The sequence below is a fragment of the Lontra canadensis genome, unplaced genomic scaffold, assembly GCF_010015895.1.
Source record: "Lontra canadensis isolate GAN:19392208 unplaced genomic scaffold, GSC_riverotter_1.0 scaffold153, whole genome shotgun sequence".
Taxonomy (NCBI): Eukaryota; Metazoa; Chordata; class Mammalia; order Carnivora; family Mustelidae; genus Lontra; species Lontra canadensis.
The window spans coordinates 2,121,247-2,396,609 of NW_022631147.1; the positions used below are offsets into that span (position 1 = coordinate 2,121,247).

Sequence of the window (275,363 nt, forward strand, 5' to 3'; positions counted from 1 at the left end):
CTAATGTAAAGTTATCTATTCTTAAATTTGTCTAAAACCATGTAATTTTGTTTTCCTCCTTCAGAAAAGAGGATTGAGGGGCACCTGGGTGGCTCAGTTGGTTAAGCGTCTGCCTTCATCTCAGGTCATGATCTCAGGATCCTGGGATCAAGCCCCATATCGGGCTCCCTGCTTGGTGAGGAGCCTGCTTCTCCCTCTCCCTCTATTGTTCCCCCTGCTTGTGATCTCTCTGTCAAATAAATAAATAAATAAATAATTTTTTAAATAAATAAAGTCTTTTAAAAAAAAAAGAAAAGAAAGAAAAGAGGATTGATCCCTTATGGACTTTTTCATTTTGATTACCTATTTCATTCTTTCAGATATAATTGAGATACAAAAATAATAATATGCAAAGTATATGTACAAAAGCTTGCTATATTGTAATAAACACAATTCAGTCTAAAATAGCAAGCTATTCCTAATCTACGCCCAAAGTCTCAAAAATGCTGGGTTTCTGTTGGACAACAGGGGTTGATCAGAATAGTGGGATCTGAGGAATACCAGTACCTCCCTTCCCTCTACAAACAGACAGACAGACAGACAGACAGACAAACCTCAGATACCTCTGGGTGTCAAGAAGCCTGCAATTCCATTCACTATAGAATAGAAACTCATTTTGAGGGTTAAGCATTATCCTTTCAAGGAGCTACCCTTTTAAAATGGAAATGAAGGGGTAATACAAGAAGTTGCTACTATGATAGTATGAATTGCCTCCTAATATAGTGTCTCTCTCACCTAAGGTGGAAATAGAACAATTTGAGGATATTGAGGGCTTGGAGCATAGAGAAGAGTGTTTAAAAGAAAGTAGAACAGTGAGATGTGTCAGAAATATACTTACCCACTTTGAAAGTTTGCCTCAGATCTGCTCTAGTTGTAAAGAAGTAATCCAGTTTAAAAATAATATCCAACAGATGCTCTTACAAATCTCTATTCTTTCATTTTTGTTAATTCATTTTATTTTTTTTTTAAGGATTTTATTTATTTGAGAGAGAGAGAGCATGAGATGGGGGAAGGTCAGAGGGAGAAGCAGACTTCCCACTGAGGAGGGAGCCCCATGTGGGACTCTGGGATCATGACCTGAGCCGAAGGCACTCGCTTAACTAAATGAGCCACTGAGCCGACTTGTCAATTCATTTTAAAGAGGGATCTTTTGTTAAGTTATCAACGTAGTATCTGAAAAATTCAGTATGATTTTCAAAATGTTCCTTTGAGTAATATCTTGACAATACATACAAACATATTTTCATTTGGATGTATACATTCCCCCAAATATGAATGGAATGTATGTAGAATATTTAAAGAGCAAATAGCCAAGAAAAAATCCCTGAACATGTATATCCTCTAAATTTATTAAAATTAAGAGAGCAACCATTAAGATCCTTAACCCTAACCTAACTACACTTTTATTTTTCAGCCTCTGCTAATCTTAAGACCAACATACAGAAAACAACTTTCTAACATCTATAGAAAGGGAAACCTTTAAAAGGAATATAGTCCAACCCTCTCATTCTGCACATGGGGAAACCAGGATTCAGAGAGTGAGTTGATTTGCTTAAGGTCCCTTGCTTAGTGAATCACAAATGGGGAAGTAGAAGTCAACATTTCTAATTCCCAATTCTAAAGCTTTCTTACAACACTTCATTGCCTTGTGAACAGAAAACTAATTATCTGTTTTTATTAAATACGTATTCCAGGGGGTGCCTGGGTGGCTCAGTCGGTTAAACATCTGCCCTTGGTCCTGCTCAGTGGAGAGTCTGCTTGTCCCTCTTCCCTCCCACCCTTGTTCTCTCTCTTTCAAATAAACAAATAAAATAATAGAAAAATACATCTTCCAGTTTATTTACAACCATTTACCATTCAGGCAAGGCACTTGTTAGGAATCGCTATGCTTCTATCCCTTCCTTTGGCAGAGATTGCAAATTGTCTTCCAATATTCATTCTCTCCTTCTTCCCTTAAATGAAACCCCTGATTTTTAGCTGGACACAGGAATACTCAGAATAAAGAGGTCAGGGCACCTGGATGGCTCAGTGGGTTAAGCCTCTGCCTTCAGCTCGGGTCATGATCTCAGGATCCTGGGATGGAGCCCTGCGTTGGGCTCTCTGCTCAGCAGGGAGCCTGCTTCCCCTTGCCTCTCTGCCTACTTGTGATCTCTCTCTCTGTCAAATAAATAAATAAAATCTTAAAATTAAAAAAAAAAAAAAGACTAAAGATGTCATCCCTAGCTCTCCTGCAGGGTGTGGTCACATGATTAATTTCTGGCCAATAAGGTGTAAGCCAATGTGGTATGTGCAGCTTCCCAACAGGGCATTTAAAAGGAGGGAGCATAAGCATTTTTCACCCCTTCTTCCTGCTGATTGGAACACAGAGGTGATGTCTGTGGGAATCCTGAGAGAGAAATTCTGTGTTGAGAATGGTAGAGTCCACAGAAAGAACCTGAGTCCCTGATGATAGTAAAACCTCTGTACTGATCTTCCTTTGGACTAGCTTCCTTTTTTTTCTTTAAAGATTTTATTTATTTATTTGAGCGAGCGAGCAAGAAGGAGAGAGAGAGAACATAAGCAGGGAGAAGGGGGCAGAGGGAAGAGGAGACCCCCACTGAGCAGGGAGCCTGATGTGGGGCTCAATATCTGGACCCTGGGATCATGACCTGAGCTGAAGGCAGACACTTAACCGACTGAGCCACCCACATGCCCTGGACTAGCTTTCTTTTTGAGAAATACATTTTTTAAAAGATTTTATTTATTAAAGATTTTATTTATTTATTTGAAAGAGAGAGAGATCACAAGTAGGCAGGCAGGCAGAGGGGGTGGAGGGGAAGCAGGCTCCCTGCTGAGCAGAGAGCCCTGAGATCATGACCCGAGATGAAGGCAGATGCTTAACATGACTGAGCCACCCATGCGCCCTGGACTAGCTTTCTTTTTGAGAAATATTTTACATTATTTAAGTAATTGTGGTTGTTGTTGTTTACCTGTGGCCAACTTCCCTCCTGAACCTAGCTGTCACAGACGCACCATCACACCTTCTTGTGTCTCTGCTTACAAAGACCCTGTTTCCTGCTCTGGGTCTAAGTTCTAGATCTTGGCTATGCAGTCTTTTGCTGGTGGGTCCCCGAGGCCTGCTTCTCCTGATTTCCATCCTCTTACAGACTAGGACATTGTTGGGCTGGTAATTGTCTTAACACCCTCCCCCTGACTCTTCTCTATCCTGTTCAGTGACTCAACAGGCTGACCTCTGAAGACCTCATCACTTGTGCTCCCATCCCTTAGAGGCACCACCAAGGACCAGAAGGTAGGAGCAGAGAGAGACAGGAATGTTTCTTACTCTGCTCCTTCCCTGATGTGGTACCTCTCTGGGGCTTCATTGACTCTGTCGCTATCTCCTGCACCTTCAGGCTGGGGTTGGGGATGGCTGCCCACCACTGCTCATTCCTGAATGCCTCTACATCCCCTGTTGATTCCCCTCACCATGTCTACCCCTCTGAAAAAGTTCTTCATACCATGCTCTTCATACCATGAATTCCATCTGAACGTGCCTCTGCCTCCTGCTGCAATCAAGACTAATAAAATTACAGTGTCATTATTTGCTCACCTCTCCTCTCCTCTCCTGGACTGGAAGTTTCCTGAAGATAGGGAACTTTATCTTTTTTTTCACAGCTTACAGCCTCTTAATATGACTTTTGACAAATGAGTATTATTAACAAAAAAAATTTTGTTGCTTTTAAATATTTATTAATCAACATGTATTCATTCATGTTGATTAATAAATTTTAATCAACATGTATTCATTCATTCATGTTGATTAATAAATACTTAAAAACAACAAAATATCTTCCTTCAGTGTACATTAATTTAGACTTTTAATTTTAAGCATTTTATTTGGACTAAATCAGATGACTTCTTTACAAAATTAGCCACCCAGATCCCGTTCCTGAAGCAAACTATGTTTGGATCATCATTTCAATAAAATCTCTCTTTATAAAACAATGTTCATTTTGTTCCAGATCCTTAAATTTGGATACCACTGATTTAATATTATTTTAATTTCTTAAGGGACTGGAGGACATTGTAGTTTCCTTTCCTTTTTTTTTTTTTACACACACACACACACACACACACACACACACACGCCCCTCCCTACACAAGTTGGGGGAGGGGCAGAGAGAGAGAGGAAGACTTCGCTAAGCAAGGAGCTGGACACAGGGCTTGATCCCAGGACCCAAAAATCATGACCTGAGCCAACATCAGTTGCTTAAGCAACCAAACTGCCCAGGCACCCCTCTTTTTTCTTTTTTAAGTAGACTCTATGTCCAATGCAGAGCTTGCATTCATGACCCAGAGATCCAGAGATCCAGAGTTGCATGCTCTACGCACTAAGCCTGCCAGACACGCTCCTAGTTTCCTGATTAAGATAACATTTGGAAGTTTCAAAACATATTATAGACTCAAAGGACTTCCAAGTACAATAAAATTTTTTATCAAGAAAGAAAAACTGCACCTGAGTTGTTCATAACAAAAATACCCAGGACTTTTGTGTGTAGAAGAGTTAAATCACCAGAGGAGGCAGACAGAATAGGCTGCTGGGACATGCTATCCCCCTACCTAGAGGTGTTAGAGCTTGGGTCAGAACCTGGTTTATTCACTTTCTCTGGCTTAAAATGTAAGAAGTGCCTTGACTCATCCCTTTCCTTCAGACTGGATAGCCGAGGGAGCTTTCTGATTTTATCTTGAAATTTCTCTTCAACCACTGCTCTGCCTTCTCACTGGGGCAAAGCTAATCTTGGTCCCTATTACCTCTGCCCTGCCTTTTGCAAGTATCCCAAAATAGCTGCACTGATTCCAGAGCTCTCTCCTAAGTCCTTCCTGGCCCTAGGCAACCTACCCAAGCGGTTTCTCAATCTTCTGCAACAAACATTCTCCACCAGAGAACCCGGTCTAGTCCACCTCACGAGCATGCTTGCTCAATCCTGTCTCTGCCTGTCCCTTTGTTTATGTTGTTCCCCATATCTTAAATGCCTTTCTGCCTCTTCTCTGGCTATCCAAAATCTCACCTGTAGTTCAAGTTCAGCTTCGATTTCACCTTCACCATGAGCTTTCCTTCCAACAACTCTAAACCATAATAAATGCTTCCTTTCCAGTCATCCCATAGCACTTAATTACAGAATCAAAGAGTTGGAAGGAAACTTCGTAATAAAAAAATAAATAAAAAATATATTTTAGCAAACGAGAAAACAGATTCAAGGAGATAACAAAGTAACCTATCTAGGGTTATACAGCTGGTAAATGATAAATGGGGGAAAACAACCAAGACCCCCAATCTTAGCTTAGTCCCATTTCTCTTCCACTTGTCTCTACAACTAATAGGAATTTGCTTGTATTATTCGCATGTGTTTCGTGGAACAAAGTTGGATCTCCCTACAAAGATTGAGTTTCTCTTGAGATTGGAACCCATATCTTATACTTCTTTGATATTCCCACAGCAAATAATAAGCACTCAAAACAAATCTTTGTGGTATTAAAATTCAAAATTTTAAAGTCTTTTGACAGCTCCACAGTGCCTCACACATGATGCACATGATGGGTGCATAGCAGATTCTTCAAAAATATTAGTTGGTTGATTAGCTGAGTGAAAGACAAGCACACACTCAGGCATTCCTTCAGCTACGAAGATACTATGCATCAGGCAACATCTAGGTGCTGGAAGTACACAGATTATGACATGCACTTGGGGTACACTAGGTTTCAGTGAGGATGAATACAAACACTTGGCAACCATACAATAAAATGAGAGATGTGCACAGGGGATAAGTACTGTGGGAATGTGGGGGCAGGGGACAGCACAAAGAGCCTTGGAGGAAGACTCTTTGGAGATGAGTCTTGGAGGGATACAGTCTCACCAAGTATAGGGAAAAAAGCAGAATTCTAGGAATCAGGGTCAGCGACATACAGAAGCAGGCAAGTGTGTAGTGTCAAGGGACAACAAAGAAGAGAAGGACTCTTAGAGAAGGTTAGAGTCTGGACAGGTAGGTTGCATCAGCTTGTAGAGAACCTTGCATGCAGTACTAAAGAGTTTGGACTTTATCCTGCAGGCAGTGGGGAGTCAGGAAACTTTTTTTAAGGTTTTATTTATTTAAATAATCTCTCCACAACATGGGGTTCGAACTCATAATGCTGAGTTCAAGCATTGTATGTGCTTCTGACTGAGTCAGCCAGGGCTCCAAGAAACCAGTTGAAATACAATTCTAAGTGTCCATGGAGGAGAGCTGAGCAGCAGGCAGGAGGGTGAGAGTGGGACAAGGAAGGGGCAGTTGGAGTGGAGAGGCACCCAGGTGCCCCCCTTTTTAAAAAGATTTTATTTATTTATTTGACAGAGAGAGAGAACCCAAGCAAGGGGAGTGGCAGGCAGAGGGAGAGGGAGAAGCAGACACCACACCCCACTGAGCAGAAACCCTGATGTGGTGCTTGATCCCAGGACCCTGGGATAATGACCCAAGTGGAAGGGAATCGCCTAACCAAATGAGCAACCCAGGAGCCCCCCCCTTTTTTTTTCTTTAAAGACTTTATTTATTTGTCAGAGAGTGGGAGGGAGAGAGAGAGCACGTGCATGCACAAGCAGGGGAACAGCAGGCAGAGCGAGAAACTGAGCAAGGAGCCCAAGGCGGGACTCGATCCCAGGACCCTGAGATCATGACATGAGCCAAAGGCAGATGCTTAGCTGGCTGAGCCACCCAGTTACTTTTTTAAAAGTTACTTTTTAAAAAGCATTTTCTGTATATCAGGAATACTTCACTCATTCAATCCTTACCACGAAACTTGAGCCACTTGCCTGAGCCACCCAGGCTCAGTTGGTTAAGCATCTGCCTTCAACTCAGGTCATCATCCTGGAGTCCCAGAAACAAGTCTCACATCCGGCTCTCTACTCAGTGGGGAGTGTGCTTCTCCTTCTGACCCTCGTCCTGCTCATGCTCTCTCAAATAAATAAATAAAATCTTTTTTTAAAAAAGATTTTATTTATTTATTTGACAGAGAGAGATCACAGGTAGGCAGAGCAGCAGACAGAGAGGAGGAACCAGTCTTCCTGCCGAGCAGAGAGCCTGATGTGGGGCTTGATCTCAGGACCCTGAGACCATGACCTGAGCCTAAGGCGGAGGCTTAACCCACTGAGCCACTCAGGTGCCCCAATAAATAAAATCTTTAAAAAAATTACCCCAAGAAGCGAAAGATTGTGAATAATGGATCTGGGACCACATATTATTACTTTTTAAAAAAACAACTTTTATTCAGACAATTTACATACCATTATATATTAATTTTAAAGTGGAAAAAATATATTTGTGTATTTAAAAATCACAGAACACTCCAGTTCCCAGTAGGGGAAAAAAATCACTATTGACATTTTTATATACTTCCCCCTTCTGTGAATGTTACCTTCTATAACTGAGCTCTCCCATTCCCAGGCCTCAGAGAAAGGGACAGGATCAGATGCATGCCACGAAGACTGTGAGAAGGATGGACTCAGCACAGAGAAGAAGGGGAAGGAGGAACAGAAGATGTGGGCATGATTCAAGGTCAGCGGAGAAGTCAGGGAGATGGTCATTGATGCCTCTCTTTTCTGAGTGGTGGATGAGGGCATCTGCTGACAGTGAGACAGAGAGCCAGACCAGGCTTGGATTAGGATCACCAGGCTAACAGGAACAGGTTAGAACAGCTGTTAGAGGACCAGGAAAGGTTAACTAGGGACTCAGGAAAGGATCCTAAGCAACATCAGGAACCAGATGAGACTGAAAATCATAACTGTTTTTGGCAAAGCCAATTAGCACACATGACAATTTTTTTTCCTCCAGCAACAACACTGCAACATAATCTCATTAACTTCTTTCTCTAGGTCCTGTTTTAAAATGCTTTTCTAAAAGTACAGTGCAGGGAATATAGTCAATGATACTGTAATAACTTTGTATGGTGACAGATGGTGACTATACTTACTGTGGTGAGCATTTCATAATGTATATAAATGTCGAATCACTTTGTTACACACCTGAAACTAATATAATATTGTATGTCAACTCTACGTCAATTAAAAATTCTTTAAATTTTTCTGAAACTTCTTTACATTCTCTACATGATGTTAACATGAGGTGCCTTTATTTTGACAGCAGAAAGAGGCCTGTTTAATGCAGGGTGAGGAGGTCATCTTCCAGTAGGTCAATGTAAAATTGCGTAATCAGGTTCTAAAAATTAATTACAGGAAAATAGTCGGAGGAGCCCTTGGCCTGAGAATGTACTTAAAAATCCTGGAGGTTTCAGTTGTCCGTTAGCTCAGTGTGAACCGATGATGTGACGAGCTGCCAAAAAGCTAATGTCAACTTGGTTGTCATCATATAAACACGCTTAACGGATCAGGGAGAGCAACACTTTATACATGCATTAGGGAACTCACTTATGTATTTGTTTGTTTGTTATGTACCATTCCAGGAACCTTGGTAAAGAGCTTTCAGGGGACTTTAAGAAGTCTTCAATCCACATCATGTGAGTAAGGAATAAGAAAAGCCCTCTGCCCTTCTCCCTTCGTTTGCCCCCTCAGGGAAACCACACCAAAATCTTGTCCTCACGCTGATGGATCCCTCAGCTGTATCCCTACCAAGACCTCTCTGCTGGTCTTGTCCATCCAGCCTCCTGCTGGATGTCCACCCGTGAATGCCCACAGTGCCTCAAGGTTACTATGCACAAACCTGCTCGTGCCGGTTTCTCTCAAAACAGACGTTCCTCGTTTCAGGCAGTCACGTCATCCCTTGCTCAGCTACTGAAGTCTTCTAAGACACCTGTTTCTCAAGCACCACGCACATCAGTCACCAAAGCCTACAGATTCTAACTCTGCAGTATTATCCCTGTTGTCCCTGTTCTCCAGTTGTTCTCCTACTGCTTTACTTAGGATCTCATTGCTTTTGGCCTGAATTGCTGAATTCAGCATTCGTGACTTCAGTCTGTTTCCTAGCTAATCTTCTTGACTTCAGTCTCCTTTTGCTCCCTTTGCTTCCTCAAGCCATGCTTTGTTAATGGTCTAAATATAAAAATCAATTTGTCACTCTCTTACTTAAGATATTTCGATAGCTTCTCCAAATGTTTTAGCAGAAGGCTTCAACTCTGAACTTAGCCCAAGTTCCACCTCTAACCTCCTACCACAACCTACCAAAATGCTTCACTTCACTCCAGCTGAGCCACTTGGCTATTTCACGCCACTGCATCTCTCTGCTTCCCCAACCCCCTACCCATCCAAGTGGCACTCTATCCTTCAAGCTTCACTGAGGGATCTTCTTGTCCAGAAAGAATTCTCTGGTGCCCCACTTTAGTTTGGATATCCTTTGTGTGTGCTCAATACTGCACTGGGCCTACACTTAAACCTGTAATACTTGATTTATTTGTTTGTCTTCCTCTCTAGACTTTAACTGCCAAAGTGCACAGACCCTGGTTTATTGAACTTCATAAATCTAAATCTGGAGCCAAACACCGTGCATGGCAAGGAAAAGGCGCTCCGTAAATGATTTTTGTTTTTGTTTTGGTTTGGCTTTACTTTACTACACTAGGCTTTGCTTTACTACTTTACTACTCTAGGTGCTAGGAATACAATAATGAACAATCCAGATCTGAGTCCTGCTCTAAATAAATGAACAAATAAATACCGACTACATGAACTGGGGGTATTTATTTGGGGGAAAGAGAAGTCCTAGAGTGACAATGATTAGAGCCTTCTCTTAAGTAGAAGAGAGAGTAATGTATTTTTATCTTGCTCCTGAATTAAGAATCATTGAGTAAAATCTACAGAGAGGTAGATTTCACTTTTTTGAGTAACTAGAATTGATAAAAACCTGGAATCGTCTGGCAGATGATGTAGTGACCACCTCCCCCACATCTCTGTAAGTAGGAAGTGATCAGGCAAAGTCTGACAGTGCTCCTGGGTGGGGGGGGGCAGGGTGGGGGTAGGCTAATCCAGAGAGCCTACAGAGCATGTCTGGACCATGAAACCACTATTGCACTTCGAACCTGTGTTCCCTCCAGGGCTCCATTTTGTTATAATCTTACCAACACCTTAAGTTCAATGATTAAATGTATACCACTTTTTCTTTCCACTTTATTCTTTTCATAGCCTGTCCTTATTATGCATAAGCATATCTAGAAGTTCATTTGTACTCTTTATACCAGGCTTATCTGATTCTGTTCTCCTTGGCTCGTCAGTAATGGTCCCGGCAGAGTCTTTATTCAGATGATGAGCTGGGAAGACCTGAAAGCACACAGCTGGATATTTCATATCCCACTTGGGTTGGTAGAGTAGCTAGCAGTTGGGAATCACCCTTTTATCTCAAATAGAGTCAACTGGATGGGAAAGCCCAGGTGGGGCCTGGGTGGCTCGGTGGGTTAAGCATCTGTCTTCTGCTCTGATCATGATCATCATGATCCCATTGAGCCCTGCATCAGTGGGGAGCCTGCTTCTCCCTCTGCCTGCTGCTTCACCTGCTTGTGCATTCTCTCTGTCAAATAAATAAATAAAAATCTTAAGAGAAAGAAAGAAAGCCAGCCAATGGGGAAGAAAATAAGCTAGGATCCTAGAGTATTATGTTTATAGCTCCCATAGTTAGGGAGCCATATAGTTTCCATTGTTAGGGAGCTCCTACAGGGAGCACAGCAGAGGGTAACTGCTCATTCAGTGCTTAAGTTTCTGTTACCTGCAACCTGAGGCTCATTTACATCAATGCCAGATATCAGGAAAGGCTTCAAGTGAGCAATTGGTACAGGTTTCTTTCTATTTGTTAGAATTAAAGAACTTTTGTGCGTGAAGGAAATAGAATGACAGACATGGAGATCCTGGGCCCAAGTCCTTTTCTTCCCCATGAAAGGGCAAGAAACGTTCAGTCGGTGTGCAGGCCTTTTTCACTTGCTCAGCCACTGGGCTTGGTCCTAACCTAGAGTGATATTAATGCTTTTTCATTTATTATATGATCTCTCACTCATCTACCACTACTGACCAATACTAAGCATCCCACCAGCAACACCCCTCCCCCACCCCCGCCCTGCCATTAGCCATCAATGGTTCTTTCACCTCGATTTTGGCCTCAGTCAAGATTGCCAACAAGAAATATGACTCCCAGAGGTGCCTCAGTTAAGCATCTGCCTTTGGGTCAGGTCACAATTTCGGGATCCTGGATTTAAGCCCCACGTCCGATTCCCTGCTCAGCAGGGAGTCCGTTTCTCCCTCTTCCTCTGCTTGCTCGTTCTCTCTCTCTCTGACAAATAAATTTTTAAAAATAAAAAAAAAAGAAAGAAAAAGAAATATGACTTGTTGCCATGTGTTATGGGTTTTAAGGCACAGGCACTTGGACCCCTGCAAATGAATTGATGATATCAATTTATTTTTTATGACTCACCATCCAGCCTTTAGTTAAAAGCTTGATTGGAAGTTGGGTTTCCAATGGGCACACAGTATGTGCTTTAAAGGTCAGAGGACTAATTTGGGAGATAGAACTGTTAAAGAACTTTTCAGAGTTCCTAGACTTAGCATTAAGTATTGTGTCTAGAGATTTGTCTTTTCTATATTAATTAAGAAGCTTGCTAACTCCTATAGTTTAGTCTGGCAGGGACATACCATAATGTTTTTTGAGACCATCATATTAGCTAATATTCAAGTGGTATAGGACAGAATTAAAGCCAGCCTCTGCACTATTACCAGGAATGTCTTGTTCTTTGGTATGATTAAACCTAACAGCTTAATCATAACCAAATCATGCAGTAACACCTGCAGTTATCACAAGGTGCTCCCATAGTTTTCCTTTTTCACCAACAGGTTTCCCTGCTTCTCACATTCCCACCTTTCACATTTTCAGCTATACATGGGCAACAACCTTACAGGCTGTTTCAGTTGTTGAATGAGGTAGAGGTAATGAAGGAGGCTTGATTAACTTTAAAAATGATTCCATAAACATAATAGATGTGAAGTTCACAAGAATTTCTAGATCCTCAACTCTTATAACAATGCTTAAAGCATTATAGCTGCTCAATAAATATTTATTGAATGAGTGCCTGGAGCAATCAAATTAGAAAACAAAGTTAATCTCACATTTTTATTCATGAAATGTAGAAACTTTGGGTTTTTTTCTTGATAAAAGAATGAGGTTAGCTTAAACAAGTAGTAATCTGATCTTATATTGTAATAAAATAGTGTTTACTGTAGTTATTGAAAGTTACTCTAGACTAAAAAATGTTTGCTCTTTTCTCTAAGTTCAAAAATAAAGATAATAAGCAAGGAAAGTTAATATCCATGTTCGGCTTTTATTATTTATTTTCTAGAGTCTTTTTTTTTTTTTAATTTAAGTAATCTCTATACCCAACATGGGACTTGAACTTACAATCCCAAGATCAAGAGTTACAGGCTCTTCTTTTTTTCTTTTTTAAAGATTTATTTATTTTAAATATTTTATTATTTATTTACTTATTTGACAGAGAGAGTGAGAGAGAATGAGCACACATGAGCACAAGTAAGCGTGGGGGGCGGGGGCAGAGGGAGAGGGAGAAGCAGTCTCCCTTCTGAGCAGGGATCCCAAGACCCCGAGATCATGACTTGAGCCAAAGGCAGATGCTTAACCCACTGAGACTCTCTGGTGCTCCAAGAATTACATGCTCTTCTGGCTGCGCCAGCCTGGTGCCCCTTCATGTTCTGCTTTTAAAAAATAAATCATATTGGGGCATCTGGTCATGTCAGTCAGTAGAGCATGCAACTCGATCTCAGGGTTGTAGGTTTGAGTCCCACGCTGGGTGTAGAGATTAGTTAAAAATAAAATTTAAAAAAAAATATATATATATACTGATATCAAGAAATTAAGGACATATATGGCTTCCACAGTGATGGCACCTGAAGCACATTTACGCTTCTACTTTGCATTTTCTTATTAAAGTCGATTGGTACTCAAAAAATTCTTTATGAATTAAGCTAAAAGGTTAAGGCATACTCTACCAGAGGGACCTTTCACTGCTATTACGGAAGACCTCTCAGCTTATTTTATTTTCCAAGCCCAACTTTACAGCTTTAATTGGTATTTAACAATCAAATCAATGAGACCAATGAAACAATAAAATAGATACTTGGTGCTAATGACATTTCCCAGTGAGGACATAGCTCCCGTCTTCAAAAAGATTATGTTTGTTTAAATGTAAAATACATATTTTATATCCTTCCCTCCTCCATCTTAAATATATGGGTGTGGAATATAAATCAACAGAGAAAATAACTCACTTGGGACCTGTCCAGAAGAAGCAAAAAGTTCAGGTTTTTATGGAAATATAACACTTTTGAACTGAGTAGGTTTAAAAATAATGAAATCAGTAATTCTTTGTATGTATATGGCTGTTTATAATTTATGTAATTATCTCCTTTGCTCCACATATCAATCATGGAGGTAAATGGAGTGGGGCTGTGTACTATTATTATTTATTATTTGAGAAAATGCAATGTGATACCCAGGCTCACATAGATGACAGGTACTAAAATTATAACCAGAATCCCAGGTCTTTTGAATCCTAAAACACTGCTGTTGCCTTTACATTATACCACTTTCTCTACTAAATATCACTTTAAGTTAAAAAATTATTCTAACTTAATTGCTTTTTTAATTGGTTTTGAATTCAATAGAATTTCACTCAAGATTTTAAGTTCTGAATGAAGATGGTTCAAGATCCATCTTCCTCCTGAAGCCTCCCCAAACCCTCCATCTCATACTAAATATTTTCTTCTCTGAACTCCTCTCTAAAAGGAGCCAAATGTATTGTATTCTTTCTTAAACCCTTTTATGACTTTAACATTATATTGTATACTTGCAGTCTATACAGCATGGATAATCCTGTCAATTGCATTGGAGATCCCTTAAAGACAGAAACTGAGTTTTCTACCTAAATGTATATTTCTATATTGAATGAATCAAACTGGAGAGACAAGTCTGGCCCAGCTAAGGAGTTTGAAGGCAGATTGTACACAACCCTGGGCACTTTGTCAACCAAAATAATGTGACCTTTAAACTGAGTAGGGACGGTTTGAGGCCAAAGGAATGACACAAGGAGCTAAAATAATTAAAAAGAAAGTTAAAGAAATTAAGGATTGTAGTCCCTTTGAAAAGAGATTAAGAGAAGAACTCATTAAGATTCACCAGCCTCTGAATGGCACTGAGAATTGAGATGCTACAAAGCTATTTGACCTGGTGTCAAGAACAAGGGGAGATGCCACAATAAGATAGGCCAGGGATGGACACTCCAGGAATTCAGAGAGGAATTTTGGAACTGAACAGCATAAACATGGACTAAGCAACCAGAGGCAGCAAGAGAGCTGACTCTTAGATACAGTTTCTAGAATAGAATTAAGAGTTCTTTAGCAGGCGATAAAATCTGATGATGTTCTGAGTCCTGAATCAAAGAGGGGGTCGGTGGTAGAAAGGACTAACATTTGTAATCATGTCCTTTACCGCTGCATGTGGCATTACAACAGTATTTGCTAGCTCCAGCTCTGGTTCAAGCTAGTTTCAGCAGGAGCAGACAGAAGCAATGCACCTGGGAGCCGCAGCCGCCATGCTCAGGGCTGCACCTCTGAGAGTGCAGGCAGCCTTTCTCAACCAGGGTCAGCGGGGTTTCAAGCCTGACACCTCAGTGTCATGGCAATAACAAATTACCAGTCTTAAAGTCAAAATTAAAGAGAGCTGCTCACATAGCCCTGGTCCAGGCAGGAGCCTTACAGCTCTTATTACAGGTGCTGTGGAAGGACATGGACGCTGTGGGGATCACAGTTCACAGTAACGAGAGTCTCCATCCTAAGGGGCTTTGAAGAAAGGTGTGGACAGGTACAAAGGAGGACCAGGTTACTCTGAGTGTGTTTCCATTTCAGTCTGGACTTTAGGGAAGGTAATTAACCAGGGAAATGCTGAGAGAAATTGCTGGGAAAAGTGGGTGAGTTGGAGGGGAGACCTTTACACAGAGCCCACTATGGTTAGCCAAAGAATTTCTTTTTCTTTTTTCAGTTTTTATTTAAATTCCAGTTAGTTAACATACAGTGTAATACTAGTTTCAGGTGTACGATTCAGTGATTCAACACTTCCACACATCACCTGGAGCTCACCATGACAAGCTCTGGTTAGCTCAAGAATTTCTCACCCTGATTCTCTATCCACAGTGAATCTTTACAATGACTTTGCCTCCTATCTCAACACATTTTTTTTTTTTTTAAGAAGAAAGGTTTGGGGTTTTTTTTAAGATTTTATTTATTTATTTGACAGACAGAGATCACAAGTAGGCAGAGGCAGGCAGAGAGAGAGGGGGAAGCAGGCTCCCCCCGAGCAGAGAGCCCGATGCGGGGCTCCATCCCAGGACCCTGGAATCATGACCTGAGCCGAAGGCAGAGGCTTTAACCCACTGAGCCACCCAGGTGCCCCTCAACACATTTTTAAAAATACAAACATTCTCTTTCAATAAATTATCTCTTGTTGTCTCTGTCATCTTTTGCCCCAACCAGTTGCCTATCCTTTTGGACCCCCTCCCCCCATGCCTCACTTCTGAAACCTGCTTTACAGGATATCCAACACTGACAAGCTTCCCAAGGCGGACAAAGGTAATCGAGGGCTGGAACCACAGGTTCCATGACAGCTAGGAAGGAGAGTTGGGACAGACCTGGAAGGCTGTCAAGAGAGGAAGGAAACATAAAGATAAGCCATGGTAGCATCACTGACATGATCAAGGGCAATTTTATTTAATCCCTTTATAACTTGCCATTTGTTCATTTACTGCTCATGTGTGCCTTATATCCCAGGGCAATGTTCCTAGCCTGGAGTGGAAAATGTGAACACACACCCGTGCGGTTTCATTTGTATAGTATTTAACTTGTTGCCACATAAAATAAACTTGATAATATTATGAAAATAGTCAGAAACCAAAAGCCTGATACAGTGAAAGGGAAAAATTGGGACTGGGAAAAACAATCTCAAATATTAAAGAAATCACTAGAAGTGGAGAAATGAAGTGGAAGTACAAAATTAGGTTTATGTGAAAGGCTTGAAAGTAATCTTAAAACTAGGTGGTTAACTAGACTCTATAGTAATAGCAAGCATAATGACACTTTAAAAATTATAATCTTTGTTCCGTCAGACTTTTATAATAAAAAAAAAAATACATGTAGAGAGGGGCACCTGTGTGGCTCAGTGGGTTAAGCCTCTGCCTTCAGCTCAGGTCATGATCTCAGGGTCCTGGGATTGAGCCCCTCATTGGGCTTTTTGCTCTGCAGGGAGCCTGCTTCCTCTTCTCTCTCTGCCTGCCTCTCTGCCTACTTGTGATTTCTCTCTCTGTCAAAGAAATAAATAAAATCTTTTAAAAATTAAAAAAATACATGTAGAGAGAGCAATGTTTTCTACAAACTTATTAGTAATACACAATACATTAATTTCACAAACCTTCATTTATGATCAATTATCTGTAGACTGCTCTAAGGGAGCAGGTGGAGGACAGAAATAAAGGTGCCCTGTGGGCCGTTCCCTGTGGAAGAGCTGAGATTTACTCAGTGAAATGAAGCATTCATGAAAGAGGTAAGTTGGAAGAAACTACACTACAGTAGGCCAGAGTCTATACAGAGAGGCGGAGTTTGGAGAGGCCAAGAACCAATGATTTAGAGGGTCGGAGTGAGTACTGATCATTCTGGTTACTATAGATCCATAAGGTCCAATATGATAGCCACTAGCCGCATGTGGCAGATTGAGAACTGAAATATGGCTAATCCTAACTGAGATGCGTATTTAAGTGTAAAGTATATACCAGATTTCAAAGACTTAGTATGAAAAAAATGAATGTAAAATATTTCACTGATATATTTTGTACTGATTACATCTTGAAATCATAATATTTTGGATATACTGGGTTTAAGAAACTATATTACTAAAATTAAATTCACTTTCTTCACACTGTTGCTATTTTAAGCACTGTTTTAAGAAGATAAATCTGACTATACTGGTCAAGATAGAGTGAGTCAGGGGGAACTAGACGAAAGAAAACCAGGAAGCCTCTAAAAAAATGAGATGAATAGGACCTGGCTTAGGATAGAAACTGAGGTTATCAAAAGGAAAAGGGATCCAACAAACATCATGAAGGAAGAACCAATAAGAAAGTAATTATTAGATAGAAAAAAGGGAGAAGAAAAGTGTCATGGAAAGAAAAGTGAACCCAGGAGTCTGGGAATACAGTTCTTCCATTAAAATCAGAAATTTTCTAATTTCTAAATTTCTGAAATTAGAAAACCAATGAAGTTGTATGAGGTGGATAGAAAAATGATGAGCTAGCTGTTGTTGTTATTTTCCTTTATTTCAACATGTTGAGTTTAAGGTAATGGGAAGCATGCAATTGGCATTTGGGGAAATGATACTGGAACTCAGGAGAGAGGCTGGACTGAGATGTGCATTGAGAAAAACGTGATCTTTAATGCTAAGTGAATGAGTTCCAGGAGGAGAAAGCACAAAGGCAAAGGAAGAGATGAAGGGGAAAAACCGAATTCACAATAGGCTTTTATTTTATTTTAAGATTTTATTTATTTGTCAGAGAGAGAGCACAAGGAGGGGGAGCAGCAGGCAGAGGGAGAAGCAGGCTCCCCACTGAGCAAGGAGCCCGATCAGGGGCTCAATACAAGGACTCAATCCCAAAACCTGGAGATCATGACCTGAGCTGAAGACAAATGCTCAATCAACTGAGCCACCCAGACATCCCTATTTTATTTTATTTTTTAAAAAGATTTTATTTATTTGAGAGAGAGCGAGCACATACGTGCATGAGCAGGGGGGAGGGGCAATGGGAGAGGGCGAAGCTGGCACCCAACTGGGAGCCCAATGTGGGATTCCATCCTAGGATCCATTCCAGGACCCTGGGATCATGACCCAAGCCAAAGGCAGCCAGCCGCTCAAACAACTGAGCCACCAGGCACCCCAGGAAGTACGTTTTTGAGTGGGTCATGATCTGAGAGGTTGAGTTGTCTTTCCAGGCAACTGAAAAGGCATGACCAAAAAGGAGGAGGCAAGCAAGTCCAGGTGGGTGAGTGAACCAGTTTGGCAGGAGAAGTCATTAGTTGGATGGGGTGAGGGTGGGAATAGCAGACTGATTGAAGCCAAACTGTGGCAGGTCTTGCATAAGAATCTATCAGAATTGGAACTCTCATGCTCAAGGGAGACTCACTGAATTTTGAGCAAGTAAGTGCTATGATTGAATTTAAATTTTAAGAAAATTAATTTGGTTCTATTTTAAAGGCAAAGCCACAGAACTTAAGAGACCATTTAGCTCAAGCCCTTAGTCTCACAGATGAAATACAGAGAGATTAAGAGACTTTTCATTTCTTTTTAAAAAGATTTTATTTATTTATTTAACAGAGAATGCCAGAGAGCAAAAGCAGGGGGAACAGCAGAGGGAGAGGGAGAAGAAGCAGGCTCCCCACTGAGCAGGGCTCCATCCCAGGCGCAGGGAGCCAGATGTGCCCTGAGATCATGACCTGAGCTGAAGGCATACGCTTAATCAACCAAGAAACCCAGGCGCCCTGAGATTAAGACTTTTCTAAGAGAGAACCCTTATTTCTTGACTACTAATGGAATTTACTTCTACAATGTCTAAAATTCTAAAATATGCCTGACTCACAGCCCTCTTTGGGAATAGGTACTTTATGGAAGGCGGCTGTCTAATGAGAAAGGAAGGTTGTATGTGAGGGTGTATGAGGATTTGTGAGGTGCTTGGTCTGGGACTCTGGGACTGAAACAAGGAGGATCCAGGTCAAGTTGGTTAGGTAAAAAGAAAAGAAAGGGCAATTCCAGCAGTGTGACCTAGTAGAGAGAAAACTGGATGACTAATTAGAAGATCTGGATTCTAGTCCTAGTTATCTGTAGTTATGGGATAAGACACATTTTTATTTGTCACATCTCTTCCAAGGTTCAAATAAATGTTTTTAGCTGATCATTTGGAACTTGCAATGTATTTCCCAAAGAAGCAGTGTTATAAAACAGAGGTTAGTTTCTCAGATGATCCTCGGGGAATCAATAAAAATTCCACCAGAACTGAAATTAATGCATAATTACAAAGAGAAATACGAATATTTTTTGCAGCATTAATGAATTAGCAAAACAGATTAGCCAAACTAATTATTGTGGGGTTTTTAAAATGGAAAACATTTAATTAGAAGAGGATATGGAACTGAAGGCTGTGGCGAATATGAAAGAGAATTACTTCTTGGCACTTTCAAGGTAATCTGAGGCTAATGGCAAGGCTCACAAATGGAAAAGAGGCAGGAGAGAGAAAGGGAAAAAGAAAGTTTGAGCTGTATGTATTTTTAAGGAAGCCAATACAAACAGTGTTTCAGGGGTGAAAGAATGGGCCAAGCTGGAAAAAGCCAGAGAGAGATAGATATACCATTCTTAAATTAAGGGAGAAATGAAAGAAGGCCAGTGACCAACATACAGGTACAGAGGTCCTAATCCAGACTCCAGGAGATTAGGCCAAAAGTGGGTCCAAGAAATAAATCTGAGCTAGTGAAGTCCCAAGGGAATGGTGGGACACATATTCAAGACAGGGTCAAAGACTCAGGCTATCAACTCCAAATGTGAGGCTCTATCTGGAGTCCAAATTCAGGGAACTCTGAGGCCACACTTTGAGCCAGACCAGAGATATACTAAGACTCCTTAGCTCTGGGGCCAGAACTGGTTTCAGACTGTTGGTGAAAGCTGGGGTTGGGGAAGAGCACAGCGAGGGGAGGAACCAAGCAAAAAACTACAGACACACAACTAGAGTTAGAGAAGGACAGAAAGAAACAGGTCTTATTATTTTCAAAGATTTATTTTATTTGACATAGAGAGAGACAACACAAGCAGTGGAGTGGGAGAGGGAGGAGAAGCAGGCTTCCCACTGAGCAGGGAGCCCCAAGCAGGGCTCAATCCCAGGGTCCTGGGATCACTACTACAGCAGAAGGCAGACACTTAAGGACTGAGCCACCCAGGCGCCCAAAGGTGTTAAAGAAAAGGGAGAGAGGGATGGAGGGAGGGAGGAAGAGACCGGTCTGAAGTTGGTGTGCTGATCCATATGAACTCAGACCGGATCCTCAGAAGGAAAAAAGGCGGTGCAGGGGGAAATAACGCAGAAGGAGGAAAAGGTGCTCAGAGAGATAGACGACTCTCTAACCACCACCAGGGGGCACCTCCAGTTCCAGGACAGTTTTGTTGATTAACAGGACTGGCCAGTGGTGTGGGGGAGGGAAGAGGACAATAGAGAAGCCTTCCAGCTAAGGGGCGGGGAGGGTGGTGGGGTGTTGTAACCAGTACTCAAACTTATTGGAGTAACCACGTCTTCTCACCTTTCTGCTTCCTGGTGCTGTTCACGTTCTAGGTACTATTATTACTTGGCTGGCTGGCAGGGACAATTGAGAGACAAGGTAAAAAAAAGGTTAAATAATGATAAAACATATAGGCAAAAATGAGAAGACAGAGGGAGAACTAGGAAAAAGAAACTGGAGAAAGAACAGTCAGGATATAATGGATTAGAAACGAACACGAAGATGGTAGCTGTTTTTAAAAAGAGAGAGGGAAAAGTCAAACTGACCTGTGAGGAAATGAAGAAAGACAGGAAGAGAAAGTCCTGAAAACAGCTAATTCAGTTTATGTGATTAATTCCACAGTGGCTTGTCACCCCTTTCACATCTCATCTATTAATAGGATATCTACAGAAGAGCTGTGCTTTATAAACACACAAAACTGGAGCCTTTGCTCTTTGGGAGCATTTAGATATATGTTCATTTTTGTCAAAGATGAAAGAAAGCATGTGGTAGAATTGGAGGATGAATTTCAAATCACTAAATAGTTCCAGGTAATAAAGAACAAAACTGCATAACTTTGGGGCCCGTTTCCAAGCCAGGAGGGGGCAGTGGGGTAGCCAGTGTTAGAAGTATTTTGACTCATGAAAGATACATTTAAATATACTTTAAGAATTTGGCTTTTCTTTTCCCTTAAATGCTGCTTTATGAAAACACAACAGGTTATTAAAATGACCAGAATAAAGTGTGTGGGGGGGTGTTCCAGACAGCCCACTCCAAAATCTATTACATAAATCCGCTCATCATTTTTCTCCAGATTTTGCACTGCTCAGGGTACAAGAGGATCTTTGATTTAGCCACTGGACACTTTATAACTGTGCCTGTCACTCAGTAAGTACTTGAGTATAAGGGAAGCGTCAGGGGTAGTGTTTACTAACCCAGAGGCAGATACAGAACCCGGCTAAGGCCCTCAAAGATTGAGAAGTACCCATGACTAAAAACGTTAACTGCAATGACCAGTACAAGTCTCTGGGCATTCACTGTCGTTTTTCCACACTGCTCGTCTGGTTTTGAGGTGTTTTATTCTTCCTTCGGACTTAGAATTGTAACGTACTACAGAATTTAATATTTCTAAAGCACACACCTCAACACTCCTCTCCCAGAGCACATTCCCTCAGCCCGGGCGTGCAGATCTCCACCCCTCCCAGAGTACACTCCTCAGACCATCTCCCGTTTCCCATCCCCCCAGCTTTCTAACTACATTGTGCGCACTCTTCAAGGCAGCTTTTCTGCAGCCAGGGCAGTTGCAGGGCTCCGAGCCCGTCTTCTCTGGGGCGGTCACACGTGTCCATTCCCTGGGGTGGGTGGGTGGGGGTGTCGCTCTTCGCGCAAGGCTGCTGATTGGTGCCTCCCCCTACCCCACCCTTCCCGCCGCGCTCCAGCCTCCATCCTACTTGGTTCCAGCTTAACCAGCCCCACCACCTCCTTTCCTTGGAGAGAAGAGCCACTTTAGAGCTCCTTGGAACACCGTTCTTGGATGGAATAAAAGTGCTTGAGAACAGGTGGAAATCACTTTATCTCACCAGGCCTCACATTTCTGGGGGCCACAACCCACTGGTTCTCCAGGGATACTCTCAGCACCAATAATAACTGAACTCTCACACGTGCGTGTTTCGGGATCTAGCCCCTACCGAAAGCACCACCCAGCGGGCCCTTTAAAAGGACGCGACCACTAAGGCCAAGTGGGGGGTGGGAGAGACCCTTATTGTCCTTATTGGTCCAAGTCAGTAAACTCCTCAGTCCCAAACACCTGGAAAGCGGAGTTAGTCCCATTGCAGTTAATTGGGGGGTACTTCGCTCCCTTCAAGCCACACTCCTCTTCTTTCTTGGGGCGCTCAGTTCCCTCTCCCCTCCCCCTCTCTTCCAATTGCAGCTGTCCGGACTGGGGGTGGGGAGCGGGGGCGGGGGTTGTTGTTGTGGTGAGGGCAGCCCCGCCCCCTCCTCGTGGGCGGCCCCTCCCCCAGGCCCTCTGTTCGGCCCCCTCCCCCCGCTCCCCCCAGCCCCATCTGTTTTCCCCAGCGGTGAGATGATTATATTGTATGGTACTGGGGGCGGCCGTAGCCGCAGCCGCAGGATGGGTCGCGCGCGCGGACCCCGTCGGCAGCCGGAGCAGCAGACGCCTCAGTAACTCGGGCCCCCGAGCCACCGCCCCCCGCCCGGGTCGCCCGCCCTCAGCTCATGCACTCGCCGAGCGGCGGCAGCAGCGGGAGTAAGAGCCGCCGCCGCCGCCGCCACCCCCGCCCGAGAAGCTGAGGCGCTGAGGCGCTGCGCCGCTGCGCCGCGGCGGGAGTCCGAGGCGGGCGGGCGAGCGGTGCGCGGGCAGCGTGGGGCCGCCGAGGCGCGCTTGGGGTTCGGGGCCGCCGCCGCCACCGCCGCGCCTGGGAGATGTGCCCGGAGGAGGGCGGCGCGGCCGGGCTGGGCGAGCTCCGCTCCTGGTGGGAAGTCCCGGCCATCGCGCACTTCTGCTCGCTCTTTCGCACCGCGTTCCGCCTGCCCGACTTTGAGATCGAGGTGAGTGGCCGCGAGGAGCGGGCGAGGTGGCGCACCCCGCGCCCCTTTCTCCCCAGTCCCCCTCGGGAGTCCGGGAGCACCGTGCGGGAGGGAGCGGGGGGCACGCGGAGACTTTGGCCGGTAGTCCGCAGCCAGGGGCAGGGCTCGGAGGTGGGGGCACGAGGCACTCAAGGGCCGGAGCGCGGGCGGGGGCCGCGCCGGGCTCCGCAGGGGACGCCAAGTGCCGGCGTCCGGGCTCGGGACGTTCGCTCGTGGCCGCCGTGCCCACCCGCGCCTTCCGGGGCGAGGCGAAGCGGGCGGCGGGAGGGCGGGGGGAGAGTGCGCTTTTGTAAGAGTGGGACCGGGCCGGCTCTCCCGGGACTTCTCGGGCAGGAGGCTGAGTGTGTGGGGAGAGTGCGTGCGCGCGCTCCCTGCCCGGTGCCATTGAAGCGACGAGCCAGCTGCTCCGGGCGGGGACGGGGTGCGGGCTGGATTAACTCGGACGGGGCCGGGAGGCGGCCTGCGGCCGGTTGGGGGAGGGGTCTGTCGTACCGTGGGGAGACTCGCCCCCACGTCGGCGGGCGCGTGGAGGGGGAATCGGACTTTGCAGACTGCCGGAGGCCCGCGACTCCCGGGGGCGCTTTGGGTTAACTTCGGGCCGGCGGTGATGGGGGCCTGGGCTCGGGGGCGCGCTCTCCTCCGGGGAGCCGCCCGGCGCTCAGCCCTTGCTCGGGGCTCCGAGGCTGCGGAGGGAAAGTTTAGGACTCCGTTATTCTTTAATAGCGCTTTTCCTCGGAACATACAGCCCTCTTTATGCGGGGACCTCGGGAGCTCTTTGAGTTGATTTCGCCACCATTATTCCTCCGGGCGGGCGTGTTGTAAAGGGATGGCTTCTCTGGCCAGGCCGAAGGTGCTTTCAAACCCGGGGCTTTGTGATAACCGGACTAAAATCAGGGGGTCCTAGTAGCAGGGATGGTGGCGGGAGTGTGAGGAATGGAATGTACACGACGGCCCGGAGGAGTACCCAGCCCCTATAAGCATCCGTCCTCCTTTCTTTTATTTTTATTTTTGGAAGGGTGTGTGAAATATTTGATTGGTTGGCAGGTTGAATTGCTTGCCCTCCTATGGCAATGTATATGTAGTGGACTTACCACCTTTTGCCTTGGACAAAGGTAAAGGGAAACTGTTGGTCAGTTTTTTTTCTTTTCAGTTCTGCCAATGAGTTCGCCAATGGAGTAATCAAAATAAGAATTACTCTTTTCGAGGAACAAATCGTTGTTGTTGCCTCCCCACCCCCACCTATCCTACTTTCTGCCATTTTTGGATTGATTTTAGTTCGTTTATTCCTAGGATTTTTGCCTCACCTTTGTTTTTAGATTCAGTGTTGTTTGCGGAAATATCATTTGCTTCTTGTATGAATGAAGTGTTGAAACTTAACTCTTGTTGCAGAGTTAATGAAATTGGGAAAATAAAAAGATCGAAAGAAGTACGGTGGGAGAATGTAGGCGGATAAACTAGAACCACCTTCTGGCTTTTGGCGATTCTTAGTCCTGAAGCTGAGTAAAGCAATGTGATTAAATCGTAGGCTTCTGTTTTTAGGAAGATGTAATAACTTGGGCATTTTAGATAGCACCACAGCGTTTGCTTTCAAAGTTTGAACCTAATTGTAATAAGCACGATCTTTACTAAAAGTGTTAGTAGGATAACTGTTTTTATTTGGGAATGCTTAAATTCAAGAGATGTTTAACGGTTATTCTGGTAATACTGTTTTCTTTTAGTTGGTATAAAATCGTGAGTAGTTTAATTCTGTCCTGCTGCTCAAAATGGTGGCTGTTGTGGGAGGTGTTGCTTGTGACTGTGCCATCTTGGGTGATGGTAAACTTGTCCCCAGCCCATTTTCTTCCTTGCAAGATAATAAAATTGAGGTGATGTTGAATTACAAGTTGAGAGCTTAAGGACCCATTCTAAAAATACTGTGGAAAAATTTATCTTCCAAAATCCGTATACTCCCGTTTTGTTGATGGAAAAATAGAGGTAACTAATTTTACCTTAAATTGTTACAGATATCTAGAGTAATCTTTAAATAACTTATATTCTAAAAAATAAACTTGTGGTTTCTAAGTTTTAGCTGGTATATTTCCTAAGGAAATGTAAGCTGATCAAAGAGGTCAAATTTGTATGAACAAAAGAAGTGAAAAATCATTGTTACAGGTGAATAATTTGGGCTCTTTGAGATGATCTCTCTTTTGATTGGAGCGATTCTTGGAAGTGACACTACTGTTTTTAAACTGCATGCTGTTTGAAATACTTGCAACATGAATGAATATTTGGAATCCATATGCACATTTTTGTAATTATCCATACTGTTTTTACTAGAAGTTCAGTAGGTAGGTAACAGATGATAGTGACTTTTTAACTTCTGCAGTTCCCTTGTAATCCTTTCACGTGAGGTTTGTTTTGACATGGTTAATGCAAATTGTAACTTAAAGTTTTCAGTAGTTATCAGAAATTAAAATTAGTCCTTTTTAGGCTTCTAACAGATTTGACACATGACAGTGCAAAAACTCACTGAAAACATCAGATTCATGTATGTATGTAATCTCTACACCTAACATGGGGATCAAACTCACAACCCCTAGATGGAGTCCCAGGGCCCCTGAAAACATCAGTTTTAGTTCAAGTATAAATAAATAATTTTTTAATTAATTATTTATTTTTTGCTTAGGTGATTTTTAAATAACAGTTTATTGTCCTGACAGTTTGAGAAACAATCCCTTGGTTAGAGTGTATGATACAATGGAAGACCCTCCTTAAACAGAACAAACAAAAAACCAATTCTGATGCTGAATTGTATTTGTGAGGCCAACTGGAAAGGCCCTACCATCTTAATTTACTGCTACTTTAAAGGGTAAAAATGATGCATAATACCAAGTGGTAGAAGTTGTATATCAGCTTTTTTAGGAAACCAGTTTTCAGCTATGGGGAAAGATCTTGTTTTATCCTTGACCACCAGCCTGAACTCATGGATTTATAGAAAATTTTGGAAGTGGAATCCTCAAGGACTTGGCTTCTATTTATCTAGAATGAAGTAATCTCTTAGATAGGTGAAGGGCTGGGAGGATTCATGCTGCAGTTCTGCAAAAGGTCAAGATCTCCCACTTACGGAACTGGTCCCTAAAACATGGATAGTTTTATTTTTTCTTGTAAGAAAACTTTTTGCTCTGTTGATCAACCTTCAGTGTACTGGATTTCTTTAGGGATTCTGTAATCATCAGATGGAAAATCTGTGAATGTGTAGATAATGCTTTAAGTTTAGAATTTCTGGTTTGAAAAATAATACCGATGTTATATAAACCTTGAAAATTATAGCACCATGTAGGTAAGAGAATTAAAAATCACCCATAATTCCACCACTAAGAGATAAAAGCTATTGTTAACATTGTATCCCTCCACTTGGATAAAAGCTATTAACTGTTAACATATTTAGAAATTCCCAAATATGCTCACAATGTATTTGTGGCTTAGGTTAGGTACTGTTTTTATTTTTCAGAGGAGGAGATTGAAGTATAGCTGCACAACAGGAGATTAATAAAACTGAATTCGGTGGTTGGTATTATTAAGAGCCCCTACTCAACTAGGTGCTTAACTTCGACCTGGGAGATTACCAAAGAAACTCCTAATTCCTTTGTGTCAGAAGATTATCTATTAATATTTCAGAAACATTTCATTTAAATAAAGTATTTTATAATTGTTTAACATTCCAGTGGGTTAGGCTGGTTAAGTTTTTTTCCCAGTTTGAGAAGTGAAGAATGGTGAATTGACCTCTGCAAAGATTTAATGCTGATTTTTTTTTTTCCCTCCTTACCAGGTGCTCCTTACAGTAAATGTAGTGTCTTGATCAAAGTAAGGGAAGGGAGTGTGGAGTCATTTGAAGAGTCTGGTCTGGAGTTATTCATGACGGGTATGGGGTTGTGGGCAGAATTCCCATCACAAACATTTTGGGAATATTTTCCTCTAGAGAAGAGACTGTGGTGCCTCTAGGTGGCTCTTTGAAAATGGTCATGATGGTTTGTGTATTAGCAACGGGGTAAAAATAATCTGATTGTCAGTGCCTACTCTTTTCCCTGAGCTTTGTGCTGTTGAGTACTGAATCCTTTACCTGCTTCTTACTTGGCTCTCCTGTCTGGTTGTGGTTGTTCATAGGTAAAGTCTCTCACCTAATGAACATGATGATCTGGGGCCAGTATCTTTAATTCAGATTCCCGAATTGCACCCTTGGTGTTTCCTTGGATCCAATCCCTTAATCAAGGTCACCAAGCCATAAATTTTTATTTTTTAAAAATTTTCAATTTTTTTTTAAGTACTTTCTACACCCAACATGGTGCTCGAACTCATATCCCTGAGATCAAAAGCCCCATGCCCTACTGACTGAGCCATTCAGGCGCCCCCAAGGCATAAATTATTCAGCATGAAAATAAGAAACAAGAATTGCTGAGAGTAACTTATTAGTACATCTTTCATACCAGCAGTTCTTGAGCCTGGGCCTGTGGATGGGCTGTAGGAGATTTAATAATGTTGGTGTGCATATATGCAGTTTGCTTGAGGAGAGGGTCCTGTTGCTTTCATCAAATTCTGAAAGAGGTCCCCAACCACACAAAGGTTGAAAAGCCCTGAGCTAGATGAAACAATGAGTTAACCTTGAATAGGGGAACCAGAAGCCTAGTTTATGACACAAAATGCACTAGACTAGGAGTAGGAAACTTGAATTCTTACTCTAATTGCTCCACTAACTAGCTCTGTGACCTTGACAGGTTGGAATAGCCTAATGATAATGACACTTGCATAGTACTTGGTACATTTTTCCAAATGTTACCTCATTTATTTTATTGATTGATTGATTGTATGGATTGTATTTATTTGAAGTAAGCTCTACACCCAACCTGGGGCTTGAACTCATGACCCTGAGATCAAGAGTTGGATGCTCTACCAACTGAGCCAACCTGCTGTCCCCAAGTGGTATCTCATTTAATCCTTAGCTATCACTATAAGGTAGGAATTAATCCTCATTTTACAGATAAGGAGATTGGAAATATAGAGGCTGAGTTGCTTCCAGGTAGACTCTCACCCGGATCTTAGGTGCTTTGATAACAAATTCTTTGCCATTACTACTGTATCATACTGTTCTGATTTCATTATCTAAAATAAAAGACTAGGCCTATAAGTAATGGCCAAGCCTCCATAGTACAAATCTTGAGATCTTTGATTTTTAATAATGTGGGGTACAGAAGATCCTTCTAAAACTTTTTTTTTAAACAGATTTTATTTATTTATTACTTAGAGAGAGAGCGCATATGCACAAGCAGGGGAAGCAGCAGGCAGGGGGGAAGCAGGCTCCTGATTGAGCAAGGAGCCCAATGTGGGACTCCATCCCCGGACCCTGGATCATAACCTGAGGTGAAGGCAGATTCTTAACTGAGCCACCCAGGCATCCCCCTTTTAATACTTCTGCTGAACTAAGTACAGTGTCAAGTTCATGATTCCCTTTCTCCCTCCCTCCCTCCCTTTTCTTTTCCCCTCACTCCCTCCTCCCTCCTTCCCTCCTTCTTTCTTCTCACTCTTTCTTTCTTCCAAGATTTTATTTATTTGACAGAGACAGAGTGAGAGAGGGAACACAAGCAGGGGGAGTGGGAAAGGGAGAAGTAGGCTTCCCGAAGAGCAGGGTGGCTCGATCCCAGGACTCTGGGATCATGACCTGAGCTGAAGGCAGATGCTCAACAACTAAGCCACCCAGGCGCCCTGTCTTTTTTTTTTTTTTTAAAGATTTTATTTATTTATTTGACAGAGAGATCACAAGTAGGCAGAGAGACAGACAGAGATGAGGAGAAGCAGGCTCCTCGAGCAGAGAGCCCGATGCGGGACTCCACCCCAGGCCCCTGGGATCATGACCTGAGCCGAAGGCAGAGGCTTAACCCACTGAGCCACCCAGGTGCCCCATCATGTGACTCTTGATCTCAGGGATGGGAGTTCAGCCCCACCTTGGGCATGGAGATGACTTAAAAATTTCTCTCTCCCCAAAAGTGAATACTTGATCCCCTTTTTGTTTATTTTTAATTTTTTAAAGATTATTTATTTATTTTATTTGAGAGAGAGAGAGAGAGCATCAGAGGGGAGAAGGTAAGAGGGAGAAGCAGACTCCCTGTGGAGCTGGGAGCTCAATGGGGGACTCAGCCCGGGATCTCCGAGATCATGACCCAAGCCAAAGGCAGTCGCTTAACCAACTGAGCCACCAAGCTGCCCCCGTTCCCTTTCTGTTTATACCAACGTTTTGAAAGGGAAAGCTTCCTTTGCCAGCCATGTAAACCATCACTGGGGTAGTTGGGAGCTTCCACAGTCCTAGAAAGGGCAATACCCTCTCATCTCTGAAGAACAGCCTATGTTACCATCTGATTTGCTGTATGACGGAAGTTCACTTCAGTGTTGCTTAATTTTCTGGAACATAGTTAGGATAGCCTAAAATACACCTTGGCACCATTTGGTGCAATGGACTGTCTGCCCTTTGATCAGGAGAGGCTCTGCACTGGGTTCTTGTTGTGTGTTAGGAGTAACAGTGAGGAGCATTAGCAGAATGCTGGAACACTGCAGGTGCAAAAGCTGGTTTAGGTAAAAATTCAGTATGGACAGAGCCAAGGGGACAGAACTGTGCGGCTTCTAACTATGGTTTTAGATCTAACTGATGTGATTGAACATATTTTCAAAAGGAATCAAGCAGAAAGTCAGAAACCTGAATTGTGGGCCCACCTCTATCATTAACTTGATTTACAATCTTAGGCAGATTTTTGGTTTGCTCCATATGTTTGAAATGCCCCATACAAAAAATGGGAATTTTAGAGTAGATGATTCTTAGATTTTCCTAGGTTTTAAGTTCTAGGAATGGTTCTCAGCATGCTTAGCACTGTTAATTGATTCAGAAAATCATCGCCCTTGCTTACAGGGTCAAGGTTGTGACCTGTATTGGGATCCATGTTTTACAAATTAATTTTGAAAGCTACGAATGCATATTTGATTTGTTTATGGATTATATGAACTTGTCTTTCTGTGGAAATCTTGTCTGCAGATACACTGCTTTGAAAGTAGATTTTAGGACTTGATGATTGATATTTTCACTACCTCCAAGGTCCTCGAACTGAACTCTAAGGTTTTGTATTTTGAGATTGTGAGGAATTCTGGAGGATGAAGGTCTTGAGTTATGTTATATTCTCTTCACTTCTGTTTCTTCACTTATATTTAACATCATTCATACTTTGAACTTTGAATGATCCAGGTGTAGCTTCAGGCATGTGGCTTTCTTCTTATTTGGTATTAGAGTTTTTTTAGAAAGCCATGTTGTCTTTCTGTATTTTCGTATTTCAATAGATGCTGTTCCTTAGGTGCTTTTATTATACCTTCTTTACATTATCTTCTAACATTAATTTATATTGAAAAACTTGGGAAAGGTCTTTGAGTAAGTCTTATAATTAAGAATTGTTAGATAATAATATTGAGCTCAGAATTCTGTGGGTTTCTTTAAGGCTTGGGGTTTCTTAGCCTCAGCATTATTGGTATTTTGGATCACATAAGACTTTGTTGTGGAAAAGCTGTCATACACATTTTAAGCTGTCTAGAAGCATCTCTGGCCTCTACCCTTTACATGCCAGTAGCATCCCCAGTCATGACAAATAAAATTATCTCCAGACATTGCCAAATAATCTCCTGGGGGGGCCAAAAATCACCTCCATTTGAGATTTACTGCTGTAAAGTGTAAGTGGGAAGACTTTTCAGTTGTTCATTGTATAAAAGGTACACTGTGAAGAAGATAAGTTTTTCCTTCTAATAGTAATTTTTTTTCTTAAATGCAAAGCTTTAGGTTTATAAAAGCTGAAGGAAGTTAAAGTTGCTTGCAGATGTGCATGTCAGTAGTAATTGCACATGTCAGAAAACTGGGAAGCAGAGGTTTTAATATTTTTCTATCCTGGGGAGTCATTTAAGGAGAGAAGTAAACCAATAGAGAGGGTGTTGTGGGGTTAACTGGATCCCTGAGCCTCCCTTAGGCAAGGCCTGGCTTCCTGGCACTATTGGGGAAGAGGGGTGTTGGGCTATTTAGCCTCAGGCTGGCTTCTGTGCTGCCATTGCCTGTCAGGGCACAGGGTCTTCTTGACAAATCTCCTGAGCCTCGCACAGTGGTGGACTGTGGGGACTGGGGGTGGTTAGTTATGACCAGGTTGAAAGTTCAGTGAGACCTAAGTTGAGGGGGTGGGTGTGCGCACACGCGTATGCTTACATATCTGAGACATAAAGGTATGTCGTTATACAAAGTTTATTACTCCATCAGAATTTTTGCCTTAGAACACACCCATCACAGAACCTTTCTTGAGGTTGCTCTAAGTATTTTTCATGATTTCTCCCACTGCATTTTCCTTGTAGGCAAGTATGGCGAAACAGTTTATGGATCAAGTAGGTTTTCATTTTGGTTTGGAACAAAAATTGTATTGTGATGGATGGTGACTTAGAGGTAAAAGTCTAGGAAGAAAGATACTGTAGAACTTCAAGGGAGATGGTGTCATTGTGGCCTCCAAAGGTATCTTTTATGTCGAGTGTCCATCTCAGCATCCTGCTTGCCATCTTGTGGTGTTTGGTCCCCGCAGGGATCCAGCACCTTATTTTTTGTTCTTTATCTTTCTTGACTGGGACCTAAGGCCTGACCACACATTTTTTTCTCCCCTACTCCATTGTTGTGCTAATCTATTGCTGTCGTCCTAGGTTCATTTTGGGCTGTGGTGGAGGAAAGTGGAATTTCTGGCCTGAATCAGGGTATTAAATTCCAGAATCTGTATAAATAGGTTGAGGTGAAGTCAGTCACTTTTGCAGCCAAAGGCAGTTTTCTCCTTCAGGAGGGCGAATGACCCCTCAGAATAATTCTGTTTGGTGCTCTGTTCTGCACATCATTACTCACACACCCCTTTAAAATGGAATATGGCTTGTGTAAAAATATATGAAATACAGTATTTTGTTCTCTAGTTTAAAGTCCCTGATCTCATGTGACCTTTATGATTGGATTGGCTTTAAGCGATGTCATGTTCTTGTAAGTTTCATACTATAATGGTAGGCTGTTAGCTTTGATTCTATAGCCCAGACTCTTTAGGAGCAGTGTTCTACTTTTTCCCAAGGGTGGGTTTGCTAGAGTAACTGCCTGACTTGGCAATATGTCACTGAGGCATGTGGCCACCTGAATTAAATGTGTGAATGGTTGTCATAGCAGACTGTGTGCATCCTTCTGTGCCCCTCCCCCCCATAACCTCTAAAAATACATGAAAATAGAGGAAGTGTTAGGGTTACAATTGCCCTAACCACTTTATGTCTTTAATGTTGAACCTTTAAATCACCTCCAATTAATAATTCCTAGGAATGGAATGAGTTCTTGCAATTGTGAATGCTGTTAAGCAGTCTGGTTGGCTATAACAGTGTTTTTTCTCCTGACCAGTTCCTTTTGATGAACACCCCTTCCCTGAGTGTTCATTGTTTCAGCAACAATGGGCCTAAGGACAGTTGATTTGCTTGATAGAAAATGTGTTAAATTAACAGATCTACTTCTTTAGCAAATCTTTTCTCTCCCCCATTGCCTATTGTGTCTCCTCTGTCTCCCTGAAAGGTTGTGTTTGCAGATTCTTTTAGGTGTGGGAGAAAATTTTTATAATCAGTGTCCTGAAGTTCTTTGTTCAGGAGACACTTATATGGGGGAAAGGTGATTTAAAGAAAAATTTCACCTGTTGGCATAATTAAAGGGTCTAACTTTTTTTCCCCCCCATTCTTAGACTGGTATTGATTTGGTTTAGTATCCTACACAGATTTATTATTTTCCCCCCACATTGTTTCTGAAAGACTTCTCTCACCTCATTTGCCATTGTGTTGTTAAAGCAGGCCTCTTTACAGGACTTTGGGGATTGGGAGTGGAATGTTCTAATTGATGGTGAGGATACTTATGTCTTCCTAACACTAAATTTTCATCACTTTCAGTGATGGAGCCCATCATAACTGTATGTGGATTTCTGTAATTTGCAACTCTTTCAAGTAATAGTGGAATTAAAAGGAAAAGGAGAATCTCAAATCCCAATCAGTCTGTCTTCTGTTTTTTTTATTAATATTCGGGTTTCAGAGGTACGTGACAAGATTGCTATTCTGCTGTCCTCCGGAATTACAGTATGTTTAAAAAAAAAAAAGTGAGTGGGTAGCAGTGATAGTGGAAAACATATGTTATGTGCCAGACGAGTTATAGAATGTATGAACTCTGTAGGAATTCAGGGGCAGGCAGTAATCATGAACAAAATGCTTTCCAGAGAAGGCAGGCTTTGGAGGTTCATATTGAGTATGTCAGAAAAATCTACTTAGATCAGAGAGTTCTTTTCTTAGAGAGGGCTAATAAAAAATGAGGTTGAGAAATAGTAAGGCAGACATTGTAGCAAGCCTTGAATGCCAGGCTCACTGGTGTTAAACATTTTTATTCAGGCGTTGAACTTTAAGACAAGAATGACAACAAAATTTTAGATTGAGAATGTCTTGTGTACTAAAGATTTTAGATTAAATCTGGTCTTGGAAGCTGGGATAGAACAGAGTGAAGGAAGAAAGACTAGTTTAAGTATTGGAGTGGAAATGAGTGAAATGCTGAAGGTAGTGGTAATAGGAAAGGACATTCATCACTGGCGTTATTGAAGAATGGGTAGGACTAGATGATTAATAACGTTGGATTCATAAAGAAGGTTGAATCAATTAAGGATGTTTTTGGCTGCAAGTAAAGCATGTCATACTAATAGCAGCATAAAACACTTTGGACCAGCCTGGAACATAGTCTGGAGGAATGTGGTTTCTGACAGATATGGCAGCTCTGACGAGTACAGTTCAGCAGTTGGCAGTGGTGCTCCCATGGTCACAGGGTGGATTCTGCAGCTCCCAGGTCTGCATTGCTGAGTGATGCAGAGAAGTACAAGAAAATTACAATTGAAAACAGCCATTGAGTTGGTGATTTGAAGAGGTCAGAGATGTCTTCAGAGAAGCCTCTTTGAAAGAGAAAGAGCGAGGCTAAAGCTGCATTCTCCTGGAATGAGAGAGGGAGAGTTCTCTAGGAAGCTTAAGAAAATGATGGAAAAGAAGGAACTTAAAAAGATTTTTCAAGAATAATCCAAAAAGAAATCTTAGTTCTTACATGGTTAACATTAATGTTGTACGGAGGGAGTCAATTAATAGTATAGTTTTTGTTTGTTTATTTAAAGAAAAGCCAGCCTGTTTCCAAATTCTACTCCATGTTTTATACCAGCAATCCTTCCTTTCTCCCTCCAATTATTGGGAGGGGGCTGCTAGTTACCTAAGACTGTTAGTTGCTCAGTGCTTTAGCTTCCTGTTTAGTAAAATGAAAATCCAGACACAGAAATGAATGCTTTTAATCTTTAGAATTTTAGATTTACTCTTGATTAACTCTTGATTGTTTGGAGTACTTCAGTTTTTAGTTTTTCGGTTGTTAAGTATTTAATGATCTGTAAGACTGCTACTTAATGCAACTCTGTTATCCTTTTGTAATGGGCGCATATATTTACAAATAAGACAGGTATTAATGATAAGTATTCTGCTAACACATTCCCCATGTCCGATGGAAGTTACAGAAGAACAGAAGGCATTTTTTGCTTATTTGTCTTATCTCCCCGTTGGCTCTACAGAACCTTTTGGAGGATATCTGGCAGTTCTAGTAGCCCCTTAGCACTTCTCCCTCTCCTGGGTCGAGTAAATCTATATCCTGGCTAGTAACCTAACACATCTTGCAAGAAAAGATGAACTGGGTCAATCAAACTCCCATTGTTGAAAGTGTAACCTAGGAAATGTAAGGATTATCGAGTTAGTGTGGAAAAGAAGCTGAAAGGTCACTGTGAGAAGCCATGATAAAAGCCAAAAAAATTGTGCTTATGAGGCAGCAGAAACTGCCAGACACTCAGCATTAGAGGAATTAATGGGAAGGTTCCAGCTCTAGTCCCTTGGCATATATCCTATAGGAACCTCCAAGCATCTGAGGGAGTCCACATTCATTGCCCCCCAAAGAACCTAACACCTTCCTAATTTCTCTTTATGTGCATACATTAAATATTTATAAAGGTAGGCTCATACTTTTACATACCCAACAGGATCCTGTTTTACTTAGTTAACAATATTACATGATATATGCCCTTTCATCTCTACGTTATGACTTTTAATAGCTTCAGAGTATTGGCACTCTCATCCATTTAGCCAATTTTCTATGGGCCATTGAGGTTATTTTTAGTTGTTTTCTGTCATTACAATCATGAACAGAAACTTTTTCCCCAAGATTGGTGTTTTTGTTTTTGTTTTTTAATTTTTGGTTTTTTTTTTTAATTTTTTAAAATTAACATATAATGCTGTTTTTTTTTTTTTAAGATTTTATTTATTTATCTGACAGAGAGAGATCACAAGTAGACAGAGAGGCAGGCAGAGAGAGAGAGAGGGAAGCAGGCTCCCTGCTGAGCAGAGAGCCCGATGTGGGGCTCGATCCCAGGACCCTGAGATCATGACCTGAGCCGAAAGCAGCGGCTTAACCCACTGAGCCACCCAGGCGCCCCTGCTGTTTTTTATTTTTAAATAATCTCCACACCCAGCTTGGGGCTCAAACTCATGAACCTGAGATCAAGAGTCATAAGCACTTCTGACTGAGCTAGCCACGTGCCCCAGATTAGTGTTTTTAATGATTAGACTTTTGTTATTACCTTCTATTTGAAGTCATAAGTTTTGAGTTTTCTTCATTCATTTTTTAAATCTTCTATTTTATGAATTTGGTGCCGGCAGTGGGTGCTCTAGGCAGGCTTCACGTGTTTCTAATGCATCAGCTTAGATCTTTTTTAAAATTGAGATATGGTGGACATAAAACGTTATTAGTTTCAGGTATACAACATAATGATTTGATACTGTATATACTGTGATGTGATTATCACAGTAAGTCTGGTTAATATCCATCACCGCATATAGTTACAGATATTTTTTCTAGTGATGAGAATTTTATTATTTATTTTTTTAAAGATTTTTTATTTATTTAATTGACAGAGAGACACACAGTGAGAGAGGGAACACAAGCAGCGAGAGTGGGAGAGGGAGAAGCAGACTTCTGCTGAGCAGGGAGCCGATGCAGGGCTCTATCCCTGGACCCCGGGATCATGACCTGAGCCTAAGGCAGCCGTTTAACGACTGAGCCACCTCAGGCACCCCGTGATGAGAACTTTAAAAGACCAACTCTCTTAGGAGGGGCTGGCTGACTTAGTCAATAGAGCATGGAACTCTCGATCTCAGGATTGTGAGTTCAAGCCCCACATTGGGCATGGAGCCTATTTAAAAAAAAGACCTACTCTCATACCAACCTTCAGATATACAGTACAGTATTGTATATTGTGGTCACTGCCATACATAACATCCCCAGGACTTATTGATTTTATAACTGGAAATTTGTACCTTTTGACTACCATATTGCCCACCCCCTACTCTGCCTCTAGCAGCCACCAATGCATTCTCTGTATCCGTGAGTTTGGTGGATAGATTATTATTAATTATAAATAATAATTATTAAATTAATAGTAATATTTAAATTTAAATCATAACTAAATTAAATTTATGATTAAATTAAATATATTTTAAATTATTAATTTAATAATTATTAAACATTATTAATCTGTGTTTTTATCTTTTTTAAGATTTCACACATAAATAAGATCATACACTATTTGTCTTTCTCTGTCTGACTTATTTCATTGAGCATAATGCCCTCAAGTTCTATTCATGTTCTTGGAAATGGCAAGATCCTTCTTTTTTTTTAATTGCAGAATAATATTCTCATTTTGTGTGTATACCACATTTTCTTTCTTCATTCATTGATGGACCCTTAGATCGCTTCTATGCCTTGGCTGTTGTGAATAATGCTGCAGTAAACATGGGATGCAGATATTTTTTTCAAGGTAGTGTTTTCATTTCCTTTGGATAGACTCAGAAGTAGAATTGCTGGATCATGTGGTAGTTCCATTTGAGGAACCTCCATCCTGTTTTACTATGTAGTGGCTAGACCAATTTACATTATAACCAACAGTGCAAAAAGGTTTTATTTTTTCCATATCCTTGCTAATACTTGTTATTTGTTGTCTTTTTGATGAAAGCCATTCTAACAGGTATCAGGTAACATCTTATAGTTTTGATTTGCATTTCCCTGATGATTAGTGATGTTGATCATCTTTTCAAGTACCTGTTGGCCATTTTGTGTGTCTTTAGAAAAATGTCTACTCATATCCCCTGGCCATTTTAAAATCAGATTGTGCATTTTTTTTTGCTATTGTGTTGTATTTATCTGTTTTGAATTCCCCATGAGGTAGACATCACCTTTATCTCACCCTGTAGATGAAGAAACAGAGGCACACAGACCTGAACTGATTTGCCCAAGGTCACATAGTCAGCAGGTGGCAGAACCCAGAACTGAACCTGGAAAGTTTGACTTCAGTAAAATGTCAAGACCTTTATTGGTAAAGGAACTGAGCAGTAGTGTTGATGAGAGAGGAAAACTGATAGCCAGTGCACATTCTTTAGGGACCTGTAGAAAGGTAGGTGAAAATATGTTTTTGTTATATCAGGCATTAAAAAGGAGTCTTAAGCAAAACTGTAGAGAGCACAGAGTTAGGAAAAATGACATTAGACAGTTTCTAAATTTATTTTTTAAGTAATTCCTAAACTCAGCATGGGCCTCAAACTCAAAACCCTGAGACCAAGAGTCACATGCTGTACCTATTGAGCCCACCAGGCACCCCAGGAAGATGACATTTTAGAAGTGAGAGAAGTCAATTTTTTCTCTTATTACTTAAATTATATGCAGAGTATGTCAGTGTCTTTTAAGAATTATTTACTTTTGGGGCGCCTGGGTGGCTCAGTGGGTTAAAGACTCTGCCTTCGGCTCAGGTCATGATCCCAGGGTCCTGGGATCGAGCCCCATATCAGGCTCTCTGCTCGGCAGGGAGCCTGCTTCCTCCTCTCTCTCTCTCTCTGCCTGCCTTTCTGCCTGCTTGTGATCTCTATCTGTCAAATAAATAAATAAAATCTTTAAAAAAAAAAAGAATTATTTACTTTTGTTTTCTCATTCTCCTCTAACAACTGGCTGGCACTTTTTAAACATTCTTTATATTTAAATAATGTCAAACTTACAGAAAAGGTATATATGACTCGTACAAAGAATTCCTGAGCCCCTTGGCCTGTGTTCCCCATTTGCTCTATCATTACCTCCCTCTTCTCCCCACCATTCCTCCTCTATCCATTATCCTTTCATTCATTCATCTGTTCATCCACTCTTTCTACCTATATAATAATTTATCCCCTTTACTTTCTGAGAGTAATGTGCAGACATGATCCCCTTTCACATTCTCTCATATACATCATAGTATCGTTATCAGAATCAGGAAATTAATACTAAATAAGATCTATAGGTAATATATCAGCTATTACCAACCTACCCAATAATATATATATATAATATATATAACTCATATATTATTACACATGTTTAATATAGTATTATTTTAGAAATTATTTTTGTGGTTCAGGTTTTTAATCTAGAATCATGCATAGTATTTAGTTATTGGGTTTCTTTAGGCTCCTTTAATCTGAAATGGGTTTTAAGCTTGGCCTTCTGGGAAGAGTACATTTTATTGATTGCTGCTCAATTTGGGTTCATTGAATGTACCCTCATGATTAGATTCAGGTACTGTGGTTTTGGCAGGAATGCTGAGGAACTGCGTGTGATGTCCTTTGTGCATCATATCAGGAGTTACGGTGATGCCAGTTGGTCCCATTATTGTTGCTGGTTGTTATCACTTGGTTCAAGATGATATCTGCCAGGTGTCACCACTGTGAAGTTACTGTTTTTCCCTTGTAATTAATACATACCTGGTGGGGAATACTATGTAAACATCCTGTTTTTCATTAGAATTTCACCCATTAGTAATTTTAATCCATGCAGGATTCTTTGGTTCATTGATTACATCATAGCTGCCAAATAGGTGTTTCAAAATTCCATCATTCCTTTTTTTTTTTTTTTTTTAAAGTAAGTGGTACAGGGTACCTGGTGGCTCTAAGTGTCTGCCTTCAGCTCATGATCCCAGGATCCTGTGTTGTAGGGTTCCCTGTTTAGCAGGGAGTCTACTACTCTCTGCCCTTCCCTCACCCCTTGTGCTCTCTCTCACACATACGAGAGCTCTCTCCCTCAAATAAATAAAAATAAGGTAAGTGGTACACTCAACGTGGAGTATGAACCCAAGATCCTGATACGAAGAGTCTCATGTTCTATCAACTGAGCCAGCCAGGCACCCCTCCATCATTCCTTTTACATTAAGTTGGCATTCAGTTTTCATTCATGGATTCATGTTTGATTCAAAACCGTTTTTAGTGTCTGGTAAGAATACAATTTTATAAAATGTTTTTTCTCTTGGGAATTTTCTAAAGTGAGTGTACAATGATATAACAGTATTCAGAATGAAATAGTCTTTTAAAGCTTCAGATCTCGCTTTTTCTTTTTACTTCGAAAAGTTTCAATCTCGAGGGAAGTTCAGAGAAGTAAGTATAAGTGAACCCCTGCACACTGTTTACTCTAGATTCACCAGTTAACATTTTACCACATCAGCTTTATGTTTTAAGTTGGCATGGTGATGATACTTTATCAAGAAAATACTTTGGCATATACTTTTGAAGAATAGGGACCTTTTTCTGGATGCTCACGGTAGTGTGTTCACATTTATTTATTTTTATTTATTTATTTTTTAAAAAGATTTCACCCATGTATCTGAGAGAGCAAGACTGAAAGAGAAAGTGACATTTGGGGTCAGGGAGAGGCAGAAGCAGACTCCCTGCAGAGCAGGGAGTCCAGCACCCCTCGATCCCAGGATCCCAGGATCATGACCTGAGCCAAAGGCAAACACTTAACCTACTGAGCCACCCAGGTGCCCCTTGTGTGTTCACATTTAAGAAAATTAACAATTCTATAATCGTATCTAGTAAACAGTCCACATTCAAATATCTTCATTTATCCCCACAATGACTTTTACATATGTTGTCCCTGCCTTTATCCTGGTTTACACATTGTGTTTGGCTGTTAAGGGAATAGTTTTTAAAAGAAAATTTGGTAAAATGATGAAAATTTCAAGTTGAAAGTATATTAGGTGAAATCCTAAGAAAAAGAGAGGCAGTTTATTGGAATAACACTGGCTCCAGTCCAGGCTGTGCTCAAGGTCTGCACAGCTAGCTACTTAACCTATTTGAGCCTGTTTCTTTATTGGCAAGTTCTACACTTATTCCTTAGGGTTATTATGAGATTTGAATGATCTAAGGCATATGAGGGCCTGGCACAGTAGATTTAAACAAATTATTATTATTATTAAATTATTTTCTCAATTTCGATTTTTGAATTATAATATAACTGAGAATCATTTGGGAGAAAGGAATGAAATAAAGATGTGTTTGTGATTTCCCCCTTTTTTTTTAGAGAGAGAGTATGAATGTGGGGGGTGATGGGGCGGGACAGAGGGAGAAAGAATCTTAAGCAGGCTCTATGCCCAGTGCAGAGTCAGATGGTGGGTGGATCTCACAACCCTGAGATCGTGACCTGAGCCAAAATCAAGAGTCAGGCGCTTAAGTGACTGAGCCACCCAGGTGCCCCTTCCATATTTATTTTGAAGTCAAATTATAAGGTAGTAAAATTGTTAATAAAAAAAACAATGTATTGTGCTTATGTGATTACTGAACATACAGTTGAATAGCTTTATTAAGATATAATTAATACCACATGATTTACCCATTTGAAGTGTAAAATATAGTGGCTTTTACTATGTTTACAGATGGGTGCTGTTATCACCCCAGTCAATTTTAGAACATTTTCTTAACCTCAAAAAGAACCTCCCTTTGCTATCCCACTTCTACCTTCCTGTCTACCCCCTTCCTCAGCCTTAAGCAACCACTTATCAGATTTCTATAGACACCCTTTTTCTTAGTTTTCATGATGAATGGAATCATATGGTATGTGGTCTGATGTTACCGGTTTTTTCCACTTAGCAAATTGTTTTCAAGTCTCATCAGTGTTGTAGCAAGTATCAGTAGTTCATTCCTTTTTATAGCTGAATAATAATATTCCATTGTATGAAGATATTATATTCTATTTACTTGTTAATGGGTATTTATGTTACTTCTACTTTTTTGGCAGTTATGAATATGCTGCTATGAACAGTGGTATACAACTTTTTTTGTGATCATATGTCTTCATTTGGGGGGGAGGTATATACCCAGGAGCTGAGTCATGTGGTACATGTATTTGATCATTTGAGAAACTGCCTATCAAAGAGGATGCATCATTTTCTGTTCCCACCAGCAGTGTGTGAAGGTTCCAGTTGCTCCACATCCTTGCCAACACTCATTATCTTGTTATTGGACTCTAGTCTTACCATCTAGTTGGTATGATGTAGTATCTCAGTGTGGTCTTGTTTCGCATTTCCTGATGACTGATGCTGTTGAGCATCCTTTTATTTGCTTATTGGCCATTTAAATATCTTTCTTGGAGAAATATCAATTCAGATCCTTTACCCGTTTTAAAATTGGGTTGTTGGGGCACCTGGATGGCTTGAGCAGTTAAGTGTCTGACTCGATCTCAGCTCAGGTCTTTATCTCAGGTTTATGAGTACAAGCCCCACCTTGGGCTCCGTCCCTTTTTTTTTTTTTTTTTTTTTGACATAAACTCCCTCTGTTCCTAACATGGGGCTCAGACTCATGACCCTGAGACCAAGAGTTGCATGCTCTGCTGACTGAGCCAGCCAGGAGCCCTGGAGTTCTTTATATATCTTAGATAGAAGTTCTTTATTAGTTCTGTGAGATGCAGATATTTTCTCCCATTTGTGGGTTGCCTTTTCACTTTCTTGACGATGTCCTTTGAAGAACAAAAGGTTAAAAATCGTGCTATTGGTGTCATATATAAGAATCCTATGCCAAACCCAAGGTCATGAACTTTTTCCTCTATGCTTTCTTCTAAGAGTTTTATAATCTGTAGTATATTATAATATTTAGGTCTTTGATCCAATTTGTATTATTTTTTATATATGATGTGAGGTTAAGGGTCCAACTTCATTCTTTCTCATGTGGCTATCCAGTTGTCCCAGCATGGTTTGTTGAAAAGACTATCCTTTCCCTGTGGAATAGCCATGACACCCTTGTTGAAAATAAGTTGATCATGGACACGTGGGTTTATTTCTAAACTCTAATTGTGTTTCAGTGAACTATATGTCTCCTTGTGCCCATACTACACTATCTTAATTCATAATGCTTTGAGTTGAAATCTGGAACTGTGAGTCCTCTTCCTTTGTTCTCTTTCAGGATCATTTTGGCTGTGCTTGGGTCCCTTTAGGTCAGTTTCTACTAAGACATCAGCAGGGATAGGGATATCAGAGTCTAATAGGTATTATTATATTTGAATAAGTAGATCAGTTTGGGGGGTATTACCATATTACCGATATTAAGTCTTCTAATCCATGAATATGGGATGCTTTCCCTATTACTTATATATTTATTTGACCAATGTTTGTAGTTTTCCAAATTTAAGTTTTGTGCTTCTTTTGTTAAATCTATGTGGAAATATCTTTGGGCTATTTTTTATGCTATTGTGAAAGGGATTGTTTTATATTCAGATTGGTCATTGACAAAATTTTTAAATCAATCTTACTGAATTAGAATTTAAATACAATAAAAGGCATCCTTTCTAAGTCTGTAGTTTGAGTTTTGATAAATGTATACATCCTGTAACTACCACTGTTTCAGTCAAGATGCAGAACATTTTTATCATCTCCAGATTTTTTCTTGTAGCCTTGGGCAGTTGACCCTCACCTCCACTCTAGTGTCAGACAGTTACTGATCTGCTTTCTGTTACTATAGATTAGTTTGCCTTTTCTAGAATTTCATATAAATAATCATCAGTTTGTGTTCTTTTCTATTGCGCTTCTTGGAGTGAGCATGATTCTTAAGATGCAGTGGTTAGTTTTTTTAATTGCTAAATAGTATTCCATCATGTAGCTGTACCTCAGTTTATCCATTTTTCTACTGATGGACGTTTAGGTTGTTTCCAGGTTTTGGCAATTCATGAGTGAAAGTGTTAAGTATATTCACATACATGTCTTTGTGTGGACATGTTTTTAATTCTCTTGAGTAAATACCTAGCAATAAAATTGCTGGAGCATACGTAAGTGTATGTTTAACTTTATTTAAAAAACCAAATTCTTTTCTTTTCTTTTTTTTTTTTTTAAGATTTTATTTATTTATTTATTTGACAGAGAGATCACAAGTAGGCAGAGGCAGACAGAAGGGGAGGGGGAAGCCAGCTCCCTGCTGAGCAGAGAGAGCCCGATATGGGGTTTGATCCCAGGACCCCGAGATCATGACCTGAGCTGAAGGCAGAGGCTTAACCCACTGAGCCACCCAGGCGCCCCCCCAAAAAACAAATTATTTTCCAAACAAATTACTTTTTAAATTTTTTGATTGATTTATAATGTAGGTATATTAAAATCCTCCCCCTTTCCCCTTTGCATGCATTTCCGTGACTTTTCATAGTTGTATAACCACTGCCACGATCAAGATAATGGAATAACTACATCACCCAGGAAATTTTCCTTAAGCTCCTTTCCTTTCCTTAAGCTTTCCTCTAGCCTTTGGTGATAACATATCATTTTCTGTCCCTATAATTTTGGGTGTATCATGTCAGTGGCATCCTACAGTATCGAGTCTGTTGAGTCTGGTGTCTTTTACTTGGCATAATGTGTGTAAGATTAATTCACATTGTTGTATGTTACCAGCACTTCATTATTTTTTTGTTGCCAAATAATGTTTCATTTTGGGGAGATAATATGATTTGTTTATTCATTCACCAGTGGAAGAATGTTTGAATTGATTCTAGTTTTGGTGGTCATGAATAAAGTTGCTTAAGAATTCACATACAGATCTTTGTGTGAATAGGTAGAAATAGGATTATTGAGTCATATGGTAAGTGTATGTTTACCTTCTGAAAACACTTTTGTAGTTCTGGTATTCCCACCAGCACTATTTCAGTTCCTCTGTATTCAGTGTTTGTTACTGTCAGTATTGTTTTTTAATCTGTCCCAATAGGTGTGATGGTGTTTCATTGTGGTTTGATTTTACATTTACCTAATGACTAATTATACTGAGTATCTTTTCATATGCTTATTTGCCATGCATAGACTTAGAGAAATATCTTAAAATCTTATGCCCAATTTAAAAATTGGGTTCTCTTGGGGCGCCTGAGTGGCTCAGTGGGTTAAGGCCTCTGCCTTCAGCTCAGGTCGTGATCTCCGGTTTCTGGGATCGAGCCCCGCATCGGGCTCTCTACTCAGCAGAGAGCCTTCTTCTCCCTCTCTCTCTGCCTGCCTCTCTGCCTACTTGTGATTTCTGTCTGTCAAATAAATAAATAAAATCTTTAAAAAAAAATTGGGTTCTCTTAATAGTGAGTTTTGTGAGTCTTTCATTTATTTTCAGTATGTTCTTTTTAAAAATTATTTTTATTATTGGAATATAGTTGGCCTGCAATGTTATAATAACTTCAGGTGTACAACATACTGATTTGACAATTCTGTACATTAGTCAGTGTTCTCCCCTCTAAGTGTGGTCACCATAAGACATTATTACAGTATTTTAACTATATCCAGTGTGCTGTACTTTTCATTCTTGTGACTTCTTAATCCCTTTCACCTATTTTGCTCATCTCCCAACCCCTCTAGCAGTATAAGTTCTTCATCAGATGGATATACTGAGCAAATATTTTCTCCCAGTCTGTGGCTTTTCATTCCCTTAACAGTGTCTTTTGAAGAACAGGAAATTTTATTTTATTCATTCCTTTATTTATTTATTTAAAAATATTGTATTTACTTGTTTGACAGAGACCCAGCCAGAGAGAGGGAACACAAGCAGGGGGAGTGGGAGAGAGGGAGAGGGAGAAGCAGGTTTCCTGCTGAGCAGGGAGCCGAAATGGGACTCTATCCCAAGACCCCGGGATCATGACCTGAGCTGAAGGCAGATGCCTTTTTTTTTTTTTAAAGATGTTACTTATTTATTTATTTGACAGAGATCACAAGTAGGCAGAGAGGCAGGCAGAGAGAGAGGAGGAAGCAGGCTCCCTGCTGAGCAGAGAGCCCGACGGGGCTCCATCCCAGGACCCTGGAATCATGACCTGAGCTGAAGGCAGAGGCTTTAACCCACTGAGCCACCCAGGTGCCCCTCAACACATTTTTTAAAATACAAACATTCTCTTTCAATAAATTATCTCTTGTTGTCTCTGTCATCTTTTGCCCCAACCAGTTGCCTATCCTTTTGGACCCCCTCCCCAGGACCCTAAGATCATGACCAAAGCCGAAGGCAGAGGCTTTAACCCACAGAGCCACCCAGGTGCCCTATGAAGGCAGATGCTTAACCAGCTGAGTCACCCAGGCACTCTGGTACAGGATAATTTGAAAAGCCAACACAATTAGTTTTTCATTTATCTTTGATTCCTCTAGGATTTAATGGCTTACTTTGTAGATTAATGGGATAAAAAGTTATAAATGCACACTTATATGTAAATTAGTACAAGTAGAAACTGGGGAAATGTGGGTAAGATTGGTAGATGATATCAGTGTCAATATCTTGGTTATAATGTTACAGTTTTGCAAATTGTTACTATTGGGGGAACTGAGCAAATTATACACATATCTTTCTGGGGTCACCTGGTTGCTTCAGTCAGTGGAGAATAGGACTTTTTTTTTTTTAAGATCTTATTTATTTATTTGACAGACAAGAGACCACAAATAGGCAGAGAGGCAGGCAGAGACAGAGAGAGGGGGAAGCAGGCTCCTTGCTGAGCAGAGAGCCTGTTGTGGGACTCGATCCCGGGACCCTGAGATCATGACCTGAGCCGAAGGCAGAGGCTTTAACCCACTGAGCCACCCAGGCACCCCGAGAATAGGACCTTTGATATTGGGGTTGTAGGTTTGAACCCCCACATTAGGTGTAGAGATTACTTTAAAAAAAATCTTTTAAAAACCCCACAAATACCTCTTTTATTTCTTAGACCTACGTATGAAACTATAATTAATGAAAAATTCAATTAAGAAAGTAAGACTGGATTCATAAACTCAAAAGATTTTAGGGGCACCGGGTGGTTGTCAGTGAAGCATCTGCGTTTGGCTCAGGCCATGATCTAGGGGTCCTAGGATTGAGTCCCACATCAGCCTCTCTGCTCAGTGGTGACCTTCTTTTCCCTCTGCCCTTGTTTGTACTCTCTCTGAGATAAAAGAATAAATAAAATCTTTAAAAAAAGAAAATTTCAGAGCTAGAAAGCACTTTAGTGATCATTCCTCATCTAAATTATGCAGGCCAAGCAAATTTAGTCTGCCTTGCCCAAGATTACTTGGCTAGTTAATGGCAGAACTAGATGAAAGGACTAGTCTTTCTGACTGTCCAGGTTGTTTATGTTCTGCCTTCTTGTAACCACATGAACATAATATAGAAGAGAAGCAGAAGTTTGAAGCAGACAAACAGTAATTAGCAAGCAGAGGCCTTGCAGCCCTAGAAAGATCTGGATATGGAGAATAGTAAGCTGCAGACTTTCCCTGGTTTTACAGCCTTTACAGCCTTTATTCATTGGGTGACTGGATTTTTGCAGTATATGGATTGACCACTTGATCTAAAACTGTTTACCGTGTGCCTGAATGATATTAAAAAATCTGTTAAGTGGAGAAGAGGAACTAATAGATCAGTTACTTTGATACTTCATAGATCATTTGATTATATGAATTTTTTTTTACTTAGTTTTTATTTTACTTATAGATTTCAAACCTACAGAAAATTTGAAAGCATGGTACAACAACCACATATTCTTCATTGAGATTTAGTAGTTGTCATTTTACCACATCTGTTTACCTTTTTCTTCTTCTTCTTCTTTTTTTTTTTTTTTAGATTTTATTTATTCATTTGACAGAGATCACAAGTAGGCAGAGAGGCAGGCAGAGAGAGAGGAAGGGAAGCAGGCTCCCTGCTGAGCAGAGAGCCCAATGCGATGCGGGGCTCAATCCCAGGACTCTGGGATTGTGACCTGAGCTGAAGGTAGAGGCTTTAACCCACTGAGCCACCCAGGTGCCCCCTGTTTATCTTCTCTTTCTTTGTATATGTGTGTGTGTGCGTGTGTATATATACATTTGTATATAAACACAGATACTCACTTTTTGTCCTTCACACATCATGACATTTCACTAACACTGATGCGGGGCTGTATCCCAGGATACTGGGATCATGATCTGAGCTGAAGGCAGCTGCTTAACGACTGAGCCACCCAGGTGCCCCTTTTATATGAGTTTTGTAGTATTATCTAATACCACATCACAAAAATAATCTTCATCGTTATGTTGGTTTTTTGTCAAGGATCTGTTCGAGGTTTTATGTTTTGCACTTTGATGTTATTTAATTTCTTTTCATCTAGAATAGTCTTGGCTTTTTATAATTCCTTGAAGAGTCTGGGTCAGTTGTCTTATAGAATATTACACATATTACACATTTCGGATTTTTCTTTATCCTCAAGATTATATAGATTCAAGTTAAACATTTTTGGTAAAACTACGTTGTAGGTGGTGGTGGTTACTTACTTTTTACATGGGAAGCTCTATAATTTCAAGTGGTTTACTGTGAGTGATACTTATTTTGACTACTTGTTTAAGCAAATTCATCCTTAAAATATTTATTAATTTTACAGAGCATGAGCAGGGGGAGTGAGAGAGAGGGGGGAACCTGATGCAGGGCTCGATCCTAGGACCCTAGGATCATGACCCAAGCCGAAGGCAGACACTTAACTCATTGAGCCACCCAGGTGCCCCAGGAAATTTATCTTTTTGGGTGAGTGACATAAATAGGTTTTTTTTCTCCTCAGTAAGGTTATCCCCGAGAGGATAGTTTTGTGTACTAAGCAGTGCTAGAAATGTGGTGAAAAGACATGGTCACTGCCTGTAAACTTTAGGAGATCGATGAAAAAATTATAGAGATAGATGTTTAAATGGTGGTGGTAGTAGTACAAAAGATTTTTTTTTTTTTAAAGGATGTGTGCAGACTACAGTGGAAGATACAGTGAGGCCTGTCTAGGGGAATGGGGAAGGTTTCATGGCTTGAACATAGCCTGGAGGGCTAAATATGAATCAGCAGTTGGATAGGTGGAAAGAAAAGGTCACTTGGCAGAGATAATAGCATCTGTGGGAACATGGAAGAGAGTGAGTGTACCAGAAAGACTGGGGAATATCAGGTGTTGCAGGAGTGTATTTGCAAGGTTGATGGGCGTAGCTAGAGATGAGACTATGTCAGTAATGAGGTGATGATTAGTTATGAAGAGTATTTGATTAGATTTTATCCTGAAGGTTGGAGTCTTCAGCCTTTTTTTAAAGCTATGAATCACTTTGTCAAAGCTCTGAATCAGATTTCCTTTTAACAAAGATTCTGCATAAATTTCCTTTATGCAGAAACTCAATATATGAAACAGATAAAAGTGAAGCAATGTTTGAAAATCTATGTAGGTGATGCTGTAAAGGTATGGGCAGGGGAGAGTGATGTGATTGAGTATTTAGATCGGGTCTGGTATATAATCAGTGTGCAATAAATATTTGTTGATTGAATGGATAAATAATCTTCAGAGAGTAGGAAGTTCACTTCACTGTTAGTAGAGCGGACCGGAACCGGAAAGACAAGTTCAAAGGCTGTTATAATAGCCTGGGTGAGAAATGACAGGACCTGAACTAGACAAAGGATAACAGATTGAAGAGAGTCTGAATGTGAAAATAGGAGACAATTCACTAGACACGGTTGGCAGTGGCTTATAAGGGAGGAATAGTCTAGCTCAGTTGTACCACCCACAGGGCCATATCATCCCTCAGGAGTGTTTTGAGAATTTATGGCGCCATTTTTGGTCACAGATTGGAAGACAGTGCTGGCATTTAGTGGATGGGGGCAGGCATGCTGGATGTTAACACAAGACATTGCCAATAATGAAGAATTCATCCCATCTTAAGAACTATCATGTAAGTGGGGAAAGATTTTGCATTTGAATCTAAATCCAAATTTCTGTTTTATGTATAAACACAGGGGCGCCTGGGTGGCTCAGTGGGTTAAGCCACTGCCTTCGGCTCAGGTCATGATCTAGGAGTCCTGGGATTGAGCCCCATATCGGGCTCTCTGCTCAGCGGGGAGCCTGCTTCCTCCTCTCTCTGCCTGCCTCTCTGCCGGCTTGTGATCTCTCTGTCAAATAAATAAATAAAATCTTTAAAAAAAAAACACAAAGTAGTTTTTGCAGTATTTTAACATATACTGAAAGTTTTAAGAATGTGACTGTTGTGTGAATCAAGAGATCTACTGTTTTGTTTGAAACACTGCTTAGAGTTTTTTACCATTTTGAAAGATTCTATATCCTCATCATTTTGTTGATCATTGGCCATCTTTGAGTTGCTCATACTAGAACACTGTGTCGGTCTGGGTCTACATTTGTACTTTTAGGTCTCTGTTAAAGAACAGACATTTGGGGCACCGGGCTGGTTCAGTTGGTAGAGCATGAGGTTCTTGATCTTGGGGTCATGATTTTGAGCACCAATTGAGCATAGAGCTTACTTTAAAAAAAAAAGAAAAAGAGAAAGAACATCTGTTATTGCTTCTAGTGAGGTCATGTCAAACATTTACATTTTGAAATACGTTTTATTATGTATTTCATCTTACATCTCCCTTTGATTACAGTTGGGTAATATATTGTTTATATGTATGGATGTTGGAAGGTTTTATTACCTATGAATTTCACATCAGGATAACAAAAGGGGGGTGTTACAGAATTTATATTATAAAGAAGGGAACATTTGGTCTGACAAAATTAATGAATCCTTTCTCTGGTGTGAGTCCCAGGGTTCTGGCTTGGTGACTGGCTATGTGTTGTTACTCTTCATTGAGATGGGAGGAATGGAAAGAGGAGGATTGAGTCTGAGGTGAAGGTAGTAAGTGTGGGACATACTGGTTTGAGGTTTATGTGGGACAGGACACATTATGAGTGGGCATTTGGAGTTAAGGAGAGAGTTCTTGGCTGGGGAAAAGTGATAGTTAACATCGAGGATGGTTAACATTTATTTTCAATAAATAAATTTTTCAGTAAATGATGTGAAGAATACACAGTGTGGAAGCTGACTGGGTTTGTTTCCTGTAGCCAAACTCAGTACTTGTATATTTTATGAGCTACTTAAATGCTCTAACACCCAGTTTCCTTATCTTTAAAAATGGGGATGAGAGTAGCTACCATTGAGTTAATGTGAGAATTAAATGTAAAACATGTAAAATACCCATATAGTGCTGACTTAAAAGTTGTACTCAAATTAGCCATTATTTACCCAAACATTGAGTAAGCGTCAAGACTTAGGATTAGTATGTGATTTATCTCATTTGGTCCTCACCAAGCAATATTTTAATGAGAAAAGTGGGGCTTAGGGAGATTTAAAGAGATTTGGGAGTGATAAATAACATAGTAAATAATAAGCCTAAATCGGATAGGATTGAATCAAATGCTATCAGACCGTTCCCCATCTGTGATCCCCAGACCAGCAGCTTCAGCATCATCTGGGAACTTCTTAGAAATGCAGCATCTCAGACCTCACCTGTCATGTGCTGAATCAAACTCTGCATTTAATGAAGTTTCCAGGTGATTTCTGTGCACATTAAAGTATGAGCACAGGGCCCAGAGATCTGAGCTGGTCCAGTTCAGAAAACATGGAGGCCTTAAAAAGGCTCAAGAGGTAGAAAACCAGATTTGGATCCTGGGCCTCTCAGTTTTAGCTTTGTGACCTTGGCAGCTCTCTTTTTTGATATGGAACTCAGTTTTCTCATCTTCAGATGAGGCAAGTTGTCACTTAGCTCTAACATTCTGTGGTTCTAAGGCCCAGGTCTTCTATTAAGAAGGGGTTTCTGAAGGATGCTTAGGGTTTGGATGATGGAGGAGGTAAGTGGTGATTTGGGGTAGGAGGATCAACATAAGTACACTTAAGAATGAGCATACGATGAGTGGAAAATTCTGGATTTTACTGAATAAAGTGAATTTTCATATAATTTCATCCTCTCTGAATTTAAAATTTTAAGAAATACATTCTTCCAGCATGTCTTCAAATTTGGGGCCTCACATTAAACGCTGGCATGCTAATGCCCATGTGGTAATTATTTTTTCATTATTAGGTTTATTGTAATTCTCAAGTTAACAGGTCATAGTTGGATACATTTTATATTAAGCTGTAACATACTATTTTTTAAAAAATATAAAATTCAGATTTGGTTTGCCCATTTGTCTGAACGTCCTCATTTTCCTTTAAACTTCCTGAAGGCATTAACAGTGTCTGTGATTTCATAGTACAGGGATGATGTCTAAAATAAATACGTTATAGAGTGACTTGGGTATCAGATAGTGTTTGATTTATATAGTTTTTCATTAAAGTGTTACTCTCTTTGGAGATGGAAAAATCCAGATCTTTCCCCCTTGAACATAATTTCAAAGTAATCTTTTCCTTAATTTTTCTGTCAAACTCAGATTGAGTGACTGAGAAAGGGGGGTTTTGTATATAAAAAAAGTAAAGAAAGTTATGTGGGAAGTAGAGAGCTTCATGACAGGTAACCATTATTGAGGTGTGATGGAGTAGGTAAGGAGTGGTGTCTGATGGACAGTAACATGGAGAGTAACTTAGTGACATAGGTGCTTGTGAGGAGCTGATTGAGGTTAAAGAAGCTAGAGACTACAGGTATACCTTGTTTTATTGCACTTTGCAGATCCTGTGTTTTATAAAGTTTATGGTTTGTGGTAATCATGGATTAAGCAGGGCAGCTCCATTTCCCCAAAACTGTTTGGTCACTTTGTGTCTCTATGTCATATTTTGGTAATTTTTGCAATATTTCAGACTTTTTTTTTTTTAAGATTTTATTTATTTATTTGACAGAGAGAGATCACAAGTAGGCAGAAAGGCAGGCAGAGAGAGAGGAAGGGAAAGCAGGCTCCCTGCTGAGCAGAGAGCCCAATGTGGGACTCCATCCCAGGACCCTGAGATCATGACCTGAGCCAAAGGCAGCGGCTTAACCCACTGAACCACCCAGGCGCCCTTCATACTTTTTCATTATTTTATTTGTTATGGTGATCTGTGGTCAGTGATCTTAGATGTTTCTTTTGTAATTGTTTTGAGGTTCTATGAACTGTGCCCATGTAAGACTGGCAAACTTAATGGATAAATATTGTGTGTGTTCTGACTGCTCCGCTGACTGGTTGGTCCCTCATCTCTACCTCTCCTCAGGCCTCCCTGTTCCCTGAGATAGAGTATTGAAGTTAGGCCAATTACTAACCCTACCATGGACTCTAAGGTTTCAAGCAAAAGGAAGAATCTTACGTCTTTCACTTAAAATCAAAAGCTAGAACACCTTGGTGGCTCAGTGGGTTATGGTCTGCTTTGGCTCAGGTCATGATCCTAGGGTCCTGGGACAGAGCCCAGCATTGGGCTCCCTCCCTGCTTGGTGCCAATCTCCTTCTCCCTCTGCCCCACCCCCCTGCTTGTGCTCTCTTGTATGCACTCTTTTTCTCTTAAATAAATAATATTAAAAAAAATCAAAAGCTAGAAATGATAAAGTTTAGTGAGGAAAGGCTATTGAAATTGAAGCCAAAATAGGGTGAAAACGAGGCCTCTTCTTGTACCAGACAGTTTCTGAATGCAAAGGAAATGTTCTTGAAAGAAATTAAAAGTGCTTACTCCAATGAACACATGAATGATAAGAAAGCAGAATAGTCCTGTTGGTGATGGGGAGAACATTTTCGTGTCTGGCTGGAGGATCAAATCAGCCACAACATTTCCTCAAGCCAAGGCCTCATCCTGGGCACAGCCCTAACCTTTCAGTTCCATGTGAAGGCTGAGTTGAGGAAGCTGGAGAAGAGTGTGAAGGCCGCAGAGGTTGGTTTATAAGGTTTAGGGAAAGAAGCCATCTCCCATTATATAAAAACGCAAGGTAAAGGAGCAAGGGCAACATAGAGGCTGCAGCAGGTTGTCCAGAATCTTATCTAGCTGAGATCATTAACAAGTGTGGCTTCTTAGTGCAGACAAAATAGGCTTCTCTGGGAAGATGCCATGGAGGACTTTGATAGCTGGAGAGGAGGAGTCAATGCCTGGCCTCAAAGCTTCAAAGGACAGGCTGACTCTTGTTAGGGGCTAATGAAGCTGGTGACTTTTAAGTTTTGAAGCCGGTGCTCATTTACTATCCCCAAAGTTCCAGGGCCCTTAAGATTATGCTTTATCTTTTCTACTTGTGCTCTATAAATGGAACAACAAACCCTGGATGAGAGCACACCTGTGTACAACGTGGTCTACTAAATCTTTGAAGCCCACTGTTGAGATACATTGCTCAGGAAAAAGATTCCTTTCAAATAGGGCTGCTCAGTGGTCTAAGAGCTCTGATGGTGTGTTGTTTTTCTGTCTGCTAAGACAACATCCATTCTGCAGCCTGAGGATGAAGGAGTAATTCAGCTTTTAAGTCTTCTTATTTAAGAAATATGTTTCGGGGCACCTGGGTGGCTCAGTGGTTAAGCCTCTGCCTTCGGCTCAGGTCATGGTCTCAGGGTCCTGGGATCGAGCCCCGCATCAGGCTCTCTGCTCAGCGGGGAGCCTGCCCCCCCCCCCCGCCTGTCTTTCTGACTACTTGTGATCTCTGTAAAATAAATAAAAATCTTTAAAAAAAATTTTATTAAAGAAATATGTTTCTTTTCTTTTCTTTTTTTTAAAAGATTTTATTTGACAGAGAGAGCGTACAAGCATGGGGAGTGGCAGGCAGAGGGAGAGGGGAAAGTGGGCTCCTCGCAGAGCCAGGGCAGCCAGATGTGGCACTTGATCTCAGGGCTTTGGGATCATGACCTGAGCCGAAGACAGTCTCTTAACCAACTGAGCCACCCAGATGCCCCAAGAAATATATTTCATAAGGCTATAGCTGCCCTACACAGCGGTTCCTCTCACGTGCCTAGCCAAAATAAGTTAAAAACCTTCTGGAAAGGATTCATCATTCTAGATGCCATTAAGAACATCTGTGATTCATAGGAAGAGGTCAGAATATCAACATGAACAGGAGTTTGGAAAAAGTTGTCTCCAACTCTCATGGATGACTTTGAGGGGTTCAAGACTTAAGTGGACGAAGAGCTGCAGGTGTGGTAGAAATAGCAGGAGAACGAGAATTAGAAGTGGAGCCTGAAGATGGGACTGAATTGCTGCAGGATAAACTGGAATCGGTAAGAAGTTGCTTCTTATGGATGAATACAGAAAATGGTTTCTTTCTTTCTAAGATTTTATTTATTAATTTGACAGAGAAAGACAATGAGAGAGGGAACACAAGCAGGGGGAGTGGGAGAGGGAGAAGCAGGCTTCCCACTGAACAGGGAGCCGGATGCGGGGCTCAGTCCCAGGATCCTGGGATCATGACCTGAGCTGAAGGCAGATGCTAATGACTGAGCCACCCAGGCACCCCAAGAAAGTGATTTCTTAAGATGGAATCTACTTCTGGTGAAGATGCCATGAAGATTGTTGAAATGACAACCAAGGATTTAGAATATTTCATAAACTTATTTGATAAAGCAGCAGGATCTAATTTCAAAAGAAGTTCTATGGGTAAAATGCTATCATACAGCATCTTAAGCTACAGAGAAATAAGCTTGTGAAAGGGAGAGTCCATTGATGTGGCAGACCTCACTATTGTTTTATTTTAAGAAATTGCCACAGCTGCCTCAACCTTCAGCTACCACCCTGATCAGTCAGCAGCCATCATGGAGACAAGACCCTCCACCAGTGAAAAGGTGACAACTTGCTGAAATCTCAGATGATAGTTAACATCTTTTAGCAATAAAATATTTTAAAATTACAGTATGTATGTTGTTTTTTAGGACATAATGTTGTATACTTAATAGACTCGGGTATGGTGTAAACGTAACTTTTTCATGTACCAGAAATAAAAAAATTCACCTGACTCACCTAATTGTGGTATATGCTTTAATTGTGAGGGCCTGGGATTGAACCTGCTATATCTCTGAGGTATGCCTGTACCAACTCCCAATTCTTAGTTCTTTTTATTCTCTAGGATAAAAGCTAGTTGTGGGAGCACCTGAGCGGCTCAGTTGGTTAAGCCACTTTGGCTCAGGTCATGATCCCAGAGTCCTGGGATGGAACCCTGCATCTGAGCTTTCTGCTCAGCAGGGAGTCTCCTTCTCCCTCTCCCACTCCCCCTGCTTGTCCTCTCTCTCTCCATCTCTGTCATATAAATAAATAAAATTTTAAAAAACAATAAACAAAAACTAGTTGCATTCTGACTCTATGCTGGCTGCCATTTTCTTTTCTCCTGGGTATGGACAACGAGTCTGAGAAGGCCAGAGATAGAAAAGTGGTTGTTGAGGCGCCTGGGTGGCTCAGTTTTTAAGCGTCTGCCTTTGGCTTAGATCATATCATGATCCCAGGGTCCTGAGGTAGAGCCCCTCATCGGGCTCCCTCTCCCATTCCCCATGCCTGTGTTCCCCCTGTTCCCCTGGCTTGTGTTCCCTCTCTTGCTGTGTCTCTCTCTGTCAAATAAATAAAATCTTAAAAACAAAAACAAAAACAGAACAGTTGTGTTCTAAAGGCAGATGATAGGGGGAGGAAGTTTGTTTTGTAGGTGATTATAATCTCATTTGCCTATGCAGCATTTGTTAGCAAAACCCCAGGAGTGTCTTGTTCTTGCAAGATTGTCTTTAGACTTCTAGAACAGGTGTGACTGTTCACCCTCCTCTTCACCAGGGGTGCCTGGGTGGCTGAGTTGGTTAAGTGTTCCAACTCTTGGTTTTGGCTGAGGTCATGACGTCAGGCTCCTGGGAACGAGTCCCCTGTCCTGCTTCATCCTCGTCGTAGAGCCTGCTTGTGTGCTCTCTCTCTGTCTCTCAAATTAATAAATGAATCTTTAAGAAAAAATAAAAACAAGAAAACCCCCTTTTCTCTAAATATGCTATTTATTAGATATGAAATATTACAGAATTTGGCAGCTAAAGAGATTTTGTTGATGGATTAGTCTGTTTCTCCTTAACCACTGCTTGAGATAGGAAGACCAGAAGAATATTTTATCAGTTTAATTTATTACATTTATTAAAAATACCACTTTATTGATGTATAATTGACATATAGTAAGTTGCATGTATATACATATGTACAGTTTGATAAGTTATGACATGTAGACACTTGCACATCATCATAACAATGAAAGTAGTGACCATACCCATGATCCCCAAGAGTTTCCCTGTGATCCTTTGTAATCCTTACTTACAGTGCCTTTCTACTGCTCTCTTCCCAGGTAGCACTAGAATCTGTTTCCTGTCACTGGACATTAGTTTGAATTTCCCGATGTTTGATATACATGGAATCATACAGTATGTATGTTTAGAGTTGGTCTTCATCCACTCAGCGCGATTCGTTAGAGAGTCATCCATGCTGTAGAATGTGTCAACAGCTTATTTCTTTTTATTGCTGAGTATTGTAGACTTTGTGGGTGTACCATAATTTGTTTATCCAGTTCACCTATTGACTAACATTTGTGTGTCATTTTTTGGATAAGTGCTTTCATTTTTCTTGGGTAAATGCCTAGAAGTAGAATGGCTAGATAATGTGGTAGGTGAACTTTTAACTTAAAAAACCAAACCAAAACAAAACAAAACTTGGGGCACCTGGGTGGCTCAGTCATTAAGCGACTTCCTTGGGCTTGGGTCATGATCCCAGGGTCCTGTGTCGGGATCCCTGCTTAGTGGGAAGTCTGCTTCTCCCTCTCCCCCGCTTGTGTTGCCTCTCTTGCTATGTCTCTCTCTCTGAAATAAACCAATAAATAATCTTAAAAAAAACTTAATTTTAGAATTGTTTTAGATTTACAGAAAAGTTGTCATGACAGTTCAGAGAGTTTATATGAATTAGGGGTCAGCACACTTTTCCTGTAAAGAACCAGATTGTAAATAGTTTAGGCTTCATAAACCAGGCGATCTTTCTTGGAAGTATTCAACTCCTCCAGGATAGCCATAGACAGTAAGTAAATGAGCATGGCTGTGTTCCAATAAAACATTATTTATAAAAACAGTTGGCAGATTGAAGTTGACCTGTGGGCTATAGCTTGCTGACCCCTGACCCTCTTTACCCAACTTCCTGGTGTTTAATCCTATACAACCATGGTACATATTTGTCAAAACTAAGATACTAACTTGTTACAATATTATTAACTACTTATTCTGACACCGGTGGTTTTCCCCAAGTGTCTTTTTGATTCAGGTTTAAGTCCTGCATACCACATTACATTTAGTTATTATGTCTGCTTAGTCTGTTATTGTCATCAGTATAGACTCATGGGTATTCGTTTTATTCTGTGGATTTTAATCTAATACTATTTTTTTTTCTTGATCAAATTGTTCTTCGTTTGGCCATTGGAAGTTTTTTTAGGTTGACTCCTGTGCCCTTTAAATAAGTCCTCATTTTTTCATTTTTGAATACTTTATGGCTGAGTAGGATTCCATTGTATGGATCCGTTTATCTGATGGTGGACATTTGGTTATTTCCACTTTTTGGCTGTTACGAATAATAGCTGTGCGTATTTGCTAATAGGTGTTTGTGTGGTCATATATTTTCTTTTCTTTAGGGTTATGTGTAACTTTTTAATAAACTGCCAAACTTGTTTACTAAAGTGGCTGCACCAATTTGTATTCTCAACAATGTATGAGTTCCAGTTTCTCCATGTTATCATCAGTACTTGTTACTGTCTGTCATTTTGATTTTACACAAACTAGTAGGTGTGAAGTTGTATTTCATTGTGGCTTTGATTTATATCTCTCTAATGCTAATGACGTCCAGCAACTTTTTACATTAAAATAGCTTCACATATTTTTATGAAAATTCTAAGATCTCTTGCCCATTTAAAAAGCTCAGTAGTGGGTGCCTGGGTGGCTCAGTGGTTAAGCTGCTGCCTTCGGCTCAGATCATGATCTCAGGGTCCTGGGATCGAGTCCCGCATCGGGCTCTCTGCTCAGCGGGGAGCCTGCTTCCCTCTCTCTCTCTGCCTACCTCTCTGCCTACTTGTGATCTCTCTCTGTCAAATAAATAAATAAAATCTTTAAAAAAAAAAGCTCAGTAGTTTTTTAAGTTATTTATATATTGTGGATATAAGTCCATCAGAAATAGGATTTTTATATACATTTTCTCTCCATCTGTAGGTTTTCTTTCAGAATTTAAAATTTTGATGAATTCTAATTGATCAATTTTCTTTTATAGTTGTGCTTTCATTTTTATTTATCTTTTAAAAGATTTTATTTATTCATTTGAGAGGGAGAGAGAGTACAAGCGGGGGAGAGGCAGAGGGAAAGGGAGAAGTGACTCCACACTGAGCTGAGAGCCGGACGTGGGGGCTCGATCCCAGGACCTGGAGATGGTGACCTGAACCTGAACCAAAGGCAGATGCTTAACCATATGAGCCACCCAGGTGCCCCTGCAAGAAGTCATCCTTATTCAGGGTCATAAGGTTTTCTCTTGTTTCCTTTTAGAAGTTTTATTGTTTTAAATTTTATATTTAGGTCTATGAACGATTTTGAGTTGAGTTTTTACATATGGTGTGAGATTTTTGTTTTTGGAGGGAGTTGTTTTTATTTTTTTGTTTTTGTTTTTGTTTTTGTTTGCATGTATTCTAGCACTGTTGAAAAGGCTATCCTTTACCCACTGAACTGTCTTCGTACTTTTCTCAAAAATCAGTTACATGTATATATGTGAGCTCATTTCTGGACTCTCTATGTTATCATTCAGTTTGTAGACCAATACAACACTGTCTATAGCTTTGTAATAAGGTAAGGTAGAGTAACTGTAGCTTTGTAATAAGTAACATTAGTAGCTTTGACTCTGCTGTTCATTTTCAGTTGTTTTGGCTATTTTATATCCTTTTCATTTACGTATGAATTTGAGAATTAATCAGTTTCTGATAAAAAAGCCTGCCTCAGTTTTGACTGGAATTGTGTTGAATTTATGTATCAGTTTGTGGAAAGTGGAAGCAGTAATAGTATTTAGTCTTCTGGCCCATGAAATGTATCTCTCCATTTGTTTAGGTTTTCTTTAATTTCTTAAACAGTATTTTTCATTATTAGGTCTCTTTCATCTTTTGGTAGATTTTATCCTGAAATGTGTCATACCTTTTTATGCTTTTGTACATTTTTATATTGTTCTTTGCTAGTATATAAAAATACTACTGAGTTTTGTATATTGGTTTTATATTCTGTAAACTTCTTTTAACAATTTAAAAAAAAAAAGATTATTTATTTATTTATTTGACACACAGAGAGAGACCGCGAGAGAGGAACACAAGCAGGGACAGTGGCAGAGTGAGAATTCCTGTGGAGCAGGGAGCCTGATGCGGGGCTGGATCCCAGGACCCCGGGATCACCTGAGCCTAAGGCAGACGCTTAACTGACTGAGCCACCCAGGCGCCCCTTTTTAAAAATTTATCTTTAAGTAATTTTTAAGTAATCTCCATACCCAGTGTTGTAGGTAATCTCTGTATCCCAAGCCCCAAGATCATTAGATGCACACTCCAGTAACTGAGCCAGCCAAGCACTCCTAACATCCTATAGCCTTTCTAAACTCACCTCTTTTAGCAGCTTTTTTGTAGATCCCATTGGGATTTTTTATATAGCTGATCATTTTACCTGTGAATAAGGTAAGTCTTCTTCTTTTTTCTGATCTGAATACCTCTCATTTCTTTTTCTTGCCTTATTGCACTGTCTAGAACTTCCCATAAAATGTAATAGAAGTGGCCAGAGCAGACACCTTGGTCTTGTTCCTCATTTTAGGGAAAAGCATTCTGACTTTCATTGTTTCCATTTTGATTTCTTCCTGAATGGTTTATTTAGAAGTATGTTATTTAGTTTCAGATATTTGAGATTTTTTTTCAGTGCTTTCTATTGATGTCTGGTTTAACTCCAGTTTGGGTTTCTATGACTAGCATCCTTTATATTTATGGAGACTTGTTTTATGGCCCAGAATGTGGTTTCTCTTACTAAATGTTCTATGTGCACTTAAGAAGAATGTGTATTCTGCTGTTGTTGATTGAAGTGTTCTATAATGTCAATACAGGAACTTTTAAAAATCTTTTAACACAAAAGGAGCGAAATATGAAATGGGCTCATTTCCCTTTCCCCAAATTCATAGCATAAGTCCTTGGAAATGCTGTCAGCCCCTTCTCCTAGCTGCAGAGCCCTTTCCTGATTGGAATGACAGCTTTGAACTGGAAGACATTATTTCATTAGTGCACTAATCAGCCACAGAGATTACCCAATTGGCTGCTCAATAATTAAATGATGTTGTTTGTAATTCTTTGAGCATATACAGAACCAATTAAATTAACCCTTTATTGCCCAGTAAGCCTGGGGTAGTCTGAAAATGAAGAAACCTAAAATCCTTGAAAACTCTGGTAGGATGAAGAAGTAGATGTTTCAGTCAAGTTCAGGGGAAGTAACTGAGGGGCACCTGTGTGGCTTGGGCAGTTAGATATTGTCCTATAGCTAGCTCAGGTCATGATACTGGAGTCCCCGGATCGAGCCCCACACTGGGCTCCCTGCTCAGCCGGGAGTCTCCTTCTCCATCTCTCTCTGTCCCTCCCCTATTTCTACATTCTCACACTCTCTCTCTTTCAAGTAAATAAATCTTTTAAAAAGGGGGGGGGAGTAACTTATTTAGGAGGCATATCAAGTACAAATGAACAAAAATATAGGTTCAGAAACTATAGTCCTCTGAAAACTTGAGTATTCATTTATTAACAGTGTTCTTGGGTCTTAATGGAAAAGCTTTTATACCAGTACTTTTTTTGGGTAGAAATTTGGGATGAACCCTCTTCAAAGCCAAGTTTACTGTCTTTGAGGAAATTTCAGTGTAAAGGCATTTCCTTGGTCATTTCATATCTTTGCAACAGTCTGGTAAAACAGAATAAGGTTGGTAAAAGAGAAGGCTACACTGGATTATAAATCATAGATGATGAAAATGTGGACTAGAGGGGTGCCTGGGTGGCTCAGTCATAAGCATCTGCCTTTGGCTCAGATCGTGATCCCAGGGTCCTGGAACCAGCCCCCACATCAGGCTCCCTGCTCAGCAGGAAGCCTGCCTCTCCCTCTTCCACTCTCCCTGCTTCTGTTCCCTCTCTTGCTGTGTCTCTGTGTCAGATAAATAAAAATCTTTTCAAAAAATTTTTTTTATTTTTATTTATTTTTTTTTTAAAGATTTTATTTATTTATTTGACAGAGTGATCCCAAATAGGCAGAGAGGAAAGCAGAGAGAGAGAAGGGGAAGCAAGCTCCCTGCTGAGCAGAGAGCCTGATGCGGGGCTCGATCCCAGGACCCTGAGATCATGACCTGAGCTGAAGGCAGAGGCTTTAACCCACTGAGCCACCCAGGCGCCCCTCAAAAATTTTTTTTTAAATGTGGACTAGAATTTCAGAATTGGAAGAAACCTTGAGTAAGATATTGACTACTTCTGTCTTTCTTTGCAGATGGGCAAACTAATGTTTGGGGAAATAAGATACAGAAAAGCTAAGCGCTTGTCTAACAGTGCTCTCTGCAGAGGGCCCTGTACCCTTTAGAGGACTAGGGCAGTATCTGGAGACATTTTTAGGTGTCACAGCTTGGGGCAGGGTGGCCACTGGTGTCCAGTGGTAGAGCCCAGGAATATTGCCAGATATCGTACAATGCACAGGACAGCTCCCCAGAACAAAACAATCATCTGGCTCAAAGTGTCATTGCTGCCAAGCTTAAGAAACCCTGGTTTAATCCACCTTATTTTGAGTTTTGATTAGAACTTGGGTCTCCAAAACTCTAATGACTACACAGTCTTGGCACCAGCTGTTGGTAATCACCTCTTTTTGTTAAAAAGTCATGTTTGTTCTTTCCAAGTTCATTATTTTACTTATTTGAGAGAGAGACTGAGATAGTGACAGCACAAGTGGGGAGTAGGGGGAGATGCAGGCTCCCCAATGAGGAGGAAGCCCAATGTGGGGCTCAATCCCAGGACCCTGGTATCAAGATCTGAGCCAAAGGCAGATGATTAACCAGCTGAGCCACCCAGGTGCCCCTTCAAGTTCATTTTTTAAAATGAGGTATCCCCTCCTATCACCAACTCAATTTTTGAGTTCCCAGACCCAATTCCAATGTGGGGATGGGGTTGTCTGAGAATTCAACCCAATTCTGACACTGTCTACCTGGAGATAGCATCAGATCACAGGTCAAGAGCTCAGTCCTACAATAACTGCTCCCCATCCTCTACTTCAGATACCATTTGTGAGCTTGGTGCTTCTGACCCACTGGCTACAGTTTGGAGTTTCCAGCAACTTCCACCTTAGACTTCAGATGCTAGTTGCAAGTCCAGGTTGTTACATGTACTTCTTTTTTTTTTTTTTCCCCTTTTTTTAAGATTTTACTCATTTATAACAGAGATCACAAGTTAGGCAGAGAGGCAGGCGGAGAGAGAGGAGGAAGCAGGCTCCCTGCCGAACAGAGAGCCTGATGCGGGGCTCGATCCCAGGACCCTGGGATCACGACCCAAACCGAAGGCAGAGGCTTTAACCCACTGAGCCACCCAGGCACCCCATTACATGTACTTCAGACCCACTGGCTATACATTGAAGGTTCCCAGGACCTTTTCCTTAGGTTCTTTTAATTTGTTAGAGCAGCTCATAGAATTAGGGAAACACACTTACCAGTCTGTTAAAGCATATGATAAAGGATCAATCACAGTTGAAGAGATACATAGGGTAGGGTGTAAGGAAAAGGACATGGAGCTTCCAAGCTTTCTCCAGTCAGGCTATGCTCCCCACATCTCCAGGTGTTCAACCTGGAAGCAGTCTGAACCCAGTTATTTTGGAGTTTTTTGTTTGTTTTGTTTATTTTATTTTTTAGAGAGAGTGAGCAAGTGAGTCGGGTGGAAGGGGGAGAGAGAATCCCAAATAGGTTAGACATGAGGCTAGATCTCGCGACCCCGAGATCATGACCTGAGCTTAAATCAAGAGTTAGACACTTAACCGACTAAGCCACCCAGGTATCCCTCTATTCAGTTCTTTTGGATTTTTTTATTATTTCTATTATTTTTTTAAAAGTTTTTTTTTTTTTTTTTTTTTTAAATCTGAGAGAGTGAGAGAGAGTGCACAAGCAGGGGGAGCAGCAGAGGGAGAGGGAGAAGCAGGATGCTGGGGATCCATCTCACTACCCTGGGACTATGACCTGAGCCTAAGGCAGACGCTTAACTGGCTGAGCTACCCAGGTGCCCCTCCTTTTGTATTTTAAATGGCAGCTTCATTGCTTGGTCCTGATTGACTAAGTCATGGGCCATTGTTTGATTCAGTCTGAGCCCCTCTCCCCTCCCTGGAGGTGGGGGTGGTGGTTCTGAAAGTTCCAAACCCTTAATCACATGGTTGGCCTCCTGGCAAGGAGTTCCTGACCTTGGGTGAGGTCTAAAAGTCACCTTCATTAGTAACAAGACACCCATGCCACCTTAATGGCTCTGAAGCTTTTCAGGAACTGTGGATGAAGAACAATTACATCTGAAAAATATATTTTGGTTATCTGAATAGCCAAATATGTATTGCTTATAAATCATTACACTGTAAGGTAAGATTAACATAAAATTAACCATTAATCATTTTAAAGTATACAGGAAAATGGCATTTAGTAAATTTAATATGTTGTGTATCTATTAACCTCTGTCTAGTTCCAAGGCATTTTTGTCACTCTGAAAGGAAATCTTATACCCATTAAAAAGTCACTTTTTGTTTCCTTCTGCCCCCAGCCTCTGGTAGCCACCACTACTTTATTTTCTGTCTTTATAGGTTCTAAGTTACTTTTATGTTTGCCTTTTTAAAAGATTTTTTATTTATTTATTTATTTGACAGAGAGAAATCACAAGTAGGCAGAAGTAGGCAGAGAGGTGGGCAGGCAGAGAGGGAGAAGCATGCTCCCTGCTGGGCAGAGAGCCCGATGTGGGGCTCGATCCCAGGACCCTGGGATCATGATCTGAGCCGAAGGCAGAGGCTTAACCCACTGAGCCACCCAGGCGCCCCTTATGTTTGCTTTTTTATGGTACTTTGGAAAGAACATTGGACAAGAAATCGAGAAGTGGACTTCATATTCCATCTTCCCTGTTTTTCCTCTTATGTGTGTGATTTGGGCAAGTCCTTCATCTGTCTTTTTTTTTTTTTAAAGGTTTTATTTATTTATTTGACAGAGATCATAAGTTGACAGAGAGGCAGGCAGAGAGAGAGGAGGAAGCAGGCTCCCCACTGAGCAGAGAGCCCGATGTGGGGCTCGATCCCAGGACCCTGAGATCATGACCTGAGCTGAAGGCAGAGGATTTAACCCACTGAGCCACCCAGGCGCCCCCGTTCATCTGTCTTTAAGCCTCAGTTTCCTCTTTACGTGACAGCTGTCAAAGTAGCCAGAATGCCATTCTTCTTTAAATGAGATATTTAAATATATTTTTTAAAAGAGTTTATATATTTATTTAACAGCACAAGTAAGCAGAGCAGCAGGCAGAGGGCGAGAAAGAAACAGGCCCTCCACTGCGCAGGGAGCTGGATGTGGGGCCCCATCCCCGGACCCCAGAATCATGATCCGAGCCAAAGGCAGCCACTTAACCAGCAGCCACCCAGGCATCCCTAAATGAGATCTTTAAAGTCTGAAATTCTAGCCCACATTTTGTTTGATCAGAATTTTTGTTGGACATCGGTGACAGAATTTTCAGCCCTCCACTAATTTCTTTCTCATCCAGGATGCTTCTGAGCCACCGTTTCCAGGTACTGAATTAGGGGTCCCTGGATTGACGTGCTTGAAATTAGAAACTAATTTCAGTTTCAGCTTTAAATAAGGTGATTAGAGAGGTAAAGAGGCCTCAAATTTAAGTTCATTCAATTATTGAACAAATATGTTTTGGGTTACCTGATTAAGCACCGAACTTACAACCAAAATCAGGTATATCCTGTATTCTCATTCCTGTGTAGAATCTCTGGTAGCTTCCTTACCATTGCTTAGGAGGTTCCCCACGTCTTTCTGCTTTCACAGCCTTGCCTTGAGCCATTTTCCCTCTAGTGCATGCTCTAGTCCCATCAGCTTTTTTTTCCTCAGAAGGGCTTTGAGATGCTTAGGCCCTTTGCACCAGCTGTTTTCTCTCTCCGGAAGGCATGGGGGAACATGCCCTATTACTAGTTTCCAAATCTTAGCTCAGGTGTCATCTCAGTGAGACCTTTCGTGGTCATCATGCCTATCTATGGCTTGTTTTAGAAATTGAAAGTAAATATTGTAGAATAATTCTCATCACCAAGCTTCAGTAACTGTAACATTCTGTTGTTTGTGATCAACTGATTTAAAGTAGTACCCCTGTATCTCCTCCTGTCACTTTCTGCCATACTGCTTTTTTCAGTTTTCTTTTTCTGCATGCAGTTAATGTTTTTTTGTGTACGTTATTGACTGTTTCCCTGCTAAAATTGTGAGTTCATTTGCACAAGGATCTTATCTTTCCTCTTTACTCTTGAATCCCTGGTACCTGGAATTGTCTGTGTATATAGTAGGTGCTCAGTAAATGTTTACTGAATGAATTAAAGAAATAAACTTCCTAAGAGTAGGGACTGTTTTATGCATCTTTGTATTTTTAACTGGGCCTAGTAAAGAGCTTCTTTACACATAGTAGACATTGAGTAAATATTTTAATGTTTTTCTAAGCTGTTGTTCCCCTTTACTAACAATAGCCTTCAGGATTTCTGGGATGGGAGGGGAAGAGTATATACTTTGTTTACTTTCTGATCACCCTGCTTATGTAATGAGAACAGGTTTCTTATTGACTGAAGATTTTTTTGTGTGTGTGCCAGAATCACTTGGTTTTTAATGTTCCTTGTCTGCTTATAGGTAATTTGTAACACATTCTGGAAGCCCACATTTATCTTTCCTTTTCCCGATCTATTGTTTCTACAGCTACAGAAGGTAAGAGCTGGAAAGAATGTGAGAGATAATTTAAACTCATAGTTTTACAGATGAGTACATTTTCAAAGGTCCATACAATGAGGTAGTGGGTTGAGTTGGGGTTAGAACCAAGATAGCCACGCCTAGCACTTAATAATAGGGCAAGACTTAAACATTTTCACATTGCTTTGTATTTATGAGTTCTGTTTTATCAGTTGAACTCTCAGGTTCTTGGTATTATACTCTTAGTATCTTCCATAGGAGGATTTAGGACGAGGCACAGAAAAATATTTTTGGATTAAGGGAATAATGTGAAGGTATTGCTTTGAGAGTTAATTTAATATTATATTTCTACCAGACTTATGTAAAGAGACACCTGGAGGGCAGATCTTGATTACTTGTGCAATGGGTATATAACAAGAATCGGGGATGGGACAGATGAGATGGAGAGGATTAACAGAAGGCTACAGATGGTGGGTGGCTTCACACTTTGGAACGAGGCCATCAGTCCCTGCTGCCCAATCCAGTGTGAAAGATCCATCTGGGCCTCCCTTGAGTTCAAGAATGTGATGTAATGGACTTAGGATGTAAAATCTGGGTTTTGTTGAAAGTAATTGTCAGGTTGAATAGACTTGGAAATGTTAGCTAAAGAGACAAGATACGAAGAATTGAAGACTTGGATTACACAGGTCCTGATAGAGGTGTTCTCTTTCCATTCATCTAGTAAAAGCCAGACCATTGGCACCTTGGTTCCTATTTTAAATTTTTATCAAAAAGAAAACTTAAGTAAATGTCAGACTTTAAAATAGTACCTTTTTTGCCAAAAAGTTTATTGTAAAAATTTTAGAAAATTGAGATTAGCAAAAAGAAGAAAAAAAAATTATAGTTCTTTTGAGCTTATGTAGGTTTCTATATATGTAGACACATAAGTTTTTAAATATAACATTATTATATGAGATAATGTTCTATGTCCTTTTAAAAGTAATGTATGATGATGATATAACTGGTATCGTACTAACTATGTATGACCTGTATGTGACAGGTCATAGCTATACTTGTGAGCACAGCATAATGGTAGAGTTGTTGAATCAGTGTATTGTGCACCTGAAAGTAACGTAACATTGTGTGTCAGCTATACTTCAATTTAAAAATGAGTAAATAAAAGTAACGACCATTCTTTATGTTAACATGCAGATTTGTAATACTGTCATAAACAGATGTGGTTATGCCATCATTTATTTAATCACCCCCTAATGTTGGGTGTTTGGTTTTTCCCAGTTTTAAGCAGTGCTACGGTGACATCTTTGTATATGTGTGTATATGACTTTTCCTTAGGATAAAATTTATAGTGGAATTTCTGTGCTCAAGGTTATGTACAGTTGTGTTGTTTTTTTCCCCCCTTTAAAGTGATGTTTTTGGTTGTCATGGCTAATATTCTGATAACTTGCCTCATTTCTTCTGCATGTCCGATAAATGATCTATAACTGTGGTTGTAGGTCTGCCATTTTTTAAAATTTTTATATTTATTTTAGAGAGAGAATGTGTGCAAATACACATGCCTGCATGAGCTGGGAGAACTAGAGGGAGAGAGAATCTCCAGTAGACTCAGTGCTGAGCAAGGAGCCTGAGTGGGGCTCAGTGTCATGACCATGAGATCATGACTGTAGTGGAAACCAAGAGTTAGACACTTAACCGACTGAGCTACCCAGGTACCCCATTTCTGGTATTCTTTTTTTTTTTTTAAGATTTTATTTATTTATTTGGCAGAGAGAGATCACAAGTAGGCAGAGAGGCAGGCAGAGAGAGAGGAGGAAGCAGCCATTTCTGGTATTCTTATCTGTTTATTATAACTAGCTATGATTGGAGAAGTGTAATCTTTTTATTCAGTCTGCTTCCCCAAATTAGGTAGTAGGCATTTGTTACCATTGAATTTTTTTTTTAAGATTTTGTTTATTAGAGAGAGAGAGCATGTAAGTGCATGAGCAGGAAGAGGGGCAGAGGTAGAGAGAAAAGCAGAGACCTCTCTGCTGAGCAGGGAGCCTAGTGCGGGGCTCCATTCCAGGACCCTGGGATCATGAACTGAGCCAAAGGCAGATGCTTATTAGCTAACTGAGCAACCCAGGCACCCCTCCATTGACTGAGTCTTAGTAATGTGATTAAGTCCAATTAATAAAGTCATTCCAGTATTTCTTAGAGCTATACTTCATTCTTTCTAGCTTTCCTTTCCATTTCCACTTCACCCTTCACACTCTTCAGCTACTTCTGGTTTTTTGTGTGCTTATGCACATATGTGCCTAAAGCAGGGTTGGGTTTGACTTAACTCCCATTCTTAGCACTGAAGAAATCTTTGGTGTCCAGTTCAAAATTCTGTAGCATTTACTAATTTTCACATCAGTGGAGGGATATGAGGGTTATTTCAATTCTTTCCAACCTTCAGCAAAAGTAACTGATAGAGTTTTGGAGTCAGAGAAAAGGTGGGAGAATCCTTTTTTCTGGAGGTTCTGCTTAAGGTAAATTAGGACTTAGGAGACTAGAAAATTGTGTTTGAGAGTCCCTCACTATTAAAGCTCTTTGAAGTGACTCATGAAGATCAAACATGATTTGAATCTCCGTTTCTGGTATGTTGTGTCTTTATGAGAAGACAGTGGACTTCCTTGGTACTAGAGATGGTAGAGCCATATCCACCCTCTCAGGAGACCCCATCAAGAGCTGCCTCCCTTTCTCATGGCATTATGGATAGCCAAACTATTTGTGTGTGCATTTACAGTCTTTATTTTGAGGAGAATGTTTTCTTTTTGCAGATAGGCTCCAGTTTGACTTGCAATTACCATTGTTAGAGTTTCTTCGGGAAGTGCTGGATAGCCCTTAAACAACTGCTCTGAGGTGGAGATGTCTGTCTCAGCCTCCACACCTTCTCTTGGGGCACACAGACCTTCCTTTGACCTTGTTGAAAATACACCTTTTGCTGAGCCTTAGATCTTTTGCTGACTTTCTAGTTAGTTTTAAGGCTGGTTTAAGAGGAGGGATATCTGGGGGCGCCTGGGTGGCTCAGTGGGTTAAGCCACTGCCTTCGGCTCAGGTCATGATCCCAGGGTCCTAGGATCGAGCCCTGCATCGGGCTCTCTGCACAGCGGGGAGCCTGCTTCCCTTCCTCTCTCTGCCTGCCTCTCTGCCTACTTGTGATCTCTGCCTGTCAAATAAATAAATAAAATCTTTAAAAAAAAAAAAGAGGAGGGATATCTGTGATGATTGTGGAACTCCTTCTGTAAAGGGGTCAGAATCAGAAAATTATTCTTGGGGGAAAAACAAAGAAGCAAGTTTATAGTTTTGACCTTGGGAGCTAGAATGTGAAGGAAAATGGTGAGAAGTTGTATACACATAGCAGCAGAGGAGATGAGTTATTCTTTGGCAAGATTTCTTTGTTTCCAGGTAAATACCCTTTAAGATCTAGTCACACTTTGAAGGCCATGGTATCTATTTTTGCTTGTAATTGTTCTTAATATATTGGCCTGTCTTGGTTGTGATTGCCCCATTTAGTCAAGCTTGCTACTCCTGTACTGGCTTAGGATGTTTCCTCCTTTAGCATTTTTCAGATCCATGGCTCTGAGCAGCAGGAAAAGCAAAATATTTGGTGTCAGAGGATCTTCTTTGTTGCGGGACCTTAAGTCCAGCTTTTCATTTGGTTGTCAGTCTGCCATTTTTGGACATCCAAGTAGTTCTGTAAGCTCGATATATGGTTTAAGCCTAGTCCAGATTTCATGTGGATTTGGAAGATGGATTCTAGAATCATTCTAGATCTCTAGGAAGACAGAGGTTCTCAGTGATGACAGAATTTCGAAGTGTATTACAACTAATTTGTACTGATTGTGAATTACCATAATTGACAAATGATACACGTAAAAAATTAATTTGAGTAGATAAAAGGTTATTCTTGGACTACTTTCACAAGCTTTCTAGGATGGGAGAAAAATTGTTGGCATGGATTATAGCTTGTGTGGGCCAGACTCTGAGTATAATGTACCTTTCACCTTTCTTAGTTAACATACCTAGCGGGAAGTGCTTCCATGTTTAAGGCATCTATTTCTAACCAACAGTCAATTCCTGAGCTGTGGATTACAAAGTAAGCGTTGCCTCTACGCAGTGTTAAATTTATTTTTTTAATTGTCTCTTATTTGGAGGTTGGAAATGTGTGTAAGACAATGACTTAGTTCACATAGAAGCCATTTGTGTTGGTGTCTACAGTGCCTAGCAGTGGGCACCCTAAGTATTTGAATCAGTGAGAATTTTTTTCTTTTTACTATGGAATCTTATTAACAGACATTTATTTGGCTTTTAGTCCAAGTAATTGGCTTTAGTATTGTTTTCTTCCCTTCCTTATTCAGCATTCTGCCCTGCCCTTTTGGCCCTTTTTTTTTTTTTTTCCATTTAATATGCTACTAAATTTAGGAACATTGGGTGAACTGCTTTCTGCTACTTTTTTTTTTTTAAGATTTTATTTATTTATTTGACAGAGATCACAAGTAGGCAGAGAGGCAGGCAGAGAGAGACCGAGAAGCAGGCTCCCTGCTGAGCAGAGAGCCCGATGCAGGACTCTATCCCAGGACCCTGGGATCATGACCAGAGCTGAAGGCAGAGACTTTAACCCACTGAGGCACCCAGGCGCCGCCCTGCTACATACTTTAAATAAGGACTTTTACAACTGTGGTGCTTGGGTGGCTCAGTTGATTAAGCATCTGCCTTTGGCTCAGGTCATGATCCCAGGGTGCTGGGATCGAGCCCTGCATTGGGCGAGCTCCCTGCTTAGCAGGAGGTGTCTGCTTTTCCTTTTTCCTCTGCCGTTCCCCCTGCTTGTGCTCTCTCTCTGTCAAATAAACAGAGTCTTTAAAAAAAAAAAAAAAAAGATTTTTATAATTAACAGTTACTCAGATGTAAATTGGTACATGACTGTTATTTTGGATATAATTCATTAGAGCAGTGGCGGTATGACATAGCCCATAGTTTCTTTAATATTTTATGTATTGGGGCACCTGGGTGGCTGAGTTGGTTAAGGGTCTGACTTTGGCTTATCATAGTCTTGAGGCCCTGGGATTGAGCCTTCCCCACTCCAGCTCCCCGCTGAGCGGGAGTCTGCTTCTCCCTCCCTCTGTACCCCTCCCCACCTGCTTGTTTGCATGTGGTTTCTCTTTCAAATAAATAAATTTTTTTTTTAATTTTTTTTTTTTTAATTTATTTGACAGAGATCACAGGTATGCAGAGAGAGAGAGGAAGGAAAGCAGGCTCCTTGCTGAACAGAGAGCCCGATGCGGGGCTCGATCCCAGGACTCTGGGATCATGACCTGAGCTGAAAGCAGAGGCTTAAGCCACTGAGCCATCCAGGGGCCCCCAAATAAATAAAATTTTTAAGAAATATATTTTATATGTTCCTCCAGAGAAATGCTGATAGACCAACAATGTTTTCTGGATGACTCCAGTGTAGTAATTTATAGTTCCCAGTTTTATAAAATCCTAGTTTCTCTTGTTACTTCAGTGCTGTGAAACTCCAGGCACTCAACATAAGATTTTAATTCACCCTAGGAAATAAGTCCATATAAAAAGATGTAAGGTACTATATAACATCTGCAGTCAGTTCTAGAGAGAAGACCCATTAGAGAAGATGGGTCAGATTGTCTTGTCTTCTCCTTAAAATGTGGTGGTATACAGGAGTATTACCATTTAGTACCATGTGTGAAATATCTGGGGCTGTAGTTGAAATGAGATAATTTAGTGGCCAAGTGTATCTGAACTCTTGGTTAACAATGGGATTTATAATATATACAAATGTAAAAAAATCTGGAAATTGAACATTTTGTATTCCAGAAACTTCTGGTGGTATGACATCTATGTGCTAACCATTAGGCAATACAAAGAGATTTTATTATACTATGTTTGTGGATTGGTAGAGTGCATTTATTAGAGCTGTTTGGCTTGCTGATCATGCTAACCAGCTGTGGTACATCTTTTTTTTAATTTCTTTCTTTCTTTCTTTTTTTTTTTTTTTTCCCCCAAAGTAAGCTCTGTGCCTAGTGTGGAGCTCGAACTCAACCCCTGAGATCAAGAGTTGCATACTGTACCACTGAGCCAGCCAGGTGCCCCAAGTTGTAGTACATCTTAACTGAATGAAAGAGTACTTCTTACCATTTTTGATACATTTACCATTTTTATCCAATGCAGTTTGAAAGTCAAATACTACATTTGGTTGTGATTATCTCAAAGTAGTTTCACTTTTCATTTTGTATATAATTTATGATGGTCCCAAAACAATAGTAAAGATATAATAATGGTGGTATGGGTTAATTTTAGTGATACCACCAGAAAATAGTGCAAATAAAGTGACTTGAACAAGATGAAAACAGAAATATGACCATTCAGAATTTCAGAATAGGTCATCTGCATTGCCTAATACTAATTTTTATACGTAGAGCTAAAGTTTATTTACTTTAAATAGGAAAAGAAACATTTCAGATTTTCTAGATCCCTTTCAGTGTCTGCAGTCCCTGTTAGAATGCAGCACGACTTCCATGTTAATTTGCTTAGTAAATTCTTTTCTACCAGTCATTCCTGCAGCGTTGAAGAATTCATACTTCTGCCTATATTTGTGGGCCTTCTTTCCTTCCATTCTGTTTAGTTTTTAATTCGAGTTAGTTACTGTGCAGTGTTATATTAGTTTCAGGTGTACAGTGTAGTCATTCCATACTTCATATGTCACCTGGTGCTCATCGCAGCGAGTGCCCTCCACACTACCCATCACCTCTTTAGCCCATTCCCCTGCCCACCTCTCCTTTGGTCACCATCAGTTTGTTCTCTAAAGTTAAGGGTCTGTTTTTCAGTTTGTTTCTCTTTTTCTTTGTTAGTTTTTTTTTTTAAGATTTTTATTTTATTTGAGAGAGCGAAAGTGAGAGAGATCACTGAGGGAGAGAAGCAGACTTTGCTGATGCATGGTTGATCCCAGCACGCTGAGATCATGACCTGAGCTGAAGGTAGATTCTTAACCAACTGAGCCACCCAGGCGCCCTTGTTTTGATACTTAAATTCCACATATGACTGAAATCATATGCTATTTTTCTGTCTGACTTATTTTGCTTAGCATTTTATTAGCTCCATCCATGTCATTGCAAATGACAAGGTTCCATTTTTTTTTCATGACTGGATAATACTCCTTTGTGTACACACCACATTTCCTTCCTTCCTTCCTTCCTTCCTTCCTTCTTTCCTTCCTTCCTTTCTTTCTTTCTTTCTTTCTTTCTTTCTAAATAATACACACCACATTTTCTTAAGGTAATGTAGAATAGCTGCCAGCAGTCTGAAAAATCTGAGGCTAGGCTGTGGTGGATTAGCACTTACTCTGACTTTTGCTTTAGGCCTTCGTTATTCTTGGGAAGTAAATATACCTGGCAGCATATTTTCAGGAGATGGAAGGCTGTGTTTCTAAGTGAGTCAGAACTTGGAATTTGAGAATGTTAGTCTTCGCTATTTCATTTATTTAATTGTTCTTTGCTTTATTCTGCAAATGATTTGAAGCTTTTAATCTTTCAACCAGAATCCTTCATCTACCATCCATCTCATGTGTAGGATTCACTGGAGATTTGAGGCCTCATCACTTAGTTCTAGAGGTCCAAGTTTTCCAATATATGATGATTTTGGGGGGGAAAAACTGTTTTTACGTTTGCTTTTAATGTTCCAGATGCTTTCCATTCTGTGTTGGAAAAGTTGAAATGGTGATGTTATAAAACCAGCAGTTAGTGCTAGGGAGTTGGGTTCCGTATTTACTGAAATAGCTTGGATTATGGCTCCCTTAATAGTAATTAATTTCATAGGAAAACACTTGCAGGGGCATCTGGGTGGCTCAGTCAGTTAAGCATCTATCTTTGGCTCAGGTCATGATCCCAGCGTCATGGGATGGAGCCTCAGATGGGGCTCCCTGCTCAGCAAGGAGTCTGCTTCTCCCCTTTTCTGTCCAAACCTCCATTTGTGCTCTCTTGTGTTCTCTCTCTCTCTCTCTCTCAAGTAAATAAAATCTTAAAAAAAACCCAAAACCAAAACAAAAAACCCACTTGCATCTAGGCATCTAAATATGGTGTCACCTAAGTGTGGAGTCAAATAAAAGAGATACAGTAAAAGGAATAGTGATTTTTATTTTAGTACTGCTTCAAAATGATTGCTGATACTGAATTTAGGATTTTTAAAAATTTTGAATCAGGAAGTATAATACCTACGTATCCTTTTAATTGTTTTCTCTTCCTAGACCTTTATTGTCCCTTGCCATTTTTTGTTTTTATTTCTTTGGCTTTTAAATATTGATAAATTCCCCTCTCTATTAATGCTCTGAATGATAAAATGAGTAAAGCCAGTATAGTATGTTAGTTAAGAGCATGTGCTGCTTGGCTTCCAATTTTGGTCGTCCTGTGAATGGAATGTGACTTCTCCAGTTACTGCTCTACAGTTTGCATCATTAGGTTGTTTCAATGCCTTTCTCTAAAAACTAAAGTACCAATGTATATTATGTGCACATTTATGATTTCCATATTAATAAATTTCCTAAAAGTATGAAAGGTATGAATCTTTTTAAAGTTTTAAAATACATATGTCACATTTGCATAGCTGTCAGATGTGTTCTCTCACAACAGAATAACATTCTTTAAGAATTTAAAATAACTTGGGGCGCCTAGGTGGCTCAGTGGGTTAAGCCTCTGCCTTTGGCTCGGGTCATGATCTCAGGGTCCTGGGATCAAGCCCTGCATTGGGCTCTCTGCTCAGCAGGCAGCCTGCTTCCCCCTCTCTCTCTGCCTCTCTGCCTACTTGTGATCTGTCTGTCAAATAAATGAATAAAATCTTTAAAAAAAAAAAAAGAATTTAAAATAACTTTATCACAGAGCTAGCAGTTTGTGAGTGTTTTTCTCTTGCTAATTATTGAGAAGAGACTTAAATAAATTTTTGATGTGCTTTTATTAAATGCATTCAACAAGTTTGTGTTGCATGAGTTTTAATAGAAATAGTATTTAGGTAAAATTAAATATAGACCTAACAACAGCCACTGACTGGCATTGTATTTTCTTTGAGGGTCACCTCCTTTTTTTTTTTTTTTTTTTTTTTTTTTAAGTTTTTTTTTTTTTTTTTGAGAGAGAGAGAGAGCGAGAGACGGAGCACAAGCAGGGGGAGTGGGAGAAGGAGAAGCAGGCTCCCTGCCAAGCAGGAAGCCTGATGTAGGGCTCCATCCCAGGATCCCAGGATCATGACTTGATCTGAAGGCAGATGTTTACCTGACTCAGCCACCCAGGTGCCCTTAAAATTTTATTTTTTTAAGTGATCTCTACACCCAACATGAGGCTTGAACTCACAACCCAGAGGTCAAGATCCACATGCTCTACTGACTGAGCCAGCCAGGTGCCCAGAGGTCATCTCTTGATAATTCAGTTTTACTTTATAAAATGGGACATTTTCTGGGTGCCTGGGTGGCTCTGTGGGTTAAGCCTCTGCCTTCAGCTCATGTCATGATCCCAGGGTCCTGGGATTGAGACCCACATCAGGTTCTCTGCTCAGCCTGGAGCCTGCTTCCTCCCCCTCTCTCTGCCTGCCTTTGCTTACTTGTGATCTCTGTGTGTCAAAAAAATAAATAAAATCTTTTTAAAAAATCTCAAAAAAAAGGGATATTTTCTGTAATTTACTTGCTTCTTAGAGAGGCAGTAACCTCTTTTTTATTTCTATGGAAGGAAAGTTTTTATAGTAACTTAGTAAGTTGTAATTAGTGAAAGCAGTATTATTGATTAATTCGCTGTTCAAGTCTTGCAAAAAATAAAGATTCAGAATGTGTTTGTTATACTCTTTGCTTAGAGTGAAAGGTAAAATTGTGGCTTTCTGGTATTTCCATGGAAGCAGAGCTTTGGGGTAGCTGAGATTTCTGTATGTTGCAGAGTTCACTCCAGTTTATCACGTTATGGCCTAAACTTTTAATTTATGCATTTTGAGAAGAAATTTTGATAGTGTTATACTTCCCAGCCTTAAAAAAAAAAAACTTTATTGAAGTATAATTTACATACATTACACAGATTTTAAGTATACAGTTGAGTTTCGGCAACAGTATACACCTGTATAACCACCACCTCAAAGAAAATAGAGATCATTTTCATTCCTCCAGAGTCATTCATGCTCCTTTGAGTCATATTTGCCCCTATACACTCATGCGCATACCCTCCCCTATGCAATCACTGATCTGATTTCTGTCACTACAGATGAGATTTGTCTGTCTTAGAAAATAAATAGAATCATACAGTCTGTATCCTTTTATGTGCTTCCCAGCCTCATATAGTGTATGGGGATATATTTTATCCAGTCCCAGTAATTGTGCATCCTAATGCCTGGGCTGCAGTTTAGTACCATGATTAATCTCATTTCTGTTGAGCTGTGTGTGTCTTTGCTCCCTTATGTAGCTCCACACTTAGGTTTGGGTGTTAGAGGTTCTGTGTTAGCTTTTTAAAAGATTGCTTCTGGCTCTTCACTTCATGTCAGACTAGATACTGCTATGGTTCTTGACATTTTATCTGCATTTTTAACTTTCATAGTCCTGCTCTATTAAAGAGCAGTTTGGCGGTACATGACAAACTACATAATCTGTGCTTCTGTTTGTTTAGCAAAATGGTGAACACGGGTTCCTGATAAACATTGCAGTTGTGCGTCTGCAGGAAGTGGACTAACCTTCCTGCACCCTTATCCCTGCTGCTCTTTCCCCGTGTCCTTTGGCCATCATTCTGTGTGTCACTCTTATTTTGCCCCCTAATTCTCTACAGTGTTCTCTCAGCCAGCTTATCTTCCATCAGCTTTTGTAGTTCATCACACTCTGTTATCTCTAACCCACTCCCCCTGCTCCCCCCACCCAATGCTCCTGTCTCTAAGGCTGTGATGGATTTCCTCTCCCGCCAGCTTCCTCTCTAGTCTAGGCTGCCTGTCAGATTTTAATGCTAGAGAAAGAAGTGTTCCGCCCTAAGCCTAAATTGTACTTTGTGCAGCCTGACTTGTTTCTCAACATCCAGCCGAGGCTTCTTTGAAAACATCCAGTGGGGAGAAGAGGAAGCTTGCATCATTCCTATGGCTTGTGGCTACAGGGTCTTTTGCTGGTTTTAAAAACAGCTCACTGCTTAACTCTCAAATGACCCTGGAAACAATTACTTGGCCTGTATAAATTGTAATAGTTAATACACCATTACTACCCACTGTGTAATTATTATTTAGCAGAATTATGATCACAAACATCATTAAATATATGCCATATTGCCTCTTAATTTATTTGACTAATACAGTGACCTTTATTTGTAAATGCTTTGCTTGCATGGTTTGTTGCTAATGTTGCACAGTTAAGTGCTTATAGCAACTTAAAGAGAACCCTGATAAACATGACAGTATTGATGATGTTCGAGTATTGATCATAACCCTGATCATTATTACACATGTTGCTAGCTTTCTGAATGCTAGATCTCTTTTTGGTGAAGTGGGGGTAAAAGAAACAAATTTGAGTGACTGTTTAATGTCAGGCTCTTAATATACCTTATTTCAGTTTTTATAGCAACTCTGATGTAGATAGCATTGTTATTTCTTTCACAGATCAGGAAACTGAAGCTTAGTTTATTAATTAATTGAACTGTTCTGGTCTTGAGGATATTTGGTTTCTTAAGCTACTTTAAATGAAGACTGTAATACCTATCTTGCAAGGTTTGTTGGGAAGATTGCAAATAGTGTATATTTAAAGTATCAAACATAGTGCCTGATACAGACATGTTTCCTGTTCTCAGGTAAATTTACGGTCTAGAACATCTTTTAAAACATCCTAGCCTTTGTTTGAATTTGTTCATCTCTAAAGGTAGTTCATGAAATTATTTGTATATAGATTTTGAATAACTGCCATCAGCCCTTTGCCTTTATATACTACTGTTCAACTTGAACTCAATAAATTAAAATATGAGCATTAAAAACCACATATCCATTTGAATGGTATCATTGGAGCGTTACTTCAAAGTGAAAAACAACCACAGACACAACCACAACTCATTTCCTGATATTTTTTCAAAGACAGCCCTCCACACTACTCCTCCTGCTCTGTAACAGTTCACTGAGATATTCACACCCTGTGCAATTACCCATTGAAGGTATACGATTCAGTGGCTTTAGTATATTCTCAGAGATTTGCAACCATTAATCGCCACAATCAATTTTAGAACATTTTTCGTCACTCCTTTAAAAAAGCCCAAACCTTTGGTAGTTACTACTTTTCTCTCCTCCCCACCCCATTATCTGGAAACCAGGAATCTACCTTCTGTCTCTGGGTTTGCCTGGTCTGGACATTTTCTATAAGTGGAATCATTCAAAATACAACCTTCTATAACTGACTTCTTTCACGTAGCGTAATGTTTTTAAGATTTGTCCATGTTGTACTAGTATTCGTACTTCATTCCTTGATTTCCAGGTATGTTCCATTGTGTGGACTTAATGACATTTTGTATGTCCATTCATCAGTTGATAGACATTTAGGTTGTTCCCACTTTTGGCTGTTAGGAGTAATGCTGCTTACCTTATAATTCATATATAAGGTATATATAACATATAAACCTATGTTTTGTATAAACATTGGTTTTCATTTCATTTCATTTTGAAGAACTCCCAGACTTTTCCGAAGTGGTTGCACATTTAATATTCCCACCAACAGTATATGAGGGTTCCAGGCTGTCCATATCCTCACCAACACTAGATTTTTTTTTTTTTTTATATTTTTGTTACATCTTTCCTAGACCTTTTCAAATTCGCCTCAATGACAGATCCCTTAATGATGTCTGTAAATGTGACACACACTGCATAGTGTTTTTCTGGTACTTCTGATTGCCAGAGTGCTGTGCTGACTTTGGAGTGGAACACCTATGTCATTGGCTAACTGGCCGGTTAATTCTTTGACCTCACACGAATGATATCACTACCGGTTAAAGTAAGTATGTGTGCGAAGGCCCAGTATTGCTGTATCTTAAAAATCTTCAGAGACACTTTTCCCAAGTAGTTTATTTCAGTAACAGTCAGTGGAATAGGAATGCTATTAGTATTTTCCTCAGGAAAATTTATATTTATATTTAATTTGAGGAAATTTTATATTTGGAATTCATGAAGATATTTTAAACTTTGTCAGTAACCCATATCAATTCGAATCATGCAGTGATTTGGTCAGAGAAGTTAAAATTAGCTGTTGTTAAGCATTAGACTGATACTCTCCCCTTGCAATTGCACTGTAATTTTTTAAAGTTTGTTTGTTTAAGCAATCTCTAAATGTGGGACTCAAACTCACAACCCTAAGATCGACCCTGAGATTGAGAGTCACATGTTCCTCCCACAGAGCCACCCAGGTGCCCTGCTTTGTCACTGTTAATATCCAAACACTATTAAATCATTCTCAAGGGGCTGATATTTCCCCCAAGACATTGAAAATTATTTCTTTTGGGTATGGAGTGAGAAAAAGAACTTAGCTATTACAGTGGTTATAGTGTGACCCTCCAATGGGCCACAGTACAAAAACCGATACGTAATATATCTATGAAACTAAAATTTTATGATTTGGGTGATTAGGAAAATACTACCTAAGTGTTTCTTACGTAAAGGGGTGAAGAATAGGTTGAGAAACACTTTCCTACTGCTTAAAATAGATGCTAGAATATTTGATCATTAGAGATCATTTGTACAGTGATACAGATCACTGTACAGTGTTTGAATAAGGCACTGAAGTGGAACAACTTTCTTCTTTGAATAAAATGAGTGCCTACTGTGGGCTAGGCATTCTGCTATCCAGGAGGACAAAAATGAAAAGACCTTTTGCTTTTCTCGGAGGAAGTCTTATGTATTAATACACATGGAGTGATTATTGTTTTCGTTCAAGGAGGTATATTCAAGGTGAGTGGGAGAGCACAGAGGAAGAACCATGTAAGTCAGAGAGATAGGGAAGGGTCCAGAATGATTATGGTATGTAAACGCTGAGCCTGACTCCCTTTTCTAGGTCGTTATAGTAGAATTTATTTTTTAAACTTGAGTGTGTTTAGCAACTACTAGATTGCTTGTTTAAAATGCAGCTTCTGGGGTACCTGGGTGGCTCAGTCAGTTTGTCTGCCTCAGGCTGAGTTCATGATCCCAGGGTCCTGGGATCTAGCCCTACGTTGGGCTCCTTGCTCAGCACGGAGCCGCCTTCTCCTTCTCCCTCTCCCCCTGCTTGTGCTCTGTCTCTCCTCTCTTGAATGAATAAAATCTTTAAAAAAAAAAAAAAAAAAGGAGCTTCTGAAGCCTCACCCCTGATAATATGTTTTGGGGTTGGGTCCTAGAGATTGTGATCCAAGTAGCCTAAGGCATCCCCTGCCTTTTTTTTTTTTTTTTCCCCCAGGGGTTGGGCTGGTAGCATGGGACACTGCATTAAACGGTGGTGGTAGAAGATTTTCAGGGGCAAATACTGGTCTAACTTTGTTTTATGAACAATCACCTATTCCAACAGCCTGAAAATAAATATTTCCTAACCATGGATTAGGACTTTTTTTTCCCCTGGCTAAGCTGTCACTGTTTCTTGTTTTCCTGGCTTGTTTATATTTTACTTGTTTATATATTATCAGTATCTTTTGTAGCCATTTAGGGTGATGGGATCCTTTACCTACTGCTTCAGAATAAAGACAATGTTAGTCCTCTTTTCTTAACTAATAGAAGAATATTTCTTAAGTCCTGGGTACTTTAGGTGAAATAATAGTGTCAAGTCAAGGGGGACTTAAAGAGGAGAGGAGATGAGCATTATCTGGAACTGACGGAAAAAAAAGAACTATGAATGTTTAACCTGGAAAAGAACACATACGGGCATTGTCCACGTATAGACTAAATTGTCATTTATTGAAGTTGTAGAACTGGACATCAAAACACAGATACCTACAGGGCCAGACCGGTATTTAGTGAGGGGGTCGGCCTGACGTACAGTTGATGAACTGAGGGTACATGTCCATTGTAAAGGAGGGCAGGCCCACTCATTAGCTCCAGCTGAATCTTGTCGTGAAGGGCTATGAATCAGAACCACATCTCATTTTTCAACAGAAGTGAGGTATCCAGAATTTTAGGTAAACTCTCCTGAATTTTTTTTTTAACATTACACAGTCAAATGAATAAAAACAAAACTATAGGCCAGAACAAACATTTCTTGGTGCTGTGAGTTTGCAGTCTCATATATCAGATGAATTTTGACCCATAAATCTTTTCAAATTCTGTGATGAAGATTAAGATAGTCCCAAATGGGGATTTACTTGTTTATAAGACCCAGACCCAGACCTTGGCAGTAAGATTGTAAAGCAAGGTAGAATTTGGAGAGGCTGTGTAACTTCAAGAGCATAGTTCTGTGAATTGTTTGTTAAAATTGGTTTATCACAGAGTGAGACTCATGGTGCAGTACCTTCTCTTCTCCTCTAAATTTAGGAAGCCCAAGGACCCCAATTAGAGTTAGGCGTCCTGACACAGGCAGGTTTTGGAGGAATTAACAAATGGGACTGATCACAGAACGTCCATTTTTGTTTAATCCAGTGAAAATTCTAAACAGGCAGTAAATATATTTAGCCTAGAATAGGCTCACTGGAGCTCCTTTTACCTGCCCTACCCCCCAAGAAAAATTAAACTTATAGGAGCAAGACCTTCCGGCTTAACCCACTTAAATGATTATTTTCTCAAGGTTGTCCTATCTCTGTAGATTATACAGTGTCTCTCTGACCATTAATTATTATGTCGGATGTCCTAAAATACTCTGTTTTGGGCCTTAGAATATGAATCCTCCAAGGGCATTAGAAAAGTTGAATTCCCCAACTTCTTCACTTTCTTGGAATACAATATGCTGTTAATTTTAATTATGCTTAATTACAATCAGAGCTGATTTCAGGCTTTAGGTAAAGCTTTATATACAATGATATAATGTACAGTACTTTGATTATACCAACGTAACCTATTTCTAGTTTATCACATAAAAAGTTGGAGTGGCTTAAGACTTGAGTCAATTAAGAATTCATTACATGCTGCTTGTTTGTTCCTACCTTTGACATGTGTTTTAGTAAACGTGTTTAATGGTCTTTCATCAGATGTGTAAGCTATGTGCCTTTTGAATAATTAATGTCCCTTTTGAGTTAATTAATTACTCTTTGGGTAACTGATTTTGAAAAACCTATATTTGTATTGCTACTGATTCTGACAATCCTTTTTCCAAATTGAGATGCCTTCTATGCCTACTCATTGTTGACTGAGTTTGTCACCACTGAGTTTTCCCCAAGCAGGGATGTCCTGTGGGACCAATATCAGCCTTCGGTCAGAATGAGGTTGTGTAAATAGCTGTGCGCACACTCCAGAGGAGGGGAAGGAGGAGAATTTAAGTGTTGGTTCCCAGATGTGAACTCCTCCTGTTTTTGTTTTAGGGTAATTAATGTTTCCTTAGATTGAGCTAAACTTTGGGCACTTTGGCTTCTGGCTTTCAGGTCTGAGTCTGTATCCTTTAGGCATAGACTGGGGATGGGGGAAGTGGAGTTTGTATTTCATGTCATCCCAGAATGGATGAAGTAACATGAGAGCAGTGCTTTTTTAAGCTTGGACTTGAGGGTAGAAAATGGGCTATATGAAGGTGAAAACTGTCCCCTTACAATCCTAGTGTCTTGGGAGGGTTTAGATTGTGAACAGTCTCTTAGACGCTTGTGACTTCAGTTCTTGGAGATTCTGTTGAGTTTTGTGGTATTTGCTTCTAGGTTCTCTGGTTGGATGTTTGTGTTATAAGGTGGTCTTGTTCCCGTCTGCCATTCTGTCTCCCTTGGCCTTCTAAATTAGATACATTCCCCCTTCTGCTCCCAGACGTCTCCATCTCTTCGTCCCCTGACACAGCAATCATTTATCAAGTTGTTTCACGCGTTGTCGGGAGGGGGGCCCTGGGGACTCGAGTTTGTTTCGTCCCTTTGTTGGAGCTCCACAGGATCGTCCAGCTTAGTCTCCAGCCAACTGCTGAGAGTTGCTGGACTCCAGGAGCAAATGTTAAAGGGGCCCCCTTTCATCTACTTGCTGCTACTTCAATCTTTTATTTTAAATTCCAGCTTATTGCAACTGTAATCACACACATACACTTTCTGGACATGTATGTAATCCTGAGAGGCTCCCCCCCCCCACCTTTTTTTTTTTTTTTAATCCCAGTCACTGAAGCTATGGAAATAGATTTTTAATCTCTTTTCTTTGTTGTTCCTTGTCCATTTTCTGTTCTTCCTTCATTACTACACTGCCTCTTTCCAAGTGGTAGATTACTAGAGATAGATTTAGTAAGTGGAGTACCTGTTTTTATGAGACAGCTTTATGGAAATGCCGTAACTTATCAAGGTGTCCTTTTTTCAGACATCACACTTCACTATCATTATAAATGTCTAAAAAGTGTAGGAATAAGATTTTAAAGTTTGTCAAACTTTAATACAAGGTGATGCTTGTTACTAGGAGTTATGTAGGTTATCAAAAGTATCTAAAAAAGTAAAAGGAAAAATAATAGACATATGATTGTAGTGTGAATGTTAACCAGTTACCTTGGATTTGAAAGATGGATGTTGCTTACTGTAACTTAATAGCTTAAATGAACAGTGTTTATTTTGTGGGTAATAGTAGTCAGACTGTAATGTTATGAGGCTTATGAGAATTTTTTTTAGTGATTCTGGAATATTTTCTCAGCACTTTACTATAAACTTAAACATGAACAGAAATGTTGAAAGGATTATATGTTATATTTTGGGTTTAAATTTTTTTCTTTTCTTTACCAAGCTGAATAAAACATGTAATAGCCTCACAATGCATTGTAAAGTTACTCCTGGAAGCAAAACAACAAGAAAAAATAACCCAGATGACATGCGTTAAAAAGTGTGAATTCTGCTATGAGCCTATTTGCTGTAGACAAGCCGAGGCTAGAACCCAAAGTTGTATAGTGTCACTGTACACTATAATCATCAAGTTTAGTAGGAGATATGTTGCCCCTTCTCTTTAGGTATTTTATGTTGAAAATGTAGTCACTTTGATTAGACTTGTCATCTGAAAAATAGTTTATAATGAACGGTAAATTGTCTTGAGTACTATGACTTTTAACATCAAAGTGAGTCCAAATGATTTCCCCTAGGAGTTATTCTTATTAGAATATTTTTCAGCTCTGAAACCATAGTGTATTATTTCTCATTGATTTCTACAATAAAACTATAAAATCATACATTACTGATAAAAAGTTTTTATATGTAATAGTACTATTCAAATATCACTAATATTTAGCTATATTTCAAGTTAAGAATATGAAAGCATGGAGGGCTTATATTCTGAAAATTTAATATGTACTCTTTGCCAGATACTGTTCTAGACAGTATAGTATAGCAGTAAATAAAACACAAAAGATCGTCTTGGAGCTTATATTCTATGGAGGGAAACATAGGCACTTCATTTTCTTCTCTTCGTTCTATGGCAAGCATTAGTGAGTTTTGGTCTGTAAAGGGCCACTTTTTGTTACAATTACTTGACTTTGTGTAGTTGTGTAAGGCTGTGTTTCAATAAGTTTTTATCTATAGTAACAAGGAGCAGACCATAGTTTGCCATCCTCCATTCCAAGCTATAAAAGAACAAACAGTAGATTGTTAAGAAAGACTTTTTAAAAAGATTAATCCATTTACTTGAGAGAGCACACATGCGCATCAGGTGTGTGTGGCAGGAGCAGAGGGAGAGACTCTCTGAGCAGACTCTCCCCAGTAATCGAGCCTGCAGCAAGGTGATCCCAGGACCCATGTGGTCATGAACTGAGCCAAGACCAAGAGCAGGATGCTCAGCTGACTGAGCCACCCAGGTGCCCCCATCATAAAAATTTTTTTAAATATATTTCATGAGATTTAAGGGGAAAAAATGGACAAAGTAGATGACAAGGAATCAATACTTTTTTTTTAAAAAACAATTTTTTAAAGGATTTTATTCATTTTTTTGACAGAGAGAGAGAGAGAGAGTGCACAAGCAGGTAGAGCTGCCTGCTGAGCAGGGAGCCTGATATGGGGCTCAACCCTAGGACCCTGGGATCATGACCTGAGCGGAAGGCAGGTGCTTAGCCAACTGAGCCACCTAGGCACCCCAGGGAGTTAGTACTTTTAATACACATACATCCTAAGGGAATAATGAGCAAAGGATATGAAGAGACAAGTCATAGAAGAACAAATTTAAATGGCCAGCAGATATCTTAAAAAGATGCTCATCTGACTGGCAAAACTTAGAAGGATGGTAATATCTATTAAAGTAGCCTTCCCTTATCTGCACTTTAACCTTCTGTGGTTTCAGTTACACACGGTCAAATCAGATGTCCGGAAGTGGATGATCCTCCTACCTTCAGAAGGTTGGTGCCCAGCTGGCTCAGTCAGAAGAGCATGCATCTCTTGATCTTGGGGTCATGAGTTCAAGCCCCATGTTGGGTATAGGGATTACTTAAGTAAATAATTTTTTTTTTTTAAAGGAGTGTGGTAGTAGCCTAATGCTTTGTCACAATGCCTATGTAATTTGCTTCTCTCCATGTCATCATGTAGGCATTTTATCATTTCACATCATCACAAGAAGGGTGAGTACAGCACAGTACGATATTTTGAGAGAGAACAAGAGACCCCATTCAGGTAACTTAACTACAGTATATTGTTAAAATTTTTCCTTTTTATTTTTTATCAGTTGTTTACTGTGCCTAATTTCTAAATTAAACATTATAGGCCTGTTTGTATAGGAAAAATATAGTATATATAGGGTTCGGTACTCTGGTTTTAGGTATCCACTGGGGAGCTTGAAATGTATACCCCTTAAGTAAGGGGAAAGTACTGTATTGGAAGATTAGCATTGAGTCTTATACATTGTCAGTGGAAAATGAGATTGATGCTGCCTTTTTGAAAAATATACTGACATCTACTAATATTAAAACTACATAAATATTATACTTTCTTTGTTCCAGAAACGCAGCTCTTAGGATGGTGTGTATGTGTCTGTGGTACTTTTTCATTGTGGTTTTATTTTTTCTACTTTTATTATTGTGGGAAAATACAACGTAAAATTTATCAAAAAATATTTTATTGTTGAAGTACAAGTGAGAAAGAGAGAGAATGAGCAGGGTGAGGGGCAGAGGGAGAGCAGACCTTCGCTGAGCAGGGAGCCCAGGACCCTGGGACCATGACCTGAGCTGAAAGCAGATGCCTTAACCAGCTAGCTGAGCCATCCAGGCACCCCTAAAGTGTATCATCTTAACCATTTTTTAGTATATATACTATATAGTTCATTGGTATTACCAATACAGTTCATTGGTATTTTTTTTTAATATTTTATTTATTTATTTGACAGAGAGATTACAAGTAGGCAGAGAGTCAGGCAGAGAGAGATGGGGGGAAGCAGGCTTCCTGCTGAGCAGGGAGCCCGATGCGGGGCTCGATCTCAGGACCCTGAGACCATGACCCGAGCCAAAGGCAGAGGCTTAATCCACTGAGCCACCCAGGTGCCCCCAGTTCATTGGTATTAAAAGTATTGACTACCTGGTATGTATTATAGGATATATACTATATAGCATTGGTATTAGATACATTCATAATAGTGTGCAGTCATCACTACCATATCTGTCTCAAGAATACTCTTTTTATCTTGTAATTTTGAAACTCTATACCTGTTAAACAGTAACTTTCCATCTTCCCCTCCGCCCCCAGCCCCCCAGCCCCTGAGAGCTACCATTCTGCTTTTAAGATTTTGACTCTGGTAAGTAACTCCTAAAAGTGGAATCATACAGTCTTTGTCTTTTTGTGACTGGCTTATTTCACTTAGCACAGTGATCTCATGTTTCATCCATGTTGTAGCATATGTCATTATTTCCTTCCCTTTTAAGGATCAGTGACATTCTGTTGTATGTATATTTCACATTTTGCTTATCCACTCATCCATTAATGGCAACTTGGGTTGCTTCCTCATTTTAGCTATTGTGAATAATGCCGCTACGAATGTGGGTGTACAACTATCTTATCGAGACCCTGCTTTCAGTTCTTTGGAGTATATACCCAGAAGTGGAATTTTTGGATCATACGGTGGTTCTGTTTCTAACTTTTTGAGGACAGGCCACATTATATTTCTCGGTGTCTCTTTCATATGATATTCTGATCAAGGATGTACAAGGGTTCTGTTTTCTTCATATCTTTACCAATGTATTCGTTCTTTTCTTTTTCCTTTTTTTTTTTTTTTTAAGCAGGAGTTATCTTAATGGTTGTGAGGTGATATCTCATTGTAGTTTTTTTTGATTTGCATTTTTCTAATGATTAGTGCTATTCGGCAGTTTTTCATGTGCTTATTGACTATTTGTGTATCTTTTTTGAAGAAATGTCTATTCAAGTCTTTTGCCTGTTAATTAATTTATTTGTAAAGATTTTATTTTTAGGGAATCTCTACACCCAAAGTGGGCTCAGACTTACAACCCCAGGATCCAGAGTCACATGTTCTACCAACTGAGCCTGCCAGGCACCCTTCTTTTTGCCCATTTTGAAAATAGATTCTTGGGTTTTTGTTGGTTGAGTTGTAGGAGTTCTATATATATTCTGGATACTAACCCCATGTCAGATATATGATTTACAAATATTTTCTCCCATTTGTGGGTTGGCTTTTTTTACTCTGTTGATCATGTCTTTGATCCATAAAAGTTTTAGGTTTTCGTGAAGTCCATGTTTATTTTTTCTTTTGTTGCCTGTACCTTACGTTATATGCAAGAAACCATTGTTAGGAAGATTTTTGCCCTATTTACCTTCAAGAGTTTTATACTTTTAGGTTTTACATTCAGATCTTTGATCCATTTTTAGTTAATTTTTAAATGGTGTGAAGTAAGGGTTCAAGTTTATTGTTTTACATGTGGTTATCCAGTTTTCCCAGCAGCATTGATTGAAAAGACTGTCCTTTTATTTTTATTATTATTTTTTAAAGATTTTATTCATTTGACACAGAGATCACAAGTAGACAGAGAGGCAGGCAGCAGGGGCAGGGTGGGGGGAACCCTCAGTCCCAGGACCCTGAGATCATGACCTGAGTTGAAGGCAGAGGCTTAACCCACTGAGCCACCCAGGTGCCCCAGACTGCCCTTTTCTTACTGAGTGGTCTTGGCCCCCTTGACTGAACGCAGATTTATGTCTGGATTCTTGGTTCTATTCCTTTGGTCTATATATCCATCTTTTTTTTTTTTTTTTTGAAGTGTAATTAACATACAGTGTTATGTTAGATTTAGGTGTACAAATAATTCATCAATTCTATACGTTACTCATGCCTCATCACAATAAGTGTAGTCTTAATCCCCTTCATTCCACCCGCCCGCCCGCCCCACCTCTTCTTTGGCAACCACTAGTTCTCTGTATTTAAGACTCTTCTTGTTGTTATCTTTTTTTTTTCTTCTACATAAGAGTGACATCATAAGGTATTTGTCTCACTTCACTTAGCATTGTATCCTCTAGGTCCATTTTTTTTATGGTTAAGTAGCATTCCATGTATATACATTCTACAACTTTAAACATTCATCTATGGATGGACACTTAGGTTACTTCCATATCTTGGCTGTTGTAGATAATGTTGCAATAAACATAATAAACATATTTTTATTTTCTTTGGGTAGATATCTTGTAATGGAATTACTGGATTATATGAGTAATTCTATTTGTAATTTTTTGAGGAACCTTCCTACTGTTTTCCACGGTTGTTGTACCAATTTGCATCTCCACCAACATTTGTTATTTCTTGTGTTTTTGATTTTAGCCATTCTGACAGGTGTGAGGTGATATCTCACTGTGGTTTTGATTTGCATTTCCCTGATGATAAGTGATGTTGAGCATCTTGTCATGTGTCTGTTGGCTGTCTGGATGTCTTCTTTGGAAAAATGTTTGCTCAGATCCCCTACCCATTTTTCAAATGGATTATTTGTTTTTTTTGGTGTTGATTTGTGTAAGCTCTTTTTATATATTTTGGATATTAACCTCTTATCGGATGTTGTCATTTGCTAATTTCTTCTCCCATTCAGTAGGTTGGCTTTTGGTTTTGTTGATGGTTTCCTTTGCTCTGCAAAAGCTTTTGATTTTGGTGTAGTCCCAGTAGTTTAATTGTTCTTTTGTTTTCCTTGTCTGAGGAGACCTAGCTAGAAAAATATTTCTATGACAGATGTTAAAGAAAACACTGCCTATGTTTTTCTTCCAGGATTTTTATGGTTGCAGGGCTCACATTTAGATCTTCAGTCTGTTTTGAGTTTATTTTTGTGTAAGGTATCAGAAGTGGTCTAGGTTCATTCTTTTTTTTTTTTAATATTTTATTTATTTGACAGAGATCACAAGTAGACAGAGAGGCAGGCAAAGAGACAGAGAGAGGGAAGCAGGCTCCCTGCTGAGCAGAGAGCCCGATGCGGGACTCGATCCCAGGACCCTGAGATCATGACCTGAGCCGAAGGCAGAGGCTTAACCCACTGAGCCACCCAGGTGCCCCTAGGTTCATTCTTTTTTGCATGTAGCTATCTAGTTTTCCCAGCAGAGACTGCCTTTTTCCCCTTGTGTATTCTTGCCCATTTGTCATAGATTAATTGACCATGTCAGTGTGGGTTTATTTGTGGGCTCTCTCTTTTGTCCCATTGATCTATGTGTCTGCTTTTGTGCCAGTACCATACTGTTTTGGTTACTACAGCTTTGCAGTCTATCTCGAAATCCGAGATTGTGATACCTCCAGTTTTGTTCTTCGTTGTCAAGAGGCTTGACTATTCAGGATCTTTTGTGTTTCCATACAAATGTTATTATTTGTTCTGGTTCTGTGAAAAATGTTAGTGTTTTGATAGGAATTGTATTATATCTATAGATTGCTTTGGGTGGTATGTAAATGTTAACATTATTGGTTCTCCAGTTAGTGAACATGGGATATCTTTTTATTTGTTTGTATCATCCTCATTTTCCTTTATCACATGCTTTATAGTTTTCAGGGTATAGGTCTTTCACCTCCTTAGTTAAATTTATTCCAAGGTACTTTATTATTTTTGTGTAATTGTAGATGGGATTTTTTTTTCTTAATTTCTTTTTCTGCTGCTTCATTATTAGTGTATAGAATTTAACAGATTTCTGTATATCATTATGTATTTTGAGACGTTACTGAAGCTATAAATCAGTTTTGGCAGTTTTGGGGTGGAGTCTCATGTTTTCTGTATGGTAGTATCATGTACTCCGCAAATAGTAGTGAAAATGTTACTTCTTCCTTACCAATTCCGATGCTTTTCTCATCTGACTGCTGGGACTGCTGGGACTAGGACTTCTAGTACTAGGGTGAATAAAAGTAGTGAGAGTGGTGGATATCCTTGTCCTGTTCCTGATCTTAGAGGAAAAGTTGTTTTTCACGAAGGTATGATGTTAGCTGTGGGTTTTTCATATATGGCTTTTATTATGTTTTTGAGGGATAGTTCTTTTAATCCTACGTTGTTGAGAGTTTTTAAATCCTAAATGGATGTTGTAGTTTGTCAAATGCTTTTTCTGTATCTATTCAGATAATCATACAATGTCTTTCTTTAGACTAGTACTACAGTGTTTTTGATTTCTGTAGCTTTGTAGTAAATTTTGATATAAGGAAGTTCGAGTCCTCCAGGTTTGTTCTTTTTCAATATTGTTTTGTCTCTTTGGGATCCCCTGAGATTCCATATGAACCTTAAGATTTTTAGGATTAATTTAGGGTTTTCCCCTTTCAGCAGAAAAACATAATGGGGATTTTTAAAAAGATTTATTTATTTTTATTTATGTATTTATTTGAGAGAGAGACCATACCCAAGTTGGGAGGAGGGAGAGGGACAAGAATACATTGTGCTAAGCGATGAGCCCAGCATGGGGCTCTTTCCCAGGACCCTCGGATCATGAGCCCAAGGCAGATTCCTGGTCACCTGAGCCACCCAGGCACCCCAGTGTTTAGAGTTTTCTACCTAGAAGTTCATGTATCTGTAAACAAATAATTTCTTTATTCGTTTACACTGAATGAATGCCTTTTGTTTGTTTTTGTGTAATTGCTATGGCTAGACCTTCCAGTACTGTGTTGAATAGAAGTGGTGAAAGTAGACATCCTTGCCTTGTTCTTAATCTTAAAGGAAAACTTTGTCTTTTCCACTCCTGGAATTTTAGGTCATAAATGCAAACAACACCAAGGGCCTGTGCACATGGAAGTTCAGTTTGCATGGTTTTACGCGGCAAAAAATGGGAAGCAAAACGAGCCCCTTAGGGAGTAGATGAGTAGAATATGTTATCTCCACACCATGGACTATTAGGTAGCCTTTAAAAGAATGAATTGGGAATTAAAAAAAGAATGAATTGTAGTGATATCACTTGACTTGGGAGGATTTTCACAAGATAATGAAAAAAAACAATATGCAGAGAAATATGGGTAATGTCAATCTATTAAAATAAAACTAATCCTCATATTTATGTGTATATCTCCATGCATGTGTATATCTCCATGCATATGTATAAATCATGTATGTGATTATATGTGCATTGAGAAAAACAAAAAGGAATATCTACTTGATTGTTAACATGGACACATCAGTTATTGATGTAGAAGATAGAGAAAAAAGGAAAAAGTTCCCAGAATGAATAGTATGATTGCTTTTTGAATTTATGTAAACTGTGTTTTTATGTCTATAAATGGATATTTTTATTTACAACATCTTTAAATTTATTTTTTTAAAGATTTTATTTAAGAAAGGGAGAAGCAGCATAGAGTCCCCCCAAGGGGCTTCATCGCAGGACCCCGAGTTCATGGCCAAAGTCAGACACTTAACCAACTGAGCCACCCAGGTGTCTCTACATTTATTTTTATTTTTTTATTTTAAAGATATTATTCATTTATTTGACAGACAGATCACAAGTAGGCAGAGAGGCAGACAGACAGAGAGAGAGAGAGAGAGAGAGAGGAGGAAGCAGGCTCCCTGGTGAGCAGAGAGCCCGATGTGGGGCTTGATCCTAGGACCCTGAGCCGAAGGCAGAGGCTTAACCCACTGAGCCACCCAGGCGCCCCCAACATTTATTTTTAAAGGAAAAACAGACACTGTTATTCAGGCTTTACAACTCTAGCAGTTTGTCAATGGGCTTGCTAGCTCCCAAACTTGATGTCGTAAGGTATTCTCACCTTTATTGTGCATCTTTTGATTTCTTGTCCTGTTTGCTCTCTTGGCTAAAAAAAGGTTGGAAGTCTTTCCCCCCCTTTTTTTATTGTACAAAAACTTCAAGTAAAAGACTGAAAGTGCTTTAGAGAAATGAAGACTCTAGGTTATACAGCTAGCAATTGATGGAGCTGACATTTGAATTGAATCCAGATCTGTCCTTATACTTTGCATTATATACCACGCTGATAATCTTTGTCTCCTGATTTCTTTGACCTTCTTTGTTGATTATTCACTTGGTACCGGATCTATACAGAATGTAACTTAAGATCAGTGAAAGGAAACGTTATATAGCAGATTTGTAAGAAGAATAAGAGAAGTTTTATTTCAGCTGTCTCTCAACAGATTTAATAGGAGTGGAATAATAACATCTCTTTACTATCTTTACCACTTCCCCCTGAGTCTGGGATTAAGAAGCCAGGGGTGGCTGTAGCCTCTCTTATTCCTCAAACATTAATTTCGGCGGTTAGAAGATTTAGTGGGTAGGTTTTCATGCATTTCTTGTCTTTTTTGGCCATGCTCTGCTATAAGCCTTGAAAAAATAACCCCACCCAACATGACAATTACATGATTATTGTAGGCTTTCCCTTTGTTTTCTGACATATTTATTCATCAAGTCTGTGTCCAAGAAATTAATATCTCATATCTGTTGATAATTCTGTTTCTATTTCCATTGTTATTCAGAAGGTTATCAAGTCAAAACATGAAAGTGGTGTGCATTGAGAGAGCAAGTATTGGCTGTTGTTGGGAGTCTCAATGAGTTAGGTATTTCCTGCTGGCAAAAAAATGAGGAATGTGGTGGTAAGCATAAGTATGATAGTGTACTTAGATATAATCCTGATACATAAAGCCACTGAATTTTATTTTAATTCATTAAATAATGATTGTGCTGTGGTATGGTTATTTTAAACCAATTACCACTATTTGTAGTAGAAATATATCATTTTTTTTTTAAAGATTTTATTTATTTATTTGACAGAGAGATCACAAGCAGGCAGAGAGAGAGGAGGAAGCAGGCTCCCTGCTGAGCAGAGAGCCTGATGCGGGGCTCGATCCCAGGACTCCGAGATCATGACCTGAGCCGAAGGCAGCGGCTTAACCCACTGCTGATTTTTCTTCAGGGGTGTGTTTGTGTGTTTATGTGTTTTAACTTGAGAAATTCCTTTTTTCTCATTAAAGAACCTCTTTTGCATTCCTTAATTGGGCTGCATTTAATTGCTGTCCAGTCTTGCTTAGTATTATGTACTTTTTTTAATACTCTCTGCCTCTGAGCTCTAATCTAGCTTGCTTTTTTAAAAAACAAAGCCTCCCACCAGCCATTCTATGAATCCTGGTATCTCTAATACATGAAAAAAAGAGCAGGTAGAAAGTTAGACATTAAGTTAGAATCTGTATGCTTTTAGGTTAGTTTTTACATGCTGAGTTTTACCATTTGTTAGTGTTTCACTGGGTAATTTCCTTTTAAAATTCTGCTTAGGGCACTGGGTGGCTCAGTCCCTTAAGTGTCTGCCTTCGTCTCAGGTCAGAATCCCAGGCTGTCTGGATTGAGCCCCGAATCTGCCTCCCTCCTCAGTGGGAAGCCTGTTTCTCCCTCTGTCTTTCATTCTGCTCCAGCACTCTCTCTACCTCAAATAAATAAAATCTTTTAAAAAATTTCTGCTTGGCTGTAACTTGTTAGCAGTTGTTATCCTATTTATTTATTTATTTGAAAAGATTTTATTTTTAAGTAGTCTCTGCACCCACTGTGGGGCTCAAACTCACAACCCTGAGATCAAGAGTTGAATGCTTACTGACTGACCAATCCTGATGCTCCTGTAATCCTATTTTAAATGGTTTATTATTTCTGAAATTAATCTTGGAAGATTCAGAAAGAAAGAAAGGGAAAAGTCGCTTTAACCAACAGGAATCTTACAAAGATTCCCTGAGAGCCTTAGCCCAGATGGTGGAGAGGCACCAGTGGGGAGGAAAGATCATATTAAAACCCAGGTGTTCTGTATTTCTAATTATGACCCAGAAGAAGAGAAGGGGAAAAATCATAGGTGAAGTGACTTTTCAGCAGCTCCATTTCCTAGCTTAGCAGTGAAGGAGGTCTTCACCCAGGGCCACGGCTTTACCTAGCAGTTCTCTGCATCTCTGTTCTCTTCAGAGATTCTGCTTGACTTCCCATTTATCCCATTGTCTTCCTAGTTTAGCCTGCTTCACTTTTTAGGGTTCCTGCTCATCCCCTGGTGCCATTTAGGTGCATAACCCCTAAAATAAGAGGCTCTTCGCTGACAAGCTGACTACATAAGTAAATGCTTAAGTCCATTGAGGCACAAAAATACAGACTAGAAAAGCATTTTGAAATGTGGAATAAAAGAGAACAAAAAACCATAATGTAAAGACGTCAGATTTGATGACTAAAGGTAAGGTGGTTTAGGTAATTCACCTGCTTCTCTTATGATCTACTAAAACATTGGCTTGCATATACAAGAACACATACACACACTTTCCTGGTGTTCTTATAAGGACTGACAGTGCACCACCCCCTGCCTCTGAAGAGATCCTCTCCCATGGAACTTAGTCCAGTCCATTCCTGTGTTACCATTCTCTCCTTCAGGCCACAGTGGTGGTTTCTCCTCAGTTTACTTCCATAGTTGGTTGAGGGCAGTGAAATTGTTGCTGGCTAATACAAATAGTGTTAATTTCTTAGCTGGCATCTAAACTACCAGGTGATACACGAACAAGCAAGTCTTTCAGGTTGTCAGGCTGGTAAGGAGTACCTAAAAATAGCTTTGAACTACCACCATCACTACTGTAAGATTTCCCAGAGAAGCTATATAATATGAGAAATAGTAATAATGTCCTCTAAACTCTGCTTAGAACTACTCTCTGAAATAGTCTAACTAGGAAGAGAAATTTATCCTTCTACACAAAATTAGAGAGTTAGTGAAAACTTCGAGTAAGGAGGCACTTGAATTTACTGTATTAATAATGTCAGGTTAGTAGCAGTACTTCCTAGGAAGATGATACAGACAGTAACCTGATAGCTACACTGAAAGAATATTCAGTAAATATACCTAATTATCCTTACTAAAATGAAAAAGATTATGTCAGGATTCTTGTTGAAAAAGTGATTTTTTAAAATTTATTTATTTATTTTAGAGAGAGAGAGAGCGAGAGAGAGGAGGGGCAGAGAGAATCCCAAGCAGGGGAGCCAACTCAGTGGTGGGGGTGGGGGGGGGGGTTCTATCTCACGACCTGAGCCAAAATCAGAAATGGCACACTTAACCGACTGAGCCACCCAGATACCGCACAATCTGCATTTTAAGAAGTTTCCCGATAATTTCTGTGTGCACTCAAGTTTAAGAACTTCTAGAACAGTGGGTTTCTACTTTGGCTGTTTTGTTTGTTTGTTTGTTTGTTTGTTTGTTTGTTTTAAGATTTTATTTATTTATTTGACAGAGAGACACAGTGAGAGAGGGAACATAAGCAGGGGGAGTGGGAGAGGGAAAAGCAGGCTTCCCACAGAGCAGGGAGCCCGATGTTGAACTCAATCCCAGGACCCTGGTATCATGACCCGAGCCGAAGGCAGAGTCTTAACAACTGGGCCACCCAGGTGCCCTACTTTGGCTACATTTAAAAATTACCCAAGTTTGTATTTACCCTAAAGGTACAAATATAGTGATCTGAAGGGGCTCATGCACCCAAATGTTTATAGCAGCAATGTCCACAATAGCCAAACTGTTGAAAGAACCTAGATGTCCATCAACAGATGAATGGATAAAGATGTGGTATATATATATATACAATGGAATACTATGCAGCCATCAAAAGAAATAAAATCTTGCCACTTGCAACAACGTGGATGGAACTAGAGGGTATTATCCTGAGCAAAATAAGTCAATCAGAGAAAGACAATAATCGTATGAGCTCTCTGATATGAGGAATTTGAGAGGCAGGACAGGGGCTTATAGGGAGTAGGGAAGGAAAAAGATGAAACAAGATGGGATTGGGAGGGAGACAAACTTTAAGAGACTCTTAATCTCACAAAACAAACTGAGGGTTGCTTGGGGGTGGGGGGTTAGGGATAGGGTGGCTGGCTGGGTCATGGACACTGGGGTGGGTATGTACTACAGTGAGTGCTATGAAATGTATAATTCTGATGATTCACAGACCTGTACACCTGGGACAAATAATACATTATATGTTATAAATAAAATATGGTGCACCTGGGTGGTTCAGTGGGTTAAAGCCTCTGCCTTTGGCTCAGGTCATGATCCCAGGGTCCTGGGATGGAGCCCCGCCTCAGGCTCTCTGCTCAACAGGGAGCTTGCTTCCCTTCCTCTCTCTCTGCCTGCCTCTCTGCCTACTTGTGATCTCTGTCTGTCAAATAAATAAATAAAATCTTTAAAAAAATAAGTAAAAAATAAAAATTAATCAAGTTTAAAAATATATTTTTATTTGGATCTCATTTCTGGAGACCTTAAGGAAAAAATAGGCTAATGATAAGCATTCGATTTTAGAATGTTCTCCTGTGTGGTTTTATTGCACAGGCAAGATTGAGAACCATTGTTCCAGAGCTATACTATTCAGTATAGTAGCCACTAGCCACATGTGGCTGTGTAAATTTACATTACTTAAAATCAAATACAGTTTTAAAATTAGTGCCTCCATCACAGTAGCCACATTTCAAGTGATTAATTAGTCACGTGTGCAACTAGAGAACAGATACAGATCCATTATCAGAAAAATTATATCCTAACACTTTAAGGGCATTCTGGATAACTTATTTTCTGAGAGTTTTAATTTTAGGGAGTTGATTTATACTATTCTTATAAATTATTTTCTGGCATTCAAAGACTAGGCAATGAGTAGGTTGTGCGAAAACATTTATATTTTGGCTGAAACTTTCTTTTCATATTAAATCAATTCATAATTACACTTTTGCTTTATGTAATCAGGTCAAAAGAGCTAGTACATATTCATGACTACGAAAACTGGTTAGACATGACTACTTTTGGCGCGTAAACACTTGAGGTGTACTAGTACGAAAAATCAAGTTAGATTATATAACTAGTTAATGCAATATCCAACTTTGTTTTAATTCTTATTACATTTTTATAAATGTAATTAGTATAATTGTGTATGATGCATTTAAGGAAGTGGTATAAGGAAGGTAACTGTTGTCAAACAGTGGTCAGTTTCTCCGTTTGCTAGCTGTGTGACCTTTGGTTTGTCCTGATGAATGTTTATTTTGCAACGATAAAATATAGCTAATAAGGTTACCTATCTCATAGTCTTGCTGAGGATTAAATGAGATAGTGTAAAGGTCCAAACAAGTGCCTTGTACATAGTAGGTTTTCAATAAGGGACAGTTGGCGTTATTAATACTATATTTATACTTAGGAACCAAGTAATTCTAATGTTGATGATTTGCCCGCATCCATTGCTATCTTCCTTTCTGCAGCATGAGTCAGCTCTTTCCTCAGACCCTTGACTCCTCATGCCAAATCAGTTGCTTTTCCTGGTTTTGAACTCTGTAAAACTTTTAAGTCCATCCATCCTGGCTGGCTTCCTCTACTAACATCACTTCAGCCTGCCTTTTCTCCCTTTCAAATTCCTTTTCTTTCACTCAGCATTTAAATGTTAATACATTCTCTTTCCTGTCCTTGGCGGTAAAATCTCTGAAACTGTAACAAAAGACTACTGTTTGAAGACAGACTCCTCTCCTGCGCTCTACACTCCTTACAGCTGCCCTTATCCTGCTGGTTCTCAGGTACTTCAGACTTCAACCAGTGAATTCATGAAACCTACTGTTCTACCTGTTCTACTCTTCTACCTGTTCTACCTGTTCCCTTGCAGTGAACTGGCACCACCATCTATCTAGTTAAGACAGAATGTTAGGAATTTTCCTTAGTTCTCCATTTTTCACAGTCACCCACATTTAGTTAGTAACCCGTTCTTACTTTCTAACATTTGATCTTTTCCTTGTTCAGGACGTAAGTAAGCATCTTTTGCCTGGACAGTTGCCAGTGGTCTTGGTAGGTTTTCCTTCCCTGCAGGATCAGTCACTCTAGTGACTGAACGGTGACAGCAGTCACCATGGTGCTCTCAGTGGTACTTCATTTCATGTACACAGCCACATTGCTATTAGACAAGGTTCCTTGAAGACAAGGATCGTGTCTCAGTACTGCATTTTCAGTACCATGCAGGGTTAATGAACATGAATAAATTGATGGTTACCTTCAAATGCTGGGACTTGTTGTGAGAAGCATTAATCCACTTTTAAGAAATGAGCACAAAGGAAGCAGGGTTCTTTGAGCTTGCTGTCTTAGTGGCCCTATTTCCTATTGTTTTCTCACATGGAATTTGTATAGTTTTAAGTTTTAAATGTATATATAAGCATTTTAGAATCTTTGTAGAAAGGAATGGTTTTTTTTTTAATAAATAAATAAAGGGGTTTTTTTATTTAAAATATATCCAAGGGCACCTGGTGGCTCGGTTGGTTAAGAGGCTTCCTTTGGCTGAGGTCCAGATCTCAGGGACCCTGGGATGGAGCCCCACCTGGGGTTCCCGACTCACTAGGGATTTGCTCCCCACCCTCACTTGTGCGTGCTCTCTCTCAAGTAAATAAAATCTTAAAATATGTATATATATTTAAAGTCAGTTTTGAAAAAAAAAAATTCAACATAGTAATAGAAGTCCTAGCCAGAGCAGTTAGGCAAGAAAAAGAAAAGCTAACCAAATCGGAAAGGAAGAAGTAATTATCTCTGTATTCAGACAACATGATACCAAATAATAGAAAACCCCAAGGCCGCCTCCAAAAAACTGTTAGAACTAATAAATGAATTGAGTAAAGTTCAGGATACAAAAATCAGTTGCATTTCTTTCTTTTCTTTTCTTTCTTTTTTTTTTTTTTTAAAGATTTTATTCATTTATGTAAGAGAGAGGGAGAGACAGCATGAAGGGGTGGGGGGCTCGCCAGAGGGAGGAAGCGGGAGAGGAAGAAGCAAGAGAGCCTGACAAGGGGCTTGATCCCAGGATCCTGAGATCCTGGCTTGAGCTGAAGGCAGACACTTAACCAACTGAGCCACTCAGGTGCCCCTGCATTTCTGTACATTAACAGTGAATTATCAGGAAGAAGAGTTAGGAAAACAATCCCACTTAAAATAGCATTTAAAAAAAAAAAAAAGATACATCATAATAAATTTAACCAAGGAAATGAAAGATGTATACACTGAAAATACAAGACACTGATAGAAGAAACTGAAGAAGACACAAATAAATGGGAAGATAGTCCATGCCCACGGATTTAATATTGTTAAAATGTCCATACCAGCCAAAGGGAAATATAAATTCAGTACAATCCCTGTCAAAATCCCAATGGCATTTTTCACAGGAATTGAACAAACAGTCCTAAAAGTTGTATGGAACCACAAAATAGCGAAAGCAATTTTGAGATAGAAGAACAAAGCTGAAGGCATCATACCGACTGATTCGAACTATATTATAAAGCTTATGGTAGTCAAAAGAGTTTGGAATTGGCATAAAAATAGACACATAGATTAATGGAACAGAATATAGAGCCCCAAAATAAATCCGCACATATATGGTTCATTTATTTTCACCAAAGGAGCTTAGCATGTACCATAGGAGATAGGATAGTTTCTTCAGTAAATCATTTTGGGAAAACTGTATTGGCATAAGGAAGAAAAGAATGAAACTGGACACCAGTCTTTCACCATACACAAAAATCAACCAAAAATGGATTAAACATAAGACCTAAAGCTATAAAACTCCTAAAAAGAAAATGGAAGAGGCAGGCTCCTTGATGTCAGCCTTGGCAGTGCTTTTTTGTATTTGGAAAGACAACAAAAGCAAAAATATATATGTGGGACTATATCACACTAAAAAGCTCTGCTCAGCAAGGAAATCATTAACAAAATGAAAAGGTAGCCTATTGAATGGGAGAAAATATAAACTTCATTATTTGATGAGAGGTTAATGTATAGAATATATAAAGAACTAGTACAACTCAATAGCAAAAAATCCTAAGTAATTAAAAAAATGGGCAACAGACCTGAATAGATATTTTTCCAAAGACATAAAAACGGATGGGGTGCCTGGGTGGCTCAGTTGGTTAGGTGTCTGACTCTTGGTTTTGGCTCAGGTCGTGATCTCGAGGTCATGGAATCAAGGTCCTGTGAGCATAGGCTCTGTGTTGAGCCAGGAGTCTTCCCACCCCCAGCATGTACACTCTTTCTCCCTCTCAAATAAATAAATCTTTAAAAATAGGTGGGTGGCACCTGGGTGGCTCAGTCAGTTAAATATTTGCCTTCAGCTCAGGTCATGATCTCAGGGTCCTGGGATTAAGTCCTTGGTCCGGCACTCTGCTCACTGGGGAGTCTGCTTTCCCCTCTATGCTCCCTCTTTCTTGCTCTCACTCTCTCTCAAATGAATAAAATCTTTTTAAAAAAACATTTAAAAATGGCCATTTTCATGATACATGAAAACCTGCTCAGTGTCACTAATCATCAGGTAAATGTAAAACATGGTGAGGAGTGACCTCACCCCTGTTAGGATGGCTGTTAATCAGAGACAAGGAATAACAGGTACCGGGGAGGATGTAGTGGAAAGAGAACCCTGGCACACTATTGATGGGAATGTAAACTGATTCAGCCACTATGAGAAACTGTAGAAATTCCTTAAGAAATTAAAAATAGAGCTACCATGTGATCCAGGAGTCCCACTCCTGAGTATCTAGATATATCTAGAGGAAACAAAAGCATTATCTCAAAAGGATGCCTGTCTTCCCATGTTTCTTGCATTATTACAATAGCCAAGGTAGAAAACAACCCAAGTATCTGTCAGTGGATGAATGGATCAAGAAAATGGATTTTTCTCTCTCTCTGTGTGTCTCTCTGTGTCTCTGTCTCTCTCTCTCTCTCACACACGCACATACACACACATACTGTAACACAGATCAAGAAAATGGATTTCTCTCTCTCTGTGTCTCTGTCTTTGTCTCTCTCTCTCTCTCTCTCTCACACACACACACACACACACACACACACACACACTGTAACACAGTTCAGCCTTTAAGAAAAAGAAAATCCTGTCATTTGGAACAAAGTGAATGAACCTGGAGGGCATTATGAAATAAGCCAGACAGAGAAAGACAAATACTGCATGGTATCACTTATATGTGGAATCTTTAAAAAAAAAAAAAAAAGTTGAACTCACCAAAACCCAATAAAAAAGCAGCTGCTGAGGGGCGCCTGGGTGGCTCAGTGGGTTAAAGCCTCTGCCTTCGGCTCAGGTCATGATCCCAGGGTTCTGGGATCAAGCCCTGCGTTGGACTCTCTGCTCAGCGGGGAGCCTGCTTCCTCCTCTCTCTCTCTCTGCCTGCCTCTCTGCCTGCTTGTGATCTCTGTCTGTCAAATAAATAAAAATCTTAAAAAAAAAAAAGCAGCTGCTGAGAGATGGAGAGAATAAGGAGGGTTAAAAGGGCGTACATGTTTAGTTATAAGATAAATAAGTTCTGAGGATATGATGTGTAACATAGTGACTATAGCTGATAATACTATATTGTATAATTGAAATTTGTCAAGAGTAGAACTTAAGTGTTCTCACCCCCAAATGCAGGAATGGGTGTGTTCATTGACTCAGTGGGGGAAATCCTTTCACAGTGTATATGTGTATTAAATCATCACATTGTATACTTTAAATATCTTACAGTTCTGTCAGTTATTCCTCAAAGCTGAAAAAGTGAGTTTTTAATAAAAAGCATTACAGTAATGACTATCTTAAAACATTGAAACAGTACAAAAGCCTATATACAATGAGAAATTTCCTCATTAAGCCACTGGTCATATGTATCTTTCCAGAAATACTTGGTGCATATATAACTATCATCTGTATGCATATATTTCCTTCTCTCTAGTAAATTACCTGATGTCAGCTTGATTTCCCCAATCTCTAATTCAATTTAATCTATTATAATAAATTGCATCATTATTCACTGGAATTTTGCTCACACCACAATCCTGAGTCTTTTTCACTTCTTGCTTTTCCTTTGCTTCATACCTTTCTACCTAACAGTAGTTCTTCTGATTTTGCTATCAGTGTAAATCTGGAGTCTGAGGTCACCTGGGTGGTACAGTCAGTTAAGCATCTGATTCATTGTTTTGGCTCAGGTCATGATTTCAGGGTGATGAGATCAAGCCCTGCATCACGCTCCGTGCTCACCATGCAGGCTGCTTGGGACTCTCTCTTTCCCTCTCCCTCTTCCCCTCCCCACCCCTTGCTTGAGCTCTCTTTCTCAGATAAATACATCTTTAAAAAAAAAAAAAATCTGGAATCTGTCCGCTTCTGTTCATCGCTTGCCCTGCTAGGACTTTAGTCCAAACCATCATACCATAACTGGGTTATTATAGTTCCTTCTGACAGATCTCCTTGCTTTTCTTTGTGCCATCTAATCCATGTATCACCAGCAGCCTGGTTTTTTTTTGGTTTTTTTTTTTTAATTTGACAGACAGAGATCACAAGTAGTCAGAGAGGCAGGCAGAGAGAGAGAGAGGAGGAAGCAGGCTCCCCGCTGAGCAGAGAGTCCAATGCAGGGCTTGATCCCAGGACCCTGGGATCATGACCCGAGCCGAAGGCAGAGGCTTTAACCCACTGAGCCACCCAGGCGCCCCCAGCCTGAGTGGTTTTAAAACGCATTCAGAACCTGTCATTTTTCAAAATTCCCATTTCTTGTCAGAGAAGATAGAGACTTCCTGTCTTAGTTATAAGGCCCTACATGATCTCTCCCCTGCCTTTTCCACTGCATTTCATTGGACTTCACTCCTTCCTCACAGGACTCCTTCAGACTGTTAAAAGTTAGAGCTTTTCAGCTATGGTTTCATTTGCCTGGAAAGCTCTTTGTAATACTTTTTTTTAATGCCGGCTGCTTCACATGCCTTAGGTTTCAGACTAAATGTTATCTCATCGAGACTTTTTCAGTTATTCTCATGTTGCACTGTTTATTTCCATAAAAATACGTAGTAGGGATACAACAATAAAGTAGAGGTCCTACCCTTCATGTATATAACAGTGTGGCAGTCCATTCCTTCTGGAAGAGGGAGAGTTGGTAATGCAAACACCTGGAGAAAATGGAGGATTTCGGGATGAGGAAACAAGCACAAAGGCCGTAAGGCCAGGTGCAAGCTTGGAATGTCAGTGAACAGAAGGTGAGTCTGGTGGGCCTGATGTAAGCCAAGCGGTGTAATAGTTGGAGTTAAGACCTAAAATTGTGGGAGGGCCACAATCTTCTGAGATCCTTTTGGACGTAAGTTTGAATTTTATTCTGACCATGATGGCAGTCATTTAAATGGATCCCTTACACCAGAGAGACATGTTCAGTTTAAGGATACAGGTTGGCCTGTACCAGGATATCTCTCTGGTATAAGGATCCTTGTATAAATCTCAGGCCTAAGAGGGAGAGAAAGAAGAAAACTAGGTGGGTAGATAGAGGTAGTGAGAATCAATGAGGTGTTTGATCTTTCAAAGGTAAAGACAACAAATTCCTGGTGGTTTGAATGTGGAATGTGAGAGAGAAGGGTTGAGGATGATACTTAAGATTTTGTCCTGAGCATCTGAGAGAATGGAGGTTAAAGTAGCCTTTCCTGAGATGAGCAAGACTCGAGGAGGAATGCTTGTGGGACGGATGCTATCTGTATTGTTTTGGGAAACATAAAATTGAGATGTTTATTAGACATTGGTTATTGTATAGTTAGTTGAATATATTAAGTTTTTAAGAGAATTTACAAGGGTGTGGTGAGGGATCTCTTTTGTGTTTCACTCCCTCATCCTTTCTCAGAGCTTTAAAAACACCTTATTCTCTGAAGGTTCCTAAAATTATATCTTTGGTCTTAAACTCCAGTTGTTCATTAGTTTTATGAAAGCAGAGTAGTCTCTCCCATTTGCCACCATGTCAGTTTCCTGTATATGGAAGTAGACACAAGTGTTTATTGAAAGACTAAATATAGAAATCTTCCCAATATCTCCATACAATACATTGTATAGTACATTGTATGGATATGCCATTATTTTGCTCTTGGTGCATATTTAGGTCTTTTCATGCAAATTATAAAAATATGTATGAACATATTTATGAAAGTGATATGTACATATGAAAATTTAATAAATGTTGCCAGTTTATCTTAAAAAGAGTTGGAACTATTTGGGAGAATGCTTGTTACATAAAAGTACTCTATTATCCAGATTTTCATTTAGAATAGTTTATTGTATAAAAAAACGGATACATCGGGTGCCTGAGTGGCTCAGTGGGTTAAAGCCTGTCTTCAGCTCAGGTCATGATCTCAGGGTCCTTGGTTGGAGTACCCCATCAGACTCTCTGCTCAGCAGGGAGCCTGCTTCCTTCTCTCTCTGCCTGCCTCTCTGCCTACTTGTGATCTGTCTCTGTCAAAGAAATAAATAAAATCTTTTTTTTTTAATTATTTTAAAAAACCCAGATATATCAACTCTACATTCTCCTTCCTAGAAAGGATAATGACATGACTGGCATAAGAACTATATTTTGGTTTTAGAAACATTTGCTTGATATGAATCTAAATTTTGGTAACTTTTTTGGTCTACATGAAATTTTATACCCTCAGAATTGTGGAAGCTGAGCCTATCGAAGAAATCTATCTGGTGTTCTCTAATCTGAACTAATAAGGGGTTGGCATTATGTACACCCATGTAGGTACCAGGCATCAGGCTTGTTAAGTTCTGACTTTGCTACTTAATAGTACTGTGACCTCAGGAGGATATCTCTCTTTTCTTTTATCTTATTTCTGAAGTGGACAAGTTGAGATAATGCATGTAGAGTTGAGTACTGTGTTTGCTCTATAGTAAGAGCACAATATGCGTTTGCTAATACTGTCATCAATTGAAACACTATACTTTTGATATTTTGTACCAATATGTGAAGAACTTTTTAAATGGAAAAAATAGGAAGTTTATAATTAAATTTATACTCTAAGAAAAGGCCAAACTCTCTTATTGCTAGGTTAATAAGAATTTCAGTGAATTCCTAGCTTCTTTTTAGTTTGAAGAATAAGAATGGTGAAAATATTGTCTACAGGTAATATACTTGCATGATAATATACTTGTATAATTTTTCTTTTTTACTGTTTTTGTGGGGGGGGCTAGGGCTACTTTTATCAACTACAAGAAAAGTGTTGATACCTGCAACTTAAGAAATTTCTGAAAATTGACCCTTTCCTCCCCTTTGTTTGCAAGCCATCTGAGCAGAGCTAAGCTGTGATTTCAGCAGGGAGGCAGAAAATTCATTGTTGCTGCTGGATTTGAGAGACAAAATTACTATTAGTGGCTTTTAATAGCTTCTGTTTAGAAAAATACATAATAGCCAGACACCAAGATGTTCCCCAATGGTCCTTGTCCCCTCCCACTCCAAATCAAGACCATCTATCTAACATATAAAATTCTGTGGAAAGGACTTCTGAGGCTAGGAAATAAAGGACATTATGACTTATCCCTTGGTTTCTGGGGTCATGTGGTGTGAGTGATGATCACGAAGTATGAGGATGCTCAAGCAGCTTTGTGGAGAGACTCCTGTGAAGAGGAACTGACTGTAGCCAGCACCTGCCATCAACCTACCAGTCACCTCGGAAATGCAGGTTTCCCAGCCCCAGTCGGTCCTTCAGATGACTGAAACCCTAGCCAACAGCTGATGACAAGCTTATGAAGGATGCTAAGCTAGAATAGTCCATGCGAGACTGCCCCAAATTCTTGATCCCCTAGAACTGTGTGAGATAATTTATGTTTCTTGTTACATTAAGCTACTAAGTTTTATGGTAATGTGTTAAACTGCAATAGATAGCTGGTCCAGAATGATTTATGATTAGTTTTTAAATTTTGGAAAATACCAGAAACATTTTTAAAGATTGTATTTATTTGAGGGGTGTCTGGGTGGCTCACATGGTTTAAGTGCCTGCCTTCAGCTCAGGTCATGATCCCAGGGTCCTGGGATTGAGCCCTGCATCCAGCTCCCTTCTCAGTGGGAGTCTGCTTTCCCCTCTGCCTATCTCCTTTTCATGCTCTGTGTCTCGAATGAATGAAATCTTTAAAAAAAAAAAAAAAGGTTTTATTTATTTGAGAGAGTACATGAGTGGCTTAAAGTGCAGAAGGAGAGAGAGAAGAAGATTCCCCACTGAGTAGGTAACCCAACTACATGGGGCTTGATCCCAGGGCAGACATCATGTGTTTAACCAACTGAGCCACCCAGTGGTTTAAATTTAAAAATATCAAATTTTTAAAATTTAAAAATATCAAATTTTTAAAAAGTGGTAACCTGGGGTGCCTGAGTGGCTCATTCAGTTAAGCGTCTGTCTTTGGTTCAGGTCATGATGTCAGGGTCATGATGTCCTGGGTCATAGCAGGTCAAGATGTCCTGAGATTGAGCCCCACATCAGGTTTCCTGCTCAGTGGGGAGTCTGCTTCTCCCTCCCCCTATACCTGCTCATCTCTTTCTCTCTTTTCCTCTCTCATATATATAAATAAAATCTTTGAAAAAATAATAAGTTGTTACATGTAGCTCTATGTTAATGATTTATCTTTAATAAAATTAGTTATATTATCCATTCCCCTCGTCATTTGTAGTTCTATAATATCTCCATGCTAAAGGTGATCTTTTCTATTGATGTTTAAATTTTTATACTCACCTGTATATCCTTAAATGCAGAGGAAAGATGATCCCCACACCCTTGGGGTCTAGGGTAGTGGTTTTCAAAAGCCTATGGTACTGCTGTCCCTTGGGGAACATGATTTGGTTTTAACAACTGGTGAGTGCTACTGACATTTAGAGAGCCAAGGATGCTGAATAGTCCTCTCTTTTTTCCTGTCTTCTGTACTACACTGGGAGGAGAAAGGAGCGAGTTCCCAGAACTCTACCATCTTCCTGGGCAAGACCTATTTCCATCCTTTTCATTAAAACTCTCTTGCTCTCTGTTCAGTTGGCTTATTTGAACTGGTCTGTTTGACGTTTTATTCATGTTTGTGTCAGTCACTGTAAGACTCCTAGGCCATCCCTCATCTCCTAGGCTAATACTGCTCAAAGCATCGTCCCTGTCTAGAGTAAGATAAGGAGCTTGTACTGGAATATAAACCAGCTATGTCACTAAGTATACGCTTTAGTTCAGCTATTTTCCATAGTAACTTTTTCAGTGAAGAAATAGGATTTACATCCTTCCTAAGTGCTTTAACATCCATAGTGCCCTCCATAGCTCATAATCAGTCGTAAACAAAATTTCTTGTATCATTAGTTTCTTTCGAATGTTTCCAAGACTTTTAGTTCTGAAACTAGTTCTCTCATGAGGACACTGCTTCCTTGTAGGTCACAGTGGTGGCTGTTTTCATCACTACTCTAGCCCTCTTACCCCTAAGCCTAGAACTAGGGTTGGTATCCTACTTGAATGTTCCTCAATTGCCACTTGCAGACCTTTCTACCTTCTTCCTCCTTAAAACCCCCCAAGTTTTTAATTCCATGATCACTGGCTTTTTTTTTTTAAACAAAGGTTTTTTGTTTGTTTGTTTGTTTTAAAGAGAGGGAAAGAGTTGGGGAGAGGGCAGAGGGAGAGGGGGAGAGTCCCAAGCAGGCTCTATGCCCAGTGCAGAGCCTGACACAAGGCTCAATCTCAAAACCCTGAGGTTGTTGACCTGAGCCAAAAACATGAGTCAGCCTCTTAACCGACTGAGCCACCCAGGTGCCCCTCATGATCACTGCTTATTTTTCTTGTCACAGTCCTCTGTATACCTTCCTTGTTATAAACCTGCTTGTTACTCCAAGTTTTAGTTCATGGTCATGCTCTAATATTCCTGATCTAAATCTTGGTTATGTCATACTATGTGTAATATTCTAGATTCTCTGTTCCTAGCCTTCCACTCTTCCATTGAACTTTTTTCTGCTTTAGCCATTCATTTACATGTTCATCCCCCAGGCCAGAGCTTATCATATGGGATCTCGTGAACAAACAGTTGGACTAAAAAATGGACCCTCCAGTACCACACACCTGGGTAGGCCTGAGTCAGCAGGAAAAAATAGGTCTGTAGTCCCTGAGAAAGCTGTACAACAAGTATGTATTAGTATTTCTAAGTAGGACCCAATGAGAAAAAGCCTTGACCTGGTCATTTGCCAGCAATGGTAAAATCTCCAACTCTGACCATTACCAGTTTACCCTGTCAATCTTCATCTCCCCAGGATTTACGTGCACTGATTTTTCACCTTTTTAGGTTAACTCTGTGCCCAACATGGGGCTCGAACTTACAACCCCAAGACAAAGAGTTGGACCTTCTACCACCTGAGCCAGCCAAACTCCCTGAAGGCCTCGGTTTTTTGCTGGCTGGAAGCTGCCCCTCAGTTCTCTACCTCCTGAGCCTTCCAGCGTGGCTGCTTGCTTTATCCAGGTCATCTAGAGAGAGAGTCACTCAACAAGACAGACAGAACAATGTGAATGTAGTCACAGAAGTATCATTTTGTGACCATTGCTTTGTTGATTAGGAGCAAGTCACAAGTGCTGTTCACATTCAAGAAGAGTGTGATACAGGGCTTGAAGTACCAGGAGGCAGGGGTAATTTGGGAGGAATGGGTGCATGTTAGAATCAGCATGCCACAAGTTTTTTTTTGTTTATTTCTCTGACACTTCTGTCCAGTCTTGGTTAAAACCAACTCTTCTTACTCTGTATATGGACTCTGGATTTGCTGCAAAACTGAATGTGACTGAACAACAACAACAAATATATATATATATATATATATATATTTAACCGTACTTAACTGGTCTTGCTTCAATTTGTCACCACTAATTTGGGTGAGATGTTAGTATCGCTCAGCGATCTTACTGCATTTCCCTACATTACCTTATGATGCATGTGATTACCCATATTTTCTTCTAGTTTTTATGGTTTGTATTTTAGGTATTTAACTCTTTAATCCCCATGATATATGGTAGAAATCAAAACCCTTCCCCCTAAATTTTTAACCAGTTATTGCACTGCATTAAGTTGTCTACCATTTAGCATGGATAAAAATACCACTTTAACTAAATTCATATGTATAGCTGAGTTTGCTTTTAGATTTTCCACTCTCTTCCATTTTATCTAATGCCAATGTGATACTTTCTAAAATCACACTTTTATTATGGTTTTATAATATGCTGTATTATCTGACCATTCTAGTTACTCTTCTCTTTTTCAAATTCTCCTAAGTGGTGAACCATGGCATTATAGAACATTAAATTCGTTGGAATCAATTTGCTTTTTTTAAAGTGTTTTATTTTTTCAATATCCTAATATTTTGATATTTAAAACTTAAGGTAAAATATTGCAGATTGAGTTTTGATCTGCAAGGAGCCCTTCAAGTCAGTTGTGTTCATAATTGGTTGTTCCCAGTGAAAACTACAAATTTCTCTTTTTTAGTTCCAGAAAATACGGCACTTGTGCATCAAAAAACATAGAGAAATTCCTGTTTTCCTTAGGAAAGTTTTTGAAATGTCCCATGTTAAAACCAAAATAACAACTTTCCAAAGTAATATCTTCAGCTAATGATAACTAGCTTGTTCTGTCTTAGCTGTGGGGTAGAAGTCCATTTATTATTAACAGCAGTATGGATTTGAGCTGAATGAATTTCTTCTCTTACAATAAATACTAAGAAAAATACCGCTGTGATACAGATAACATTTTACTCTTCTACATCTGAGACCCATGCTGTTATCACAATATGGAAAGCAGATTTTAAGTGCTACTTTTCCACATAAAAAACAAATAAGCAAGAATTTTTCTAATGTAATGTTGGGATAAGAGTAATATAACAGTTCATAGAAGTTTATGTGTTTATTGTAATACCATTTGCTCCCTATCTGATTGAGTTATTTAATTAGAATTTATAATTACTGATTTTTGGTTTGATCTTGGGGCACCTGGGTGGCACAGTTGGTTTTGTGTCTGCTTTTTGTTCAGGTTGGGATCAAGCCCTGCATTGGGCTCCCTGCTCAGCGGGGAGTCTGCTTCTCCCTCTACCCCTCCTGCCTACTTGTGCTCAGGTGCTCGCTCTCTCGCTCGCTCTCGCTCTCTCTCAAAAATAAATAAAATCTTTAAAAAATTTTTTTTTAGTTTGATCTTGTTTGCTTTGTCCAGCCCCTTCTATACTTGTTGGGTCTTGGAATCTAGCCCAGTTTTCTTTCCTTACATGTGATATTTGGGTAATTCATTTGTAATCCCATTTCATTTGTAAAATTCTGTAGTTTTGTAATTTTTTTGTGTTTAACCTGCAACCTGTTTTTGGCCAGGACATAGTCACTGAAGCGTAAGTTCCGTGAGGGCAGGGATTTTGTTCCCTCTGTCCTCATCAGCTAGAAAAGTGGTTTGCACATGAGTGCTCAATAAACACTTCTTTAAAATGAATATAAACATGTATTTGCTATGTGACCCAATTATTGCACTCTTGGACATTTATTTCAGAGAAAATTTGTACATGAACATATGGAGCAGTTTTAATTATAGTCTTCCATCTGGAAGTAATTCCAGTGTCCTTCAGCAGTCAAGTGGTTAAGTTAGCTAATACTGTGGAATACTGTGCAGTGAGAAAAAGGCATGAACTATGTGTGGACATTTGTATACACAGATGAATGCATATAAAACTGAAGAACTGAATGTAGTGCCTGAAGTACCAATGTCTGTTTCCTGGTTTAGATTGATTTTACATAGTTATGCAAGATGTTACCATTGGAAGAAACTGGGTTAGGAATACACAGGACCTCCCTGTATAGTTTTTTTGCAACTTTCTATAGATCTATAATTATTTCAGAGTAAGAAGCTTATGAAAAACGGAAAAGCCTACATAGTGCTTAGGCACATTCTGATCATGCACAGAATTAAAGCTACAGGGTTATTATTACCAGATACTCATTGAAAGCGCGTTTAAAAGATACAGTAGTTTGCATATGTTCTTTTATTAAGGAGCAGATTTCTTGTGTTTATGGTATATTGTTCTTTATCTGACTAATCCAATTTTGGTACTTAGTTTTAAAACACCTTTCAAAGGAACAAAACATCTCACTTCTCAGAAGCTCTTAATTTTGGATAAAGCTAGTGTATTTGAATAATAGTGACTTGGAGCTTTGTGAAAATATCATAAATTATGTATTACCATCCATCAATCTTAAAAGAAACCAATGTAAACATGAAAAAAGTAGAAAGAGAGCAACCCTCTCTCACCGTACGCATGATTACTTCTCTTATCTAGTATACAAGATATATCTAGTTATCTAGTATACAAGATGAATCATCTGACCAGGGTTGCTAACTAGACTTAACCATTTTATCTTTCTTAGAAACAAGTTTCCCTGGGGCCCCTGGGTGACTCAGTTAAGCATCTGCCTCCAGCTCAGGTCAGAAGCCCAGGGTGCTGGGATCAAACTCCACTACAGCTCCCTGCTCAGCAGAGAATGTGCTTCTCCCTCGGCCCCTCCCCTGCTCATGTGCATGGGCTCACGCACGTGCGTGCTCGCTTGCTCGCTCTCAAATAAATGTATAATCTTTATTAAAAATATAATTGCTTGTTGCTTAAAAAAAAAAAAGAAACATGTTTCCCTACACTAAGGAGTGTGTTCTGATGATGGTTTTACATTAAACCTTGTCATATGACAGGCTAGAATTTACAGTAATTAAGCACAGATTCTAAAAAGTATAGTTTTCATTTTACTTTTCTGTTGAATATTGCCAATATTGGTAAGATCCAGCAGAGTGGGTCTTAGAGTGGATTTTAGACCCCTAAAAATCCCCAGGGTCATCATCAGTCTGAAAAAGGATTCAGAGCAAGAATGTAGTTTCTTACCAAAAATTCAGGGGGAAAATGGAGGAGTTAGGGAAAAGAAAAAAGGAAACCACATACAGTCGCAATAATTATAGTTGCTGGAGTGCCTGGGTAGTTCAAGTGTCCGACCCTTGATCTAGTCCCAGGTCTTAATCTCAAGGTCATGAGTTTGAGCCCTTTGTTGGGCTCCACAGTGGGTATGGAGCCTACTTTAAAAAAAAATGATAGCTGCCTCCCCACCCCCATTTTTTATTAACATCTAATTGGCTTAATTAAACTCCTTAATCAAGCAGCATCCAGTGTGGCAGTAGAGGGGAGTTCCTATAGCTAGCTGCCTCTTGAGAGTGACTTTTCAGTCTCTTAATAATCTTCAGGACTAAAGTCCTATGTGCACCCTCCATACTTTTCAGTCTTCAGTGTAGGAAACTTAACTTCTCGTATGGGTTTTCCAAACATGCAACCTAGTGAACTCTTTTCTTGAAGTGAATTCTTGAGAAGCATCTCACACTTTCATTAAGCAGAGCATGTACATTTGTTGAAGTTGCCTTTATTAAGGATCACTTGTATTTACACTAATAACAACTTAGTGTGTGCTCTTCAGTTGTTTCTCAGGCTGTATTTATCTGGGGGCACAAATACAAACCATTGAGGAAAGAGATTTCCCCCAAAGGAAGAAAACCCTGTGCCACTAGGACCCAGTGTCTTTATAATTTCCGTATTTAATACAAGGAAGGTGCATGGACCAGTTCACAGGTAAATCAGTCCCTCTTTCGCCCCAGATTGTTCTTGCCTATCGGGATAGTTTGCATGCTGTATACCCAGTATCCCATGCCTTGCCAAGAACTGCTCCTTAGATGTTCTTTGTATAAGCTGTGTTCTCACCCCACCCCTATTACTCTGCTTGCTCATTTCTCTTTTCAAATTCTGCCTTCTCATACACTCAAGTGGGGAAAGAAGGGAATAACTTTTCCTCCTCTATGTTATACTCCATTAAACTACAGATTATACCCTAGCAATACAGGTTTTTATTTGGTTCATTTATTATTTTTAAAATTTATATCAGTTTGAACCCCCAAATATTTTGTTTTATACTTTTATATATTTTATGTATTTTTATACTACTATGATTCATTAATTTGCTGTTCGAATTGTGGCAATGGTCACTGGAAGCTCTTTCCATTGGCTGGAGGTGGTTTTGGTTTGGTTTGGTTTGGTTTGGTTTAGGCTCTTTGTGTATATTTCCTACCCCTGTTCTAAAACCTGTCATTTATCCAGGGAACTCTGATTTCTTTTGTTGGAAAATGGTATTAGAAATCAAGATTTGAGGGGCGCCTGAGTGGCTCAGTGGGTTAAGGCTCTGCCTTCAGCTCAGGTCATGATATCGAGCCCCGAATCGGGCTCTCTGCGTAGCAGGGAGCCTGCTTCCCCCTCTCTCTGCCTACTTGTGATCTCTCTCTCTGTCAAATAAATAAATAAAATCTTTTAAAATATATATTAAAAAAAAAAGAAATCAAGATTTGAGTATTAGATATGCTCTTTGCCACTGGGTTATTTTTGCTCTGGGCCCACTCAGCTGACAGAGCAAAGAGATCAGTGTGGGTATACTAACCTGTGCATATACATACATGTATAAATATTTCTGTATGTAGCCATCTCTATAGTAAGACTAAACATTAGTTCACATTGAGGTCTCCAACTCTAAGCCATTATTCCAGGGATTATTCTGGCTTCTTTCCTTTGCTTACCTGTAAATTCCCACTCTGACAATGAGAAACCCAGTTCCCACCATTTGCCATTCATTTGTTTAATTGTTCAATTCCAGTATACATATGTAGCAGTGTAAGAATTGTTAACCCATAGCCTCATGGGAAACAGCTTTATCAGCTAGAATACAGTGCTTCCATGCAGTGTCTTTGCCTTTTAATCTTACAGATCCCACTCATTTCCAAAGTCACTTAGGTCAGCATGCATTTATTTTATAGACTCATTTATGTTTTAGACACTCCCGCTTCCCCCAGCACAGAAGGCAATCTAGTGTCCTCAGTAGCCCCTCATTTATAACACTGACCTGTTTATACTTGTAACATAGAGTCTCCTCTGATGTTTCTTCTTCCCTCATTTTGGACCCTTGAGAGGGAGTGAAGGTTGTTCATGCATGATTCATGTATTCCCCAATCAGGTGTTTTGATTTTGGGGCTTCGGTTTCTTGCCCAGTGAGTTTTTGCCCCCTTTCATTTAACTTTAAAGCTTTAGGTTGACAAGTCTGGACAGAGATAGTCTAAGATTTTATGGAGCGTCTCTTGGTCTCTAGTCATATGCCCACCACTTCTAGTATCTTAATCTGTGGCCTGATAGTTGAATCACTGTCTTAAACACTGTCTGCATTGCTACACCTATATTTCACATCCCATGTTTCTCTCCCCGAAACTATAACTTCATTTTGGGGAAAAAGCCTCTCACATTTGCACCAAATATTCCTGTCTAGTATGTCATTTCTAAGTCTTTTCTGATATTAGCATTATTTCATCTCTACAAAAACTAGCAGGATCTGGTTAACAGGTTAGGTTTAGTCTTAGCTAAATATTTTTTCACATTCTAAGTATTTTTGCCCCATTCTGGAGACCTGTTTGTTGCTTCCCTAATTCCTGACATCAGAGAAACACCTATTAACAATGATGGACTTTCCCCAGTGGTTTCAGTAGCGGAGCTGCTGCACTATACCCTTTGTAGCTTAGCTGCAGAAGTAGAAAATTGTGTTCATACAGGTCTTAGTTAATCCTGCATGAGTGAGGAAAGCTTTTCTATGTTGATTCAGAGTTTATTCTTTTCTTCCAAAGCAACTTATTTTGCCAGGTAACTTCCTGACATTACTTTTGATTCTCGCCAATCTAAAACAATGTTGAGTTTTTGAAAAAACATGATTTCCTTGTTCGTCTTTTAAATATTCTATGTTGAGATAGTATTTTTCAATCCCCTTTCCTTTTTAAGCACTCATAGCAGAAAAATAAATATAGCATACTTCCTGTACTCTCCACCTCTCCCGTACTTCCATACTTTCTGTTTTGGGTCAGAAGTCTCATTTTAATTTACCATATTTTTGAGAGAGATAGCCTCTCTATCTTGAAACTCCTTTGTACAAGAGTTTGGGGCCTTTCCTTATCAGTAGACCAGTTTGTCCAGGTGAAAGCAATTAGCAATCTCCAATCAGTAGAAATCTGTTAGGGACTTCAGCAGACTTATAACTCAGGCCAGACTTTCTCACAGGCAAGCCTCTGTGCACTAGAGTCTGCAGAAAAGCAACCTTCCTTCCAGATGTTTGCCATGTTTGTCCCCTGTGACTAGATTGGGTAGCCCCAAAGGAAAGACATTTACTCTAACATACAAAAAAACGACAGGAGTAAAGATTGGGAAGTGCCTGTCATTTCTGAAATATAACAGGTATTTATTTAGCACAAAGAATAAGTGGCCTTGTGCTTAACTGCCTGAAACAGGACTGTACTTAATACACCATCCAAGTAACTTCTGGATACATCTGGTAAGTAAGAAGTGTTCTGAAACACTTAACTAGTTCTCCAAAACTTATCTAGCTTAATGGGAGAATATTGAAAGGTATATTGGGGCGCCTGGGTAGCTAAGTCAGGTAAGCGTCTTCCTTCGGCTCGCGTCATGATCTCAGGGTCCTAGCATCAAGCCCTGTGTCAAGCTCTCTGCTTGGCAGTGGGTCTGCTTCTCTCACTCCCTCTCCTATTGTGCTCGCCTGCTTGCTCTCAAATAAATAAATAAATAAATCTTAAAAAAGAAAACGTATTATTGAGATCCTTTCAGAATCTTTTTGAATGATAAGCTTGGGACTTAGAGTGCATGCTCAATTTGGTGAATTGTCGGGAGGCTTCTAAACAAGTGATATGACAGTAATTGAGTTGGAGCAAATTTAATATGGCAGCATGGTAGATCAGTCTGTGTTGGAAGAGGGAGACTAGTGAATACTTATAAATTTGATTTTTGGAGTAATAGTTTTGACAGAGCTAGGTAATTGTTAAATGACTTCAGATCAAACTTCAGAGTAATTGTAAAATGTTCAGATGCCTTATTTTCATAACATGCTTCTCAATATTCATATCTTTAGTTATTATCCCTTATAAAAGCCAGAATTTAGGGCTTCTTTTACTGGGTTATAGCCTTAAGTTTAGAATCTTGGCTTGTGGATTCTGGTAACATCTTCCAAAAAATATTTCTAAGTATTATGGGCTGGTAACAGTTTTGGGGAAATGGGCACAAAGTTCCTCAAGGGACTTACATAGTAGCAGTGGAAGAAAGATAATAAATGCATATAATAGGTGGTAAGTGAATTAGAAAAATAAAGCATAATAAATGGTCTAGAGAATGCTGAGAATGTGCAGGAAGGAAGAGGGTAAGCCATGTAGATACTAGCGGTAGCGGTCATACAGTCAGAGGGGGAGCCAGGTGCAAAGGCCTGAGGCAGGAGCATTCTGAGGATCTATGAGGAGCTCTTAAGAGGCTGGTGTGCTGAGGGGAGGGAGCAAGAATGAGAGCAGGAAGAAATGATAGAGGGCTAGGAGGAAGGTATTACTAGGGAACGTCGTGAAGGCCTTAGTATGAATTTTGGATTTTATTCTGAGGAAGGCTTTTGCACAGAAGTGACATGTTATAACTCAAGTTTAGTGAACTCCCTGGCTATTATTATGAACACATAAGGAAAGAAGCTGGTAGTTGAGCTTGTAGGCTGTTAAATAGTTGATACTTCGAGGGTAGCTAAAGAAGGTAGTGAGAAGAGAGGGCAGTTTCTAAATCTGAGTTGAAGGCAGAGTCAACAAACTTTGTTATGGGATTGGATGTGAAATGGGAGAAAAGAGAAGAGTCAAGGATAACAAAGTTTCCAAAACTGGAACAACTAAGAAGACGACTCCCATTTACTGAGGTTGGGAATGTCAGTAGAAGCAGGTTTAAGGAGGTGAAACAAAGATTCAGTTTTTATGTTAAGTTCCTTATGGCTGTTTGCTTCTTGGTATTGAGGTTAGGTACAGGTACCCAGTTGGATAAGCCAATTTGGAGATTCTTAGGAGAGCGGAATGGAAGTACAAATGCGAGTGATTAACATAATAGGTGGTACGTAAAGTCATGGCTGGATGAACTCATGAAGGCAGTGGATGTAGGCCAAAATTTTTGACAGTGAAGAGAAGAGGTTCACAGGCCGAGCCCTAGATGGATTCGCCAACATTTAGAGTATGACAAGAAAGGGGGAAATCAGCAAAGATTGAAAAGGAAGAATACCAGTGAAGTGAGTATTTTGAAGACGAGAAAAAAGTTTTAATAAGATGGAGGAAATAATCAGCGAATTTAAATGCTGCTCTTAGATCCAGTATAATGAAGGCTGAGAATCCATTCATTAGATTTGATTTGGTAACAGTAGAACGTTGGGAATGAAGATTTGTTTGCACCACAAATGTTGGTGATAATATTTTGCATAGAGAGTTTTGGGGCTCAGTTTCACAACCCTGAGATCACAACCTGAGCTGAAATCAAGAGTTGGATGCTTATCCGACTGAGCCACCCAGGCGTCCCTTAAAATTCCCAAGTCTTAAGTTGTCAGAGAAGTGAATATGCTGCAGTTGGTTAACTCTCTGCTGCAGTGTACTTGAAAAGTTGAGTTTTGATGGAGAGTATCTTCACTCTGTGACTCCTTTTTACCATAGTCCAATTTTAGTTAATTTTGGCAGTAATCACATGTATTTTAGGCTCATTACACTTTGGAGGAATAAAAGTCTTATGTCAGTGTGTGAACCAGTGCTTCCCAATAGTTTTTTGTCTTACTCTGTTTTTTAATGTCCTGGTCTGTCCTGGACCTACCAGTCTCTTGTCCATATAAATGCTGTGAGCATTTGTAATATTCTGCAGTGTATTTAATATTCTCCCCCCGCCCAACAGAGATCACAAGTAGGCAGAGAGAGAGAGGAGGAAGCAGGCTCCCTGCCAAGGAGAGATCCCGATGTGAGGCTCGATCCCAGGACTCTGGGATCATGACCTGAGCCGAAGGCAGAGGCTTTAACCCTCTGAGCCACCCAGGGGCCCCGTATTTAATACTCTTGTTAGAACCACTTGGTAGTCCTATTTTTTTGTTTTCTCTTTTCCTTTTTATATCCATAATCTGCCTGTATTATTCCTCTATCCTCCAGATTGTTTGTATCAAATTCTTTAATGAAATCCAAACTCTTCTACCTAATACTCAAGGACACTTACCAGTTTTTTCTTGTTACCTTTCAACTCCTTCCTGCCATAAAGTTCACATTTCCTACTACAGATGTTGATAAAACCTAATTGGAAAACATTGGATTGTTTGTTTTATTATGCAGCTGGATCACTTACAAGACAACAGTTCTTCTGTGGAGGATGAGGAGGATACATCTGGAAGTTATAAAGATGGCCTTTTAGATTGGGGCCCAATGAACTAGAAGGATATGTATTCATATTTGGTTGTAATGGGATATTGGTTAGGAGGTGGCTAATAGGGTGGGGTGTAGGTAGTAATTCTTATCTGTTTAGAAGTTGAATAAGTAATATAATGAACCAGTTAGGCAATGTTTTAGAAAAGATAGGTCATTGTAAAATATTATTTTCCATGCCTGTTCCCTTTTCTAGACTTTCACGGTCTCTTCCTTTATGAGAGATGTGATTCCCTTTGGTATAGATGTATGGAAAGAGCATGAGTAATGATTCTGGTTCAGTCACTTTCATAGTAGTATTAACATGTATAACTTGCCATAGGTGTTTCAACCTAAACAGTACCCCATTTCCCAGTGAGATGATTCAGTGAAACTTTGGGTATTGACTTAATCATAATCATATTGTTAATAAAATTTTTAATAACCGCAGTGAAACAGTCAAAGTTCTATTTGGAAAATTTATCTTACAGGTTTTATATAAACATGTGAATCTTTAAATTTAGAAATAATGGCCTTTTCCATTGTTATTTCCAGAAATAATTCATCATCATTTGAAACACTTTTGAGGGGCACCTGGGTGGCTCAGTTGGTTAAATGTCTGCTCAGATCATGATCTCAGGGTCCTGGGATCAATCCCCAAGGCCGGCTCCCTGCTCACTGGGATAATAAATAATAAGAACTTTAAAAGAAAGAACCACTTCTAAAGAACTCAAAAGTACAGTATTTAGCCTTGCTTCTATCTTAATGTTTCTGAATCGGCTTTTGATATGTTTTCTGAAAATTTTATCCCAAGTCACAATAGGTACTCACTTAATAGTAGGAAAGTTTGGTTTTTCAGTTGCTCTGTAGTTGCTCATGATGATTATAACATAAACACATGTATTTCTATTTAAAGTGATTTTTATAATTACACTTAACACTTGCAATTGAAAGCATGCCCCCGGAGCATTACTGAATTATTGTAAAGGTTTTCTGCCTCCTTATAAAATACATTCAATCAAATGACCTCTGTAAGTATCCAAACTGCCATTGATTGAGGTTGTTTGAGGTTCCTGTCTCTTCCCTAATTTCTATTACCCAAAAGTAAAATGAGTGTCTTTTAATAGTAGAAACTTGGTTAGTATTTACATTCAAGATAAATTTTTTTTTTTTTTTTTTGAGATAATTTTGCTGAAAAGTCTTTGCCTCATCCCAGCAAAATCATACTGTTAGCCAACTTTACTTCTAAGGTATTCCCTTTCTAAACATAATCTGTGCACTCATTTCTGTGTAATCTATATCTTGCTCTATTGTAAGTGCTTTCAGATGACCAGTTCTGATCCTCAGTTTTGTAGGTTCAAAAATTTAACAATTTCAGTAGGCCCCCAGTTGCAGAATGGCATTTTGTTTATTTAAAATTCTGTAGGTATCTTACCATGGTCATTATATTTACACCTGCCATTGGATATATACCACCCTCCTTATACCAAGACCCACTTGCTATTGCTAATCAAGGAGCTGAGAGTCAAAAGAGAATAAATTAGTCTTTTTTTTTTTTAAATAAGATTTTATTTATTTATTTATTTAATAAGATTTATATTTATTTATTTGAGAATGAGTTAGTCTTGAGGGGATATTTCTTAGACACCTGATGAAATAGACCTGCCCCACAAACAAGTATCTCAGTGTCTGTCCCTCAGGGTTGGGCTGGATAAACACCACCAAATTCTTCACCTTGGGACATCTTTTCCATTATAGATGGAACCCTATAGATACAACCCTTTAGGTTGTAACATCCTTTTTTTTTCCCTACAAGATTTCAAGTTTTCTTAGGGTTTTGTTTTTGTTTTTGTTTTTATTAGCATATAATGTATTATTTGTATTTTTTTTTTAAAGATTTTATTTATTTATTTGACAGAGCGATCACAAATAGGCAGAGAGGCAGGCAGAGAGAGAGGAGGAAGCAGGCTTCCCGCTGAGCAGAGAGCCCGATGCGGGGCTCGATCCCAGGACCCTGGGATCATGACCTGAGCTGAAGGCAGAGGATTAACCCACTGAGCCACCTAGGCGCCCCTGTATTATTTGTATTTTTTAAGTTTTAATCACACCCTCGTCATTCCTAGTTTTGTCCTGCCTTTCCAGATTTCTTGATTGGTTTTCAGGTGTTTCTGAAACTCTTCAGTCACACGTTCATCTTTTTTTTTTTTTTTAATATTTCTATATTTCTGTATTTGTCAGAGAGAGAGTGTAGCAGGCAGAGGCAGAAGCAGGCTTCCCACTGAGCAAGGAGCCCCAGGCAAGAGACCCCGGGATCATGACCTAAGCTGAAGGCAGATGCTTAACCAACTGAGCCACCTAGGCATCCCACACACATTCATGTTCTAGGCTAGTTGCTCCCAGTAACTAATTTCTTTCCGTTATCTCTGTGAACATTCTGTGACTGCTTACTCTATGGAGGCACTAGGCAGTACCAGTAGTTTGGGCACAGGTCTTTATTAAGTTTTCATTTTTAGCATTTCATTCTTAGAGGTAACCTGCATTTTACAGAGAACTTCACTGTTCCTCCTACCCTCGTGTTCACTGGCTGCGTCCTGCTCATCTTTCCGTCTTTGCTAATCTCTGCAGCAGCATTTTGCTTGCTTATCTCCACAGCACTCTGCTCTGCCAGTCATCACACCCCACTCTCCCAAAGCTGCTTCTAGATTTTATGCTACCTGAAGGTAGAGTTCTTACTTTCCTCTTTGCATCCCCAGCACTTAACATAGAGCCTGGCACGTAGCATGTCTTCAGATGCTAGGGATGCCTTTCCAGTATGTGACATCCCACTGTCATATGTCCATAATATGTTGAACTGATTGAATTCAGAGGGACCCCTACTTCCCTGCACACATTAAAGTTATAAATTTTTCTGTGTATGTACTTTTTTGCCATTCTCACATAGGAGACTAGGATACAATCAGATACGAGCAACAAGATTTAGGACATTACAAAGTTATTGCCCACTTTAAAGCTTCTAGGACCTTATTTTGAATATTAAGTCTTTGCTGTTTCTCCCCACTGCCCCCATTCTTCGGTCACTTTTCAGGCTTTATTGTCCTTAATTCTGTTTACCAATTTAAAATACCATAATGTTTTTTCAGGGGTGGGAGCGTTTAGAACTTGTTAACCTAAAATTGCTTTGTCTTTTTTTTTAGCCGCATACATTTAGTTGCAAAATCTTACTCACTCTGCTTCTGAAATCCTCTCCTGTCACCTCCTGTACATCTTTCTAGTGTTGGCCCCATCTTTCTTCCCTGGACTAGATCAGTAAGCTTTTCACCCACTAATCTCTCTTACTAATAAACCACATCTAGATAACCTTCCAAGTTTGATCCCCACACTCCATCCCCCGACAAAAGCATTCCCTGTTCTTTAATGGCTCCCCTAAAATAACTCTGAACTAATCCAGTAGTGATCTTCTAATGACAGAGAATGAGGACTGTTTAATTTCACGGACATAGAGCTATAGTCATAAGTTACTCCAAGCATAAATTCTCCAATGAAGTCGTATCTTAAATTCATGCAAATGTTTATGTTAAAAATATCTTCTCACTAACAAGTAAAACAATGAAAACAAAGAAATAAGAGTAAAACTGACTTTCTAGAAGCTGTGCCATTTTAAAACTGATAGTTTCCTCTATTCTGGCCACGTGCTGTGGAGCCTCAGGAACACACATACCCTAGTTGGAAAGCCTTGTTCTAAGTGATGAAGTCTAGACTACTTGACCTGATATCTTAGGTTGTCTGTGAACCTCCTTTTCCAGATTTCTTGTCTGCGTGGCTATGCTTGTCCAGTATTCCAGCCTCATAGACCGTACCGAGAAGCTTTCCAACTTTTTCAGTGCTCAGGAATTGTTTATATAATAATGGGCATTTTGTTGGGGGAGAATATCTGTGAAACTTCTGAGCCTTTTCTTTAAGCTGCTGGAGTCAGTTTTGATAATTTATGTGTTTGCAGAAAATCATGTTCTGAGGTACACATTTATTGGTATAATTAGTTATTTTCTAGTTAGCCTAATATTTTAGGTAGCAGTCATTTGAGGGGAGAAGCTGTTTTGATTTCCTTTCTCTTACCCAGTGGCATCGCCAGTGACACAGCTGTTTTTTGGATGGTTGAGAGGAATGGTGTGGTTGCAGCAAAGCAGCAATACAGACCTGCTGGCCTTTGGGGACTCCTGGGATAAATCGCTTGGCCAACTGAAAGTGTTATAATAGCCAGTTTCAGGTCCCTCACCATTATACCCACTCGAGCTGATTTATACTTTACCGTCTAAATTGGCATGGGGGCAGGCCTTTGGGATTAAATTAATTGATACCAAGTTAGAAAGCATCAGCTGCCAAAGTCAGAGGTGCCTTCTGGAGGCTGGTGTGCTTATTTCTTCATGTATTCTAAGCTCACACTCCAGGCGTTCTCTCTTGGAAAGCAGCTGGGGTAGTCCTTCAGGAAGGCCTGCTTTGTATCTCTTTTGTGCTAGCGAGGTTCTGGGTCCTATACAGAAGCCCTGATCTTTTACTGAGTCACTGCATTGCAGTTAGTCCTTGTGCAAATCAGGAAGATTTGTAACCTTCCAAAATTAAATACAGCATATATGATTCTTTTATCTTGAGGCCTTTTTCCCCTCCTTAACATAAACTCAAAGGAATTATTATGCCTGAATGGCAGTAGTACAAATTTGTGATCTTGATCCTTACTTGGAAGTTGAAGAAAAGAAAGTTTGTCTCTCTATACCACCTTCTTTAGCAAAAGATTAAAGAAAATTTCTGGAGATTAGAAGCATGTCAAACAATAAAAAGCTACCGCCAGTGTTATTTAAGAAAAGGTGTTGTTACACAACAAAGGAATTAGTAATATTCTTTCTGTGTCATTTAACTGTCTCCAGTCTGGAAATTATCTTTGTTTACTAGGCAGGTGGGACTTTGTAAAGTAAAGAATTGTAAATAAATGTTTTCCCATGACATATGCTAAAGGCCCCATGTCTCCCTCATTGCCAGTCAAAGTTTGGAACTGTTCCCCTTGCTAGGTCCTGAGTTCTTTTCCGAACAGCCACTGCCTGTTGTTGAGAGTGGAGGAGGTGGAAAGATATTAAACAGACTTGTCCCTAATGAGCTGTGACGCCAGCTGCAAAGAGGACAAATCCTGTTACTCCCTCCAGCTACTCTCTGAAGCTACAGAGGAGCAGTAGGACTGGGTCTCCCTTCTCTATGCTGATTTGCTGAGTTTTCTCCTCCCCCACCCCCACCCCACCCACCCCTTCCTCTTCTGTCCCAGAGCATCTTGGCAAAGTTCAGATTTCTATGCTCACAGCTCAGTGCCCACAATGAAAAGGAAATACAAAAGAGAAGGAGAGAAAGTGCAGGGGTGGGTTGGGGAGGGGGGATTTTAGAAGGGTATTCCTTATTGCCTTACTTCTAAGACTTAGTCTAAGCTCTGGGTTTGAAGGCCTAAGTAGTAAAGCTTTGAATAACCTGGGTTTCCAAATAGTTCCTTGGAGAACTATTAGCTTTTATTGGCTTATGAATATGGTAGGCCATGTATTAAAAGGATTTTAATTTCAATTGTTCAGAAACCTCTGAATTTTGAAAATTTTATATCTCTTCAGTCTTTGCTTTTTTCCACATACTTTCCACATACTTTCATTGTAAGGAAGATGAAACAATTGTAATTAGAATGTTGTAGAATACTGACCATGCACCAGGCTCCACTGGCTTTTATAAGTATTGCCTCATGTAATCATTAAAAAAATCCTTGGTGGTAGATACTTTTCATGGGACAATTTTTTCCTAAACTGTGGTAAGAAACATAAAATTCATCATCTTAACCATTTTTAAGGGCACAGTTCAGTAGTGTTAAGTATGTTCACATTGTTGTGAAACAGAGCTCCAGAACTTGTTCTTCCTACAAATGTGAAACTATACCCATTAAAGTGAAAATTATTTAACTGATAAGCCAGTTCTTCTCTTCAGCAGAAGAGAAGCAGAAAACTGCGTTCCTGTTACCTCTCCTCTTTGCTATCTTTCCACAATATTCTTAATCTTTATTTCACCATGGGGTGAAAACCGAGGGCTGTATTCGTGTGCCTTGGTTTGTAGCTGGTACCCACTGCTGGGGTCAGCAGTAACTAAAGGGATGGGGGCTGGAGAGCTTTGCTCTCCAGGGGGCTTATCACCTATTCTTCATCCTAATCTTTACTGATTCTGAATTTTTAAGTTCTGCTGAGCTAGAGGGGGAAAGTTAACTGATAATTTTGTCAATTTACAAGTTACCATGGCCCTACCTATTTTTTGGTGGGTTATCTAGATAGCCCCTGATTTATGAAGCATAATGTCATAGAAATACATTTGAAAAGCAGTTTTATATTTTGAGGCCCATTTTCTTACTGATGTACAAATTTACTATATGCTAGGGGTACAATGGTAGGCAAGCGTAAGGTGTTGAATTTTATTTGGAAATAATAGAGTTCCTTTCAATACTTGTGTCATTTGAGGAGCAATTCAAGCCTGCTCAGTTCTCTTTGAAAGAGCTGATCCAATATCCCTGATATTGTACCTTTCTGTGTAACCACTTTCCCAGTTGCTAACTCATTAGATCGTGGTTGTGCGAGGAAAAGCAACTTAGGTTCACTGGGGAGAAGTTTTTTTTTTACCAGTTCTCTTTAGCCTGTCCATCACAGTTGAGTATTGAACAAGAGCATTTAATATTTTTTTTCAAATTAAGATAATTCCCTAGTTTCTGCTGATAATGGTAAGAAAACTATGGTTGAATCACCAATGAAGCCTGGTTACTGAGGCAGGCAGAAAATACAGTGAAACAGTTTTGTCTTTTCTTCTTTTTCTTTTTTAAATTTCAGAGTCACCGATTTTATTAATAATTGTTTTTGGTTCATGACACATTCTTATCATTGGTCTCTGAATGTTTCACTTTATTCATTTAAAAGTGATACCACCTCTGAAAATAGCATCCGTTAGAATTAGAACATCATTATTGATATCGCTCTCCCATCCAGTCTTCTGCCTCCCAACACCTATGGGAAATTTTAAAATGCAGTTAGGGAATAAAAATTTACCTTAGACTTAGTGATGAAAATATATATTTGTTATACAAGTTAATAATTCAATTATTGGGCATGTATTTTAAGGTAAACAGTTCTTATACTTACTAGTTGTAGGTTGACTTCCGAATTTGGATTTCTGCTAACTGCCAACTGGTTAGCAAGATGTTAGTAACTTCAAACTTGAAAACTCATAATCTAATGTAAGTAGAATGTGGGTTGAAGGACATCTTATCTTTTGGCCACATCAGTCTTAACTTTTGTAGGTCTGTTTTTATTTGGTCCTTCAACATCTTGCTTTACTCTAATTTATAATTCTATTTCATGACTCTCGGGGAGCAGTAATAAAAGGATGTCGGCAGTTGATATTGTTTGGAGAACACTTTAACCAGAAATTTCATGTTGTGTCCTCACATTCTAAATAGATTTATTGCCAGAAATGACATTTTTCTCTAAGGACCAAATAACCCACTCTTCCCACCAGTGAAGACTAATCCTATATTTAAGGTAGTTTGTTTAGTGGTTTACCTGGATATCTGAACTACATTTAATTCTTCAGAGTTTTGGGTTTCAGAGCTTGAGGAAGGAACTCTAAATTCCATAGATACTGATAACCACACTTTATCTGCATGATTTGATTATGATGATTCATTAATGCTAGGGTGTTTAGGTAAACAAGGGACTTTAGCTGTTCTTGAGATAAATCATTTGAGTGTGTTTAGGGTTATAGTATAAGGATTTAATTCCATCCTTATGTCAGAAATTCGTTTTTGATGTTTCTTTTATGTTTTAGAGCATTTTAGGTATATGGCTTTATTTCATTTGGTAGTTACATTTCTGTCTTTCATTCATTAAACCAGCATTTATTCATCTTCCACATGTTCACAAATCCTCCCTTTCTCTATTCCCACGGCTGCTGTTTTATTTACCTCAGACTCTGACCTTTTATCTTCCAGAGCACCTCCCGGACTGTATAAGCATATGAATCATGGGGCTCTTGTTAAAATGCAGATTCTGGTGTCTGTAAATCTGTCATGGTTCCTGAGGTGCAAGCTTCCAGGTGATGCTGACACTGCCTCCCTGGTCCTCACCTCTGCTACGCCTCCCGGTTGTTCTGCATTCCGCTCTCAGAACTGTTTTTCTGAGATGGAGATCTGATCATTCCACTTTCCTTCTCCAGACTTGATTGCATATGGAAGTAAAATCCACGGTCTTTCGTGTGAAGATCCTTAAGGAACAGGCCTGTCCAGTCTTCGATTCTCTAACCACCCTCTCCGTTTTGGGGAGAGGCCTTCGTACTCTACACATGCCATGAACTTCCACATGCTGTGCCTGCCTGTGCATCTGCCAGCTAAATATTGCTATATTTTATTGTTGCCTCTTCAGAAGATAAGATCATAGGTTTAAACTGGACAACTAGAACCTTACTGTAATGAAAGTTACCCTGATAGAAAGGGAGACATGCGTTTCAAGCATTTCCACCTAAGCCACAAGGGAATGTCTGTGGGTGGGAATCAGGAGATGCAAAAGAAAGGGTATTCATAGTAGAGCTTTAACTGTTCCTGTGTGAGTGACATTTTTTTTCTTTTACTTTTCTTTTTTTTTTGGTGGGGCGGGAGGAGTCTCAGCATAAAAATTAATGCAGATTTTACACTTTGCTCTGTAATATGACTGTTTTATAAAATTAATGTTTTAAATTAATTACTACAGAATAAAAGTGATCCACATGTATCGTGGGGCTTCTAGGAATCCTGGCATACCTCCACAGAGATATGTGGTGAACTTCTCTTTGTCCTTGGTAAAACCTTCCCAGTTCTTATCTCTTCACTTGTGGCCTTTGTGTAGTTTAATTTGGCACTTCTGTCCTTGAAAAACACTAGGAAGCATCTGGCTCTAGTACCTTTAATCAAGAGTCACATGGTGCTCTTTAATTTACACTTATGAGGAGGACGAAACCCCAGCAGAAGTGTGTAACAGAATGTGGACATACACAGTGTTGAAGGAGTTGCTGGAGGAACGAGCAAAATAGAAGTCAGGAAGATTTTATTTTATTTTTTGAAGATTTTATTATTAATTTGTCAGAGAGAGAGCAAAAGCAGGGAGAAGCAGGCTCCCTGCCCAGCAGGGAACCCAATGTGAGACTCCATCCCAGAACCCTGGGATCATGACCTGAGCCAAAGGCAGATGTTTAACCTGGCTCAGCCACCCAGGGCGGGGGCAGAGGAGCATCAGCTTCCTAGCCATCGGCTAGGAAGATGTTATAGATGAAAGTTTTTCATGTAAAGGACCTACAATACGGCTTGGCAGAAGGGAGGAGGGAAGGAATTTCTTTGTGTTTAGGAAGAATGGTACATTGGAGGGCTTGGTTGGGAGTGATGGAGGTGGGGTTTTATAGCTGTTAAAGCCATCACTCTTTCTAGCCTAGAACACATGGGCCAGTAGGAAGCAGCTTACTCTGTGGGAAGGGCCGTGGACGGGGTGGTCTGAGTTTCACTTGGTCCTGGCATTATTTGGCTGAGTACAACAGAAGTCAGTTAACCTTCCTGGGCCTAGTTTATTTATCCTTAAATTGAGAGCGCTGAAATACTGCGATCTGTAATATACCTTCCAGTTCCACCATTCAGTAAGTGTGGCTCCTCTATCAAACAAGATGGTCTGGGACTTTGTGCTAAGGGTTCACCTTCTGTTATAATTGGAGTTTGCTTTGGAGTCTTGCCACTGACCAAGCTTAAAATATGAACCATTCAAATCTTCCCTTACTTTGCATCACATTTACTTCTGTCACATCTGGAATTCATGTTTCCCCATTGCTACTATTTCTCTCCTCTGGTGAGTCCTTCTTCAGAATCCTTCTCCCCAGCTCTTGCATTTAACCCCACCTCACACCCTCTACCACCAGAATTCCTCTTATATACACAGCAGCTAGGTTGGTACCACTGTGCCTCTCCTCAGTAAAAATAATTATAGTGAATCTCCATTGTCTTCCAGAGACAAACTCATGAGGTCAGTATTCATATCAGCTATCGATCTTAGCTCACATTACTCCCCTCAGAGTATCCACACAAGAGTTAAACTGAAGCTCCTATCCTCTCCGTGCACTTGCTCCCATTGTTCCTGCACCTTGTTATGCCCTGGTTGTCCCCGCATTGCCACAATTTTCCTATCTCGGGTGCCACCATCTTCACGCAGTCTCTTAGGCTTTCCACAGCCAGGAGGAGTCCTTTTCTTCTCAATCCCCATTGCCCCATAGCACCTTTTCTGTACCTAACAGTGCTAATTGGTTGGTTTGGCTATCTTTTTTTGTACTCTTATCTCCAAACTAAACTAAGCTCCTCAGCCTTTAGGAACTACTATATTATCTTAGGTAGGGTGGGTACCCAGTAAAAATTGGTTGAATGAATGAATTCTGGCTAATTATAGTTCAGGTCCTTGTTATCTCTGGTTGGTAGAGTTTCTTATTTTTCTGGATAATCACTAACTAAAATGTAGAAAAGAAGTCTGCCAAAAGGAATTAATAAACTAATAGAAGAATAAGAACTATTGCTAAGATGTGTTCTAATTCCCAAGTTTGTAGTTAAGGTAGGCAGAATGTTTGCAAGCCTCAGCCTACCCTTTGGATTTTGAGCTTCATTCACCCTTTTCAGGTGAACTACCTGAGGGTAATTTATATTTTGCTCATTTGTGTCAGTTAATATGCTTAGCAGTATTTTGTCCTATGAAGGTTTTATTGTTATTCTTTTAAGATTGATTGATTTTAAGATTTCATTTATTTATTTGACAGAGACACAGTGAGAGAGGGAACACAAGCAAGGGGGAGTGGGAGAGGGAGAAGCAGGCTTCCTGCTGAGTAGGGAGCCCAGTGCAGGGCTCTCAGCCAAAGGCAACACGCTTAACGACTGAGCCACCCAGGCACCCCTAAGATTTATTTATTTTAGAGAGAGAATGTGCAAGGTTGGGCGGGCAGGTGGTGGGGAGCGGACAGAGGAAGAGAAATACAAGCAGACTGCCTGCTGAGCACAGAGCCCACTGCCACACTGCCATCTCACGACCTTGAGATCCCTATCAGAGTCCAAACCAAGAGTCTTGACACCTCACCGATCACACCGCCAAGGCGCCTCTATTTTTGAACAGGTTTTAGAGTGAGTGTTTACCAACTCTGGAGTTTTAAAAAATAAAATAACAAATGGAACCATTAAAATAACTTACAGGGGCACCTGGGTGGCTCAGTGGGTTAAAGCCTCTGCCTTCAGCTCAGGTTATGGTCCTGGGCGGGATCAAGCCCTGCATCAGGCTCTCTGTTCAGCAGGGAGCCTGCTTCCTCCTCTCTCTCTCTCTCTCTCTCTGCCTGCTTCTCTGCTACTTGTGATCTCTCTCTGTCAAATAAATAAATAAAATCTTTAAAATAAAATAAAATAACTTACAAAATTATTTTACAGAATTAGTTTTTTACTATCACTAGAAAAACTTTAATATTTTTATAGTAGCAGCAGGCTCCTCTGTTAAGGATGCACTGCCGTGTCATTGGTGTTTAGGTCAGAAATTGTTTCTTATGCACACCTCATGCTTTTAGAACCATTAATATGAGCTTTCAAAGTTTGGTTTTTCTGTGTTTATAGATCCAGTTATGAACCACTCAAACAATAAGCAGAGCAGACCCTTGGAAAATGACTTACATGCAGAAGATAGCATCCTGGTTGAAACAGTGTGGGCAGACTTTATATCTCAAGAGTTGATGACTTGGAAAAGATTCCATCATCTTAGAAAATACTGGTTTAGAATGGGAGATTGAAAAAAGAAATAGGATCTCCTAAAATTTCCCACTGTCACTTTTTGTCCCAGTAGCTCCTTCTCAACTTGGCTTTTTTTAGAATACTGTGCTAAATATGAGGTAAATCTTTGGCATTGTCTGCTTGAATCCCGAGGAAAGCAAATACATCTCACCTAGGATTAAACCATTAACATAGACATTACCTCACTTCTCTCTGGATGATGTAAGATTAATCTCAGTACTAGCAATCTCCTATCATTAGTTAGTCACTTAGGTGTAGCATCCTCAAAATAAGAATTGCTAGCTATACTGCTCACTACCAGTGCTTTTTTCAATAAATAGAGTGGTTCTTTAAAGCAGTTGCAGGTGGTTTACCTGTTAAAACTGTAGAGGAATGAAGAATACTTTCTAATCAATCATGTTATTTGCTACTTTATTCTCTTGCCATTAAAGTAGAAGGCATTATAACATATTTATATAAGTTAAGCTCTTTGATAATTATGTAGCTAGCAGTGACTTATAAAAAGAGATATATGTGTGTTTCTTCTGGTGTGCAGAAAAATAGAATAGAGCAGTGGGGAAAACAACAGTTTTTCTTAGAAAAACAAGAAGTTGAACCGGTTGCTCTTCTAGCAGTAACTGGGATTAGAAAGGCAGAGTTTATCCATTGCAAGCAGTTTGGCTACACTGACCACGTGGTGGCTTGGAGAGTGATGTTGATGGTGTGGGTGATAGGAAGCTGGGAAAGGTGGATTTTAAGAAATCTGTGTTTGATCTCAGTCTCTCTCTCCTCTTCCTGCTCTGTAGGAGTTAGAAGCAGCTCTTCACAGAGATGATGTAGAGTTTATCAGTGACCTGATCGCCTGCCTGCTTCAGGGCTGCTATCAACGAAGGGATATCACGTGAGTAATCCTGATTTTACTACGCATTTCATGTAGAAAGAACTAATTAACCAGGTGCACTGAGTTTTCCTGTCTCCTGTAACAAACCATCACTGATCATTTGCCAGTGGTATTTACATATGGATTCCCCAGCTCTGTGTTTGGCTTATTCTGGAGTTCAGTTTTAATTTTATTATAATCCCTGAGTTTATTTCACTCTGACAAATCTATATCCCTTACTCCTGGAGCCGCCAGTTAACATAATCAAGTGTAGAATTTCTTCTCAGTATATACCTTTCTTGCTGATTTTTACAGAAATTACAGCCTCTTGCAGTATTGGTAAAATGTTGCCTAACAAATCATAGCTAGATTTTGCAGCATTTCTACCACTTGAGTATCTTCTATTGTTCACATAACCAGTAGCATAATTTTTAATATGCAGCTTCTAGGCTCACTCACACCACAACTGCCAAGTAAACAGCTCTCTGGTACATTCAACATGTAGAGACGTTTGGAGCACAATTTTATCTGTGTAGACAAATAAAAGATCTTCCTGATAGGGCCTCATTCCTTGTTTTGACCCTAACTTGATAATACATTTTCTTTGCTACTACATTTCTATGCAGGGCGGAACTATATAGAGCCAGCTCTTAAAAAGCTGAGATAAATGGTTTTCCAGTTTTCAGCCCTCCAGTGCCGGGCAGGGCAGGGCAAGGGTTTGGGGTGTGAAGGTTTGTATTTTTCATACAGTTAAATATGCTATCCCAAATACTTCTGCTCTTAGTATCTGTTAGGGCTGGGAAGCTAGGCCCAATAGTAATGTGCAATAAACTTGGCCGTTAGAAGATGAGTAAGAGATTGATGAGACATCATTTTCTTCGGGGTAGAAGTTTGAATCCCTTAGGGGAGAGGTATTGTTCCTGGACTCACTGTGTTAATATAATGACTTTTTGTCTGAGAATACCCAGATAGTTATGCTAGACAAAGAATAGACAAAAGGTGGAAAATCCATCTATTGTTTTACTGCTTGAGCATGATAATTAAGTTCTTCCATTCTTTTACTGGGATATGGTTTTTAAGCACAGTTGTAGTCACACTGTGATACAAACTTACATTTTCATATCTTGCATTATTTTTCTTAAACCATCTTTCCTTTAAACGTAATTGTCAAAGAATCCAATTTGGTAGCTGGACATTTGGTCTAGCTTTTAACTGTTGTAAACAGGCTATAATGCATTGCCTTAGACATAAAGATTTGTATACCTAGTGAATAATCTCCTTAGTTTAAATTTCTGGAATGGTGATCACTTAGAAGAAATGTCCATTTAAGATTTTTTAAATAAATTTGCCAGGCTGCCCACCACAGAGGTTGCTTCATTTGGGCCCTGAGTCTTCACAGCATGAGGGTATCTGCCTGAACTTCCATCTGGACCTTGCCCACTATTTGCTGGGTAGCAGGTACTGGTGGAACAGTCAGACACTCTCTAGACCTTCATGGCATTTACAGGTACTAGGTGGGGGTGAGGAAGGCCCACTAAGAATTACATATCTTATCACTTTAATATGATATTACTTACCACTTACTGTGATAAGTGTTCTAAAGTAAAAATAGAGTGTCAACAGAGCATATAACCTTAGATGAGAAAATGTGAACTGAGCATTCATATTTGGGCTTCCTTGGGCCAGTGCTTATATTTTATAAAGCACAATAAATAAGTGAATGAATGAAAGACTTCCAGGTATAAGGAGTGATAACCTTAGAGCTGAGCCTAGAGATTATAGAGTAGAAGGTCCCATGTTGTTCAGGAACATGATCTGTCTGAGTGGCACAGTCTTGGTCCCTGAAGGTTAGATTTTGATTTGTTGCCAACACCTAAAATGAGATTTCACACTTCAAATCCCAATTTATAGCTTTTAGAAAATACCCACTGGTGTGCTGCTACCCACGAAGACAACCATCGGCTAGAGGGCATGTAGGGTCTGGTGTCCCTCAGTACTTAGCATTCCTGATTACTCTCCCTTGCAGAGACTGATTGTCACTCATCATCGGTCATGTTCACATAGACTACTTTACCTGTCTTTTTTTTTTTTTTTTTTTTTTTTTTAAACCTGTCTCCGGCACACATTTCAGTTCAAGGAATTCAGTAAACACAATAGGACTTGGGAGCCTAATAAGGTTTATAGGCTGAGGTAAGAATTGGGGGGTTTCAACATAAAAGCCAGGAGAGGAGGGGAGTCCTCAGATTGTGTATTTAAGTAAGCATCCTGGGCAAGAGGGAAAGTAGGAAGACAAACAAGGGGCTAATAAATTAATCAGGGGAGAAAGGAGAGGTATAGACAGAGTGAAGGACTGTTATGATGGTGCAAGTAATGGGACATGGTGTCTCTAATCTTGACCAGTCTGAAGGTATAAAGTTGTTTTAACTTGCAGTTTCATTGATCGTTCTTCACATGTTCAGTATCTTAGGTTTATTGGGCACATTGGTAATCTTTGTGTATGTGACCTTCTTGTTAATATACTTGGGTCATTTTACTGGTATGTTGAAGATCAGGGAAAAGAAATGTCCATTTAAAATTTGTAAGGCTGACTTCCTCCAGTTTCTTCTCTTTCACTCTTGCACAAGAGTGCTCCTTTACCTTTGTCAGCCCTGAACATTGCCCATAACATGCCAGCCCCTGGGTGTTGGTAGGATAAAACAGTCTCCTGTCTCTTGCGGATCTACAGTCTTCAGTGTGTGACAGTGGAGATAGAGGGGACAGTCTGTGGTCGAAGATTTAAATAGCTAAAGTTGTATCATTTATGGAATAAATCTTCCCATTCCTGTTGGCATGTGATATATCTTTTTGCTCTTTTCCTAATTTTTTACTTATTCTGGAAACTACTTGGTTCGGATTGTACCTGTCAGTCTCTTTTGGCTCTGATACCACACTATGTCTCCCTAATACATTCATTAGCTTTGTGACACTGTGCCTGAGGATTTTCATCTATAAAATATGTTTATTGTTAGTATCTCTACTTGTTGGATTATCATAAGGTTGAAGTAACATTGTGTATACGAAACAGTAGGGATATTGTCTGGAACACAACAACTAATAATATTTGAGTGATTATTCCTTTATACTGTATTTGAAGGTTTTAAGGATAGTCCTGCTCATTAATCCTTCTATTTAAAATTTGTCTTAATCTTCCTTCCTTATTCTTCCAGAAAATAATTATGTTACTGCATCACATGGATAAGATATTCCCTTATTTTGATTAGAGTCAAATGAACCTATGGATAAATTTAGGCAGAGTTGACCTCTTCGCAATATTGAGATTGTTTTTTTATTCAAGCTCTTTTTATTACTCAATAAAAATGTATAGTTTGATTCATTTAGGTCAGATACATTCTTGGCTATTTTAATTTTTGTCACTATTAGGAGTTGAATCCCACTCATAAGTACTTTGGAAATAGATTCTTCTGTATAGATTGTATAGATCTTGAGTCTACACAGTTTATTGATCTTGATTATTTTTTAATTTGATATTCTTCTCATTTTCTAGGATTATCATCCCTCTTTCCTTTTGGTATTTGTATTATTGTCTGTTTCATGCTGTACTAGTTATCCACGGCTATGTAACAATACTCTAAAACTTAACAACTTAAAACAACAAAAAATTATTATATTATAATTTCTGTTAAGAATCTGGCTTCATGGGCGCCTGGGTGGCTCAGTGGGTTAAAGCCTCTGCCTTCAGCTCAGGTCATGATCTCAGGGTCTTGGGATCAAGCCCCATGAGCCCCATATTGGGTTCTCTGCTCAGCGGGGAGCCTGCCCCCCCCACCGCCTGCCTCTCTGCCTACTTGTGATCTCTGTAAATTTAAAAAAAAAATTTATTTTTATATTTTATTTTATTTATTTATTTATTTTTTTTTTTTTTTAAAGAATCTGGCTTCAGTGGGGCGCCTGGGTGGCTCAGTTGGTTAAGTGTGGGCCTTCAGCTCAGGTCATGATCCTGGGGTCCTGGGATCGAGTTCTACATCAGACTCCCTGCTCAGCGGGAAGCCTGCTTCTCCCTCTGCCTGCTGCTGCCCTCTGCTTGTGCACTCCCCCCCCCCGCCCCCGCCCCCACCCCCAGACAAATAATAAGTAAAACCTTTAAAAAAAAAAAAGAACCTGGCTGCAGCTTAGCTGGGTGCATCTAACAGTTTTACTTAGAGACTACAATCAGGGTACCCAGGACCTTGACTAAGGACTACAGTCCTCTCAAGGCTTGACTGGGGCAAGTATCCATTCATTTGTTTTCTGTTGATGCATAACAAACTTAGTAGCTTAAAAAATCCATTTATTATCTCACAGTTTTATAGGTCAGGAGTGTACATGTGGCTCATCTGGATCCTCTGCTCAGTTTCTTGCCGGTCTGTAATCAGGCTGTCATCCAGGCTGTGTTCTAATCTGGAGGCTTAACTGGGGTGCAGCCCAAATTCATTCAGGTTGATGGCAGAGTCATCTCTGTGTGGTTATAGGAATGAGGTCCTAATTTTCTTTCTGGCTGTTGACTGGGAGCTGCTATCTGCTCCCCCAGGTCACCCACAGCTCCTTTGCCAGCCACATGGCCTCTTATTGCTTAGCTGTTTGTGTCTTCAGGGCCGGCAGGAAAATAGCTCTTGTCTGCCAGGAAAGGATCTTATATGATATAATCATGGGAATGAGATCCTTTGCCATATTCTGTTGATTAAAAGCAAGGTATAGACCATCTGTCATACTTTAAAGGAGGGGATTGTACAAGGGTATGAATACCAGGAGGCAGAAATCATGTTGGGCTTCTTAAAGACTGCCAGTTATACATGCTTTTATTGTATTGGCTTTGTCTCCCAGAACAGAACTAAATAATAATGGTAAGATTTATGTTTGCATTTATTAACATTTACTTAATTATTAATATTTCATAAATTGTATGGGTATTTTTTATAGATTTTTTTCTTGTGGACCAGAACAATTAATTCATTTTTGGATAATCATAATTTGGTTTTAATGGATCCTATAAGTATATGTGTGTATTTGAATGATATATATATGAATTATATAAAAATATAAGAGTCATATATTATCAATGAGAGGTTTTGATTTTCCCCATTGTAAATGGGGGTAAATGGCTGTAACCAACTTGTTCCTCATTTAATTTTACTCTTCTCATATTTACCATTCATTTCAACCATAAATTACAGAAAAAGTATGTACTTTGATAACGTTTCCTATAGAAGTAATTAGTATGAAAATAATGCATATTCTGCAGAATATTTTAAAAATAGATGCCAACTTTTCCCATCATTCATTATATTTTCACTTGTGTTCATTTCATTTTTTTTTCATTGTGAGGCAAAGCAGAGATGGTATGAGGTCATCTCTTAGATTAATAAGGTGCCATTTTATAGGGAAGGAAACATACCAATTTACTTACCAGGTCATGTAGCTAGTTAGAAGGTGAAAAATTCCCACATGAGCAAGATTAAGTACAAAGAATCGAAGGAACAGGAGATTGAGTATTAGAATCTGAATTTTAGGCCTGTAACCCAGACCCTTTTGTGTTTTTTCTTCTTAATATAAAATTATGGAATTTTTACAGTATAAAAAGGATTTTTTCAATAATCAAGTGTTAGGATGTAGGCAAAAAGGAACCTTCATGCACTGTTGGTGGGAATGAGGACTGATGCAGCCACTCTGGAAAACAGTATGGAGGTTCCTCAAAAAATTAGATTAGAAGTATCCTATGATGTAATAATCACACTAGTGGGTATTTACCCAAAGAATACAAAAACACTAATGGGAAAGGATATATACACTACAATAGCTAAATGTCAGAAGCAGCCCAGGTGTTCATGAATCGGTGAATGGATAAAGGAGATGTGTATATACCTACAGTGGAATATTACTCAGCCATAAAAAAGGAATGAACCCCCTCTTTCCGCCGTCTTCCTATGCCACCATAATGGTGTGCATGAATGTCCTGGCAGATGCTCTCAAGAGCCTTAACAATGCTGAAAAGAGTCCATGGTCCAAAGTCATCATCCAGTTTCTCACGATGATGATGAAGCATGTTATGTTGGTGAATTTGAAATCATTGATGATCACAGAGCTGGGGAAATTATCGTGAACTTCATAGGCAGGTTAAACATGTGTGGAGTGATCAGCCCCAGATTTAATGTACAACTGCAAGCCCTAGAAGAACAGCAGAATAACCTGCTCCCACCTTCCCCCACCCCTCCACCCCAGTTTGGTTTCACTGTACTGACAACCTCAGCTGCCATCATGGACCATGCAGAAGCAAGATGAAAACACACAAGAGGGAAAATCCTGGTGTTCTTTTTCTAGGGATGTAATAACAAACGTGCAAGTAAAATGCCTCAGTGGGGGGAGAAAAGAATGAAGTCTTGCCATTTGCAATGACATGGATGAATCCAGAGTATAATGTTAAGTAAGTCCGTCAGAGAAGGACAGATACCATTTGATCTCACTTATCTGTGGAATTTAAGCAACAAAATAAACAAACAAAATTTAGAAACCAAGAAGCACACTGAACTATAGAGAACAAACTGATGGTTTCTAGAGCCAGGAGGTAGGTTAGGAGTGGGTGAAATAGGTAAAGGGTGTTGGGAGTACATTTATATTGATGAGTCCTCAGTCATGTATAGAATTGTTGAATCTCTATATTGTACACCTGAAACTATTATACTATATGTTAACTATACTGGAATTAAAATTAAAAACTTAATAAAGTTTCAAAAATACAGGTGTTTTTTTTTTAACGATAAAATACAGTATAGATTGGTCATCCCCACCCCCTTCTGAGAGATGGCATACAGGCTGAGCTGTACTGACTAGGTCTTATTTTCCACAGAAGTATGCCTAGAGGTAAAAATAGCATTTATGTATTTCAGAAGTATTTTTCTCATCAAAGTTATGTTGGCTCAGCAGTCACATGCAAATGTCCAGTTTCCTTCTGTCATCTGTTCCTTCTGCGTCCTATCCACAATTTCGACCTTTGTAGACTGCACAGAGGCCAGTATTTGGGACAAGTGCAAGCATTGCATGCTTCCCTTCCACAGTGCTGAATTATAGCAGCTTTTATAAATACATTTCCTCCTTATCACAACATTGTGTCAGTTACTCCTACCTGATTTATTTTGAAGTGAGGGATTAATTTCTTTAAAAGAAAATAGACCTCTTTGAATATCATAAAATTTCAAATACTTGTTGTAATGAGCAAGAAAGCAGTTTTTCCCCTTCCCTATTGCCAGCAGCTACTTCTTTGACTTTTCTGCTATTGAAGGAAGATAAGAAAGAGTCTCAGGTGGATAGAAGGAAGAAGAGCCCAGGGAGCTTAGTGTTCTCACTTTGGTACAGGGTGTGGTAGTACAGGTCCTACCAGTAGTGATGAAGAGTTCTTCCTTAAAAAGCAGAACCTGCTATTGTGCACTGGGGCAGCGAGGCAAGCAGTTTTCCAGCATTTTTCAAACCACATTCTGCTAACCTTCCTTAAGATGGTGGAGTATTGTGGAAAACATAATCAGTAATTTTTTGTTTGTTTTTAAAATACAGGTGAAATAAAAATATTTCTGGATGGCCAAATAAATTTGGGAACTGGCAGCCCTGAGATTCAGAATTAATTGTTCTGGAGTGTTGCTCTCACTTCAGCCTTTTAAAAACTTGTTATTATTGAGGTGCGTGGGTGGCTTAGTCAGTTGGGTGTCTGCCTTCTGCTCAGGACATGATCCCAGGGTGTGGAATGGAGCTCGGCATCAGGCTGTCTGCTCAATGAGGAATCTGCCTCTTTCCCTCCCTCTGCTCTTCCCACCTGTTCATGCTCTCTCTTTCTCTCTCTATCAAATAAATAAAAAATTTTAAGAAAGCTTGTTAATATTGGTATACAATAGACACACAGAAAATTTTATGTTCTCTAGTTATACAGTTCACTGAATAGTCCCCTTCTGAACACATCTGTATAATGAACACCCAGACAAGAAAGACCACTATAATGGATTTTACTTTTTCCATTGAAAGGAATTGTCCAAGGTGGTAGTCATTTTGTCCCACAAGTGGTATCCACTTGGAGCTAAAGTGGATGCATGCTTTCTGAATCATCTCATCCTATAAAAAGAGAGAAATTTGGACCAATGAATGCTTGCCTTTTCTGGTTCTGAGAATTTACCTATTGTAGAGAGCTAAGACAGTTATTTAATTTCTTTGTGCATAACTTGCCTCATCTCAGGATGACAAAAGTTCCCACTAAAGTTATCATGAAGAGTAAATGAAATAATCTATGAGAAGCCTTAGAATAGTCTGGAGCCACAAATGTCAATTTATTATATCAGTGTATGTAAAAACATTGTCATAGTTTCTGAATATGCTGGGTGGAAGGTAGACTTTGATTCAAGCAGCTTTCCATCTCTTACCTACTTTGGTCTGCACATTTTGAAACTGGGGTCAGCAAACTTTTTTTATAAAACCGTAGAGAATAAATATTTTAGGCTTTGTGTAAATGATATAATCTGTTAGAACTACTCCATCATCTTAGTGCAAAAGCAATAAATACTTCGATAGCTGATCATGCCTGTGGATTATTTTTTTAGAACTTTATGTACATTGAAATTTGTATTTAATAACATTTTCACATGTAATAAAATAGTGTTGTTTGGACTCCCCCCACCCCACCCCACCCCCCGTCATTTAAAGAAAAAAGAAATTTTTTTAAATTTTTAGTTTACAGGCTGTTTAAAAAACCACAACAAAAAAGACATTCAGGGCCACAATTCATAGTTTGCCAGCCCCTGTTTTTAGAACACTTTTTTAAAAAGAGTACTATTCTAGTTTGCACTAACTCAGTCTAACCTTTAAATGGCACATAAAACCCCATTTGTTCTTTTTTAAAAGATTTTAGTTATTTATTTGACAGAGAGTGTACTAGCAGAGGGAGTGGCAGGCAGAGGGAGAGGGAGAAGCAAGCTCCCTGCTGAACAGGGAGCCCAATGTGGGGCTGGCTTCCAGGATCCTGAGATCAAGACCGGAGCCAAAGGCAGACGCTTAACCAACTGAGCCAACCAGGCCCGCCGCAAACCTCCCCCACCAATTTGTTCTTAATTGTGCTCTCCAAACTGAGGTTTTTGTCCCCTTATATATAGGAAAGAATACTTGTCTGCTTATCCTTACTATCCTGGGCACTGCTGTAAATGTTTTTCAGTAACTCTTATTTAATCCTTATAATGTCTAATATAAATTCCTTTCTCATCCATCTAATAAGGATGAGGAATTTGAGGCACAGAGGGGTTAAATAACTTGTCTAAGGTTACACGGATGGTAATTGATATAGCACAGATTTGTCCCTAGCAGTGTAATCCTAGATCTCCTGCTCTTACCCACAGCCCTATGCTATAAACGATTTAAAAGAAAAGTTAAAGAAAGAGGTTTTCGTCTAAAATAAGGAGTTTTAACTATTTTTGAGCTGTATGCTTTTTTGGCATTCTAATAAAGTCTGTGGACCTGACCTCATCTGAGAATATGATTTGAAACCGCAAAATACATAGGATTACAGCTTGACCAATTATACTGAAATATGGTTAGTAAAATTTTAATAAAACAAATTTTTGATACAGTAATGTGTTTTTTATTAATTCATTAACATGCTCTAGTAACAGACTTTGTTTCTTAACATTAGAATCTTAATCTTGGGGTGCCTGGGAGGCTCAGTGAGTTAAGCCTCTGCCTTTGGCTCAGGTCATGGTCTCAGGGTCCTGGGATTGAGTCCCACATCCTGCTTCCCCCTCTCTCTCTCTGCCTGCCTGTCTACCTACTTGTGATCTCTCTCTCTCTGTCAAATAAATAAACAAAATCCTAAAAAAAAAAAAAAAAAAAAAAAAAGATTAGTATCTTAATCTTTTAAGTATTCGTGATTCTAAATGGTTATATTGAGATATTTATGGTACCTGTCATGTGATGTGAAAATATTTTCTTTTCACAAGAAACAAATATGCTACTGTTTTCCCCCTACCTTCATAATTGAACAGAATGTAAAATTTCAGGTAGAGGCTAGTTAAAAGTTAATATTTTCTCAGCCAGGTTCACAACCACCTGACTTACATCTGTGGGCTCAAATCTCAAACTAATCTGCAATGCAGAATCAATGTCTTTGAAGTAAAAGGAACTTTATCATTTGTACAATTTGTTTTTTTTTAACTTGTGAGGAAACTTAAGCGGCAAAGCTGTATCTAAGTGATAGGAGCCTCTTTTCCACACATGCCCCATTGTGTGCTGTTGTGATATTTGCTCTCACATATGTCTAAACAGTGTCCGGGTAGCACGGTGGGATTCAGTGCCAATCTTTGGTTTGGCTTGGTATTATTTATATTGTTTAGGAATTTGTTGTGCCTGGGAGATGTTTAGAATAAAACAGCTGTACAAGTTTTTCAGGAATTTGTTCGTTTTATTACCAAGGAAGAGTGGTCATGTCACCCTTCCTCCTCTGCAGAGGATATGTTCCAAGACCCCCAGTGGATGCCTGAAACTGTTGATAGTATTGAACCTGTTGAACCATGTATATGACAAAGTTTAATTTATAAATTAGGCATAGTAAAAACTGAAATTTAAATAAATACTTAAATAAGCACAGTAAAAGACTGATCCCAGTAACAATAAAATAGAGCAATTGTAACAGTCTGCTGTGATTAAAGTTAACATGAATATGCACACACAACACGATGCAGAATGTCTCACTGTACCGTATGCACCTTTCTTAGGATGATATGAGATGATGAGATGCCTACATGAGGAAATGAGGTGAGTGATGTAGCATTGGGCTACTGTTGTTAAGTCAGAAGGGGGTCTTCTGCTCAGACCTGTGCTAACTGAAACTGTGGGATGTGAAACCACAAATAAGGACAGGACTGCTGCATCTGAGTGGGGGCTAGGTGCAGCAGTTGGGCTCTGGGGAGGGTCCCCAGAAATCTGTGGGATCCTCTGTGCCTTTGTGTGATCCCTTCCCCTTAAGTGTGGGTAGGATCTGCTCCTAACCAGTAAAATTTGGGAACGCTGATGGGGTATCACTCCCCTGATTCTTTTATACTGTATAGGACTCCGTCTTGTTTTCAGATGCTGTAAAATTGCTTTGATGAAGTAAGCAACCATGTTGGGAAAGCTCCCTTGGCTGGGGACTGCAGTGGCCTCTAGGAGCTAAGGGTCAGCCATATCATAGCTATCTACATAACCATGGATAAATCAGGCCAGAAAAAATTGTTGAGCAGATAAAGCAATTCACAGAAGCGTATGGACCAGTGATATGTTCCTGTAAATGTAAAACAAGGAAATTAAATGAGGATAAATATATGTGGGAAATTTATAAAGTAAATGAAGGTAAGGGTGCCCGGGTGGCTCAGTGGGTTAAGGAGCCAACTCTTGGTTTTGGCTCAGCCCATGATCTCAGGGTCCTGAGATCCAGCCCTATGTCAAGCTCTTTGCTCAAAAGGGAGTCTACTTCTCCCTCTCACTCTGCCCCTCCCTCCCCCCAACTTGTGCTAGCACATTCTCTCTCATTTAAAAAAAGAAAGAGAAAATCAAGGCACTGATTACCACAGTTCAAGAAAGTGATTCTACCTGGTAGGAAGGGAGACTACTATAGTTAGGGATAAGTAAATGATAACATCTAAGGGAGTGATTCTCAAACCTTAAGGAATATCAGAATCAACCAGATGGCTTGTTTAAAGACAGATTGCTGGTCCTACTGCTGTGTAATTCTATCTAATTCCATAGGCTGAGATGGGGCTGAGAATTTACATTCTTTATAGGTTCTAGATGATGCTGATGTACTGGTCCAGTACCATCCTTAAAGTTCCACTAACCTAGGGAATGACTAATTTTCTGTTTTTTAAGCTTGATGGCAGACACATGGGTTCTTGTTTATTTTGTTTTGTCTTTGCAGTTTCTTTGCTGATTTACCCCACTCAGTATATAAACTTAAAAGGAGAGTAACAGGGACGCCTGGGTGGCTCAGTGGGTTAAAGCCTCTGCCTTTGACTCAGATCATGATCCCAGGGTCCTGGGATCAAGCCCCACATCAGCATCTCTGCTCAGCAGGGAGCCTGCTTCCTCCTCTCTCTCTGACTGTCTCTCTGCCTGCTTGTGATCTCTGCATGTCAAATAAATAAATGAAATCTTTAAAAAAAAAAAAAGGAGAGTAACAGACTTTGTGTTAGTAACATACTTTTTATTGCTGTTGAAACACTCCGTACTTTTCCTCCTGTTATTCTCCCTGGAATTACAATTCTAGGAGTTGGTTTTATGGACCTCTATCAATAAAAATCCTGTAGGTACTGAAATGGGATTCATCAGCTGGTTGCTCTCTGTAGCATTTCTTTTTCTTCATTGAGAAGTACCCTAACCTAATTGAGCCTGGGACTGGAAATCAGGAACGTCTGGTTTGCTCTTAGCTGTCAAAGTGAAGATAGGATTGTATCAAACAATGTCCTGAGCAATGGTTTAAGCCCTATAAAAATGTCCTCCATTAAATGCTCATTATGATGATAGTTGACACCAAAAGATCTTTTTTCCCTATTATCACTTTAGAGTGCTCTTTTGATTACCTAGACTAAACTGTGCTTCAGTGTGGTCTTTGTTTCGCTGTCTTGTGGCTCCCACTCAAAATAGAAACTTATGGGGTGCCGGGGTGGCTCAGTGGATTAAAGCCTCTGCCTTCGGCTCAGGTCATGATCCCAGCATCCTGGGATCGAGCCCCACATCGGGCTCTCTGCTCAGCAGGGAGCCTGCTTCCTCCTCTCTCTCTGCCTGCCTTTCTGCCTACTTGTGATCTCTGTCAAATAAATAAATAAAATATTCAAAATAGAAACTCATAACAGTCATAAACTTTACTTCTCAGCATTAATTATATACCTAAGATTCTATAATAGATTCTTGAAAGACTCTTAACCATTTAGTACTTGGGGGTCCCATCTGCCTTCTGTAGAAATATTATTTATCTTTTTGAAAATTACAATACTTATGTGAAATGAGTCAATGTAAACTCATCTTTATTAAGATGCAATTTAGATATAGATACAATAAAACTTGCACAATTCAAGGGTACAGGCTTTTTTTTGGACAGAGAGTACACCATGTTGTTACCATCCTATTCAAGATAATAGGACATTTTCATCTCTGCAGAAGGTGCACTTTGCCATTAAATGTATCCCCACCCCTCCACATTGTACCCCAGGCAGTCAGTGATCTGATTTTTATCACTGTAAGTTTTGCCTTATTTGGGAATTTTATATGGGTGGGATCATACAGTATGTACTCTGGTGTCGTGTTTCTTTCAGTCAGCATAATGTGTGATAGTCATTGATACTGCTGTTTGTATCAGTAGTTTGTTCCATTATGGGGAGAGGAAATCTGAATTTTATTCCGCTGGAGAAATGTGTCACAATTTATATGTCCACTAGTTGATGGACTTACATTTTGCTTCTGTCATGCGTAAAGCAGCTATGAACATTTGCATACAAATGTTTTTGTGGGCATATGTTTTCACTTTTCTTGGGAATTTTAAGAGTAAAGAAACTGCCAGACTATTTTCTAAGTAGTTGTGAGTCATTTATATTCCTACTAACAACATCAGGACCTACCATAATGTCAAGAAAGTTTTCTCCTAGATGTTGTTTCAGTTTTAGCAGTTGGCCTTATGATGCATTTTGAATTAATATTTATACTGGGTGTGAGGGAGAAGGTCAGTGTTCTTTTTTTTTTTCCATATGGATATCGTATATATTCGGTACCTTTCTGGACTCTCCCCTATTCCATTGATCTGTATGTCTTATATTTACACAAATACCAGATTGTCTGGTATTAGTAAGTTTTCCAACTTTGGGCAGAAATTTTTTTTTTTCATTGTTTTTACTATTCTAAGTTCGTGTGCATTTCCATAGAAATTTTAAAACAACATTTTGGTGACGGAGAGGGGAGGAAGCATCCTGCTAGGACAGTAGACATTTTGAACAACATTGAATTTCCCTGCCCTTAATCATGATATATATGTTTCATTATTTGTTTATTTTCTTTAATTTCAATAATATCTTTTTAGTTTTCACAGTGAAAACTTTGAAGCAGCTTTCCATTTGCTTCTAAGTAGTTGATATTTTTGATGATACTGTAAGTGGAATTACATTAAAATTTTTATCTTTTGTGTGCATTTGTTTATTGAGAGCAAGTGCGCCTGGGCACACGTGTGCATGGTACCAGAGTTGGAAGGGGCAGAGGAAGAGAAACTTAAAGCATACTTTGCATTCAGTGCAGAGTCCAACGTGGCACTCGTGTCTCCACCCATGAGATCGTGACCTGAGCCAAAAGAATTAGTTGGTCGCTTAACCAACTAAGCCATCCAGTGCCTCCCAAATTTTATTTCCTATTTTTTTTTCCAGTATGCATATAATGCTGTTGATTTTTGTATATTGACCATGTTTTTATAAGATTTACTTATTTTAGAAAGAGACTGGGGAGAGAGGCAGAGAGAGAATCTCGGGCAGTCTCTCTGCTAAACATGGAGCCCTCTGCAGGGCTTGATCTCACCACCCATGAGATTTTTTTTTTTTTTTTTTTTTAAGATTTTATTTATTTATTTGATGGGGCGCCTGGGTGGCTCAGTGGGTTAAAGCCTCTGCCTTCAGCTCAGGTCATGGTCTCAGGGTCCTGGGATCAAGCCCCACATCAGGCTCTCTGTTTAGCGGGGAGCCTGCTTCCCCACTTCTTTCTCTGCCTGCCTCTCTGCCTACTTGTGCTCTCTGTCTGTCAAATAAATAAATAAAATACCTTTAAAGAATATTTTATTTATTTATTTGAGACAGAGAACATGAGCAGGGAGGAGCAGGAGAGGGAGAGGCAGACTCCTGCTGAGCAGAGAGCCTGACCTGGGGCTTTATCCCAGGACCCCAGCATCATGACCTGAGCCAGAGGCAGATGGTTAACCTACGGAGCCACCCAGGTGCCAATTACCACCCATGAGATAATGACCTGAGCCGAAACCAAGGGTTGGACACCTAACCCGCTCACCACCCAGGTGCCCCAACCATGTTTTTACAATCTTCCTGAATTCACTGTTTAGTTTTACTGGTTTTGTTGTAGCTTTCTGTTGATTTTTATGTAGTCTACAGTTAAAAACAACTTTGCTTCCTCCACTCCATTCTATGTCCCTTATATTTGTCTTACTCTACTGGCAAAGACCCAGTATATATTCCGCCCCCCCCACCCAAGATTTTCTTTATTGGGGCATCTGAGTGGCTCAGCTGGTTAAGTGTCTGCCTTTGGCTCAGGTCATGATCCTGGAATGTCAGGATCAAGCCCAGCTTCGGGCTCCCTGCTGAGCAGGGAGACTCCTTCTCCCTCTGGCCCTCACCCCACTCTTGTGCCCTCTCTCTCTCAAATAAATAATTAAAACAAATTTATTTAAATTTTATTTGTTTACTTGAAACAGTGAAAGAGAGAGAGAACACAAGCTGAGGGAGAAGCAGAGGGAGAGAGAGAAGCAATTCCCCCCCCCCCCACCAATGCTGAGCAGGGAGCCAGAGACAGGGCTCAGTCCAGGGCCATGGGATCATGACTTGAGCCAAAGGCAGATGCCTAACTGACTGAGCCACCATGTGTCCCTCAATATATATTCTTTTAATTATAAGGGGAAAGTGTTCAGTCTTTCACCATTAAATAAGAAGTGTTGCTTCCTTTGTGTATTGCTGAATGTGATTTGCTTGATAATTTGTTGAGGATTTTTGCATGTATGTTCATGAGGAATAATGGTCTAGTTTTATGTTCTATATCTGTCAGATTTTGATGCAAGGATTGAGATGTGTTCTCCCCTGTTTTCTGAAACAGTTTGTGTGATTTCTTTCAAATACGTCCTTGAGGGACGCCTGGGTGGCTCAGTTACTTAAACGTTTGCCTTCAGCTCATGTCATGTTCTCAGGGTTCTGGGATCCAGTCCTGCATCAGACTCCCTGCCTGCTTCTTTCTCTACCTGCCATGCCCCCTGTTTGTGCTCACTCTCTCTGTCTCACTCTCTGACAAGTAAAATTAAAAATATTTCTTCAAATATTTGGAAGAATTGACCACTGAAAACCTTTGAGTTTGTAGTTTTCTTTGTGCCAGCTTTTGATTATTATTGATTCACTTTCTTGAATAGATGAAGTCTGTCCAGGTATTCTATTTCTTAAGTCCTTTTTTGTAAGTTATTTGGTGTTTTTCAAGGAATTTGTCTACTCTAATGAAGTTGTAAAATTTTTCCCATAATGCTGTTCATAGTGTTCTCTTCTGCTTTTAATATGTGATTTGCAGTGATAGCTCCACTTCTCATTCCTGATATATAATTTGTTGTTTCTCCCTCTTTATTCTTTCTGCAGGTCTATCAACTTTTCAAACATTTGTTAAGGAATCAACTTTTTACTTGACCTACTGTTCACTTGTTTTCTACTTTATTGATTTCTTGTTTTTATTATTTTCTTCTGTTTACTTTATAGTTTGCTCTTCTTTTCTTTAGTCACAGTACTATTTGAGACCTTTTACCCTTTCAGTTCAGATATTTAAAACTGTAACTTCTAAGCAGCGCTTGGCTGCTTTGATATACTGTAGTTTCATTATCATTTGAAACATGTTCTGCTTTATTTTTATATTTCTTCCATGATCCTTGGGTTATAAAAGTGTGTGTTGTTTAATTTCTGGATATCTTAGTGTTTTTATTCCTAATTTACATGTGTTCTGATAATCTACTCCATGAGATTTCAATCGCTTAAGATTATTGAAGCTTATTGTATGTCCCAGCATCTAGTTTATCATAGTGAGCATTTCATATGCACTTGAGAAGAATATATTGCAGTTTTTATGTATAGTATTCTGTAAATGTCGGTTGGGTCATGTTGTAGTATTTTTGAGATCTCTGTCCTCAATGGTTCTTTTGTCTACTTGGCATATTAATTAGAAAGATGTTAAAAATATTTGCCTATACTTGTGGATTTGTCTGCCTTTCCTTCTGTCATTTTTTGTTCCGTGAATTTTGAGGTACTGTTGTAAGATACATACATGTAGCCTTGTTATGTATTCCTGGTGAATTGGCCTTTTGTCTTCTTCAAACTACTTTGTTATTAATTTTCATTCTCCCTAATACCTATCATTCTGCCTAATTTTCTCTCCTTCTATTGTTTGTATTTTTATGGTTAAATAGTATCTTACAGATGATAACCTATAGTTGGTCTTGCTTTTTTTCACTCAGTCTGAGAATTTCTGACTTTTAGTTGGGACGTTTCATCCATTTATAGTTAATGCAGTTGGTACGATTGGTTTCTAACTTATTCTTCTGCGCGTTTTTTTTTTTAAGTGTACAATTTATTGGTTTTTAGTATATTCACAAAACTCTGTAATCATCACCACTAATTCCAGAGCATTTTTAACACTCCCAAAAGATGCCTAATATCTGTTGGTTGTCACTCCCCATCTCCTCCAACCTCTAATACTAGGCAGATTTTTTCCTGTTTTAGGTATCTGTTATAAGGTAGTCATACACTATTTGCTTTTTTGTGTCTGGCTTTGACTTAGCATAATGTTTTCAGGGCTATCTGTGTTGTAGCATGAATCAACTACTTCATTCCTTTTTAGGGCTGAAAAATATTTTATCCATCAGTTTATAGACATTTGCATTGTTTCAGCTTTTTGGCTCATGTAAATTATGCTGCTGTATATGCACATTTGTGTACATATTTTTGTATGGATGCCTGTTTTCATTTCTCTTAAGTGTATACCTAGAAGTGGAATAGTTGAGTCATATAGTAGTTCTGTTAATTTTTTGAGTAGCTTGCCATACTTTTCTGAGGTAGCTACAGCATTTCCCTTTCCCACCAACAGTGTATGGGGGTTCCAATTTCTCCACATCACAGGCTTATTATTATCTGTCTTTTAATTTTTGCTGTCCTTGTGGGTGTGAGGTGATATCTCATTGTGGGTTTGATTTGTATTTTCAAGTGACTGATGATGTTGAGCATCTTGTTCTGATTTTTGTTCCTCTTTTGGCCCTTAAGTGCTTTCTTTTTTTATTATTTTTGTTAGTACTTCATTTCCTCTGTTGGTTTTGTGTTTGTGCATATTTTAGTGGCTCTAGAGCTAACAGATTTTAATCCTTAAATTATCAGAAGCTATTCAGATTTTTTTAAAGATATATTTATTTGAAAAAGAGAGAGCATGTGTGCACTAGCCCAGTAGGTTCAGAGGGAAAGGGAGAGAATCTCCCAACAGATCCCTGCTGAGCACTGAGCCCCACATAGGTCTCGATCTCACAACCCTGAGCTCATGCCCTGAGCTGAAATCAAGAGTTGGCTGCTCAACCAATAAAGCCATTCAGGTGCCCCAGCTATGCAGAATTCTTCTTGTACCTTTTCACAACTTACACGTGACACTTCAGTTTTCCCAATTAATACCAGTAGTATTTAGGTTCCCATGTGGCTTCCATTCAAAAACGTATTTCATCTTTTTTAAGGATGGTTACATTTTGATTTCAGGTTGACTTTTAGTGCTTTTCTGTTACCCAAAATAAGCATTCATAAACGTCTTATAAAATCTATATTATATATATGTTTCTCTTCTAAAAGATACATTTTGTATTTTAGTCCTATTTTCCTTTAATTTAATATTACCCTGATTTTTAACTGATTGCAGCTTTCAATATGATTTTAGGATATGTTGAGTACAGCAGCCATTACATGGCCCTAGAGAAGAGTAGTTATTTAAATTTTTTTGTTCTGGGTCTTTTTATGATCTTTAAGAATAAACACTTTATCAGATACTCTTATAAAGCCTTTTAGTTCTTCACTTGGAACCAAAATCTTTCTCACACTCCAGTGTTCATGTACTCATGTAGCTTAACTGTTCACACATATTTTATCTACTTCACAGAGTGTTGTAGGCAGTGGAAGGAATGTTTTTTTTTGTTTTGTTGTTGTTGTTGTTGTTGTTTTTCATTTAGGTCTCCATTGTGCTACCCCTGATGACTGTCTAAATTGTTCCCCTGCATGTAGACTACAGATAGCCTTTCATGTCTCAAAGAACCAACACAGGCCTCAAAGAACTCGAGTCCTCTTTTCCTTCTTCTTTTTCTTTTCTTTTTTTTTTTTTTCCCTCCTTTCTAAGATTTTATTTCTTGGTTGCTTGGGGGGCTCCGTTGGTTAAGCGGCTGCCTTCAGCTCAAGTCAAGATCCCAGGGTCCTGGGATCAAGTCCCTCATCTGGCTCCCTGCTCAGCAGGGAGCCTGCTTCTCCCTCTCCCTCTGCCTGTCGCTCTGCCTACTTGTGCTCTCTCTCTCTGTCAAAGAAAATCTTTTTTTTAAAGAATTTTAAAAAGATATTTTATTTATTTATTTGACAGAGAAAGGAGGAGAAGAAACACAAGCAGGAAGAGTGGGAGAGGGAGAAGCAGGCTTCCTGCTGAGCAGGGAGACCAACGTAGGTCTCGATCCCAGGACTCTGGGATCATGACTTGAGCCCACGGCAGACCATTAATGACTGAGCCACCCAGGTGCCCCAAGAGTCGTCTTTTCATCTGTGATCATTTAGTGTAGGTTGGAGATCAGTTAATACAAGTTACGTGGTCAAGAGTTCTGCCAGCTCCAGCCAGCTGAGACTTGTATTACGGACTTTACTGAGGTCCTGCCACCCTTGTCAACATTCGTCCCACCTGCAGAAGCATGTACTCTCAGAAGCATAGTGCTTGAGTTCTAAGAAATAGCTAATTTTGGGAGTTTGAAAGGTGATAATCACATATTCTCTCTCTCTCCCGCACAAGTTATGATAAGGAAAATATCATTTAATTTTAAATTTTAAAGCATTTGGAACTTTTTCAGACAAGAAACAAAGTGAACCTGGATATGTTCATAACCTTTGGTTAGTTTGATCTTTCTGTTAACTATATTCTATTGAGACATTTTATTATAATTCAAAATAATTTCAGAAAGATGAAAGGTGGGCGCCTGGGTGGCTCAGTGGGTTAAGCCGCTGCCTTCGGCTCAGGTCATGATCTCAGAGTCCTGGGATCGAGCCCCGCATCAGGCTCTCTGCTCAGCAGGGAGCCTGCTTCCTCCTCTCTCTCTGCCTGCCTCTCTGCCTACTTGTGATCTCTCTGTCAAATAAATAAATAAAATCTTAGAAGAAAAAAAAAAAAGAAAGATGAAAGGTATTTTAGTCATTAAGAGAGAATTGCACTGAGCTGTATAGATGAGTAAGTCAGGAATGTTCCAGCAGTCTTCAGCAGCATAGTGCCCTTTGCTTCCTTTGAGTAGCAAAATCTGAAAGTGCATACAGAATTGTGTGTGTGCTCATTTTTCGGGGTGAGAGAGTACATGGTCCTCATCAGATTTTTTTTTTTTTAATTTTATTTTTTCAGTGTTCTAAGATTCACTGTTTGTGTACCATACCCAGTTCTCCATGTAGTATGTGCCTTCCTTAATACCCACCACCAGGCTCAGCTAACCCCCCGCACCCCTCCCCTCCAAAACCCTCAGTTTGTTTCTCAGAGTCCAGTCTCTCATGGTTCGTCCCCCACTCGATTTCCCCCATTCATTTTCCTTTCCTACTCCTAATGTCCTGCATGTTATTCCTTATGCTCCACAAGTAAGTGAAACCATATGATAATTGACTCTCCCTGCTCGACTTACTTCATTCAGCATAATCTCCTCCAGTTTCCTTCATATGGATACAAAAGTTGGGTATTCATCCTTTCTGATGGAGGCATAATATTCCAAGAGTGTTATGTCATATAGAAGATTAAGAACCACCAAGTAGAAAGTGTTAGCCTGATTTTTGGCTTCCTGCAGCCTTTTTGTTTCAAATGCTCTTAGAATTTATTTCCCCTCTTTGAATTTCTGATGTTTGAAGAAACAGATGTAGATTTATATGAGGAGGTTTATCTTTATACAAGGAAAATGAATTATCTTGAATTCTAAGCCCTCAAATATCTCTTGGTAAGGTAGTATGGAGATGTCTTAAGAAAACCTTTAGCAAAAGCCATGTAATTGAAACCGAGTAGGATAATAGGGCTATTGGAAAGGAATCTCAAACATGCACTTTGAGACAAGTAGAGGCTTTCAGACAGACTGTAGGCACAAAGAACAACACTGTTTATACACATTCAGTGTTGCAGGATTGGTATGCTGGTGCTTCCTTTGCCTCACACTAGAATTAGAACTTTCCCTATCCCTAGCCTGACCCAGCCTGCCTCCTGCCACATCCCCCAGCGAAGCTGCCATTCTGAAAATGTCTCAATATCATAGATTCCATATTTTATTTTACTGCAGGAAAAACATGCCTTGTTACTTGGGGTATTTGGTGTGCTTTAGAAAGTGTAGCAGAGTGTAGCATGCATATGGTAAAGGCATATATTACCAAAGAGTTATTGTCTTCATACTCCTTGCTACTAAAAAGCAATTTAAAAAATACACCCCATTTTATTTTCAAATTCACCATTGTCACACTGGTTTTGACTTTGTGATGTGTTCTTTGCCCAGCTCCTCCCTCCCGAAGGGGCAGCACCAGCTTCCCAGCTTTGTAGGCAGTAGAGAGGAAGCCGGTGCATACCCAGTAAGGTTCAAGCCAGGTATTCACATGTCCGTGCTCAGACTTTGAATGTAGATACTGCAGTCAAATCAGGTGCCTGAGAGCCTTGATGTTAGAGACATTATGCTGCGTCTTGGTAAACTAGCATGTTCACATTTCCCCCAGTTGAAGGATCAGTAGTAAGGAAGTAGTTTCTTCTCTCTTTGAAAATCAAAATGTTTAAGTTATTGTTTGCATAAGGCTCTTTGATTTTTTTTGCCATGAATATTTCCTCTGACTTCTTCTGCAAATATAACTACCACAGATTGTCATTCAGCATGGTACATGCCTCTTTTTAAAAATTACAAAATTAAGTCACGAATAGGTGAGATTATACCCAGATTCATTAATTGGGGGGGGGCACCTGAGTGGCTCAGTCAGTTAAGTGTCTACCTTTGGCTTAGGTCATGTTTCTGGAGTCCAGGGATCAAGCCCCCACATTGGGCTTCCTGCTCAGTGGGGAATCTGCTTCTCCCTCTCCCTCTGCTCCTCCCCTGCTCATGCTCTCTCTCTCAATTGCTCACTCTCTCAAATAAATAAATAAAAACTTCCAAAAAAAAAAAAAAGTTGAGGGAGAATAATCATCTAACAACTAAACAGCTCTTTATTATATTATACAAGGCACATTTGGGTACTACTCAAAATGAAGTTATAAAATTGCCTGTCAAACTAATCAGGAAAAATTTAGGTTGCCATCAAACTGTCTTAAATGTTCCCTGTAGAAAAAAATCTTCAAAATTTAGAATACAGTTTTTGTTTTGTTTTGTTTTGTTTTGTTTTGTTTTTGACAGAGAGAGAGAGCTATACAAATAGGCAGAGAGGCAGGCAGAAAGTGGGAGGAAGCAGGCTCCCTGCCGAGCAGAGAGCCCAACTCAGGGCTAATCCCAAGACCCTGAGACCATGACCTGAGCCAAAGGCAGAGGCTTAACCCACTGAGCCACCCAGGTGCCCCAAGAATACAGTATTTTTTTTAACAAATCTTAAAGATTATGTAACAGAATGTAAGATTATAGTTGCATATTGAAGTAAGCTGCTTGTAATCTAGACAACTTTTTTTGACCTCTAATTCTTAACTTGAAATATAATTAATTAGGCTGGGCAAACGTTGTGGACCTAGTTTTGAACTGCTGTCCATTCAAACTGTATAGTCTCTTTAATTGCATGAGCAAAGGTAAGACTTGCCTTAGTTTCACAATCTATACCATTGGTTATTAAAACTTTTACATATTGACCAGAATATGCGGTTTGTGGTTTAAAGTAAAGTGATCTTTTCTGTGAGAAACCCGCTTAACATATTTATCATCTTTGGAATTTGACAGCATTTGGTCCAAGTAGATAGTACAATAGCATTAAACTTCAGTAGGGGCTTTCAGACCCTTTTTCTATTATTGCTTTTTTATTTCCTGCTTTCTGTTTAAGATTTGTCAGCTGTTAAACTACCAGTTCTTTCCACTTTTCCCACTCATCCCCTGTGTTTTATATTAATGTATTTTTGTGTTTGGGGCCATTTGTTTAGGCCTCAGACATTCCACAGCTACCTAGAGGACATTATCAACTACCGCTGGGAGCTTGAAGAAGGGAAGCCTAACCCTTTGAGAGAAGCCAGTTTCCAAGACCTGCCCCTTCGTACTCGTGTCGAAATCCTGCACCGCCTCTGTGATTATCGGCTAGATGCAGATGATGTCTTCGATCTTCTCAAGGTGCTTAACTAATAAGCCCTTTTCCTAGAGCAAACAAAAGGCCAGCAATCAGATATAAAATCTGAAGATAATAAGAAAAGCCAGAATTCATTGACAATAAAAATGTATACAATGACCACTGTAGCCAGAGAATTCCAAGCCATACATTTAGATAGATGATTGTGTGTTATCTTGGTTTAATTTCTAGTTTGGTTTTCTTTCTTTACATGACTGAGTTCCAGCTGACAAAGGAACAGTTAGAGGTACCTATTTATTCTCCCAGTCATGGGCCAAAATTGCAACTAAATTAGCCACTGAATTTTATTTCCTAAGGTCTAAAATTGGATTTAGCATAATTGAAATATTTATTGTAAACTATAATGACTTCATCCGACGTGTGAGTGAAGGTCATCCCTGTATATACCTATGTACATACTCAATGCATTACAAAATATGTGTTGGAGAAGGAAGATGTAGATATCTTCCCTCTGATTCTACTGTTGTCTCTTTTAGAAGTCTGTCTCAGAGGGAGGATGTGGACTATTGCTTTTTACTCATAGGGAGGTCAGTGTCTAATCCTGTTCAGTCAGAAATGATGAAATGTGTTGACAACTTCTCAGTTTAGCCCTCTCATGGACACGGTATAAAATCATTGTGCAATTTAAGCACAGTCTTTGCTGAGAATTCAAGTTCTTGAATAGCAGTGGGAAGGCCAAAATATGTCAGACCCTGCAGTAAATTTGGGAGCTGTATTGCTGGATCTCAGCTAGAATAAGAGTTTACTGTAGGTTACGATGGTGCTATAACAGAGATTCGTGTGGGGCAAAGTTTTTACAACATTGGATTCTACTCCGTTGTAATTGTCTTTTCCTTTTGTTGATGCACACATAAGTCCAAACCAAATATATAATATGTTCCTCAAAACTCCTTTTTGTTTCCTGTTTTGTTTTGTTGGTGAAATGTGGGCAATGATGGGGATGGGAAGTATTTGAAATATTTCCATATCCTGCTCTTCAAGGAAGGTACCATCTTCCCATTTTCTCTGTGTTTCATGTGCCCTGATTGAACGCTGCCTAAGATGCTTAGGCATTTTAAAATATGAGGTACATATGACTATAAATTTTGAATCCTCATTTTGGTTTTCTCCTGTTTTGTTTTGTTTCCTATTTCCCCAAACCTCTTTTCCCTATTCTTCTACCCAGGGTTTGGATGCAGACAGTCTCCGTGTGGAACCATTGGGTGAAGACAATTCAGGGGCACTCTATTGGTATTTCTATGGAACACGAATGTATAAGGAGGACCCAGTGCAAGGAAAATCCAATGGAGAACTCTCGTTGAGCAGGTACAATCTTTGAGGTCAGGGTTGTGATAGCTACTCTACAAAAATATATCAGAATTTTGCAGCACAGATTTTTTTTTCTTATGAAGGAATTAGATATAACAGCCTGCCTGTCAAGAGTTGGCAAGGAGTTATTTCATACAAAAATAAAAAATAATTCATAACGCAGCCTCTGCTATCAGAGTGGTGAAAGATCTTGTTGTTTGGAAATTAGGTGCTTGATTTGAGGTACCTGAGGAGTCCTTTTTGCCCTTAGCACGGACCACTGTCTACACTAAGTCACCAGCTGTGTAGTCACTCACGGCAGCAGTTGTCCTTTTGTAATCCGTTCTTGAGGACTCCTTTTTTTCTACTAGAATTAATGATCTGCTGCATCAGTGTAGGACTAGAAGGCCCTTAAAGAATGCCTGAAATGTGAGCCTTCCTAACTGAGGAGACCTTGTTTCCACAGTGTCCCAGGATGATGATGCTGTCTTACTTTATTTTGGCTTCATTCATTATTCATTAACTATTAGGGAAGTGTGTTAGTTTATACTCAGATTTTAATATTGTAAAATGTTGGTTTTTCTTATGCTAATAAGAGAAGACAGGAAGTCATTCTACTCTTTCCCTATAACCAGTGCATTTAATCCTTTATAATGAACTCATGACCAGAAAAACTCTAGTTGTTAATTTAAAAAACATATGTAATGCATAAATTCTATTACAAAACATTTTCATTTAATATACTATTTCTTAGGGAAAGTGAAGGACAAAAAAATGTCTCTGCTGTTCCTGGGAAAACAGGAAAAAGAAGAGGAAGACCCCCAAAACGGAAGAAACTACAGGAGGAAATTTTAGTGAAGTAAGACATTCATGTTGGTCTGTGCCACTCATAAACCTGCATGCTTACAAGGCACCTTAATTTCACTTGTTCTTTCATCCCTGATTTTCCCTTGTGCCATGGGAAGGATATGGGACTTAGATGATAGAGACCGGGGTCTGAATCCTCATGAAATTACTAAATGTGCACTCAGGAAGCCCTATCTGCATGACCTACTCTCTCTAAGCCTATTCTTTTATGGGACAATAGGGATACTACTAATAATAAGGATTAGATTGAACAGGATAATGAATGTGTCAGTGTAACAGACTGAAAACTGTGATGACCCACAGAAAGTGCTCAATATATATTAACTTTCAAAATTGGTTGTATCACACATTTTTTTCATTGGAGTACAGAGCAAGTTAATTCTGATTAACGCTCACTAATAATCAGCATTTTAATAGGATTATATATCACATATAAGTTTAAGAGTTAATTCTTTCCCTATGAGCAGAATTTAGTAGCACATTTGCTTTATTGTATTTAGAATTTAGAATAAAATTTCCTATGGTAAAGAATAGGTAATATCTTAAACATTTTATACTCTTTATTTTATATTTAACTTTAGCAAGGAAGAAGATTCTGTTACATTTGGGAAATTTTATTTTATACATTATGCATGATCTTTTAGGAAATTCCACTACGTGAATCTCAATACAAGAATTTTGAGGGGCGCCTGGGTTGTTAAGCGTCTGCCTTTGTCTCAGGTCATGGTCCCAGGGTCCTGGGATGGAGCCCCGCATTGGGCTTCCTGCTCAGCGGGAAGCCTGCTTCTCCCTCTCCCATTCCCCCTGCTGTGTTCCCTCTCTGACTGTGTGTCTCTGTCAAATAAATAAAATATTTTTGAAAAAAAATTTTTTTTTTGAAGATCTGGCTTATAGTGTATAAATATACCTTCTGGAAATTAGGTCATATTCTTAAAATTTCTAGTAACAGAGCACAAACCGCTTCTTCCCTCTAAATTGTAGAACTACTAAATCTAAATGCTTGAAGTAGGCCAGATTTCTTATTGTTGCTTATTAATTACTAAGAAGTATTGGTTTCTAGGAATTGGATTATAAATACATGAGTCAGGATTTTTTTTTCTTTTAAATCTAAGAATTAGGGGCGCCTGGGTGGCTCAGTGGGTTAAGCCGCTGCCTTCAGCTCAGGTCATGATCTCAGGGTCCTGGGATCGAGTCCCGCATCGGGCTCTCTGCTCAGCAAGAAGCCTGCTTGCTTCCCTCTCTCTCTCTGCCTGACTCTCCGTCTACTTGTGATCTCTGTCTGTCAAATAAGTAAATAAAATCTTTAAAAAAAAAAAAAAATCTAAGAATTAGTGTTCACTTAACTTTCCAGAAATTTGACTACAGAGTATGGCTTTCCTCCTGTCCATTTTGTGAGAAGTGTCCTATAATTATGTTCTGTGCACATGACATCTGTTGCAGGATTTTGTTAGCAATCTCCATTTTCTTACAGATTTAGAAAGCTGTTTTTTTAGACCCATTTCCACTTCCCTATTAAGTACTAACAATTAAGGTACCTTATCGTTGGAATATAAAATCATTTTCAGCATATGTGGACTTGTACTACCCTCTACTGGTGATTTTATTCTGTAGAGCTCTGTATCCAGTACAGTATTTATATATTTTTTAATTAAATAAAACTTAACATTCAGTTCCTCAGCCATACCAACCACATTTCAAGTACTTAGTAGCCACCTGTGGTTCATAGCTGCGATGTTGGACAGCGACAGTGAGGACATTTTCATTCTCACAGAGCATTCTGTGGAACAGTACTGCTATAGATCATTGAAAACAAACAGAAGTCCAGATCACCTACATGATTCAGCGATACAAACAGCAGTGATGCTTAACACTAGTGTGCTGAACACTTTTGTATTTAATAATTTAATCTTCAACATCCCTGTAGGTAGACATTATTTATAGCCCATTTACAGGGAGTTAATTAACTTTCCGAGGTCACATGGTAAGAGGCAGGTCTCAATAGGGGCAGTCTGACATTAGAGTCTGTGTTCTTAGCTGCTACTTTATAGGAGGTTAAATTAAGTATGGCTTAAATTCATTATAGCCTTTATCAGGGAGGAGGACGTTAGAATCCCATAGTTTGGGGGGAAGTAGGGGTATTTAACTGTTAATACTTAACTCCTCTATTTGGTTTCCAAAAAGCTGTTATGAAACCTAATATTTTCCTGTTACATAGGATGTTAGCATTTAACTGGATTCCCTCTCTATACCAACACACCTACCTCCTGATTTTGCTTTACTCAGTAGAGTCATTCCTCCTCCAAACATCATCCCGTTGAAACAAACACCCTCCATGTATTACATTAATTGGGTCTAACTTGGTTGGGGGGGAGAGCACAGAACAATTTTGAACATGTCTTTGTTTTAATTGGTGCCTCCTTTTCTCGTGTTTCAGTGAAAAGCAAGAAGAAAACTCCTTGGCATCTGAACCACAGACAAGAAATGGTAATGACTTTCGTTAGAGTTCAGAAAAGATTAAGTAAACATGACCGATTTATATCATGATGGCAGTTCACTTTCCAGAGTCCTGCAAAGCAGTTAAGATGAATGCAGTATTGTCTTCTTGTTAGCCTTGTTCCGTTCTTTCTTGGTCACACTTCACCTGTGCCCCTCTCTCCATCTCATTGATAACTGGAGATCTTCCCTTGTGCCCTCTGACCTTGGCACAGTGGAATGGGCACCAAATCCTTGGATGAATGAGCAGCTTCTCAAAGAGTTATCTTTCTAATGTAAAGTGCTGTACAAGGGAGTGTATTGGTTTCCTAACCTAGATTTCAGTTCTGTAATCCAAATTGCATAAAACTGGGAGGGAGGTAGTATCACATTACAGTATGTCAGCAGAAATGAGACAAGGAAGACTCCACAGAAGTGCAAATCAAAACCATTTGAAAATTAAGTGTATTTAAGCATTTCCAGGATATTAAAATCTGTAATTACAAAGGTCACAGTAGTTACAGTTGTATTGCTATTAGGCATTCTTAATTTTTAGGTGTAAATGGTGTTAGAAACAGGAAAATCAAAATTATATATTATGAACCTTAAAATCCTTTTTTTGGATTCCTTCATTTTCACCATGACCCAGGGTAGAAATGAAATTGAGAGTAAGTAAGAAAAAATGTCCTAGTGAGATTTATCTAATCAACGCATCCTTTTCATTGCTAGGGTCCCAAGGGCCAGGTCAAGGCACTTGGTGGCTCCTGTGCCAAACAGAAGAAGAATGGAGACAGGTCACTGAGAGTTTTCGGGAAAGGACCTCCCTTCGAGAACGGCAGCTCTATAAGCTCCTCAGTGAGGACTTCCTGCCTGAGATCTGCAACATGATTGCCCAGAAGGTATGCAAACAGTCGATCCCTCTCCTCTGCATTATTTAAGGATGATTCATTAGAGTTTTTGAGTGTATTTCTGCTGTCTCCTGGAAATGGTACAAGCCTTCACTCTCATCTGGAGTGTTAAAATGGGACCTCATCCTACGCACTCTCCTTCACTGTGGATATTCTCCTTACCCATGAAATCTTCTGTCTCCCCCACTCCCTAGCACTTAAAATGGCTTTTCATAGTCTGGAACCAGCCTTCCTTCTCCCACAGCATTCCCCAGGAAATGGTCCGGGACCCCCCAGGTATGTCTCCTATCAGCCTGGCATACTTCTCTGTATATGCAGCCTTTGGGAGTGGGGCGGTGGGGGGGGATGTCCTCTCTCAAACTAAGCAGCAAGCTCTGAAGACTATTTGTCTCTCTAGTCCCAGTGCCAGCTCCACATGTGAGCTCTATGTGCTGCTTTCTCCAGGTGATAGTTTCATAAACCACATGTTCTATATTTTCACCTGTATACACACTTGTGCATGCCTTCTTTGAGCATCTTTCCCTCTCTACTTCCTAACCCATTTGAATACTGCTCTCCACAAGCTATCCTGTTTCTCCCAATTTTAAGATTTTCTTCCTTAACATGTCTTCTCATTACTTACTTCCATTTTGAGTTGTTTAAGCCTTTTTGGATCTTACCATTGAAACCCATGTCTTACCATTTGAAACCCCACAACACCTGATATAATGTCTTTTCTGTAGTGGAGGCTCAATTTTCATTCACTTGCTTATTTCATTTCAATAATTCTAATACTTCTGATGTACATGTTAGTAGAAACAGAAAAATTTGACCACCTGTGAATGAGATCTATAGAAAAAGTATCAATTAATTGCTGCAGTACCTCCAGGGAGAAACAAAATAAGAGCTTTATTGATTTGTTGTGAATCCAGTGATACTTACAACTTTTAAGTAGGTTGATGCTTTGAAAGGACAAATTGTAGAAAGTCACCATGCTCTAATAGTAGGCTCTTATAAATAGTGCTTCAAGAATTACATTTTTTGGATGAGCAAAAAAAAAAATCTGCATTTCCCCATTAGCAGTAATTCCATATACTATAATTATACTTGAGTTTTTGTGATCTGCAACCCACCATGTCAGTTTTTCCAGGAATCAAAGCACATAATCTGATTTTCTTAAAGTAACTATTTTATAGAGACGGTTTTTATAATTAACTTGCATAACATGGTATATGACTTTATTGATACAACTAATATGGTACATTAAATCATCTATAAGACATATGCCCAATCTGCTTAAACCTAAAGATTGATTGATTTATTTTAGAGAGAGACTGTGCCCAAGTGTGGGGAGGAGAGCAAAGGGACAGGGAGAAAAAGTCCCAAGCAGGCTCCCCCCTGAGTATGGAGCCTGATGTAGGGCTCCATCCCAGGACCCTGAGATCATGACCTGAGCTGAAATCAAGTGTTCGACGCTTAGCCAGCTGAGCCACCCATGTGTCCCTACTTTTTTACCGTGGTATTCAACCTAAGGTTTTTTTGAATAGGTAAACTAGGTGGCCGGGGGGGGGGGGGACTTATTAGCATAAACCTGATGGTTTTGATGCAAAAAAAATTCAGGGGTTGATTCTTTGCAAGAGAATAAATTTAAAAATAAGGTACACCTTAAGCATAATTCTGAAGAAAATGAAATTACAAGCCGAATAATAATAATTATAGAAGATTTGGTATTTTGTTTTTGGGTTTTTTTTTAATGTTCTTTATTTATTTGAAAGTGAGAGAGACAGAGAAAGTACACACAAGAGCAGGGGCAGAGGGAGTGGGAGAAGCAGACTCCCCCAATGAGTAGGGAGCCCAACATGGGGCTTGATTCCTGAGACCCTAGGACCATGACCTGAGCCAAAGGCAGTCACTTAACCGCCTGAGCCACTCAGATGCCCTAGATTTGGTATTTTCAAAGGTGTATAGTGCTCTAAATTTGCAGACTTCATTGAAATGAGGTATTGATTACAAAAATAAGATAATCTAAATTGTGCAGTAGAAATCCTAACAGACCAGTAATTAGGAGGAAAGAGTTGTCACAAAAGGATCCCATCAAGAGCTTCAGAATCATTTGGATTTATTCGTAGGTAAATTTTCTAATCCTTTAAGAAGAAAGAACTTCCAAACGTATCCAAAATGAAGACAGAAACAGGTAGCTCCCCTTTCTCATTCAGATACAGATATCTTAGCTTCCTGTTCTCACATAAACAAACATACCTTCTTCATTTGGTAAAGTAAATGTCAAGTCCTTAATGCTAACAAGTAAAAGCCAAAAGAATAATTCATAACCCATCACAGTTAAACCTAAGCTCATACTACTGATAAGGTTGTCTTGGAAGTTTTATCCAATGTAAAGATGCAGCCAAAAAGAGCAAGAGGCAAGATATTAGAATATTTTCTAATACTTCAAATACTCTGATATTTTACCTGGAAGAATTATGATGAATCTGCTTAGAAGTCTAACAGTTAGAAGTCAGTAATAGTGCTGTGTAACTAGATTGCCTGCTTCAGAATCACTTTGCACACTTACATTAAAAGCTCAGATTCTTGCCAGTGTACCACTCCCAAACTGTCAGAATTGTTAGAAGTCTTACCTGTTAATATGTGGTCGCAGAAACTCTTCAGGTGATTCTTCTGCATACTGACATTTAAAGATCACTGAAAATAATCCCATTTACAGTAGTAGCAAAACATTTTCCATTCTGTAAAACTAACTCGAGTTGTGCAGAGCAGATAAGAAAGAAAAAGCAAAACACTGTTAGTACATAGATATTTTTATATGTCCTATAAATATGTTAAGATCTCTCTGTTCCTGCAAGGAAAGAGTAAGTTTAGATGTCAGTACTCACCAGGATAAATTGAGATTTATTGTAACCTTAGCCAAATACCAAGATAATAAAATTTTCCCTCCAAAATTTCAGGTATTACTACAAGTATTATAAGGTAGAAGTGGTAGGAGCAGTTGGAGGACTAGCCCTGTGTATTATTTCTTAAGTCAGTATATTGGAAGCATTCTGACAGAACCTTCATTTCAATAGACCAGCTTATCATAAATGATGTACTTAAGGCAGTACAAACGTATTAGCTCTTCACAGTCTTTGCTGAACTTGGCATAGAACATTGAAGGTACATGTTCATCAGTAGTAAGTTGTAATGTTTTTACAAACTTGTTTGTGTCTGTTTTACTTGTTACAGTAATTACAGAATTGAATATTGTGAAACCAGTAAAATATGAGCATAAATATTTCTTTAAAAAGAGAAAGATTTACTTGTTTAGAGAAAGAGAGTGTGTTGGGGGAGGGGCAGAAGGAGAGGCACAAGCAGACTCTCGCTGAGCAGGGAGCCCTACTGGGGACTTAGTCTCCCAACTCTGAGATCATGACCTGAGCTGAAATCAGGAGTCGGACACTCAACCGACTGAGTCACCCAGGTGCCTTTCTGAATTTCTTTTTATTAGTAAAATGAAAGCTCTAACTTCACAGAAGTTTTTATGGGAATTAAACAAAAGAAACCTTGTCAGTGTACCTGGCACGGTACTTAGTTACCGATGGGTACTTGGTCCTTCGCACTGATTACGGCTGTGGATAATTGATAACCTCAGTAGAAAACTACACCCATATTTCTCACCAAAGTAAATGCAAGTCCAAAGAAAGTCAAAACAGATAAAATAAGTCTTGAGAGGTAGCAATAGTCCCCTAAACGTTGAAATAATGAAAGAATCAGAAAACCTGTTCTGACCATATAAAAGTTAAGCCTTTTCAAACGAGGATGAAGGCTAGTAAAAGTATTTGTTGCTAATGTTATAAGCTGTATTATTTAGATGGCTTACAAATACTAGGTCTTTAACAAATGAATTGACTAAGAGTACAGATAATTCGCACAGGAGTATTTAGTAAAGTTGTAGGGAAACAAATGCACCTTCTATAGCAAGAATACCACTTTGCACATTAGTAACTTTTGTCTGATTTTGCGAAGTTTGGGGTCAAGTTGCTATTGGCATTTGTCACTGCTCATGTGGTAAATTGCCACAATACTTTGGAGAGTTCCATGGTAAATTTTCACATTTGTTTAAAATTGAAGAGCTCTTCCTCTTGGGGTCTTGAAGTTCATAAAGGAGTTGCTTATAGACGTATTTGAGGAAATTACTGTGGTAGCTTTTGTGAAAAAGACTGTGACAGTTGGATTGCTTGCATTTGTATGGAGGCCTAGTCAATCTAACATGAGTGCTTTCTAAAACTTCTCTTTAAATCTACCACAGTTGATTTGCAGTGTTTTTATGTTGTATAAACCACACCATTTTTTGTTGCCTTTTGTTTGTTTGTTTGTTTGTTTGTTCTGTGCTTTGTGCATTTACCTCACTGATTCTTTAAGTCTCAAGACTTTGGAATGAGTGGTGCCAAAACCAAGCCTGGGTATTGCTGATACTGGTACTGAAGGTACAGAATTACTCAACTGCAAAGCCTTTGCTGACCACTGCCATACAGGTCACAGTGGTGAAGCTGTGGGGCTTATTCCACAAAAATTCCAAAACTTACACTGACCTTAAATAATTGCTCTTGGATAATTTGTAAAACTCCTTTCTTGGAAAAATAAAACAAAAACAAAAACAAAAAAATACCCTTTCTTGAAATGTCCTATAGTGATTGCCTCAAGCTCTTAAATTTTCTCAGACAAACTCTCTGATTTCTAGTCACTGAGTCTTTCTCCCCACTTCTGTCTTGCTATTTGGTTCTCAGCCTGGGCAGCTCCTCTCACTTCTCACTACTGCCACTGAACTGCCTTTTAAAGGGAGTTCTACCTCCAGCTGCTCATAATGCCCTCTCTCAGAGCCCATCCCTTCAGCAGAAGGTGGTAAAACATGGCTTTACCTTAATAATTTGAAACAAAACTTTTTTTTTTTTTTAATGTTTAAACAGTTAAGGGAGTTTCCTGCCAATGTTAAAAGATTGACAGAGGAGACCCTTCGTGTCTATCAGGGGTTTTTTGTTTTATTTTTTTTAAGAGAATAAACTGGCTTGTTACTTGTGGAGTGGAATAGTCATTTTTACTGACTGTCCAAAGGATGCCTTTGGCTCTCATCTTCGGTAAAGCCATCACCTGTGTGCCTTAAAGGCCACTCTTCTGGCAGCAGCAGCAGCAGCAGTAGCAGTAGCTGAGAACACCCTAATCTGTCTTTTCCTTTCTTTTCCTCACTTCTAACTGTAGGGAAAGCGTCCACAGCGCACAAAGGCAGAGTTGCAACCTAGGTGGATGTCTCACCACCTGTCCGTCAAATCCATCAAGAGAGAGGTGAGTGTGTGTGAGTGTAGAGAGGAGTTTTCATTGTTCAAAAGGATGCTCCATTTTATTTCAGGTATTCCTTTTTTTCCTACTTTTTAATTTAACTCTGCCTCAATTTTTAAATCCCAGACCTTTATGGAGCATTCTTATATGTAAGATGCATTTTTAGAAAGGGAAAGGATTAAAAAGTATGACATGAGGTTTTGCTCTTTTGGATCTTACAGTTAATCTCCTGGGACAATAAGCATATCCATGTTAAATCTAGTATAAATGAGAAGGATAAATACTATAATAGATGTATATGTAGTAGACCTTCATGAGTGCAAAGATGGAAGATACTAGTGGTTTGCAAAGAAAGGGGAGTTGGTACAAGCAGAGCTATATTTCTCCCGAACCTTGTAGGATGGCTTAGATTTTGGTGGTGGAAGAGTAATATACAAGAGTAATATAAACAAAGCACAGAGCCAGGTTAATATATCATATGGTCAAAGAACAGTATATATTTGGATTTGTGTCTGGTATGTAAGATATGTTTTAATATATAGTGGAATAAGATGCTGAAATAATCCGATTTTGGAGTTCCCTGACTATCAAGCTTATCTTCAATAAACAGGCAGTAGGGGGTGAGTTTATGTCATTAGATCTTTGTTTTAGGAAGGTACCTCTCTGGTTATACGATGATAAATGATTTTTAAGGAAAAAGTGGAAAGTAAGAAATCAGTTAGTGAGCAGTATACTTGCAGCAGGAAAGTGCAGTAGAGTCCCTGCTGTTGGAAATGTGGGTCTAAAATGGAAGAGAGGATGGGGCAGGGATGTGGCAGAAGAGGTCATTAGAGAATGGTTGGTGTGAGGGTCAGGTTGCAAGAGGATGAGTAGTGAATAAAAGTTCTCATAGATTATCCTGTTGTGGTTTTGAGAAATATGACAATGAAAGAAAGCAAATCATGAAAAAGTAAAGAGGAAGCAGGATCGAGGAGAGCTTGTGGCAGTTTCTTTTTTTATAGTTGGAGATGTAACATAGACCTGAGCAATGTCCGTGAATGAGAAAGGGATTGCATGTGGCTGAGTCTTGTAAGATGATGTGCCTAAGAGGCAGGGCCTTGCTAGGGAGTGGAGTTGCTTCCATTTCTCCGAAGTTAAAGACACAAACTTTTGATGGGACTGGGAAATATTAGGTGTTCACGTGGGATGTTCCTCTGTCCTCTTAAGGTAAATAGGGCATCAGGTGGGAGTAGAGATCTAATGAAGACACGATATTTGGGTCAACAACTAATGTATTATAAAATGGGTTTTCTAGCATTTTCATTTTATATTTTCATTTTGGGTGTTTTCATTTTGTAACTAGTTTAGAGTAGTTAAATGACTTTAGCAACACACTTGGAGGAAGGGGCAGAATTGATACTTAGATTTACTAAGATTGAAAAATCGGCAAGATTGTAATGGAGTGAGGCCTATGGAACTGGATTGCAGGTGGTGCCATATTGGATGCTGGAAGTCAGGTAGGAGAGGGAACTGAAGGAAGGAGCCAGAAAGAAGCGAGAGGTGGTGACAGTGGAAGTGCCTCTCTAGCGATCTCTCCAGATCCGTCTTCCCATTCTGTGAAGATTCTAGAAGGCACCTCGTGCTCAGGGCCCTCAGTCTTTGAAGACCTCCATTTCCTGACTCCTCCTTTGCCAGAGGTTTTATTTATTGCTGCTTATCTCCCTCTCAAGTCCAGACTCCGTGCTGGCCAGTTCTCATATTCTCTATACTTTTCAACCTTTTAATCCTTTTAGCCTCAAGTTTCATTGACTATTACATAGTTTAGTGATCTTAGGAAGTATGGTGCCTTCTTAGTGCCTTGGAGTGATGTTTTCATGACTCTAAAATTGAAGTGACAGCATGACTCTTTATTACAGGGATCTTATTGTTCAGTGTATTCTACCTTGAGCCTGAAGAAAAGAAAAAATTAGTTTATAGGTTTTTATTTACTTAAATACATTTGCATTTATCCTTTATTTCTCTTTTTCAGCCAATAGGTGTGTTCTTACCAGTAGATAAATTTGCCCAACACTTAATTACCTTTGGATTGACAATTCTGTAATGACTAACTTCAGTCTCCCCAGTCTCTTGTTTCCTATAACAGTTATTGGTAATTGGTATCCAGCCATAGTTCTCAAATGGTTTTCTAGTTCCTTTTGTTTGGTTGTATCCTCTCTACTTTTCTTCAGTACCTTGACAGTTAACACCTCCTTTAAAGTTCTCCTTCCTATTTTCTGTTCATTCCCCTGGACTGAGTCGTTAATGCCCTAGTGTCCATTTCAACTGCATAGTAATCTGAATACAGACCAAAAGGTTCTTCGTGGCTGTAAGCAGAGCTTAGCCGCAGACACCAGAATTTCTCCTTTTCGTTATTCTTAGCAGCGTTTCTTTTTTTTTTCTGTTGTCTTTATTTTTAGATAGAACTAACCATGGTATTGCAGAGATCGTGAGTATCTACTCCAATACCCAGTTATCCCAGAGAAAATTTAGATACAGCACGAGCTTTGTGCATTTGTTTAAGCAGCAGAAAATCTTCAGGCCATTAAAGCCTTATAGACAGGGTACCTGACCTATATTGGTCACCCAAGTGTCCAACCTTTTTGCCTCAAAAAGTCTTTTAATTGTGACTCCTGGGGAAAATACGAGGGAGGAAAAGTAGTCTTTTTGAACCTCGGGATTAGGGCTGCATTGGCTATTTTTGTCAGGAGACTCTGGACATTACTGCTGCTAGGGAGCTATTTGTAGTTGTATAGTCTCAAGTGTGCTACTAACATTGGCAGGGGTGCCAGGGTGTCTGGTGACCTGCCCTGGGTGAGGAGGGAGCATGGAAGGGGAGTCCTGGGCACCGCTTCAACCAGATTCTATTTATAATACTTCAGAGGATTTCTAAAGTAGTGTTTCTAATTAGCTTCTCATTAAAAACCCTCCTTGATTCTAGCAGGTCTCTTTCTTAATCTATAAAAGATTTAGATATCACCCGTTTTACAGCAAGAAAAAAAAATTGCAGTGCCAAACAGTGTAAGAATTTTTTTATCTTCAGTTTTTTGTTTTGTTTTTGTTCATTTGGTTGTACTTGTTCTTTAAACTATTGAAGTTTAACACACCACCAAGTGTCTCAGGCAGTGAATCCTGTCTTTCAGTGATATGTTCTTTGACACTGGCTTTACCTAAGGTGTTGTACTGCTGGAAATGAGAATACTAACTTGAAACACTCTCTTGATGCAGTACGTGGACTTTTTTTTTTTTTTCCCAGATGTATCTGATGCAATTTAGAGAATTCACATCAGATAAAATCAGCTGAAATTATAACACATGATGAAAGAGAACCACACACCAATTTACATTCCCACCAACAGTGCATGAAGTTTTCCTTTTGTCCACATCCTTGCCAACACTTGTTATTTCTTGTCTTTTTAATGATACGCAATCTAACTGGTGTGAAGCAATATCACCTCACTGTGGTTTTGGTTTACATTTCCCTGATGATTAGAAATGTGGAGCACCATTTCATGTACCTGTTGACCATCTGTGTGTCTTTGGGAAAAATGTCTATTCTGGTCCTCTGCCCATTTTTTTTTTAAATGAGATTGGTTTTTTGCTATTGATTAGTTTTTTTAAGATGCTATAAATTTAAGTTAGTCAATTACTGTATCTTAATGTTAATATTAATGTATTGGGGGGAGAAAAAAGCAACTAAATAGATATTATATGACTCCATTTATGTGAAGTATCCAGAGCAAGTAAGTCCACACAGAGAGGAGATTGGTGTTTGCCAGGAGCTAGAGGAGTGGGGAGTAAGGACTGGCTGGTTAATGGGTTCAGCAATTTCTTTTGGGGTGCTAAAAATGTTTTGCAACCTAGTGTAGGTGGTGGTTACACAACACTGTGAATGTACTAAGTGCCACTGAGTTACACACTTCAAAGTTGTTAATTTTATTTGAATCTCATGTGAAGTTTTAACAAAAAGCTATATAAGAGTAAGTTTTACATATTTTTTAATGATGTAGGGCCTCTGATTTTACAGCAATTTTTACATCTGTAGTTATCTTAAACTTTAAGATTCCTGCTTCATTGTTACTAAAATAAACTATTCGTAATTAATTTTTAGTACTTCATCCTAAAAATCAACAGGTTCTAACCTTTGGGTACTTTAACATTTTTTTATTTTATTTTATTTTATTTTATTTTATTTTATTTTTTCAGTGTTCCAAGATTCGTTGTTTATGTACCACACCCAGTGCTCCATGCAGTTTGTGCCCTCCTTAATACCCACCACCAGGCTCACACATCATATTTTAATTTTAGACTTTTAACAGGGAACATATAGCAGAGGGTGTAAAAAGTTAATAAAAACTAGATCACTTTAGGGGCACCTGGGTGGCTCAGTGGATTAAGTCCTCTGCATTCGGTTCAGGTCGTGATCTCAAGAGTCCTGGGATTGAGCCCCGCATAGGCCTCTCTGCTCAGCAGGGAGCCTGCTTCCTCCCTCTCTCTCTGCCTGCCTCTCTGCCTGCTTGTGATCTCTGATCTCTGTCTGTCAAATAAGTAAATAAAATCTTTAAAAAAAAAAAACTAGATTATTTTTGAATATGCCATATTAGTTTATTTCTCCAGTTTAACTTGGGAAGAAACTGTTCTAAGTTCTGAAGAATTTATGTGCTCTTATAGAAAACTTGGGGGACTATATTAGAATACAGTGGAAGACACAGTAATCTCCAAACTCACAAATCATTACTCCTACATTTTTACCTATTTGCTTCAGGCCCTCTCTCTATGCATTTATTACAAAACTGGCATCTTATTGAATATTATTTTTTCATCTGTGTTTTTCATTTAACATTGTGAGCATTTTCATATTTCATTAAAATTCCTCAGAACTACAACTTCTTTTGGGGCCCCTGGGTGGATCATTTGGTTGAGCATCCAGGTCTTGGTTTTGGCTCAGGTCGCCATCTCTTTGTGGTCAGGCTCCGTGCTCAGTGGGGGTCTGAGATTCTGTCTCCCTCTCCATCTGCGCCTCCTACTTGCTTGCACACTCACACTCCCCCCCGCCCCGTATTTCTAAAATAAATAAATCTTTTAAGAAAATAATGACTTCTATTGGTTTTATAATGATGACTATATAATTTTACCTATTATTAAACATTTAGTGTATTTGTAAATTTTCACCATTTTAAATAATTTGACTCGAACCTACTTAGAGAAGTATCTTTGCCTTTCTATTTCATTTTTACAATAAAATCATAAAAGTGTAATTACTCTGTTTAGGGTTATATATATATTATACACACGCTCTCGCTCTCACTCTTTCTCTCTCTGTCCTCCAAGGGACCTGTGCTGCAACCAATTGATAGCATTCATTTTACCACATCTTTACAAATGTATTACTTCATATCTTTATCTAGTTTGTAAGTGAAAAGGGTATTTTACTTTTGTTTTTGATCATGAACAGTGGGTTTTGTTTTTGTTTTAATATTTTTTTATTTTTTTATAAACATACAATGTATTATTAGCCCCAGGGGTACAGGTCTGTGAATCGCCAGGTTTACACACTTCACAGCACTCACCATAGCACATACCTTCCCCAATGTCCATAATCCTACCACCCTCTCCCTACCCTCCCAACTCCCCCCACCCCACAACCCTCAGTTTGTTTTATGAGATTAAGAGTCTGTTATGGTTTGTCTCCCTCCCAATCCCATCTGTTTCGTTAACAGTGGTTTTTATCTTCTGTGAATTTTGTATTCACTTTAGTCTTTTGTGGGTGGCTATTGTTAACTGATTTGTGTTGGTTTTGGTTTTTGTTGTTTTGTTTTTTGGTTTTGTTTTGGTTTTTGGTTTTGTTTGTTTGTTTTGAGAGAGTGAGCATGTGTAAATGGGGGGGTGGGAACAGAAGGTAAGGGAGAATCATATGCAGGCTTCACGCCCAGCAGGGAACCCAACACAGGAGCACAACCCTGAGATCAAGACCTAAGCTGACACTTAACTGACTGAGCCACCCAGGCACCCCTATTGTTAATTGATTTGTAAGATATCTTTACATATTAAGAATAATAAATTGTCCAGGCGCCTGAGTGGTTCAGTAGGTTAAGCCTCTGCCTTGGGCTCTGGTCATGGTCTCAGGGTCCTGGGATGGAGCCCTGCATCAGGCTCTCTGCTCAGCAGGGAGCCTGCTTCCCCCTGTGCCTCTCTGACTGCCTCTCTACCTACTTGTGATCTCTCTCTCTGTGTCAAATAAATAAATAAAATCTTAAAAAAAATAAAAAAGAATAATAAATTGTCATATTTGTTGCAATAATAATTATATAGATATTCTTAAGATTTATTTAATTATCTTTTTTTTTTCCTTTCCCCCCTTCCATTGACTTCAAACGTGAAACACCTCCCATGTTTATTTACAGATGACTCTGGTGACTTAATACTTCCATTTATAAGTTATTAGCTTGAATTTCTTTAGTCCTTATTAAAATGTTGACTATTTAATATCCCCTTGTACTGATTGAAAGAAGAATATTCCACATGTTCTTACCTGCTGTCCTTTGGAGGGAGGGGCAAAATATACATTATCTTACTATGTATGTGTAAATGACTTATGGCCAGTACACCTGTTTTTTATTCTCTTTTTTGATTGCATCTGACATATATGTAGAAAGCACTCCAATTTTATTCAGATGAAATAATACCTTTGACCAGGCCTACCTTTCTTCTGTCTCCTCCCCGTATCCTGCTGGGAGTCACTATACAACTGAAAGGGGCAAAGGCAGTTTGTTTTGGTTTATTACATAGTTCCATCATAACTTGTGAGCTGAGTAAAGGTGTTGCCAAAAAGTTGGAATAATGAAGGATTTGTGGGTTGGGGTTACTTGTGTGATGGAGAGAAGATACTTGACTAGTATTTAGGAGGCAAATCTAGAGATACATTCTTTAGAAGAATTTTCCTTAATGTCAGTAGCCTCCCCATTTCAGAAACAGTATCTAGCATATCTAAACTGCCTGCCCTGCTTGTAGGATAAAGATCTTAGGGAACTTTCTTTAGTTTTACAGTGTTAGGTGTGTGATAATGGTTTTTGTCTTTTGGTTTATTTGGGTGTTTTGGGTTTGTGTTTTTTATTTGTTTGTTTTTCATTTTCATCTCATTTCTTACTCATTCAGGTTTTTACCTTGTAGTAACAAACTTTTAAACTCAGGCTCATAGAATTTGAAAGGTCAGGTGGCTTTCATATCAGCACAAAAGTCAAGGGAAGAAATGAAAATAAGTAATTTCAGCCCTAGCTTCACAATTCTGGTTTACAGAATGGCTCAGAACCAGTTATATTGGAAAGTATGCAGAGTAAAATAATAGGTTATGATAGTAATGCCCTATTGTCCTTTATCTTTGGTTAGATTTCTTAGGCAGTCACTTTCCCAGTGACCAACTGAAATCTTTATGTTAATGTCATTTGTGTGGAAAAACAAGGGAGAATGCTAGCCAGTCTTGAGTAATTTTACAAATTTCTATGCAGTAGCCTTTTTCTTTTCTGTATCTTAAGGCAAAACAGTGGCCCCTCCCACCAAACTCCCAGTTTTATTCATTGTTTTATTTGTAAAGTATAAATGTTAAGGTTTCAAAGTCTTGCACATTGAAATTGTGACCCTGGGTTCTTGTATCATTTTTAAAGTTTATTGAGATGAGAGTACTTTTTAAGATGTCACTTTTATTAAATATTAAATCTATAATAGTGGTGTCTCAAATTCCTCAGTTTCTCTTCTCTGGTCCAGCATATTCATAGGATTACCTCCCAAAGACTACAAATTATGTAAATCATAGGGACCAAAACTTCTTATTTCAAATTGCCATTGTTTTAATGTTAGTTATATATTCCCATACGTTTATTCTATAGATGATAAAATCGACTTGAGGTTATGATATAAACTCCCTACCTATCCAATACTATTTGTTGAATAGATTGAATTCAGTAAAAATTGGATCTTAGAGCAAAAAACTGATCTTACATTCTTGTGTATTGACTCTATACACTTCATTGGCTCTTTACAGGAGACCCCTGTGCTTAGCAGAATAGAAAAACAGAAGCGCAAAGAGGAGGAAGAAGAACGTCAAATTCTTCTCGCAGTGCAGAAGAAGGAGCAGGAGCAGATGTTAAAGGAAGAGAGAAAACGAGAGCTGGAGGAAAAGGTCAAGGCCGTAGAAGGTATGTGGGCTCTCTGAGCAGTACATGTGGTATGAGAATAGCCCTCCTCTGGCCAAAGCCAAATCAAGCTAGATTCTCTCGGACATCTAAGCTGCTACTGGCAATTTCTATTTAAATAACTTGTTAATTGCACTCTTTCTTGTGTATTCTGCTGGATCCAATCTCGTTGTATATGCAGTCCTTCTACAGCACCTGTATTTGTTATTCTTGGTGTTCCTGTCAGTCTTAGTACTTATTGCCCTCATCTGTGTACATCCTGCATGTGAAATGGAAAAAAAATATTGAGGTATTAATGACATGTTTCATAGAAATAATTTTTTTTTTTTTTTTAATTTGACAGATCACAAGTAGGCAGAGAGAGAGAGGAGGAGGAGGCAGGCTCTCTGCTGAGCAGAGAGCCCGATGCGGGACTCGATCCCAGGACCCTGAGATCATGACCTGAGCCGAAGGCAGAGGCTTTAACCACTGAGCCACCCAGGCGCCCCCATAGAAATAATTTTAACCACAATTGAAATGTGCTAAAGAAAAATCTTTAAAAAATTTTTAAGTATGGCACTATACATATCAGGAGTACTACCATTAATTTTATTAGGGCAAATCATTTTTCTCAGACTTGGGTCTAGGTTTTGGTCTTGGTGTAATGAGATTTTTCTTTCCTTTGCAGTTAGTACAAAAGATAATAACTGTCCCTAGATGTATCAGATAGCAGTTGTGTTTATAAGCTAAACCTGATAAATAAATCATACGGTAACAGATCATCTGCTTAGTTGAATACAGACCAGTATTTATTTCTTTAAGTAAATTTACTGAAGTTTTAAATTTTTTAATAAAACCACATAACCTGAATTTGACTTTTTAATGCAGTGTCTCAGTGCAAAATTTAAATAAATTTTGGCTGTAAAACTTAAAGGATTCTGCCTTATTAAGTGCTTTTTTGCCTCCCATTTCTAAGTGATGCCTTCTGTTTCTTCATAGGGTAACCCATTCCTACTGTGATCACTTCTTCATTATAAAACCCTTAGTGCATTTAATCTACAAATTTAGCCTGTGTGACAATATGTAGTATATCCTACTTATAAAGTGTTTCATGGCTTTCATTTCCAATGCTAAATTTAAATCCTCAGGACAGTAACTGTGGCTTTAATTTTTGTAGTTTTTAAGGGGATTCTATATTCTCAGTCTGGTTTTTATTTGCTGCACTGTTCTCATTTGACTTTTATACTGACAGATTCAAAATTTATTTTTATGGTTTAGTTTCTCTACCTTGAAGATTAATAATACCTGTGTTAATTGTTCTTTAAGTCAACAAATATTTTTTGAGAACCCATTCTGTGCCAGGCTTTGTTCTAGGAATATAGATATTAAACAAAAGAAACTAATCCTTTCGTGGGTCTTAAATTCCAGTGGTGGGAAGACAGAAGAAACAAATACTGTAGAATCACAGCTGGTGGTGAAAGATGTGAAGAAAAATAGGTTTAGAGATAAAGAGTGACGTGATATGGGTGGCATTTAGATAAGCTTGTCAAGAAAGCCCTTTCTGAATATGTGACATTTCATAATGAAGTGAATGAAGATGCCATATGAACATCTGATGGGGGAATGGAGAGGAAATAGCAGGTGCACAGACCCTGAGGAAGGAATATGCAGGGGGAGGCCAGTATGGACCAAAGTAAGGGGAAAACGGGCAGGAAATGAGTTCATAGAGGTAACCAGGGGTCAGATCACTTAGGGCTATGCAGACCTTGTTAGAAAGGTTAAATAAAAACAGGTATTCCCTAGCACACAGCAAGCTCAGAAATGATAGTTATCATGGGGAAAACGTAGAGAGAGTTTTTACAGACTGTAAAATAGTTACAGCAATAAATTTTTCCTGAATTCTTGGAAGGTAAGTAAAAAAGGCAGAAGCAATAATGGATTTTTTTTTTCCCCTAGGATTTGTATTTAGTGGGTGGGAGGAGCAGAGGGAGAGGAAGATAGAAATTTGAGCATACTCTGCACTGAGAATGTATTAAGTACAAAAGGCACAAGCTACAAAGGGAGGGAGATTGATATGTTGAGTACATGAATTGTTTAAAACTTACGTATAACATAAACACCGTAATCAAAATGGAAAGACAAGTCAACGTAGAAGATAATTTTAACACATAACCAACAAAGACATTCTCCAGATTCTTTAAAGCACTTCTCTAAATCCATTAGAAATGGAATAATCCAAAGGAAAAGGGCAAAGTATATAAGCAAGAAATTCACACAAGAGGATGCTAAATGGTCAGTAAACATGGAAATATGTTTAGTATCACTCCAGTCAGGAAAATGCAAATGAAAGCATCAAAATTCTTTATCAGTACTTCCCAATTTGGCAGAATTGCTAGTTTTATCATACCAAGCGAGTGTAACTCACACCACTAGTGAAAGAATAGCTGTACCCCTTTGGAAAGCACTGTGGGCAGTTCCACTGCTGGGTGTGCATCCCAGAGAACTCACACATGTGCACAAGAAGGCATGTCAAAAGACTTGTACTGTAATACTATTTACAAGATGCAAAATATTGCAACCAACTAGACAGAACTACTGTACTAAAGTTACTAAAGCAAAAATGTTAAAATCTGCCAGTTTGTTAGGTTCATGGATATTCATTAATTTAGTTACACTTTTCTTTAATCCTGAAATCATTTTTTTAAAAAACAGTATTGTAAGTCATTGATAGCATTTGACTAATTAAAGTAGAAATAGATTTAAGTTTATAAGTGAATAATGTAAAAATAACACAAGTCAAACAGAACTAGACAGAGAATAGTTAGCAGGGTCATGTCATGCTCCTAGCAGGGGACATATGTGGAGCCTGTTCCTCAGGGAAGAAAATAGAAGAGGTGTCCTGGCTTCTCCCTTCCATTTTTATGTCTTTCTGTCTGACAGTGCTCTTTATCTCCCTGCCTCTTTTCTTTACTCCTGACCTTCCGGTTCCCTGCTGGCACTGAGTGTCCCATCAGGCTAGTAGTGGAATGCCAAGTGTGTTTCTCATGGCTATGGCTGTGAGCCAGAAAAAAATCATCCCTGTCTTCCAGCTCCTTGCCAATTCCAGCTGGCATCTTTCCCTTGTTCCCAGCCAAATTTATGATTACCCCTTGCTTGGTAAGGGCCAGCTGCCAGTGGTGGGGTGGATTGAAGAGCAAAGACAATTGGTGTGCAAGGATGCCTTTGTAAATACTAAACCTTGCGAGCTTAGATATGCATATAAAATCCCATGTATGTTAGGATTGAGAGTCTGGTCCTTAAAAAAGCAGATGTTTTTCTGAGAGAAAGATTGGAAAGGCCTCAGGTATTCAGAGAAGGATATCTTCATTCAGTCTTGTATTTTTTTTCCTTTTTCTTCTAATTCTATTTTTCTTCAGACTTGCTCTTTCCTCCCTCTCCATCCCAGACCACCCTCATCCCTTCCCAGCACTTGAGCTCAGTATGCATAAAGGAAATGGGTTCCACAAGTGTGTGTGTGTGTGTGTGTGTGTGTGTGTGTATATATATATTTTTTTTAAGATTTAATTTATTTATTTAACAGAGAGACAGTGAGAAAGTGAACATAAGCAGGGGGAGTGAGAGAGGGAAACACAGGCTTCCCGCTGAGCAGGGAGCATGACGTGGGGCTCGATCCCAGGACCCTGGGATCATGACCTGAACTGAAGGCAGACTTTTAATGACTGAGCCACCCAGGCTCCCCACAAATTTATATTTTTTCATAATGTATTCCATCTATAGAAGCATCCTTAATACCAAGAGGATGGCAAAAGAAACAAAAATAATCTTATGATACAGGTGATCTTTCTTTCTTTCTTCTCTAAAATGGTTAACAAACATGTTATCATCTAAAGAGTGCTTAACCTCACTTGTACCTTAATGCCCTGTGTTCATTGTAGATCGAGCAAAGAGGAGAAAGCTCAGGGAAGAAAGGGCATGGCTGCTGGCCCAAGGGAAGGAGCTCCCCCCAGAACTTTCCCATCTGGACCCTAGTTCCCCCATGAGAGAAGAAAAAAAGACTAAAGACCTGTGAGTATTTAATGATACTAACAGTAGTAACTAGGAACATTGGTGAAGCACTATGGCATTGTGCTAAGCACTTCTCTCATTTAATTCTTAAAACAACCCTGTGTGGCAGGTAATATTCAGTGTTCATGAGCTTCTTGCTCTTCTCTATGCCTTTATTATTATTCTCTATGCCTATTTTATTATTCTTAAAAATATAGATATATTATTTTTCTTTAGATTACAAAAATATTCATTAGGGTAAAATAAAACCCTGGAAATAATGTGCTCCTAAATAAACAACATTATAGAATCATAAATTAAGTTGTGGATCATCTAAGTCAGTTCCATCATTTTACAGATGATGAAAATGCTTCTCCCCTTAGGCTTGCTAACCTTCATCTTCATAATTATTTTCTAGAGATTATCAGTGTTACAGATTAATGTTAAAGACAGTTTATTGAAACTGTTCCAAACCTTGGTATAATCAACTCTGTGTCTGTGACTGAATTAAGAGAGCTAAGGAGAAGGTGGTCAAAGTTATTCTTTCTTATTTTGTGATTCACAGCTTTGAGTTGGATGATGATTTCACTGCCATGTATAAAGGTCAGTTCTCATTCTCAACTATTATTATCTCTGATAGAAGTACTCCTGTGTGAGTGCGTTAATTAAGTTCTCTTCTTTGGCTTTCAGTTCTAGATGTGGTAAAGGCTCACAAGGATTCCTGGCCCTTTTTAGAACCTGTGGATGAATCATATGCCCCAAACTATTACCAGATTATTAAGGTAGAGGCTACCATGGTGTTTGTTTCTTTCTTGATTTTTGTTGCTGGTTTTGATTTTTGTTTAAAGTTCACCTGTTGTTCCTTGAGAATCAGGGTTGCTTGGTATATGCTGGGCTCCTGAGCATCTCATAGTGGTGTGCTACCCTTGCCTCATAAGGACTAGGAGGTGTTTTTTCCTCCAAAATGTTGTAATTTAATGTGTCTTATTTTAGGTCCCCATGGATATCTCAAGCATGGAAAAGAAACTGAACGGAGGTTTATACTGTACCAAGGAGGAATTTGTAAATGACATGAAGACTATGTTCAGGAATTGTCGAAAATATAATGGGGAAAGTAGTGGTAAGTGGGGAAAGAGTTTGCTATGGATACACTTACTATCCATTTCAACCAAGAACAGAATACCTCCTTTTTTAGAAATACACAAAAACAGAAGTGCATCTCTTTTAGAAATATTTTGACCTTTCACTGAGACTGTAAACAAAATGTACATTTAAAGCCATGGGATTGGCCACTCTGACTACTTACACAACATGTGCCAAAACCACGTCTATCCTGTGTGACAAAGGAATGTATCTAGTGGCTAACTGGGCTCAGGTTATTTTTCATTATTGTAGAGACCAGGCTGGATTTAGATTGTACTGCGCTTCCTTAAACAGAGACTGCTAACTACTGACCAGACTGACCCTAGATTTTTTTTTTTTTTTTAAGATTTTTTTATTTATTTACTTGACAGAGATCACAAGCAGGCAGAGAGGCAGGCAGAGAGAGGGAGAGGAGGAAGCAGGCTCCCCACCAAGCAGAGAGCCCGATGCGGGGCTCGATCCCAGGACCCTGGGATCTGACCTGAGCTGAAGGCAGAGGCTTTAACGCACTGAGCCACCCAGGCGCCCCCTGACCCTAGATTCTTAAATCATCTTGAGAAGTCCACAGAGTAGATCTTCAGTTACAAAGAATGTATGGCTCCAAGTATAGAAACGTGTACTCTTATACAGTAGCTCAAATGCTTTAGCTTAAAAACCTGACTCTGGATTTTGGGTCAGGGTTAGAGTTATCATCGAAGGGGTCACCAGGGTTCCTGGGTGGCTCAGTGGATTAAGCAAGCCTCTGCCTTTGGCTCGGGTCATGATCTCAGGGTCCTGGGATCAAGCCCTGCATCGCATCGGGCTCTCTGCTCAGCAGGGAGTCTGCTTCCTCCTCTCTCTCTGCCTGCCTCTCTGCCTGCTTGTGATCTCTCTGTCAAATAAATAAAATCTTTTTATAAAGGGGGGGGGTCATGAGATCAAGAGATCATGCATGCAGCCCTGCATTCAGCAGAGTCCGCTTAAGATTCTCTATCTCCCGCTCCCTCCCCTAGTTTCACTCTCCCTCTCAAATAAATAAGTCTAAAAAAAAAGATAAAACTTAGTAGCTTCAGTGACTGTGTTTAATAATGCTGTGATTTAGCCTTGAAGAGTTAAATCTGTCTTGGTTTAAGTTAAGAATCTGATTCCAGCCGTACAGCCTAGAGCCTATTAAGGCAAAAACAGTATCTTCATCTTGTGTCTGTAGCTGTACAACCTAATATCACTTGAGTTGAATTAAGCTCCAGAGTTTACCCAAAAGGTATCTTTTATTGTTTGTTGGTAAGTCAATCCTTGTATCTTCCCATAGAATATACCAAGATGTCTGATAATTTAGAGAGATGTTTTCATCGGGCAATGATGAAGCATTTTCCTGGTGAAGATGGAGACACAGATGAAGAATTTTGGATCAGAGAGGATGAAAAGCGAGAGAAGAGGCGGAACCGGGCTGGACGAAGCGGTGGAAGCCATGTTTGGACCCGCTCCAGGGACTCTGAAGGGCCCAGCAAGAAACAGCAGCCCGTGGAGAATGGAGGAAAGTCCTTGCCGCCTGCCCGCAGAACTTCCTCTTCTGGGGATAATCAAAGCAGCAGTTCCACACAACTCCCTCGGGAGGTGGGCACCTCAAATGGCCGAGGCTTTTCTCATCCCCTACATTATGGTGGGATGCCTAACCAGGCACCCCTTTTAAACCAGATGGTAAGGAATAGCTTAAAATTCAACAGTAGTTTCCACTAGTTCGTGAATTCAAACAGAAGTGAAGCCTTGTTAATTAGTTTCTTTTCCAAAGTAATTTTTCCATATATGGATGATTTTGTCTCTCCTCACCTGTCCTTTCTTTATTTATTCTTCCTCTTATTTTAAATCTTTTAGTCAGTCTGATGCACTCACAAGGTAGGTAGAAGTGGGGATTTTAAAAACTTTTCCTGTACAAAGCACAGAAATACACATAGTACATAAAATATACAGCATATCTATGCAATTAAAATTTCATGTGGAGGGTGCAGTTGGGGAAAAATTGGCTTACAAGGCTCTTGGGGAAGAGGCACTAAGGAAAAAGAGATTAAGAGACACCAGCTTGTTTTCTGTCCTGCAGTGAGAGATAGCTTTGGGCCCCAGAACTAGCCCCAATCTGGGTGAGCTTATATGCTAGCATTCTGCAGGAGCGGCCTTGTTTTCTACCTAATATCTTCTGTGCTTCCTCTTTTTTTCCCTCTCCTCCTCCCTTTACTCAACGCTCTCCAGAGGCCAGCAGTACCAGGAACATTTGGCCCTCTTCGAGGATCAGATCCTGCCAATTTATATGTCTCCTCTAGGGTCCCAGAACCACACCCTGGAGAACCTATGCAGCAGCATCAGCCTTTTGCCGTGCAGGTAAGCAGCCTACTCAGAATACACAAATGCAAAGGGCTTCACAGATACACTTCAGAAATACAGTCTCTTACCAGGTTAAATTTAATTCATTATCTTCCATTATTTAGAGTCTGTTATTGTGGATTAAGCACTTTATTCTGTGGATCTACTAATCTCTTGCCTCCTTCTCTTTTCTTGTTGCCAGCCTTCAGTTGGAATTAACAACCACCGAGGACCCAGGCTAGGCACTCCAGAAGAGAAGCAAGTGTGTGGGGGGCTGACACACCTCAGTAATGTGGGATCACATTCTGGATCCTTGCAGCTTAGACAGATGGGTGGCACTAGTCAGGATGGAAATATTTATCCCCCGACTCAATTCCAGTCAGGATTTATTCCTCCCAGGCATGGTGGGCCTCCAGCCCGACCCCCAGACTTTCCTGAAAGCTCAGAAATTCCTCCCAGCCACATGTACCGATCGTACAAGTACCTGAATCGAGTACACACCGCTGTCTGGAATGGAAACCATGGTGCTACAAACACAGGACCCTTGGGCACAGATGAGAAGCCCCCCATGGGGCCAGGACCCTCTCACCAGCCTCGAGCTCTTGGTCATATGATGGATTCCCGAGTGATGAGACCTGCTCTTCCCCCAAACCAGTGGACTGAACAATCAAGTTTTCTACCTCATGGAGTTGCTTCTTCAGGGTATATGCGACCACCCTGTAAATCTGGTGGACATCGGTTACAGCCACCTCCAGCCCCAACACCAAGTTCTCTTTTTGGAGCACCCTCCCATGCTCTGCGGGGGGTGCAAGGAGGGGACTCCATGATGGACAGCCCAGAGATGATTGCCATGCAGCAGCTCTCTTCCCGAGTTTGCCCACCAGGTGTGCCTTACCACCCCCGACAGCCTACACCCCCCCATTTATCTGGCCCTTTTTCACAGGTAGCTCACTCGACATCAGTTAGTGTGTCAGCCCCCAAGCCTACCTTGGGGAACCCTGGGAGGACACAGGATAGCAGTGAAACACAAGAGCCTGAGAATGACCAAGGTAATTTACATCATCATTTTTGTCTGATGTCTAACATTTAAACCATTAATTCATGAGGAATCTTTTTTACCAAGACTGTCAAACTTCTTTCTAGCTTCTTGAACTACTTATTCAGGGTTGAGTGAATCATAGTATTGGTCCAGAGATCTGAAAGGATTTCTGGTAGTGATGTAGTGCTTACTGTACTATGCAGTCTTCTTGAGACTTGTAGATAGAGTAAATCAGTTCTCAGAACGTGCTTTGAGTTTGCTGCTTTTTTTTTTTTTTTTAAGATTTTATTTATTTATTTGACAGAGATTACAAGTAGGCAGAGAAACAGTCAGAGAGAGGAGGAAGCAGGCTCCCCGCTGAGCAGAGAGCCCGACGTGGGGCTCGATCCCAGGACCCTGGGACCATGACCTGAGCCGAAAGCAGAGGCTTTAACCCACTGAGCCACCCAGGCGCCACCTTTTTTTTTTTTTAAACAGAGATTGCAAATAGGCAGAGAGGCAGACAGAGAGAAGAGGGGGAGGCAGGCTCCCCGCTGAGCAGAGCCCAATGTGGGGCTCAATCTGAAGACCCTGAGACCATGACCCGAGCCGAAGGCAGAGGCTTAACCCACTGAGCCACCCAGGCACCCCTTGCTGCTGTTATATTACACTTGTCTACATAGATGGAAAATCCGAGGCACAAAGCTATTTGCCTTCAACTCGCTAGTAAGGGATGGAGCTGAGATTTGTATCCAGACCCACTCGATCCAGCATCCATGCTCTCAACCACTACATCATCAAAGTGCCTTTAAAAATGACCCTCTTGGGGCGCCTGGGTGGCTCAGTGGGTTAAAGCCTCTGCCTTCGGCTCAGGTCATGATCTCAGGATCCTGGGATCGAGCCCTGCATCGGGCTCTCCGCTCAGTGGGGAGCCTGCTTCCTCCTCTCTCTGCCTGCCTCTCTGCCTACTTGTGATCTCTCTCTCTCTGTCAAATAAATAAATAAAATCTTAAAAAAAAAAAATGACCCTCTTGGGAGGGAGGTCAGGAGAGTGTGGTGGGGTTATGGACATTGGGGAAGGTATGTGCTATGGTAAGTGCTGTGAAATGTGTAAACCTGGCGATTCACAGACCTGTACCCCTGGGGATAAAAATACATTATATGTTTATTAAAAAATTAAAAAATTAATTTTAAAAATGACCTTCTTAAACATTATCATTATCGGATAAGTTTTCCGTATTTAAAGTCTAATTATTTCCATTCTTCTATTCCTGGGACACATGTTTATAGCTACTAAGAAGCAAAACTTGAAGGGATTTCTTAGAAATAGCTTAGGCTCAGGTCATGATCCCCAGGTCCTGGGATCGAGCCCCATGTTGTACTCCCTGCTCATTGGGAGTCTGCTTCTCCCTTTGCTCCTCCCCGCTGCTCGTGCTCTCTCTCTCTCTCTCTCTCTCACTCTCTTGTTGTCTCTTAAATAAGCAAATAAAATCTTTAAAAAGGGTGAGAGATTAACCTGAAAATTGAGAAGATGAAAGGAATACTTTTTGTAATTAGTGCTTGTTTCTAGGATAGATGTCTACCATGTATATTATTTTTTTCAATATATGACTAGAGAGGGGCATGTGGGTGGCTCAGTCACTTAAGCATCTGACTCGTGATTTAGGGTCAGGTCATGATCTCAGGGTTTTGAGGTCAAGCCTTGCGTCAGGCTCTGTGCCCAGCATGGACTCTGCTTTAGAATCTCTCCATCTGCCCCTCCCCCCATTTGCACTCATACTCTCTCTCAGTAAATAAAATCATTTTAAAAAAGGAAGACTTATCTTTTATCAGATATGAATATAGTCCACCTAAAATTGATGGTAGGCCTAGAACTCAGATTTAGTTTTTATTTTTATTTATTTAGCTATGTACTAATACTTTTTTTTTAAACTATAATTCCACTAATAGTTAACATACAGAGTTACTGTGATTTAGCACTTCAATACATTACTCAGTACTCCTCATGATAAGTGTGCTCTTAATCTCCATCACCTATTTCACCCATCTTTCCACTGCCTAACCTCCGGTAACCATCAGTTTGTTCTCTGTAGTTAAGAGTCTGTTTTTTGGTTTGTCTCTCTTTTTCTTTGTTCATTTGTTTTGTTTTTGAAATTTCACATATGACTGAAGTCATATGGTATTTGTCTTTCTCTGATTTATTTCACTTAGCACTATACCCTTCATCCACATTGATGCAAATAGCAATATTCATTATTTTTGTGGCTGAGTAATATTCCATTGTGTATACATACCACCTCTTCATCCATCTTCCAGTAGACACAGGCTTCCATATCTTGGCTATTGTAGATAGTGCTACAGTAAACATAGGGATGCATATAAACCTTTTCAAATTAGTGTTTCATATTCTTTGGATAAATACCCAGTAGTGGAATTAATGCTAATTCTATTTTTATTTTTTTGAGTTACATCCACACTCTTTTCCAGAGTGGCTGCACCGGTTTGCATTCCCACGCACAGTGTCCAAGGGTTCATTTTTCTCTACATCCTCACCAACATTTTTAGTTTCTTATGTTTGTTTGTTTTTTTTTAATTTTAGCCATTCTGATGGGTATGAAGTGATATCTCATTGTGGTTTCGATTTGCATTTCCTTTATGATAAGTGATGTTGAGCATCTTTTCATGTGTCCTTTGGCTATCTAAATGTCTTGTTTGAAGAAATACATGTTCATGTCTTCTGCCCATTTTTAATTGGATTATTTGGGTTTTGGGTGTTGAGTTCTACCATTTCTTTATATATTTTGGATACTAACCCTTTATCAGATGTCATTTGCAAATGTCTTCCCCTATTTCCTTTTAGTTTTATTGATTATTTTATTTGCTCTGCAGAATCTTTCTGTTTTCAGGTAGTCCCAGTACTTCATTTTTGCTTTTGTTTCCATTGCCTCTGGAGACCTGTCTATCCTCTTTTGCAAGTGGTTGTTCATTTCTCTGAGCACCGTTTGTTGAAGAGACTGTCTTTTTCACATTGCATATCCTTGCCTCCTTCGTGAAGGATTAATTGACCATATAATGGTGGGTTCATTTCTGGGCTGTTTTGTTCCCCTGATCTATGTGTCTTTTTTTGTGCCACTATGATTCTGTTTTGGTTATGACCTCTTTGTAGTATAGCTTGATATCTGGGACTGGGACCGCTCCACCTTTGTTTTTCTTTGTCCTGACTGTTTTGCCTATTTGGGGTCTTTTGTGGTTCCATACAAATTTTAATTCTAGTTCTGTGAAAAATGCTATTGGTGTTTAAATAGAGATTGTATTGAATTTATAGATTGCTTTGGGTGACATGGACATCTTAACAATATCTGTTTGTTTTGTTTTTTGTTTTTTGGGTTTTTTTAAGATTTTATTTGTTTATTTGAGAGAGAGAAAGAGAGGATGAGTGTGGGGAGGGACAGGAGGAGAGGCAGACTCCCAGCTGAGCAGGGAGCCCAGTGTGGGACTTGATCCCAGAACCCTGGGATCATGACCCAAGCTGAAGGCAGACCCTTAACCAACTGAGCCATCCAGGTGTCCCAACCTCCGTGTACTTTTGTTCTTTCCAGATTTCTTTTTGTGGTAGATTTCTAGTTTGATAACATTATGATCAGAAAAGATGCATGGTATGACTTCAGTCTTTTCAAATTTGTTGAGATTTGTTTTGTGACCTATCATTTGATCTCTTCTGGAGTATGTTCCATATGCACTTGAAAGGAGTATGTATTTTGATGTTTTAGGATGGAATGTTTAGAATGTATCTGTTAGATCCGAATGGTATGTCATTCAAAAAGCCACTGGCCAGACACCTGGGTGACTAAGTCAATTAAGCATCTGACTCTTGATTTAAGCTCAGGTAGTGAGATTGAGCCTGGTGTCAGGCTCACTGCTGGGTATGGAGCCTTCTTAAGATTTTCTCTGTCAAGGGGCACCTGGTAGGTCAGTCAATTAAGCCTCTGACTCATGTCAAGATTGCAGGTTCCTGGGATCAAGCCCAGCATCAGGCTCTGTGTTCATCAAGGAGTCTGCTTCTCCCTGTCCTTCAGCCTCTGTCCCCACTCGTTTCTGTTTTCTCTCTCTCGAATAAATAAAATCTTAAAAAAAAAAAAAAAAACCCACCCAAGATTCTTTGTCCCTCTGCCTCTCCCCAACTCTAAAAACAAAATAAAAGCTACTCCTTCCTTGTTGATTTTCTGTTTGCATGATCTGTCCATTGATATAAGTGGGGTGTGAAATTCCCCTGCTATTACTATATTCCTATCAATTACTTCCTATATGTTTGCTATTAGCTACTTTATGTATTTGGGTGCTCCCATGTTTGGTACATAAATATTTACTATTGCTGCATCTTCTTGTTGAATCTTCCTTTTATGATTTTGTAGTGTCCTTCTTTTTTTCTTTTTTACAGTCTTTGTGTAAAGCTTTTTTTGTCAGGGTACCTGGGTGGCTCAGTCATTAAGCAGCTGCCTTAGGTTCAGGTCATGATCCCAGGGTCCTGGGATCAAGCCCCACATCAGGCTCCCTGCTCAGCGGGAACCCTGCTTCTCCCTCTCCCTCTCCCCCTGATTGTATTCCCTCTCTTGCTGTCTCTCTGTCAAATAAATAAATAAAAATCTTAAAAAAATATAAAATCTATCTTGTCTGATTTAAATATTGCTATCTCATGTTTCTTTTGACATCTATTTGCATGATAAATTCTCCATCCCTTTTCTTTCAGTCTGCATATGTTTTTCACTCTGAAATGAGTCTCTCATAGGCACCATATAGAAGGGTCTTTTTTTTTTTATCCATTCCATCACCCTGTATCTTTTGATTGTAACATTTAGTCCATTTACATTTAGAGTAGTTATTGATAGGTATGTACATACTGATATTATTACTTGTTTCATGGATATATTTGTAGTTCTCTGTTCCTTTCTTGCTATCTTCTGTCATGGATTGCTGGTGTTCGTAGTGAATCCAAGTATACTTGGATTCCTTTCTCTGTATTTTTTGCATATCAATTACTGGTTTTTGATCTGTGGTTACTATTAGGTATATATATACCATCTTCTACATATAGCAGTCTGTATTAAACTGATGGTCACTTAAGTTTGAACCTGTTCTTTATTGCCACCATGCCTCCGCAACTCCCCCAGGTTTTAGGCATATGGAGTCATACTTCATATCCTTTTATTTTATGAATCACTTGATATCTATTTTTATAGATAATTTTACTGCTTTTGTGCTTCCTACTTTTCTTATTCCAGCTTATGGTCTTTCCTTTCCACTCAGAGTTCCCTTTAACATTTCTGATAGGTTTGGTGTAGTGGTGTAGTGGTGACAAACTTTTGTTTGTCAGGGAAACTCTAGAATTCTTTGCTGCTGGTGTTTTTTTTCTTTCAGCACTTTGAGCACTATTCTCTCATTCCCTTCTAGCCTGTAAAGTTTCTGCTGAAAATTGAGCTTATGGTCTTACAGGGTTTCTCTTTTATATAACTATTTTCTTTTTGTCTTTCTTACTTTAAAAAACTTTCTCACTACATTTTTGTCTTTTTAATTCCTGTATGTTTTCATGTTGACCTCCTTGAGTTGATTTTGTTGGGGCATCTCTGCCTCCTGGATCTGGGTTTTTGTTTCCTTCCCAGATTCGGGAAGTTTTCAGCTATTATTTCTTCAAAATAATTTTATTCCCCCCTTCTCTCCTGGGATCCATATAATGTCATTATTATTACATGTGATGGTTGTCACTGAGTTCTCTAAGTCTGTTTTCTTTTTCTTTTTTCACCTATTCAGTTTAATCGCATTCTGTCTTGCAAGTTTCTGATTCTTCTTCCTCTAGTGTACTGTTAATCCACTGTAGTGTATTTTTCATTTCAATTATTGTGTTCTTTATCTCTGATTTGTTCTTTTTTGTTTTCTATCTTTCTTGAGGGTCTCTTTGAGGTCCTCCACTCCTTTCTCAGGTCCAGTGAAGATCTCTGTGACCATTACTTTAAATTCTCTATCAGGCATATTACTTACTTCCATTTCATTTCGTTCTCTTGCTGTGATTTTTGTCCTGATCTTTCCTTTGGGACATACTCCTCATCTCTTCATTTTATCTGACTCTCTGTGTCTGTTTCTGTGTGTTAGGAAAATCACCTGTGTCCTCTGCTCTTGGAAGTAATGGCCTTATGAAGAAGAGGTACTATAGTGCCCTGCAGTGCAATCCCCTGTTCAGAACCTGGCGCTTCAGGGGTTTCTCCTGTGTGTGTTGTGTGCATCTGTTGTGACTGAGCCACATTTGCCTTCAGTCTAGTCATGTGCAGTGGCTCTGTTTGCCTTTTGTGGGCAGGGTTTGATCCCTGTGTTGTTAGTGGGCCAGTCTGGCGCCACCTTGGGCTTGAGTTGAGTCAGACCAGGCATTTGGCAGAGGTGAGGTAGCACCAAACCGCTGGGTGCTTTCCCTGTGTTGTCCTCCGAGCATCTTTCATTGGTGGGGATGGCTTTCAGTCAAAATAGCTGTCTGCCCTCTCTCCAGGGAAGGAGTATCTCTGGAGGGGTGCTGGTCCTTTTCCTGGCTGCTTGCACCTCTCTAGGCTTGCGACGCCGCTTTGGGTGGGCTCCAGGCAAGGGCATATTGGAGGTACCAGGTCAACAGGAAAATGCGGGAACAGGCCCATGGAGTGCCAGGAAGCTCTGCATCAGTCCACTGCAGAAGAGCACTGCAGCTGCCCAGGCTTGGATGGAGTGGGTATTTCTGTAGGAGAACATTGGGGAGGGGCAAACTGTTCTGCTATGTAACCAGTGTTGGCCCTGCACTGGTTCCTGCAGGTGTCCATCTATCTAGGCTGGGAGCAGAGGAGGAAAATGGTGTTGGCCACCTCTTTTGTTCTTAGAGAGGTCTCCCAAAGATCCCTGCCCCTCCAATATACACTCATTAGTAAATAAATCTCCTTTCCACATATGTCAGGTATTTTTCACACTGCTGCTTCTATGCTTAATCTCAGTGGCACTGTTGTACTCTCTCTTTAAGGGCAGGGACTCTACCATCCTGGCTCTTGCAGAGCTGAGCCCCCTGAGTTTTTTGGGTTTTTTGTTTTGTTTTGTTTTGTTTTTTAAGATTTTATTTATTTATTTGACAGACAAAGATCACAAGTAGGCAGAGAGGCAGGCAGAGAGAGAGGAGGAAGCAGGCTCCCTGCCAGGCAGAGACCCCGACCTGGGGTTTGATCCCAGGACCCTGAGATCATGACCTGAGCTGAAGGCAGAGGCTTTAACCCACTGAGCCATACAGGCGCCCCCCCCCCCCCTGAGTTTTAATAAGGTGTTAATAAGCCCCCAGATTCTTGGGCCCCTCTGGTTTTCAAAGCCGAATGTTACAGGGATTGATTTTACCCATTCAGGTCCCCCATGCCTGGGGTTCCTGGTTTGGGATCTCCTCTGCCCTCTTCTCTGTGCTGGTGCACAGAGCACAATCCCAAAGATCCACTTGGCTCCTGACAACATCTCTGTCCTTCACACCCTCTGTGATGTGGCCTCTGCTCTACATTTAGCTGTGGAGAGTCCATTTTGACAGTTTTCAAGTCTTTTCCTGGGTTATTTATACTAATATGGGTGTTACCTAGTTATCTGGTTGTATCCATGAGAGGAGATGTTTCCATGTTTTATGTTGATAAAATAATGAGAAGTGTAGATTTAAATTTCGTTGTATAACTTTTACCTTTGATTTTTCAACCAGCACTAGTTCATTAGTTGACTGAGATTTTAGTGGGTCTTTAAAAGTTGTAATGTATGAATCTTTAATCTTGTCTTTATGATCTGTGTTTACATCCGTTTTTAGAATTGTATTCAGATCACCCCTGAGCAACAACTCTGTTCTACTTGAAAAATTATAAAAAATAAGACCATATTTCTGGTCTGACACAATAGCAATGTAAAGAATCCTGAGTTTGTAATTAAGCATTTGAGTCTAGTAAATTAATTTATTTGTGTGTAGTAAATTTCTGTTGTATACAAGAACTAAGAGTGGTGGGGAAGGAAACAGAGTCCGTGCTGCTGTGGAACATACGTTTTGATGGGGCAGACGTCAGGATGCAGCCCTCTTGATATAGATCCATCATGTTCTGGTTCTTATTGTATCTCCATAAAGGACATGCATGTACCTGAATTACCTCACGTTCACACAGCACAGCAAGAGAGAGGTAGGGACATCTCCATTCTTTGGCAGGCTTTATGAGTAGCTATAGAGGTGCTAGGTCTTACTTCTTGGTCTATAAGGTGGAGTTTACAAAGGCCTCAATATCATGAATCCTTTCAGGGACTCAAAATTTTTAGCTGATGCTTGAACTGCCATATATCCACCTCAGCCCCACCTGTCCCTGACTGCCTTCATGTTCTTTTCACTAACATCCCCATCAGTATTGTCATTTCAGCTACTGAATTACTATTTTGTTCTACATTTTTCTTACAGCAGATCCCTTGCCTGGGCTTGAGGAGAAACCACCAAACATGGGTGCTTCAGAGGGGGTGTACCTCAAACAGCTACCTCACCCTACACCTCCCTTGCAGACTGACTGTACCAGGCAGAGCTCACCACAAGAAAGGGAAACAGAGGGCCCAGAGCTCAAAAGCGACTCCTCAGAATCTGGCGACAACTGGAAGGCAACAAAGAGCAAGAACACATGGCCCACGGAGAGTGGCTCTACCAGCCCAGCCTCCCAGGGGTGTATGCGAGACCTCTCCACTCTGGCAGAGAGAGGGGCTCTCCCCGAAAATGGACTGACTGTTGAAGCATCCCCTTGTGGCTCAGAAGGGAAAGGCCTTGGTGGTAGTGGTTCAGAAAAGCCACTCTGCCCCAGAGGCAAAACGCTACCGGAAACCATGCCATGTACAAGGCAGAACCCAGCCACACCTCCCAACACAGACCCCAATCTGATGGGAGGCGCCGTAAGCCAGTTTTCCCCCTTGTACATGTCTGGCCTGGAATACCCAAATTCAGCTACACATTACCACATCAGTCCAGGCCTGCAAGGTTTGGGCCCTGTGATGGGAAGTAAACCCTCAGTGTCCCATCCTCAGCATTTCCCCCCTAGGGGCTTTCAGTCTAACAGCCCTCATTCTGGAGTCTTTCCCCGGTATCGCCCCCCCCAAGGAATGAGGTATTCCTACCAGTCACCACCTCAGCCTTCCTACCATCACTATCAGCGAACTCCTTATTATCCGTGTCCACAGGGCTTTTCTGACTGGCAGAGACATCTTCATCCACCAGGAAGTCCAAGTGGGCTCCCACCTAATCCAGCCCCCCCACCAAGGCCCCTCTTCTCAGATAAGAGCACCTTGGCTAATCTGCAAGGCTGTGAGACACTGAATGCTGCCTTAACTTCCCCAACCCAAATGGATGCGGTGGCTGCTAAAGTAGTCTCAACTGATGGGCAGAATCCTGGTCCAGAGGAAGATAAGCTGGATGAATCTATGGAGAGGCCAGAGAGTCCCAAAGAGTTTTTAGACCTGGACAACCATAATGCAGCTACCAAGCGGCAGAGCTCATTGTCAGCAAGCGAGTATCTTTATGGAACTCCTCCTCCACCTCTGAGTTCAGGGATGGGATTTGGTTCATCAACTTTCCAGCCTCATGGCATGATGCTACAGACGGGGCCTCCTTACACACCTCAGAGGCCCGCCAGTCATTTCCAGCCCAGGGCTTACTCTTCCCCTGTGACTGCTCACCCGCCTCACCATCCAGTGGCTGCCCAGCCCAACGGCCTCTCTCAGGAAGGCCCCATCTATCGCTGCCAAGAAGAGGGCCTGGGTCACTTTCAAGCTGTAATGATGGAACAAATTGGCACTGGAAGTGGAATAAGGGGACCTTTCCAGGAAATGTACAGACCATCAGGGTAAGAGTACATTAAATGGTTTCCTTGGTTTTTGTTTTTTGTTGGGTGGTTTTGTTCTGGTTTTTTCCTGAGAAAAGAATAGATGTTAGTTTTAGAAAGAAAAATGGCCTTAGAAATGAAGGTGATAACCTTTAGTGGTCTGGGTCCAAGGAAAGCGTGGGAATCCTTGATAACTGGAGATTTAATAGAAATGTTGCTGGCTTAGAGTCCAATTTTATCTTTGGTATTTTTTTCCCTCATGAAAGTGAACTGGCATGTAAATGACTGTTCAGTTAGTTTTGAGACTGGAAACGTCAGAGCCACAGTTGGAGAGCCATAGGCAGAGGTGTCCGCATTGCTGCTAAGTTCAGATGCTCTGGTCAAGATAAAATAGGTCTCTCTCAAACCTTGAGGTTGAGGGAGGTCATCTGTAATGTTCAGGTTTTATCCCTTACCTCTCACTTCTCCCCCTAACACTGAATAAAGAAACAGGTTTATCCAGAATTAAAACAAGTCAAATACAGTCTCCTTGAGAATTTTCCAAATAATGATGTTTTTAAGACTCAGTGAGGTGATCTGAGCTGTGCTGGTTGAAAATCAGGAGATTTTCAAATTAGTAATATATAAAAGATGTTTAAATGAATTTGTTTACATTAAGGTTATGAAGCCTAATCTCAAAACCAGTACCATCCAACTTAAACACTAATGTGCCCCTTTTAGTGCCAGCCTAAGCTTACCTCCAAGACCTCTTCCACATTTAACATTTTGCCATATTAATTTTATACCTCACTAAATATGTTTGTTTTGTTTCTTTGTCTTTTCTTTTAAACCATTGGGGAAGTAAGTTGCAGACTTCATGACTGCATGCATTTGCTAGGGATAATGACATTCTCCTGGAGCACAATATCAAACTATTACTCCACCCGCAGAAAATAGCACTGATAGTGGTTTAATGTAGAGTCCTTATTTAATTTCTCCAGTTGTCCCCAAAATGTCTTTTATAGCTGTGTTTGTTTTATCTCCCCTCTGCCAGCCAAGATCCATGTAAGGTTAATGAATTTACATTTGGTTTTTCTGTTTAGTCTCTTAATTTACAATGTGGATTCTATCTTTGTTTTGTTCCATTTTGTTTTTCAAAGATTCGAAGCTGGTTCTCATGTGTGATGTCCCAGATTTTGGATTCTTTTCATTGTTCCCTCCTGTTTGGAGTCCAGTTAAACCCATGTCAAGAGCCCTCCTAGGTGGTATCATGTACTGACTGCATCACACCTGGAGGCACAAAATGTCGCTTTCTTCTCATATCGATTCCATAATTGATTCCTAAATAAGGCAGTGTCTGCCTGAGATTTTCGTAATTGAAGTATCTCTTTCCTTTCTAATTAGTATGTCTTCATTAATTCTTAACTGCTCTTTTCTTGTGGCTATAGAATGCAAATGCATCCAGGCCAGTCACAGTCCTCGTTCCCAAAGACCCCAGCACCAGCAGTGTCCCAGGAAGAGCTACCACCACATAAGCCCCCCACACTTCCTCTCGATCAGGTAAAAATTATCAAAACTTAGAACTTCTGTTGTTATTCCAGGGAGCAGGAAATGTTCATTGTGAGTTTATTGTGACTCTGAAAAAATCTTTTAAGGTGTCCTATTAATAGAGGACCTTGAACTGGAAAGTGCATCATGTCCTACCGCCAGCCAAGGAGAAAGGGCCACTCGGGCCCGTTGCTCCCAATGGATTCCACAGTGGGGAAAAAACGAGAAGATGACCTCGGAAGTAGCTTCTGTATTGTTTCCATGTGTTTCTCTTCTTGTGGTAACCAGCTCTTTGGGGATTGTTCAAGCCTCATTTTTCCAAATTGGCCACTAGCATTTATTTTGATATGATAGCTTCGTACTTTTTATCTCTTTCCACCTATTTCATCTGAGAGAGATGACGCACTCAGGTTTTTAAAAGTAGCTCCCTTCAAGTGCTTCTTGTGTGCCAATCACTGCGTTCCGGCTCTCTCCACGCACTGTCTCACTTCCCCCTCTTCCTTGACCACTGTGAAGTGATTGTCATCAGCAACATCAGTTTCATCCCCTAGTGTGCGGGGAGTCCTGCTGCTCCTGAGAGCTGAGGTTGGGGGTCTGCGTGCAGAGGTCTGGAGCCTGATAGCCCACCCTCTGGAAGTAAACTGTGATGGCTAAAACAAGACCAAGCCACTTTCCCTGATGGAGAGGAACATGTACAGCTCTTTGGCTTATTGAATTACTTTAAACAACACAATTGTTAATTTTGCTTAATTGTCTTTAATTGTCTCTCAGAGCTAGTCCAAGGAGGAAATAAACCCCAAGGAAACAGAAAGCTGCACATGAAGACTGGAACATGGAGAATTTCGGGAAACGATCCCTGCCCATCTCTATTCCTGTTACCCTGCCACACCCCTTCACAGGGCATCCCATCTCGCCGTCCAAGAGCTGGAGCCTTTCCTGGAGCCTTAGAAGCATACTCCTTAGACTAACACCAGCTTGTAAAGGTCCTTGGTTGGGGAATCTCGTATGGCTGATGGTCAAGAACAAATGAACTGGAATTAGTGATGGCTGTTCTAAATCCTGAGACTCTCGTTCAGGGAAAATCATCTTAAACTTGGGGGAGGGGGTCACACTTAAGAATGGAGTGGTGCTTCTGAACTTTCATGAGCAGCTAAACTCAGGTATATATTTGGGGAAGGGACTACTCGTAGTATTAATGTGTTTGGAGCTGGGTCCAGTTTACAGAATTTTCATGTTGCCTTTTAAAAATAATTTTTGTTGTTGGTGGTGAATGTATTGTACATAAGTGGGAAGGGTGGGTGGGGATGTGGAAGAAATGGATGGAAGTCCTAACTGTGGTGGGCACGCAGCACTAGAGTGATCCTTATCTGTTTACAATCATGTCACACTGAATACTTTCGGGAGCTGGAGAAGAGGGTAGAAAAAGTTTACTCTTGTAAATCGTCACTGTTTTTTTCAGTGACTAGCCGTCCTTTGTTCGTTAAAGACCTTCTTTCCAATCAGCCGGAGAGGGTACCGTTGCACTGCCCCCTGACTGTTGAGTGTCTCGGTTTGGAGGTGGAGTGCTCACGCACGGCCTCCCAGAAGCGTCAGCCTAGAAGACAGTCTGCCTCTCATCCAGTGGCCCGGAGCCTGGATTTCAGAGAGCATTGCCCTTCCTGATTTGCCACCAGCCCTACCGGATAGCTGTAAACCAGTATCAGGAATTGGGATCACTAGAGTGTTTTGCTTATTAGAATATAAAATGAATCGTCCTCTTCACAGACCTGCTGGGCCTGTGATCTGGTAGACATCACACAAAGCTTTCTGGCACGAATCACAGTTTGTGGAAGTGACTACTCAGGTTTGTATATGTTAGTATCAATAAAGAAATTGCACAGTTTTGAATAGGAAAAATGTATTCTATAGATTTACAGTTTGAATTTAGGAATATCTCAGTATATATAGTTTTAATTCATGTTAAGTGAATCATAGTAAAATAAGTCATGGTGATTTAAAATAGCTTTCAGGAACAAGTTCTTGGAAATCATTTGTCATATCTGTGATAGGAAACAATTCTACAGTATTAAATTACTTTGTTATGGTTTTAGAAGTGAATTACACTGGATTGTTCTTGTTTAGCATTCTGTATTTGATTTTAGCTGAGATGCCACCAAAATTAGGACTCCTATGTTTTAAACTTCAAATATCCCACAAAGGGGGGGGGGGAAAAAAAAAAACCCTAAGGAAAAATGCCCTGAAATTAACAGGTTTTTGTAAAGAATAGCATATTTTTAAGCATGCCTTTGGGATAGTAGAAAAGCTTCCATATAATATTAATCTGCCCTAGTTTCTTGCAAATTCAGCCTTGTGAGGGGCCATTAGAATCTTTCCCTCCAATTCCAGCATCCTTGATGAAACATGGAACTATCATGTTTAAAGTTTGCTATGCTATGCTATTTAGGAAAAGAAACAAATTGCAAACATCCATGATAAAGAGATGGAACCCAAGACACCAGCTCCAGTGTAAAGGAAACTCATACAAATAAGGGAATGATTATTGAGCTGGCACTGTGGCTTATGGCTCAGGCAGGATTGAGAGTTGCGTAGGGAAACAGGAGCCTTTAAGATGTGATGTGCAAAAATACAGATTTTTTTCTGTAATAGACTCCAGTTTTAAATTTGATGTGTGTTTAAGTGGAATGAGTTTTGAGGCTGTGTTCTCATTTGGTCCTAATTCTGGTTAGAAAGCTGTCACTGGCATGATCTGGTTTGGAAACATGAAGAGGTCAGTGCTGTCCCTGTAGGAAGAACATGGTTCAACTCTTGAGCATAGGATAAGTTCACATGGCCGATGCATTACTCCTCCTGTTTTTGTGTCTGTGTCGAAGCAGGGAGGAGAGAAAGACCAACGGGTCTTGATAGCTGGCTCGGGTCTAGTTAGAGTCGATCTAGACCCGGAGCGTTCTGCCGCCGACAGCCTTCATCTTCTCACGTGAACATTGGTGTGAGAGAGAGGCCTTTGGCTGCTGCCTGACACAAGTAGCCACAGGGCCTGTTGCCCTGGTGCTGAGGTTGGAGGCATTGCTTTGTGCTAAAGGACCCTGGGGTGTGGGGAGGAGTGGATCATAAGCAATAGTTGGGCTGATCTGTGCCCATTTTCCTTCCACCCCCCCACCGCCCCCAGTCGAGGTAACCTTTTCTCCTCTCCCAGCCCCTTACCCCGTTAACTGTTGCTAGAGAAAAGCTGTGAACAATATAGGAAGAAATCGGTCAATTCTTTTATCCTGAGCCTGCCTTCTTAGTATATAGAGAGGTGAGAAAATGTTAAGGAAGAACAATATCAAGAATTAAACTACTGTATCATAACACTGGGAGCAAGGGCAACAGCAGACTTGCCAACCTGGTTGTGCCCCATGTGGGAGCTGGGTCGTGCATTACAGGTACTAGCAGTCAGGAGCTGCAAGACTGCAGGAGCACATGTGACCATGGAGCTGCTGGGACCTGCTGAGCACTCCTCCCCCAAGCGGGACCTATTCTTCTCTCCTATCTTTCTCCTCTGGCACTTCTCTTCCCAAGTGTCTTAAACAGATGCAGATCCGTTTGCCTTCTTCTCCATGAGGGGGTGGTGGTGTGTGATGTGTTATAACTAGAAAGTAGTGTGTGAGGAGGTCCTAAAAATGGTCCACTGTCGGGCTAGGAGGACTCTCACATGGTGTCCTCGGGTCAGCTCTCAGGAGTTCTCAGGAGTCCCCAGGAGCAGGGAGCTGGGCTCCACGGGAAATGAGGAAACTCGCACACCTGTCTGATTGTGTGGAAACTCGCACACCTGGCTAGCCTTTATTAGCGTTGTTAATAAGTTAGGATCTTTTTCCCTAAGACCCAGGAGGAATAAACAACCCAGAAAGAAAAGTAAAGCTTTTTGAAAGGTTTCTGGTTTGGGTTTGTTGTTTGTTTTTCCCTCAGAGTCTGTTCTTTTAAAAAGTAGTTGTTGGTTGAAATTTATTATGGTAGATTCATGTGAAGAGTAAGGGCAAAATGTGAAGATTCTTGTTCATATAACTTCTTCCATCCCACCTTCTAAAAATAAAATGAAAGCCACTCTTCCTCTCCTTAATCACACTGGTTTGGTTAAGTCAGTGCACATGAGCTTCTTAGTCACGAATCTTTTATTCCTGCTGAGCCCAAGCTCTCAGAAGACAAAACTGTCATGCTCCTCTTCATGTTTATGTTCATTGAAAACCTGAAGATCTGTAGGGGGTGTGTGCACCTTCGTTCACTCAGACCGCAGCTTTCAGTGTCGATTCACTGGGGCCTACTGCTCAGACCTTGGAAATGCTTCTCATTACTAATCGGTGTCATTACCCCATGGCACGTGTCTGCTGTATTATCATTTATGGTAACTCCTGGAGTCAAAGAGGATGCAAAGTGCTGTCCAGAACATGCGAAATCCTGGTGTTGTGGTCATCACCGATGTCAGAAACAAGCTCTCGATCCATACCACTGGGTTGGATTTTCCTTCCCCTTTTTTCCTTTAATGAAAATTCAAATCTATAAATAATATACTGCTCTTAAGACCTACCTAATCTGAAATTTCACAGCAAGTCTGACCTGAGCAGTCCCAAGACAAGGACAGTTACATAGTGTCAGAATGCTGACATGCTCTCAAAGAAATGAAGGCTTAGAGTTTTCGAGCATTATTGCTACCGCCCCCACCTTGTGACTGTCTGTCAGTCCGCTCACCCCTGCCAGCTTTTGCATGGACCTCCAGTGAGGAAGTCAGCTCCGTGTGTGTGTCAGTTTAATGATTGTTCCACCTCGGGGGTTTCTGGAATGCAGTCCCGGCTAATAGCTTTCTGTTCAACACTCCAGTGAGAATACTGCGAATTTGGGTTGAGCAGGCAGGGGCTTTTATTCCTGGGCTCACATAACTGTCTAGGAACTAAGAATGTGATTGAGATTTGCTGCATGATAAGAAATCCTTTTTCCTTTTTTGGTGGGTTGGACTCTCTGTAATATGGAGCCTTAGGACACCAAGCCTTGCCCTGCTTTTCATTTGGGAAAACAGAACTTGAGTGAACATTTCTGCATGTCATCTCTTATATGAAGCTGTGACACAAGCTTTGTCTCCAGGTTGGGTGTTTACGTGTCTCTGCTTTGTAGGTCTTTGCTAACCAGAAATTTAGAGGGGCTGTCTCCCCAGCTCGTCTTTGTCTCTCACTGCGTACCAGGGAACTGACTGAACTTTTAAGTAGAAACGCCTGATAACCAACTAATTGTCCTGCATGTGTTTTTGGAAAGGGTGGGATGGGGTTGGGCACAGGGGGTGTGGATGTTGAGTAAGTTATTGAAATGCTGAACCCCGTTCAGTATCCTTCGTGTGACCCTTTTTCCCTAGCTGGGACTCAGGTACCTCACTCTCCTGCCTTGCACACAGCTCCTGGGAGCCCAGGCCAGTCTCCACCAGCCTGTGGCACACAGTGTCAGGGATTCTTTGCTCCTGCTGCAAAAGCCGTGTGAACTTTCCTGGCCAGTACTGGAAAGGGGAATGCTATTTATTTTTATATTGTGTATATTTTGTCGTGGTCTGCTGATTCCCTGTTTCACCGAGAGCGACACTTACCTCAATAGTTAGTTCAATATTGTGTGTTTGGATAATTTTTTAAAAGAACTTTTTAAAAAGCTTTTTGATCCTCAGAGGTCTGTAGATTTATTTCCATATGAACTGGTTATTTTGTATAAAGTACATTCTTAAAATAGCAAGGCTCTGATATGTGTGAGTTGTGTGTGTCCATGTGTCACTTTTATCTTTGGGACAAAGGTTTGAACTAGGCCCCAGCACCACCACCTAAAACATGCCAGCCCATTTCCCCTCAGGGCGGGTGGGCGGTGTAGGGGCAGGCAGTGGGAGTGGGCCCTGTGCAGGTGAGGCTGGGCTGTGCTTTGCCGGGAACCTCAGAGCAGTACTAAAACCGGCTGGCAGTTCCACAAATGTCTAGGATGAAGTACTCCCCAGCTGGCCCCGTCCCAGTACCACCCACACACCCCTAGCACTTGGTTACACACCTTTACACACTGCGTACACTACTTTTGCTCTCCTTCCAAAATCTCGGATGGACTAGGGTCCAGGAGGTAAAAAATTCAGCTTATCAAAAGGGGACACCAGGCAGCTGGAGCCTGGGACCTTGTGTGAATTACACATGGCCAGAAGTGGGAGCTACAAGGCTACGTAAGCAGCTGCTTTCTGCCTGCCCCATTTATTTAGTTTTTATTTCCTGTTCCTAGGAAGGTTTTGTTACAGGGGAGAAAGAGAATGGACAAAGTGGCCATCTTGGGGCACCTGACTGGCTCAGTCATGGAACATGTGACTCTCTTGATCTTGGGGTGGTGGGTTTGAGCGCCACTTCAGGTGGTAGGGCTTACTTGAAAAAAAGACGAAAATAGCTATCTTACTATCAGTTGGTTGTAGTTCTAAGACACCAAAATTTCTGGCCTTTTTATGCTTATTTGGCCTTATGAAAATAATCCCCTTCTGTAAAAATTCTACCACAAATAGTACCAATTTCCAAATCTCTGTTCATGCAGGTTTATCACTTTCTGGGAATGTGACAGATCCCTCTTGGCCTCCAGTTGTGTGGTATTAGATTGTCCCTATTTTTTTTTAAAGATTTATTTATTTGAGAGGGAGAGCTGGCTAGTAGGGAACAGGGCAGAGGGAAAGGGAAAGAAAGAATCTCAAGCAGACTCCCCACTGAGCACAGAGCTCACTCTCACAACCCATGAGAGATGACCTGAGCCGAAATCAGAGTCAGATGCTTCAGTAACTGAGCCACCCAGTCGCCCCTGAAGTGTCCCTGTTGATATATTATTGACCAATATATTTATTAAAAAATCAATTCCAAGTGAAAATCTTAGTAAACCCCAGATTTGATCGGCTGCTGGTGAGATGGTGTTTCAGTGCTTCCTTCTTGCACTGGTAGGCCCTGGGCCACGGGGCCTCTGTTCTGGCCTGGCTCCCTTCATTGTCATGCCAGTTGTGACACCAGCCTGTTCAGCATCACATCCTTAAAATGCAAGAAGAGATGGATTCCTGACTTCTGGATTCCCAGCTGCAACCCCTCCTGCTGTGACATGAATTCCTCACTAAACAAAGGCCGGCATTTTGGGACTGTTTCAGCTAATGATAGGGTTTGATTTATTTTATAGTAGGAACTTGCCCTTTAGGGCATTTCCCGATTTATCTCCTTGGGACCAAAATAAAGTATCTTTCACAGATCAATTCTGTTCCAAAACTTGGTACGGCGGGCGCTGTTAACCCAGCTCTTTTTTTGGAACCATTTGACGTGAACATTTGTTAGGCCTCACAGGTAACAGCTCACACAACAATCCCCCTACTCAGTGAGCCACTTGCTTCAAATTGCTACATGAAAAGAAAGCTGGCAGGGCAAGATTTAGGGAAAAGGAAGGAAGTCACAAATTGTCAACAAGGATTAGTCTCAAAACTGTGGAACTTTCCTTTTTGATATTTGGGAAACATCTGTAGCGCTTCTCTTCTTTTTTTTTAAGATTTATTTATTTATTTATTTGAGAGCGATCACAAGTAGACAGGCAGGCAGGGGGCGGGGAACGCAGCCTCCACGCTGAGCAGAGAGCTCGATGCGGGACTCAATCCCAGAACCCTGAGATCATGACCTGAGCCGAAGGCAGCAGCTTAACCCACTGAGCCACCCAGGCGCCCCAGCGCTTCTCTTCTTAAACGTTAATGTCTTCTGTCTCTAAACCAATTCCTGTCATTGAGGAAAGAAAGGGATCTTGATTTTATAAACAAGTAGCCCCTCTGGGGGTTCAGTTTTGCCATTATCTACATCCTGTGAGAGTGGTATTAGAAAAGAACTAAGAGAATAACCCAGGGTTGGACTCCTGGAGGTCAACCTTAACCCTGTAATCTTCCTGGTGAGGTGAATGACCTGTGTCATTAAATGTTATGCAAGGATTGCCTTTGAAAGAAATGCTATTGGACCTTTTCTCCTGGGGGGCTGGATTCTAGGCCAACTGGGAATGAGGTCTGGGTTTTCTGTAGATGGGCCCTGCAGATCAGTTTCCCTGGCCTCATGGTTTTCCCTTGGGTTTTTTAAAGGAGGACGTCTGCACATCAGTTTTAGTCCCCTTTCTGCTACCAATGCTCACTCCTCTAATTCCTTGGGCAGTTATAGCAAAAACCTTCAGTGTGAACTACCCACCAACAAGACAGCTGGAAAATCCCCAGATTTGGCAATTGTGCACCGAAATCCCAACCCCCTTCTGCTTCCATGACCTGCATATAAATTCAGATCCCTTTGAGAAGTCTGCAGGTTTGGAAAAGCACTACCTGCTCCTAGAATCTTGGATTTGAACCTCATTCTGGACAGCGAATGACAAGGAAGGAGTAGCTCTATTCTACCCAGTTAAACACTAGATAGAATTTTTTATAGCGGTGGAGTCCGTTCCTTGGATTGGAGTCAAGGTTTTCGCTTTGGGAGGAGTTGAGTCTGCAGTAGGAAGGCAGAGACTTTCAAGTGAAGCCTGGTCTGTGTGTGCCCCAAGAACTAAGATGAAGATTGACTGACTCGTTCGCAAGTTCTCAGTAAGTATTAAATACCAGCTGTGTGCCTAGTTACGTTGCCTAATTACTAATAGTGGAAAAGAGGAAAAAATAGCTGCTGCTACTGAGTTAATAGTAAAAGGAGAAAAACCATTCAGAAGAATTGGACTACAGCAGAGGGTTAAAAAGAACATACTGCTTAAAGTAGTAGAAAGATTTTTCTTCCCTTTTTGCAAGGTAGTCACTGCAGGAGGGCTGGGTGCTGTCAGCCATAATTTGGGCAGGCCTGGCGGCACAGGCCAGGCCCACAGAGCCGGCTTTTTGTCGGCTGGGGCCTTCCATTCAGCAGTCTCTCTCCATGGTCTTCTCTGAACCCTTGCTGCAGCTTGAATTCCTCTCTTTCCTCTTGCCTTGGTTCTGCTCCCACTAGGCTACGCTGTACTGAAGACAGGGCAGACTACCCCCAGTCCTGCTCTCTGGTGTAATTCTAAGAGAACGTTCCCTACAGACCGCATAGGTCTGCGGAAATGAGCATGTTTGGGGCTGGCCCCACTACCTCAGCCTTCCTTAGTGAGTCTCCACTATCTTCCTGTGTGCATGTAATCCATTGTGCTGGTTCTGAGGCTAGACTCTGGACCGCCAGCCTCACCTGGGAATTTGTTAGAAATGCAAGTTCTGGCTTAGGCTGACTGAGGGTGCTTATGGGCTGTCTGTCGTAATCAGCCCTCTGGAGGGTGTGATGCAAACTGAAGTTTAATAACACTGACCTATGGCAACGGCCCTGGGGTTTACACTTCCATCCTTAGCCACACCTCATCCCAGCAGGCTGTCGCATTCTTCCCACACCCTGCTGGTGAACTCAGATAAAGGTTATGGATGTTCCTCTAATCTGACCCTGGGGAAGGACTGCAGAACAAGAATGGCTGCAAACTGGAGAAATTCCCTCATTGTTCCCCCTGCCCCCACCCTGGCCCTGCCCTCCATGACCCCTGGCTTCTGTTCCCCATCAGACCTCACTCCCAGTGTCCGCATCCTCTGGCTCATCTGCAGCGTGGGGTGGTTGGGGGGCTCCAGACCTTTCCAACCACTGTACTCCTGTCAAGACCCTCCCTGCTGTTAAACAGTCTCCTGTGTACTCCCTGCGACCTATCCCACAGCTGCTGTTTTGACTTAACAAATTTTAGTGAGTTTATGTTTGGCTTTGCAATGCTCTTAACCAATGGTCGCCAATCTAGGCTGCCCATTTAGGGATTTAAAATCCTGGGCCTTTGGGGTCCCTGCTGGCTCAGTCGGTGGAGCATGCAACTCTTGATCTCCAAGTTGTGAGTTCAAGCCCTATGATCGGTATAGAGATTACTTAAAATCTTTCAAAAAACGAGGCAAAATAAAACACCTGGGCGTTAAAAAAAAAAAAAAATCAGATGCTTGAACACTACCTCAGAGTTTTTCATTGGTCTGGGGTGCAGGCTGGGCATCAGAAATTTTCAAAGCTTTCCTGGTAATTCTGTGGTAGAGTCAACATTGTAAGTCATTCTCAGTGCTCCTGTGTGGCTCAGTCTGTTAAGCAACTACCTTCCGCTCAGGTCTTGATCCCAGGGTCCTACGATCAAGTCCCACATTGGGCTTCCTGCTTACTGGGGAACCTGCTTCTTCCTCTGTCCAGCTCCTACCTCTGCACGTGCTTGCTCGCTCGCTCGCTCTCTACCTCAAATAAATACATAAAATCTTTTTTAAAAAATAAAAAATATATTTTAAACCCACCATTGCAAAGCACTCTACAAAAGCAGTGGCTTGCAGACTTTAACACATGGAGAATCTTGTTAAGATCAGATTCTGGCTACTGGCCCTGGGCTGGGTCCCGCAATTCTGCATGTTTAACAAGCCCACTGCTGTTTGAGAGCAGTAAGGCCTCAAACCCATCCTTGCCTTCCAACACTCCTGACTAACCTTGTTACTTAGAGAGACCACCTCACATGGTCCTCTAACTTTGTGCTTTTCCAGATCTTCACTTTTTTTCTTTCCTGCCAGTCATGTCCCCTCACCAAAGCTGACTTTCACTTGTGCTTTGCATTCCAACCTCTCCTGCCTACATCCACATGCCATTAGTCTCTCCTCCTCTCTTCCCTCCCTATAAATGTTCCAGTTTCCTCTATTTAAATGTCAGCTATTTATTTCTCTTTGCCTTCATCCAGACTTTTCTTTAATTTTTCAGTAACATCTACACCCAAAGTGGGGCTCAAACTCAGGACCCCAAGATCAAGAGTTGCATGCTGGTCTGACTGAGCCAGCCAGGCGCCCCATACCTTCATCCAAACTCTTTTTTTTTTTTTTTTTTTTTTTAAAGATTTTATTTATTTATTTGACAGACAGAGATCACAAGCAGGCAGAGAGGCAGGCAGAGAGAGAGAGAGAGGGAAGCAGGCTCCCTGCTGAGCAGAGAGCCCGATGCGGGGCTCGATCCCAGGACCCCGGGATCATGACCTGAGCCGAAGGCAGCGGCTTAACCCACTGAGCCACCCAGGCGCCCCTCATCCAAACTCTTTACCAATAGAACCTGACATTTTTGTCTTTATGGCAATGTGGCTTCCTCCCCACCTTTCTAGAACTACTGACTTAGTCTTGGAGCCTCCGCCAGATCCCTTTCGCCGCCCTTACATCCTCTGCATGGCTTCAGCCCCTCTGGAACTGGTTCTCACAGGTGCCATGACCCATGTTCACCCATGTCTCCACAGACTGCCCTCCCAGTTACCTTTTCTCCCTTCGTGTAGGTGTCCTTCCTAAGACTTGCCTCCGTTCTCCTCCTCTTCATGCGCCTTCCTCTGGATGATTACTATCATCACCTGCAACTTCAGTTGTTCCTCTCTGCAGTCGACTTCCAACTTCGAGTCAGACTTTTTGCCATGCTCTGGCTGCCCTTTCCAAGTTCCTATTGGACATGGACACCATGTGTCCCTGCTGCCATTGTTCTGGGATTTTTATTTGCCACTGTTATAAATTTTTTTTACCCAAATGACTGGCAGTTTCATTTCCTATACTCTGCTTATTTTTAACATCCTTTCTTAACCATTTTATTATAATAAACATTAAAACTAACATCTTTCCCTATCCCTCCAATGTCATCCATTTATGTTTAAGTATAATACCCTGGCTTCATGGTTCATCTCTCTCTTTTCCTTTTAATTGTGACGAAGTACACATAGACTATTTTAAGCATTTTTTAGTGTACACTTCAGTTGCATTAAGTACATCACTCGTTATGCAACCATTACTACCATCCATCTCCAGAATTTTTTTTTTCCAGAACTTTTTTTATCCCATAGTGAAGATTTTTTTTCCCCATTAAATTAACTCCCCATCTCCCTTCTCTCCAAACCCCTAGGAACCTCTTTTCTTTTTGTGTCTATGAATTTTAACTATTTTAGGTACCTGAGATAAGTGGAATCACACGGTATTTGTCCTTCTTTGTCTGGCTTATTTCACTTAGCATATTTTCAGGGTTCATCCATGTTGTAGCATGTAGCAGAATTTTATTCCTTTTTGAGGCTAAAGAGCATTCTATGGTGTGTGTGTATAGACCACATTTTGTTTATCCATTCGTCCATCAGAGGACATTTTGGGTTGTTTCCCTTTTGGGCTATTGCGAACAATGTTGCAACGGACATGAGTGTGCAGATATGTGTTGGAGACACTGCTTTCAATTCTGGGTGGGTGCCCAGAAATAGAATTGCTGGATCATACAGTAATTCTATTTTTAACTCTGAGAAACTGCCTTACCAATTTCTGCAGTTGCTGTTCCATTTTACATTCTCATCAACAGTGCTCAAGAGTTTGAATTTCTCCACATCCTTGCCCCCATGTTTTCTCTGTTTTGATAGTCCCATCCTAGCAGGTGTGAGGTGGTAGCACTGTTTTTTGTACACATTGCCATCCCCTGCTTTGTGGCTGCCACTTTAAACTCAACAGCCAGCCAAACTTTTCTTCTACACTCTTCTTACCTACCCACTCCGGATGTTCCTAGTGGGGGCAATATATATCTTTTCCTGCTGATCCATGTTTCAAACACTATTTGTCCCTGGCATGTTTAAGCCACTGCCAGGCCCTTTCAGTTCTTCACAAGAATCACTCACATCTCTTCCTTCCTGCAAGCAGATTCTCATTTTATTTCTTGCCTGGATTATTGTAATCTGGCCTGTCCAAACCCCTTGGCGCTGCCATAAACCTGAACCGGCCCCTCCTCCACGTCCTAGATCAGCTTTCCATTGCCCACCAGGAAAAAGGAGGGAAAAAAGTTATCATTTAGTGAACACCTTTTTTTTTTTTTTTTAAGATTTTATGTATTTATTTGACAGAGATCACAAGTAGACAGGGAGGCAGGCAGAGAGAGAGGGAGAAGCAGGCTCCCTGCCAAGCAGAGAGCCCAATGCAGGGCTCAATCCCAGGACCTTGGGATCATGACCTGAGCCAAAGGCAGAGATTTAACCCACTGAGCCACCCAGGTGCCCCTAGTGAACACCTTTTATGTGTCAGATGTTAAGTGCTAAATGTACTAACTGCTCTACATCTAAGTCTGAGTCTCATTTCACAGATGAGGATGCAGGCACAGAGAAGTAATTTGTTAAAGGTCACACAGCTAGTAAGTGGTAGACTGGAATTCAAACCAGTCCAAAGGTAGTCTTATTCCAAAGCCGATTCTTAACCACAATGCTCTACTGCCTCATAGCAGTCCTATGAAGTGGCTGTCTCAATTCCCCTTTGATGAAGAAAGGCACTAAGTTAAATAATTTGCCTAAAATGAGGTAGTTATTAACTTGGAACCTGGAATTTGAACCTGGGTCTGTGACATCAAAGTCTGTCCCATGCTGATTCTTCATCTCTCCCAAATCCTTGTCCAGACAACAAGGTCCTCTACCTTTGGGACTCAACATGTTACCAGCTTTATTTTCCCCGCAACTGTCTCATCCTCCCTTGCCCCAAATTAGACAGTTTGCCATTAAAGAGCAGCTGGGTTTCAGTTTTAACCAGTGCCTACTTCCGGAAGCCTTTCCAGCTCTCCAAACTGGAAGCACTCCTCAGCTGCAGCCCTGAGCTCCCAGCTCAGCTGTGACACGTGAGGGCCGGGAGTGTGCCCCAGCCACATTGCAGCGCCCCCAGTTGAGCACACAGTAGACCACCAAAAACACAGAAGCACTGGAGCAGGCCATCACCTGCAATTGCAAAAGTGGGGGAGTCTGAGACGCAGAGGTTAGCTTCTGGCCCCAAAAGTCTGACAGAAGTGTTTGCATTGCATCGATTTTCCATTGTTTGTGCTCATCCCGGACGTCCAGGTCTCTGAGTGGGTGGAATGTCCCCTCACCCCCACTCCCAGACTGCCTGACTACACCCTTTCCAGCCTGAAGTTTTGTCCCAGTCATTCTACAACCAAGTAAACAGCCACCTGCTCGCCACCCAGGAAGGTAGGACTCGGCTTGGCTAGGCTGCATAGTGGCCTCTTTGGGGTTCCATTCAAACCCAATCTGCAGGTGTGGGAGGAGGGAGAGGGGCTGGGGACTGGAGTAGAGGAGGATGGTTTCGTGACCACCTGCCTTCCCCTCCTGCCCAGGTGAAAGGGATGTGTGGGCATGAGGAGGGCAAGCCACTAACAAAAGAGGATTGTAAACCAGCCCTTCCTGCAGCTCACTAGTGATTGGGCCTGTTTCTTGGCATCCAGAAAAAGGAGAAGTTTCCTCACGCAAAGAGGTGTTTGTCTTATCTGTATCAAGCTTAGAGTTGGTAGGGAAAGATCCACTTCAAGCAAATAGTTGGGAAACAGGTCAGAGCACCCAGTGGCAAAGGGTCTTGTTTCATTTGCTGCACAGAGTAGGAAGGAGGTGGGCAAAAGGAAGTGGCCACCCCCTGACAATAGGTCAGCCCAGGCAATATCTAATTTCAGAGGCAAGTCATTTCTTTGGCACTGCTAGTGTAAGGGGCTCAGCCCTGAAGAACTCTATCTCCTCCCTGCTGAGAGGAGATAGAGAATGGTCCACTTGCTTGAGTGTCTCCCCACAGCGTGACGAAATGAGGGCAGCTGAAAAGCAGAACTGACTGTCTTGTGACAAGACTGACTGCAGAGTTAAAGGCAATAGTCCCCCTCGTGGTTCATTGATTCCAGCATCTCTGTTGAATGCCTCTCTGCTTAGGTAAAACCCTAAGCCTGCCTTACCTCTCCCAGTAACTTACCACTCTGATGAGAGGTGGAGTTCAGCAGACAAACCACTATACTGCAGTGCGGTACATGCCGTAACTGGGTATTAAATGGGATCATAGCAGAGGACTCCTAGCCGAGATTTGAGGGACTTAAGAGGGGCTTGTGGGAGAAACTGAAGCCCAAAAACAATTTGTAACTCACCAGGTAGAGATGGAGAAAGAGTGTCCTAGTCACCAGGACAATATGTGCAAAGCTCAGACGCAAGAGACCGTGACGTGTTCTGAGAAGTGAGAGTTCCCAATGGCTGGCAGGGAGAGTAGATTGGGGTTGGGGTGGGGGGTTGGAAAACACAATCAAGTATGAAAGTAGGGACCAGGTCAAGGAAAGGGAAACTATCCTAAGAGCGGTGGGAAGTTAGCAGTGCCCTTTAGGTGGGGAAGTGCTTAAAAGGCAGACTGGCAATTGGGACCAGACTTGAACTTTTGCTTGCTTACTTGCCCATGTTTTGTTGTTGTCGTTGTTTTTAACATTTTATTTATTTGACAGAGGGAGAGAGAGAGCACAACCAGGGGGAGCGTCAGGCAGAGGGAGAGGGAGAAGCAGGCTCCCCACTGAGCAGGGAGCCCCATGTGGGGCTCTATCCCAGGACCTTGGGACCATGACCCAAGCTGAAGGCAGACGCCCAACGGACTGAGCCCCCCAGGCATCACTTACTTGGCCATTATTTGTAGAGCTTGAATTTGAGGGAAGCAAGGCTGAAGGCGGGGGGCAAAATGAAGAGGTCCTCCAGGCAGTGGGTGACACCTGTGTGATCAAGCAGTAGCTGGTGGGCCCACAAGAGACTTAACGACAGCTTTTTTCTACCCATGATGAAGGGCCTAGTTACCCCGTCCATTATGGACAAATAATTTTGTAAAATGCAATAAAAATGAATTGCTAGAAAAATAGAATTTTTTAAAAATGATAAAATATAAGCTCACATATTTCTTAGTAAATTCTAAAATATGGAATTCCTTAAGATACCATAAAAATTTCTAAGCCTTTACTCTCAATTTCTGTACTTGTCACAGACCAGCACCGAATCAACAACACCTTGAGTAGCACCGAATTTAGGAGGAAAAACTGCCAGAACACAGTGACTGATTAATGGTAGGGGAATAAGAGGGAAGGGATGAATCAAAGATGGCACTTGTTCTTGGCCTGAATAATTGAATGGCTGACAATGCAGCGTTCAGAGCTATGGAACCAGAAGGAGGAAAAGTAGGCTTAGATGGGTGGACACGAGTCAAAAGAGGTATTACCATTCTGCATGAGACGGGGATGGCCCAGAAGCTGATTATGATGATGCCGAGGGGTGAGGGGCAGAGAGCCTGAGCTGCAAGTCCATTAGTCATGAGCAAGTAGACAGTGACCAAAGCCTAGGAGGAGATGGACTTTCAGGACAGCTGTGTGGAATGGAAGGAGTTGAGAACCTTGGCAGAACTCTGTGGGCATCAGTGAGCAAGGACACTGGTCATGGGAGGCTGGGGAGCCACTGGAGAGAACCAAGGAGTCCACAGAAGTCAAGGTAATAGAATGTTTTAACGTGGGAAGAATGAAAAGCGGTGTAATCAGGAGCTCAGAGAACCCTGGCCTGCTCTGGTCCCTGCAGCTCACCACCTAGAATCATCCCTCTGAATAGTTGTGTCTCTGGACAGCCTCATTCAAAACATGATCCTGGGAAACAATGTAATAATTACTTTAGGGGTGCTTGGCTGGCTCAGTCGGTAGAGCATGAAATTCTTGATCTCAGGGTCTTGAGTTTAAGCTCAGGGTGTAGAGCTTACTTTAAAAAAAAAAAATTACCTTGCAGTTTTCTGTGCTTTCCAAATTTTCTAATTCTTTTCTAGTACTTTAAATTCTTTAAGAAATAGAATAATGGTTCATTATTAACAACAACAAAAAAATGATCACCGCCTGAGCGTCTGTTAATTAGCTATCTCCTAGGGAAGTGCACAGGATGGGTCCCAGTTATGCTGTTAGGCACAGGATCCCTAAATGGACAGGCTAAGATAGGCGGCTGGGCTCTGCCACCGGGACTCCCTCCCAGCCCCAACAGGACCTGTTGTCTAGGACCATCCTTAGCCAGCTTCTTGTTTGCAAAACAGAGCCTGCAGTGTGGTGGGGAAGGGGTATCTAAGGGGTCAAAGACTAGTCTGGTGCCAGTCACTAGCAGAATGGTGTCTGCCTGCCAAGTGAGGGGCGCCTTCTCACCGACTTCCCACAGAGCAGGAGGACACAGTTCCCAGAGTCTTGGCTACTCTCCAAGTGCCTCTCCCTCCCTCTGGGCCGCTTCCTCTCCTGGCCTGTCTTTCAGTTCCTCAGTGCCTCAGGTCTCAGACTTCCCCCAGCTCCATGGTTCTTCAGCTCTGGACAGTTGCCCCATCTAGGCCCTTTTTTCTTTAAAAAGTTTTCTCCCAGGGACGCCTGGGTGACTCAGTCAAGCCTCTGCCTTCTGCTCAGGTCATGATCCTGGGGTCCTAGGATCGAGCCCAGAATTGGGCTCCCTGCTCAGCGGGGAGTCTACTTCTCCCTCTCCCTCTGCTCCCCTGCTCCTGCTCTCTCCCTCGCTCTATGTCAAATAAATAAATAAAATCTTTAAAAAAAAATTCCTCTCCCAGCTATCCCTTGTCCTCTGCACCCTCCATCTCCCTAATCCTTTTCTCTCTACTTCATTGCTTTGCCATGATGCCACCTAACTGGTCTCTCACAGGAGTTTTCCTTTTCTCAACCCCCTCTTCCTGAATTACTCTCCTCATACAACATTCGACATGGTAGTTTCCCCCTTAAAAGCATTCAGTGTTTAGTTACTGCCTTTAGGATCAGATATGTGAAAAGATACTTAATTTGGGAGACACAAACTATCAGGGAAGCATAGGGCTCTCCACAACTGGCCTAACCTACTTTTGCAGCCCTTTTCTGCTGTTCTGGTGAGCGAGCCAGGGCAGTCACTGTCCCTCAGCCCTTTGCTTGGCCCCCTGTGCTCACACAGTGTTCCCATCCAGGCCACCTCCTCTTCCTTTTCTCCTTATAAACTTGCCCTATTTTTTTTTAAGTCCACTTCTAGATCCTTCTCCAAGCCAGCCCAAAATGACCTTGTGCATCTCTGAATGCTTACAGTATTCACTGTCTAAGCAGCTCAATTGCAATGGAATGGAATTTGAGAGTTCTTTAAAAGTTTCATTTACTGAGAACTCTTTGGCTACCCAATTACAAAAACAAATTCTAATTTGCTTAAGACAATAAGTAAATTCATAACAAACAAATTAAAAATCCCTGAAACAACAACAGAAAGACAAGTTCAACAATTCATTAGAGGTATAGTGGAATACCCCTTCGGTTCCTAAGGTCAGGAAGGAAATGGGTCACTAATCATCAGGATTTCAGACCCACCAGAAACCCCTGCTCTCTCTCCTGTGGTTCTGCTTTATTCACCTCTTGCTACAAAATTATCTCCCTGTTTCCCAAACCACATGACAGTAGTAAACATGACTGCCCATAGGTCCCAAGGGGTGTATGTTACAGACAAAAACTTGAAAGAAGCTATACAATCTCTTTCCTAAAATACCTGTGGAGGAGACTGAATGACCTAGCTTTACTTAGGGGCCCATCCTCAGATAATCATCATTTCCCCGGAGGATATTGTCACATTTTAGAATTATGGCAGTCCCCACCAGGTTACTGGTGAGGGAGAAGGGGGGTTCCTGGAAATGGGGTAATGGAGACATCCAACATGTGTATCATTACATTCTATCCTCTGATGCCTAAGGACATGCAAACACATATCTTTTCCCATCTATCCAGATTTCCTGCTTTTTTTTTTTTTTAAGATTTTATTTTTTTATGTAATCTCTATCCCCAACTTGGGGCTTGAACTTGTAACTCCAAGATCAAGAGTCACATGCTCTACCAACTGAGTCAGCCAGGCCCCCCTAAATTTCCTATTTCTAATAGGGCTCAATAATCATGTGTCAAATTATAAATGCATTTATCTTCCCAATGTGATAACTCAAAGTCATGACCAGGTACTGCATCCAGAAGCAACCACAGGGAGCCTCTGTTACCCAGTTAAAGACTTTTTTTTTTTTTTTAAGATTTTATTTATTTATTTATTTGACACAGAAAGAGAGATCACAAGTAGACAGAGAGGCAGGCAGAGATAGACGGGAAAACAGGCTCCCCGCCGAGCAGAGAGCCCCACTCGGGGCTCAATCCCAGGACCCTGGGATCACGACCGGAGCCAAAGGCAGAGGCCCAACCCACTGAGCCACCCAGGCGCCCCTCCCCTTTTTTTTTAAAAACAGTCCTTTCCCACCTTGGTCGCAGATAGTTACAGATGTAGATCCTTATAATTTTGTGTCCCAGTGCTTAAATAATTAGTATTACTTCCCCAATACTCCCCAAATACTCTACTTTTCTAAATTCTATTTTTAAAAGAAAGGAGGGACACCTGAGTGGCTCAGTCAGTTAAGCGGCTGCCTTTGGCTCAGGTCATGATCCCAGGGTCCTGAGGTCGAGTGCCACCTTGGGCTCCCTGCTCAGGGGGAGCCTGCTTCTCCCTCTGCCTGCTGGTGCCCCTGCTTACTCGCTCTCTGACAAATAAATGAATAGAATCTTTAAAAAAAAAAAAAAAAGGAGAAATACTATATATTGTTCAATAGTCTAATACATAAAGCACTCCTCAAGTGATAAGACTAATTTAGGGACAGCTGGCTGGCTCAGAGGAGCCTGCGACTCTGACCTTGGGGTCCCAAGTTCAAGCCCCACACTGGGTGAGAGATTACTAAAAAATAAAATTTTTTTAAAAGGCTAGATAATCTAATGAATATCCATTTGTTTGCTAAATTCTTTGACAATGTAGGGAGCTCCTTGATCAGGTACATGGCTGCCTCAGGGTCTGGCTTGCTGGAAGAATTTCCCTTGCCAACCCAAGGATCCTTCAGGTCCCAGATGAAGAGAACAGTGCCAAGGAGGGCGCTGGTGGGAGGGTGCACTGTATCACTCCGCAAGTCTATTCCCATCAGGGCTGGAACCAGGAGAACCCTAAACTCCGAGGAAGCAGGAACCTTGTTACTGTTCTCAACTATATCCCTGCTGCCTAGAGCTGTGACTGGCGCACACTGGGCCCTCCACAAGTATCTGTAAAATGACTAATACTTGGGCCTATGGATTGCCTTAGGGATTGAGCAAACATGGACCCTATTGCCAAGCGTGGGGTTTTTGTGGTGAGGACTCCTTTAAAACCTTTGCTGGCTGACTGTCAGTTTCCTCTTTGTTGACTTGGTTTGCTAATGCGTTCACTGGTGCCAGAAATCTTGTCAAGGCCTAGCCTTTGAATACTAAGTCTGTTCTAAGGAACTGTGGGCCTGGGATTTCCAGTGGCCTGGCCCACTGTCAGGCTGGGTGGGCAAGGCTGGTCCCCATTACTCTCACACTCGTCACATACCAATAGGCGTGAAGTTTGGAGACGTTGGAGGTTGGAGTCATCATCACATCCCATTATCCCGCCTGCCGCATGGAAAGGCAAGTGGCCCTGGGATTGGGGTATCCCTAATTTCTCTGGCTTCTCTTAAATACCCCTGCTCCAAAAGCCAGCAAACCACAATTTATAAACTAGTAATTTAGTTCTAGAAAACGCAGGGAATATGGCTGCAAGATTCTCAAATATTTGAGTCTCTGGTTTCAGACTGACAGGGTTTCATACTTGTCCTGTTGTTTCCTGTTCATTTTTAAGGTGGCTGCCTAGAATTATAACCTCTCTCTCCTAACAACTTACTAAGTGTCTCAAAGACCAGTGAGTACATGCGAATTTCCTGACATTTTCCCCTAAGTACCCCAAAGCTCCAGCTCTCGGAGGACATAGTTGGAGCCTCCAGAGATGAAGGGGGGGCTCCTCCCCAGGCCCGCCAACCCCCTCAGTCCTGGGCCCTGCTTTCTCTCAGCTGAGCCCATGCTTTAGAGCCTGTAATTTGCAAATCTTCCCTCTCTTTGCTAGTTTTGGGGATAATTAAGTCTCTTTTGGGTGGGTGTATCAGATACACATTCTAGCAAGTTAAGCAATAATGACCTAATTGGTTGACAGGACAGTTGAGTATGTCACAGAATCCAAAGATGGGCATGTGACCGACATTTCAGGGGTGAACTAGAAACTGGGATTTAAAACAACATTAGGATGATCTCCGTCTTCTCTTTCTCTTCCAGATGTGCTTGCTTCACTTTTCTGTTTCTTTCTCTGCAGATCAGCTTCCTATTTCTCAAACAGATCCAAGTTTTACCTATTCTAGGTCCATACACTGTGTTATAAAACCATTCTTCCAGTTTCTCAGACCAACAACTTAACTACTTTTGTGTCTCACAATGGCTCATCAGGCAATCCTGGGAGCCTGACCTTCAGCACACATCCATTATTTGTTTGAGAAAGATAGCGAGAATGAGCAGGGGTAGAGGGAGAGGGAGAAGCAGGCCCCCACACCTCCCACCTCCTGCCAAGCAAGGAACCCAAAGCAGCACTCGATCCCAGGACCCCGGGACATGACCTAAGCCTAAGGCAGCCACTTAACCGACTGAGCCACCCAGGTGCCCCAATATACAACGATAATTAAACCACTCTCCCACCCACCCCACCCCCGACCAGCAGCTGTGACCTCTTGCCTAGATTCCTGCAGTAATTTAATTAGTCTTTCCGCTTTTATCTTGGACTCTCTGCTCTCTATTCTGAACACACCCGCCAAATGGTCCTGTCAAGAGCATGTAATTTCTCTGCTCAAAACTCCCCAGTTGCGGGCGCCTGGGTGCCTAGGTGGGTTAAGCCTCTGCCTTCGGCCCGGGTCATGATCCCAGAGTCCTGGGAATGAGCCCCGCAGCCAGCATCGGGCAGGGAGCCTGCTTCCCCCTCCCCGCCCTCTCTCTGCCTGGCTCTCTGCCTACTTGTGATCTCTGTCTGTCAAATAAATAAATAAAATCTTAAAAAAAAAAAAAACCAAAATACCCTCTCCAGTTGTTTCTCTTTTCATTCAGAATAAAGCCAAAGACCTTCTGAGGCCTTCCAGGGTCATGCTTCCACCCGTTATCTCTACGACTTTGTCTTCATTACCCTTGCCTTATTCACACTTCACTGGCCATCCTGCTGTTCCTTCCCATCACCAGCCTCCCTCTGGATTTCAGGGCCTTTGCACTTGCTCTGCCCGGAGTGTTCTTTCCCAGATACTTGCATGGCTCACTCTCTCACCTCCTTTGAATCTTCAAGTCACTGAATACTTTTTTGGTCAAGCCATCAAACTCCCACCCCACTGACATTTCCTATCTTCCTTCCCTTCTAAATTTTTTTTCCTCCAGAAAAAAAACCATCTGGTTTTCTTAGGATTTTTTTTTTATTCAAATCCAGTTTTATTAAAATTATTTGGCAATGTTAGTGGCAGTACAAAGTCTTTGACTAGGACCACTGGACACATTAGACGTGAATTTGTGTTTTTGGTTTGGCCTGGGTTTAGGGGCACAGGGACTTTCCTAAAATCTTCTGGCCTCCCTTTCATTACCTAACGGCAAAGTGCCTTGAGTTTCTCTGTCTACATATCCTGCTACTTTATGGACAGGAATTTGTCAAGTAAGAATGAAAAAATAAAATCCATAGATTCAAAAAATTCTCTGCAAATATTAAGAACATACAAAGAATATAAAAGACGCCTACATTTTATTCTTGTTTCATTTATTGTCTCTTTCCTCCTTTAGAATTTAAGCCCCTGAGGGACACCTGGGTGGCTCAGTCAGTTAAGCATCTGCCTTCAACTCTGGTCATGATCTCAGAGTCCTGGGATCAAGTTCTGCTCCCCCCTTGCTCAGTGGGGAATCTGCTCCTCCTTCTCCCTCTGACCCTCCCCTCTGCTTGTGCTCTCTCAATCTCTCTCTTTTTCTCTCTCTCAAATGAATAAATAAAAAATCTTAAAAAAAAAAAAAAAAAAAAAAGAGAACCCCTGAGAAATAGGATTGTGACCTTTAGTTCACTACTACATCCTCAGACCTAGAACAGTCAGTGCCTGGCACTCAATATTTTCTGATTGGATCAATATACACCAAGAGAAAGAATGATCTCCCTCTTTTCTTCCTTAAAACAAAATACTTGGAGACAACAGGAAATTGCTGGCAGCCTCAGGGATTTGTGAGGAGCCTGGAAGAGGAAGGGAACCCTACAGCAGCTTGAAGGGAGGCTGGAAGTAAGAAGCATCTCAGAGCTCAAGCCTGGCTCCATTGGAGCCTCAGGAGTACTCTTCCTGACCCTGTCCCCTTGGGGTCAAGCAGGACCCCTCCCCAGAAGCTGTCATTATTATGATTATATCTTCGACTTTATGACGTCTTCCCTGGTGCTTTCCATGTGTATCAATTACAAATAAGTCCAGAGACTTAAAGCAGCTTACTGAGTCTTTCAACAGGATCATATTAAGTTTAGAAAACACATTTTAAGAGCCAAATGTAACTTCAGAACATTTCAAGTGTTTTATTATAGTTCGTGGACACCATGAGAGAGATTCCTAGTCCACAGCAACTCTTCTTAAAATCCTCTTTGGATGGTGCCTGGGTGGCTCAGTGGGTTAAAGCCTCTGCCTTCGGCTCAGGTCATGATCTCAGGGTCCTGGGATCGAGCCCCGCATCAGGCTCTCTGCTCAGCAGGGAGCCTGCTTCCCCTCCCCGGCCCACCCCCGCCTGCCTCTGCTTACTTGTGATCTCTGTCTGTCAAATAAATAAATAAAATCTAAAAAAAAATAATAAAATTTCCTCTTTGGTACCCATCAGCTTCCCTCACCACCACTCCCACAGGCTTCTTTTGGATGCCCCAGAACTCCTCTCCCTGAGCCTTAGTTTGGGCTGGCTGCCCTTCTCTCTCATCACCTTTCTTCTGATCTCGATCCCCAAAGTCCAAAAGGTCTGGGAAGGAAAAGGAACAGAGCAAGTTGGCAGCATCAGTATATCAATAATGTTCTGTCCCAGCACTTATGTGGGACATATATTCGTGAGGCGAATGTTGTTCTGACCACCTTGTAGAGGAGGAAGCCAGCCCACCGAGGCTTGCCAGGAAGGTGGCGCAGGCCGGTCTCCACTGACACCCGTGTTCTATCCATTCTGCTGCGGTGGGCCAGAGTCAAGGGTACAGACCCCACATCTGCTTCAGCCAGCCATCTCCCGTGAGGAGCCGACTGCCTGTGTCCTGGGACCCACCAGCAGTCCTTGGCCCCCAGCAGAATGTCCACAAAGGATTTGAGGTAAACTGGACAAGCCAGACAACTCTCTGGGCTGGGTTTCTGTGGTAACAACACATCATTCAGCTTCTCTTCCCGATGCCTGAGTCCAGGGGAGGAGCAAGTGAGACTCATTTTCCCACAGTATACAAAATATGTATGTAAAATTTGTAATTGTTTGAACTGCATCTTCTCAGATTGTAAAATTTCAGTCACAATTCTATTTGTTTTCACAAAGTTGTTTGCTTATTAGGGTTCAGGTGTGAGAGAATCTATTATTTTTTCTTACTGCTTTCAGATAATCTACCTGCAAATATTTTGCTCACAGTCCACCCCTGGCCTGAAAGATAAGAAAATATTACTAGGTTTCAAGGAGACTGAGGAATCTTGAATTTCTATCTTCAGTCTTCCAAAATTCCAGGATGAGGGGCTCACGTTATGTAAAGTGTGACTTGACTTTTGGCTAGAATCAGATAGTCTCAATACTTCAGCCCTGGTGATCTTGCGCTGACTAGAAGCCCTCATTGTCAAAAACGTGTTTTCTCTTATTATAAATAATAGCTGTCATTTACTAGGTGCATTAACTTACTTAATCCTCACAAAATCCCTTGAGGCCAGTTTTACAGAGGGAAAAACAAAGGATCAGAGAAGCGAGGTAACTTGTTTAAGTAAACAGCATAGCGGGGATTCAAATGCTGTCCTGACTGACATTAAGCCTGAAATAAAATTGCAGTCTGTTGGAAAACTTCTCCACATGTGGCTCTAAAGGTGGGGACCAGCCGGAGAACAGGCTCTTGGTGGAAGCTCTGAGAGCTGACTCTGAGAGGAGCTGAGGACTTCCTGCACCCTGGTGGGGCCCTAGGGGGCAGAGTTGGCACTCTGGGCATCCTTCCCAAAAGCCTTTGCAGCATCCTAGCTTGAGGAGCATTTCCCTGAGTGGAGTTAGGACAAGATGCCTCAGCCCTGGTGAGTGCCCCTGGAGGGGGCGGCCAGACACTCCTGGCCCCTGGGCCCTCACCTGTCTCTGTAACCGGACCTGGGGGAGGGAGCCCCAGGTTGGCTATGAGAGGTGCTGCTGTTGGGTGGGAGGCCTAGGAGAAGGGTCTCTGGTATGGAGCTGAGGCTCCCAGAGGAGCTGCTGTTCTACCCTTTCTTCCTTCTGTTCCTGCTCTCCCATCCTCCCCTTCCTGTCCCCCACCCCCACCTGTCCTGGTTGTATGCCTCCCCCTGAGCTTCTGTGTCTCTCTGCCTCCTTCAGTAGTTCCGTGCCTCCCTCCTCCTCACGGCCTAGTGTCACAGCAAAACTCATCAATGGAGGTGTGGCAGGGCTTGTTGGGGTCACCTGTGTGTTCCCCATCGACTTGGCCAAGACTAGGCTGCAGAACCAGCATGGAAAAGACATCTACAAAGGAATGTAGGTATTGGTGAGGGGAACGGAGTGAGTAGGGAGAGTGGGACTCCCGGGGAGGGATATGGGGACTCATTCCTTCCAGTCTCTTTATTTAGGGAGTTGCGTGCATTGTGGGGTGGAGTGGGGTGGGAGATGTGCCCAGCAGGATTAGGGCACCTTATTAGGGGAAGGGGGGCTGACGGAGCAGCGTCAAGCTCTCCGCTGACTTCCTTTTCTGGCTTCTGCTTCTAGGATAGACTGCCTGATGAAAACTGCCAGGGCAGACGGCTTCTTGGGGATGTACCGAGGTGGGCTTATCATGCACCCCTGGGGGAGGCCTGGCTTGGGCCAAATGAGAACAGAGTGCACAGCCCAGGGCACCAGACCCTGTGGCTTTAGAGAACATTTCTGCGCAGCGAGCTCCGGAGGGTGGCGGGGTGGGGGTAGGGGTGGCCTGGGTTGCCAGGTGATCCTAAGCCACATTTGCTTTTCACACATGTTCCTTGGTGGAGACAGAGGCAGTTATGGTGGGGGGGGGGGGGGGGGGGGGGGGGTACCAGTGAGCACACTGAGGACCCTAGGAGCCCTGGTTTCCATCCAGGCACCACTGCTGTCTCACTGTGTGATGCTGGAAGCAAGTGGTCTCCCCGACCCCTCCACCCCCGTTCAGGGCTGTCAGGGCATCAGCTACTGAAAGCAGAAGGGGAAAAGGCTGATGGGGAAGAGACGGAAAGGATTTTGAGTTCCTGATAGGGTGTTACTGGGTACCTTTTCCCTGATACAAGCTCTTGCTATCCCTGTCCGCTGCAGTGACCCTACCCAGGGCCGTATCACCATGATTAGGGCTTGGAAAATGGATACAAATTTGGAGTTAAGAAGGAGTTGATATTGTAGTACCCCTGAGAAATAAAATAAAAACTGATGTGACTCAACAAAACTGCCAGTGGGACTGGGCTAGTAAAGCACACTTTATGGAAAGTGATCCCTGTCCCCTAGAACCTTATTACTGGGGCTTGATTTGGGGAGCTGTTCATTTATCATCGAGATGCGCAGCACTCTCAAGGATGAAAACGACTTCCTAATAACTGCACCAATGAGCCCATAAAGGAAACACATGTATCCAAAAGGGAAATGTGGAGGGAAGAGGGTCAAAGTCAGGAGATGAAAAAAACTTTCATGTTTCTATAAAATAGACAGAGGAACCCTCTTCTACATCCTCCCCAACAAAACCCCAATTGTTCCCAGAAACCTGCCTGGCTAGGTGTGATAGTAGGTTGTCTATATGAGTGAAAGACTCAGAGGATTGTGACTTTTTTTTTTAAGTAATTTATTTTTAAGTAATCTCTACACCCAACATGGGTCTCGAACTCACAACCCTGAGATCAAGCATTGCATGCTCCACTGACTGCACCAGCCAGGAGCCCCAAGAAGTCTTCCCTTGGAGATGGCCTTAGCTTGTCCTCATTTTTACTTCCAGGAGCTGCAGTGAACTTAACCTTGGTCACTCCAGAGAAGGCCATCAAGCTGGCTGCCAATGACTTCTTCCGGCAGCTGCTAATGGAGGATGGGTATGGCCGGGTGGGGGGCTGTGGGGTGGAAATCCTTCACTGCATGTTTATAGTATGGGGGGACGGTAACGGAAAGGAACGTATCGGTTATCTGTCTGCATGATGCGAGTACGTGCACACAAATGGCGGAAATTTAGTGTATGTTTTGCCAAGTGGGAAAATTAAAGGAGGGCTTGCCTGGATGGTTCAGTCAGTTCAGTTAGCTGAAGCGTCTGCCTTCAGCTCAGGTCATGATCCCAGGGTCCTGGGATCAAGCCCCACATCGGACTCCCTGCTCCATAATTCCTCTGCTTCTGCCTGCTGTTCCCCTGTGTGTGTTCTCTTTCTCTCTCTCTCTCTCAAGTAAATAAATAAAATCTTAAAAAAAAAAAAAAGGAAAGTGAAAGGAGAAAATGAGCTGGTGTAATTCGAAAGTTCTAGACGATAGACCATTATAGACTATACATATATTCATCAGCTAGTTGATGAACATTTTTTCCATTTTTATTGAGCTATACTGCAGTACAACTCTGTAAGTTTGCACCCTGTACACTGTATAATCATACACTACATTATAATGTGTATACATTAAATACACTGTATAATGATTTGATAGACATATACTGTGAAATGTTGACTACAGTAAGTTTGGTTAACATCCATTACTTCCTATGGTTACCCAAAAAAGTTGTTTTTTTCCCTTAAGATGAGAACTTTTAGGATCTGTCCCTTAGCCGCTGTCAAGCACACTGTAGGGTGGGTTAACCACAGTCGTCTTGCTGCGTCATTCCTGTACTTCTTAGCTCTTAACTGCAAGTTTGTGCCTATGGAACACCTTCATCTTCCTGTCCTCTGATAGCCACAAATTGGATTTCTGAGTTTGAATTTTTAAGTATTTATTTATTTGAAAGAGAGAGAGAGAGCAAGTGGGGAGAGGGACTGAGGGATGACAAGCAGCCTCCCTGCTGAGCAGGGAGCCCAATGTGGGGCTTGATCCCAGGACCCTGAGGACATGACCAAGCCAAAGTCAGAGGCTCAACCAACTTTTTTTTAGATTCTGCATGTCAGAGAGACCCCTCAGTATTTGTTTTTCTGTGTCTGACTTATTTCATTTAGCATAATGCCCTTGAAGTCCATCCATGTCTCAGATGGCAACTTTGCCTTCTTTTTTATGGCTGAATAATACTGTATTGTATATACACTGCATTTTCTGTATCCATCTGTCCACAAACACACAGGTTTTTTTCAAATCTTGGCTGTTGTGAACGGTAGTGCAGCGGACGTGGTAGTGCAGCTAGCTCGCCAACGCAGTGACTCATAGTGATGCATCTACCCGCCGGATGTATACCCAGAAATGGAATCACTGAGAGATTCTGTTTGTAATTTTTTGAGGAACCACCATACTGTTTCCCACAGTGGCTCTACCAGCTTGCATTCCCACTGACAGTGCACAGGCTTCCCCCTATGCCATATCATTGCCAGCAGTTATCATTTTTTTTTTTTTTTTTTAAGCCCTGGTCCAGTATTTTAAAAAAAGGCAGCGGGGCACCTGGGTGGCTCAGATGGTTAAGCGTCTGCCTTTGGCTCGGGTCATGATCTCCAGATCCTGGGATCGAGCCCCGCATCGGGCTCCCTCCCTGCTCAGCAGAGAGTCTGCTTCTCCCTCTCCCTCTGCCTCTTCCACTGCTTGTGCTTTCTGTCTCTGTCTCTGTCTCTCTCTCAAATGAATAAATAAAATCTTAAAATTAATTAATTAATTCAGTCAGTCAGTCAGTCAGTCAGTCAGTCCTGGCCCTCCCAGGGTACCTGGGTGGTTCAGCTAAGTGTCTGCCTCCAGCTCAGGTCATGATTCCCAGGTTCTGGGATTGAGTCCCAAGTCAAGCTTCCTGCTGGGCAGGGAATCTGCTTCTCCCTCTGCCCTTTCCCCTGGCTTGTGCTCTCTTTCTCTCTCAAATGAATAAATAAAAACCTTAAAAAAAAAAAATTCCTGGGCCAGATGGCTTCCCAGGGGAATTCTACCAGACATTTATTTTTTTAAAGATGTTATTTATTTGAGAGAGTGAAAGCGAAAGATCACAGAGGCACCCAGGCGCCCCTGACTTTTTTTTTAAGATGTGTTTATTTATTTGAGAGAGAGACACAGCAGTGTGTAGGGGAAAGACAGAGAGGGAAAGAGATACTCTTCAGCAGACTCCCAAGTGACCTTGAGATCATGACCTGATCGGAAATCAAGAATCAGGTACTTCACCGACTGCACCACCCAGGTGCCCCTTATCATGTCTTTTTGATGTTAGCTATTCTAACAGGTGTGAGGTGATACCTCATTGTGGTTTTGATGTGCATTTCCCTAACGATTGGTGATGCTGAGCATCTTTTTATATACCTGTTGGACATTTGAATATTTTTCTATTTTTTAACTGAATTATTATTTTTTTATTATCGAGTTGCATGAGTTCTTTATAAATTTGGATATTATCCCCCTGTCCGATATGTGATGTACAAGTTTTTTTTTCCCATTCCATAGGCTGTCTTTTCATTTTGTTGATGGTTTCCTTCCCTCTGCATGAGCTTTCAAGGGTTGAAGTGGCTGCGCTTGTCTATTTTTGTTCGTGTTCTGTGCTTTAGGTCACCCACATTAATGAGCTTTCCCCTGTGTTTTCTTCTAGGAGTTTTATGATTTCAGGTCTTACATAAGTCTTTAATTCATTTTGAGTTAATTTTGGTGAGTGGTGTAAGAGAGAGGTCCAGTTTCATTCTTTTACGTGAGAATATCTGATTTTTGTCAACACAACCTATTGAGAATGTGATTTCTCCACGGAGTAGTCTCAGCTCCCTTGGCCACTGGATATGCAAGACTGTATTTCTGGGTTTTCAGTTCTTTATATTATTTTATTTATTCATTTGATAGACAGAGATCACAAGTAGGCAGAGAGGCAGGCAGAGAGAGAGGAGGAAGCAGGCTCCCTGCCGAGCAGAGAGCCCGATGCAGGACTCAATCCCAAAACCCTAGGATCATGACCTGAGCCGAAGGCAGAGGCTTTAACACACTGAGCCACCCAGGCGCCCCTGGGTTTTCAGTTCTGTTCCATTGATCTATGTGTCTGTTATTATGCTGATGAATTTTTAAAAATGAACCCCCGGGGCCTGGGTGGCTCAGTGGGTTAAAGCCTCTGCCCTCAGCTCAGGTCATGGTCCTAAGGTCCTGGGATGGAGCCCTGCGTCAGGCTCTCTGCTCGGCTGGGAGCCTGCTTCCCCCTCTCTCTCTGCCTGCCTCTCAGCCTGCTTGTGATCTCTGTCCGTCAAATGAATAAATTAAAAAAAAATTTATTTTTAAATCTTTAAAAATGAACCCCCCAAACACTTTCTAGTACTATCTGTGCCTCCCACTACCCTGATGATATTGCTTCAGGGACTGGGGACAATCACATCCATGCAATGGGTAGTTTCAGTGCACTTATTTTAACCTCTGTGCAGGTGCTACCTCCCTGGCAGCCCATTTTAAATTTAGTTTCATGTTTTAAGGAGACTGTGTTCGAGGGCCATGTGATGATTTACCCAGCTGGGTGAGTGGCAGCTGATCAGAACAAGGCTGAGTACCACGCACGGAAAGTCTCCTCTACGAAGGGTCTTGGGCAGATGGGCCAGGATGGGTGGCCGGGCTGGCCTGTCACTGAAGGAGCCCGACTCATGGTCCCACAGGATGCAGCGGAATCTGAAGATGGAGATGCTAGCTGGATGCGGAGCTGGAATATGCCAGGCGGTAGTTACCTGTCCCATGGAAATGCTCAAGATTCAGCTGCAGGATGCTGGACGCTTGGGTGAGGCCTATCCTGATTCCACATGGGATTAGCAAAGGGCTGTGATCAGAATAGATTTCCCCACATTCTGCACTCATTGGATAGACTGTGTGATTCAATCAGCTTTCCAGGTCAATAGAAGTCTTTTTTTTTTTTTTTTTAAGATTTTAAAATTTTTTTAAGTAACGTGGGGCTCAAACTCATAACACTGAGATCATCAAGAGTCACGTGCTCTACTGACTGACCTGCCCAGGTGCCCCTAGAAGTCTTTAGTTAATGGCTACCATTCAAGATTTCAACACTTCTAATTCTGAAGATTTTATTTATTTATCTGACAGAGACCACAAGTAGGCAGAGAGGCAAAGAGAGAGGGGGAAGCAGGCTCCCCGCTGAGCAGAGAGCCCGATGCGGGACTCGATCCCAGGACCCTGAGATCATGACCTGAGTCGAAGGCAGAGGCTTAACCCACTGAGCCACCCAGGCACCCCTCAACACTTCTAATTCTAAAACAAACAGTAGAACTGAGAAACTTGGTTCAGAAGGTAACCTAATACCTCTTATCAGATCACCATGACCTTTAGGCTTGACTTCCTAAAGATTTTAAGAAGGATCCACAGCCTGATCACAAACACTTCAGTCAGTAGACCTCATGTTCTGCTCTATTATGCTATAGAAGCTGGTCTTTGGTGGGAAGGCCTCATAAGGAACAAGAGAACCATTCCTATTCTTTTGTTTTCTTGGAAGTGAATTTTGTCCCTTTCCAAGATCCTGGTCCTCTCAAAAATACCAAGTGGTGTAAGTAAGTACCAAAGCATAGATTAAGAACCAGGGTTCGCTGTCCAGCGGAGGAAAGGCCATGCACAGTGGGGCGGGACGGAGGGCTTCTCCTCCGGGTGAACCGCCGTGCCTGCATTAAAGAAGGGGGCACGTAAGCTGCCCAGCCTAGCACCTGGTAAGGCCCTCAATAAATGTGGGTGCTCTTCCCCTCCTCAAACCCACTGTGCGCACATGCTGTGCTGGATCCAACCAGCTTTCTAGGTTGGAGCAGACTAGCCTAAAGCTCATGAAACTGCAGCAAGAATAAAGTTTGGGCGCTGGAAAGCCCGTGTTTTGATCTACAAAGAGTAAAAGCTCTGAAACTCTCAGTTTTCAACTTGGATGAGAGGGTCAGTTTTCCAAACCACTTCAAGAGAAGGACAGGCTAGGAGTGAACGGACAACAGGCAACATCGGGCTCACCGATGGACCTCCTCCTTCACGCTCCTTGTCTGAGACTGTGCCCAGCTCGCTGCCCCAGGAGCAGATGTGCAGTCAGTGGTGCCTCAGTGTGAGGTGTCACCTGCTGGCCGTCCGACGAAACTGGGGCTGGAAACCGCTTCCTTGGAGCAAGGGTGCAGCGTCTAGACAAAGCTGCTCCGACGGGAGAATTAAGAAAACGAACAGTCGCACAATTTCAGCGCATTGAATCCTGTGGTCACGGGTGGGACTCACCCACGGTTGAAATGCTGTACTTGCAATGCTCGGGAGAAAACCATTTCCCTTTTATTTCTTAGAGGTTGAACTCATCCAGTTATGGGCTCTGAATTATTCAACTAAAACAAAGAATCACATTCTATAAAATGGCGAAGGGTGTAAAGGCCGTGTTCACCTGATCTTGGACTACTCAAGGGGGGAGGCACCTCTGGAGGCCTGAGGGAGATAGATTTTGGACAAAAAGAATTTGCTGCTTTACACATGAGGCAGAAGGAAGTGGGACTCTGAGGCCCCAAAGCGCCAGCGGGATGATACTATGTAAATAGGCTCAGAGATGGTTTAGAAATGGAAGCCAGATCTAAAGCACAGCTTTGGCAGGAGGATAAGGAATTGGGGCTGGAGCAGGTGCTGCTCTAACTCCCTACGGAGGAGGCTGGGCGGGCCGTGGCTCTTGGGAAGTGCCCTGTGCAGCGGGGACAACGCAGGAGATGACACCGATCTTAGAAAGATTTCCTTGGAGCCAAAAAATGAATGTTCTAAAATGAAGGTAATCCAGGGCATCTGTCTTGGTGGTGGAGTGTGCGACTCTCGACCTCAGGGTCACGAGCTCGAGCCTCACGTTAGATGTAGATATTTTCATTAAAAATAAAATCTTAAAATAAAATCAGACTATCCTCAGAACTCCAGTAGGGATGTGAGCCTCACCTCTGAGCTGTCCCAGGGTGAGGAGGCAGGAGGTACACTCCCTGCTGGGGCCTGGTTTGTGATGGGGTCTGTCCTCTCCCTTTCAGCAGCTCATCGTCAGGGCTCGGCCTCAGCCCCTTCCTCCTCCAGGTCCTATAGTACGGGTTCGGCTTCCACCCACAAGCGCCCGTCCGCCACCCTTATCGCCTGGGAGCTACTCCGCACCCAGGGCCTGGCTGGTCTCTACAAGGGTCTGGGTGCCACTCTCCTCAGGTGAGGCTTTCTTCCTGAACTTGGGACGCAGAAGGGATCTGGGGAGGTGGGAGAGGGTATGGAAGGCCAGCGGTATCGCAGCCCCAATCTGTCGCTGCATTCTTCCTGGAAATTCAATGCCCAGAGAGCAAACTACCTCCAGGCTTCCTATTTGGAAGCCTGGAGGTAGTTTGCTGAGAACTGAGCAGAATTGCACAGGATGGGCGCCTGGAAGACTAGTTTGAGGCCCCTTCTCCAGTAACCAGACCGCACGAGTAGGAGACGTTCTGTGGCCCACAAGCACCTAAGAAATGTCCTATGGACAAAGGACTTCGGATCGTTAATAAGTAAATGGGCAGAGACCCCTCATTTTACCTTGCTAGTTGACCAAAATCCTTGAGTTGATCAGAAGTGTGCCAGGAAAAGGGCTAGTTTTCTCCTACCACTGGGCAACAGATAAATGAACTTCACCTTCCTGCCCACCCCACCCCCTTAACACGTAGCTTACAGAGCCCCTCACCAACCACTCTCTCGCAAGCTCACGCTTACCTCAGCCTGTCCACGCATTCTCCCAGAGCGTGGTCCCGGTCCCTGTATCTGCGGCCCTGTCCTTGGCGGAGCCCTGCAGGTGCTGGGAGGGCAGAGTGATGTGCTGGGAGGATGGGGCAGGCAGGCTGACCCATCGTTCCCCTTCCACCCTCTATCGCTCCACATTATCACGGGGGCCAGGGAAGGAAGAGGTAACTGTGGGCTTGTCTCTGACCGTCGGCTGGGCCCTGGGCTTAGGGAAAGGCTTCCTGCCTGAGCAGCTGGCAGCTTACCGCTCTTGCTCTCCGGCAGAGACATCCCCTTCTCCATCATCTACTTTCCACTGTTCGCCAACCTTAACAACCTCGGGTTCAATGAGAGCACGGGGAAGGCTTCCTTCGCGCATTCCTTCGTGTCAGGCTGTGTTGCAGGTTCGGTAGCCGCCGTCACAGTAACACCTCTGGACGGTAAGTGCGTTGGAGATGGGGGTCTTCAAGGGCTGCCCCACTTTACAAGTTAGACAGCCGCACATTCATCTAGAGGATAAGTAGTCAGCTACTTTTCGTATATAAACAGCTCCAACCTGAGAACTCTTGGATCACAACCTATGGCCACCAGCAGAAACTCAGCAAGGGTCTCCCCGGATAAAGTGGAGCCAAGGAGACCTTCACTCCCTTATCCCTGACAAACGCACTCACCTTCTAGGTGCTGATTTCATCAGCTTTTCATCCCCCAGTCAAGTTTTCAAAGCGGAGTCTAAAGACAGGAGTTTAACAGTGTCAGACCATGCTTCTCCTATCTTCAGGGCTACTCCCGGCTACTCTCACACACAGCTGGACCTTTCTATAGTATGAGTAACCTGAAGGATCGTGTCATTCTAATTATTTTATTTCACAAATGAGGCCCAAAGAGCGGAGGATCTTCTACTACAGATCACACAATGGCAGCATTGGCCTTAGGATTCAGTATTGTGTATGCTGGCTCTAAATGGGAAACCGCTTCATGTTGGCAGGAGGGGGCCAAAAGACAAACGTTCACTACTTATTTTCACCTTTAGTTTTGAAAACGCGAATCCAAACCCTCAAAAAAGGCCTGGGCGAGGACAGCTACAGCGGGATCACTGACTGCGCCAGGTGAGAAGGCTGCAGCCCTGCAGAGGCTGGGGCTGGGATGGTCCCCCTGCCTTGCGGTCTACCTACACCCCACCTAGAGGGCAATTTCATCACTGTAGTAGGCTGAGCTCTGGCTTTGATACGTGTTCCTCCCCTTCACCTCTCAACAAAATAGAACGTACTGGGAGCATTCTCCTCCTTCGCACTACAACATTTCTCCCAGAGTCTAGTCAGACTGAGCCGATTTCCCATGGCCCGGACCCAGCTTCTCAGTAACCCAACTGTGCTCACATGGTGGCTGGGACCAGGCTGCTACACCCAGGGGAGCCCGCTGTGGAAAATGACACCTACTCTCCAGGGGAAGATGTACAAACATCAGAGGGGGGCCATTCGCAGTGCACACCTGCCAATCAGCTCACAGGGCTCTTCTCTCTCTGCAGGAAACTCTGGATTCAGGAGGGACCATCTGCCCTCATGAAGGGAGCAGGCTGCCGGGCCCTTGTCATAGCCCCTCTCTTTGGGATTGCCCAAGGGGTCTACTTCATTGGTATTGGGGAGCGGATCTTAAAGTGTTTCGAGTAGAGATAGCTGGAGCCCAAGTCCCCTGCCATCTCTCTAGCCCATTCAACTTCAGCTAGATGGGGACGAGCAAGATGGACCATCCAGGTTGTATTTTGTCCTCTAACTTGTAGTGCTACCTCAATCTCCGAAGAAACACTCTTATTCTAATAAGCAAGCTAGGTACGGTCCCTTTCTCCCCTCACATCTGCCTTCTTTTCTTTGGGGCTACAACTACCAGCAAGCTCCAGGAGCCCCTAACCACCTACTTTTCAACAAGAGAAACAGGACTTGTGTGGGTTGGATTAACTGCAGACCCTTAACACATAATAAAGATAGGAGGGTCCTTTCTACATTTTCCTTTTCTACTTCACACTCAAACTCCATACACTTGAGTCAGTTTGAGGATTTAGTGTTAATTCTGAATTAAATAACTTATGGTTAGTTCTAGCACTGATTTTGGGAAAGGGGAGGATCAGAAGTTCAAGGGAACCATGAAAGCCCTCAAAGTCAGCACAGAGTTGGAAACCAAGCGGATCTTTTCAAATCGTGATGGCTGCAGGATTAGGCTGACTAACCAAGCCACAGGGGCCAAGGCAGGGCAGCTGCCCCACCCTCACCCCCACCCTGGCAGGTCCTCCCTCCAGGGCACAGTTCTCCCACCCTCTCCATGGAACATGGTTTTAAATAAAATGGATTCAGATCTCAACTTGTCAATAGTGGGAGAAGCAGACGGGCTGCAGTGAATGGCTTGCCCTCTATTGTCCCTGTCCATTTCAGAAGTGGGCTACATCCCAATGAGTACTACAGCAGTCCCTCTACGGGCTCTTCAGATGACTGCTTCCGAGGCTGAGGGAGAGCAGCTGGGACACACTGAGTTTTCAGTCTTGATTCCATCACTGCATAACTGCATCGCCTTGCGGAACGGGTTCGCTGTGACAGTCCCCATGTGCCTTAATTCTTTCCCCAGAGGGCTGCTGCGGAGAGATGCCGGCAACACGCAGGCTTCAGGTCTCAGTAAACAATGCCTGTGCCAGGAGTTGGCACTTATGTTAGTCCCCACCTCGTCTCAAAAATCACTGACATTAATGAAAAATGATCAGGCTCAGTAGCCGAATTCTCTACTGGGAGGACCATGCGCGAATGCGGACTGCAGAAACAGACCCGTTAGACCCCCACCTCTACCCCACTGCAAGGCCCCGGGCAGTTCTTAGTGGTCATGGGGGGAAACCGGAGGAGGAGAGAAAGAAAAGGACCTTTGTGAAAGAGTTTAGGACTGAAACACAGTAACCTTTCTCCCCCAGTAAGCCCACAGATGCTTTTCCGACTCTGCCAAAGCCAATAAAACAATTTCCTCAATAAAGCTGTCAAACCCTCCAGAGGACAGGTAATAGTGAACACCTGTGTGTGTGGTGCGTCTGAAAGATTTTAAATGGCTGGAAGGAATGCTTCTGGATAAGAGTCTGGTAAAAATGAGCAGGAAGTGCCAGAGGACAGAGAGAGTTAACGGTTTCAAGTAGTGACAACTGTCAACCAGCAACTTTAGAGATTAGGAGAATGCTTCCTTTCCAGATACTTTGGGAAGAACTTTTCCCTCGCAAATCATAAAACTTGTAGCACCTTGCATAATGAGTCACAATGAAATCCATGTAAACATTTTGTTTTAATAAATAAGACCTACTCATGGCTTAGATTTTAAATCACATTTACAGATGAGGAGCACCTCTAGGCCCAAACAGATTAACAGTGAAACTACTATTGCGAGGATTGCATGCTCCCCACGCATCTGCAGCCTAAACAGCAGAGACCAAATGTCAGAAAACACCACACACCTCACCCTCTAGGCTCGAGAACTGACAGCAGAAGATGAGAGAAGAGCAGAGACTCGGTGAAGCTCCAGTAACCACCATCTGATACCCTCACCTTCATGCTACAAAAGCAAATGAAAGTCATGCTTTTAGATAAGCTAAGGAGGAGGTTTCCTGATCATAGTAAGTGAAACTTTCTCTCATGTTAACAATTAGGCCAAGGGCATTAGCTACAGAGAAGATCCACTGATAAATACAGAATATTAGAAGAACGAAGAGGAAGCCACACAGATATCTTGTTTCTTCAAACATCAGAAACTTCCACATGACAGGAAAGCAGTGGATGAACTCCACCTTGACAGAAGGTTTAGTCCAAAAACTTCCTGTTGGCATTTGCACCAAATAAGGCGCCCCGTACTTCTGGCATCATCTGTGAAGAAAGAAGATCTTTAGTAAGTAAATGCTGTCAACTGGAATATTTGGAAAGCACGGCACTTTTTTTTTTTTTAAGATTTTACTTATTTAGTTTAGAGTGTGTGTGTATGTGGGTAGGGGGAGGGGCAGAGAGAGGAGAGAGAGAGAATCTCAAGCAAACTCCCCACTGAACAGCTGAATCCCACCACCCTGAGATCATGACCTGAGCCGAAGTCACGAGTCAGACACTTAACCCACTGAGCCACCCAGGTGGCCCAAAGAGGCACATCTTAACTGCAAGTGGCAGGTCAGCAACCCCTACGTGGCTGGGAAGGAGACCACAAAGCTAAGCAGCAAGTCTGTACCTTTCTTCAGAACCCTTGGTGGGAAACTTACCCCGGTCACAAATTTGTGATTATGACTGACTGACTGCTTAAAGGGGACAAAGAAAAAAAACTAAAGGCATTATTGTTCAAGGCTTCTGTTAGCTGTGCTGCAGGGGGAAGAGATGATCCCTTAACAGTATTACCTCATAATATTCTGGATCATCTACTTTCTTTCAGCAAACAGTCACTGAGTGCCAGGCAGAAAACACATAATGCAAGTTTGTGCTGAGGCACTCATTCTTTACAGCAACTGAACAATCCTTAGGATTTAATCTCAAACTTCACAGGCTGTGCTGTCCAAATAGAGACCACTAGCCACGTGTGGTTACTGTGCATCTGAATTGTGCCTAGTGCAACCATGGGACTCAGTTTTTAATTTTACTTAATTTTACTTCATTCATGTGTGGATAGCAGCTACTCTAATGGTGAATACAGCTTTAGGGCTTAAGTTATCAGAAGATGATACTCAAGGTCAAAGTGCTCTCCTCTAAGACGAGCTAGCAGCCACAGCAGCAGACTACCGCTGCTGAAAAGAGGCCCAGCATTCTGAGGCACCTGAATTCTTACTCCCTAGAGATTATCTGTACCAACCTGGAAATACCTGAAGAGCCAGCAGCCCTCTGGCAAGTCCTTTAAACAACATTTACTTTAGTTTCTGCCATTCTTACTGGAGAAAGGACCCCGGGCAGCAGTAAAATGTGTACAGCAGAATCCTAAATAAACAAAACCCTCATTCAACCCCAAATCCATTCTCATGTAAATGGTGTCACCTTAGTAAATGTCACCTGCCTACTGCCCATTCAAGAAAATGCCACAAAATGTAGAAAGAATGACAAATCCCAAATGCGCATTATGTTCTCTGCATCACTTCAAAGTAACAACAGACCAACTAATAAGATGTATTCCCACACTCACCTGCTGGGCTATGAGATCCAGCCGGCTTTCTAGAGTATTGGAAACTTTTATTTTACGATCCCCATTATAGATCTCAACTCCACCAGCTCTACAAAGAACACAGGAGGTAACAATTTTATAGATTTGAGGAAAACAGACACATGGTACATTTACTTTCTTTCCTGAGAAGAAAGGTGTTTTGTTGCATGGAGTGTGTCTAAATACTGTAAGGGACCAATAGACACATGCAAAGAGCTTAAAATTAATGCAGAAAGCTTCTGAGGATTTAAGGTACGGAGGTTGATAATAACGGTCATTTACCAAGTGACTGCTATGTGCCAATCTGATTCTATGTTCTAGTGACCTAAGTTAATTCTAACAGCCCTCCCCAACAAAATGAAATGGGGAAGGATTTTGTCTGGGGAAGGATTTTGTCTCAGCTTGCAAATCAATCGCATCCTCATCTGAATATTTCCTAAAACCCAATCCTGCTAATTACCAGGGGTACTGATAAGGCCATATTCTAACTGTACTGTGTATCAGATGAAAGGTACCACTGTAATCTTGCGCCAAACTGGCCCTTAGGGAGTCCTGCCTCTCGCCACACCTCACTTCTGTTGTTCCTTTCTCCAAAGTTTCTAGCACTTAGAGGCTTAAGGCAGATAAGTCAAATTCTATTACAAGGAGTCCCCAGGGAATGAAATTCTTTCGTACATTAGAATTTTGTCAAATATTTTTCTTCTTCCTTTTTTTTTTTTTTAAAAAAAAAAGACATGGGTTTTTTTTTTGTTTTTTGTCTTTGGCATTTTTTTTTTTTTTTTTAGATTTTTATTTATTTATTTGACAGACAGATCACAAGCAGGCAGAGAGGCAGGCAGAGAAAGAGAGGAGGAGGAGGCAGGCTCCCGGCCGAGCAGAGAGCCCGATACGGGACTCGATCCCAGGACCCTGAGATCATGACCTGAGCCGAAGGCAGAGGCTTTAACCACTGAGCCACCCAGGTGCCCCTGGTGTTGTTTTTTATTTTTTTTTTTTAAAGATTGTATTTATTTATTTGACAGAGAGATCACAAGCAAGCAGAGAGGAAGGCAGAGAGACAGGAGGAAGCAGGCTCCCTGCTGAGCAGAGAGCCCCATGCGGGGCTCGATCCCAGGACTCCGAGATCATGACCCAAGCCGAAGGCAGCGGCTTAACCCACTGAGCCACCCAGGCGCCCCTGGTGTTGTTTTTTAAATAAAGATTTTATTTAGGGTGCCTGGGTGGCTCAGTCAGTTAACCCGCTGCCTTTGGCTCAGGTCATGATCCCAGAGTCCTGGGATCAAGGCCCACATCAGGCTCCCTGCTCAGCTGGGAGCCTGCTTCTCCCTCTGCCTGCCACTCCCCGTTTGTACTCTCTCTCTAGCAACTAAGTAAATAAAATCTTTTTCTTTTTCTTTTTTTTTTTTTTTTTAAGATTTTGTTTATTTGACAGAAAGAGCACAAGGAGGGGAGAGGGAGAAGCAGGTTCCTTCCTGAGCGGAAGGCAGGTGTTCAAATGACCGTGCCACCCAGGTGTCCCCAGATATTTCTTGAAATAAACAGGTTATGTGACAAAGACTGGGAAAAGGTTTGGCAAATTGTCTTCGGAAAACTTTAATGGACAATGAAGTTAATACTATATTCTTACTCTCTACTTCCTCCCCCTGGCATTTCTTTGTTTCATCTGTCTTCCGTTTCTCTAAACAGACTATATCCTTCATAAGGACGTTGTTGGCTCTGATGAAATCCTGACCCCACTGTTCATGCCACAATTCTTTGTTCTCATGGAGGGCGCGAGGGCAGAAAAGACCACCACTGTGGGAGAATGTCGCCTGAGGGCCAGGCACTCACTGAGTGTAAAGCCCAGGGCTGCCCATGACTTCTATCTTCCCAGTAACCCTAGGAGTCTTGGTCGGTATCCTTGTTATTTGACAAACAAGAAAACATGTTTAAATAGACTGAATAAAACAACAATATTTAAAATTCTACTTTAAATGAGCACTGGAATCAGCTCACCATTCCTTCTCTACAATTCTGAAATTCAATAAGCTAGCAGAACTAAAGTCTAATTTGTGTTTCTCCAAAAGCTAGATGACCTCTAGTCTTCCGGCAGCAAATGACTAGCAAATCTTTAGGTACTTATCCCTTGCAGTGTGAGTGTTCCCATTTAGAAATATTAGCATATTTGATCACAGGGTGTGTGGGGGATGACGCCTCAGACCTTGCTGGGGATATGATGGCACATGTGGTGTATGTTCTTTATTGCCTTTTTTTTTTTTTTTTTTTTAAGATTTTATTTATTTGTCAGAGATGGAGAGAGAGCGAGCAAGCACAGGCAGACAGAGAGGCAGGCAGAGGCAGAGGGAGAAGCAGGCTCCCTCTCAAGGAGCTCGATGTGGGACTCGATCCCAGGACTCTGGGATCATAACCTGAGCTGAAGGCAGCCACTTAACCAACTGAGCCACCCAGGCGTCCCTCTTTATTGCTTTTCTAAACACTGGGATTCAAAACATCTGGCCCCAAAGATTTCAGGACGGAAACGCATTCATTACCAGACAGACCCTGAACTAAGTGCTTTCTGTCCCATCTGCCTGATCATCACAACAATGATTATCTGACAGCTCAATAAAGATGTATATTGCGGGTACCAGGCACCGTGTTAAATGCTGTATAGACAGGACCTCATTTAAGCTTCTAAGAATTCTGTGAGGCAGGTGCTAGTCTCCCAATTTAGAGGCCCGGAAATCAAGGTTCTCTAAGATTTAATACTGAAGCTTTCTACACTAACTTATCTAACTTCTTAGTTTATAAAGCTTTTTTTTTTTTTCAAGATTTTATTTACTTGACAGAGAGAGACGCAGAGAGAGAGGGAACACAAGCAAGGGGAGTGGGAGAGAGAGAAGCAGGCTTCCCGCTGAGCAGGGAGCAAGATGCCTGGCTCAATCCTAGGACCCTGGAACCATGACCTGAGCCGAAGGCAGCTGCTTTAAGACTGATCCACCCCGGCCCCCTATAAAACATTTTAACATGTACAATCTCCTCTCTTTTCCTCACTTCATGAAACAAAAAAGTACCATTTCCATTTAACAAATGATGGAATTCAGTCTCCAGATCCCATAGCTCACAAAAGGCCAACTCGGGACTCAAACCTAGGTCTGGTGCTTTTTCAACTAGGTTTACAGATCCCAAGGACTTTCTGCAATGTTAGTCAATTTGTGCCTATGTGGCATTAGACCCACAAGCACAATCGAGGAAAGGACATTGGCTCTGACCTATCAGGAGCTCCTATTGCCTGGCCCAGCTGCACCAAGCTTATCAGGGATGCTGAAGAAATGTCCTGTCACTTCCGCACAGCACAAGTACCTCTGTACCTGAGGAACCTAACTATTGGGTTCTATCTGTCTATATAGCAGTCACTATCCTACATGACCACCTGTCTTATTTCTTAGAAACTCAGAGGTAGCAATTATCATCCTCAGCATCTACCATGGAGATCTGGACTCAGCTTTGAGTCCTGGGCAGAGAATTAGTGCTTCCTCTCTGCAGAATAAACTAAGTGACCACAGGAAGTTAGCTCCTTTTAGACTTTTAGAGCAAGTCTAGTTGGTTAATAAGAGAGAACAAAGTACTGAAAGAAAAAACAGCAAGACTCACAAGTGGCACACGGCCACGCCTTTATGCTTGTGGTAAAGGGTGCCTCAGAGAACACTTTGAACAAGACCCAGCACAAAGGCCATTTTCACAGTAAAAGCAGCTTAGACGTTAAGGGCAGGAACACTCCTTACATTTCCTCAGGCAGGTAGGCCTCCTGATCAATTTGGACATCAACATCTTTTTTGGTGGCAATTTTATACATTGGAATCGCTTTCTGCACTGCAGCCTGGAAAAAAAAAACAGAAAACGGTGCAAGGTTTTAGCAGAAAACTATGGAGCAAGTATACAAAAATCGGCCAACTATACAAGCAAGGCATATTCCTATCTATTTATCAAGTAAAAGAATAGATGCATTGTTGATGGAAATGTAAAATGGTGCAGCTATTGTGGAAGTGGTATGGCAGTTCCTCAAAAAAAATTAAACACTGAATTACTATATGATCCAGCAATCCAGGTAGAATTCTACCTCTGGGTATATGCCCAAAAGTGAAACCAGAGACTTGAATGGCTAACAGGACAACCATGTTCATGGCAGCATCATTCACAACAGCCAAAAAGCAGGTAGAAACAACCCAAGTGTCTAAGAGATAAGCAAAAATATGCACACAATTCATATGCATACAATTCAGCCTTAAAAAGGAGGAAATTTGGACCACTGCTACCACATGAGGAACCTTGAAGACATCAAGCAAGGTGAAATAAGCCCGTCACAGAAGGACAGATGTAGGATTCCAGCAGTAGGAGGTACCCAGTGCAGGCAAATTCAGAGGGAGAGGAGGTAGGCTGTCAGGGATCGAGGGAATGGGGAGTTAGTAGTATTTAATGGGGACAGAATTTCAGTCCAGGAAAGTGTACATGTTCTGGAGAGGGATGGGGTCACGACTGCACAATGTGCATTTATTTAATGCCACTCTACACCTAAAATGGTCAAGTTTGTACTCTGTCCTATATACAGTTTACAATTTTAAAAACAAATGAGCACACTAGGAAAAAAAAATGCTATACTATAATCAGAGTGATAAAATATAATTAGTGGAAAGTCCTATCTAAATAATACTATGCATGAGTACACATGTAAATAACACTTTCTTTTTTTTTTTTTTAAAGATTTTTATTTATTTGACAGACAGAGATCACAAGTAGGCAGAGAGGCAGGCAGAGAGAGAGAGGAGGAAGCAGGCTCCCCGCTGAGCAGAGAGCCCGATGTGGGGCTCGATCCCAGGACTCTGGGATCATGACCCGAGCCGAAGGCAGAGGCCCTAACCCACTGAGCCACGCAGGCGCCCCGTAAATAACACTTTCTTGAAGGAACTTTAGTTGGCAACTCAGACCCGCCTCCATAGAATGCTCATCACCTTGGGGAACTTTCCAGTATGTCTAGCTCTCTTTTTCACAGGTTCATAAATGAGGTTGTCAACACAGACATGGATCTAGGTTACTGAAATGGTTCATAAACGAGTATCACAATTTATTAATTTCCAGTGCAAGGTGAAGGGAATGAGCATTTGTATTTTCCAGCTGGCATGTTTTCTTTCCTAGATGACAAGTTACTTGGGAGAAAAATTATATAAGGGTACAAATACATTATGTATTCTAAGTATATTAATTTACAGTAAGAAATGTAATTGCTAAGGGACTAAGCACCCAATCCTTCTCCGAAAGCAAGCTGCATGGAAGAATTTTATTTCATTATTATTTTTTTAAAGTTATTTTTTGTTTGTTTGTTTGTTTTACAGAGAGAGAGAGATCACAAGTAGGCAGAGAGGCAGGCAGAGAGGGGGGGGAGCAGGCTCTCCGATGAGCAGACAGCCCGATGCGGGGCTCGATCCCAGGACCCTGAGATCATGACCTGAGCCGAAGGCAGAGGCTTTAACCACTGAGCCACCAACAAAACAAAAAAAAATTTTTTTTTTAAGTTTTTTATTTAAGTACTCTCTACAGCCAACATGGAGCTCAAACTCACAACCCCACGATCAAGAGTCGCATGCTCTCCTGACTGAGCCAGCCAGGTGCCCTGCAAGGAAGAATTTTAACCTCAAGAGCGACTGGATGACACAGAATCAGAGCCAGGGAGTTCATTCAGATTCCTGGGTCCTTCATTCTAGAGCACCCGTCTAATTCTACAGCCTGTCTGGACTCTCCAGGGAGCCAACGGCCATCCCCCAGAAGGGGGGCAGCATCTCCCTTAGCCAGGACATGAAAGAACACCTCGGCATCTGCCTCTGGAACTGCAGCTGTGTTTTCACTGCTGCAACCCTTTTGTCTTGTACCCCTACACTTCTCCCAACTATAGGAATACATACTCTGGGAGTAGTCTGTCACTTTCAAATGGCATGGCCTAACTTTGCTCCAATACTGTGTGCTGCTTTTATGGCAGAATCTTCAGAAGATTATGGTGTTACAGAGCTCCCAGAAAGGCAGGAAGGTACTAACTCAGAAGGGGCAACTTGATCTTCTTTACGAAAAGAAATTAGAGGCTTAGGTACACTTAAGTTACTATCTATAATGTGTTAAGATACCTCTAATTTCTATGGCTGAGCTATCCTCTATTAAAGCATGCATTTCATCCTAACATTCTGATTTTTTTAAAAAAATGGGTTTCTTCTTTAAGCTCTTTACCTTTACCAGAGGGAAATCCTGCTTCCTGCAACGAACAATCATTCGGGGCTCCAACAATTGGTACAAACCCTGTAAGACAATCAGATGCAATTGTCAAGAAATGCAATTTATAAAATCCGAAGCAAAATAAAATATTTTTATAATTATTTCATGTAGTTTGTAAATAGACAGAATACACAGTATGAGAACATGGAAAGAAGCTTTCAATATCACAAACCAGATAAACACACCTAAGGCTCCAGTGGTAGAAACAAAATTGATATGGGAATCTTCTCTCACATCAACTAAGTGGAAGCCAAATGTTATTGTAATTAACCTAAGTAAAATAAGAATTCACAAGCAAGCTGCAAACATTTAAAATGTATATTGTCTTTGGTCTGAACCCAAAATCTAAAGCAAGTATTTTAAAGGTGAAATCAAATTAGGGAAGTTTTGTTCTTCAAGAGGGACACAGTGAGATAGAGAAGGGAGGGAGAGAGAGAGAATCTTAAGTAGGTTCCATGCCCAGTGCAGAAACTGATGTGGGGCCTGATCTCACTACCCTGAGATCATGACCTGAGCCAAAAATCAAAAGTTGGACACTCAACCAACTGAGCCACCCAGGCACCCCTCAAATTAGGGAAGTTTTTTTTTTTTTAATTTTACTTTTTTAAGATTTTATTTATTTGACAGAGAGAGATACAGTGAGAAAGGGAATACAAGCAGGCAGAGTAGGAGAGGGAGAAACAGGCTTCCCTCTGAGCAGGGAGCCCGATGCACGGCTTGATCCCAGGATCCTGGGATCATGACCCGAGCTGAAAGCAGATGCTTAATGACTAACTGCCTAGGTACCCCAAATTAGGGAAGTTTAAAGCTGGAGGTTGCAAGCAAATTTGACCATTGAGTTCTAATTGGACCATTGGATCTAATTGGATCAGACTTTTCCTACCCTTTTATATGGTCTTATGAGTTCTAAAGGACTTATAAGACCATATAAAAGGGTAGGAAAAGTCTGATCCAACCAGTATTACTGTCCCCTCATGCATGAGAAGGAAGAGAGCAAGGAAGAAAGCTAAGATAACAAAATAGGAAAACAAAACAAAACAAACAACAACAACAAAAAACTAGAGCTGGTCTCTAATACATCTTGTCAATTTTGTAAGAACTCTGGCTACTAGTGGTAGGTCGAACCTATAAATTACCTGGAGGACCAGTCCATCCAGCAACACTTGGTACCTGGTTGTATCTTTTACCACTTTGCTGAGTCTCTGTTTTGCTTCATTTAGTAGGTCCTACGAAGAGTAGAAAAGAAAAAGTTATCCACAGGTAGTCAGGGCAGTCAGCTCAGAACTCACCGTGAGGATTGTCCCGGCCCATGCCCATTTGCTTCACATTATATTACTGTTTTCATTCAACACACATTCCAAGATAAATGATAAACCAGATGCTGTGTTAATCACTATACCCTCATACAAGGAAGCAGGAAGCAACATCACAGCTCCCAGGAAGTTCATGCTCAAGTAGAGTAGCCCAGATTATCAATCAGTTCAGAAAACTACAAAACTGACTAACATGGAAAAAGCTACAGGATACAGATTTAAAAAGCAAGCTACTAATATTAAGACTGTTGTGCAGAGACACCTGGATGGCTCAGCTGGTTAAGCGTCTGCCTTAGCTCACGTCATGATCTCAGTGTCCTGGGATCAAGCCCCACGTCTAGCTCCATGCTCAGTGGAGAGTCTGCTTCTCCCTCTGCCCCTCCCCTCACTCATTATTTCTCTCTCAAATAAATAAAATATTTAAAAACAAAGACTTGTGCAAGTTGATTCCATTTTTTTATTAGAAAAAAAACAATATCTGGATAGAGAGCAAAGTATGTAAAAAATCCAGCAGCACTTGATACCTGTTGTATGTTCTAGATACAAGGCTAGATTATCAATGATTTCAATTTTCCTCTTAAGTTTTTTTAAAAGATTCTATTTATTTACTATTCGAGAGCGAGAGAGCAGGGGGAGTAGAAGAGGGAGACAGATCAGCAGCCTCCTTGCTGAGCGTGGAACTCGACATGGGGCTCAAGCCCACATCCCTGAGTCATGACCTGAGCTGAAAACAAGAATCAGATGCCTAACTGACTGAGCTACCCAAGTACCCCTAATATTTTTATTTAAATTCCAGTTAGTTAACATATAGTATATTAGTTTTGGGCACACAATGTGGTGATTCAACGCTTCCATACATCAGCCGGTGCTCATCACAAGCGCACTTCTTAATCCCCATAACCTATTTACCCCATCCCCCCACCCATCAATGATTTCAACTTTTTTTTAATTTATTTGACAGACAGAGATCACAAGTAGGCAGAGAGACAGGCAGAGAGAGAGGAAGGCAGATGCTTAACTGACTGAGCCACCCAGGTGCCCCTGATTTCAATTTTCTTTTTGCTAGTTTGTAGTTTCCAATTTGTCTATAACAAACACTGACCTTCTATAATAAAAATAACTAGGGGCGCCTGGGTGGCTCAGTGGGTTAAAGCCTCTGCCTTCAGCTCAGGTCATGATCCCACTGTCCTCGGATCGAGCCCCACATCGCGCTCTCTGCTCAGCAGGGAGCCTGTTTCCCTCTCTCTTTCTGCCTGCCTCTTTGCCTACTTGTGACCTCTGTTAAATAAATAAAATCTTTAAAAGAAAAAAAAAACTAAAATAAAAATTTAAAGGAATTACCAGGAAACAAATCACTTACGGTTGAGAGAACACAGTGGAAATTACTCATTAAGTAATAAGCATGTATTGGCTTACCGGTGAAAAGAGAAGTCAAGTCTTTAAAAAGGCAAAGAAAGTGCCTCTATTTGCTCTACATGGTCTATTCTACTTATTATGATCTCTGAAAGCTGTTTCTTGATACTTTAAAGAGGAAGGAGAGACACATGCTCACCTAGAGGTCAGTCAGAATTTGGGGAGAGAAGGTGCAGAGGAGTAAGTAGCCTTCTATGCTGAAAAGCCCTTTATTTGGTTCTGAGAATTACCCTTGATCGCCAGCCCCTCTGAAACCCACTGCCCTGCAAGACACCTGAAGTGAACTCTCACTTCACAATTTGTGCAGAGGTGAGGGCACCCGGACTCTCACTCATGCATCTAATGTCAAGCAAACATTTATTTCATTTGATGTCTACTAAGTGCAATTAGACCAAGATTATTATTTTTTTTAAAGATTTTATTTATCTGACAGAGATCACAAGCAGGCAGAGAGGCAGGCAGAGAGGTGGGGGGAACAGCCCCACCCTAGTTTCTTTAGCAGATTCCTTTTTTAGGGGTTATCATAGGAATGCCTCTGTCAGCTAAGGGCTTTAAAGCAGAAGCTGACTGAGGATCAGTAAATGGAAATAAAGCCAACCTGAGATGATCCCACAATGGGAAAAATTGTAAAAAAAAAAAAAAAAGTGACCATCATCTAATAATTACACAATAGAAGAATGTCTTTTTGGACATTTTGTTAACTTTTTTTTTTTTTTTTAAGATTTTATTTTTAAGTAATCTCAACACCCAACGTGGGGCTAGATCTCAGGACTGTGAGATCATGACCTGACCTGAAACCAAGAGTCCGACGCTTAAAAGACTGAGCCACACTGGGGCCCCAAAAGAGCATTTTTCAGAAATAAAATTTCAGGGGTCGCCTGGGTGGCTCAGTTGTTAAGTGACTGCCTTCAGTTCAGGTCCCGGGATCAAGCCCCGCATGGAGCTCCCTACTCAGTGGGGAGCCTGCTTCTCCCTCTCCCATTACCCCACTCTCGCTGTATCTCTCTCTCTGTTAAATAAATTAATAAAATCTGAAAGAAAGAAAAAGAGTGGGTTAAGAAAAGAAAAAAGAAAAGAAAAGGAGAGAGAGAGGGAGGGAGGGAGGAAGGAAAGGAGAAAATTTATGGGGGCGCCTGGGTAGCTCAACTGGTTAAGCGTCTGCCTTCAGTTCAGGTCATGATCCCAGAGTCCTGGGATCGAGTCCTGAATCTGGTTCCCTGCTCAGCGGGGAGTCTGTTTCTCCCTCTGTCCCCTCCTCACTCATGCTTTCTCTCTCTCTCAAATAAAAAACATCTTAAAAAAAATATAAAATAAAAAAAATAAAATTTCTGTATGGACATAGTGAACTATTAAAAGCCAATTAGGGTTGCATGGGTGTTTCAGCTGACTCAGCACCCAACTCTTGATTTCGGCTGGGGTGGAGAGCCCAGGGTCATGGGATTGAGCCCTTGGGCTCCCCACTCAGCAGAAGTCTGCTGCAAATTCTCTCTCCCTCGCCCTCTGCCAATCCCCCACTTGCATACACACACTCTCTCTCTAAAAATAAATAAATCTTAAAAAAAAAAAATGCTCAAAAATCAACCTCTAATTTTAGGTGTCTATCAGAATAACCTAACCCCTAGAAGTGTTATTAATTAAATCCTAACAGCCTGGTTAAGAAGTCATTTAAGGCTTTACAATCTGGGAAGTTTATGGGCACAAAGATTTAAAGCATATACTGCATGAGACATTTGGCTGAAAGAAATCTCAGCCCCTCCCCACCAAGGAATCCCTCCAGCATTTTTCTCTTCATGGGGGAATGGACTAATCAAACAATGGTTAAGCAAAGAGGAATGGATTATGAGGGCTGGTCTGCTCTAAGAGAATGAAACTAAAGAAAGTCAACTTGTAAAGAGCATTACTAGCCATCTGTAAAAGTAACCCACTGTCAAAATCTGGAAACTGGTAAAGGAGGAGTTTTACCACCACATACAACTCCAATCAAGGATGTAGGGAAGTCGAAATACACGAAAAACTGATACAAATTGTACTGTCCCTTAAGTATTCCCATCCCCTTAGTAAGTCATCATAGGCAAAAAAGGTAAATTACAATCAACAATGTTACAAACCACTAATAACTTAGATTCTAAGTTCGACCTCTCTGATTACCATCCGGCTCCCCACAGCGATTTCCCAGGGAGAGATGAGTGTCTTACTGCAGTTCTCAGGTCAGCTCACCTATCAGTATCAGGTTTTGGAAGGGCCTATCTGCCCACTTCAACCTAACTGCCTCTAAGGATTCTGAAAATATTAGGATTCTAGTCCTGGAAAGTAGTAAACTGAAACCTGATTAAGATGTCAACATCGGGCGCCTGGGTAGCTCAGTCGTTAAGTGTCTGCCTTCGGCTCAGGTCATGTTCCCAGAGTCCTGGGATCAACTGGGATCAACTCCCTGCTCCATGGGAAACCTGCTTGTCCCTCTCCCACTCCCTCTGCTTGTGTTCCCTCTCTCACTGTGTCTCTCTCTCTGTCAAATAAATAAATAAATAAAAGAAACAAACAGAAATGCATTACATAAAATTAAAAAAAAAAATGTCAACATCAAAGTCTTGTCTCCCTAGTCCTGCCTAATTTGAATAGTCAGCTGTCCTCCCTCGAAGACAAATATTTCATCTCTCTTTAGCCACAACACCAGAACTCTACTTCAGGATTGATGGATCAGAATTTAAATGTTAGTATATTATTTCTTCTAGTAACTTTTAAATAAGTTGTGAAGTTTAAAGAAGTGTTAATAAAGATCTGTTCTGTGTTAGGCATTATACTAGTCACTTTACTTAGATTATCTAATTCTGTATAAGCTTCAGGTTATGTTTTTTCCATTTTATAGGAAACAGAAGGTTAGAAGGGGCTAAAAAAAAAAATCTGCCCACCAAACAGCTGATACCAGGAAACAGAAATTCAAATTTCACAGGGATTCCAAAGCTTGTGCTCTTAAACCTAGAAAACATCAGGGAAGGCAAGGCAAAAAGATAAATAGCAGAAAAAAGGAACTAAATTTGGTAGTAAAATAGCCTACCAATTTCATTTTTACCCTGGTTTTCTTTTTTCCCCTTCCTTCTATCATTTGTCAATATCCCTTTCTGTCCAACTGTTTGACAACTTCCCTAACATAATTTCCTACTCTGTGGATAAAACTAGAAATAAAATGTTTTAAAATAGCAAAACCCTTTAAAGTATGTGTGGCCCTGATGTATACATAACCCTGTCTGCTGTATCAGTCTGCTTCCCCACCCCTCCAGACCTCTTACTGTATCTGCTCTGCTGTAAAGTACTTGATGGCGAGGAGTTAGACTTGGCAAAGGCCTAAGGAAATAAGCATCTTTAGGATGCTGAGATCACACAATGTTTATTTTCACACAATTCTCATTATAAATTAAAAAAATAAAAGCTCAGCTATACGCTGAACTCAAGCTGCATGCTCCAGAAGACTTGGGACCTCACATGCGTTCCAGAAAGAGGTCAGAACGCCAACGGCTCCACTGCTTAAGAGGCCACGCACCCTGCCTTCAGTTCCTCACACCACATTTCTCATCTTTCAGGCCCTTACAATCTGGGTTTCTGCCTTCATTAATCCCATGAAAGCGCTCTGACAAAGTCAGAAATGACACCCATTGCCGAATCTCTTTGCTCTTCCTACGCTGATTCTTAGAAGCTTTATATGCCATTTTAGATTATCATTTTGTTCAAGTATTCTGTTCCCTTGTTCCCTTAGCTGCTGCTTCTCCTGACATGACTACTTTTCCCTCATGTTTCCTTAGCAATTTCTTATTTCCTGTCTATTAAATATACTGCATTCTTGGGACACCTGGCTGGCTCCACTGGTAGAGCATGCAACTCTTGATCGTGGGGTTGGGAGTTCAAGCCCCATGCTGGGGGAATAGCATACTTAATTTAAAAAAAAAATACCTATGTATGTGTGTATACACTTACAGACATACACGCTTCTCAGTTTGTTTACTTGGCCCTGTAATCTGACATCCACAACTTTGGTGATCTCATCCATACCCACAGCTCTACCTGGGACCTGTGTGCTGTCCATATAAGAGGTTCCAACCTTTCTGGGGCACTTGGCTGGCTCAGCCGGTGGAGCGTGTGACTCCTGATCTCAAGGTGATGCATTTGAATGCCACACTGGATGTAGAGATTACTGAAATATAAATTTTTTTAAATATTTTTTATTTATTTGTGTGTGTATGAGAGAGAGTGAGCACAAGCAGGGGAACAGCGGGTAGAGGGAGAAGCAGGCTCCCTGCTGAGCAAAAAGCCTGATGTCACCAGTTCGTCTTTTGTAACACAAATCTAAGCCTAAAGCAGTATTTCTTAGTGTGGCTCTCAGACCACCAAATCAAAGTTACTCTGGGCTGCGTATATAAGCTGATTCCTGACTGGAACATAAAATTCTCTGGAAATAGGGTTGGGAATCCCCATTTTAACAAGGTCTTCCAGGTAATTTTTATGCTCATTAAAATTACAGAGCCGGCCAAAGGGTAAGTTCCATATTCTTTTTAAGGTTCACGCTCAAGAAGCTATAGCACAGATACACCGTCTTGTCTCCATCCAGTTAGACGCAGACCACTATGGAGCCCAGCAGGATATAAGCCAAGTGTAAATGTATGTGAAGTGCAAAAACTTATGAAGGCAATCCAGCTAAATTATAAAATTGTAAAATTATAAATTATGAAATTATAAAATGAAAACAGAACAGTGAAAACTAAAAGATTATGCTAGTACTGAAAGAGAATTTTGTGACAATTTCAGAAATAACCAGACAAACTCTCTGGCTAAGGGTCTACAAAATTTGGGGAAGATATGTGTAATATGACCTGAAACTGCTGCTTTGTGTTTCAAAGTTATAAAATGTAAACCTCTTCCCCCAACCCATCTCTTAAAGAAAACAGTGGATAACTGTGTTTTGGGTTTTGGGGTCTTTTTGTGAGAGGGGGAGGGAGAGAGAGAGAGGGTGGGGAGGGAGAGAAGGAGAGGGAGCCCAACGTGGGGCTCAACCTCACAATCCCGAGATCATGACCTGAGCTGAAATGAAGAGTGAGACACTTAACTGACTGAGCCATCCAGGTACCCCCTGGTATTATAACTATATTTTGAAAAATGATTTGAAGTTAGCTCTTTTCCAATTACAAAATGTGTTCATTCCATACAACTGTGCTTTCTCTCTATATCCTCTAGCTCAAAATTTGAAAATCACTGTGTATAAGAGGTTATTCAAGTATAAAATAATCATGTGAATATTCTAGAGGGCAAAAAAAGTTAAGAAGCACTAGTACTGAAGAGTGGAAAATACAGAGAAGTAGAAAAAAAAAACAAAATAAACACCCAATTTTTTTTTTTTTTTTTTTAACCAGAACTCCTACTTAGCCTACTAGGATATTAAGTTTCACAAAGGCAAGGACTCCATTTTATTATATCTCTAGTAATTAGAATCATGCTTGCCATTAAGTAAATAACTGATCTAAATTTTAGATATTAAGTTTCCTATTCATGACACCTAAAATTTCCTTCTAAAAGCCAAACTTGTAGTTCTTTACATTTAAAAGGATTTAGGGCACCTGCGTGGCTCAGCCAGTTAAGCATCTGCCTTCAGCTCAGGTCATGATCCCAGAGTCCTGGGATCGAGCTCCTTATGTGGCTCCCTGGTCTGTAGGGAGTGTGCTTCTCCCTCTGCCTGCCTCCCCCATCCCTGCTCTTGTGTTTTCTCCCTCCCTCTCTCTATCTCCCTTGCAAAATTATATAAATAAAATCTTTAAAAAGTAAAATTTTTATAAAATAAAAAAAATTATTTTTTATGTATTTTAAAAATATTTTTATTTATTTTTCAGAGAGAGAGAGAGAGTGTGTGCGTGCCCACAAGCAGGGAGAGCTTCAGGCAGAGGGAAAAGCAGGCTCCCTGTTAAGCAGGGAGCCCGATGTGGGACTCTATCCCAGGGCTCTGGGATCCTGACCTGAGCCCGATGTGGGACTCTATCCCAGGGTCCTGGGATCCTGACCTGAGCTGAAGGCAGATGCTTAACCCACTGAGCCACCCAGGCATCCCCCCAAAAAATTTTTTAAAAGGATATAAAGCAGGGGTGCCTGGGTGGCTCAGTGGGTTAAAGCCTCTGCCTTCAGCTCAGGTCAGGATCCCAGGGTTCTGGGATCGAGACCAGCATCGGGCTCTCTGCTCAGCAGGGAGCCCGATTCCCATCCTCTCTCTGTGCCTGCCTCTCTGCCTACTTGTGATCTCTGTCGAATAAATAAATAAAATTTAAAAAAAAAAAGGACATAAAGCAGCTTACAAGAGTATATTTAATAAAAATTTGGGTTTTTTTAAAAAAGATTTTATTTATTTATTTGAGAGAGAGTGCATGTGTGGGTGTGCACAAGCTGGGGGATGGGCAGAAGGAGAGGGAGAAGCAGACTCCCTGCTAAGCAGGGAGCCCCATGCAGGGCTAGATCCCAGATCCCGGGATTATGACCTGAACTGAAGGCAGATGCTTAACTGACTAGCCACACAGATCACCCCAATAAAAATTTTAAATTAAATTTTTTTTAAAAGATTTTATTTATTTATTTCACATACAGAAATCTCAAGTAGGCAGAGAGGCAGGCAGAGAGAGAGGAGGAAGCAGGCTCCCCGCCAAGCAGAGCAGAGAGCCCGATGAGGGGCTCGATCCCAGGACCCCAAGATCATGACCTGAGCCTAAGGGAGAGGCTTTAACCCACTGAGCCACCCAGGCACCCCTAAATTAAATTTTTTAAGAGCTAAAAAAAAACAGGGCTCCTGGCTGGCTCAGCCAGTAGAATATGCAACTCTTAACCTTGGTGTCTAAAGTTCAAGTCCCACATTGGACATAAATCTTACTTTTAAAAAAGTTAGAAAAATAATAAAATATAGGGGCACCTGGATGGGTCAGTTGGTTAAGCATCTGCCTTCAGCTCAGGTCATGATCCCAGGGGCTTGGGATCGAGTTCCACATCGGGCTCCCTGCTCCACAGGGAGCCTGCTTCTCTCTCTGCCCCTCCCCTCTGCTTGTGCGTGCTTTCTTAAATAAATCTTTAAAAAAAATAATAAAAAAATACAATAAAATGAAATATAACTATGTAGGTGAAAAAATCAGGTCAAGGGCACCTGAATGGCTCAGCTGGTAGAGCATGCAACTTGATCTCAGGGTTATAAGTCTGAGTCCCACCCAGACTGGATATAGATATTATTCAAAAATAAAAGCAAAAAAAAATTTCTGAAGATTTTATTTATTTATTTGACAGAAAGCAAGAGAGCACAAGCAGGGGAAGCAGCAGAGGGAGAGGGAGAAGCAGGGTCACTGCTGAGGAAGGAGCCCAATCCAGGACCCTGGGATCATGACCTAAGCCAAAGGCAGATGCTTAAGCAACTGAGCCACCCAGGTGCCCCTAAAAATAAAATCTTTAAAAAATTTTTTTTAAAAAGAAAAAATCAGGGGTGCTTGGCTGGCTGGCTCAGTTAGTTGTCTGCCTGCCTTCAGCTCAGGTCATGATCTTGGGGTCCTGGGATCGAGTCCTGCGATAGTCTCCCTGCTCAGTGTGGAGTCTGCTTCTCCCTCTTCCCCTGCCCCTCCCCTCCGCCTGTGCTCTGACAAAAAAAATTTTAAATCTTTAAAAAAAAAAAAAAAAAAGAAAAGAAAAAGAAAAAATCAGGTCAAACAATAAGGACAAGAAAAAATAATGATTTTAATTTGAAGTGAAGTCAGATCTACTAAAACACTGGGATGCTTACTTTGGGTTATAAAACCTGTTTGCAGGCACCTGGGTGGCTCAGTTGGTTAAGCAACTGCCTCCAGCACAGGTCCCAGAGTTGCGGGATCAAGTCCCACATCCTCCTCCCAGCTCCATGGGGAGTCTGCTTCTCCCTCTGACCTTCTCCCCTCTCATGCTCTCTCTTACTCTCTCTCTCAAATAAAGAAAATCTTTAAAAAAAACAAAACCTTTTGCCATCTGAGACAAGTATACCATTAGAGAATATAATATCAAAAGCATTTCTATAGTACATTAGAGATGACATTTCTCAGGATCTTTTCCACTTTTAATAATCACTAATCTTCAAAAAAGGCAGCATAAAAATAGATAAAGCAAATGCAAAACCTATTAACTGGTCAAATGATAACACTAAACAATATGTACTATAACCGGTGGGGTTTATCCTGAGAAATGCTGCTGAGATGTTTAAGTTACAGGTCTCTAAACTCTTGAATTGTACAAACAACATCTACCCAGTAGTTGTCACAGTTGTCATTTTTGACTCTGGGCATTTATCAAAAATGCAATAGCAACTTATGGTCCAGGGACTTTCTGAGCAAAGGCACCAAGAGGCCAGGAGAGAATTTCAACTATCGAGACCTATTAAAAGACCTATGTAAAAGAAGGGTTACCACCTGGAGGAGATGAGGTGGGGAAAGGGAAGTAACACTTCTTAAATAAACACCATATGACAGTGTTAAGCTAGAGGAATTAAATGCGTTCTCGCATTCAATCCTCATAAGAGCTGTGTTTCAATTAGGCCAAGAAACTGACATTTGTTGGCATAAACCTTTAAGGATCTGATTCTTAAAACTGTGCATATAATACTTGTGTAAAAATAATTTTTTTTTTAAGTAGGCTCCATGCCCAGCATGGAGCCCAAAAATAAATTTGATTTTTAAATAATTATAACACTATAAAAAAAAGAAACAAAAAACCCAGGCCTCTGAACCAAGTATCATAATTAATAATATCAAAGAGGAAACTGAGGGTCAGAAACAATAATTTACTCAAACTAACATGGCAAAGCTGAAAGATTACCCGAGGGAGGAGGAAGGGGCAAAGGAAAAGGAAGAGAGAATCCCAAGCAGGTTCCATGCCCAGTGCAGAGTCCCCCATGGGGCTTGATTTCATGATCCTGAGATCATGACCTGACCTGAAATTAAGAGTCAGATGCTTAACTGACTGAGCCACCGAGGCACTCCAAAGCTGAAACACTCTTAAGCCCAAGTTCTTCTCCAGAAAGGTGGTTATTATTCTAAGTGCAACTTATAAACTATGTCAATCAATCAGGTTGCTAAAGAAATCTGAATCCCGTGGAAGGAAATCAACCACTGATTACTGAAACTCAACATTTTAGGGAAGACCTAGGTAACGGTCCTGAGATATTTTGTAGTCAACATTTCCACAAAAAGCTGTCCAGTCCTCCTTTTGTATTTTATAAAGGATGAACTACTCATTCCCATGTGGGAAGATAACTTAGCAACAGATTTCCTATTTTCCCACATTGCTAGAATTTGTATTTATTTATTTATTTATTTATTTTTAAAAGATTTTTATTTATAGGACGCCTGGATGGCTCAGTTGGTTGAGCGTCTGCCTTCTGCTCAGATCATGATCTCTGGGTCCTGGGATCAAGTCCCGTACTGGGCTCCCTGTTAAGCAGGGAGTCTGCTTCTCCCTCTGCCTGCTGCTCCCCCTGCTTGTGTGCACTCTCTCTCTCTGACAGATAAATAAAAACTTAAAAAAAATTTTTTTTTATTTGAGAGACTCTGCAAGCATAAACTGGGGGTGGGTAGAGAGAGAAGCAGACTCCCCACTGAGCAGGGAACCTAACGGGGCTGGATTCCAGGATCCTGAGATCAAAGCATTCCAATATGAAGTATTATGAATTATGATAATAAGTGATCTCTGTTGTCCTGAATTTCAGGCCTTTACTTTCCATCCTGACAGACATTTACAAGTGGAGGCTTCTCGGCCTCTTAAAGAATGTCCAACTTAGGAGTCTTTCCTCCTAACTTCCCATTTCTTTAACAGAACCACCATTCTCCTAGTTAGTCAGGTCCGAAATTCAGTATTTAGCACGGGACTTGGAAGAGAAGTCAATCATTAGTCAATGTGTGGAAAGTCTCTCTGCAAAATGTGTCAACACTGATACACCAAGTTCATTCTCGCTGCTGCCACTCCAGATTTATCTCTTAAGAATTGACAGCTTAGGGGCACCTGGGTGGCTTAGTGGGTTAAGCCTCTGCCTTCTGCTCAGGTCATGATCTCAGGGTCCTGGGATGGAGCCCCACATCGGGCTCTCTGCTCAGCAGGGAGCCTGCTTCCTCCTCTCTCTTTCTGCCTGCCTCTCTGCCTACTTGTGATCTCTCTATCAAACAAATAAAATCTTTAAAAAAAAAAAAAATTGACAGCTTATAATATTAGTGTTTCTTTAATTTTCTAAGGAAATGGTATGCTTCCCATTTATTAGTTTTTTTTTTACTTTTTTTTTTTTTAAGATTTTATTTATTTATTTGACAGAGATCATAAGTAGGCAGAGAGGCAGGCAGAGAGAGAGGAGGAAGCAGGCTCCCTGCTGAGCAGAGAGCCCGATGCGGGGCTCGATCCCAGGACCCTGGGATCATGACCTGAGCCGAAGGCAGAGGCTTTAACCCACTGAGCCACGCAGACACCCCCATTTATGAGTTTTATACTTCTAATTTTATAGCTTTTTCATATAGGTCTTATTTATGAACATTTATTCATAATAATTTAATCACTTTTGTAACCATTATAAAAGAATCTATTTTTAATTCTACATGCTAATTGGTTATTATTGGTATCCAGAAAAACTTAATTTCTGTATAGTCTCTTTGTTGCCAGTCACCATTTTGGGTTTTTTTTTCCAAAGATTTTATTTATGTATTTGACAGAGAGAGAGAGAGAGAGAGAGAGAGAGCGCACAAGCAGGGGGAGCAGCAGGCAGAGGGAAAGGGAGAAGCAGGCTTCCCACTGAGCAAGGAGTCCAATGTGGAACTCAATCCCAGGATCCTGGGGTCATGATCTGAGCCAAAGGCAGATGCTTAACCAGCTGAGCCATGCAAGCGCCCCACCAGTCACCATTTTGAACTAATTACTAGTTCTGTTTTTCAGATGTTGTATCTTATCTGTGGGAAATCGTATCTGCAAAAAATCAAAAAATAATTCTTTATTCCTTTGCAATTTGTATATAATTCTTATTTCTCCATCTTAAAGGAATCTAGGGCCTCCACTATAACAATGAAGAACAGTGAAAACAGCAGGCATCCTGGTTGGTTCCTAAAATATAATTCAAATGCCTTTATGTGAACACAACGTTTTTTTAACTAAGCTCCACACCCAATTGGGGCTCAAGCTCACAACCCCGAGACCAAGAGTTGCATGTTCTAGCCACTGAGCCAGCCAGGCTAATGTGAATACCTTCAAACTTTCTCAAATAAATGGTATGTTTCTGTAGGTTTCTGTCTTCTTCCTTAGAAGACAACACTTCCCAAATGGTTCTTCTGTGTCTAACCTCTTCCCTCTTAAATTCAGCCTACATACTCATACCATGAACCCTATTTATGGTAATTCTTATAAAATAAAAACTTCAATAGTTTTTTACTGAAAACAGGTGAAGCTCTTTAGCCTTGCACTCATGGCCCTATCTTAATTCTGTCCTACCTTTCTAATTTTATTAGTCCCTATAACCCTCACATACTATATTGTCCACCCACCATTTGCTATTTGACTTAGAAGAGTCTATATGCTCTGTTGGATCAAAGGGTCCTTGAAGACATGGCAATGTCTTATTCACTTTGTTTTTTTTTTTTTTTTTAAGATTTTATTTATTTATCTGACAGAGGCAGACACAGCAAGAGAGGGAACACAGGCAAGTGAAGTGGGAGAGGAAGAAGCAGGCTTCCTGCCAAGCAGGGAGCCCCATGTGGGGCTCGATCCCAGGACCCCGGGATCAGGACCTGAGCCGAAGGCAGACGCTTAATGACTGAGCATCCAGGAGCCTTCTTCTTTTTTTTTTTAACCTTCTTAAAAAAGATTACTTATTAGAGAGAAAGAGAACAACAGAGCACTCGTGCACATGTGCATGGTGGTAGGGCAGAGGGAGAGACAGAGAATTCCAAGACTTCTAGCTAAGGGCAGAGCCCAACTTAGGACTCAATCTCATGACCCTGAAAACCATGGACTGAGCCAAAATCAAGAGTTGGACGCTCAAACGACTGAGCCACCCAGGTGCCCTTCACTTTGTATTTATTACAATACCTAATATAATGATTTGCCAACCAAATGTTTTCTCTCTAAAAATCATTCAACTCCTTAATTAGCTCATGCTAACTAGTGAATTCTCTGTAATAGGTAAGTGAATAAACATTTTATAATCTTATAATAGGGGCAAATTACTCACTGTAATAAGATCATCTCTTGCTCTGAGGACTTTGAGCCTTGCTTGATTCATCAAATTAGACATCTGACTGCAAAAGGTATGGAAAAATAGTTATCAGTAGAGCATAAGAAAAAAAACTGCAGAGAAAGGAATATACAGCTTCCTTTGTATGTACAAATACTTCCCTTTGTATATACCCTAGAGAACCCCACTGAAATACATGTAGTGGATTCTACCAACTTATTTTCGAAGTATTTATTGAGAGCTTACCAAGTGGCAAGCACTTTCATATCAGTTATTGCAACTTTCTTTCAAAAATCCTGCGATGCTTCCATTTTCATAAATTAAGAAAAAGAAATTACTCAACTTGCTCAAGGTCATACAAGTATGTTAAGTGGTCCAATTAACACTTGAGCCCATACCTGCCTGACTCCAAAGCACCTGCTCTGTCCTCTTGTCCCACTGACTTTTTAAAGCTTCCTTACCTAATACTGTGACCAGAATCTACTTACATTTTCTTCTGCTGCTCAATCTGCTTTTCTTTCTTCTCGTAGTATTCCATAATCTTCAGTCTTTGGGTTTGCACAAGACGACCTTTCTCAATGTTGAACTCTTCCTCGGCCTATCAAGGAAACAACTGTTAATTCATTACACCAGATTTTTGAGTTTTATTTTAAGCAGCTGGTAACCAGCAGCACTGTATTCCATATCAAAAATAGTAAGCTTATTTGACTTGTCTTCAAAATTTCTAATTTACTCAAAAGGGGTAACCAGTGATTTTCATCATAAATGATGAACAAGAAAACCAAAAATCTGATCTAGGATAATAGTACCCAGGGGCGCCTGGCTGGCTTAGTTGGTAGAGCATACCACTCTCGATCATGAGTTTAAGCCCCAAGCTGGGTGTGGAGCTTACTTAAAAAAAAATAAAAAAATAAAAAAGCTAATAGTACCCTGTCACAGAGTTACAAAGGATATATTTAAATAGAAGATTCTGTATGTGAAAAAAATCATTACAGGGGCGCCTGGGTGGCTCAGTGGGTTAAGCCGCTGCCTTCGGCTCAGGTCATGATCTCAGGGTCCTGGGATCGAGTCCCGCATCGGGCTCTCTGCTCAGCAAGGAGCCTGCTTCCCTCTCTCTCTGCCTGCCTCTCTGTCTACTTGTGATCTCTCTCTGTCAAATCAATAAATAAAATCTTTAAAAAAAAAAAAAATCATTACAAATCCTAGAGACGCCTGAGTGGCTCAGTCATTAAGCATCTGCCTTCTGCTCAGGTTATGATCCCAGTGGGGGTCCCTGCTCTGTGAGGAGCCTGCTTCCCCTTCTCCCACTCCCCCTGCTTGTGTTCCCTCTCTTGCCATGTCTCTCTCTGTCAAATAAATAAAATCTTAAAAAAAAAAAGTAAAAAATCATTATGTATTCTAAATTTAATCCATCTGACTACAGAATTTAGAGTTTAGAAGATCTGGTACTGCCTTAAAAAATATGGTCAAGTAATCTCAGTCTTAGTGCACCCTTATGAAGTAAAAGAATTACAATAGTATTCTTCGGGTGCCTGGGTTGGCTAAGTGTCTCGCTCTTGCTTTCAGTTCAGGTCATGATCTCAGGGTTGTAAGACTGAGTCCCATGTTGGGCTCTAGGCTGGGCGTACAGTCGGCTTGGGATTCTGTCTCTCCTTCTGCCTCTCCCACCCCACTTCCCTTTAAAAATATATAAGTAAATCAGTATTCTTTCCTCATAGGACAAATAAGTAAGATAAATCTAACAGTCCTTTTAAAAATTTAAGTTATATAAATGTAAGTTGTTTATGTATAAATTATTGAACAGTTACTCTTTAATTTTTTTAATTTTTTAATTTTTTTCTATTTTACTGGGAATACAAAGCAGTATTACCGTTTCAGTGCATTAAATAAACAAATGTGGTGATAGAGTAAGAAAACAATACTGACCTGAATACTGAGAGTTAAGTTCTGAGGGTCGGGTAGGGGAGAACCACATTACTCAGCTACCAGAGGGTTTGGGCTTTAACTCAATGGCTGGAAGGAGTGCCAGTCCTGGTCAACCATCCATGAATCTTTTTTTTTTTTTTAAAGTAGCTCTATGTTCATCATGAGGCAGGAACTCATGACCCTGAGATCAACAGTCACACGCTCTACTGACTGAGCCAGCCAGCCAGGCACCCCCATCCATGAATCTTTATCACAGCAAACTGGAATCTCCAATTTTTCAAACTAATTGTAGGAAGAGAGAATAACTCATGCTGATGTATAAATGATCTGGATGGCTACCAAAGTGTCCTCCATTCATAAGTTGTCAAAATCTTCAGAGTGACTGTTGGAGCAAGGAGCCTTTCATGTGTTCCCAGTTATACAGTGTGCAGAAGCGAGTAAGCATTAGTCCTGCTAGAGCCCCTCGCACTGCCCCTTGAACACTACCTGCACATACATATAACATGCCTGTCACGGTGCCAGCTGTTACTGTGTTAAAAAGTCATCTTCTGCAACTCTTGTTTTCTCGATGATGGCACCAAATGTGCTACAGAAAAAGCCAGAAAACCTAGAGTATTAGCCCAAAGTGCCCCCTGACTAGTCACCATGTTCAAAATCCTTAATACTCTGCCAGAATTCAGTAAGGATGGCTTTTACTTTATATAAATATAAATGAAGGTTAAACATCCAACATTTTGGGGCACTCAGTAAGAAAAATTCTTATTATTAAATATATTAAAATCTTATTAAATATAAATATACTAAACATAGACTTTGACTGACAACCTAGAATATACTTTACAAAGAAGTTTACATTAAACAAAATACCATTTTAATAGACAAACTAGCTTACAACGAAGTTTGTTGTTTTTTGTTTAAGATTTTATTTATTTGACAGAGAGAGTGAGAGACAGCCAGAGAGGGAACACAAGCAGGGGGAGTGGGAGAGGGAGAAGCAGGCTTTCCACAGAGCAAGGAGCTCGATGCGGGGTTTGACCCCAGCTGGGATCATGACCTGAGCTGAAGGCAGACACTTAATGACTGAGCCACCCAGGCACCCCTACGACTAATTTTGTGTTTGTTTTTTTTTTTTAAGATTTTATTTATTTATCTGAGGGAGAGAGTGAGAGAGAGAGAGCATGAGAGGGGAGAAAGTCAGAGGGAGAAGCAGACTCATGGAGCTGGGAGCCTGATGTGGGACTCGATCCCAGAACTCCAGATCATGACCTGAACCTAAGGCAGTCACTTAGCCAGCTGAGCCACCAGGTGCCCTAAGTTTTTTGGAGGGAGAATATACTTAGGATAGCAAATATACTTAGGAGAGCAAAGTGTGAAATATTGTAGAATTAAAGGGAAATACTCAAAGAGAAGGAAAAGGCCATTTAACTAGAAGATGCAGAGAAAAGCATACTGTGTCTGCTCCCAGACTAGAACTAAGCAGCCAGAGTGAACACTCAGCACACTCTCAAAGAAGCACAGTTCTGCCTTGCACCAGCAGCAGGCACCACCAGAAGAGTGACCAAAGGCCACTGGATGAAGACAACAGGACAGCCCTCTGCCAGTAGTGTAACACCATCACAGGAATGGTCTATCTGGACAGCTGACTACTGCTGGAAGAGTGGTTATTTTTTTAAAAAGGTGATCTTGGGGCACCTGGGTGGCTCAGTGGGTTAAGCCGCTGCCTTCGGCTCAGGTCATGATCTCAGGGTCCTGGGATCGAGTCCCGCATTGGGCTCTCTGCTCAGCAGGGAGCCTGCTTCCCTCTCTCTCTCTGCCTGCCTCTCTGCCTACTTGTGATCTCTCTCTGTCAAATAAATAAATAAAATCTTTAAAATAAATAAATAAATAAATAAATAAATAAATAAATAAAAAGGTGATCTTACCAGTGTATCAGATGTATATGGTTTTTAAGTAGTATGAAATGATTTTGGAAAGTTAGCTAGAGTGGTGCACTTGAATGTTTAATGGCTGGCACTGGTACTCGAAATTTCACATTCTAAAAGAAATGCCTGGGGTGACTCAAGTCAGTTAAGCATCTGACGACTTTGGCTCAGGTCATGATCTTAGGGTCCTGGCATCAAGCCCCACATTGGGCTCTCTGCTTGGCAGGGAGTCTGCTTCTCCCTCTCCCTCTGTATCTCCCCTTTTGGTGGTCTCTCTCTCAAATAAATAAATGAAAAGAAATGCCTAACAACTTTTTCTATACCTATTATGGGAAATAAAGATGATTGTGTTGTACTAGATAAGACTTTTTTTTTTATTTACTTAGTGGCCAGAAAGAGTGAGAGAGAATGAGAGAGAGCACAAGCAGGGGGAGTGGCAGACAGAGGGAGAAGACTCCCCCGAGTAGGGAGCCTGATGCAGGGCTCGATTCCAGGATGCTGGGATCATGACCTGAGCCCAAAGCAGACGCTTAATCGACTAAGCCCCTCAAGTATCCCAAGATAACATATTTCTTTCTTTCTTTTTTTTTTTTTTAAAGATTTTATTTATTGATTTGACAGACAGATATTACAAAGGGGCAGAGAGGCAGGCAGAGAGAGAGGAAGGGAAGCAGGCTCCCCGCTGAGCAGAGAGCCAGATGCGGGACTCGATCCCAGGACCCTGGGATCATGACCTGAGCCGAAGGCAGAGGCTTTAACCCACTGAGCCACCAAGGCGCCCCCAAGATAACATATTTCAAACAGTAATGCATTTATCAACTGAAATAGAATTTCTACATTTTCCCCAGAGGGAAACAGGGATCTGGTCATACAAGAAACCAAAGTGCTCCTACGACCACCAAACAAAATAAAACAATACTCTATCAGCTGTTATATAGTAGTGGTAGACAAAATAGTCTTTTCTTCCTTAAGTGACACTTTTTTTTTAGGATTTTCTTTTTAAATAATCTTTATGCCGGAGCTCAGGAGCACTGTGAATGGGGGCATGCCGTGCCAGAGCTCTCAGAGTTCTTGGGGGCAAATGTTGATCGTAATGATGACTGCGCTCATTTCCATAACCCCGGCAGCCTCTGTCTGAGCTGCCAGAATGCCTGGGACCTGCTCCTGGGGGACCACCGTGTGCCTGACGGCTCCTCTGGATGCAGCACAAAGAGAGAAGCTTGAAAGCAATGTCACTCCTGCAGCACCTGCCAGGACACAGGACCCTACTCCCACACCTCATGAGACACCAACCTCATTCTGTCCCACTTGGCACCGGCAGCACCACCTGCTTCCCAGGACACCATCTTCAAGACAACCGTGGCTTGTCAGCACAGGTTTGGTTTTTTTTTTTTTAATTTACGTATATATTTTTAAGGATTTTATTCACTTGAGAGAGTGAGCACACACAAGCAGGGGGAGAGGAAGAAGCAGGCTCCCCTCTGAGCAGGGAACCCGCTGATGTGGGGCTCGATTCCAGGACCCCGAGACCACAACCTGAGCCAAAAGCAGACACTCAGCCACCCAGGTGCCCCCCTCAGTGTAGGTTTTTAAAAATGACTTTTCTCTCTTTTCCTTGTCTTCTGAGGTCATTGAGGGAACTATGAAGTTCTTGCTTCCATACTCTCACCTGATGGCCTTTATTTTTATTAAAAAACAAAACAAAACAAAAAAAAAACTTAAGCTACAAAGGCTTTTGGATGCCATTAACAGATTATAACTCAGGTATCAGCCTAACTAGGAAGTGCTGAGCTAGGGATCTCTGCAAGTACCAGCTGTGTGATCCCAGGCCAGTCGTTTAGCTTCATAGTTCTTTAGTTTGTTTTAAAACAAAAGTATTTGTCTACTGAAAGAAAGAGAGGAAGAAAGGAAGGAAGGAGAGGGAGGTTAGGGAGAGAGGAAATCTCTACACCCAACATGGGGCTCAAACTCCCAAACCTGAGAACAAAAGTTGCATACTTTTACCGACTGAGCCAGCCAGGCACCCCCTTAAATGATAAATTACTTAAACAGTTCAAAATTTCACAGAATTTTAGTCCTAGAATACCAAACACACACAATTTTAAGGCTGTACTGATAAATAACAAATATAACTACAGTAGAATGAATAAAAAAGATAATAAAGGGGCGCCTAGGAGCACCTGGGTAGCTCAGTAATTAAGTGTTTGCCTTCGGCTCAGGTCATGATGCCAGGATCCTGGGATCGAGCCCCACATCAGGTTCCATGCTCTGCGGGAGGCCTGCTTTCCCTCTCCCACTCCCCCTGCTTATGGTCCCTCTCTCACGGTCTCTATCAAATAAATGAAATCTTAAAAAAAAATAAAAATAAAAAAACAAAGGGGCGCCTGGGTGGCTCACAGTCAGTCCGCATTCAGCTGAGTCATGATCTCAGGGCCCTGGGATGGAGCCCCGCAGCAGGCTCCCTGCTTAGCAGGGATTCTGCTTCTCCCTCCCCATCTGCCTCTCCCCCTCTCACTCTCTCAAATAAAGAAATATTGAAAGAAACAAAGAAAGAAAGAAAGAGAGAAAGGAAGGAAGGAAGGGAGGGAGAAAGAAACAAAGTTGAGTTAAAAAAGAAAGATAATGAAAATAATGCATTAAACAATATATTCTGGCCCATTATGATTATACCTAGGGAAAAGAACAACTTGATATACTGTGTATAAACAAAGTAAACTGGAAATATTTATAAAATTTCAAAATGCAGACCAAGTATCACCTTTGTAATGGACAGGGGCTTTCATTTTATACCTTATACACTTCCAAACTTTTTTTTTTTTGGCAACAAGCACAGATTAATTAAAAAGAAAAATAACAACATAAAAATACTATAACCTCCCCTAATCAAATATGATAATTAGCCACAGATGCTAAATGTCTGGATTCCACATTCCATGAGAAAATTTATCCATTACTTTCTACTCCCTACCATAAAATTTCAGGACATTTATTGGCAATCAGAATGTTTAGAAAGGAAAATTTATATATTTATTTAATTCATTTATTTTCTAAGTTTATTGAGCGATAGTACAAAGTTCCCAAAGAGGGAGGTGACCCAAGAAGGTTGCCCAGGAAAATTTATTTTTAACATTAAAGACACGACACATTCTTAGCAGTCCTATGCTATGTGTTGTTACGCAATTTTACTAATTACTGCTTAGCAAAGCCACACTATGAAATTTTGAGAACTTTCTAAATCTAGAAAATGGAATCTCACCTTTGCATCAATTTCCTCTGCTTTTTCATTGGCTTCTTGTTCAATAAAAGCCATCATATGCTTAATCTAGAAGGAAGAAGGAAAGGTTATTTTATTTCTAACTATAACAAAAAAATACATATAACTTTTCTGATTAATTTAACAATCAATTGCTTATTGAATGCATGTTATGTGCCAGGCATTCTGTACAAAGACAAATGAGATATACAAGATAATATCTTAAAGTACAAATTCGCTCTAGAAATGGACCAGACACAATATTCAATATCAGAGAACATTATCCTACTCTCGAGGAATGTGGAGTCTATGGGGGAGGGAGGACTGAATATATATCCTCCTTTTCCTCATACTCCTTTCAGCCCGAATCTTCTTTTCCTCTTCTCCATCTATAATTAAACGAATCTATATTTACCTTTTAAACTTTCTTTTAAGATTTTTAAGTTTTTATTTTTAAGTAATCTCTACACACAACATGGAGCTCAAACTCACAAGTCCAAGATCAAGAGTCGCACGCTCTACAGAGTCAGCCAGGAGCTCTACACTTTTCAACTTTCTTACCTCCTACTCTCACCATACTTCAATCTGACTTCTACCCCCTCCACTTCACTGGAATTACTCTCATAAAATGGCAATAATCTCCTAGCCCTTAAATCTTGGCCTTAATCAATCTTTCAGCATCTCTTGATATGCTGGTCAACACTCCTTTTTTTTTTTTTTAAGATTTTATTTATTTGACAGAAAGAGAGACAGACAGATCACAAGTAGAGCAGCAGGCAGAGAGAAAAGGAGAAGCAGGCTCCCCGCCAAGCAGAGAGCCCGATGCGGGGCTCGATCCCAGGACCCTGAGATCATGACCCGAGCCAAAGGCAGAGGCTTTAACTCACTGAGCCACCCAGGCGCCCCCAACCCTCCCTTCTTGAACAAGAACAATCTCTTCCCTTTGCTTCCAGGACTTCCTTGTCCTCCTTCCAGACCACCCTCTTCTTCCTCTGCCTCCTGGACTGCTCTTTTTTAGACAGCCTACTCACAGCAACCTAAATCCAACACACTCAGTAATGAACCGCTAAGGGCGCCTGGTGGCTCCGTTGTTAGGCGTCTGCCTTGGGCTCAGGTCAAGAGCACCACACCGGGCTCCATGCTTGGTGGGAAGCCTGTGTCTCCCTCTCCAACTCCCCCTGCTTGCGTTCTCTTTCTCACATTCTGTCAAATAAATAACATCTTTATAAAAAAAATAAACCATGAACTGCTAATCACTTCCCCTCTGCCCACTTTTATTTCTAGCTTGAGGATTAGTACCAACATCTGACTTTGACCCTTCCTTGTACCTCAATCCTCCCACCCAATCAACCACCAAGTGCTATCAATTCTCTCCTGAGAGAGTTCTTTAATTTGTCCACATTTCTCCACCTTCATAGCCACTATCCTAGTCTCCTAGTCTTTGCTACCACCATCTCTCAACTAAATTATTACAACAGCTTCCAAATGTGTCTCCCTGCCCTCAGCCTTGTTTCCTTTCTAATCAACTCTACACTACAACCAGAAAGATCCTTTAAAATGCCTGTTTCAGGGGCACTTGGGTGGCTCAGTTGGTTAAGCAACTGCCTTCGGCTCAGGTCATGATTCTGGAGTCCCAGAATCGAGTCCCACATCGGGCACCCTGCTCAGCGGGGAGTCTACTTCTCCCTCTGACCTCTCCCCTCTCATGGTCTCTTTCTATCTCAAATAAATAAATAAAATCTTTAAAAAAATAAAATAAAATGCCTGTTTCAGGGGCGCCTGTGTGGCTCAGTGGGTTAAGCCTCTGCCTTCGGCTCAGGTCAAGATCTCGGGGTCCTGGGATCGAGCCGCATCGGGCTCTCTGCTTGGTAGGGAGCCTGCTTCCTCCTCTCTCTCTGCCTGCCTCTCTACTTGTGATCTCTCTCTCTCTGTCAAATAAATAAAATGAATAAAATCTTTAAAAAAAAAAAATGCCTGTTTCAGGAGTCTGGGGGGCGCTCAGTCTGTTAAGCATCTGCCTTTGGCCCAGGTCATGATCCCAAAGTCCTGCGATGGGAGTCCTGCATTGGGCTTCCTTCTCAGCAGGGAATCTGTTTCCCCCTCTCCCTTTGCCCCTATCTGCTGCTCATGCATTCTCTCTCTCTCTCATATAAATAAAATCTTCAAAAAAATAAAAACAAAAATGCCTGTTTCATCATGTATCACCCCCCCCCCCACTTTATGATAAAGCGCAAAGATTTTAGAAGGTACGTGATCTGGTCAATGCTCACCTTGCCAACATCATATGAAACATTATCTTCACCATTTGCCACTCTTCAGACTCTTGGTTCCTGTCTACTAAACTTATTTCAGTTTTTCTGTTCCTTGAGTTCACCACTCTCTTCCTCATTTCCAAGATTTCAAACATGCTGCTCCTTCCACTTGGAGTACTCTTCTCCCTCCCTTCACCTGGCTAACTTCTTGGGATTCAGCTTGCTTAACTGTCACCTCCTTTGGAAAATCTCTTCTGAACTTCTCACCAATGTGCACCTAGGGTACCCTGCACTTCCTCTTCCTAAACTTTTTTTTTTTTTTTTAAGATTTAATTTATTTTATTTGACTATAAGGCAAGGTAGTTGTTAAAAGGCTTCTCTGGTTACAATCAGAGAATAAAGTCCACTGAAGTCTTCTGGGGCCTAGGGACAGTGATCCTGTCTCATAAATGAAGTGGTTTTTTTTTTGTTTTTAGACCAGCAAATGAAGTACGACCTTTAGTGGAAGATGTAAAATACACCCATGTGAATATACAAATACTATAGCTAATCAAACTCTCTGGTTGTTTCATTTCATAAGGGCTCTATCTGAAAGAAATGACAAATTTAAAAAAAGGAAGATGATTTTTAAAAATACCAATAATCTCTAGGTTATTCATCACTTTTTTTTTTTTAAAGATTTTATTTATTTATTTGACAAACAGATCACAAGTAGGCAGAGAGGCAGGCAGAAAGAGAGAGGGAAGCAGGCTCCCCGCTGAGCAAAGAGCCCGATGCAGGGCTCGATCCCAGGACCCTGGGATCATGACCTGAGCCAAAGGCAGAGGCTTTAACCCACTGAGCCACCCAGGCGCCCCAATCATCACTACTTTTATTTTATTAAAAAAAAAAAAATACTTTATTTGGGGCGCCAAATAAAGGTCCTGGGATCGAGCCCTGCATCGGGCTCTTTGCTCAGTGGGGAGCCTGCTTCCTCCTCTCTCTGCCTACTTGCCTACTACTGTCTGTCAAATAAATAAATAAATAAATAAATCTTTAAAAAAAAAAAAAAAGACTTTATTTGAGAGAGAAAGAGTGCACATGAAGGGGTAGGGGGCAGAGGGAAAGAGAGAATCTCAAGCTGACTCTGAGCTGAGCTTGTAGCCCTAAGCAGGGCTCTATCTCACGACCCTGAGATGATGACTTGAGCCAAAATCAAGAGTCAGATGCTTAACTGAGTGAACCACCCAGGAGTCCCTAATTCACTGTGTTTATTAATTCTCCCACTTAAGGTAAGCTTCATGAGTACTGAGATCTTATTTTTTTTTAAAGATTTTATTTATTTGACAGAGAGAGATCACAAGTAGGCAGAGAGGCAGGCAGAGAGAGGGGGGGAAGCAGGCTCCCTGCTGAGCAGAGAGCCCGATGTGGGGCTCAATCCCAGAACCCTGAGATCACGACTGGAGCCGAAAGCAGAGAGGCCTAACTTACTGAGCTACCCAGGCGCCCCTGAGATCTTATTTTTTACATCACCATAACATCAGAACATGGAACGACTGCCCCTAAAGGGGGTGTTCAATAAACATTTGTGAATGAATGACAACCTGTTGGTATTTTAAGCCTCCTGAGATAGTCCGAGTACTTTCTAGAGTTTAACAATCTGGAAACAATTCCCACTTCTCCACATACTACAAAGATATCATAAATCTAATGTACACACAGGTGTACAAAATTGAGTTAGGATGTGTTTTAAAATAATGTGAACATACTTAACACTACTGAACTGCACAGTTAAAAATGGTTAAGATGAGTAAGTTTTGTTATGTGTTTTATACATTTTTCTTTTAAAGGGCATTGATAGGGGTAGCTCAATCAGTTAAGTGTCAGCCTTTGGGTCAGGTGGGATAAACCCTGCATGGGGGGGGGGCGGTTTCCTACTCAGCGGGGTGTCTGCTTCTCCCTCTTCCACTCCCCTTCCTTGTGCTCTCTATCAAATGAATAAATAAAATCTTAAATAAAATAAAAAGGGCATTGATGGAGTGCCTTGGTGGCTCAGTTGGTTAAGTGTCTGCCTTCCGCTCAGGTCATAATCCCAAGGTCTTGGGAGGAGCCTCGTGTCTGCTCAGCAGGGAGTCCACTTCTCCCTCTCCCTCTGCCCCCACCCCAACTTGTGCTCTCTCACATGCATATACTCTCTAGTAAGTATTTTTAAAAATAAAAAAACATTAATAATAAAACCTCGTGGCATCAAAGTCTTAAAAAAAAAACCAATATGGTTTGAAAGAGATTTCTTTTTTGTCAAAATTCTTAGCAACTACCCTATGCTTGAGGACCCAAAATAATTATGATAATCAAAATCTACTTCATAGGTAATACAATACTTATGAAATCTCAGGCCTTGAAATATTTGGGGTACCTAATCCAGAGGCATCTTGTATAGAAAATCACTGTGACCTTGCTAAAAGGATTAGCATCCCCCCCCCCCAATTGTGTGTGTGTGTTCATGGTAAGGAACGGTATCTCCAGGAGCACCTGGGTGGCTCAGTTGGTTAAGCAACCGCCTCCAGCTCAGGTCATGATCCTGGAGTCCGGAGATCAAGTCCCCCATCAGCCTCCCAGCTCCATGGGGAGTCTGGTTCTCCCTCTGACCTTCTCCCCTCTCATGTGCGCACGCGCACGCTCTTTCTCTCTAATAAATAAATTTAAAAAAAAAAAGTATCTTTGGAACATTAAAAAAAAAAAAAAAGGAATGGTATCTCCACAAGTTCAGTGTGAAGCCTTACTGAACTCAGTTTGGAATTTTAAAAATAAATACAGTAATCAAAACAGGTGTTTATAAATGCTACAAGGCACACTGGGCCTGTACAGGTGAACACTGATTCAAACCTGCATTATCTGCCTTTATCACTCGGGCTGAACCCTCTACTACTGGATTTGACTAGATCAGCACAGCCTAAAGCAAAACAGTCATTTTAACCCAGGTCAGAGAAGCCTGTTTACAGTCAACATGATCATGTTCCGTCTTCAAGAGTTCCAATAAGAAAAACAGTTAACTCTTCAGGACATTTAATTCCAACCCTAAGGCAGAAAAATCTGGCCTTTAAAAGATACTTTTCATCTTCCTGCTAATCCTACTGGATTTTAAGTTTTTTGAAATCAGATTCCTTCAAATACTGGATAAAGTAAATAACCATACTCCCCAGACAAAAAGGCAAATATACATAAATATTTTAATACAATGGGAAGAAGTCAAGGAATCCACAATTTATAAGCACTTATGCCCTTTCGGAGCTTATGTGTAGTGTAGATGGGCAGAGACCACAGATTCCTTCATCTTTCAATTTTATAGAACGAAAAAATGGTTTTGGTTTAGATTCCAAGGAAATACACCACTTTATATTTTTCCTGGGGAAGCCCTATTCTTCAATATATTGTAACAAAGGGGTAAGAGGGATGATGAAGGAACGAGCAGAAAAAGAGAATCAGCACTTTAACTGTGACTACTAGAAGATGTGGAGGACACTGTACTTTTTCCACTGCACCAAGTTTTTCCTATAGTAAAAATCAGAAGCAGCGGTGATAAACATAAAAGCCCCATTGTTTTGTAAGACTACTGTAAGATTTCTTAATCTTCTCCATAGATGCTATTTTTGTCACACGATTTCCCCTCTGTGATCATTAGCACAAGACCACTGATGAACAAACACTCCACTTTTCTTATGCACATCAGATTAAGAATAAAATGCCAACTCATTTTCTTTCTTTTTTTTAAGATTTTATTTATTTATTTGACACAGAGAGAGATCACAAGTAGGCAGAGAGGCAGGCAGAGAAAGAGGGGAAAGCAGGCTCCCTGCTGAGCAGAGAGCCGGATGAGATGGGGGGCTCCATCCCAGGACCCTGAGATCATGACCTGAGCCAAAAGCAGAGGTTTAACCCACTCAACCACCCAGGCACCCCGCCAACTCATTCTCTAGGAAATAGAAATATCCAGGGAAAAAAACATTTCATTGCTCATTTAAGAAGATTCATAAGCCAGTGAGCGAGCTTTAGTCAGAGAATTTTCCTAGTACTTCAAAAAGAAATAGACTTAGTTCTCTAAACTACGTAAAGATTCCTTCTCTGAAAAATCTATTGGCAATATAACTACTCAACTCAAAGACCCTAGTTTCAGAGTATCTGTGGCAGGGCAAATGGAAACCACTTTTTCCCATGTTTGTTACAGGCCTATCAATGCCAATATATTATCCTGGGAGTCTTTTGAGTTCTAACTTTATTAATGACTACAGCTTGAAGGTATGGCACATTAAACAAAAAACAAAGAAACAAAAACCCCAAAGCTCCCCAGGACTGATACACTTGCAAAAATGATGTAGGTCTACGCTTTCCGTATTTTTTTCCATTAACCTTGACTTTCTTTATGCCAAACACTGGCGCTGCGGTTCATAAATGTACGAAAGATATTCTGATTATTAATATACATTAACGTACACACTAGTGAGAGACCAACCATTACAATTCCCTCCAAAATGAAGATTAACAATGAATTCAATGAATGACCTCAAAACAACATTGAAAGCAACTCTCTCCCGTCAGCATTCTCTATCGTACTGTAAACCCTTCCCTCAAGGTTAAAAAAAAAAAAACAGGTGAAAACAAGGTTCCCAATCCTTGCACTCGTTTTGCATCTCAACCCTATTTTCAATTCTCAGCTCTAACAACCACAGCTAGTACCCTGAGAAAATAGGGAACGCCGAAGTGCGAACCAAAAAGCCAGCACATTCATGGCAGCGGCGCACAAAACCCCAGTGAAGACAGAGGAGCTGTGGGTCAAATCCCTCCCCTGCAGAGAGCCCACTAAGCCCCCTCCTCGGGTATCTGGGCCTCCGTAGGCCTGCGTCCTCCCTGAGCCGCCAGGTTCCAGTTCGCCACCCCCGGACCCGCGCTACGAGTTCGCCAGACCCAACCGCAAGTCCTCACCTGCTTTTGCACGTCAGCATCGCTGAGAGCCATAACGAAAGCTGGGCTAGGCCGGAGGCCCCACTGGCTCTTGCTTACGCTGGAAGGGGGTAGCGGAACGAAGAGGAAGAAAGAAAATGCAGTGGGGCTGCTTCCTTCGCTTTATAACTCCGACTTCCGGTTCCTGTCAGGTGACTGCGCAGCCCAGCCATGTGAGCTTTCTCAGCCAGTGGGAAGAGAACGAGTCCGGGGAAGTCCCGGCCTGAACCCGCCCGGTGTCCGGGAGCCGGCTCTGGCGGCCTGTTCCCAGCACAGTTCCAATCCGTTTCACAGCTGGCTCGTGATATCTGAGTTGTTTTCCTCAGCGACGTATTCCTCAGTAGGAGTGAAGGTTCGGGAATTCAAGCGTCTGAAATTAGCCGAATTCTGTGTATTTTTCTAGCCTTAGAGCCCTTGCATATTTTTAAAAATTTAATTATTTACTTCCAAATCAATTTTTTTTTTTTTTTGCTTTCCTGGCCTTAATGGAAACAAATTCACCAATATTTTATTTATTAAGAGATTTTATTTTTAGAACAGTTACAGGTTTACAGAAAAATTAAGCAGATAGAGCAGAGAGTTTTCATGTATCTTTCTCCCCGGCACACACAGATTCCCGTATCATTAATATATTCGTATGGGACATTTGTTAAAATTAAATAATATTGATAATTAAATAAACAATATTGACTCAAGTCCATAATTAGTCAAGCTTCCTTAGTTTTAACCTAATGCTCATCTTCTTTTCCAGGATTCCATCTAGGATACTGCGTTTTGTTTAATTGTCATGTCCCCTAAATTTCCTGGGTGTGACAGTTACTCAACCTTTCCTTTTTTAAAAATTAGTTAATTAATTTGTCAGAGCGCCCACAAGCAGGGAGAGCAGCAGAGCAGAGCAGGCAGCAGGCACAGGGAGAAGCAGGCTCCCCGCTGAGCAAGGAGCCCCAAGCCAGACTGGATCCCAGGACTCTGGGATCATGACCTGAGCTGAAGGCAGATGCTTAATGGACTGAGCAACCCAGGCGTCAGGGTACATGTATTTTTATTGCCAACTTTTTATTTTGAAGAAATTTCAAAGATAATGAGCTGTAAGAATAGTGCAATAAACTGCATTCACCTAGATTTACCAATTGTTAACATTTTGCTATTTGGCTGTATCACTTTTCATTAATCAAATACAGGAAATTAAACAAGTTTATAATCAGATTTTGCCATATGCCCTACTGATAACCTTTGTAGAAATTTTTTTCTCATCCTGAACCCAGTACAGGGTCACCTGTTGTAGTAATTGTCATGTCTTTTCTATAGTCTTTTTTTTCCCCCAAGATTTATTTGTTTGAGAGAGAGAGAGCGAGCTTGAGCAGTGGGGAGAAGCAGAGGGAGAGAGAGTCTTAAACAGACTTCTTGTTGAGTGCAAAGCTCGGGCGCTCAATCCCACAACCGGGAGATCATGACCTGAGCCAAAACCAAAAGTCTGATGCTTAATCAGATGTGCCATCCAGATGCCCCTTTTAGTCTCCTTTAATACGGGATGGTTCCTCAGACTTTGTCTTTCCTGATAGTGACATTTTTTAAGAGTTCCACACATTTGAAGAGGACAGTTGTAGAAAGTTCCTCAATTTGGTTTTGTCTGATAGTTTCCTCATAATTAGATTCTGGTTATGCATTTTGTAAGGAGTACTACATCTGTGATATTATATCCTCAGTGCATCATATCAGAAAAGTACATTTCAGTGTGTCCATTAATGAGAATCGTCCATACATTTTTAAGGTTCTTAATACAGACTGCCAAATTTTTTTCCAGCTGTACTAATGTAGAGTGGTCTTTGTAGTGTGTGACAGATTGGTGCACACATTTGAGAAAACTGGTCACGTTGGATAACGGAAGGATTCAGTCACAGGACAATAAAATAACAGAGCAACGGAAATCCACACAGTTGACATTAACTTGATCAGTATTTTTTTAAAGATTTTATTTATTTGAGAGAAAGAGAGAGCACAAGCACAAGCAGGGGAAAGGGCAGAGGGAGAAGGAGAAGCAGGCCCTCCAGTGACCAGTAAGCCCAACTTGGAGCTCAATCCCAGAACCCTGGGATCATGACCAGAGCTGAAGACAGATGCCCAACCAACTGAGCCACCCAGGTGCCCCTTGATCAATATTCTTATCAACTGAGCTAAACAAGTTGATAGGCTTATTTCTCTCATCTTGTTAGTTTCTGCATTGATAACTTCATTTTTTGCTGTTCCAGAAGACAGAGTTCCAGGATGCCTCCTTCTAGCATCCCTAGGTCACTCATTTGGATTATAATTCTTCCTCCCATTTATTTTTACAGTGTTCTGCAAATAACTGGGGGAGTAGGAGCAGCAATCTAATGCCACATGTCTAATCATTGTGAAATTAATGTCTGGAAGAGACATAGCACTGTCCAGATCAATGTGCTTTTGGTTTCTGGAAAACAGTGTGCTGATTTCTATGATTTATTTATTATTACTTTGAGAGAATAAAAAATATAGAAAAGTACAAAGAATAATTTAAATATTCATGTACCATGTACCACCACCCAGAATTAACAATTAACATTTGCAACATTTGCTTTAAGACTTCATTTTTTTTAAATATTTTATTTACTTATTTTGACAGGCAGAGATCACAAGCAGGCAGAGAGACAGGCAGACAGAGAGGGGGAAGCAGGCTCCCTGCTGAACAGAGAGCCCAATGCGGGGCTCAATCCCAGGACCCTGAGATCATGACCTGAGCCGAAAGCAGAGGCTTTAACCCACTGAGCCACCCAGGCGCCCCTTAAGACTTCATTTCTAAAGCAAAATAAATGGTGTTACAGATATAATTAACATTACTTTTTGTGCAGCTGTCCCCTCCCCTATGTTAATGCTCTTTACAACTGGTTTCTGCAGTTATTTTGCTGATTCACCAAGGAATGGGCCAGATCCTGTCTGATAAGAATATGATAAACTTCATAGAGACAGTCTCTGGAGAGAAAAACTTATTATAAGTACAATAAAAGATTAACTAGTTAGTAGTTTTCTAAATCCAATTTCCTCCTATATTATTTTAGGTCTTGTGAAGAAGCTTTATTAAAACAGTTTTTCAGATAAATTCCAAAAATCCCACTCCTAGATACGCCTATTTACTTATGGCTTCACAAAATCACTGTCCTAGATTCCTGTCAGGTTAGTCACAAAGAGATGTTTTCTGTGTGGATTGCTTCACCTGCTCCCAAGCTGACACTTTAGTCTGTGGCTTCAGAAATTGAATCAGCAGAATAAACTAAGGCTTGAACTTCTTTGCCTGAAGAGGGTAAGGTGGGGTGAGGTGGGGGGTGGGTTGTGGTTGGGGGTGGGATGTTGCAGCTGGGGGTGGGGGTTCCTTGGGTGGCTCAGTCAGTTAAACAATCTTAGGGTAGGGGGTTCAAGGCCGTTGGGCTTTATTTTACTAAAGATAAATTTTAAAAAATGTAAATCATCTGTGTCTTTGAATGCTGAAGAATTGGGTGGGTTGTTTTTGTTTTTGTTTAAGATTTTAAGTAATTTCTGGGGCACCTGGGTGGCTCAGTGGGTTAAAGCCTCTGCCTCCAGCTCAGGTCGTGATCCCAGGGTCCTGGGATCGAGTCCCATATCAGGCTCCTTGCTCAGCTGGGAGCCTGACTCTCCCTCTGCCTGCTGGTCCCCTTGCTTGAGCTCTCTCTCTGACAAGATTTTAAGTAATTTCTATACCAAATATGGGGCTCCAACTCACAATGCTGAGTCCAGGAGTCACTCGCTCTACTGACTGAGCCAACCAGGCGCCACTTGAAGAATTAATCTCAAGAAGAAAAACAAATGAGACCAGAAAATAGTGAAACTCTGCCTTAGGTGCTTGCACTTCCTACCCTTTTACAACCAATTTTCCACACAACAGAGAGAGTGGTTTAAAACCCAGCTGGCATCTAGCCGCTTCCCAATTTATAATCCTCAAATGGCTTCCGTCTGCTTTTGAACACTTCACACCTCACATGGTCTGTGTGAGCGCTGCCCGATCTGGCCTTAGCTTACTTGTCTGACCTCATTACTCTTCTTCCCTTTGCTCACCACCCTATAGCTTTACTTTTCAGTTCCTGGAAAACACCAAGCTCTTTGCCTGAATTCTTTTCATACACCATCACTTAGCTTTTCATTCTTTAAGGTCTCAACTTAAAATATCACCTCCTTAGAGAGTGCTTTTCTTTTCTTTTTTTTTCCTTTTTACAGGTTTTATTTATTTATTTGACAGACAGAGATCACAAGTAGGCAGAGAGGCAGGCAGAGAGAGAAGAGGAAGCAGGCTCCCTGCCTAGCCCCGATGCGGGGCTCGATCCCAGGACCCCAGGATCATGACCTGAGCTGAAGGCAGAGGCTTTAACCCACTGAGCCACCCAGGCGCCCCAAGAGTGCTTTTGATAAGCAATCTTTCGCCTTCCTTTCTCTCCCAGCCCCTTGTTTACCTCAGGACATGCCATAATGTTTAATTATTTTGGTTTTTTTTTCTCTTTTTTTTAGGTTTTTGCCTGGTTTTCCAATGAAAATGTTGGTTTCACAACAGAGACGGTGTCTGACCTACTTACCACTTTCTTTTGCTGGCATCTAGCACACTGCCTGGTACATAGTAGGGCTTCAGTAACTAACTGATGAAGGAGAATGAATAAAATGACTTGTGTCTAGAGTTTAGATTTTATTTATAATTTTTTTTTGGCTTTAGATTTTATAATCACATCAGGCTTCATGCTAGGATTCTGTATAATTTAGAAGATCTGTCAAAAAAAAAAAAAAAAGTCCCCAAACCCATAAACTGCTGTGTGATTAAAGTAAAATAATTTCTGTAAAAGGATTATATTATTTTACACCATTTGCTGAAAAGACTATTCCTTTCCCCATTAAATTGTCTTGACACGTCTGTCAAAAATCAATTGTCCATTCTGGACTTCCTATTCTGCTCCATTGACCTCTGTTTTATCCTTATAGTAAGCATTCAAAAAATAAAATACAAAAGGAAATATTAAAACTGAAAACAATTTGAAAGACATTAACTTAATCACATACCTGATTGGTTAACATAACCACAGAGAATTTTTTTATGTGACTTTTAAAAAAAATTTACATATGGGACACCTGGGTGTCTCAGTCAGTTGAGTCATAATTCCGGTGTCCTGGGATCGAGTCCTTCATTGGGCTCCCTGCTCAGCAGGGAGCCTGCTTCTTCCTCTGCCTGCTCTCTCTTTTTCTGACAAATAAAATCTTAAAATTAGGAATGCCTGGTTGGCTCAGTCTTTAACCATCTGCCCTTGGCTCAGGTCATGATCCCAGGGTTCTAGGATCAAGCCCACATCAGGCTCCCTGCTGGAAGCCTGCTTCTCCCTCTCCCACGCACCCTGCTTGTGTTCCCTCTCTGGCTCTCTCTCTCTCTTTCTCTCTGTCAAATAAATAAAATCTTTTTTTTAAATCTTAAAATTTAAAAAAAAATGTACATACAATGAACTGCATAGACTAAAGGACCTGGGTAGCTCAGTCAGTTGGGCACCTGCCTTCAGCTCAGGTCATGATCCTGGAGGCCTGAGATCAAGCCCCATGTGGGGCTTCCTGCTCAGGGGGAGAGCCTGCTTCTCCCTCTCCCTCTGCCCTTCCCCTCAACCCCTGCTTGTGCTCACTTGCATTCTCCCTCTCTCAAATAAATAAAATCTTTAAAAAAAAGATTCTATTTATGTATTTGACAGAGATCACAAGAAGGCAGAAAGGCAGGCAAAGAGAGAGGGGAAAGCAGGCTCCCCGCTGAGCAGAGAGACTGATGCGGGGCTCGATCCCAGGACCCCGAGATCACGACCCGAGCCGAAGTCAGAGGCTTAACCCAGTGAGCCACCCAGGCACCCCTTATTTTTATTTTTAATACAATTTTATATTTTAAGTAATCTCCATACCCCACTTGGGAATGGAAATGACAACCTGGATATCAAGAGAGGCATGCTCCAAGGACTGAGCCAGCCATGCCTCGGGAGTCCAATCCTCCACCCACTTCCTATTGGATCTGCAGTTGACATATTGCTAGGGCATGAGAGCTCCCCCTTCTGGCTTCTGACTCTATTTTATCTGCCTACTTATTTTCAAAGTTTTTTTTGTTTGTTTTTTGCAATTTCTACACCAACCTGGGGCTCCAACTCATAACCCTGAGATTGAGAGCTGCATGCTCTTCCAACGGAGTCAGCCAGGCACCCAATGACTCTATTTTAAATGATGTTTCCTTTGATTAATTTTCACAATACCAGTTATTCCTTTTTGTTTTATTGCTGAATAATTTCCATTGTGTGAACATGCTTGAAAAAGTCAACGTTATTAAAAAAACTAGAAGACTAACAAAAGATGTAACGACCAAATGCTTGATCCTGGTTTAAAAAACAGGCTGGTTCAGTCAGTGAAGCATGCAATTCTTGATCTCAGGGTCCTGAGCTCACACCCCATGTTGCGTATAGAGCCTACTTAAACACAACAACAACAACAACAAAAACTATATGTCACTACTTGGCCAATTGAGGAAATTTAACTATCAACAGGTTATTAGGTACTACTAGGTAATTAATAGGTTTATTAGCTCGCTGAGCCTTTGTTTGCAAAATCTCTGTCCGATTTCTCTATTAATGGCACTACTGTTCTCTCAGTAGCTCAGGCTTAAAGCTCTTGTAACGACAACTCCAACCTTTTTGCTTCCACTCCCACCCAACCTCATATCAGTTCAGGTTTTCAGCACTTTTTTCCACAGCTTTATTGAGATATAACTCACATACCATACAACTCACCTATTTAAAGCATAGACCTTTTTTTTTTTTAAGATTTTATTTATTTATTTGAAAGAGAGGCAGTGAGAGAGCATGAGCGAGGAGAAGGTCAGAGGGAGAAGCAGACTCCCTGTGGAGCTGGGAGCCCGATGCGGGACTCGATCCTGACACTCTGGGATCACGACCTGAGCCAAAAGCAGTCGTCTAACCCACTGAGCCACCCAGGCGCCCCTAGATACAACTTCTTAACAAGATACATTCAGTGACTCTCCCAAAGGACGCTTGGATTCAAATAAACAAACATCCACTAGCACACATCCAGTTCTAGGCACTGTGCTAGGCAGGTGCTGTGAACAAAATGGGTACTACTGAAGACTTCCTTTACCGTT

At 40.9% G+C, this 275,363-nt stretch overlaps 3 protein-coding genes, 1 non-coding gene and 1 pseudogene across 12 annotated transcripts; 3 read left to right on the top strand and 2 right to left on the bottom strand.

Annotated features, from left to right (window-relative positions):
* Window positions 1–22,748: 22,748 nt before the first annotated feature.
* LOC116859277 (cat eye syndrome critical region protein 2) lies at window positions 22,749–194,997 on the top strand. Of its 5 annotated transcripts, none has more exons than XM_032844394.1 (19): window positions 22,749–22,948; window positions 131,318–131,412; window positions 154,543–154,726; window positions 155,908–156,047; window positions 156,784–156,888; window positions 159,331–159,380; window positions 160,098–160,267; window positions 165,503–165,586; window positions 173,634–173,787; window positions 177,699–177,828; window positions 178,373–178,410; window positions 178,498–178,589; window positions 178,801–178,927; window positions 180,239–180,627; window positions 181,174–181,302; window positions 181,487–182,333; window positions 190,770–192,189; window positions 193,596–193,707; window positions 194,467–194,997. In XM_032844394.1, the coding sequence occupies exons 1-19, from the start codon at window positions 22,823–22,825 to the stop codon at window positions 194,470–194,472; spliced, it is 4,398 nt and encodes a 1,465-aa protein (XP_032700285.1). In that variant the 5' UTR covers window positions 22,749–22,822; the 3' UTR covers window positions 194,473–194,997. The 5 variants fall into 5 exon arrangements, with proteins under 5 accessions (XP_032700285.1, XP_032700288.1, XP_032700284.1 ...); XM_032844397.1 differs by having other exon boundaries at window positions 181,487–182,168; window positions 190,767–192,189; XM_032844393.1 differs by having other exon boundaries at window positions 190,767–192,189; window positions 194,467–194,996.
* Window positions 137,363–137,745, top strand: LOC116859278 (annotated as a pseudogene).
* A 6,902-nt stretch (window positions 194,998–201,899) lies between the features above and the next one.
* Window positions 201,900–229,899, top strand: SLC25A18 (solute carrier family 25 member 18). 5 transcript variants are annotated; one of them, XM_032844406.1, is made up of 10 exons: window positions 201,900–202,297; window positions 217,610–217,732; window positions 219,000–219,122; window positions 219,351–219,406; window positions 220,576–220,666; window positions 224,345–224,463; window positions 226,706–226,871; window positions 227,691–227,845; window positions 228,436–228,511; window positions 228,931–229,899. In XM_032844406.1, the coding sequence occupies exons 2-10, from the start codon at window positions 217,713–217,715 to the stop codon at window positions 229,070–229,072; spliced, it is 948 nt and encodes a 315-aa protein (XP_032700297.1). In that variant the 5' UTR covers window positions 201,900–202,297; window positions 217,610–217,712; the 3' UTR covers window positions 229,073–229,899. The 5 variants fall into 5 exon arrangements, with proteins under 5 accessions (XP_032700297.1, XP_032700292.1, XP_032700293.1 ...); XM_032844401.1 differs by having other exon boundaries at window positions 201,976–202,297; window positions 218,967–219,122; XM_032844402.1 differs by having other exon boundaries at window positions 201,976–202,297; window positions 218,967–219,122; window positions 226,709–226,871.
* A 918-nt stretch (window positions 229,900–230,817) lies between these two features.
* Window positions 230,818–268,281, bottom strand: ATP6V1E1 (ATPase H+ transporting V1 subunit E1). Its single transcript, XM_032844400.1, has 9 exons — window positions 268,160–268,281; window positions 260,952–261,017; window positions 254,336–254,445; window positions 253,845–253,911; window positions 240,023–240,112; window positions 238,842–238,910; window positions 236,354–236,448; window positions 232,572–232,659; window positions 230,818–231,286 (listed from the first exon to the last, which is right to left on the bottom strand). Exons 1-9 carry the CDS (start codon window positions 268,190–268,192, stop codon window positions 231,224–231,226), a joined length of 681 nt encoding a protein of 226 aa, XP_032700291.1. The 5' UTR covers window positions 268,193–268,281; the 3' UTR covers window positions 230,818–231,223.
* Window positions 257,224–257,427, bottom strand: LOC116859312. Its single transcript, XR_004381129.1, has one exon. It is a non-coding gene; the product is annotated as a small nucleolar RNA SNORA74 (small nucleolar RNA).
* Window positions 268,282–275,363: the final 7,082 nt, after the last annotated feature.

Coding starts and splice junctions, on each gene's coding strand:
- ATP6V1E1 (XM_032844400.1), bottom strand. CDS start 268,192: ATGGCTCTCAGCGATGCTGACGTGCAAAAGCAG. Junction 254,446..260,951: donor CAGAGGAAATTGATGCAAAG/GTGAGATTCCAT, acceptor TTTCCTTGATAG/GCCGAGGAAGAGTTCAACAT. Junction 240,113..253,844: donor CAAGAGATGATCTTATTACA/GTGAGTAATTTG, acceptor TACTCTTCGTAG/GACCTACTAAATGAAGCAAA.
- LOC116859277 (XM_032844393.1), top strand. CDS start 22,823: ATGTGCCCGGAGGAGGGCGGCGCGGCCGGGCTGGGCGAGCTCCGCTCC. Junction 178,590..178,800: donor ACTATTACCAGATTATTAAG/GTAGAGGCTACC, acceptor GTCTTATTTTAG/GTCCCCATGGATATCTCAAG. Junction 182,334..190,766: donor AGAGCCTGAGAATGACCAAG/GTAATTTACATC, acceptor TTTTTCTTACAG/CAGATCCCTTGCCTGGGCTT.
- SLC25A18 (XM_032844401.1), top strand. CDS start 217,713: ATGTCCACAAAGGATTTGAG. Junction 226,872..227,690: donor CTGGGTGCCACTCTCCTCAG/GTGAGGCTTTCT, acceptor GCTCTCCGGCAG/AGACATCCCCTTCTCCATCA. Junction 227,846..228,435: donor CACAGTAACACCTCTGGACG/GTAAGTGCGTTG, acceptor TTTCACCTTTAG/TTTTGAAAACGCGAATCCAA.